This window comes from Eumetopias jubatus, unplaced genomic scaffold (assembly GCF_037043125.1).
Source record: "Eumetopias jubatus isolate StellerSeaLion01/CBP00866 unplaced genomic scaffold, mEumJub1_p1.0 scaffold_9, whole genome shotgun sequence".
Taxonomy (NCBI): Eukaryota; Metazoa; Chordata; class Mammalia; order Carnivora; family Otariidae; genus Eumetopias; species Eumetopias jubatus.
The window spans coordinates 16142475-16430832 of NW_028274815.1; the positions used below are offsets into that span (position 1 = coordinate 16142475).

At 46.1% G+C, this 288358-nt stretch overlaps 4 protein-coding genes, 1 non-coding gene and 1 pseudogene across 9 annotated transcripts; 3 read left to right on the plus strand and 3 right to left on the minus strand.

Annotated features, from left to right (window-relative positions):
- Positions 1 to 77351: 77351 nt before the first annotated feature.
- SDC1 (syndecan 1) lies at positions 77352 to 99955 on the minus strand. Its single transcript, XM_028099307.2, has 5 exons — positions 99609 to 99955; positions 80672 to 80753; positions 79251 to 79729; positions 78087 to 78213; positions 77352 to 77934 (listed from the first exon to the last, which is right to left on the minus strand). The coding sequence occupies exons 1-5, from the start codon at positions 99672 to 99674 to the stop codon at positions 77765 to 77767; spliced, it is 924 nt and encodes a 307-aa protein (XP_027955108.2). The 5' UTR covers positions 99675 to 99955; the 3' UTR covers positions 77352 to 77764.
- A 14041-nt stretch (positions 99956 to 113996) lies between these two features.
- On the minus strand, positions 113997 to 216651 carry PUM2 (pumilio RNA binding family member 2). Of its 5 annotated transcripts, none has more exons than XM_028099650.2 (21): positions 216517 to 216651; positions 189783 to 189851; positions 182051 to 182159; positions 179365 to 179552; positions 178658 to 178827; positions 175048 to 175318; positions 174722 to 174815; positions 167063 to 167188; positions 164204 to 164346; positions 162934 to 163063; positions 150698 to 150841; positions 150301 to 150588; positions 145873 to 146109; positions 128009 to 128276; positions 126928 to 127057; positions 125095 to 125229; positions 122102 to 122239; positions 120923 to 121048; positions 120540 to 120661; positions 119070 to 119262; positions 113997 to 117014 (listed from the first exon to the last, which is right to left on the minus strand). In XM_028099650.2, exons 2-21 carry the CDS (start codon positions 189831 to 189833, stop codon positions 116883 to 116885), a joined length of 3195 nt encoding a protein of 1064 aa, XP_027955451.1. In that variant the 5' UTR covers positions 189834 to 189851; positions 216517 to 216651; the 3' UTR covers positions 113997 to 116882. The 5 variants fall into 5 exon arrangements, with proteins under 5 accessions (XP_027955451.1, XP_027955452.1, XP_027955453.1 ...); XM_028099651.2 differs by having other exon boundaries at positions 125101 to 125229; positions 216517 to 216650; XM_028099652.2 differs by lacking the exon at positions 150698 to 150841.
- Positions 124568 to 124671, plus strand: LOC114206046 (U6 spliceosomal RNA). Its single transcript, XR_003608541.1, has one exon. It is a non-coding gene; the product is annotated as a U6 spliceosomal RNA (small nuclear RNA).
- Positions 157701 to 158403, minus strand: LOC114206002 (large ribosomal subunit protein eL19 pseudogene; annotated as a pseudogene).
- LOC114206003 (large ribosomal subunit protein eL38) lies at positions 184653 to 184961 on the plus strand. Its single transcript, XM_028099655.2, has one exon. The coding sequence runs from the start codon at positions 184699 to 184701 to the stop codon at positions 184909 to 184911; it is 213 nt and encodes a 70-aa protein (XP_027955456.1). The 5' UTR covers positions 184653 to 184698; the 3' UTR covers positions 184912 to 184961.
- Positions 216652 to 257699: 41048 nt separating the features above from the next.
- LOC114205793 (b(0,+)-type amino acid transporter 1-like) lies at positions 257700 to 267248 on the plus strand. Its single transcript, XM_028099335.2, is given in 7 exon segments — positions 257700 to 257975; positions 257977 to 258447; positions 262897 to 263030; positions 263207 to 263336; positions 264529 to 264653; positions 266432 to 266519; positions 267015 to 267248. Coding segments are annotated over 7 exon segments (1458 nt in total).
- The last annotated feature ends 21110 nt before the right edge of the window (positions 267249 to 288358 follow it).

Genomic DNA, 288358 nt, shown 5'->3' on the forward strand with positions numbered 1-288358 from the left:
GAGTTCTCTGACTAGCTAAGCCTGAAGCATGTATCTACTTCTCAAGCAGCCCAGCCCCATCCAAACCACCTGGAATAGGTTTCTTAAGGGGAAGAAAGAAGGGTCCTGTTATCAGAAGTGAGGAATGGGGCGCCTGGGTGGCTCAGTCGGTTAGGCGACTGCCTTCGGCTCGGGTCATGGTCCTGGAGTCCCGGGATCGAGTCCCGCATCGGGCTCCCTGCTCGGCGGGGAGTCTGCTTCTCCCTCTGACCCTCTTCCCTCTCGTGCTCTCTCTCTCTCATTCTCTCTCTCAAATAAATAAGTAAAATCTTTAAAAAAAAAAATAAACGTCATGATCTCAGGGTCCTGGGATTGAGCCCCGTGTCAAGCTCCCTGCTCAGCGTGGAGTCTGCTTCTCCCTCCGCCCCTCCCGCTGTTCATGGTCTCTCTCTCTCGCTCTCTCTCTCAAATAAATAAATAAAATCTTTAAAAAAAAAAAAAGAAGTGAGGAATGGCTACTGAACAGATAAACCAACAGAAGTCAAATACCCCTTCCTTAAATTTCAGTCCCTCCCTCCGTTATAGCATTTTACACTTTTAAACTCTTCCACATAATTTATCCAGTGTGCTTATCAGGAGATAATCTTGAGCCAGGCACGATTACCACCCACATTTTACTCTAGATCAAGAGCACTTCCAGACTTGATTGAACTTGATTTTTCTTTTCTGCTATAATAGAGAGTCAACTTGGAGTCCGTTGAGCCATCTCCTCTTTATAAGGACAAGTGAGCTTGGAGCTCCCGGTTAAAGCTTCCCTCAGAAGCAGGAGGTGGGGGATTAGTTCTTGACACTGAGTTTGAGGTGCCTTTGGGACATCCGGGTAGAACAACCCAGGAAGCAGTTGGGTATATGAGCCTGGAACATCCCCCACGATGGCCGGACACTCACTCCCATGCTCGAGGCTTCTTTCAGCCTATGCGTTAAAGGGGCCAGTCAGGGGGCACCCATTCCGAGGACAGTGGGGTCAAGGCCCTGAGCACAGGCAGGATGGGTGGCTGGAGCAGGGAGGGGCTGTATAAAGGAGATCTGTCTAGTCTCGGCTCTTCCATGCCAGAGAGCCGAGATCAGCATGGGGTCGGCAGGGGAGAGGATCCATCACGGACATCACAGACCACCCCTCACGTGAGTCCCACCTTGGTGCCTCAGCTATCACCTCCATCGCTCTGCAGGGCTGTGTAAGCTGGTTTCCAACGAGGGTCCCCAGTGACTCACACTCAGGCCATGAGGTAGTCCCCCTTCCATGCTGAATCCAGGTTGGCCACACACTATTCAACGGAATGTGGCAGAGGTGATTCAGTGCTGGTTCCAGCCTTAGCCTTTAGGAGAAATAGCAACTTCTACTTCCTCTCTCTTAAGATCCTGAAGTCACCATGGAAGACATCTGGCTACCCTGTTGAAGGGACCATGTGGAGAGTCCACGTGGAGAGGAAGAGAGGTCCAGCTGTTGAGCCTGCGGATGACTTTGGCCCCAGCCTTGATCTGAATGCACCTGCACGAGACACCCCGAAGCAAGACCAGCAGAAGAACCAGCTGGCTGAACCCAGTCAATCCACAGAACCACGAGAGAGAATTAAGTAGTGGTTGTTCTAAAGCCACTGAGTTTTGGAGTGGCCTGTTATGCAGTGACAGATTAACAAGAACATTCTCCCTTTGGGGAGATTGACTGGTATTCCTGAGTCTTGTGCCCCCTTCCTCACTGCCCCCCAAGACCTAACAGGGTTAAGTCAGGTCTTGGTTAATGACCAGGTGAATTATCATATTGATAACCATTCCAAGCAAGCTGGCCAATTTTTAGGACAAGTCTAGAAATGGATGTATACATGCTGTCAGACTCTAGGACTGAACTTCCAAAAATCACAAAACACCCAGTTCCCACAGGGCTGGAGACCAAGACGGGGGACTGTCTCGCCACTCAGCTCCATCTCTGAGTGCTAGCCCAGAGAAGCAGATGGTGAAGCTCAGGTACCACTCAGATGCCCTTGCATGGCTCTGAGATGGAAGGCGTAGTGGAGGGATAGGAAGGTTGAGCCCCCTCCCAGCCTGGCTGACAGAGAAGTGGGCCAACTGAGCAGAGCCCCACTGGCTTGCTCAGGACTAGGTCCCTCCGATATTGTCCCACCACCCCAGACCCAGTGCTTCTGCTGCAGCCTCCATGCTTCATTGGCCCCGGACCAGCTCTTTGCTGACTCCTGTCTTTGCAGGCCTGAACACTGTCCCTGCAACTATGGTCACTTCTCTGTGCTCGGGACTCTTTCCTCCAGATCTCCAGGCTCACAGGGTCATTGCCATATGTGGCTTGTATTCACTGAAATGTGTCATGTGTGACTCTTCTCCCACCACTAGACCCTGAGCTTCTAGAGGGCAGGGCCTATGGCTTCGTTTTTCCCTCTAATACATTCATTCACTCAACAATCTATCTGCCAGTGTCTGTGTTTGATACAGAAGGTGAAAAAGTATTGTGCTTGACCTGGAGGCGTGTTTGGTCCAGTTGGATGGACAAGCGTGGATATGCGCAGTTATTACTAATATAAGGCTAGGATGAAGGTGTGTACACGAGGCAGTGGGGACACTGAGAAGTGCCCGGGTCAGCCTTGGGAGAAGCAGGCTAACAGATGAAATTCCCTAGGGGTTATTGCATGCCAGGCTCTGTTCTAAGTACTTCACTTATTTTTATTTATGTTTTCATTATTTTGAACTGCTTAGAAGAGTCAACTATTATTATTTTAGAATAGGTAAATACAAACAAACTGTACAAAGTTCAAAAGGTGCTAATGCTACCCGAAGAGGCTCCCCAGAGGAGCACATCCTTGCCCATATTTTGTGCTTTTCAGACATACTATATTTTATGAATCTAAGTCTGCATGCACAAGTGTCCACATGCACACACATCGCACACACGCAATCTTTGTATAAGCGGTTGCACAGTATCCTGCATTGGGTTTTTTTAAATTTATTTAACGTATCTTAGAGCTTGTTTCATACCACTGTAGAGATACCTCATTCTTGGTTAATGACAGCACATTATCATAGTATCCCATTGTATGACTACACTCCAATTTGTTTAACCAATCACCTATTAATGGCAATTAATGCTTTTCTCGAACTGTTCACTACTTCAAATGATGCTACACTGAATAACCCTCCGATTATGTTGTTTTGAACAAGTGTCGTATGTTTACAGGAGACATTCATAGAAGTGGAATTGTTGGGTCAAGAATAAGTGCATTTAGAATTCTAATGGTCCTCCATCTGACATTTCGTTCTTAAAGACACACTACTAAGCTTTACGAAGCTTTTCTTCTAATCTCCTACTGCAACTCCCTTCTGCCATGGCCCAGAGACCCAGGCCAGCAGAGGAGGAAGAGAAAGAAAGGGAACAGCATTTCCTTTAAAAGTCTCTCCTTTTTCCTTATCTTGTAAATATAAAGTTCACATACAAATGTTCTATGTAAATTTCATATTTGTCTATGAAATTCATATTTAGAGTATAAATAAATTTAATAATATTTAATAATGCAAATATTATATATACATAATATAAACATAAATATAAAACTTGATATGGGAGGGTGTGCTCCAGAGCAACTTGCAGCTGCCTTGGGACCACAGGCCTGGGCTGCCTGAGAAGGGGGCCAATATGCGGCGTTTTTTGCTCACATCAGTTTGGGTTGAGCTTGCTTGTCGCTGCCTCCAGGAGAGACGGTGCGAGGCTGCCGGTGGTGGTGGGAGAGCCGGACGGTGGAGGGGCCCCCTGGGGGCGTGGATGTTCATGGGGTGCCACCCAGGCGCTCAGGAGGGATGAAGCAGGCAGATCAGGAGTGGGGAAGGTGCCCAGACAGAGAGCCGGATGTCTGCTGAGGTGAGGAAGCGGGAGGTACTCCGAGCCCCCTCTAGCATCCCACGTGGGGCTTTGTGATTAATCCGATTCATCATGATCCTTCAGATGAAGCGACCAGACTTTCACCCAAGCAGTGATCACAGGTGTCAACGAAAAATCGGTTTCAGTTTCCCGCACTCCCTGAGCATCCCCGCCCAGGGTTCAGATCTGCGAGACCCGGCTGCCCCAAAGGACAGTCACCTTGGGACACCGGGCATCAGGTAGTCCCCGCAGGGCCGCACCTAGGGCGCCTGTGACTGCTGAGGGTGAGCCGCCTCACCTTGGCCCTGTGAGGAAGAAGGCAGATGAGGAGACGGGCCACGGGCAGACCTGAACCCCTCCCGGTGTCCGTGTGTGCATGCGTACGGGTGTGCACATGCTGGAAATACACAGGGGGCCAATAACCGTCTCCCAACTGGACCCTCAGGAACATTCTCCAGCATTTGCTATTCCTCCAAAGTCAATACCTTATCTCAAGTGGCCCTTTGGAGCTTTGGCCCCACGAGTGGGCGAGGCAAGGAACGAGAGGATCAGGCAGGAGAGGACTCTGCCCTCTGTGCTGTCTCTCTCTTCTCCGACTGAAGAGGCCCTTGGTAATCCCAGAATACCTCTCCTGTCTCCCTTCGCAGCCAGGCTGGGCTCCAGACACGATGCTCTCCAAAAGCACCATGGCTCAAGCCTGAGCTCCTATGGCACAAACCCCCGCAGACACAGTGGCTCAAAACAGCACAGGTGGATTATCTTCCAGTCCCAGAAATTGCAAGTCCAAAAACAGGTTTTAAGGGGCTAAAATCAAGATGCTCCTTCTGGAGGCTCTAGGAAGGAATCGATTTCCTGACCTTTTCCAGCTTCAAAATGTTACCTCCTCCCTTGGCTCATAGCCCCTTCCTCCATCTTCAGAGCCAGCTGGGTAACCTCTCCCAGTCCCTCTTTTCCTGACCTCTGTTTCTGGGTCACACCTTCTCTCTCTGAGGCTGACACTCCTGCTTCCCTCTTATAAGGACCCTTGTGATTGTCTTTAGGGCCGGCCCAGATAATCGAGGATCATCTCCCCATCTCGAGATCCTTAATTTAATTACATCTGCACAGTCCCCTTTACCATGGGAAGCAGCTCATTCACAGGTTCCGGGGATCGGGACGTGGACATCTTCGGGAGTCATTCTGCCAGTCAGAGATCGCTCTGAGCCGTGGCACCTGCAGGCCGCTCCGCACGGTGACGTGCAGAATAATGGCTGACCACGCATTCTTCAAGACTCAGCTCAGCCCAGGACATTTCCCTAACTTTCCCTGGTGGTCCCCTCACACTCCCAGCTGGGCCAGTCACCCCTTCTCTGGGCTTCCACTCTACCCTAGACTTTCCATACCCTGGCACTGACCACAGGGCACTGGGAGTGTCTGTAAGTCTGCCTGGGCAAGATCTGAGCCAGGGCCCAGCCCAGAAGCTTCCCCCTGGTGCCCTGCTGTTCCCCAGGCCCTGTCATCTTTATTTCCAGGGGGGGCAGATGCCCCTTCTAGGGTCTGTCAGCTCCTGCCTTCTTCATCTTCTCTGGTACAGGCCTCAGATGGGGCTATCGAGTCCCCACGAGGAAAGTGGAAAGAAAGCGGAGGCCGTCCTTGTCTCAGCAGTGCTCCCAGCCCTGGGGGGAGCCCACCTCCTAAACACAGAACCCCAGAGTGCACTGTGAGCAGCTGAGGCCTTGCTGCCAGAGGAGCCCCTGGCTGTGGCTGAAGGGACATTAGCCAGGGAGGTGAGAAAAATCAGGGAGGCTGCATGGAGGAGGCAATCTCCAGGAAGGGGAGAGGAAGGAGCAGAGAAGGACAGACAGGGATGCAGACTAAATCAAAGAGGAGCTTTCCCAGCCTCCTCTTTCTTTTTTTTTTTTTTTTAAGATTTTATTTATTTATTTGATAGAGAGAGACAGAGTGAGAGAGGGAACACAAGCAGGGGGAGTGGGAGAGGGAGAAAAGCAAGCCTCCCGCGGAGCAGGGAGCCGGATGCGGGGCTCGATCCCAGGACCCTGGGACCATGACCTGAGCCGAAGGCAGACGCTTAACGACTGAGCCACCCAGGTGCGCCGAGTCTCCTCTTTCCACCGAGGTGCAGAGAGGGGAAGGTCTTGCCCAAGGCCCCCCAGTAAGCCTCCAGCAGGGCAGAACGGGAGCCCTGGTGTCCTAGCTCCCAGCCCCCTGCTGTGCCAGAGACCACCCTTGTTCCTTCCTCCGCTGACCCTCCTCAGCCCCCGCCAGCACAGCCCCACTCCCCCTACTTACACACAGACGACGGGTACCTCACTCTTCCCCCGAGGGCTCCACTCGAGCCCCTCTCCTGGGCTCCAGACCTCCCCTAGTCCTCTCCCCTCCCCTTATCCCACTTCCCATGCCCCCCCGTCTCTCCATTTTTGTCTTTCCCTTGTCAGTCTGTCTCTCTTCTTGACTGTCCATCATGGACCGTCCATCTTTCCTGGGGGCAAAGTTCCAGATGAATCTGAGTAGATTCATTGGACGGGTCTCAAAACTCATGAGCCCCTCCTGGAGCTGGGATCTGTGCCAGAATGGGGGGCAGCAGTCCCTGACAGAGAAGGGGTGGGGAGGGAGCAGAGACCCCAGGATGAGAAATAAAAATAACTGCTTCCTCCATGGCCACGCCCCACCCCCCTGCACCCCACCCCCCAAGAGCTGTTAGTACTCCAAGCCAACCCCATTCATCATGGCTGCACCGTGGGAAGTGTTTGGGGACAGAAAGAACTTTGCATTATAAAAATCCAGGGTGGTTTTCTACCGTGACAAACCTCCCCAAATCTGGAAAGTTTCACAGAGCCACTTGACCCAGAAGGGACCAGTCAGGAGGATATGGCTATCATTCTCAAGAGAGACGAGGAGGCCGGCGCAGCCGCAGTGGGTAGGGCTGGCAGGAGGGCGCTGGCCGAACTTGGCCCCTGGAGGAACCCCCGGTGAAGGCAAAGGATGGGGGTGGGTGGGGGGGCCCAGGATGTGGATTTGGGAGCTAGGGGAAGGTTCCTAGGAAGAACATTAACATAAAGGGCTACCTGCCATATCCCCATTCACAGCTCTCTTAGTTTGGGATAGCCCATTAGCAGAGCCTAGGACAAGACTTGGGCTCAACAAGTTTATTGGGACGGTGACTCCAGGAAGAAGTAGGGGTGGCTCGGGAGGGCTGGTTCCTGACATGGGCACCTGGGGCTCAGCTCCAGGGGGTTTGCGTGGAGGAGGAGAGTCCGGGCATCTCTCCACAAAGTCCTCACCGCCCCCCCCCACCACCCCCATGTTGAGGGTGGCCTCTGGGCGCATTAGCCACCCTTCCCTTGCAGGGGATGCCTAGTTTTTGTAGTGTCAGAGGAAACCTTCAAGGACAAAAATGCAGACAGCCGCTGAGGCCAAGGCTGAGGCGGGACCCGAACACGTGCCTGGCAGTGTCCACCGTGGCTGTGCCGGACTCAGGCCGATCGCGATGCTGTGGCCCCGCACCCCAGAAGCATCAGCCCAAGCCCACACCCACTGCTCCTCTGAAGAGGCCACCTGGCCAGGGGCTCCCCGCTGCCTTATGCCCACGCCTGCCTTGTGTGGGGGGGGGGGGGCTCCGTGGTCTGGGATGGCAGAGCCCACGGATGGCCACTGTAAGCAGACAACAGGGATCTGGCCTGGATGAAGAGGGCAGGAAAGCGGGAGGGCCAGATGGCTTGGAGTAGGGCATTGAGAAGAATCTGGGGTGTGGCCTGGCCCTCGTGATGGGATGAGGGCCTTGGAGGGGGGGCTCGGAGGGGTGGGTGGAGAGGGGGACATCCAAGCAGCACTAGGGGAGCTGAGGAGGAGGAGGAGAGGGCCAGGGAGTTCCTGCTCTCAGGACGTGCCTGGGGGGCTCATGCAAGACGAATACTTGAGGGTTTCAGGTTAAAGTTTCAGCTTGAACATACACATCTAGGGTCACTTTTCCCCCAGATCTCACTGAAACAGCAAGAGGGGAAGCATGAGGAAAACCAAAGAGGAAAGAACCACAGGCCAACCTGGGAAGCTGGCAGATGAGCAGTAACTGGCCTAACCAACAGAGAAAGGCTCTTCCAAAGCCGGGGGCGGGGGGCAAAGGGGGGCAAAGGGGAGCACGCGGGATGCTCAAAAGGCTCAGAAACTGGGGTAGTGGGACTCTCTGCAGGTGGAAGGGGAGAAGAGGGAGTTACAAGGGGGGATGGGTTGGAGATTGTTTAAGGAACAGTCAGATGCCTGGACCCGTAACCCCTTCTGCATCCTGCTGGGGATTAGGCACAAATGGGGGGATGCTGAAGAGAAGGCAGGGAAATTGGGGAATTCTGTGCATATTGTGACCCTACCCCCAGCAATCCCTCAGCTCCAAGCACCCTAAAATGCTGGCAGATACAGCCTTCCCCTCTGGGCAGGAGGTTAGAAGAGTCTTCTCTGGAAAGCCTGGCCTGCTCAAGAGGAAAACCTTAGTACTGATATTTGGGGCTGTCCTGACAAATGGCACACCCAGATCTCTCCACAGCAAAGACAGTGTTTGGCCAGCCCCACCCTAAAGTGACTTAAGAAAATGAAAGCTCTGAGAACAAAAACAAAACACTGTTGGAAATTAAAAACATGATAGCAGCAGTAGGAGGTTTGGAAGATAAAGGTGGAAGAAAAAGTTGAGGAATTCTCCTAGAAATCAGAAGGAAAAAAAGATGACACAGAAATGGAAAGTAGGAGAGAAAGGATTTCAGCTGTTGGAGGATTGGCCCAGGAGATCCGATATTGGCGGGACAGAAATCACAGAGAGAAGAGCCTGGAGGAAAGGTGAAAACAGACCCGCGCCAGGCACAGCTGTGCAACACTGCACACACCCAGGGCTATGACACACTTCTCTGAGCATTAGGGAGTGACAGAAAACAGGTCACATGCCAAGGAATCAGAATGGCTTTGATTGTCTCATCAGTAGTACCGGGACACAAGAAGACAATGAAGGAATATCTGAGATGGTAGAGGAAATGCTCTCTAATCTAGAACCCTCCATCAGGTCAAATGACCAATAATGTATGAGGATAAAGACAATTTGAGACGTGTGACATCACAATCCCTCCTGGGCAATAGGTTTTCAGGAAACTGCTGGACAATATGTCCCCCAAACTTAAGAGTAAACTGAGGGAAAAAGAAAGGACACAGCAGAGCCCACCCAGATAGGAGGCAGAGAGCCACCCCCAGGAAGGCTGTCCGACCACCAGCAAGCCCACCGGCACTGGGCTGTCTTGCCATCCTGAGGACAGAGGCCTGGGTGAGCCTGGCCCAGATCTGCTCTGCCCTGGACTTGACTTGACCATGTGCTGGTGAAGCTCATGGCTTCTTGTCCTGGTCTGTGGCCACCGGACAGGACTTTCTGGTTTACCCTGCTCCCGAGAACAGGACATAGGCTATAGGGAGCTTATAATGAATGGAAAAGTGTAAAGCAGCTCACTTTTCTGCCAGGTGTCCTGTATGTGGCCCACACCGCAGCCCCACCAGATGCCCTTGGCTCACTCATGGCCTTCTCCAGCAATGTCTCCAGAAAGGGCTTTTGTAAACTCTTGGTGATTCAGAAGCCATACAGCGCCCCAAGGACTCTTTCAGCTTATCTTTTCTATCTTCAACCAACACCAGCAGCCTTTCCCTTAGATGCCAGGTTTGTGTTTGCCACTCTGGTTCTCAATTCTGGCTCTATCTGCCCCCTCTCCCTCACCTAATCCAGATCCATTCTTCACCCTTCCCCATCCCACTCCAAACCCAGGAGCTGACCTTTTCAGTCACCTGGATGGGCTCCCTTGTGCGCTGAGCTCACTGGTGTCCAGTTGGGTCTGGCCAATGGAAGTAGCGGCAGGACGTGGAAGAAGGAGAGTGAGGCCAAGCAGATTGGCCCTGGCCCCTTCTGGTCCCATCACAGAAGGTGCCTCCACCATCTATTCAAGGCCCCAGCGTGGGTTCTCTCCCTCCAGGTTCTGGGAACTGCTTCTTCCTCTTGACTCCTCAGGTCTAAGAGTAGTAATGTTACCAGCCCTGGCTTCCCTTAACTCTGCTCACACCCTGTAGACAGTCTCTTCATTAATCTTTCCCCCGGTTGCCCTGCTTGTGCGCTGTTTCCTGCCAGAGTGCTGATGGATACAACCACTGGACACTCCACTATCTGGGAGGACGTAATACACACAGAAAATCAAACGAAGGGATTGGGGGTGGGTGGGGCGATATGACTGGGGAGTGGCACACAAAAGTATTCTAAGGTACTAGTAACACCACATGTAACACACACACACACACAAGTGCTCATCTCATGATTGTTCTTCAGATTGCATCTATGCATTCAACACACTTCTGAATGTACAATATATTTCACAATACATACAATACAAGGGGCACATGGGAGGCTTCTGGAGGCAATGTCTTATGTCTTGACTTGGGTGATGGTTACACAGATGTTCACTTTAGAATAACTTGTTAAGGGGCGCCTGGGTGGCTCAGTCGTTAAACGTCTGCCTTCGTCCCAGGTCATGATCCCAGGGTCCTGGGATCGAGCCCCCCATCAGGCTCCCTGCTCGGCGGGAAGCTTGCTTCTCCCTCTCCCACTCCCCCTGCTTGTGTTCCCTCTCTCGCTGCGTCTCTCTCTCTCTCTCTGTCAAATAAATAAATAAATTCTTTAAAAAAAATAAAATAACTTGTTAAAATATATATCGATGTTTTACGTGCTTTTCTATGTGTGTCTACCATGCTGTTATGTGATGTCATCTCTCTTCTCTTATTCCTAAATTTCATTAAATTCTGCTCCACAGCCTGTATTGGTGGTCTCAGCCTTGTTGTGGTGGTCCTTTGGGGAGCAGAGGGAGCCCAGAGGGAGAGGGGAGTCTGGGCTGAGGTGATGCGATGCAGAAAAGGTGGAGAGGAGGACAGTAAGGACTTCAAGCAGAAGCAGAACACTGGAGGCAGACCGGAATAAACCTCATTGTTCCCAAGACTTCCCCAAGACACTGCGGGGGGGAACATCTTGGGGTCTTAACCTTATCTGTGATAGGGACTCAAGCCAATGCATTTAAATATTACAGGAAAGGGTAATCCCATAATCCTGGAGAAGTTGGAGGTGCGCTAACAACTCAGAGATGGGTCACACAGGAGCAAGTAAGATGGTGGATGTGGACATGCTTTATGAGCACCAGCTAGTTTAAAGGGTTAATAACTGTTAGTATTGGCTGGGATTCCTTCTCTGTCCCTTTCTGGGGTGAGTTTTCTAAGAGTCCTAGTGGGGAGAAGAGGTAAACCAATCTGGGATCCGAGTTGCAAACAACACAATCTACTCTAGCTAGATTATGCAGAAAAGTAAGTTATTAAAAGATATAATGAGGCTCACAGAACCCCCAGGAGGTCAAAGAGTCAGACTTGGATGCCATGAAGCCAAGAACAATACAGCCAAGCCACAGAGCAGGAACTGCCTAGAGAAGACAAAATGGTGCCACCATACCACACGTAACCCTGCTCTAGGCATGGCCCCAGAAATTGCCACTGCTGCCCAGAAGGGCCAGATGCCCCCACCACCATGCTTTCCCACAGAGGACCCCTCCCATGTAGGGATGTGTAAGCAGCAGATCCTGGTCATAGCAACTGCCCCTCGGCAGGCAGAGGAGCAAGTTCTGACTTCTACCTTACTTAACTGGGTGGACTCATAACGTGGAAAATTCTCCAGATGTAGGAAGTATATGCAAAAGATACAGGAAGGCCAGAGACATGACAAAGCCTACTGGACGGGTAGAGCAGAGCTGCTGGGTGGCAGTGGTTATTTTTGAGCCCGAGGCAAAGCCAGGAAAGCAGAAGTGAAGGGAGCTGGGCCGCCCATGGACTCTGGGCTCCCCATCCTCGGGTCCTGCCTGGCTTCAAGCTCCTATCCTGGGACCGTGCCCCCAAGACCACCCTCGCTGCTCCATGTGCCTGCTGCCCTGCCCGCCCTCCCTTCCGCTGGCCACCCCTTACCCCCAGGAACCTACCATCTTCCAACACACCCTGCTGCGCACACCACACTACCTATGTCCTCGGGCCCAGAAAGCCTCTCCCAGCACCTGACCAAGGGACCAGAGGCTGAGGGCAGTCACGGAGCTGCTGACGGAGGCTGCGGGGCAGGTCAGGAGAAAGGTTTTCGTAGGCTGCAGAGCATTTCAGGTCTGAGGGCAAGTCTCTGAGACGTCTGGCAGAGCTGGTCCCCGAGAGGGGGCCTGGGGGCAAGGGCAGCCAGAGCTCTGGGAACATCTGTGGCCTGATTGGGCAGGGGACGGCCCTGACAACTGAAGGGCCTTGCTGGGCCAAGATGTGCACAGACCTTTCAGGAAGTGGGCACTTCTTCCCCAAAGTCCGTCTGTTCTGTGGCATCACCATCCTTCAGGCTGGGGCCTTTGGTGTAACAACAGGGAGTCAGGGCCCAGAGCAGGAGAGGGAGGTTTGGTAGGGAGGGGAGAGGGGGGGAAGGGAAGGCCACCTTCCAGGGAGCACAGTGTTCAAGGACTTCCAGAGGAACATCCCAGAAGCGGGACAGGTAGGAACCATCCGTGCCGTCTCTAACTCCAGCCCCATCTGTGAAAGAAGTGCCTTGCATGGCCTGAGGTCTGAGATAGGGGCTGGGGGACGTGGGAGAGGGGCCAGCCCTGGCCTGCACAGCTCTACTTCTGCAGGCCTCTGCAGCCCACTCTAGAACCCTCGAACAGGATGGGAGGCTGGCAGCTTCTCCACATCCGCCGGGCCCCCGGGGCTGAGGGCTGAGGCGGCCGGCCTCCTCCTGCCTTCCTAGGATGGGGTGCCTGGGGCCAGGCTGCGGGGGCCGAGGGGCTGGCGGGGCTGTGCAGAGCCAGCCCTTCAGAGGGGCGGAGGCAGCAGGAATGAACTCATTTTTTCCTCCGCTCAGGCGCCCTGATCATAAAACCAGGACGCCGAGCAAATGGCCCGAGGTGTGTGTTCTCCCAGTTTCGCTGGGATAATAGTCAGGAGCTGCAAGAGGCTGACCTGGTTTCGAGGGAATGGCTCTTGCTCTGGCACACTGTGGCTCTGCTTCTGCTTCTCTCCGCCCCCCATCTCTCCCGGCTCCACCTGCTTTCGGTGGGGGGACAGGTCTTCACTGCAGCCCCAGGGAGCCCTGGCAAGAGAACAAAGGGGGTGTTCTCAGAGGGGCCCTGGAAAAGCCCCTTCCTTAGAGAGGCTCCACCAGGAGACGCCCAGAGTGTCCAGAGAGGGAGGGACAGCACCTTGCACCTCCCTCGAGGGGCCTCTCGCTTTCAGTCTCTTTGACTCACTGACGACTCCACAAAGATCTAGAATCAGATGCAGCAGGACCCTTGTCCTCTGTCTCTAAAACTGCTTCCTTTTACAGTTGGGGAAACTGAGGCCCAGAAAGGGGAAGGGAGCAGTCACAGTCAGGTAGTGGCAGAGCCGAGATGGCTCAGCTTTCTGAACTTCCAGCCCCATTCTGGTCCCTCCGGCCCCCATGGAGCAGCATGAAAAGCCAAGCAGAGACCTTCAGGAGGGGCTCCCAGGCTGCTGAGAGTGAACGGAAGCCATTCTGCCTGAGGGAAGCCTCAGGTGAGGCTCTCAGAGCCACCTGAAATGGCGTTGCTCCTAAGACTCCCTGGGAACAGCAGGAACCTGGCAGTGGAGCGGGAAGGTCCATGTCTGCCCAGGTCTGGGGCAACAGGGACCTTCCCTCCCCAGTCTGTGGTCCTCAGTTCCTCCAAAGCTGCCCCCCACCCCACTTCAGACCTCACCTCGAACACCCCAGGGTGGCAGGGAGAACACTCCCCTGGCCCTCAAGAGACAGGAGAGCTTCCCATCCTCCTCTGCAGGCCCTGGAGGCAGACAGCCTACCTACCACCAGTTACATGGGATTCTGAGAAGCATCCTTACCAACCTCAGAAGACCTCTACCTGCCTCCCCGACCCTGCTGGTCTCACGGCCTTTTACCTCCCAAACTCCCAGGATAATCCCACCTCCTTCAGGAAGACAACGCGAGGAAGCAGAGGCTTTGGGGGCCCACAGACTGAGGAGGCCTGACTCCTAACTGGCCGCCAATAGCTCTGTGATTCCAAGGTGCCTGGCCTTTATGAGTGAGCTTGCTCAAGCTGTCAAGTGGGGCCATAGCCCCCCAGCCCTGCATGGTTTCAATGAGGACTGGAGAGGCTCACAGAGAGTGGGCTTTTAGATCCCACTTAGTGACTGTTATTATTAGGAAGTCCCTTCAACACCCCGACCCTCAGATTCCCAGGCCCTGCCTTTCCCAGGGTCCCATGGTGCCATGGGGTCAGGCTCTGGCCTCCCTCCCACCCACCCCGCTCGGACAGGGTGAGAGAGAGTGAAGAGGGCCCCTTGGTGTGACAGCCAGACACCCAGCCTTCGGGCCGCCTCAACCATCATATCCAAAAATGGGAAAAGTAAACATTCATCAGCTGGGGAAGGGACAGTGACTCTCAGTAATGAAAAGGAACAAAGCAGTAACATACCCCAACCACACAGGTACATGGCAATAGCTTTAGCCAAAAGTTTCACGGCTAAATGGAGGGAGACTAACACCAAAGTTTACATGTATGGTTCTGTGTACGTGAACTCTAGACAAGGCAAAGCTGGAGCTCCTGAAAGGATCTTTGGGTATAGATCCTGAATATCTTGTTCCGTGGTAGGTATATGGCAATTTCCATCTGGTGGGACGTATCAAACTATATGCTTAAAATGGGTGAATTTTACTATATGTAAGCTATACTTCAGTGAAGCTGCTGGGGAGGAGCTCCTTCAGCATGGAAAATGGGGTCCAGGCCATATACGTGAGGAATGGTTTCTCTACGTAGAGAACCCTGAGGAAGTGTCTAGTACTTCCCAGAAATAAGAGATTGGGTGACCAGCAAAGATGAGGGAGGGTTTGAAGAAACACAATAGCAAGGCATCCTAGAACAACTGACCTTACAGAGGCCCTACAGACAAATGGACTCTGGCCTCAGCGCAAGTATGCCCCACTTTTCTGCTTGAATCCCACCCTCGATCCCTTTTCTGATACCCTCATTCCTCCTTGCTCTGCCTGAGAGAACCTCATCCATCCTTCATGAGTGATAAAGAGCTAGCCTTTCATGAGTGAGACACTACTGTGTCTCCCCAAAGCCAGCATGGCTCACTTGGGTCACCAGCCTGGGACACAATGGCGTCTCTCTCCTCAGCCTGCTCCCGAGGCATCTCCAGGCCAGCAGGGCAATGTGGGCCCTGGTCTCGTCTCTCTGCCTTTCTGGCCCAGAATGACAGCATCTTCCGGCAACTGTCACTTTGGAGTGTTGGCTCCTCGCTGCTGCCCATCCCCCGAAGGCCCAGCGTGGGAGAGGCGTGGAACACCCCACCGATGCTTGAGAAAAAATGTCCATTTCATCAACACTGTCATTCCTTCGTTTGTTCGCTACTCACCTGGTTCAGGAGAGAAGCCCAGGTCCATCTAACTTAAGCCCAAAGAGTATTTAGCGGGGCACAGAGATGTGAAAATTCGGCCTTTTAAGCTAGGTTTTGCAATAGCTGAATTCCCTCCCCACTCTTCTTCCTCCCCCTCCTCTCCCTGAAGTCTCTCTGTCTCCAAGTACCCTACATATACACCTCCCTCCTCCTCCTTCAGCCAGAAAACAAAAGAACACCACATAATAAAACCCTCATACAATTTGACACCCTGGACTGAGGGAGTCTAGGACTTCAAAGCACGGCCTATTATTTTGTCTGTCAGTTCCAGCTGGGTGTGTATCTTGCCTGTCTGCTAAACTGGCCTTGCCGCCTCACGGTGCCCAGCTCCACGCAGGGCACAGGACGACCCCTCGAGGAAGGACGTGACACTGGATCTGGGTGCGGTCAAAGGGGAGAGTGAAAGAGGTCAGGATCAGGGTTGGGTCAAGGCCGGGGGGTGCTGCAGAAAGATGATCCTTAGGAGCTGTTAATTCTCACTCTTGGTCTTTCTATACTTGAGGTCCCAGAACAGGACCAAAGCCCTGTCCTCCTCCCAGACCCCTGCATGGCCAATCAGCGTCCGCCATAGCAGCTGGGGCGGGAACGGAGTCCTGGTCAGCATCAGCCAGGCTGATGCCAATTAAAACCCAGGCATCCCCTGCCCCTAACCCTGGGCTCAGATCAAAAGACCTTGGCCCTCAGATGAGGGGCTCCAGACCATAAATCTAAAGGAGCTGGGCCTCCAGCTAACAAGCTGCCCTGGCTCAGACCGGAGCAGGATCCCAGATCCTGTTTCATTCTGGGAGAAGCCAGCCTAGAGTGGGGGCGGAGGAGGGGTGTACAGAGGTCCCCCTCCCCGACCCGCCCAGCCCAGAGAGCCCCATCCCCCACAGCACCAGCTTGCTCAGTCAAACCTGGGGTGAGTGTCCTTGAGGGCACTTGAGAATCACATTCATCCCCTGGGCAGCTCTGTCCCAAGGGGCCTCAAGAGCCGTGATCAGCGCCCATTGTCTGCCCCCACAAGAATTTTAACTGCAAACAGCTGGGGGCCGGAGCCTCCGGAAGAGCAAATGTCTTTACCTCCTTTGATTCCCTGCATACAGAGGGCTTTTTAAATTTTAATTTGAGGTGCCCTTTGACCTGAGTTCCCATTCCCATAGATTCCAGATATTTCCTGTGCCCTCAGATAACCTCCCAAGCCAGCCCCCACCTGACCAGAAGCCCCTGCTAAGGGGGCACTGCCTCCCCCAGCCATGACCCACTTGGAGATGCCCCCCCACCTCGGGTTCCCTCCCAGTACCTTCTTTACTCTCAAGGGCCCAAGATGCCTGCACACCCCCAAACATCTCCCCGGGGCTCTGGGCCCAACTCAGCCCAGCCCCAGGAATCCAGGGACGCAAGCCCTTTCGCTCTCCTGCCTGCCGTGGTGATTTGCACTAAACAACAACAGGACTGCTGGTGTAGCACCCACCCTGCGTCAGGAAACCCGGTCACTCAGGAGTAATTGCTCCAAACTTACAGAGGAGGAAACCGATGCCAGAAAAGAAAGGGGACCTCAGGAGCATGCATGTGTGGCAGAGCTGGAGCCATGAACAAGGTCGGGGAGCCACGAGCCAGGTGCCCTCTGGGAGGGAAGCACCAACCGCAGGCCCCCGGGCTGCCTGGCCTTGGAGCTGCGGGAGCATGGGTGCGTCTCCACCTGGTCTGTGAGACTGGGAGGCTAAGGGGCTTTCACCTGGGTGTGCCGGCCCCTCTCCACATGGTGACCAGCACAGCAAAGCACCCGGGGTCTCTGCAAAAGCCACAACGGGCAGAGAAGGGTCAAGGGCAAGAAGGATGGGAGGGAACAGGGCCCGTCAGACCCTCAGCCTCCAACCCAGTTGCCTTTGGACTGAATCGGGCTGTCGGTCCCCACAGTGTGTCCTGCGTTGGGCTGAGCTAAGCCGTGCAGGACAAGGCAAAATGGGGGACTCCTGGTCCCTGCTTTCGAGGCACTAAGAGACCAGCAGAGGAGCAGGAACCTTCGTGAAATGACCCCAGGACTGGAGCGTCGAGCAAAGAGGGTCAGGCAAGCTCGTTGCCGGTGAGACTTACCAGGAGGGCCTGGCTACACAGAAGCCTCCCGTAAGTCGCCCACACAGTCCCGGGTCAGGGCTCCAGCACTGCCTTAAAGATCCAGCCCCCCGGGCCAGAGGCTAACTGGCCCCAACGCCCAGCCCCACCGCCAGCCCCAGCCTTCAGCCTTCTCACCAGCGGCTTGACCACATGACTCCTCATTAAAGCCTTCCCTGGTTCCCCAGCCCCTCCTTGTCATGCCCAGTGACTCACACTGCCTTCCCAGGCCCAGCTCACCACAGCTGACATCACCTTCACCCCACCCCTTGCCAGCAAACCCTCTCTTTTCTCTAATCCATCTTCTCCTCGGAGTCAAGAAATGCTAGAACGGGGATGGGTCTTTGGGAGTATCTGGGGCAGCTTCCCTTTAGCGCCGGGGGCCCTGGGGCCCTGGCAGGGGCAGGAGCTCCTTCCAGCATCACAGGCTGTGATGCGCTTCGAACCTGGCCCTCCCACTGAACGGGGCTGATTTAGGGCTGCATTGGGATGTCAGGGGAAAGAATCACTGCTCAGCCAGTAACTAAGCTCTTAGTCCTTACACCTGCCAGGAGGGCCCAGAACCGGGGTCCACACTCCCTGGGGTCTGTGGCTGCCCCTTGGGCACAGAGGTGCCAGGAGCAGCAGGAGATCAAAGGACCAACCCAGCTCCTACCACTGCCCAAAGGAGGGAGTGGCCAATCCTTCTTCCTCAGAGAGATCAGCTGTTTCAGAGAAACCCGAGAGTAGAAGGAGGGAACAGGTGTAAAATCCTACCAGGCAGAGGAGATTGAGTGCACCTCACAAAGGCCTGGAGGGATAGTGTAAGGGACCCTCCAGGGACCGAGAGCTGACAAGGAGAAGCAGACAGGAACCAGGTGTCTGCCACCTCTCAGGGAATACCTTGTGCGTCAGGAGGTAAGAACAGCTCACGGAGCAGGGCTTTTAAGAGTGTGGTCGCTGGTCGCTGGTCCCTGGTCCAACAACATCAGCAACATGTGGGAACTTGTTAGAAATACAAAATGCAAATCCTCCAGCTCCACCCCAGACTTAGGGGTGGGCCCAGCAAGCCTTCCAGATGATTTGGACACACGCTCAAGTTTGGTTCTTCTTCCTGCCATAAAGAATAGCAAAAGCCATTAGTAGGTCTGGTACCTGGTCCGTACCTGCCAGTCCTGGTCCCCGGTGGGGCTCACGGATGCTCCCGCAAGCCCACTCTGCTGGCCCTTGCTGGGATCCCTTCCCTCTAAAGCAGGCAGGACTTCTGCAAGCGGGACATTCCAGAGGGGTCTCATGGCCAGAGATATGCCCTGAAGGCAAGGGTAGGCAAACCCTCCAGGCACACCCTCCAGCCATTTGCCTGCATCCTTGCCACTGTCCATACAAATAGGATGCTGCCTCAGTTTCCCTGACTCGAACGCCAGCTCACTACTAGCCTTAGAACTGGGCTCTGTACCATGCCATACATGGGACTGCTCTCCTCACTTGGGCACCACAGCCTGCTCCTGTATCCCCAGGGCTGGCTGAGGTCATTTGTGGACAGCCATCCGTTACTGTCCTGGGACTGCCCAGGGCCTCCAGATACACATGCACAGGCTGCCTACGGAGCAAGGGCAGCTGTCCGAAGGAGCCAACGGAGAGAGAAAATCCAGCCCACACTACACTTACGCATGTCCCCTAGTGCAAGGAGGCATCCACCCATTTGGGGCACCTTTTCCTAATTTGCACAAATGCATGATATGGGCCAGTGTTTGGGCTTCACACCTCCCTTCCCCAAGGTCCCTTCGTTCTGACCTGGACCTCCGCTTGCCTCTTCCATAGCTCTACCAGCTGGACCTGCACTGTCTCCACATGTCCACATCAGCGGGAACCCAGCCCTCCCAGGCTGCCCACGACTGTCGGTGGCACGCATGCCCTGATTGTCTTCTCTCCTTGGAGCCTCTCGGCTGGACTAGCTGTCCCTACCTTTTCTTTCCTCGCTGCCCATCCTCACTAACTCTCCTGTCCTGTTTAAGATGATGTAATCAGATCCAGACAAAACATCTTTGTCAGTTGAAGTTTGAAGTCATTTCATTACAGCATTTCCTAAGACGTCCCATTCACAGACGTGCTGGAAAGGCTTCCGTATATGGCCTGCCTGACATGTCATCCCTTGTAAGTCCTGCGCAGTAGGGACCCTGGCTCCCTCTGCTCCATAGCAGTCCTCAGAGACTTGGAAATCATGCTCCACACCTGGCCCCACCTGCATCTTCTGTCTTCCTCCCCTTTAACTAGCCCCCCGTGGCTTGGTCTCCCTCATCACTGTGGGTCAAGCTCTGCTCTGCTGATTCTGCTAATTGATTTTCTCCAGACAATTGAACACACACGAGTAGGCACCTAACTTCTCTATTTTTTAACCATTAGTGATTAAGAAAAATATTTCCATCTCTTCTAATATACCATCTCTTCTTTATCCATTCATCTGTCGATGGACATCTGGGCTCTTTCTATAGTTTGGCTGTTGTGGACATTGCTGCTCTAAACGTTGGGGTGCAGGTGCCCCTTCGGATCCCTACATTTGTACCTTTGGGGTGAATGTGATCTCACTCATATGTGGAATTTGAGAAACAAAACAGAGGAGCATAGGGGAAGGGAGGGAAAAATAAAACAAGACGAAATCACAGAGGGAGAGAAACCATAAGAGACTCTTAATCATAGGAAACAAACTGAGGGTTGCTGGAGGGGAGATGGGTGGGGGGATGGGGTCACTGGGTGATGGGCATTAAGGAGGGCACATGATGGAATGAGCCCTGAGTGTCATATAAGACTGATGAACCACTGCACTCTACCTCTGAAACGAATAATATTAATAAATAATTAATAATAATAATTAATATTCATGAAATTTAAATAAATTTTTAAAAAGAAAGAAAAATCTTTCCAGGGGCACTCGGGTGGCTCAGTCGGTTAAGCATCTGCCTTTGGCTCAGGTCATGATCTCAGGGTCTTATCTTCCTCTGCCTCTCCCTGCTGCCCCCCACCTCATGTGCACTCTCTCTCTGAAATAAATAAATAAAATCTTATAAAAAAAAAAGAAAAGAAAAATCTTTCTAAAATACAATGTATTCTTCTCCACCTCCTGGAACAGATAGATGAGAGCAGACATAATGCAGCCTTTCCTTGGGACCTCTAGATAATTATTTTTTTGAGCCACTATAAAAGTGTTTTTTAGGGGGCACCTGGGTGGCTCATTCGTTAAGCGTCTCCCTTCGGCTCAGGTCATGATCTCAGGGTCCTGGGATCGAGCCCCGCATCGGGTTCCCTGCTCCGCAGGAAGCCTGCTTCTCCCTCTCCCACTCCGCTGCTTGTGTTCCCTCTCTCGCTGTGTCTCTCTTTGTCAAATAAATAAACAAAATCTTTAAAAAAAAAAAAAAAAGAAAGAAAGAAAGAAAGAAAAAGAAATTCCCTTATTTAAAAAAAAAACAAAACTGTTTTTTAGGGGCATCTGCCTTCAGCTCAGGTCATGATCCCAGGGTCCTGGGATCGAGCCCCGCATCGGGCTCCCTGCTCCACCGGAAGCCTGTTTTCCATCTCCCACTCCCCCTGCTTGTGTTCCCTCTCTCGCTGTGTCTCTGTCAAATGAATAAATAAAATCTTTAAAAAATAAAAAAATAAATAAAAATAAAATAAAAGTGTTTTTTAGTAACTCAAGTAATTACATGAGTTTGTACTATAGGAAAAAAATGGAAAATACAGATAAATGAAGAGAAAAAAGAATAGTATCACCTGATATCTGACCAGCTAGAGGCAATGACTAATGACTTTTTGTTGTATAACTTTCTGGACTTTTTCCTAAGCAAACACACTTCCCTAGTTTGGGGCTTAAATTCAGTCACTTCTATTTATTCAATAATCACTTGAGCTCCATCTACCCATATTAACAGGAAACCTCATCCCACACCCACTCCCCCACGGAAGTTGGGGGCATACTCAGTCCTAGGAGTAATTCTGACTGCAAATGGCAATCGGAGACACACCGGAAAATCAAGAGGTCCTGATTCCCGTTGCTTTCTGGAACAGCATTGTGGTGTCTCTCTGGAGAATGGTCTTGCGCTCTGCCGTGATCTGCCCTTCACCGGGCCCTCAGAGGGGCCCAGCGTCAGGCCGAGCGCTCACTCTCTGAACGTAGCTGTGTTCCCACACACAGCGCGACCACGGCAGAGACAGCTGAGCCCAGGGAGGATTCTACTCTCAGCCACACTTCGGGCCTAGGCACATAGATGCCCTGAAATTAAGCCAGGCCACGAGTTCTGACCCCCCCTTTCTTCCTGGTGCCCTCCCCTGCGGGCAGTGAACCTCCCCTGCGGGGGCAGGGGCACATGCTCAGAGGAATTCCAGCCTCAACATGGAAGGGGCCTTTATCTCCACCCCTTTCTTCCCAGATGTTCCTTGGCCCCGAATGAGTGAACTCCCTGCTCCTCCGCACAGGCACATAGAGGGGCCTTGCCTTTGTAGGCACCCTCCACCCCCCCCCCCCCCGAACCGGCTCCATCCTTTCCCCAGGGACATCAGGACCCACTAGCCTAACCTGTGGGCAACCATGAGGGGCCACTTGTAGGCAGTTTCCTGAACAAAGAAGTCGCTCTTACCCAGTTGTCGAGACAAAGAAGGAGCTGATAGCAACTTGCATTAGAAAGAAGGGAACGTTCTGGCCTGGTAAACTACCTGGAACCAGCAAATGTGCAGTACGCCCATTCTCCAGATAAGGACATGGAGACCATCCACTTACCTCTTGAGAGACTGAAGTCCCAGTCTCCAGCACTGAATATTCTATCACAGAGCTGCACACTGACGCGTCAGGAATTCCTCTCCTCCTCTCCTGCTGGGAGGAACCGAGCTGCCCTCTGGCCCCAGGCTCCAGGCCACGGAACCCAGGGCTGGCCTACACGCTGCCCTCCTGGCTCCAGGTGCAGCTATGGTCACCCCTCGGGTCCAAGGGCTGGGAGAATGTCGTTTCCAGGCCAGAGGCAGCCACACTTTGTCCCCTGCTGTCTTGGCCAGGGAGGCATCTTGTTGTCAACTCCCAGACACGCTAGAAGCCGGGCTGGGACTGTCCCTGCAGCCAGTGCCATCCCTGGCCACCACAAGGGTAGTGCAAGGGAGGAGCAGTTTGGTATGCATTTATGTGTTGATGTTCTGAGATTATTTGAGATAATTTAACATATTTTCCCCAGGCTGGAAAGGAGGGAAATGAAGAGGTGGAGTGCTTGGAAGCTGGTCATTCCGCTCTCCACTTCCTCTCCGCTTCCCAGCCTCCCACCCCCCACTGCGGACCACGTGTTCGGCCTGAGGGCACCCCTCTGTGCCCCACTGGATTCCGCTAGGGAGCACAGCCTGGTGGTGGGGAGGTAGGGGGGTCTGCGTCTTCTTTCTCCCACTCCAGCTCCTGGGCCATCACTTTCTGCTTTGGGGATCAGGGGACATGGAGGGCAAAGGCCTGACTCAGTGCCACCTGCTGGGGTACCAGCTTCTGAGACGGGGAGGCTGTGAACTCTCCTGTTCACAGCCAAACACACCCAGTTCTGGGGCCTCGGGCTGTGTGGGGCAGGGGTAAATCTCACCTAACAAGCTCTACGAGGCGGGAGACAAAGGGAAAGAGAAGGGTTGCTTCGGAAGCTGGAGAAAAGAAGGACTGGGGTCTTCCTAAGGGGCAGAAACTCTCAAGGGAGTAGTGGCCTGGACATAGCAGGGCTGGGGCAGGGCACCAAGGCCGGCTTCCTGGGGTTCTCACAGTTCACAGATGAGCAGAGGCAACTGTGCAAACAATCCTCAGAGGACCTCCCTACGAGAGGCTGCCTCGGGCGCTGGAGGAGCCTGACTGCCCCCCCCCCGCCGCCACTTCTTACCTTCGTGTAGAAGAAAGAGGCAATGACTCAGGGAGTGGACTTGTCTTGAAGCAAAGACTGCCCAGCAAGTGCACCTTTTATTTAAGCGGCAGGTGTACTTGGAGTGGTCTTGGGGGTGCACCTCTCATTCCAGCACTCCATCTGCCTTCTCGCTGTCTCCGGTCAATCCTGCCCAGATTCCTGTGCCTTCCTGCCTCTAGCCTCTCTCCTCCAATCTGCCTAAGCCTGCTGTTTCCTTAATCTTCTTAAAGCACCAGTTTTATTAGGTGTCAGTATTCTGCTCCAGAACTTCCAACGGCTCCCACTTGTGATGAGGTGAAGCACAAATCCCACAGCCCACGTTCAGGGTCTTCTGTGGTTAAGGTGACCACGCAGTCCAGTTTGTCTGGGGTGGTCTGGTTTATGCCTGCTGCCCTGGCATGAATTTTTTTTTAAGATTTTATTTATTTATTTGATAGAGAGAGCACAAGCAGGGGAGCGGCAGGCCGAGGAAGAGGGAGAAGCAGGCTCCCAGCCAAGCATGACATGGGGCTCAATACCAGGACCCTGGGATCATGACCTGAGCCCAAGGCAGACGCTTAACTGACGGAGCCACCCAGGCGCCCCTGCCCTGGCATGATAATTAACAACACCTCCTCTCATGCAAAAGAAGTGTCCCAGTTTGGACAATAGGTGATGTGACCAACCTGTCTCCAGTCCACTCAACCTCATGCTCCAGGCTAATGTCCAACAGTCTCTCCTCAGATCCAAGTCAGTGGTTCCTGATTCTAGCTGCTCATTAGAATCACTTGGGGAGGTTTTAATAAAGATGACTGCCTGGGGTCACCCTCAAGCAATTTCATTAAAACAGAATCTTGAGAGGCAGGGCTCTTGGGAGTTTTTTTAAGTCCCCAGGCAACTCTGATGTGCAGCCAGTGTTCACGACAACAGACCTAAGTAAGACAGGTGTCCTGGTACTCTGTCCCTGAGCTCCTGTCAGACATTTCTATGACTTTTCGGTAACTTGCTCTCACTGTAAATCACCCATTTAAGTCCTACCCAAGCTGCCAAGCTCACTTCTAAGGCTACCTCTCCCTTCATTTTTTCCAGTCCCTGAGCTGAAAGGGGCCTCCCCCTTCACCCCCTCTGCCTCACCCTCCATGGATACCCTGTATTATACTAATTTGGGTCCATGTTTTGCCTCCTTCATAGTCTGTGAGCTCTGTGGGGTGGATCACATCTGATTCATCTCTGGGACTTCGGGGCCTAGACCCAACCTCCAGTAAAGGCTGAGTGATCCGTCACTGTGGGCCCTGAATGTGGGCAGCATCACCCACCACCTGGCTGGGCACCATGCTGCCTCTCCAAGTAATTTTCTTTTCTGATGTGTGTGACCTCTGGTTCATCCGTTCATTCATTCATTCATTCATTCATTCTTGATTCCCTGCACTATTGGAGAGAACCCATTTCCATCCTCTGGGCAGCCCAACAGACCATCTTGCACATAAATGGTACTCGGCAAATATTGATTAATAATCAATTGATGAATGGATAAAGAAAATGTGATGCATCCATGTAAGGGACTATTACTCAGCAACAGAAAGGAATGAATTCTAACGTGCTACAATATAGATAAACCTTGAAAATATTATGCTCAGTGAAAGACGCCAAACCCAAAAGCCATAAGTTATATCGTGTATATGAAATATCCAGGATTAAAAAAAAAAGAAAATAAAATAAATATCTAGGATAGGCAAATCCGTAGAAACAGAAAAGAGATTAGTAGTTGCCAGAGGCTGGGGGAGGGGGAAATTGGGACTAGCTGCTAATACGTACAAGGTTTCTTTGGGGGAGGGGGACCATTAGAAATGCTCTGAAATCAGATAGTGATGGTTGCACAAACTTGTGAATACATTAAAAAGCGCTGAATTGTACACTTTAAATTTTATGGCATTTGGATTATATCACAATTAGAAATATTGCTAAAAAAAAAAGAAAGAAATACTGCTGATGGGTTTTTCTTCCTTTACGCTGTTCTCAGACATTAATGTGTACAAGAATCACCTGCAATGTTTGTAAAAGTGCAGTTTCCTGGGCCTCCCCTTGGAGCTTCGGCGTCAGTGGACGGACACAGAGCCCAAGAATCTGCATCTGATGGTGGTATTCTAAGTGCCATCACCCTGTTCCCAAAGGACTTGGGTCAGAGCATTTCTGAGCCAAGCTCAGAACCTCAGAAGACAAATAGAATTCTTTAACCTATTATTTCAGAAAAAGAGCTGAAGATTTCAAACACAACCAAAACTTTGTTTTTAGTCTGCTTCTTATTAAAAACAGACTGGGACCCAAAGAAACCCCATCAGGGGTAGGTAATGAAGTAATCATGATCATAATAAAAGAACAGAATGGAAAAACTGCCTGGCCTCCAGCAAACCACAAAAAAATTGTCTTCTGCCTCCAGTGCTCAACTGAGCCATTCAGATGAAAATATCCCACTAGCCACATGGAGAGCTTAATTTGGGGAAGGAGAACTAAACATTAGTAAATCTCCGCTCACTGCCCCTACACAAATACATCCTTACAGACACCCACTCCTACACAGCCAAAAGTCTCAGTTTTGGTATGCGCCCCATGATTAGGGCTTTCTTTGGGGTTACAAGGAAGCAGAGTTGTAAGTTGGTATTAGAATGTGATCAAAAGGAATGTCTGTATGCAATTATTTTGTTTTGAGACCAACGTTCAGAGGCACCGGCTTTAGAGCCCTGACGTGGTCACGTGTCTCGCTCTCACATACATACCCGCACATGACTTTGGTCCCCGCGAAAGAGGGAAAACAAAGGCCTGGGTTTGATCTTCGCTGCTTCTTTGTTATGGGATGAAGTCTCACCCTTAGAGCTCGAAGGTCCCCCCTCCACCACCTCCGCCAGCCAGTCCTGCACCACTGCAAGAGGAAGCCTTGCTAATAACCTCTTGCCCCGGAAAATAGCAGTTAACTGTAATTTGAGAACAGACAGCACTTGCTTCACAGAAATTCACTTAACAAAACTCCAAACTGCATAGGGGTAAATGAGAGGCGATAGCTTTTGGGATGCCCGTCTCCCGAGTCCCAAGTCCCGAGCTCCGGGTACTGTGCCGGGCGGTTCCACACGCATGTCCGCTTTCCCATGTGTCATCCGACGCCACAGTGGAGGTATTACTATCTTCCATAGAACAGCAGAGAATCTGAGGCCCGGGAGGGTTGTGTAACTCGCTCATGGTCGCAGGTTGGTAAGCAGCATTGTAAAAGCAAGTAAAAGATGTCCTCAAAGGAACCACACACACACACACACACACACACACACACACACACACACACACACACACACACACTCTAGGGAGTGCGGAGTCCCGCAAGTCGATCTTGCGGTGGCCGGGTGCTGAGGATGCTGCCAACTGCCTCACACGCACGTGGGAAAGCAAAACCCAGCTGGTCGGATGACGTCTGAAGCAATCAGCCCATTGCCAAGTCCAGCAAGCCACCATCATCAATGGGTATAAAGCCGGTGGGTGGCACTTGGGAATGGGACCATTAAGGCAGATGTGCTCTGATGGTTGCATTACTGGCATCTGAAGTCCCAAGGCTCTGGTCTGGGCCCCTGTCTACCAGCCCAGCTTCTTTTGTGGCTGTCTCTCCCTTTCTGGGCCCCAGCCAAACAGCACACAGCTGTCCCTTGAGAGTGCCATGTTCCTTTCTGCCTGAGGTCACCCTCAAGCAATTTCATTAAAATAGAATCTTGAGGGGCAGGGCTCTTGGGAGGTTTTTTTAAGCCCCCAGGCAACTCTGATGCGCAGCCATGGTCCACGACAACAGACCTAAGTAAGACAGGTGTCCCGGAACTCTGTCCCTGAGCTCCTGTCAGACATTTCTATGACTTTTCGGTAACGTCGGGCCCTTGGTTCCCACTCTCCCCCTGACTGCCCTTCTCATGACCCCAACATCATTCATGAACTGTGACTAGAGGGAAGCTCCATGAGGACAGGGACTTTGGCTGGCTGGCTCATCACTGCATCCACATAGCCTAGAAGGGTGCCTGTAACACAGTCAACATTCAATAAATATCTGTAAAGAAAATTAATTATCTATCAGACCTCAGTTCACACCTTACTTCCTCGGTGCAGTTTTCTCTGGGTTATAACCCTCTTATTAAGTGCTCTGATTCCTGACCTTTTCTTTATTATATGTGTATATATGTCTGTGTGTGTATATATATATATATACATATATAATTATTTGTCTAATGTCTGACTCTCCCACAAGACTATAAGCTCCATAAGGGCAAGGATACCATGATATTCTTAGTGACAGTTGTGTGGTAGGTATTTAATAAATCTGTGATGGATGTGTAAATAGCCAAGCAGTTCTTAGAGAGGTCAAGTCTTTCTGAGCTGCTATTTTCATAATAAAATTCTCAGAGGAACTGACAGAAAATGCATCTGAAATCAACAGATTAAAAAGGCAATAATCTGATTTAAAAATGGGCAAAGGACCTGAATAAATATTGTTCCAAAGAAGACATACAAATGGCCAACAGGTATATGAAAAGGTGCTCAACATCACTAATCATTAGGGAAATGCAAATCAAAACAACAAGGAGAATTCATTTCACACCGGTTAGGATGGCTATTGTTAAAAAAAAAAAAAAAGAATGTTGGCAAGGATGTGGGAAAAAGGAACCTTGGGAATGTAAATTGGTATAGCTTTTGCGGAAAACGGTATGGAAGTTCCTCAAAAAATTAAAAATAGAACTACCATATGATCCAGCAATTCCACTTATGGTCTATATCCAAAGGAAATGAAATCACTGTCTCAAAGAGATATCTGTACTCCCAGCATTATACGTGCATTGCAACAAATATATTTTTATTTTTATTATATGCATAATGGAATATTATTCAGCTACTAAAAAGAGGAACTGTTCACTGAAGCAATATTCACAAGAGTGAAGCTGTGGAAACAACCTCAGTGCCTGTTGACAGAGGTGTAGATAAAGAAAATGTGATTGTATATCATGAAATAATCATGCAACCATTAAAAATAGGAAACGCTGTCATTTGCAACAACATGGATAAACGCGGAGTACATTTTGCTAAGTGAAATAAGTCAGACAAAGAAAGACAAAGACTGTCCCCTTTATATGGGGACCCTAAAGAAAAAAAAAACATAGAACTCACAGACTCAGAAAGTAGAGTAGTGGTGGTCAGGGCTGGGGCTGTGGGGGGAAATGGGGACATTTTGGTCAAAAGCTACAAACTTTCAGTTATAAGATGAGTAAGTTCTGGGGACCTAATGTACAGCTTGGAGAATATAGATAATAATACTGTGGTATACACTTAAAATTTGTTAAGAATAGATCTTGACACACAAACATACACACACAAGTAACCATGACATATTGAATGTGTTAATTAACTTGATTGTGGAAATCATTTCACAATGTATATTTATATCAAGTCATCACCTTGTACACTTTAAATATATACAACTTTATGTGTTAATTATACCTCAGTAAAGCTGAGAAAAATCATGCCTAAATGATGGAGAGCATATTCCTGGTTTCAGAATGACAATCAGTGGGAAAATGAGGTTCACTTAAAAGCCCATCGCCTTGTAGCCACTTTGATGGAGTACATGTGTTCCATTAAGTGAGGGGACCCTCCCGAGATTAATCTGATTTACGGCTCTTGCATTTCCTAAAGCACATGGTGGCGGGCAGAAGATGTGGGCTGTGGGAGTCTGGAAGGATGTATAAAATCTGATGAGCCAAAGACCATTTCATTTGCATGGTTTCGTTTGCAGGGTCTGCTTGGCAGATCCCGATGCAAACCTCAGCTGCACGGAGCAGGCTTAAAACCTGGACATGTGGAGGCCAGAGACTGGGCTGGAACAAGCCATCAATTTACAAACAAGTTCCCCTCAGATCCTCCTATTTTTTTTTTTATTTGTCACTTCCTATTTGCTGGCAGAAGTTCTGCCCGTGGTACCCACACAGGGACTATCTTGGTTGTGGGTGTGCCGAGAGGCACAGGAGGCTGGGTCCTCTGTGGCTCCAAAAACTTGCAGACCTCCTGGAAATAGGCAGGACTCGTTAGAGCACCGAGCATGCAGGATCAACGTGCAGGCACTAGCAGCTGGTGCTCACTGAGGATCCAGACACCAATCATCCAACACAGCTACCAATTTTCACCTCTGTGCTAGTGCTGACGGGAGGAGGGGGTATCTTTGGAAACAAGATAGATTTTTCTTTTAACCTGCCCTAGTAGTCTGGTGGGTCCTGCTGCCAGGAAGAAAGATGAATAATAAATCCCCTCACTCTTTTTGTAGGTATGAGGGGATATAATATATACAAAATGTAGCATTTGCCGTTTTAACCGTTTTTAGTTTTACAGTTCGGTGGGATTAAGTACATGTATGATGTTGTGCATCCATCACCATCATCCATTTCCAGCACTTTTTAATCATTCCAAACAGAAACTCGGTCCCCATTAAACAGGAACTTCCCATTCTTCCCTCTCCCCAGCCCCCAGTAAGCTCTATTCTACTTTCTATGAATTTGCTTATTCTAAGTACCTCATGTAAGTGAAATCATACACTCTTTGTCCTTTTGTGTCTGGCTTATTACACTTGGCAGAATGTTTTCAAAGTTCATTCATCCACACTGTAGCATGTGTCAGAATTTCCTTCCTTTTTAAGGCCAAATAATATTTCATGATATGTATGTACCACCTTTCATTTAAACATTCATCTGTTGATATTTAGGCTGTTTCCACCTTTTGGTTGCTGTGAATAATGCTGTTATGAACATGGGCAAGCAAATAACCCTTCAAGATCCTACCGTCAGTTCTTTGGGACATCTACCAAGAAGTGGGATTTCTGAATCATATGGTAATTCTATTTTTAATTTTTTTTTTTTTGGTGGAAGTGTTAAGCAAGGTCACCAGCTGGATGTAAAGTGGGTAAGGGATGCGGGAGAGGTGAAGAGGGGGAAGATACAAAATAATAATTTTAGAAAGAGAAAATAAATTTACTAGGGAAACATTTTAGGATTACCAGGCTGTGTGGCATGATCATTTGAGGTTTGTGGTCATCAACTTAAAATGAAAATTACCTCCAGGAACTGTGTGTGTGTTTACATGAATGGTATCTCTCATGCTCTACGTATTATTCAGCAACTTGCTTTTACTACTTCCAATGCGCTATATGCACACTAGTCCATAGTGACTTGTGTCACCATTCCCCCAGTGATGGACCCTGAGGCCATTTCCAGTTTTCACCATGAGAAGGGAAGCTACAAGAAAGCCCTTTACCTGCTGCCTTGGGTACACAGGACAATTGCCCTAAGAATGTACCAGGAAACGGATTGACTGGATCATAAGGTAAGTGCATTTTAAAGTTTAATAGATTCTTTCAATTGCCCTCCAAAGTGATTCTACTAATTTATATTCCCACCAACAAAATATGAGACTAGTCCACATCTTTATCAGCCCTACATCAATCAAACTTTCTAGTTTGCTTGCCTGTTAGAATAAAAAGTGGCTTCTCATTCTTTTCATTTACGTCTCCTTTATTATTGAGATATTACACCCTTTCCTGTGTTTCTTGACCATTTGGATTTCTCCTTCTGTGAATTGTCCTTTCATATCCTTTACACTGTTTCCTTGTGTATTGTTTACTTTTTCATATTGATTTATAATATACTTATATTTTTGAATATCAACTGTGTGCATATTATAACTCTTGCAAGTATTTCCCCAAGTTGGTTGCTGGTTTTCAGTTTCCATGATAGTGTGTTTTGATGCAGTTGAATTTACTGATATCTCTTCCTCAGTGGCTTCTGTGTGGAGTACCTTGTCTCACAAGCTTTCCCTGTCACAAATCCATAAAAATAATATCTTATGTTTTTCTCTAATTCTTTTGTAGCCATTGTTGTTTTTAAAGATTTTTATTTTTTTCTTAAGTAATCTCTACACCCGACATGGGGCTCAAACCCACGAGCCCGAGATCAAGAATCGCAACCTCCGCCAACTGAGCCAGCCAGGTGCCCCTCATTTGTATTTGTTTTAATTCACCTTTTTATCCCGAGATAATTGTAGATTCACATGTGGTTGAAAGAAATAATACGGAGGATCTCGAGCCTCCCTTACCCACTCTCCCCCAGTGGTAACAGCTTGCAAAACCTAGACATTGACACTGGGGCAGATACAGAACAAGTCCCTCTGCACAAAGAGCCCCCATGTTCCCCCTTTAGAGCCACATGGACTTCTCGCTCTCCTACGCCCCACCCCACTGCCGCCCTATCCTTAACTCTGGCAACCACTAATCTGTTCTCCATTTCTCCAATCTTGTCATTTCAAGAAGGTTCTATGAACGGAATCACACAGTATTCCAATTCCCCTTTGGGAACTGGCTTTCTTCACTCAGCATAATTCCTCAGAGAATCATTCGAGTTGTTTTGGGTGTCAACAGTTTGCTCCTTCTTATTGCTGAGACATATTTACTTCTTGGTGTGGATGCACCCACTTTGCTTACCCTTCATCTGTTGAAGAACATCTGGGTGGGTCATTTCCAGTTTGGGGCTAGTCCATATAAAGTTGTTAGGAATATTTGTGTACAGATTGTTCCAAACTACAACTGTTAGGTCGAATTAAAGTTACATGTTTAATTTTTTAAGAAACTACCAAACTTTCCCAGTGGCTAGACCATGTTACATCCCACCTGCAAAGTACAGGTGACCCAAGTTCTTCTCAACCCAGTCAGAAGTTGAGGTTGTCACTATATTTCCTTTAGCTATTTTGATAGGTGTGTGGTGCTATTTCCTGTGGTTTTAATTAGCATTTCCCTATGGCTCAGAATGTTGAAGATTTTTTCATATGTTCATTTACCATAAGAATATTCTCTTCAGTAAAATATCAGTTCATGTCTTTTGCCCATTTTCTAATTTAACGGGTTGGTTTTTTTAGTGTTCAGTTTTGAAAGGTCCTTATGTATTCTAGATGATAGTCCTTTGTGAGATACGTGTTTTGCAAATATTTTCCCCGCAGTCGGCAGCTTATCTTTTTTTTTTTTTTAAGATTTTATTTATTTGAGAGAGGCAGTGAGAGAGCATGAGCGGGGGGGGGGGGGCGAGGGGGGGAGGGGCAGAGGGAGAAGGAGATGCAGACTCCCTGCTGAACAGGGAGCTAGACCCAGGGCTCAATTCCAGGACCTTGAGATCGTGACCTGAGCTGAAGGCAGCCGCTTAACCAACCGAGCACCGCCCCCCCCGCCGGGGGCTCCTGCAGCTTATCTTTTTATCCTCTTTCCCGGGCCTTTCACAAAGCAAAAGTTTTAAATTTTGATTAAGCTCAGTTTATCAATATTTCCTTTTATGGAGAGCGCTTTTGGTGTCAAGGCTAAGAACTCTGCTTAGCCCCAAATTCCAAAGATTCTTCTCCTATGTTCGTTTGTTTTTCTAAAAGTTTATAGTTTTATGTTTCACATTTAAGTTTATGATCCATTTTGAGTTAATTTTTATACAGGCTATGGGGTCTAGATCGAGGTTCACTTTTTTTGCGTTTGGATTGTCCGATTGTTCCGCACCCTTTGTTTCAAAGGTTGCCCTTCCTCTATTGTGTTGCTTTTGCTCCTTTATCAAAACTGCGTTGGGCATATTTGTGTGGTCCCTTTTCCGGGTTCTCTGCTCTGTCCCACCACCTGTGTCCTTCACACGGACAACACACAGCTTTTCATTACTGTAGCTGGGAAATTGGGTAGACTGACGCTCACTTCGTTTTTCTTTTGTAAAATTGTTTTAGCTATTCTGGTTCCTTTACATTTCCATATAAATTTTAGCATAATTTGTCTCTATCTACAAAAAAATCGTAGTTTTTTTTTCATTTCACAAGCTTTCCTGACCATAGAACCATAAAAATAATCTCTTACACTTTTTCTGTTCTTTTGTAATTTTTAAAAAATGTTTTGTTCTTAAGTACCATAGAGTTTTTTATGATGAATGGCGTGGAGTAGGGTGCAGACTTGATTTTCATTTTTTTTGTACTTATTTCTCTCAACATTTTTAATTGAATATTTTTTCACTCATTTGCTATACCAACTTTATCATATACTAAGTTCCTATATGTTTGCAGGTCTGTTTCTGTGCCCACTGTTCTATTCCATCAGTCTAATTGTCTATTTATTGTTATGTTGTTCTTAATTCTATAACTTCACAATATGTTTTGATATCTGACAGGACATCCCCTTCCCCATTCTTTTTCAAAATAGTCTTTTCTTCTGCATCTTTTCTTCCATGTGAATAATAATAAAACTGTCCATTTTAACTAGAAATCCCAGGGAGATGGCTATTGGGATTCACTGAATTTATAGATAATTTCTACAGTGGATATTTTCATAATATGGAGATTTCCAGATATAGTGTATACCCCCCTTTTATTTGAGTCTTCTCTTATGTCCGTTATTAAGTTTTATGGATTTCTCCACATAAGTCTCTCATTTTTTCTTAGGACTAGTCCTAAATATGCTGTGAGTTTTCATTGTGTTGTAAAGAGGATTTTTCTCACATATATTTTCAAACTGGGCACTGTTGTGTAGGAACAAAGCCTTTCCATGTGACTGTTCCCGTAAGATACACATAGGAACTTTTTTGTGGGAGGCACTGGAGTTCAAAGAAGGAAGCCCAGGGCCAAATGTAGGTCCTCTGCCCCTTAAGTGCCTGGAACTGCCTGGAAGGCTCTGGAATGGAGGGTGAGGAGGATAGCAGAGCTGAGGGGTCTCTTTTTCACTTGCTGAGTGGGGACCCAGCTCATGGCTTTACTTAACTTGGCCTCCCTCTCAGTGTGGCTCCTAGAAGACTTAACTACAGCACCCCACACCCTACCTCCCCTCCCCCACCTTTCCCTCCCCGCTGTGTTCCATTGGCTTTACAGCTTGTCTCTCCCAGGCCAGTCCTGCGCTTCTACCTATCTCTGTGACCAAAGCCTACTGTATGTAGGTCCTAGAGTCCAAACTGGTAAGTGGATGCCATGATCATTAAAAGGTTAAAGGATCATTACACCATGGCATTGATAATGGGGGCCAAGCCACCGACTGACCATTCCTTGAAGACAAGGTGAAAGGCAAGAGGTGAGTATGGAGAAGCCTGATTAGAACTGAATCCTTAGGTCGGGCAGCAAAGGGTTCCAGGGATGAAGGAGACCAGCCCTCAAGCACTAGGGTGTAGGGTGACACCCTCAGTGGGAAGGCAGGCCTACAGCTGGAATTGAGGGGCCTGGCCGGTGGCCTCTAAAGTAGCCACCATCTGAGGTGGGGTGTGGGGAGGAATGGCCTGAGAGCCTGGAGAGCAAGAATGCTGTGAGTCTACATCTCCGAATCAGAAGTGTGCGGGAGGAGCTTAACCGTGTGTGGGACACTCGGCTTCTTTGTGTCCATGTTTGTCTCGTTCAGGATTCATCATGGTGTTGGGAAGAGTCGCAGCCCATCTTGGCTGAGTCAGGAGTCTGAGGGAAGGAGAACCCAAGGGAGTACAGAATGACTATCCTGGGGGCCAGTGTGGAGGTGTCAGAGGGAAGCAGACAGAGAGTCCCTCAGAGGGAATGAAGAAGACTCAGGCTAGAATCTGCCCTACGCTCTTCCTCTCCTGAAATACTGGTTTCAGCTGCACCATGCAAATTCAAGCTTTCTTTAGTAAATGAAGGTTATTCACCTCCTTAGCTTTGTGACCATTGCTATTTTCTCATCCAAAAAATAAAGATAGTAATTCAACAAAGTGCCCCAAGTTGTAGAACGCTTATTTTACGGGAGGTATTGGGTGGTATAATAGGTTATTTTACATGGAATGTGGCTATACCCTTAAATAATGATGAATTTCATGGTGATAAATGGATTCCTTTTTCTTTTTTTTTTTTCCTCCAGTTCTTCGGATTACGTAAGGAGAAAGTCTCTGGTACTTGTTTAAGTTGGGATGCTTTTGCTGCAATAGTCAAACACTCAAATTAAAAGTAAATAAAACAATGAGGAAAATGCATTGCCTCATGTAACCTTACAGGGGAAGGCAATTCCAGAGAAGTTCAACAGCCCAGTGAAGTCATCAAAGGCCCACGTTCTTCTCATCATTCCTCGTCTCCTCATTGGCTTGGTCCTTCGGCACCTTCCTTTGCAGCTACAAAATGGCTGCCCCTGCACCAGGATTAGTATATATCTGTAGAGACATGTACTTTATGTTCTTACACTTTAAGACATATACTTCAATGTTATTTAAAGACATTAAGAGTAGCTCAAGTTGTGATTTGTTTGTTTTTAAAGATTTATTTATTTATTTGAGAGAGAGAAAGAGAGCATGAGCAGGAGGAGGGGCAGAGGGAGAAGAAGAGAGAGAATCTCAAGCAGATTCCACGTTGAGCATGGAGCCTGATGCAGAGCTCTAGCCCATGACCCTGAGATCATGACCTGAGCCGAAACCAAGAGTCAGACGCTTAACCAACTGCACCACCCAGCCGCCCTTTGTTTGTTTATTTTAAGGCGTGCACACACACACACAATGTTTTACTGAAGTGAAATTCACATAAAATAACCATTTCAAAACAAATTGTTCAGTGGGTCACAAGATTGTACAACCACCACCACCATCTAATTACAAATTTTTTTTATCATGGTAAAAATATCTATAACAAAATTTATCATCTTTTTAATTTATTTTTCTTTAAATTTTTATTGTTATGTTAATCACCATACATTACATCATTAGTTTTTGATGTAGTGTTCCATGATTCATTGTTTGTGTATAACACCCAGTGCTCCACGCAGACCATGCCCTCTTTAATACCCATCACCAGGCTAACCCATCCCCCCACACCCCTCCCCTCTAGAACCCTCAGTTTGTTTCTCAGAGTCCATCATCTCTCATGGTTCGTCTCCCCCTCCGATTTACCCCCCTTCATTCTTCCCCTCCTGCTATCTTCTTTTTTTTTTTCCTTAGCATATATTGCATTATTTGTTTCAGAGGTACAGATCTGTGATTCAACAGTCTTGCACAATTCACAGTGCTCACCATAGCACATACCCTCCCCAGTGTCCATCACCCAGCCACCCCATCCCTCCCACCCCCCACCACTCCAGCAACCCTCAGTTTGTTTCCTAACATTAAGAATTCCTCATATCAGTGAGGTCATATGATACATGTCTTTCTCTGATTGACTTATTTCACTCAGCATAACACCCTCCAGTTCCATCCACGTCATTGCAAATGGCAAGATCTCATTCCTTTTGATGGCTGCATAATATTCCATTGTGTATCTATACCACATCTTCTTTATCCATTCATCTGTCGATGGACATCTTGGCTCTTTCCACAGTTTGGCTATTGTGGACACAAAATTTATCATCTTAACCATTCTTAGGTGTATAGTACAATAGTGAATGCCCATTGTTGTACAACAACTCTCTAGAGCTTTCTCATCTTGCAGAACTGAAACACAATACTGAATTAACAACTCCCAGCCACTATTCTACTTTGTTTCTAAGAATTTGACTACTTTAGATATTTCATAAAAATATAACTGGAATCGCACAATAGTTGTCTTTTTGTACCTAGCTTATCTCACTTAGCATAATGCCTTTAAGGTCCACCCATGTCGTAACCAATGACAGGATTCCCTTCCTTTTTTAAGGCTGTGTAATATTCCGTTGTGTGCATAGACCACGTTTCTTTATCCATTCATTCTTTCATGGGCATTAAAGTTGCTTCTGGGGTGTTTTTTTTTAAATTTTTTTTAAAGATTGTATTTATTTATTTTTGAGAGAGAGAGAGAACAAGCACACAAGCAGGAACCAGGGAGGGGCAGAGGGAGAAGCAGACTCCCCGCTGAGCAGGGAGCCCAATGCGAGACTCAATCCCAGGACTCTGGGATCATGACCTGAGCCGAAGGCAGACGCTTAACTAACAGAGCCACCCAGGCGCCCTGTTTATTTTTTAAACAGAGAAGTAAATCCCTCCCAGAAGGTCCCAGTAGATTTCACTCAGCTTTCAGGGGCCAGAGCCGGGCCATAATCCCATGCTGACTGACGGGAGGCTGGGAAAAGTATAGCACGTCTAACCCCCCTCGGAGGAGGAGGGCTCTTCCAGCAAGAAAGGTGGTGTGAAGGCTGTACATCACCGGTTTCAGTCACAGTGAGCCTGGAACCTCTCAATAGTTAAAATACCTTGGAATACCTCTGCTTCCAATCTCCCGGTAGGCAAGAGTATCCAGCAGACAATATAATGGTAACATTGCATTTAATTGTGCAGCTATTTATAACAAGTGCTACCGGATATAATTTGCTTTAAAAATAAGTGGATTTAAATTTTTTTTTTAAAGGAAATTGAGGGCACCTGGGTGGCTCAGTCAGTTAAGCGTCTGCCTTCAGCTCAGGTCATGATCCCAGGGTCCTGGGATCGAGTCCCACATTGGGCTCCCTGCTCAGTGGGGAGCCTGCCTCTCCCCCTCCCACTCCCCCTGCTTGTGCTCTCTCTCTTTCTCCCTGTGTGTGTGTCAAATAAATAAGTAAAATCTTTCAAAATAAATAAGCAAATAAACAAATGAATAAATAAAAATTTAAAAAGGAAACTGATCTAAAGAGAAGAACTAAGTAAAGAATAATACAAGGACTGGGCGCCTGGGTGGCTCAGTTGGTTAAGCGACTGCCTTCAGCTCAGGTCATGATCCTGGAGTCCCGGGATCGAGTCCCACATCGGGCTCCCTGCTCAGCGGGGAGTCTGCTTCTCCCTCTGACCCTCTTCCCTCTCGTGCTTTCTATCTCTCATTCTCTCTCTCTCAAATAAATAAATAAAATCTTTAAAAAAATGTAAAAAAAGAATAATACAAGGACTATATGCTGGTTAACTGAACATAATAAAAGAAAAGAATAATACAAGTGGTACACAAAAGATATGGCAAACATCTTAAAGGTGGTAAGTAAATCATTCAGATTTGGGTTGCAGGGGAATGGTGAGGTTTAAATGAAATGATGTATGCAAAGTCTCAACCCGTTGCCTGGAACACAGAAGGAGCGCTCTCAACAACTTGTGACAAAAACCGTGGTTCCCTTCAAGTTCAAATTGCCCCTAGATTCCACAAATAAAATCAGAGGACAAGGAGTTAAATTTGAATTCCAGATAAACAACAAATAACTTTTTTAAGCATATCACACGCAGTGTTTGGGACATACTCGTACTAAAAAAACAGTTACTCATTGTTTAACTGAAATTCAGATTTAACTGAGCAACCTTTGCTTTGTCTGGCAACCCCATTTCACCCGCTTTCCCTGGAAGGAGGAAGAGCTGGATGTCACCAGGCTGCCCTCCACCGGGTAGTTGGCCGGAAGATGAGGGAATGGGGAGGCTCCTTGCGAGGCTGGAGAACCTATGCCCAGGAGCAGCCTCTAGCCTGAACCCTGCAGGCCTGGCCCCCATGTCCCCCCCGACCCTGGGACGGACTCTGCAGCCCCCTGCGTCCCCACCTCCCGGTGGCTGTGACGTGGGAGGGGACCAGGTGGCCTGGGAGGGAGGTGTTGCTGGGGCAGCATGTTATAGACAGCCAGGATCTGATGAACACACAGGAGTCTCCCTATACGACTTTAAAGGCTTACCGCAGGGACCTGGGCCCATAAACACTCAGACAAAGAGGTTTTATGAGTGTTGGGCTGGACCCATCCTCCCCTCACCTCCTCCCCCTCCCTGTCTGCACTGAGACAAGCCAGGGAACCTCTTCCGTCCAGAGAAGGGCACGGGCTTGGCCCACGTGCTCCCAAAGCACAGGGAACTCCGGATGTGTCACTTGTCCTTTCACCACCCTCCTTGGCCATGCTGAGCAAGATCTGATTCCCCCCACCACACACACACACACACACACACACACACACACACACACGGAGCATCAACTACAGCAAAACATGCCTCATCACCTCCATTTGCTGCCTCAGCTCTCTGAGGGTGTGGGGGACACTTTAAACCAAGAGTTCCAGGCCATCAGTCTCTGGGACGACAGGCCAGCTCATTGGTCATTCCCACAGCTAACCCCAGCAGCCGGGCAGGAGGATGGTGTGGTAACTACGCAGGCCTGGGTACTCGGTGCCCCCTCTCCTGCCACACTTCCATACTCTACCACAGACCCTTCAACTCTCCCGGTCTCCTGGGCACTGACGCTGCCTGCCACTTATATTGTAGGAAAGATGGATTTCAACTCGATTCACCCCAGACAGCAGGAGAATCTCACGATCTCTAGGGAGAAAGACCTCAAAATTCTATGGATCCTCATGTCTGGAAAATGGTGGCTGTGATTCACACCAGGCCAAGAAGAAAGAGATTCCTGAGCCCAGAGCACCTTCTGTTTGTCCCATGGCATTGCTTAGCCCCATTACTCACACCACAGACTAGGGTGACACAGCTACCGCCTAGGGCTTACTCACGCACTGCTTATCCCCTGGGTGTCTGGCGTGGGGGTGGGGGTGGGGGTGGGGGGGGTGGGAGGGTGTCCTTCCCAGACAGATTGAAGCCCCCCAGGGCAGAAAGATCTTCTTCCTTGGTGGCTCCGCGGAGGTACAGTAAGTACACAGTGATGACGGCCGGCCCTGCTCAGGGCTTCTGTCTGCAGCATACCTCATCCCAACAGGGTGTGTGTGTGTGTGTGTGTGTGTGTGTGTGTGTGTGTGTGTGTGTGTGTGTGTGTATACACACGCATGCATGCACACAGATGTGTATGCCAAGCCCCCAGGTCTAGCCCCACCATCAGCTGTTAACGGTCTTATTATTATCGTGTCCATTGGCTGCATCCAGAGAGCCCTGAAGCAAACACAGGCACTTATGTCTGGATGATGTCTCCCAGCCCCTGAGGAGGCCTGGCTGGAAAGGGGGGTCTGCTGTAGCCCTCTGCTCCATTCCACTCACCCCTTCCTTCTCACAGCACCCTCCTCTTGCAGATTGCAGGGGAGCAAGCCCCCACCTGCTCAGGCTTCTCTCTTCTGTCCCCTGGCATGGCCGCTCAGGCTCTTTGCTCCTCTCCCTTCTGGCAGGACCCTGACCCTTGTCCCCAACCACTGGCTTATGTGGTCAGCTCTTGCACTCCATCTGGCCTCACTCTAAAGATGCCCCGAGGGCGGGAGTCTGGCTTCAGATCCCACCGCTACAGTTCTCCCGGATCCACAGGCCACGCGCATCGCCACAACGGGCCACCTACTATCACGTAGCTGGTGTGAAATTACGCTCAGGACCTCCGTCTGTCTTCACCGTGAGTCCAATGGCCCGTTTACTACCCCAGCCTTGGTGTGCGCCAGGGATAAGGTGTTTGCTGAGCCCCAGCAAGGGGGATGTGGGCAGTGTACGAAGAAAGGGAAAACCCAGCCCTCAACTTGGGGACACAGGAGTACAGTGGGCCCCACTGGCCTGCCCAGCTCATGTTGCCTGGCCTCCTGCGTCTGAGTGAGAGTTACCTTTCCAACTGAGGGCAGCAGGCTCTGAGAGCATCTGTCCCCAGCACTGCAGAGCAAGCGGGCAGGCAGGAACCCTGGGACTTGTGATCTGCAAAACCTCCCCAGCTTATAAGGTACCCCCCAACTCTGCCCCTCCCCCTTCCTGAAAGCTGTGTGGTAGTTCCAGGCAGGAGGTGGGCCAAGAGTGGAAGACCCAGAGGACCCAGGAGAGCCCCCCAGCAGCTGTTCTCCTGAGGTGAGGGACACCACCCCCCATGCCCACTGTCAAGTCTGTGCTCCAGGGAGAGCCTGGTCCTCACAATCTCTGGGCACCCCAGGGTTGGCCCCGCGGCCAGGCGAATGTCATCTTCCTTGCCCCCTTGCTTCCCGCTGATTTCAGACAATCAGCTTGCACTCCTGCTGCTGCAGCCTCGGCCCACACTCCACTCCCACGAAGATGCCTCGGGAGCACTTCTGGCCTGAGAGCAATCACTGAGACACGGCCGTGTCATACAGCACAAGGCTGGCCTGCTCTTCCATCAGGGCAGCTCCACGATCTCAGGCCAAGACATCTTGCGGTGGGGGTGGGGGGGGGGATGAAGAGAGATGTGCACGCGGGAGAGTCACAGCCTCCGCATGGAGACCGACCCAGCTGCGCAGTGCTCCTCCGACAGCCCCGTCCTGAGTCGGACGGGCTGCTTTTATGTTGATAGTTAACGTTTATAGCTATTTCTCCGGCAGCAAGTTAAATCGCATCTGCTCGGGCAGACATCCAGGCACAAGGCAGGCAGGCAGACAGAGCAGCCAGGGCCCCGGGGTCCAGAAGCCTGGCGGGCAGGCCTTCCTGCTGTAAAGCTCTGGGTCTACTAGGAAGGGCAGGCTGGCGGAGGGGAGGGGGGCAGCCAGTTCAGTGGTTCAGTGCCCCCAGACAATTCCGCCTGTTCTGCGGTAGCTCTTCACGTGGATTCTGAGTTCTGGGTCTGGGCAAACCCCTTTCTGGGAAAACAGCAGTCAGAACTGATATCAGACTGTGGCTTGTGGGATGAGACAGGCAGGGAGACAGCTGTGACCCAGCAGGGGATCCAGACGACCGGCCCAGCAGGCAGCACAGGTCCCAGCAGTGAGTGGGGAGCTGGTGGGGAGCCCAGCCACGGGATCCCCATCCTACAGGACTGGCAGTGCTGGGCAGGTTACTGCCAAGGGATCTGATCATAGAATGCAGGGCTCAGAGCAGGCAGGAACCCCAAAACTAGGCCTGAGGTCAGAGTGCTGTCCCTCGGGGTCTCCTCTCCCCACTGGGAAGGCGGTTGGGGGGGCTTAGAGGTCTCCCACTCTGGTCCTTCTGCCACCAGCCCAGTGAGCTTTGGGGAGCCATTTCATCTCATAGCCAGCCCGTGCCTTGTTCCCCGGCTGTGTGGTAAGATGCCCAGAGCCCTTCAACACACATTTAGTGGACACCACACTCCTGCCAGCTTGTGTACTAAGTTCTCGGGTTACAACATAAATAAAATACAGTGCCTTCCTGGTTGTGGTGATTAGGAGCAGCAGACAGATCTGCAGGGGAGCAAGGGTAACAGAATGCAGAGCTGGTCTAGGAGGCACAGAGGGGAGGCCCCAGACTCAGGGTGAGGGTATAGACCCCAAAGGGCCGAAGGGCAGACTGTGGATCCTGCGGGGACCACCATCCCCCCAGCCCAGCCTCAGCCCACCGCTCCCAGGCCCTCCTCACTCTCCCCATCCTTTCCTGGGAAGCCTGCTGGGAGTAAAGCCAACAGGACAAAGAATACCCTCTCTTTCCACACTTACCCCACAGGGCCTATTTCTGGCCTGGGGACACAAGCCCCCCTTCAAGGCACCAGCTGATTGGCTGGGCTGGAGTGATGGACACTAGGCACCTCCGGAAAACCCAGAGTGACTTAGCTAAACAGAACTCCCAGCAGGAGTGACCAGGTTCTCCTGTCACGTGACCAACAGTTGCTCACACCCACCCCAGTTTCCAGATCACATGTATTGAGCTTCATTGAGTGCCTGCCATGTGGAAGGTATTGTGCTAAGTGGTGCTTACAATGTCCCTCAAAGATAGGCAGGGTGTTGGGTTATCATCTAATGCTGCCTAACTAACCACCCAAACACATTGACTTCCTTGTGAATGTGTAAAGTGAGCAGGGCTCAGTGGGGCCAGCTTGTCTGTGCTCCACTCGGCATTAGCTCGATGGCTGCGTGCACTCATCATCGGAGGCCACTCACATGCTGGGTCTGGCCTGGGAAGAGCCAACAGCTGGCGGCAGGAGCAGCTGGGACTCCTCACACCCACCTCTCTCCGTGGCAGCTGCTGGGTAGCCAAGCTTTTTCCATGCACTTGGGACTCCTGGGCAAGAGAAAGCTGGGCAGACACCATATCCCCTTTTCCAACTTAGAATCTGGGGCCGCACCGTATCATTGCTGCCTCTCTTCATTGGAAGCAAGCCATCAAAGCCGCCTGATATTGAAGGGAGGACAATTAGATTAACCCTTGAATGGGAAGCATGTCAAAAAATATGTGGACATGACTGTGAACATGTTTTTAACTCACCACACAAGACAAGGGCTATTGTCCTGTTTTAGAGAGAGGCTTAGCATAAAGTGGCTTGTCCAGTTCACACAGTAATTCGGAATCGGGTGAGAACTCTAAGCAATGGCTCCCAAAGCAAACCTTCCTTCTATCCACCACCTGGCTCAATGACAAAGGACTGAGTTATTGCAGCATCTGATGAAACTTATAGATGATTTTCTCAGGGGGAAAATGTCGATATATAAAAATGTGTGTCTATAAACTTGTGAGGGCACTTCCTCTTTCCCACATGTACAAAGCTACAAGTCACTACTCCTAACAACAAGTAAAAAGCCGGACAGACTGAAAACTCAACACCTCTTCTTATCCTTCAGAGAGGTGGAGCACTGAGCAAACCACTGCCCCCAGAACTGGGAGTGTGATAGGGGAATGCACTGCAGGTGGCAGGGGCAGAAACTTCCATGGGAGCCTGCTGGTCGGGGAAACAGAATGGTGATGGACAGATGGCTGGAGGCTCAGTGAGGACAAGGCTGAGAGAGAAGAGCTGCAGGGGACCCAGTCCTGGGGAGAGGGGTACTTTTGTGAGTTTTATCTCCAAGGGCTCCCAGGTTCCCACAGTGAGAAGCAGAGAAAAATCCCCTTGCTTCTGGCAGGGAGAGGGGAAAGGAACCATTTTGAAAGTTCTTAACAAGCCCTACCCTGGGGGAAACTAGCTAAGCAGAACCTAACCTACTGGGGTTTTGTCAGAGCCTTACTGACCTAGGGGAAGGGAAATACCCAACTCAACCCAGTCTGGTCATCTTGTCCCACCTAAGCAGGGAGGAAAAACGGAGAAACACTTGTGAAGTTCACAGCCCAGAGGCGCAGGCTCACTGAGAGACCAAGACTTAATCACAGGACCATAGAACGTTCCCTTCACTCCATACCTCACAACCACATCACTAGAGACCTACTTATAGTAATTTCTTTTATCCAATACATCATGCACAGCTAGCAAGAAAAAGTTACAAGGCGTACTAAGGCAAACAAAACAAAACACAGTTTGAAGAGACAGAGCAAAAGCATCAGAACAGACCTGGCTAGAATGTTGGAATTAGCAGACCAGCAATTTGAAACAACTATAATTAAGATGCTAATGACGCTAATAAATAAAGTAGACACCATGCAAGAACAGATGGGCAATGTACAGAGATATGGGAATTCTAAGAACCAAAAGAAATGCTGAAGATCAAAACCACAAACAGAAATGAGGAATGCCTTTGATGGGCTTATAGTAGACTGGACAGAGCTAGGCGTCTCTGTAAGCACGGGGAATGAAGCCGATGGTATTGCAGTAGTGCTGGATGGCGACGGGTGCGGGCTACACTAGTTGCGAGCACAGCTTCACGCTCAGAGTGTCAGATCACTATGTTGTACACCCGAAACTAATGGCATGTCGTGCATCAGCTATATTTCAATTTAAAACATTAAAAGAAAAAAAAAGGAATCTCTGAGCTTGAGAATATCTCAGTAAATTCTGGGGTGCAGAACAGCCTGACCCCAAATCAGGCCAATCGATTCTGAACTCCACATGCCTCCAGCACAGAGCCAGAGCCAGGAGCAGATTCCTGTCCCCACACCTGCCCAGCAGCCTGGAGGCCTCTCCTGGGACCCACCCTGGGGGGCTCGGGGAAGGCCTCGCTTGTGGTCACCCTCGCTCTGGAGTTGACTCTGCAGGTGCACCACGGTGCTGTGTCAACCAGGACCTCACATGGAGGAAAAGGAGGGGTCCCCTTCCTGCTCCTCATGTGGATGGCCTCCAGGGGCCCGAAAGGAGAGAACCAGAACCCAGAAGCCCCTCAAAGCAGCCACCAGTCTCCTTATACCTTGGAGCAGCCTGGCCAGGGTCCCAGGGCAGCCACACCATTGAACAAGGGTCCTCTTGGCCTTGATACAGCGAGGGGTGGTATGGTTGGTCCCGGAACTCCTTTCCTGCCGATCACGCCTGAGGGAGGAATGTGTACATCCCCATCCTGCAGGGGTAGGGGTTGTCAAAAAGTCCTTTGGGTGATTGTAATAAATAACCCCCACTCATCCTTGCCGTCAAGAATCATGTGAGTAGTAGAAGACATAGAGGCTTGATACATGGAAAACTGTGGTACTGTCCCTGGCACTGACCACAAGTCAGTGGGACTTCAACAAGTCCCACTCTGGCCATGTTCCCGGATCTATACTTAGGGTTGAAGTGAAGTGGGATCCCACATATGCAGGGTGAATGGGAAGGGCCCCCCTAAACAGACTCTCTGGACGAGACTGACAGTGAGTTTCTTTGGCAGTCCTATGGGTATCCTTTTCAGTGAGTAGGTTTGCCCAAAGGTTTTCTTTTCCCCTTTCATTTATTTGGGGAGGCGATGGTGCCGAAGAAGGGAAGCCTCCGGGGCAAGAGGTATTTGGCTAAGGGGTGGGGAGAACACAGCGCCATGGGGGGATGTGACCTCTTTTGGTCCCCGGGCTAGTTTTTGAGGCTGTGTGGACATAAGGATTAGAGACAAAAACTGAAAAGAGTTTTGTCTCATTTTATTTTTCTGAAATAAAGAACTTTATGACAGCCCGACATCAGCAGCTAACTACCGTAAGGCCCAGGTGACAAAATGTGACGCAGACTGGAAAGAGAGAGGACCTGCCTGGGGGGCCCAGCCCCGAGGTGGTGCCTCAAGGGTTCTGCCAGTTTGGAATGCATGGGCCGCAGAAGTGGAAGGAGCAGGTGTCAAAGGAGACAACAGGCAGGACAGATGCCCCCTGCGGGGAGAGAACACGGCAGTGCCCAGCAGGTGCCACTCATTCCTGAGCACGTCTCACCCAGTGGGGGCAGGGTGACTCTGTGCTGCCCGGAAGTCCTGCCATGCTGTGGAGTGGTGGAAGGCCTCATTTGTGCCCCTAGGGTGGCAGAGCGGAGAAATTTCATCCCACAGGGTTTTAAGAAAGGGATATGCAGCGGGCAAGTGAAGTTGGAAAGAGCAAGAAAGTAAAACCTCACATTCGTTTGGGAAAGCGACATTGAACTTGGTCTTGAATGACCACCAGAAGGGCTGAGACACACAGATGAACAGAAGTCAGCTCATTCCAGGTCGCGTATCCAGGGATACATGAAAATGCTCCATTCCAAGTATGGCCCTTGCAGAGTTCCTACAGAAATATTACAAGTCTCTGACAAGGTGTTTTGCAGGGCTTCTGTGGGGTCCCTGTGGCATCACAGTGGGGTGGAGATGCTGGATACCTGCTGGCCTTCTGCTGAGGGTAGGAAATGTCCCCAAAGCCTGGCATGGACATGCTCCGAAATGCGACTTTATTCCTGGTATCAGAGATGGGGAAGTTGGTCCTCAGACCCAACAGTAGCCCAGAGAGGCTCAGGAGGGCAGAACGGGAGTCAGGCTTGGCCTGGCTGAGGGGCTATCATAGGCCCGTGGAAGGCACTGTGAGAAGGAGAACAGCAATGGACCCAACAAGGCCCTGCCCACCAGCTGCACTGTCCATGTGGGGGGCGCCTGGGTGGCTCAGTCCACTGGGTGTGGGACTCTTGGCTTTGGCTCAAGTCATGGTCTCATGGGTCGTGGGATGGAGCCCTACTTTGGGCTCTGTGATTGGCGGGGAGTCAGCCTGAGAATTCTCTCCTTCTGCCCCTTCCCCCACTGGTGCATGCACGCGTGCTCTCTCTCAAATAGATAAATCTTAAAGGGGGGGGAGGCACCTGGGTGGCTCAGTCGTTACACGTCTGCCTTCAGCTCAGGACATGGTCCCAGGGTCCTGGGATCAAGCCCCGCATCGGGCTCCCTGCTCCACAGGAAGCCTGCTTCCCCCTCTCCCACTCCCCCTGCTTGTGTTCCCTCTCTCGCTGTCTCTCTCTCTCTCTGTCAAAATAAATAAATAAATAAAATCTTTAAAAAAGGGGGGGGAGGACCACACTCTCCATTCAGTTGCCCACAAGCCACATTTGACAACTTGTATTTACACTAATTAAAATCAACCAAAACATAAAATTCCATTCCTTAGGCACAATAGCCACATTGCAAGTGCTCAACAGCCACCTTTGGTCGGGTGTTATGTGCTGGATGGTGCAGACTCAGAACATTTCCATCATCACAGAAAACTTTGCTCCAGCACTGGCCCTGGAAAGAAGTCAGATGAAATGAAAAGCAGTGCTCAAACCCGCTGGAACTGAGCCACATGCGGAGGAGTGGGTCTTGGAGGAGGCCATGAGGACCAGCAACCCAGAGCAGGGCCCACCCCCAGGCCCAGGTCCTCCCTCCTGCTCCTCCTGCTCCTCCTGCCCCTCCCGCCGGGCCCCAGCCCCAGCCCCAGGCCTGACCTGGCCTGAAGCCCAACTGCAGCAGTCCCCATCACCCAGGGGCGGAGAATGGGGCTTGTGGGGACATGCCAGCATGCGGCAGCTGGTGACTGTGGCCCAGCTGGCGTGGGGCCGGCAGGAGCACCCCCGCCTGCCCTCATCCCAGAGAGCTTCGAGGGACACAGACCTAATGCTGGGGATGGGAGCTGGCTGGGGGCTGCAGGCACTTGGATTCTGTTTGCCACCCAGAAGATGCTGGCCACCAGCCCCCCACCCCCCACCTCCCCCCCGACCCCCCATCCCCGACCGCTGCCCCCGGGGTGGGGGGGCACTGTGTGCTTGTTTCAAAACATCTTCAATGGTCTCAGAGCCTTTGATGTCAGAGGATGTCCTTGGCTGTGCTCCCCATGTGCTGTTTGCTCTGGGGTTTTCCTTTTATTCGTTTTTAAATTCATCTCGTTAAATTGGTTGTGTAAAGAGCAAAAGAGGGAACCCAGCGGAGAAGAAAAACGCTACAGTTTATAGGGGAAGGGGAGGTGAAAGCCCATCGGTGGCAAGTGGGGCACAGCTGAGAGCAAAGACCTGCTCATCCACCTCGTCCTTCAAGGCGTCAGCGCTTTGACACATTAAAATCTCTTAGAGTCTTTATAGAAGCCGCGTAGACTTCTCCCGGATGAACATAAAACCCTTAGGAGATGCTAATGGAATCCCTGTAGAAGCTTCATAGAACCCTTTCAGAAGCCATATAAAATCCTCATAGAATTCACCAGATTGCTCCTGGAAGCCTAAATCCCCACTGCCACACACGCACGCATGCACACACATGCCCACGCACGCACACACGCACACACACACACGTGCACACACACTCACTCCCGTCCCCACCAATAGAAAAAGCAAGTCACCTTGAACGGGCCTCCTTTCCTCAGACAAAAGCCACGGGACAGATTTCTCTCTTGTGTCACCATAGGGGCTGCAGACACCCTCTGCCCAGGGTAAGTGGTTAACGCAACCTATTGTGGCCTGACCAGGGCAGGCATCTGTCTTCAGGCCCTTTGTTCTGTAAACCTGGTCCCTTGGGAAGAGGGGAATCGTGTTCATGAGAATCCCAGGGCTTCCGAGAAGAGAAGGAGTCCCAACACCTGTATGAAAACCCCTCTTCGTGGCCTGGGTGCAGTGCCCTCCTGAATGTGAGCCCACGGGCCAGGGAGGTTGGTCTATATTGCTTACCCAGGTCCCAGCACCTGCTCCTGGGCCCGGCACAGAGCGGGTCCTCAATAAATCTTTGTTTAGGGAATAAATGAACAAAGGTGTGTTTGCAGAAAAGGACTCCAAGGGCTCAGAAGGGCGCCCACCAGGAGGACAAGGCAAACGTGACCTGGGCCACAGGTCAACACAAGGCCTGGGCCAGGCACTGGCTGGGGATCGGGACAGAGAGGTAGACAGAGAGAGACTTTCTAGACGGGGTGAAGCCAAGAAGTGGGATTCCGGAAGCACCAGGGCCAGGTCTATCTTGAAGGCATCTTGGTGATGGATGGCCAGGACCCACAGGGCTGGTCTCCGGCCTGTCCTGGGCATGTGGGGTGAGCCAGAGCTGAGGACCAAGTCCTTGAAGGATGTGGAAGACTTTTCTGGTTATGTTTTCATTTCCTCTCAAGCAGTAAGGCTTGCTGTCATTCTTCGGAGTTGCGTTCTGCCAGAAGCCCCCAAATTCAACCTTCAGGAGATCTGTAGAGGCACGTGGAGATGGGGTCACACTCCACCAGTCTGGCTCAGGAGCTCGGTTTGCCAGAGAGGAAAGAGATTCTGCCTCTTCTAGCCAGAGAGGGCAAGACTCCGTCACTGGGGGCCCCTTCCAGAAAGCAGCAGGGCTGACTCTGGTCAAACAAGGCGAACTCTGCATGTCTGTCTGTCCATCTGCATTGCGGGGGACGGCACCAACTGCCCCAGCAGCGCTCTCTCCATGCCCGGCAGGGCCACAGCCCCTTCACCGGGCCTGCCTGAGCACGGACAGGAGCCCTGGCATCCAGGAGGGAGTCCTTTTAGCCCCATGAGAGCAAAGCAGCCCCTGGATATGTATGTTTTAAAAAAGAAAGGAAAAAAAGAGACAAAAAAAGCAATTCAGGCACCTCTAGCCCAGCACCTTTTTTACAGAAAACATCGAACGTCCTATTTCCGCCCACATTCAAATTCAAGTGCCTGGAAGCGACAGCTAGAACTTAAGTGAGCAAAGAAACCACACCCCAGTCAGTCCTGGTGGCTCCCTGCACGCACAGCCCCCCCCGTCCCGTGTGCCAGCAAGGCCTTTGGGCAGCAGGGAGCAGGGCTTGGCCTTCTCAGGAGGTTCCGTCAGCAGACAGAACCTCAGCAGCCGCCGCAGACGAACTATGGGAGGATAAGCAGAGTACATGGGACCATATCACGGGGGTCTTGGGGTCTGCTTGAGTCAGGACTTTGTGCTTCAGCACTGGGGAGCCTTTGGAGGTTTTTGAGTAGGTGACTTTTTTTTTTTTTTTTAAGATTTTATTTATTTATTTGACAGAGAGAGAGACACAGTGAGAGAGGGAACACAAGCAGGGGGAGTGGCAGAGGGAGAAGCAGGCTTCCCGCCGAGCAGGGAGCCCGACGTGGGGCTCGATCCCAGGACCCTGGGGTCATGACCTGAGCCAAAGGCGGACGCTTAACGACTGAGCCACCCAGACGTCCCAGAGAGTGAGTTTTTAGACATGTGCATTAAAAGTGTTCTATTTAGGGAAACCAAATGTTCCAGTGTGCCTGGCTCCATCCTGGTTTTCCGGTATAGTCCCGATTTATGCCTGCTATCCCCATTAACTCCCTGTTACACTCTCAAAAGTATCCTGGTTTTGTTTACTGGATATTTTATGATCTTATGGAATTATTTTTAATTTTTCAAGATAGGAGCATTGCGGTTATGTTAAAAAAAAGAGCTCTTATCTTTTAAAGATACACACTTCAATATTTATAGATGATTGTCTGAGATTTGCTTCCACATAATCTGAGGGGTGGGATGGCAGCAGGGAGTAGGCAGGAGTAGAGATGACACGGGGTTGGCTGAGTTAATAATTGTCAAGGTTTGGTGTGGATACACGGGGGTTCATCATGCCACTCTCTCTATTTCAGTATTTGTTTGAGATTGTGTTATAAAAAGTTTAAAAAGAGGGACGCCTGGGTGCCTCAGTCGGTTAAGCATCTGCCTTCAGCTCAGGTCCTGATCCCAGGGTCGTGGGTTTGAGCCCCGACTCAACTCGTTGAGTCTCTGGGCTTCCTGTTCAGCGGGGAGTCCGCTTCTCCCTCTCCCTCTGCCCCTACCCCCCCCCACACACACACCCATGCTCTTTCTCTCTCTATCTTTCTCAAACAAATAAAATTCCTTTTTTTTTAAAGATTTTATTTATTTATTTGACAGAGAGAGACACAGCAAGAGAGGGAACACAAGCAGGGGGAGTGCGAGAGGGAGAAGCAGGGATCCCAATGAGCAGGGAGCCTGATGCGGGGTTCGATCCCAGGACCCTGGGATCATGACCTGAGCCGAAGTCAGATGCTCAACGACTGAGCCACCCAGGTGCCCCTCAAACAAATAAAATTCTTAAAAAAAAAAAGTTTAAAAAAAAAAGCATCCCAGACTGGACAATAAATATGGGTCACTCTAGTTCAATCGCCAGGAAGGATTTTGCCCCCAAGGAACAGTTGGCAACATCTAGAGGCATCTTGAGTTGTCACGACGTGGGCTGGGGGTGCATGCTACTGCATCTCGCGGGTACAGGCCAAGGAAGCTGCTGAGTGTTACCACGCACAGCACGGCCCCCACAACAAAGCATTATTCAGCCCAAAGTGTGAGTGGTTCTGAGGCTGGGGGACCTGGGCTAGTGCCATTGTCTGTAATTTACTTTAAAGCACCAATCCATGAACAGGAGGGATGGTGTGTTTGCGGAGGAGTTCACTGTAATTTACGCTCTAGGGATGATTAGTTAACACTTAAAGGAATTCACACTACAGGAGTGGCTCGCAAGAGCTTCAAACACAGTTATCTTAAATCTGCTCCCCAAAATTCATTAGTTAGAATGAAAGGTGTTCTAGATAATTTCTCATTGGTGAAGTAAGTGATATTCAAAAAATGTGTTTGGCTAGAAAGATGGTACAGGCACCTATGCCTTTACTTGAACAAGCCCCATGGACTAGTGCTCTGGGTCTGTTCCCGTTTGGTTCTGGGTCTCTCTCTGAGCCCCAACCACCCCCCAACTCCAATAGAAGTTTCTGTCTCCTGATCCAACTGGAAGGTGGGCTGGTCCTGCTGATAGCACATAGGCTTATCTTTGGGGCACTGAATTTTTCATGCATGTGCTTGCTGGCATACCTAAGGACAAAGAAGGGGGATACCCCCAGGCCTAATGGAGAGGGTCAATGATTGTTTCTGTGCCTACTAGCTATTTTTTTTAAAGATTTTATTTATTTATTTGAGAGAGAGAGAGAGAATGAGAGATAGAGAGCACATGAGAGGGAAGAGGGTCAGAGGGAGAAGCAGACTCCCCTGCCGAGCAGGGAGCCCGATGCGGGACTCGATCCCGGGACTCCAGGATCATGACCTGAGCCGAAGGCAGTCGCTTAACCAACTGAGCCACCCAGGCGCCCTTGTGCCTACTAGCTATTAAAAATAGGTCACTGTGGCAGAATCTGGTCTGAAATTTGCTTTCATTATAACATCCCATCACCTGAAGACTCAGAACCCCCACCTAGTCCACGGGGACACCAACGTTTACTTAAGAACCTGAGAATCAGGGAATGGCCGGCCATGTTGACTGAGATCAGGATAATGCTGGTGGTGTGTGCGGGGGTCAGATGGCAGAGGAGACTGGACCTTTTCCGTCCTTCTGCATCTTTCTAATATCTTTCTAATATCCCTTACCACCCTGGCACCAGTACTATGTCTCACACTTCTTCCCATCCACCAGGGTCCCACCCATGTCTCCCAACACCCACATCTGTGGCCTCAGCTACGGCCAGGAATGGTCTTTTTGTGCCCAGGGCCTCCAAGGCAAGGCAGTAAACACCCAGGACACCTCTGGGGCCCGAGTCTGGCCTCTGCGGCTGGAATTCGTCATGGTGGCCAAGATTGGCTTTCAGCTTCCTTTCATCAGTTTCCAGTCCTTTCTTCTAGGACACGGAGGCAGGAACAGGCTGCCTCTGTGTCCTAGAAAGCCAGGGGGCCTGCTACTCAGTGCCACACTTCCTGCCCCCGGCTGAGCTGGCCTGGTCATAAGTGGTCGCCATGCATCTAGGGGGCAAGGGGGACCATCAGGGAACAGTGAGAGTGGCTGGGAAGGCCACTCAGGAAACCTTCTTTTCAGCCCTCAACAGCTCAGGGAAAGTGAGCTTATCAGAGCACATTCTGAAAGCCTATGTGTCTGGAGAGAGGTGGAGAGGGCGCGGAGCACTAAGTGTTCGAGTGGGAAAAGGGGTGGGCATCGCAGGGGAAGAATGCAGCATCAAGGGAGGTGGGAGGATGTAGAGAGAACCTTCTAGAGCTGTCACGAGATGAACTCTGCTAACGTCACCATTCTGAGGAGAAGCACTGCTGCCCTAGCCAGTCCCCAACACACGTGTGCGCGCGCACACACACACACGCACCCCAAGAGGTCCCCGAGCTGCATTAGTTGGCCTCATGGCCCTTTCTTTCCCAAGGTCTCAGATTACATGTCTGACACGGAGTTTTCCTAGCTGCTAATCCCACGGGGTGCCGGCTCCCATGGGGTCTCCCAAATGCTCCCACTGGCCCAAAGACAAGCTCCCTCGAGGGGCACCTCTTAAAACAGACAGAAGAGTCCCTGCAGGAGGCCGAGACACCCCTGGAGGCGTGTGTTCTTCTATTTATCAGGGATCTCTGGCACAAGGCCATCATGGCCAAGAGTTGCGCCGTGGGGAAGCTTCCGGTGGGAGAAGGGGTTCTAGGCCTCCCATCATCCCCATAGTCCCCTTCCCCAAACCATGACAAATAAATATATACTGTAACAAAACAAAACAAACCCCAAACCAGTATGCTGCTTCCAGGCCCTTTTCCCACCAGCCGAGTGGGAAAGATCCGAGTTCCGCCAGATCCCAGCCCACAGTAGCACTCAGATTCTACAGGGCAGGTGCATGGTACTTGCTCTGGCCTCATCCATCTGGGGTTCCCTGAGCATGGGGACAGGGCCGGGGCTGGGTGTTGTTGATCTCTGTCTTTCCCACAACAGAACTCAGTCCCGAATCCCCTCGCCCTGTCCCCACCCCCGCTCCCACGCGCAGAGGATGTCAATGAGTGTGGGCAGAAGTTAATTGCCTGGCAAGTTTGGATTCGCATCTTTGATCTGCAAACCTGGCAGTGCGGGTAGAGGAGAGAACTCAGGATCTGGGGGCAGACAGACCGGGGCTTGCATCCCGGCTTTGTCACTCACACCGAGTGACCTTGGGCAGTCGCTTCACTCCCCTGAGCCTGGCTGTCCTCGTCTGGGAAGTGGGGACAGTTGTACCTAACTCACAAGGGCCCGCATGAGGGGCGATTACCCAACGTGCACAAATAGCCCAGCTCAGCGCCTGGTGGCCTCTTGGCTTCCTCTTGGGGATTAGCCGTGCCCAGTGATGAGTGTTTTAGTCTCGGTTTGGATACTGGGCTTTCTGCGTTACTGGCACAGTAAGCACTTTATGTAGATGCTAATCCTCACAACGGTCCTTTGAGGAAAGCATCATCATCAACAACAACATCATCTTTTCAGAGCCCAGGAAACAGGCCCAAAGAGCTGATGATGCTTGGCCTAGTCACAGAGCTGGTAAGTGGCATCGCTGTGGTTCGAACCAAAGCATTCGGTGTCGGTATACCTGCCCTCCTAGCTCCGCGACCACACTGCTCCAAGGTCACTCGGACTCAAAAAGGAGATCGACAAAGGGACGTCCTTTGCTGCAATCAGACATAATGGCTGAGTTCCTACTAGAGACTTAGGGGAGGTGGTCTCAGGCCCACCTTTGGATGCTCACTGTGGGGTCCTGGGGAACGGCTCCAGCCCAGGCCTGCAGGAGGAGCTTTGCTGAGACTGGCGGGGGTGGCCCTGCCCATCACGTCTTCCTCTGCAGCCTCTTTGCCTGCCAGGGCCTTTGAACAATGATTAACTGCAATGGGCAGGCCAGTGCAGGCCGGGACGGGCTCTGTGGGTGAGCTCACCCCTTGCACAACGGCTGCCGCACCCACCTGCCGGGCTCAGGGGCGACCCAGGGGGGCAGGGCCAGGCAGGATCCAAGAAGCTGGGGAGACGGCCCCAGGAAGGACAAGGGACCGCCTGGCTGCTGGTGATCACCACCATATTCTGAGCCCCTGGTCCCCAGCTTGTGGGGCCGCTTCCGGGCGCTCCCGTGTGTCCCAGGAGCAGACTCCGGCCCCAGGGCTTGGTGGGATCAGCCTTGCTGGAGATATTTTTCAAATCCTATCACCTGAGCCTGTCCCCTCCCCTCCAGCCACAGATCAGCATACCCAGATGGGGCTGGAGGAGGCAGGAGCTCACCCTGGGGGTCCCCCCACCCCCACTCGGGGCCTTTGGCTAATGGAGCCCCACATAGCTCCTCAGCAACCCCTCCCCTGTCCTGGCTACACCAGGAAGCATAGGCACACGCAGGTTCCAGGTCTGGCGCACCCACCCACGCGTCACCCCCAGGGCCCCTGCCGCAGGAGCACCCTGGTTCCTGGAGCGGTGGTGGTAGTGAAGTCCATTTAGACTGGGCCAAAGCTGCCTCCAGATGTGCTGCTGGGCCCACTCCCCCGTGCCCAGCCTCACTGGAGGCTACGCCTATTCCTTAGCTGAATGGACTAGGCATGTCCTTTGTCCTGCATAAAGGCTGTGCCCATTTCAGGTCTGGCTCCACCATTTCAGAAGCCCAGGGAGGGCTGAGCTATGTGGGTGGGAGATAGGGTGAGGGAGGGAAAGATAATTTCTCTGAAGCTCAGAGGGGGTGCCCCCCACAGGGCTGATCCTCTCCCCTGCCTCAATATTCCAGGAAGGCCAGGTCTGCTGGGCCAACGAGGTGTCTTAGCTGGCCTGCGGGTGCCCCCCACCTCCCTACAGTCCCCAGCGGTGGGGGCACTAAGGAAGGCTTGGGCCTGGCTGGGCTGCCTGGCCTCTCCTCGCGATCTGGGGACACCGTGACCGGAGGCTTTCCAAAAACTTTTCAGCAATAAACAAAGGGTGGGCCCCTCCTGACTACTTTTGTCCCAGATGCATCTGCCCAGCCTCAGGGAACTCAAGTTTTGAGCCATCCTCGTAGCGCCATCCCACGCCCGAGCCTGGGTCTCATCCTCTCAGGGCCACGCGAGACCCCTGCCCGCACCCCTCCCGCCGACCCTCTTAACAGTAAATCCTTTTCTTTACTCGACACCCACTCCCGATGTAAAGAGAATAGAACGTGCTCACTGCCCCCAGGAGCACGTGACCTCGTGGGGGGGACAGGCACGTGAACAAATGGCAGAGAACAGGTCAGAATTTCCATGAAGGAGGCCTGTCCCAGCTGCTCTGCCTTCTACACAGCACCTTCTGGATACCGGGCCCTGTTCTAGGCGGGTCCCGTGTAGTTACTGGTTTTTATCCCACGAGCTTCACAGCAGAGTATGCCCCCCACTGTAGCTCATGAGGGAAAAGCAAAGAAACTGAGCAATTTGCCCAAGGAGGTAAGTCGCAGGGCCAGGATTCAAACCTGGGCACCTGTGCTCTTAGCCGCCATGGTAGGCCGCCTCGGAAGCGGCAGAGGAGAGAAAGGGATGGCCCGGTGGTTCCTGAACCAGACGGCGGCAGAGCTGGGCCTGAGGTGTGAGTGGGAGTCTGTCTGAGAAGGAGCATGGGGCAGTCGGGATGGAAGAAATAGTACCGGCAACCCCAGGGAGGAGACGGGGACAGGGGTCCGTGGACGCCCATCCCCCCGTCTGGTCTGAGTCTCCCATAATGAGCACATATTTTCGTGTTGCAGGTAAAACTGAAACACACGGGATAAAGACTGAGTAGCATGTCAAAAAGCAACACCCCGAAGCAAGAGTTGGCAAACGTCTCTTGTAAAGGGCCAGATGGTAAATATTTGAGGCTTTGTAGGCCATACTTTTCCTGTCACGACTCTGTTCTGCCATGGGAGCTCCAAAGCAGCCACAGACGGGATGTGAACAAATGGGCATGGCTGTGTGCCAATAAAACTTTATTTATGGACATGGAAATGTCACACGACTTTCACATGCCGCAAAATAGGATTCTTTTAAATGTTTCGCTCCTTTGAAAGGTAAAAGGTGTTTTTAGCTCACGGGCTATACAAAAACAGGCAGGTGGGGAGCCATGGGCCACAGTTTGCCAACCTCTGACCTAAAGGCTCACAGAGGTGAGAGCAAATGGAAGCTGCAGAGAACGGGTTACGCGGATTGGCTAGAGCCCTGGAGCCTCAGGAGTGAGCAATGGGCCAAGATTGGGGGGGATCCGGAACCACCCCTGCGGTGCCTCGAGGGCCCTGAGAGGAGGTATTGTCACAGCAGGGTCAGCCCCAGGCTCCGGTTCCAATGTCACCAGGCCCTAACTGTGAGACCCAGGTGTTTGCTTCTCTGAGGTTCAGTCACTTCAGCTGTTAAGATGGAACATGCCATTGACCTTGAAAGTCCTATGAATGGGACCAGCTGGGGTGGGGTGTGGGGGAGTGGCCCTTAGTAATTCATACCACTGTTTTGCAGATTTTAGGCGGGAACTTAGTTCAGATACAGGTTTGGGAAACATCTCCCTGGCGGCCATGTGAAGAATGGGTCAGCCTAGATGTGAATACCTTCCATTTCGCCCTCCAGATCCCCCCTCCACCTGCTGCCCTGGGCTGGGGAAGCCCAACCGGTGTGGACAGCATCAGCTGACTCCTCCACTCCCCCCATCCCCCCCCCCCCCCCCCACTGCTAGACAGACTCAGCCAACAGGAAGCCCCAGCAGGAGGCGGGGGCGGAGAAAGAGACTAAGGTTCTCAGCATTAACTCCCTGCAGGGTGTCTGCAAGCTGGCTGAGCCCATGAGGGAAAGCCAAGGCACTAGGCCTGGCGGACCTCACTAGTTCTCAATGTTTTCCTACCCCTTGCTCACGTGTTTGCAAATTCTTCTGTTTATCTGAATGTGAGTGCAACCTGGCTGATTGACTCAAAGAGAGTGAGACAGGACAGAGATACCAGTTAGGAGGTGAAGCAATGGGACTGTGAGGGGAAGGAAGAGCTGGAACTGGGAAGACGCAGATGCTCAGGAACCCCAGGAGGTACCCAGGGGGAGAGGATACCCAGGGGCAGAGGCAGGCATTCGGAATGGAAACGATGAGTTTGCAGTAGTACCCGCAGGACACCCAGGTGGCTGGATGCACAGGTGTACCCCAGCCCTCCTGCAGTCCTGATTTTCTGCCCAACCATTAACCACCACCCATTTCATTGTCCCAGGCGAGCCACCATGTTGGGAAGAGCCTGGGAGCCTGGGAGAGGGGTCAATGCATAAATGGTCGCCAGCCCTTTAGATGCAGGGAGAAGGCTCTCAGATCCATGAACTTAGCAGGGAGGAGTGACAGGGCATCTTGGGGCCCTCAGGAGAGGCCCAAGGAGGCCTGCATCCCCAAGGGGCCACGGGTGAATTAAAGCCGGGGCCACCAGCCAGTGATTTGACAAGGAATGCTTCTGCCCATCAGCCAGGGATGTTGAACACGATGAGGCACCTCAATTTGAGATATATTTGGTTTTAAATCTTCCTTTTAACCACCCATCCTTGTGGCTTGTAGGAGGCAGGAAGTTAGATACAGGCTTTCCTCCAGAGGGGGTCCTGGTGTTGGCACATGTGGGGGGCAAGGGGAGGGGTACCTCCTTCAGACCTCTCCAGGGCTCCATCTCCTTCATAACTGCACTGCCTTCTGATTACATTGTCCTTCCCCAAACAAACACTTGATTGAATATTTCTCAGCTGAGTCACTGCTCAGTTTTCTTCTCCCAGGAAATCAAACATACTCTGGCTTTGCCTCTTCATCATTCTGACCATAGTCATGCCTGACCTTCTCCTGGGCTGGGCATTTAGGCTTCTCTGCTCTCTCTCACCCACGGAGCACTGGGCAGTTAGAGTCTTATCTCAGATTCACTGACTTTGAGAGCTCAGCAGTTTGCCCAACACCTCTCTCCATGTGCCCACGATGAATTACCACATCTCCTTCTCTTGAGAGGCTGGCCTGCCTTCAAGACCCCACCCCCACCACCTAAGCCCCAGTCCACAGGTCTGGTATTCATTAGTGTCTAGTCGAGGCCTGATTCAGACACATTGCTCCACAGGCCGCCCAGCGGGCAGACAGCTAATGCCTTAGGCAACCCAGGTCTGACCAACTGGTTGGTCAAGTCGGATGGTCATGGAGCTAACAGGAACAGCTATGTGGACCTCAGCCTTAGGAGGCTGAGACAGGGCCCGTGGAACAGCCCCTTGCTCTGACTCACCAGGTGATACTGAAATCTTGAAACACACAGGAAGGCCTTTTTCCCAGAGAGCCTTCCTGGCTCTGCCATCAGGCCTGGGACCTCTCCTTAGGGCAGGCACCCAGCAATCACTCCTGCCTGGTCCGTGCAGACCATAGGGTGTTCGTTGGCTGAGCACTGCTTTCTGGATCATTCTTCTGTGACATGCTAGAGACTGCGGAGGACTTGAGCTTTCCAGAAGATCCATTAGGTGCTCAGCTACTGAACCTACAACTTAGTGGGCATGAAGTCATTAACCCGTAGCTCAGTTGCGGGGGTCAGGGTGGAGGATGGAACGAAAAAACGTTATACAAGTTCGTTCATCTTTGTTTCGGCCAAAGCATCTTCGGCTCAGACTTCATGCAAGAAGCAGGTTTCCCACCACAAAATTCCCCAGGAGCACCGAGGTGTGCCCCACAGACTGCAGCCCCTGGGCTCAGATTACAACTAAGGGCTCCACATCCCATCGCAGAATAGCCCGAGTATCGCAGAATTGGAGGGATGCAAGTCTCCATAGCAATCAGTTGCTAGAGACTTTTTCTTAACACAAAGCATGGACATCCCAGCTCACACAAGATGGTGTTGAACAAGGATGTTTCTGATGAGAATCAGCCACCCTGATTAAGGCTTCTCAAAGACTCCTTGGTGTGAAGAGGGTAAACATCCCTCATGGTCCAGTTCACGTAAGGAAGGGTGACACAGGGGTCCCCATAGAGTGTGTGCTTCATCAGGCATTCTCGGGAAACCCACTGGAAATCAGGAAATCTGACGAGCCCTGTGGAGCAGCCCAGGGCACCTTCACACTCGGGAGCCTTGAGGGCCTGGGGATTTGGTACCAGCTCCCAAGGCTCTGTTTGGGATCCATTTTCCTAAGTGCCCCGAGGAAGGGGGGAGGGGTGTAGGAAACACCTTCCTGATGGGAAGATCTGCTTCCCATTGGGATTCCCCTGTTGATCTCCCGAGCCTCGGGGTCACCAAGCAGCCTCTGTGGCAAAAAGTCAGATGAGCCTGGATTCTGGTCCCCAGGGTCGGCGCGGCCTGCTGACAGCTCTTAGGAAACTGTGACCCCCAGGGATCGTTCCAACTGCACGCACGGGACACTTCCAGAGGTCAGGGGCCCCGGGGGTCATTTGAACAGGAAGTTCTCAGGTTACATCAAATGTTCCATGTCACAAATCCCCCACTGAACCCCTTTTCAGGAAGTCATCAGTCTCGGTGGCCTGGTCAGGGAGGGGCAGGGTATCATAACTGTCACGAGTAGGTAGCGTCTAGCTGTCCCCACCACCCCCCGCCCCCCACCCCCGGTCTGCGCACTTGGCTACAGCACCAGCTCTCCGCACACCGCCCACGACAGCACAGCACAGGGACAAGGCCCGAACTGACATCACCATCACCAGGAGCTCCAGCAAAAAGCTGAAAAGAGGGCGTCTGGCAAAGGCACCCTGAGACACTGGTGTGAGCGCCAGGGACGCTCCTGCGTTCGGGATGGCGGAGGCAGCAAGGAGAGATGGCCTCACCCTCTTCTCTCTCTGTGCCCATTCCTGTCTCTCCCTCCCTCTGGCTTCTAAGTCCTCCTGCCGTGTCCCCAGGCAGCTGCCCCAGACCCGCAGATCCCACCAGGCAGACGCAATTCTTTGTCCCACAGACTGAGAACGCCTCAAACCCGCACCCCGTTCCCACTGTGCTTGAGGAGAATCTGTGGGTCTGTGTAAGGGTGGGTGATGAGGAGCAGAGCTGCTTCCACTCAGCCTCAGCCCTGCCCTGGAAGGCTCCCAGAAACTGCTGGAAGTTTCTAGCGTTACACAAGGGTCCTCCTAGCACTCCAGGATCCGGCTGAGTGACACCTCCTCCTGGAAGCCCGCCCCTGAGTGCGGGCAGTTTTAGAATCAGTGAGCAGCTGCTGAGAAAGTAATGAGGGGGAGCAGAGGACGGAAGAGTGTGTGGGATGAGGAGAAGCCACAGGGTCCATCCTGGGCTCTTGTTCCCTAGGAGGCTGGCTCCACTGGTGTGTGGCCCCAGCTCCCACGGGTCCTTCTTCCAGGTGGCCGCCTGTGGTACAGGTGGCACTGTGGGGACAGGCAGCAGGTTAAGAGGGACGGCTTTCCTGGACAGGACAAAGGGAGCATCCAGAAGGCCACAGGGAAGCTGCCCCCGCCCAGGAGGTGGTGCTGGCTGGGTGGGGGACACCCTCACTAACTATGGAGTCTGAGTTCCCTGCCTGGGGGCCCCCACAGAGCTGATCCCTTCTTCCTGAACCTTCTTCCTGAACCCTCACAGGACGTCTTCCCTGAACAAGGAGGGAGTGCTGGGAATCACGGGCCGCTCCTGGCCCCTCACGCACTAGAGCTCATGACATCACAGTCCCCTGCACCAGCATGCCCATGGGGTGGCCTGCTTTGGCCACTGTAGCACCTGCTACAGGGAAACTGCTCTTGGAGAACCAGCACCCACTTCAGCACTGCCCAGAAAGGCTGGAGCCCCCCACCAACTCACTGCCCCCGCCAGGCTTGGTTTCTTAGTTCCTTATTTTTTCTTATCTCTAGACCTCTCCCAATCAGAAATCCTACCCATCCTCCCAGACCAGCCTTGAGAGCCACCCCCATCCCCTACCCCCCGACACCCACAGCCCTCAGCAGGCTTCTCCCTCCTTCCCTGGCTCCTACAGGGCCTGGAGTCAACTCACAGTGCCAAGTGCTCAAGTCTGATGGGTGTCTCCCCAGCAGGACCGTGGGGTCCCTAATGGTCTATTCCGCTGGGGAGCCTGGGGCTGGGCATCCTGTAGGCGCTCAGTGGGAACTCAGTGATGGACCGAATCCTCAGCTGCAGCCCCTCCGCCCCCTCCCCCTCCGCAGTCCCCACGCCTGCTGGGCTCAGGAATGCCTGCCTGTGGGTGCAGCCCTGCCCCAGGCTTTGCAGGCAGGAGCCCGACTGCACGAACTTGGGGCCTGGTCTTAGCAAATGACCCGCCCAGGGAACTCTCAACCACTTCCCACCGCGCCCTGGCCACAGCTCCTTTCTCTTCGAGGAACTAACTGCTATTCTGTGAGTCAGTAACTGGGGACAAAGGGAAAGGGTGGCCTCATGTGACAGCTACAGTCATGGGGGAAGGCGCATCTGCTTCTGCTTCTCCAGAGAGACCGTCCCCTCCATCCCCACCGGCGGGAAGGAGGCCCCAGTCACGATACAGGTGCCACATGCATGCAGTCTAACCAGACGGGGTCCTAGACAACCACCCAAACAGCGGAAAGACACTGTGCTGGGAGCAAGGGGACCCAGGAACTCTTGGCTCCCCCTCTGAGTAGTCAATCACTCCCCTTCTCTGAACCTCCGTTTCAAGGGTATGGCCTTGAGAGCCCTAAGAATCCTCCGGGTTGTGATTTCCAGAAATTCATGTATGTGGAGAAGCGCTGAGGGGCAGCCACGTCCTAAAGGATCCACGAGGGCCGTGTCCCAGGCAGCACTGCCTGCCCCTCTGGCTTCAAGGAAGCCTGCAGCCGTGGCTGTGGGTTCCACCCTAGCGCCACCTGTCACTTGCCCGTGACCCAACTCTCTGAGCCTATTTCACGGATGACGAAACCTGAAGCCCAGTAGGGCAGGAATGTCCCCAAGACCTAGAGCGTGTCCCTGAGCCTGCTGGTCTGAAGCTCTGGGCTCCTCGTCCCTCTTCCCCAGAGGACGCACCCTGAAGGGTCAGTGTCCTAAAGAGGACCAGGATGGGGAGGGGCTTCCGGCTTTCAAGAGCTGGGATGAAGGCACTGCCTCTCACAGCCCAGCTGGTAAGGCTAGTTCCTCTGCCCCGGAGCGTTTATGGCTACGCTGGTGACTCCATGTGTCTGGGGTGGGGTGGGGGCTGGATGGGACCACATGGCACCAGAGGGAAACCCTGGAGGGGCGGCTGGGGCCGCAGCCGGCCCTATGCCTTTCATCTCCAGATGCCGGGGGCCTCCCTCCCCACATGGTGCCCAGAAGGAGCAAGGGCCTTCCCCTCCTGGAAGGCGGCCTGAGGCAGAACCGTCAGCGGCGGGGGGGGGTGGGGGGGGGTGGTTAGAGTGGGGTTTCCAGTGGGCTGCACCTCCCACAGCCCTTGAAGATTTCTGCATTCAAGGGCCTCGCCTCTGCCCCGCAGCCCCCTCCCAGCCTTTCCAGGGTCAGGTCTCCCGTTTTGGGTCTCAGATATTCCCTCCGCCAGGCATCCCAGGGCTGGGGTTGGGGGGCACAGATGGGGAGGCCGGGGGTGGCCAGAGGATGGCGGAAGGGCAGAGAGGGCGGAGATGCGTGTGTGCAAGGGAAACCCTCTCCTCTGGGTTGGAGGGTCTCCTCAAGGCTGACAGTGCCTCTGTGCCCACTGGTCACACCTTGAAGGAAGTGTCTTCCTTTCTAATGACAAAACCAAGGCATGTCCCCCTCACCAAGCCCTCTGCCCACAGAGCTGGATCTGTCCAGAGGGGGCACTGCTTCTAATGTGCGCAGAGATGTTCTGTCCGCCCCGGATGCCCTGAGGCTGGGCTGGGGGGTCACCAATCCCTGGGTGGGAATTTGCGTAGGGAGGAAGGTTTGGAAGGCACACAACAGGTGGGAACTCAGTTCACAAAGTGGCATCCTCTCGGAGCCAGAACATCTTTTTCCCAATTTCTGACGCACCTGGTTGTTGACCCCCAGCACTCCCAGCCAGGAGACCAAGGGTTCAGCCAGTCAGCACAGGGCCTGTGAGCCCCATGGCTGCCGCCCGGCCAGTGCTGAGCTATCTTGGGAAGCCAAAGAGAAATGCGTGGTTCGATGTGCCCTCCCACCCAAGGCAAGTCCTGCCCTGTGAGCACCTCCCTCAAGGGAAGGACAGGTGGAGGGCCTGGAGCCTAGCCGCCTTCCCACAACCACATCTCCAGGCACTGAAGCCCTCTGAAGGCCAGGCTGGGCAAGGCCAAGCCCCAGTGGGCTCTGGGATCAGCCAAGCCTCCCGTTTTGGGTCTCAGATAGTCCCTCCCCCTGGCATCCCAGGGCTGGGGTTGCGGGGCACAGATGGGGAGGGCCTCAGCCTTCTCCTCCCTGCACTCTCTCCAGTCAAGTCCCCACCCCACCCACCCCCAAGCCTCTGTGGGGAAGCCAGGGGAGAGCCAGGACCTAGCCTGCTTGTGGCTCTGACACATGGGACCTTCCTAGAAGCCTAGAATAAGCACCCACACAACCAGCGCTTTGGCTCAGGTGATCCCTAGGGGCCCATGCCCCGCGACCCCTCCCGCGCCTCCTTCCCCACCTCACTATGCTCACCAGCCCAGGCCCAGGGAGTCCAGCGGAACACTTGCAAGAGATGTAGCACGAGCAAAAGAAGGGATGGGGAGCCAGGTCCTCCACGCTCACCCTCCATCGCTCACCCTCCCGTCCCCGGCTCTCAGCCCAGCCAGCAGAGCCCAGGTGTTTCCCATTAAGGCTTTTATTGCGGAGTCTCGGGCTCTGGTTGAAGAAGGCCCAAGGAGCTACCCTATCCTCCACGCCCCCCACCCCGGGCTGCGCCGACACGGTGGGGCCTGTCCTCTCCCACCACCTAGCCCTTTATGGGCAGCCTCTCGCCCTCGCTGGGAGGTCACCCAGGGCCCGGCTCCAGGCTCCAAGCCCATTCCTTCCACCCGTCCTTCACACTGCAATAGCCAGAGCGTCCTTCTGTGGAGCAAAGCTAATTATCCCATGCCCTTACTATTAAATCCACCAAAGGCTGCCCTTTGTGTTTGTGTGTTTGTGTGTGTGTTTTTGTTTGTTAAGAACTGGCTCTGTTTTGTAGCATTGACCAGGTGCCATGGTGTAAATATTCCCACCTCAGCTGATTTCAGAATAACAGCGTGAGGTCACTGAACTCGTGCCCCATCAGCAATCACAGGCCAGGAGTTGTTAACCTCAGCACACAGCCATCTCTATCCCTTTCCCCTTGACCTAGGATGCAAAGTCCGCCTCTACTGGCCCCCGTTGTCCCTCCAGCCCCATCTCTCACTGCCTTCCCACCCCCCACGCAGATACCGCACGCAGGAGGGCACCTGTGGGTCCCTGAGTGCACCCAGCACTTGCCAGAAACACCATCTCCCGTGTGGCCTGGCCAGCTTCTTTGGTAAAACCCAAAATTCAGATGTTTCCTCCTCCAGACTGTCTTCTCTAACTCCCCAAGCCCGATTAGTGCCCTTCCCCTGTGGCCCTAGAACACTGCCCTTGGACATCTATATTATTTAATAACGCATGTCTGTCCTTGCCGCAAAACTGACGGCTCTGCAGAGGCCAGTGCTATGTTCTGGGGTCTCTGGGTCTCAGCCCCTGATCCGGAAGGGGCCTCAAGACTGAGCTGAGGGAGTGAGATGCATGGAGTAGCAAGCTTGGGGCCCAGGGTTCCATGCGAGGAGCTACCCGGGGACTCAAGGCGCCCCCTTGGATCTTTTCCAGCAGAGCCCAGTGCCACCTTCTTGGCCAGCTTCCTAGGAGAGCTGCAGGACAGAGACAGGGGACCTGGCCCATACTGGGGCGAGGGGCATCCTCCCTGCTCCTGGGTCTGAGACTCACCAGGTGCCAGCCCCAGCCTGCCCCCTGGCGCAAAGGGGCACAGAGCTGGCGGGTGCTGGGGCCGAAGTGACCTGCTGCCCCTCCCAGTTGTTTGTATCCTGGTGGCCATGGTTTCCTGTAGGGCGGGCTATCATTATTGACTTTGGCACCAGCACCCAGGCATTTCGGGGAGGCCACCCTTTCCCATGCCTGGGAAAAGCCTCAGGGGTGGCTGGGGCAGCCCCGGCCTGGAAGAGCCCCCCACCCCCAGGTCCTGCCCAGGTGGTCCTTTGTGACCAGAATGGGAGAGACAGGAAGCAGTGGTGGTACAGGGAGGGCCCTGGGCTTCCGAGGGAAAAAGACTGGGTTTGCATGTCAGCTTGGCCACTCAGCAGCTGTACAAAGTAACGGCGTGGGGCCTTGATTTCCTCATCTGTAAAATGGAGGTAGTTATGCCTGCCTTTCAGGGCTTTTGTGAACATTTTTGAAAACATAAGTTCATAAACTCCACTGTTTATGGAGTGCTTTCGAAGTGTCCACAGCAAAACGTACTTGACTCACAATTACTTATGTAATCCCCCCGGAGCCCTATGAGATCAGACCTATTAGCCCCATTTCACAGATGAGAAAACAGCAAGTGACGTATAACTCCAAAGCTCCTTCTCCTACCACTATGCTACCCCAGTGTCCCTAAAATTAGAGGGCAGGTGTGTGGGGGGCCTGGCACATTCTAAGCACATGATAGATGGTAGCTCTTATCAATAATTATCCAAAATCCTGCTGTCTGGCATATATCAGGAGATGGAATTTTTTTTAAAAATCTCTTTCAAAGTTTTATCTGAACCAGAAGGTAGGCAGTTGTGCTCCTGGTTTTCAGATGAGGAAAACGGAGGCCCGAGGTGGTGTGGGCTTCCACAGCCCCGCAGCTAGTTCCCAAAGACCCCAGCTGAGCACCCGGCCCGGGCTCTGGGCCTGCCCTCTGCAGGGGGAGGGCTGGTGTCTGGCTCCTGGGAGAAACGTGGTGTGTCTGCAGGAGCAGGCCAGGAAGAAGGCTGAAAAGACAGGGCCGAGAAGGGCTGACCGTTGGGCCTGGATCGAGAGGGGGCAGGGAGGCCAGCTCCCCACCTCCTCCCCCAACATCCTCTCTTCTGCCCCTACCTTGGGCCACATAACTGAGTTGGGATGGGGGGCAGGGGAGCATGGGGTGCCTGAAGCTCCAGGCCTGGGGCCTTGCACATGTCTCTCTTCTCTCCAGACCTGCATCCTCACCTGGAGAATGCGAATGCTAATAACACCAGCACCACCCCCAGTCCCAGGACATCATGAGAATGTGAGGGGCTCGTGGTTGTGACTCCCCTGGCTCCACGGGCGGGAGCCCAGCTGGAGAGGGCCCTGCCAGGCTGCACTGAGCCACAGCTGGAGGGCACATCTCGGGGACAGCTCAGCCCACCTTGCACACAGCGAAGCCCTGCTCTGCGTCTGCACTCCAAGGCCTGACAGCTTCTTGTCTGTCATACCAGGAGACGAGACTTCTCTAATAGGTTCCAGTGGTAGCACATCTCATATGCATGGCAAAACATCCTAATTTAAAAAGAAAAATACATAAACATTTCATATAGCTTTGAGAACCCATCGTACAGGGAAAAGCGTTTGATAAAATTCTTCCTCCTTCTGTGGACTATGGACAGCCAGCCACTAGCAGATCTGGAACAAACCCACGTCCTCAGGTTCTGTTGTGGCTTAGGAGTAGCCAGGCTGGACCCACCCGGGAGGCTCAGCTGCTTCTGCACTGGGGACCCCTGGGGCCTGGTGTAGACCTTCTTCCCCTGACCCTCAGGCTGCAGGGACCCCATCCCAGGAGGGTGAGCACCAGGGTCTGCATCATCAAAGCCCCTGGGCCTGGTTAGCAGCAGGTCTGGTCACCCTGCCCTGGCAGGATTCTGGAAGGTATGAGGGGTGATCTCACCTCTGGCTACATCCTAGGAGGTGGGGAGACTGGGTCTGGAGGGAGAGAACACTAGCTGGTGATGTCCACGCTGGGGCCCCTGACACCTTGCTAGCCCGTGGTGCTGTCCCTGGTTTAACCACAGTGTCTGTTACCACAAGGCAGCAACAGACCAGATGCTGTCCACCTCGTACCTTACTGAGGCCTCAGGACGCCCTGTGAGGGAGATCACGTGACTGGGAGATGAAACCACCAGGATTCTGAGCCCAAGCATCTGGTTCCAGTCTTTGTCGCAACCACCATGCTGTTCTGCCTTCTCCATGACCCGTGAAGGGGTGACCACATCTGCTCCTCCCCACACGACCTTCACTTTGGGGGTTAACAGGAGCACTAACAGCTCCCATCCTGAGAAGCCCTTAGACCTGCGGCTGCCGCGGCAGGTGTACCAGCCAACGTGGGTCCTGGCCGCTCATGGCATCCGGCCTAGGAAGGGCTCTATAGATCCAGGATTGAAGATGCTCCCCTGCCACGGTCTCTGGGGTCCAGACCACCCGGTGGACGGCAGGGCGGGGAGGGGGGGTTCTGAGGCAGCCCAGGGATGCCACGCAGGCTTCCTCTGAGGCTCACACAGGGCCTCATGCTTGCTAGCCTCCCAGGTCTGCAGAGTTAGCATTTTGCAGCTTGTGAGCGTGAGAGGCCCCAATCTGGCCTGCCCCTGTGGTTGTGCAAGCATTGCCTGGGTCAAGGAGCCAGCAGGGGCCAATATCCTGTTTTCCAGGTTCGAGGTTCACGGGCCTGGAGGAAAAGGTCCTTGTTCTTACTAGACAAAGGTATAATCCGCTGAGCCAGGCCCCAAATGGGGAGTCTTTTTTAATTCACCAGAGATGCTGCATGGGCGGCCTCAAAGCAGGGGAGACAGTCAGCCCAAGAGCCCCCTGGAGCAGGTGTCCCATCCTAGCCTCTGGCCCGAGTCTCTCTCCTCCCTAGGGGCCTGTGAATCTCGGCAGGTTCTCACAGGTAACTTCTCTTCCTCAGGCTACAGGGATCATGCCTTCTGGATCTGAAATCAGGATCTGAAATTGGACAAAGGCAGTACTGATGTATGAATCTAGAAATAAGGAAATCCTCACAGTTGAAGAGCATTTGGGTTGTTCTATTTGGGGGATTATGAGTAAAGTCACCATATCCCTACCATGGAATACGATTCAGCAATAAAAAGCAACAAGCTCCTGATACACCAACAGCTTGGATGGAGCTCAAAGGCAGTCTCCTAAATGAAAGGAGCCAGACTCAAAAGGCTTCATGCTATATGATTCCATTTATAGGACATCTGGAAAAGGCAAAATTCCCAGGACAGAAAACAGATCAGTGGTCGCTAAGGAGCTGGGCGGGGAGGGTCTTGACGACAGAGGGGCACCGGGGAGTTTTCAGGGTGATGAAACTGTTCTATGCTGTACTTGTGAGGGGGGTTAGGTGGCTGTTTGCATTTGTAGAAGAACTGTATGACAATAGGAATGGGTTTTCCTGTATGTAAAATAGATCTCAGTTTTTTTAGAAACAGAAAGAAAATTACATTTCCTTTTCTGCCCCTTTTTCCACTCATTTTGACCTCAACAGAAATTTGAATATCAACGAATCTGACTTAGTGGATATTTCCAGCGTGTCTCCTGTGTGCCAGGCCCTCTGCTCTGCCCAGAGAGGGGAGTGGCACCCAGAAGACTGCGCTCACTTGGGGACACCCCCCACCCCCACCCCTCCTCAGCTTGTGTCATCAGCTCGTACCTCCTCCCACACCTCCCAACATGCGTGCCGAGGCCCAGTGCACCCCTATTTCCCTCTTAGGGGACTCTGGATTGCTTCGGCCTCATGCTGACTGATGAAGGTCAGTCGGTAACTCTGTGCTGAAATACTGGAATTTCTGAGACGTTTCCATGGTTTATGGGACTATAATATTTGAAGTGGGAACCTGCAAACCATCCTTGACACCTCCCTCCTCCTTGTCACCCCGCCCCTCCCACGCCCCACACACAGTCAAGGAAGGGGGGGAGCACAAACTAACAGGCAGGTGTCCTGAGGGGGCTCAGGCCTACGTGGTGGTTTATCGATATGAATCCTATGTCACAACTTTTGAGGAAGGCAATTGGCAATGTTGTGTTTTTTTGTTTTTTTGTTTTTTTCACTGACCCCAAAGTGCCCTGGACTGTTGTGCCCCCCCCAAAAAAAAAATCAATCCACTGGCACGTCCTGTTGGTCTTCCTTTCTAAATGTCTTCACACCTCCTTTTCCCAAGACCACCGCTCGTTCCAGGCCATGTACCTCTCACAGGGACCTCTGCACCGGCCTCCCAGCTGACCAGCCCCCCATTCCCTTCACCCTGCAGCCAGAGGGATATTTTGCTCCCTCAAAATCATGGGCACACCAGGAGCCTGCGCCAATCCATTAGGAAAAGACAAAAGGCCCATTCGAGAAATAGGCCAAAACATATGAAGAAGCAGTTGCCCTATAAAAAAAAGAAACACAAATAGCAAAAACCCATACAAACATTCCTAAGTTCATTTACAGTTAAATAAATGAAAACCAAAACAACCGTGTGATACTGTCTGCATCCCCCACCTCCGTGGAAAAGGAAAATGTAACTCGTGGCCAGTATGCGTGGTGACCTGTGAGGGGGTGTCTATGCGTCTGTCACACGCAGCCTGAGCGTGGCGACAGCTGTGGCAAAGTGGTGAAACTCTTGGAGGGTCGTCGTGAGGGACACCCCCTTCCACCCAGAACCCAGTGCTAGAAAGGGGCCTGTGGTGTGTACTCGGAACAGTGCCCTATATCTGTGTCCTGAGCTGCAGTGTGAGAGCTGCCTGCAGAGGCGGCTTCCAGAAGTGGGTGCAAGAGTGAAAGCCTGCGAACAAGATGCCCCCCAGGAGGGGAGAGTCGAGTCAGTAATGCTCTGTCCAGACCAAAGGCTCCGCAGACATTAAGAAGAACGGAGTAGGGCCGAGATGACCCTGGTCAGGGAAAGGAGCTGCAGATCTCCCCCTCTGAGAACCATTCCTTCGCTTGCAACTCTTGAAAGCGCAGGCTTATCCTCACAAGTGTATGCACGGAAAAATTTCTGGAAGCACGCACCAAAAACCTGTTAAATGAAATTGCCTTTGGCGAGGGAGACAGGTGGGGAGGAGGTTTTCTCTTTTCATGGTGTACTTTGCTGTTCTGCTTGGATTTCTAATCATGGGCACAGAGTATTTTAATTTTTAAAATGTCATCGGGAAATATCTGGGTGGTGGGATGTGAGGCCAATTTGGTTTTCTTCTTTGTACTTTTCTATATCAAAAAGAATCAAAATCAATGTGTTTAAATGTTGCAAAACAAACAAAAACTTTCGCTGCCCTGGGGATAAAGTCCGCGCTCCTGAGCTCGCCCTGGGAGGTCGTTTGGCGCCAGCGGCAGCTTCCCCTCCGGTCTCCCGACTCCTGGGTCCTCGCCACAGCCAGCCACAGCCAGCCCCATCCGCTTTCCCCACGCCAGAGCCCCTTGCTCACTCTCTTACCTCTGGGCCTTTGGCCGTGCTGTTCCATCTACCTGGAATACTCGGCCCCTCCTCCGCCTGCCTCTTCCTTCCGCCGTCCTCCTCCAGCCTGGCGCCAGGCGCCTGCCCACCCTCCCCCCGCCGGCAGTCCCGCCCTGCCTGGCTGGCTCCCCAGCACCCTGGCCTCACCTCTGCCAAGCCAGTGCTCCTATTATGCGCGGAGGGCCAGCACCCCCCCGCACTACCTCACAAGGGCCTGGAAGGTAGGGCCAGGGCGCGCGTCCCCGGCATCCAGGGCCCAGCACTGTGCCTGGCACACAGGACGCTCCAGGAAGGGCCGCTGGCCGAACTGACGGATGGACCCCCCGAAGGGAATGAACACACAACACAGCTGGCGCGCAGGCTCATCCCCGCGGCGGGCCTGGTTGCGGCCTGGGGTCCCGGGGCCTTGGGGCCCGCTGACGCAGGCTGGAGGGGCGGACGGAGCAACCCACAGCCGCGCCGCCCGCTCGCTCCACGCCGGCTTCTATTTCCTCTGCGGCAGGCGCCAAGGCCCTGAACAAATATTTTCCTGGAGTGGAGGAGCGGCTTAACTCCCAGCCCTAAGTGCTGGAAACACCGCCGGGTCGGGCAGGTTCCAGGAACCAGAGGAGGAGCGGGGTCTGGCTGCAGCCGGGGGCGGGGGGGGGGGGGGGGCGGGGGGCGTCCTCGGGGCACGGTGCCCACCCTCCGGGCCCACTGCGGTCGGGCCACTCCACCAGCCCGTCACCCTTCGCAGGAAGCAGCCCACTTGCTCTGTGCAGCTCACGGCTGGGAAAGGCTTTTGCCCTGGGCCTCTCTGCCCATAAATTAGAATCCTCTGGGATCCTGAAGAAAACGTAGGCCATGTGGGCCTCCCTCGGTTTTGCTGAAAAAGCTACAGTGGGGTTTAAAGGAACTAATTAGAATCTCAGAAGCCCTTTTAAAAGCTCCCCCCAACCCCCACCACCCACTTTAACTTTCTTATTGCAGAATAACATACACAGAGTACACTCATCTGAAGTGTATGGCTTGATGATTTCTTTACACATACACAGACGCCCTTGTAATCACCACCTACATCAAGCCAGAGAAACTTCCAGAGAAGGTTCCTTTCATGTCCCTGCTTTGCCTACCCCACACCCCCAGCAGAGGCACCACTGGGTTCTATTAACATCGATTAGCTTTGCCTGTTCCCGAGCTTTATATACGTGGAGTCATGCAGTACGGGCTCTTTGGTGTCTGGTTTCTTGAGCTTTATACATTGCCGTGATATTCATCTATGTTGTGTGTGAAGCCGGTTTGTCCTTTTTGACTGCTGAGTAGCATTTCACGGTATGAATGTTATCAGTTTATTCATCCATTGTCCTGTCTGGGGGTTGTTTCCACACTTGGGCTATGGTGAATGAAGCTTCCAGCACACACACGCGTGCTCATTCTACTTGGATTATATGGAAGGCATATGTTTCTCTTCAATAGATATTGCTCCAAAGGGCTCAGACCCATGGGCTCGCTCTCCAGCCACACGCCTCCCCACGCCCCCCCCCACTATCGTCCATCTCTAATGTCAGCCTTTGTGGTGGGTGTGGTGGTGTCTTGCGCTGTGAATAAGCTTCTAAAGACGACTTGACTTTCAGAGCAATACAGCAGCACCAGGTGGCTCCAATGAGCGCCCCAAAGGCAGACCCCCTCTTTGCAGTGAGCCCATGCGTCATGCTGGATCATAATAAAGCGCCTGCCCTCAGGAGGCACCCAGGATAGCAGGATGCCACTGTGGAAGCAAATCCCTCGGTGACATGGTGAGAGGTGCCCGAAGCTAAGGGGCATGGAGGACACAGGGCCTCTCCCTAGAGCTGTGGGCCCAGGCTCGAAGTGAAGCAGGTGTGTGATAGCAGGGCTCACTTAGGGGTGCGTTTGCCCTCACACCCACATTCAGAGTGGGTGTAGAGCTGGCAAGGCTCAAGGATGGCCCGGGGTGACAGGGTGCAATAGTGTTGGGGAGTGGGAGGAGGCCAGGTAAGGGCGGTGCCCACGGCCAGGCAGGGCTGGCGGGATCCCAAGCCCCTCGAGGGTCCCGTGGCTCAGGACCCTCTCCTCCAGCTCCTGCCCCCACAACTCCAGGAACCAGCGCCCCCCTCTTCCAAGGCAGCCCGCCCTCCTTGCTCCTCTGCCTTGCTCTCCAGGCTGGAGAGGGGCAGGACGGCGCACGGTTGATGGGGAGAGAGGAGGACACGGTGCCTTGGAGGTGGGAGCACGGCCCCACACTCCTCTCTGCACGGGGGCCCCCTGCGGACCCATTTCCCCAGATGCTGCTTGGGGTCCACCTACCAACAATGCCTAGCCTGTCCCTCCTGCCGCCCGTTACCCTGCCCCCACCCTGTGACGGGCCGGCCCAGAGGACAACCTCAGACTCCACTGGAGAAGCGCACCTGGGGGAGGGCAAGGTGACGCCCAGCGAAGTGGGGGCAGGCCTCACAGGTTCTGCCAGTTCTCCCTCCGAACCAGCTCTCAAAGCCAGCCCATCCTCCCCATCTCTCTACTGTCCCAGGCCTCGGCCCCAAATCCCTCTGCAATTCCCAGAGCTGCTCCTCAGAGACCCTCAGAGAAGTTGCACGTGACTTCCTGCCACATCCCCGCGTCACCTCTCCCCACACCTGCTTTCATCCAACGGCAACACCAAGTCTCCCGAGTCCCTGCTTTTAGCCAAAGCTGTGCCTTCCACCCGGAATGCCTCCCCCTGACCCCACCCCCCAGCCCCCTGTCTGAGAGACCTCTGTCCTTCGAGACCCAGTTCCAATGCCACCTCCGGGCACCTCCCCTGACCCCAGCGCCACGCGGGGTTGGGTGCCCACCTTCCCCCACCAGCCCACACCGAGCCCTGGGACCGCGACACCCCTGAGAGCAACACTGCGCATCTTTGCTGGAAGTGCAAGCACAGGGTGAGCCGTGAGCTGGAGAAAAACCTGAGAGGCAAACAAGGCAGAAAGTGCCATTTAAAGCAGAAACGGGCTTAAAGGAAGAAAGCAACACCATCGATGTAAGAGAAGATGGTTCATTAGTTTAGAAAATAGCTCGAAAGCACTCTTGGTAGGAAATTCCAAGAGTGCCCCATCCCCACACAATGCCCGGACACATGGCCAGGCGACAGGGCCAGGCGCGCAGGGGCTCGATGGAAAGGTGAGGAGAAAAGGAAATAGCGGTCAAGTGCTCCATCCCCAGGAGTGGGGAGGGAGTCTTGGGAAAGCAGAAAAGAGGGGAGAAAGCAGGTCAAGCTCGTGGAGGGTAGGGCAGCAAGCTGAGGCCTGAGAAGGAAGAGGTAGAGAAATTCCTTGAGGCCGGGTGACCGAGGAACTTGGAGACGCCGTGTAACCCCTTCACACTGCAGTTTTCTCCCTCTTAGGCTCCCTGTAAAGCCGGCTTTATGACACCTTCCTGCACCACCCTGTACCGGTGGTGCCCTCGAGTCGGGGTGACCCCGGCAGGGGCTCAGAGCAGGGAGGGCAAGAGAAGCTCTGGGCAGTGGCACAGCTTTGCCCTTCGGAGAGGACAGGAGTGGGTGGCCCGGGACACTGGGTCCTGGAACCTTGCATGTCCCACGTGAAAGGGTCATCAGCCCTCCTGGGTCCTAGTGTCGCCTCAGTGGGGGCACAGCCGGCTGTGGGCTCAGGAGCCAGGCTGCCTGCTTCCGAAGCCCAGCTCCCCTGCTCACGGGCATGCAATTGTGAGAAGCTGCTTCCTCCCTGGGCCAGTTTTTGTCTGCGAAGCGGGCATGACAACAGTAGCGCGGTCTCAGAGACCGGTTAGGAGACGTGGGTAGCGGAGAGATAATCCAGGGGTGGTGTCCAGCAGCATCTGGCCCACAGTGAACTCAGTCAGAGTAGGAAGTTGCCTGTTCTACAACCGAACCTTCACTGTCCAGACCGGGGCTGGCAGAAAACAGGCATTCAGGGTTTTTGATGTTGAACAAATGAATGAGCTAAGGACTGTCTCAGCCTCCAAACCCAGGGCCGGAGGGGCGGGTGCCAAGGGCCCCAGGCAGAGAGACCTGCTACGGAGGGGAGGCTGAGGGGCCGGGTGGGCGTCAGCAGCCTGGATGGGACTCTGAGTAAGGGGAGGGCAGCCAGATGTCCTTAGAACACTAGGGCTCCTACAGTGCATTACACGTTTTCAACCTCCAAAATTTTCAGTCGTTTTTCCTTAACATGTAGACATTTGTAGGCTTTTGGCACTTGAGACCGGCTGCTGGTGGGCTTTCAGGAGTTGCAGGGTGATGGGCGCACAGAGTAGCTAGCAAACTTTGAGTTGGTAGGGAGCTCTCACAAGGTAGGGAATGATCTAGAAGGACAGCAAGAAGGACGGGCTGGGCAGGAGACAGACCGAGAGCCCTGGGAGGAGGTGAGATGACAAAGGCCAGACCCAGGGCAGAGGGGGACACAGCCCTCCCTTACAGCACAGGGCCCGGCCCTAATCTCGCTGCTCCTCACCAACCGACAGTGCAGGCCAGAGCCAGGCACCCTCCAAGAAGAGGACAGGGGAGGGCACAGCCAGGCCAAGAAGAGACTCAACCACCACCACAGCCCAAAATGACAAGTGCCGTTTATTACAGTTACACAAATGGGCCTAGCCACAGGCTCGGCGCCATCCCAGGGATGAGCAGAGATGAGCAGTCACGGACCCCTTCCCCACCCTTCTCCCCACACCCCCCCTCCCCAGTCACGTCCAGTCACACGCTCCAGGCAGAAAGTCCCAGTATTGAACACAGAGCACAGGTGCCCTTCGCTTGGCGGTGCATCGCTCTGCGTCATGATGGCCCCCCGCCTGGAACGGCCAACAGAGCGGCTGTAAAGGTCAAATTAAATAGGCAAGCACAGGGGCTCCCAGGAGGGCTCGGCCGGGGGCCTCGGGTCCTAGCAAATGTGTGAGGGGAGGTCCGTCCAAGGTGTCTGAGAGGCAGGCCGCCGGGGGGCCAGTGGTGTCCGCCGAGGCTGGGCTGAGCCACCACAGCCTCTCCAGCCGATGAGGAGACAGTGCTTCGAGCTTGGCAACACAGAAATTTCTATCAGGCCTTCTATAACCTTGGCTGAACCTGCTGACCTTCAGAAGAATTTTAGCAAAGACAAAAAAAAAAAAAAAAAAACGAAAAGCAAATAACCAGAGGGACTCCGATCCCAGAATCTCATCTCTTGGGAAAGATAAAGGCACAGAGTTCTTGGCCAAGTTTTCCCAATATCATCTCTGTTTAGAGAAAGAGCTGGTCACGTCCACACGACCAGCACAGACAGAAGCAGCAAAGGGCAGGAGAGTTTGCGTGACTACTTTATATTAAAGTTTATTACATTTGGAAAATCTACTGTACAGGGAAAAACCCATTGGATTAAGTAGAGTTTTGCCAAAAGCAAAAGACTATCACTCTTTGGAACATTCCTGATTCCAGCCCAGGGCAGGGCCACCGGAGCGAATTGAAGGTGAACCTGGTCCTGCGTGGAATGGCTCCGTGCCAGGTGTGTGCCCAGGCCCCTCACGTCACCTTCTGGAAGAAAATGTCCCCCAGAGACATTTTCTGGGGCACCCAAGGCAGGGCTCGGTCTACAGGAGACTCTCTGGGCCCACTGCCCCGTCTCCCGCCCCACAGTCCTCTCTCCTTGGTCCCTGGCCAGAGGTGCCAGGATTCCATTCTCCCATAGCTCCTCTGCTTTACAGCAGCCTGGCCACGGCAGCGGCCCCATGGCCACGGCCACGGGCACCGCTGCTCCAGCGGCGACTGCCCGTGGGCAGCCGGGATCAGCCAGCCCAGCCCCGGGGCCACCCAGCAGACCTTCCATACCCTGTTGCACACATGAGTGACAAACTCAGAGACAACACACAAACTAGGCCTATATGTTGGCTTCCAGATTTGGTTCTCCTAGTTTAAAAACAAAACAAACAAACAAACAAAAAAAAACAAGTCTGAACCCTGATGCTGTCTCCTCGCTGTAGATTAGGGGAAGCAAGACGGGGGTAACCTAATCAATTTACTTAACTTACCTCAGGAGTAACAAAGTCTACTGGGCTACGAACAGAGAAACTAGAGGAAACATGTGCAAAAACAAGTTGATATCTAAAGGAGACCCCCCACCCCCCACCCCCCCGCAAAACAATGTGAATCCGATGGAGCTCTGAACGCCTCTCCCCGCCCCTCGGGGATGGAAACGCCCCCAGATCAGGGGTCTCCGCCAGCAAGTGCGACAGATGTGCCAGCCCCCAGCCAGTGGCCCCATCCAGGGCCAAAGCGGCAGGGTCCCCTTCCCCTCCAGATTTGGGCCTGGGGAGGGGCTGCTCCAGGTTGGAGAAACGGAGTCAGGAGATGCCAGGTGCTGGCTGTGGTGGAAGGGTCACGCGCGAGAAAGCCCCTGCGCCCAAGTGTTCAGGCAGAAGTCAGAGAAGCAGCGTCGAGAGCCCCCAGTGCGCCCCGGGGGTCCGCGGGCAGGGCGCTGGGGGGCTGCCATGGAGGCAGGGCCTGCAGTTCTTCATGGAAGAGGCAAGCGGGGGCCTAGCAAGTGGCAGGGGGAGGAGGGGCATGGTCCCCGTCAAGCATAGAACTCCTCCTGCTTGCTGGGCTTCTGGTAGGCTCCACCGTTGGCTTGTTTTGGCTCCTCCAAGGAGTAGCTGCCCTCGTCCTTCTTCTTCATCCGGTACAGCATGAAACCCACCAGGCACACGGCAAAGATGAGCCCCACGAGGCCTCCAGCGATGACTCCTGTGCGGGGCAGGGAGGCCGGCTCAGCGTGGGGCTCCCGGGGTTAAGCAGTAGTCTCCCCCCACACCAGGCGGGACCCCCAAGGCGGCCGTGGTCAGCCCCGCTCCAGAGACAAATACAGCCCCCCTCCCGCCCACTCGAGAGACACTCACCTCCCAGCACTTCCTTCCTGTCCAGGAGGCCCTGTGAGGCCTCGTGGTCCACTGGGGGCTGATTGCGCTGGTCAGGCTCCACCGCTGTCCCGGCCATGTTCTCCCCAGACAGGTCGAAGGTGAAGTCCTACGGGGCGGGGGGGGGGGGGGGGGGTAGGGACGGTCTTAGGCTGGGGTGGGCCTCTGCCGGCAGCAGCATCCAGTTTTATTTCCAAACCCAGAAGCAGCTTGGGCCTCCCTTGTCACCACCGCCACCAGCTCAGACGCACCTAACACAGACCTCCTGGACCCCCAAAGCCAGGCACCTCTCATCCTATCACACCAGGCCCTGGACTGTGGCAGAGATACCACATCAAGTGATACAAGGCACATGTATTTATATGAAAACAGATAGGGGGACACCTGGGTGGCTCAGTCGGTTAAGTGTCTGCCTTCGGCTCAGGTCATGATCTCAGGGTCCTGGGATCGAACCCCGCATCGGGCTCCCTGCTCCGCGGGGAGTCTGCTTCTCCCTCTCTCTCTGCGCCTGCCCCCCCACTTGCACGTGCCTGCGCACTCTCTCTGACAAATGAAAGCCTTTAAAAGAAAAGAAATACACTCATTTTAATGTAAAGTGTAAAATTACCATGACTATAAGATAGAAAGTTAGACCAGGTAGAACTTTTATACTTGCTTGCTTAAGTTTGGGAAGCCCTCTTGCAGGCGATCTTGAAGAACTTTTTTTTTTTCAAGATTTTATTCATTTGACAGAGAGAGAGCACAAGCAGGGGGAGCAGCAGGCAGAGGGAGAAGCAGACTCCCCCCTCAGCAAGGAGCCCAACACCAGACTCAATGCCAGGACCCTGGGATCATGACCTGAGCAGAAGATGAGCAGAAGGCAGACACTCAACCGACTGAGCCACCCAGGCGCCCTTGAAGGACTCTTTTGCTCTGGTCTCCTATTTAGTCTGCCCTGCTCTGGGCTCGGCCCTGGAGGCAGGGGGAAGGTGGGACCTCGTGACCCTGTGTTCATGGTGGGGGATGCGGCGTGCTTACAGGACACGGGGTTCGGTGTGCCCAATGACCGAGCCGGTGCCCCCCAGCGCCAGGCACTATGCTTTCCCAGGCAGCGGCAGCTACCCCGAGTGGAAGGAAACACAGACGACTGCAGCAGGGGGCCCTCACCTGCTCCCCAGAGCCCTCCCCTACTGGGAGCTGAGTGGAGACTCCATCTTCCGTGGCCCTCTCGGTGGCAGAAGGACCTCTGGCCTCCACACTGGGAGTGTGAGGGTCAAGCTGGCTGGGTCCCGCCGGAGCCGAGGGCTCATGGTGCCCAGGCTGCATGTCCCTGTGGGGATGGGAGGTGGCCGGGCCCTGGGCCGTGGTGGCTCTCGCTGTCGATGGCCGATGAGTGGTTGGGTGCGGAGTGGTCTCACTGGGTGGGTGGGCGGCCTCCTTCTCCTGGTCGGTGAAGCCAGGCTCCACCTCGGCCACGAGCACTGCCTCTCCCTCCCCGGGTGCCTCTCCCGTGGGCAGGTCGGAGGTGGAGGTGGTGGTGCTGCCTGCACTGGTGGGCTCTGGAGCTGTGGGCACGGCCGTCAGAAGCGCCACGTCCTTCCAGGCAGACGGGGTCTGCTGTGACAAGGTGATATCTTGCAGAGCACCTGGAGGCCCAGAAGCAGAGCTTGTTGGAGCGGGGAAGGCCCAGAACATCTAGACGGGCCAAGCTCATGCGGTGAGCAAGGCCTGCACGAAGACCTGCACTCTGCTCCCGGGCCAGCATTGCAAACTCTTTCGTGCGAAGCTGTTTCCCCAGGGGACAACTAGAGGCGGCGAAACTCCGCTTTGGAAAACGGACAAAGAAAGTTGCCCTTTGCTGCTGCATGTGCCTGGGGAGAGCGTGGTCTCGGGAGCCAAGACACAGCAAGGCCGTCTGGGAAGGAACATTCCCAGTAGCTGCTGAAGCCCGCTCCCTGGGTGGGGGCATTCTCGGGAGCCCGAATGCCTTGTCCCCGGTACACACACCTCTCCGGCCCCCTCCCTGTTCACCTGCCCTCCCCCCAGAAAGGCCCAGCACACCCAAGACAGAGGCCGTGTCCTACCTTCCAGCTCCCAGGCCCCTATCTCGGCCACTTTCCCCACGGATGGTCAGAACCCTCTTCCAAAATCCTGCTCAAGAGCACCTCCTCTGGGAGGCCTCCCTTATCACCTCCCACTCAAGGACTTCACTCCCCCAGGGAAAGGGGAAATAGGAGAAGATAAGGGAACATTTATGGAAGATCTACACCCCACCCGGCTCTGTGTTACCTTACAGCTCCCAACAATCTTATGATGTCAAGATATATTCCCATTTTACAGATGAAGAAATAGAGGCCCAGAGAAGTCCACCTTTCCAAAGTTTGCCTGGGGAGTTAGTAGAATATGAGCCCGTCTTTCTGCAGTGGACAGCCCCCGGGGCCTCCTGAAACCACAACATTCACTCCCCCAACCCATACATGCCTTCTTCTTGCAGCGTGGACCCATTCTCTTTCCTACCATTACCCTCCAGACCCAGCCAGGGGGGCTGCCTGACTGCCATCTTGGGGGAGGCCCTCATGTCAGCTCACCTGCACCAGAGCCGGAGAAGTTGTCAGAGTCATCCCCAGAGCCATCCTGATCTTCGGGGGGCACATTTGTGGCCACAATTTGCTGGAAAAGGATCAGAAAAGGGTATGAGGGGAGGCTTGGCCAAGGCCCTGCTACTCTGGGGTCCCTGTCCTAGACAGCTGGGTGAGCTCCCCCACCACACACACACAGCACAGTGAATAAACCTGTGTGTGTGGCTCCGGGACCCCCAGCTTGGGGCAGCCCTCTGGTCCCCCACATACCCCCAAATGCTATGATGACACAGCCCTGCACCAGGTGGTGGGGGTGCAAAAACACACCAGAGGGAGCAGGGCTCTTGCCCCAAGAAATTCAGTCTGGTAAGGGAGCCCCAGACCTCTTAGAAGAGCAGCAGAAGACGCCATTACTGGGAACAGAGACTGTGGCCGCAATGGGACCCTGTCAGCTCACCCGACGCTGAAAATCAGGTCCTAGGGCCATTGGCCAGGGAGCTTCAGGATCCAAGACTGGGGTTTTCTAGAGCCCCAGGAACAATCCCCCAGTGACCTGACTCCAGAGAGGTGCTCTCCAGGCATGCTGGGCACCAGGGTACAGACATCAAGGGCCCCACAGGGGGAGAGGTCAGGGATGGGCGAGGGATATGCCCACACAGGACAGCCCAGGCCTGACCACCGTGTTCCTTCCCATACCTGGCCTGTTATCTCATCTACAGGAAGGACAGGGCCCAGGCCCCCTTGGGGAAGGAAGGACAGAGTGCCCATTAGGCTGGGGACAAATGAGACTGATCTCGAAGAGACCCTGCACTCAGGAGGCACCGACAAACGGTCTAGGGGCCTGACAGCGACCTGTGTGCAAACGGCTGTCCCAGAACCCTGCCTGCCCGGTGCAGCTTGGAGCGGCTGCAGAGGCCAGAGGCGGGAGCTACACCTGCCAAACTAGTGAGCTGGCCCGGGAGGAGGCACGTCTCAGCACACACAGCCGAGCAGGCTACACAGAAGCCTGCAGCAGGGCGATGTGGGGGTGTGGAGGGCTCCCCAATGCTAGTTCCAGAACGTCAGTTGAATGGAAGACCCAAGAGCCAAGTGGCAGGAACCGTAGCGATGAGTGTCCTGTTCGGCAACAAGTGAGTTCGTGACACACCCATCTCTAGAAGGCCCGGATGTCAGGGGCCCAAACAAAACACGAACAAAGAGAGCAACATAGCTCAGAGCACACGGGGTTAGAGACCCCTGACCTTGGCCACTTACTAGCTGAGTGGCCCTGGGGACAACACTTAACCTCTTAAGGCCTCAGTCTCTCCATCTGTAAAATGGGGACAGTAGTAATATCTCCGTTCCAGGCCTGTTGCAAAAACTCCCTGAGGTTATGCACCGACAGCAGCCGCTGCGGTAACTCGGGGAGTGAGAGCTGCTCAGCATGGGTACCGGGCTTCAGGTGCCTGCTGGGAAGAGGTGGGATGGAGGTGGTGGGGTTTCAAGGAGAGGCAGGACGGAGCCAGGTCACAGGAGACCCAAGGCTGGGCTCCAGGGTGTGAGGCCTCCTCAGCCCAAGAGGCCTCACTGGGTCCTGGCCACAGGCCACGGAGTTTCACTCGAGTGGAGCAGAGCAGGGAGGGGACAGACAAGACCTCTGGGCTCGTGAGGCTGCCTGGGGCAGAGCTGGACCAGGTGGAGGCTCCGCATCCAGGGGCTCAGGTCAGAGGGAAGCTTCCGACGCGTGTGGAAACCACCAGGCTAGAAATACCACTGAGCTTCCTCTGCAAGTACAAAACCCAAACGCTACCTCTCCCCCTACCCCCAGGAAAAAGGGTCTGGCCCCAGAAGGGCCCGTCTGGGCTCTCGTGGCCCATGCACATGAACTGGCTTCGTCCCTGTCCTCCCCCTGCACCTCAGGCCACATCCTGCCTACACTGTACCCAGGCGGTGCTTCCAACACCTGTCCCGTCTCCACAGAGCTTCGAAGCTGCCCCTCACCGCCCCCAAGCCTGTGTACCCTTCAGACGCAAAGAATACTGCTCACCAGGCAGGCAGAGAGTGGGGACCCCCACCCCAACACACTCCCATCCCAGGCCCACAGGGCATCTTGGCAGGGGGCGGGGGGGGGGGAGACACAAGCATTCAGAGGACACCCACCCACCCACACTCCCTGAGATCCCACTTCCCCTCACCCAATGCTTCTGCCCGCCCTCACCGTTCCCAAGGAGGCCCTAGGAGATGAGCAGAGCACCTCCCCCAATGCACTGCCTCCGTCCCTTGGTCCCTTGGAGAGGATGCTCAACACGGAGCAGGTCAGGGCTCCAGCCAGAGCAGCCTCCGCAGCACCGACCTAAGAGCCAAATCCTCCAGAAGCAGCCAGAGTCTGGGGCCCAGGCCCTATTTCACAGGTGAGGGGAGGCAGACACCGAGGAGGCCCAGCCTCTCACCTACCCCGAGAAGCCCCAACAGGTTAGGAGTTTCCCAAGAATGGGGCCTCTTTCATCACCAGATAAGACTGTGAATCTGCCCAGTCCCTAAAAACAATTTGTTCCCTCACCTCTGCTCAGCTTATCCCTGTGCGATCTTGTTTACACAACAAGCTCTTAAGCAAACGCTTTCTCTGCTGAAACCAGCTCCCTGGCCTCGGGGCAGCCCCTCCCCTCTCAGGGCTGGGTCTCCAGCCAGAGAAGGGCTGCAGTGACCTCCAGATCCCCTCCGGCCTGAACCTTAGTGAGGGAGGGCCTCAACTCCCTGGGGAGGAAATCAGCAGAAACTGCTGAGTCTGAACTTGAATCACTAGTACCAGATGACTGGCATTGTGGGGTGAGACTTCCGGTTTCACTTAGGCAGCTGTGCTAAGAGCCTGTGGTCAGCTGCCCCCACGGCCTCCTGCAGGGCTCTCCACAGCCTTGCCTCTGCCCTGGGTCCCTCGGAGACCACCACGTGGCCACAGCTCAGGGCTGCTTGGGGACAGGTTGGCCCAGCGTGGAACCTACTTCAAGCAGCCTGGGAAGGTAGAGGCAGGCCAGTTCACACCTTGAATGGGGCTCTTTAACCTCTGCAGAGTCCCAGAAGCTCAGCTTTTCATCTAACACCCCAAACCCTTATAGTAAGATCTAAACATTTGCACATTCGGTTTGCTCAAAGTAAGGGCCAATTTGCCGCAGAGCGTTTAGGAACCCACCGGCCTAAAGAGCCAAAGCCTGGTTTGGCTCCAGTGGAGGGCGGGGGTCGTGGGGCAGACACATGGAGGCTGGGGGACAGGGAGTATGAGATAAGCTTAGCCCATCTCCATCTCGGCCACACCCGAGCTGCGTGGGAAGGACTGAGCGAGGGGACCCGGGGCCGGGGCTCCAGCAGAGCAGGGAAGAAACTGTGAGAAACTGAGGCATTCTCGCACACTGGAAGCACTTTCTATCCCTTTCCACCTTTACCCTTCTATTTGAGGAAGGCAGGCCTGAGATTAGCATCTGGCACAGATGAGGAACTGAGACAGACAAGGTGAGGGACTTGCCCAAGGCCACGGGGCGTGGGTGCACGTGCTCCCCTCACCTACCTAGCTCCCCATCCCCAGCTCCGAAAGACCCCCTGGCTGACCCATCTGGTTTAAGGTGCCTGTCTGTGCTTCCGCAGCACATGCGCAAAGACACCAGTCTTGTTGACGCAGCCGCCGGCCCTGGAGCCCCGGAGCCCCGGAGCCCCGGGATGAGAGTGTCGCAGAGAAAGAATTCCTGACCCCTACCCCAGCAGCTGAGGGGACCGAGGTGCCAGCCCCCACCTCACAGCTGCCGAGGGCTGGGAGTCTGCATCGGGCTGCTGCCGGCCATTCCCAAGAACAGATTGGGAGCCTGTGGGCAGAGGGCTGGCGGAGGAGCCTCAAGGAGGCAGAGCCTCGAGCCAAGCCCAGCAAGCTCCCACCCTGCACTGGCCATAGACAGGGCCACTCTCCTGGGCAACCTCCATCCGAGCAGCCCCCTCACGCTGGCTGGCCGAGAGGCCCGAGGCCGTGTGGCCCGAGGCCGTGTGGCAGCATCCTTCCAAGACATCTCGGGGACAAGAGCTCCATGGTAGGGTCACAAGTCAGGATAGTGAGGGGACATTTCAGAGAGGTTCAGTTGAGGATGGCAGACCCAGGGGCTTCTAACTCCAGACTAATGGAAGAGGCTGCCTGTCCACCTGCTTCCTAGACTCTTGCCACCCCATCAGCTGCAGCCAACAGGTCCAAAGACCTGTGGTTTCCAACCTACACCCTGAGTCACTCACCGTGTGTCACCTGCTGCCTGACTTAAGTGATGGGTAAAGCACGGATCGTTTAGAAAGCATTACTGAGTTCACAGGACTGTGTTACTCTCTCAACCAACACACTGCTAAAAGTACAATATCGTGTAAGGAGGTCACAGACTGATAATAAACAGGGTCCTTGACATCAAAACTCAGGGGATCACCACCTAGGGGCTTTGGAGAGAAAAGACATGGTCTGGTCTGGTCCTGGCAAGCTCCCAGGGCACACAGCCAGGAATCCCACTTCAGGCTTCCAAAAGGGTGGCTGGGGCACAGAGGGTGACTTTCCAGGGGACACTGAGGCTGGGCCTTGAAACCCCCCAGGCAGACCTGGAGAGAATAAGACAATGCTCAGCCCCAAGTCACTAGCCTCGGCAACACTGGGAACTTCAGGCGTGTGGCAGGCTTACACGTCCAGCAGGGAGGAAGGTTTAGGTATCTGTTGATCGTTATTTGTCCCAGTGGGACGACAAAGCCTGGGCTGCTGTGGTAGGAGACAAGTCACTGAATCCACAGCCCTCCTAGTCTAGAGGAAAGCCAAAGATAAAGGGGCTGGCCACAGCTTTTCCTAAGCAGCCAGCCTTGGTGCTGGCTCTAGGGCTGTTGACCGGAGGGGCCCTCAAGCTGCTCCAGGAGCCCAGCTGTGGGGTCAAAAGGCAGGTGGGCCCCAAAGACATGCCAGGACAAATACCTATCATTCCCACCCACTGAGATCCTACGAGGCAGCAGACATTCTCAGGAGGGTTAAGAGATTCATATTTTCTTTAGAAATTTTTACACCCTCAGTTTCTTGGTCAGATCTATGGAACTAAGGGAAATAGGTTGATTCCCTGCCCCAACACATACACACACCCCTAGAGTTCATAACTCTTGGGGCCTGAGGACTCAGAACCCAGGCTTTACCCCCACCTATGCATCAAGATGCCAAACTGACCAAAGGGGACATTCAAACCATCGCTTTTGCCCAGGCCAGGGGCTCTCTTCCTCAGGGTCCCTGTAAATCTCCAGGAGACAATCAGATATGAAGTCTTCTGAGCTCCATCCCTGAGGCTGATTGAGTGGGTCTGGGGCAAAGGCGTTGAAAAAAGCCCCCGATCCTGTAGGTGGGATGCAGACTATACTTGGAGAACACTCATCTGGACAGGAAAACATCTAGCCCGGAGTTGCCCAGAACCTGGGCGCTGGGGGAGGCAAACCCCTACAAAGGTCCCAAGACCCTCACTCAGGTCGTGTTCAAGGAAGAGGTACCAAATAGCAACAGAGCCCCATAAACAAGCCCTAGTGGCAAAGGGATCCAAGATGGCTCTGGAACATTCTCTGCATTTCTGATGCATCCACTCTGCAAACAATACACCACAGCGCCTGCCTGGTCTGCAAAAGAGCCTCACCGGGGAGCAGAGGAAACCCTGACCTTCCAGAGGCATGGGCCCTCCAACTGCGAGCAACAAGCAGCAGGGTACAAAGCTGAGCCTCCGTCCAGCCTGCCCTGCCTGCCCAGGGCTGCAGGACCTCCGTGGTATCTCAGGCCTGAGGCACTGACCTGGCAGCAGGAGCGGGGTAGGGGAACAGGGGCTGCAGAGCCTCACTGCAGTCTTCCTGGGGCATCTGCCTGCCCGACGGGGGCGGTGGGGGGCGGGATGGAGTGGGTGACGGTGGGGGGCGGGGGCACGGGGCAGGGAAGAGAATGTTGCAGAACACGCAGCCCCACCCTGCGGCTCACCCAACAGCCTAGCACCCTAAGGCAGTGGGGTTTGTGACTGCTTTCCTCGTCTGGGGCACCGTTTGACCCCCCCCTCCTTTAGCCCTGGCTAACATGGCCTAAGCACGGACCCAAGGAGCCAGGCAGGTCAAACCCAAAGCATCCTGGATCCAGGGTCTCAGGGAAAGGACCCGAGCCAGAGCTGGCGGGGCAAAAAGCCTGAGCAGGGTGGCTGTCCCGGGGCACGTCTAGTTCTGCTCCCTTGCTGGGGGACCTGCGCAGCAATCTGCCTCTCTCAGACAACAGAAGGGGCTTGGCTAAAGTACCCGAAACTCCCTTAGTGCTCTGACGGGCTAGGTTGGCATGTGGGAGCAGCAGCCCCAGCTCCTTGTCAGTGGGGCCGGAGCGGTACAGGGGTGTCATGGTGGCCGCAGACAGCCACGCGGGGTAGAGGGAGGGGCAGGACTACAGGCCAGGGCCCAGGAAGACACGGGGCTCCCTCCTGCCCCAGGCTACCCGAGTGGTGGCAGATAAATCCCTTTTTCTCCGGAGGCTTCCTTCCTAACTTGGGAGCTGCCAGGGAGACGTGCTTACGACACCGAGAGGCACCGATCTCCCAGCTTTGGCCTCAAGACCCTGAAATCTCTCCCACTGAAGACACTCCCAGGAGGCGGGGGCCCCACCAGTGCCTCGGAGCCGCCTCAGCATTTCCGGCCTGACAGGCACAGTGATTTATCAGCTCAGTGTCTCTCTACCAGAACCCAGTCAAGCTGGGACTCGCAGAGGGCGTGATGGGCCTGGCCCGGGGCACAGCAGCTGGGTGACAGGGGACTTATCCTGCCCTCACCCTGAGCAGCCATGAGGACCCCAGGGCCCCCAACCCCCATCAGCACTTCCACTGGGAGGAGCACCTTTCAGGGTACCACCCTCCCCCATCTTCACACACACAACCCACCTGAGCTGTCCCCACACTGCCACTCGGACACAGGCCTCACCGTGTGGGTGACTCCAGGACAGGGCCGGGGTGCAGGGCGGCATCCGTACCAGGCTCAAAAGCCCCTCCGCAGTAGCATCTCCCACCACACTAAATGTTGGCCTTTCCAGATGGGAAACCTGAGGTCAAGGTCGCAGAGCCCTTGGCCCTGGCCCATTCTGCCTATGTCAAGTACCCAGAGAGGACAAGGCTGCCTTGAGGGAGGGAGGATCCTGGCAGCCAGGGCCAGGCCCGATGCCCAAGCCAGGTCAGGGCTGCCACCAGCACCCCCATACCCACCCCTCCCCAGAGCTGGCGCCCGCCTCACAGCCCACGTGCTGGGACTCGTCTCAGAACGGGCCCAACTGAGGGCTGGGTGTGGGGCCGCAGAGCTGGAAGACCAGTTCCTCAGCTTCCACCCCCCACGCCCCCACCCGCGAGCGCCCTGGGCTGGGCACTGAGCAAGGCCGTGCAGCCTGGCCCGGCCAGCCTTTGTGGCCAGGGCTGCCCTGGGAGCCAGATAAGGGCTGGCCAGGGGAAAGTGACCAAACCCAACACCAGGAAAACCTGGTTGTAGCCTGGGCTCTGTTCCCAACTACTGGATGACCTTGGAAAAGATACCATTTCCAGTTCCCCATCTGTCCAATGAGTGACGGCAATGGGGCTCCTAGTTCCCAGTCTATGGCTGGGAAGTCAAGGCCGGGCCTTGAGGGGCAGCCAGGTGCAGCGGCCACAGCAGACGCCCCCCCTCCAAGGGGTGCACCACAAACACGGTGCTCGGTGGGGGGAGGACCCACCGTGGCTAGTGGGGAGAAGGGCTCTTGATCACAGGGACTGGGGGTCATTGCTCTCAGCTTCCCAAGAAGGGTTATGGCCTAGGCAGGATGCTGGAGATGTTCTCAATCAGTGGGACTCTGGGATGGCAACTGGCAAACCCAAGAGGACAGAGGGAGCAGCTGAGGCCTCCAGAGCCTTGTCCCTCCCCAGCCCTGGCTATCCCAATAAGACAGCTAAGACCAGAAGCTCAGTGCAGGGTTCCCCAGAGCCCTCCCAGGGGCCCCTTGCACTCCTCTCTAGCTGACTAACCTCCAGATTCCACCAGGCTTGGGGGCCTGACACCTCTGGCACATGGGCTTCTAGAGACACCCTCCCCCTGCTCTGTCTAAATAAAGTATCCTCAAGTTTCACAGAAGCAGAAACTTGTAGCTTTTGACACACCTGCAACCAGTCAGGGTTCCAGCTGTGTATGCAGGGAGGGTGAGCTCTTCATCACCCAAATTTACCCAATCAATGTCCCTGCAGTTGCAGAGTATCCCCATTAAAATGCCTCTGGGAAGGCTAGCTGGTGCTAGTCACTCTCACTAGAGTATAAAGCAGCTCTATACAGGGGAGGGGCTCATGCTGGAAGTGGGGCACTGTGGGTGGGTAGGAGCTATGGAGGATGGGAAAGGATTACAAAAGAGAGGCTGGGCGATGCCAAGAGCAAATTTTTTAACCTGTGTCAGAATATGGTTGCCAGCCAACCCCATACCCAAGAAAGACTAACTTCCCTTTGTTCCCACTTTGGAGCTACAGATGTACAGGGCTTCTCCTCCCACATGCAGAAGAACGGGCTAGCCTGGGAACCTGCCTCTGGGATAAAGTACAATTCAGACTGATTAGGCACTGAGGCTGCTAGAAGCCCAGACAAAGACACAGGAAGGGCAGAGTGTCGTTGAAGGAGTCCCCTGGGGGTACCATGGCAGAGTGAAACTGGGAGTTTGGGGCCTAAAGCAGCTGAAGGGAGACTGTGGATGCAGCCCCAGGTCTTAGGAGCTCAGAGGCACCCAGGAGGGGGAGAGTAGCCCTAACTCCATGCCCAGGGTTCAGGGATAAGTCAGGGGTGCAGGAAGAACCTCAGGCTTTAACCTGGGCTGGGGCTTACTCGAAAAACAGAAATACCCAAATTAGGCCCTAGGGGAAAAAAATTAGTTATCACAGTGACTATTTATTGTGTACTCTGTGCCAGGCACTAATCTAAGCACTTTAGCTGAATTAATTAATCCTCACAATAACCTTAGATTCTAGGACCATATCCATCCTCCAGATAAAGAAACTGAGGCAAAGCAGACAAGATGTTAGTCCCAGGGCACACAGTCAATAAAGCGCCAAGGAGAGGGTTTGCAACCAGGCAATCCAGCAGGCACGCCGTCAGCCACCCTTCGGTGAGGACCACGTGGCTCTCTTACCCTCAGGAAGAGCCTTCATTTCCATGGGAGGTGGCAAAGGGGAAAGTGCAGAAGGAAGGACCACAGAAGTGGGGCCCTCCCTCCACCCCAACATCCTGCAGCCCAGCCCAGCTCCTTCTCCTGGGCGACCTTCAGTCTGCAGTTCTGGGGACAAGCCACTGTCACCCCTGCCCCAGTCTGCTCAGCTGGCCTGAGCCCCTGCCCAGGGGCCCTGGTGTCCGGCCTCCTCCCACCGCCCACCAGCCCAGCCCACACCTCCTCGGGGTCAGGAGCTGGCCCCTGGCAGAGGCTCAGGCAGAGGCGAGCGGAGTCTGGCCTGCCAGCGAAGGTTCCAATTTCTGAGAAGGGGCAAAAGCCCTGTTTTCAGACCCTATGATCATATCAGCACACTGGAGTAAGACCAGCCAGCCACTCACATGAAGTGACGACATGCCCAGGCCAGGTCTGTACTCCTTCCCCCAGTCACAGCCACCAGGGGCTCTCCCCAGGGGACCCCCTACACAGAGTCAGCCCCCAAGCTCCCCCAGACTTACTCCTCTGAGCCCAGGCAAGGCAGAGGCTCTCACTCATGCCACATACATTACTTCCTGGGATCTTGTCCAAAGCCCTCTGTGGCAGACAAAAACCCCCAACTTACAGAAGAGGAAACTGAGGCTTAGGGGCAGGTGAAGAAACATGCCTGAGGTACCCCCTAGGTAACTCCATGTTCGGTGCTCTTCCCAGGCTCCACAGGACACCTCTCCCTGCTCCAGTCCCCGGGGACACTCACCTATACCCACTAGCCCACCAGTTATAGAGCCCACCTGGCCTGCCCGGTCCCACAACTTCAGGACCCCAGAACCTACTCCAAAAAATAGGCAGACCTAAGCAATCAGACTCAGGCTGTTGCCGTCACACTGGGAGGAAAGGTGGACCAGGGTGTCCCCTGGATGCCCAGCCCCTGGGTAGGGGTCTCGAAGAATGGCCCTGTTTCGCAGCGGGTTGGGGTGGGGGGGTTAGTGAGGTCACAGGTTCTCTGCTCCTCACACAATTGCCAAGACCAGGACCCAGACCTCAGGGCCTTCCCAGGACCTTACAACAACCAGGATGACCCCAGGAAAACGTGGCAACTATGCTCCTCCCCCAGACCCCCAGAGTGCCTGTGGGAGGCAGGTAGAGGACACAGGGGCAGAGTCTGAGAAGCTCCCTTTGCCGAGGTGTGCCCATTCTCCTAGCCTGGCCCACTGCCAGCTGGGAGGTCCTGCTGCCCCGAGAGTCCCTGCACGGCACCCTGGAGGAGGTGCAGTCCCCACAGACGGCAGCACCGCGCCCCAGCAGTTCTCTCTGGGAGAAGGCGGAGTGACGTCAGCCTCTGCCACAGTCTCAGAGGTTCCCAAAACACCCGCAGCCTGCGGCCCTGCGAGCCCAAACCTGATCACATATCCGTCGGGGACACTCCCCAGAGATGGGACTCCAAGGCCCCAGACCGTCTCCCGGGCAGCAGGGATGCTGACAAGCCACGGGGAGAAGAGCCAGTGCTGCCGACACAGTCCAGGCCCCAAGCAGGCAGGCGAGGCCCCGGGCACCAGCGGCCACCATGGTGCAGGTGGCCTGGAGACAGCAGTCCTCAAGTCCCCCAGGGCCATGCTGGGTCTGGGGTAGACAAGCGCACCTTGGCCCTGCAGAAGGTCCCTCCTCGCCTCCCCACATTCCACCCACCCAGGGCCAGGGGACCCCAACGAGGGCCGGCATGGACACAGAAAGTGCCAGGCAGCCCTAAGTGGGAAAGACGGTGAATTCAACATCGTTGTGGCGGGACAGGTCTCTTTAACACCGCTGGAGATCCGCGCTGCCCATGGACACTCCCAGAGCAGGACTGGCCACTCCCACTGCCCCCATCAGGGCACCACCTCCCCAGATACTTCCCACGGCCAGAAAATGACCTGCGAGCTGAGGTCTGAGCTCCTGATTAGAAACTGCTGAGGGATTCTGGGATGAACCCTGTCTCAGTGAATGACCTTTACTGTCCCGGCCCCTCTGGCCTGTCTGCACGGGCCAACCCTCCTGTCTGGTCCCAGTCACAGCCACCCTCCCTTGCGTGTGCCCCCGGACCAGGCGTGGACTGCTCCCCACCTACACAGGGCTACGTACACGGCAGGTGCCCAGGCTCTGGGCTTTAGACCTGGTCAAGCCAGGGAGGGCTCAGGCCCCTCAAGGAGTGAGGCAGCCGAAGCGGAGGGAGGTCCTGCCCAGACGCTCACCAGTCCTGTGACACAGCAGGACATCACAAACACCCCAAGGCAGGATGGTCACCTTGGTTTCTTTGCCCCCTCCCCCCATTTCACAGATGGGCTCACTGAGGCCAAGACAGGCCCTGGCACAAAGCCACTCAGCAGCAAAGAGGAGGGGCTGGGGCTGGAGGCCATGCAACAGAGCCTTAGTCAGCCCCGCTGGGCTGCTCCCCACCCCATGCCTGGCACTAGTGGGCTCACGGTCAAGACTGGTTGGGCCAGTCACCATGACTGTAGGCCTGGCACTGTGACTCAGCTGACAAGCGGAGCGGTGAACATGCCCGCCTGCCCCACTGCCCCAACCTGCCCGACATGGCTTCCGTTCCTGCTGCTGAGCGGTCCGGACCCGGGGCACGTGGCCAGGATGCCTGGGTGTGTGCAGAGAGCCAAGCCTGACCTTGCCCAGGGTCCCCTGTCCACTTTTGGTTCCCACACTGAGCTCTAAGTCCCCCTCCTCCAAGCAGCCCGCCCTGCCCTCTGCCCCCACAGGTGACTCCTCAGGCAGTGAGTGTCCCTTCAAGGCCCCAGAAGAATAACAGCAGAGGATCCTAAGCCCCTGCCAAGTCCCCCTCCCCAGGACAAGGCCGCTCTGCAACCACGTGGCCATCAGAGCTGAAGAAGGGGACGGAGACACCCCGAGCAGATGAGAGAACCAAGGCACAGAGAGGCAAAGACCTGCGCAGGCCAGTCAGGGGCGAAGGCGGGACTCGTAGGAAGGACAGGGGTCCTGGCCGCCCTTCTCTGTAGGAAGAACTCCCAAAGACTTCTAACGCCCGCGATGGAGGAGCGTCAGAGCTGCAGCTGAAGAGGGAAAAGTCCGCCGGAAAAGGAGAGAGAGAGAGGAAGAGCACTTGCCGGCTTCTGAAGAGGAAGCTGCAGACAGGTGGGAACCAGGTGCCCCCCGAAGCAGACCAGCAGGAAGGCCCAACAGGGAAACAGAGGCAGGACCCCCCAAGCAAAGCTCAGGTGCAGCTGCAACCCACGCTGCGGGTCCACCACACACACACACACACAGAGAGAGAGAGAGAGAGAGAGAGAGTCTGGTGAGGCTGCACCCCTCAGGTGAGTCACGAGGCCAGAGGAGAAGTAGCCTCTACATATGAGCAGGCAGCCCTCGGAGCCACAAACAAACGCCAGGAGGAAAGAGACCCCCAAGGAGCTCCAGAGGCAGAAAGGGGTGCATCTGGAAGCCTCCAAGTTCATGAGTCACAGGAACCACTGGGCAGACAACAGAGTGGAGGAGTAGGTCCAGCCACCAGCCTTCCACTCTTCTGACCCCGTGGCCCCAAGCCCCAAGGATGCCCACTGTGCTCCCCTCCCCCATAAGCCTGCCTCCACGCACCTGTGCCCCTCCAGACCCCCTGGCTCCCCAAACCTGCACAGCAGGACAGGAAGCTGGACACTTTCCAGAGGAAGCTTAGCGCACCTTCCCTCAGGCCACCCCCCCATCACCGGCTCACTCCTCTGGGCCCCAGAGCACTGAGCTGACTGGGTTCCCCTGTCTCAGGCCCAGAAATACAGGGGATCTTCTAGAGCCTACTCCCCACCCAATGTAAGCTTCGTGAGGACAGGCCGAAGCAGTGCCATCAGCCTCCCAGAGGCTGTACGGGACGCTCCTGTGTCTCCTGGATTGGAAGTCACACAGTTACTGAGGTGACCCGGGCGCAGGTCTTGCCTTTGGGGCCTCAAACGGGCCTCCCTTGTGTTGAGGGATACGTGCCTGCCCTCCCTCGGCACCATCAGGGCACTCCCGGCCGGCTCAGAGGGAGGTTCCAGAAGGCACACTCCCATCTAAAGCCCCACGTCTGCTGGAGCAGCTGAGAGAGAAATGACACCGTGCTGAGTCTGTTCCAGGAGCAGGATCCTGGCGCCAAAGGCCTTCTTTCCACAGACTCCCTTAATCCCGTTCCTTCTCTCTAGACACACTTAGGCAAGCCCTCGGGGTGGGGGCGGAGGCGGGGGACGGGGGGGGGGGGGCCTTTCAACCCAAGCCTCCAAAATGGGTTGTTGAAAAGAAGGAAGAAATCAGGAAATCGTTTGTTCTGTAAAACTAGCAGGGCTCCAGGACCAGAAATCACTGAATGCCCAGTTCGCACAGGGCTGCTCCTACGGCAAGAGAGCGGGAGGGGGCCAGCAGGGGAACGCAGCACGAGAGCCAGGAGTCCTGGGTATCTGGTCATCTGGCTGGTACCACGGTGCCTGCCTCCCAAGCTTAAAAACGGTTCTACCAATTCCGAAAATGTCTCCCCCATGCCTAAGACGAGAGTCAAGGGAGACTGCTTCCCCGGGGGACACTCACCCCATCAGGCCACTTTGCGCCAAGCCAAGGACACATGGCCCCTGCACTGGCATCAGACCTGGGAGCATGTCCTACCCTCCTCTCATGGGTCCCACTGTTTCCTGACCTAGGCTCTGTCCCTGAACCATCAGGTGAACCCAACCCAAGCCGAGGATGCTAGCCAATGCTCAGGCCAGCTCAGCCCAGCTCACTGCCCCCTCCCCATCCAAAACATGCACACCCATGGTTCTCTGGGATGGAACAGCAAAGACCCACAGGGCCTCGCAAGTTTCAGGCAGCCTCCTATACTGGGCTTCGCTGCGGAGACTTGAGAGTCCATCAATTCATTCATGCCATACACATATGCCCCCACACAGGTACAAATCCTGGTTCTTCCACATCGGCCCCTTAGAGGGGCTCACCGCTACAGGCCTCAACCACAAAAGGAGGGCAATGACATATCTCATAAAGGTTTGGGGTAAAGATGAAATAAGAATGTAAGGAGGGCGCCTGGGTGGCTCAGATGGTTAAGCGTCTGCCTTCGGCTCAGGTCATGATCCCAGCCAGGGTCCTGGGATCGAGTCCCGCATTGGGCTCCCTGCTTCTTGGGAGCCTGCTTCTCCCTCTGCTTCTCTCTCTCTCTCTCCCTCTCTCTCTCTCTCCTCCTCTGTCTCTCATGAATAAATAAATAAAATCTTTAAAAAAAAAAAAAAGAATGTAAGGAAAGCCCTGAGCGCTCGACAGCAGGCACTCAATCAAAGGGACCTGTAATTCTATCGTTAGCTCCCTTTTTCTCTGGCACTTTCACTTCCGAACACTTTCAAGCGCTCATTATGAAATGAATATGCAAATGACAGAAAGAGGACAAGGAAAACAGGTACGGTGTCCGCTTTTCAGAGGACATCAAGACTTGGCCGTGAAGTGACTCACTCAAGATTACATGGTAAATCAGTGGCAGGGTTGAGACTCGGTCCTGGGCCTCTACTTAATCCAAAGCGGTTTCTGGCCTGCCCAACAGTATGGGTGCACTAAGAAAGATGCACTTCGATCCAGATAAAACATGGTGAAGAGATGGAGACGGGACCCATGCTGAGAACGAGGGCCCCTCCAGTTAAGATTTATAGCGACTTAGCCTCACCAGGTCCAGGCTACCTGTGACTAGAGTGAGTCACTTACAACTCAAGCCAGATGGAGGAACTCAGAACACAGGGGTCATCAGGTGCCTCCTCCCAGAGGTCGTTTACACCTGTTCCCCGAGGGAGCCTGCACGCACTTCCCTTGACAGCCTGTTATTCTGGGTACTATCGGGGATACTGCAGAGGTCCCAGCTGGGTCCACAAAGGCACAAACTGCACTTGTCACAGATCATGAACATTACTCACAAGCGAAACTCTCACTCAGCACTGAAAACTCACATCTCAGAAATCGTTCTCAAAAATCTGATTAGTGTCTTAGCTGCTGGAGAAAAGTGCAAGTTAGAACTGAGCAGAAAAGCTGCTTGCTACACTTCGGCCCACAGCTATCAGAGCTGGAGGGAAAAAAAGAGCAAGCCAGAATTCAAAACGTACCAACCCGGGGGCACCATGCACAAGGGGCAAAGTGGTCTTTGTAGTTCAACAGACCCAGGAGTTTAAATGCCTAACGTAACACAGTGACAACAGTGAGGACCCCGGCATCCCCAGATTAGATTATGTTTCATAGTCTTCTGTTAATAAAGAAAGGAAAAGAAATACTGCAGAGTCCTGCCCAAAGTAAGAATACTTTTGAGGTTAATATGGATTCTCAGCTCACTAAGAAAACCTGGATACCAAGGATACCTCATTCCCAAGGGATTTCAGAATCCAAAATTCTGCAGTAGGAAACAGTCCTCTATAAAATACTACAAAATTCAAGCTTTTCACTAATTCTTTCCAGGCCTCTCTTCTTTCTCATCCCTCTCCCCACCAGCCTCGGTTAATAAGGTTTTATTGGAACCCACCATGAGCCACAGGTAGAGACTTAAACCAGCTCCACCCTCCTGGTGGAGCTGAAGCCAGGAGTGACATCACCTCGAGAAGGCTCCGAGCCCAGGAGGAGGAGGAGGCAGTTAGTGCCTCCCCCACCCCCCACCCACTCGGCCAGGCCTTTGGGAAATGTCTCTACTAGCCCCCATAATTAGGGCAAAAAAAGATTTTATGCCTTTCAAGAAAGAGAAAAGGGAAAGAGAGCAAAACAGCAAATAACTACTCCAGAACAAGCAATTTTTCTGGCATGGAATAAACAAAAGACCACGGGAAACACACACACACACACACACACACACACAGAAACCTTTTTAGACAAACCTGTTCTTGTCTCTTGGGAGTGGTTTCAAGCAACCTTCTGCCCTAGCAGCCTTCCTTTGCCCATTCAAAGTCAGGTGCCCAGGATCACGCCCTACCTCACTGGTCCCCAGGGGGGTTCTGACCTGCTTCCCACTGGGACCAAAGTGAACCCTGAGAGAGGACCAGATTTCTGCAACCTGTAGACACCTCCTCCTATTTCAGGCAAACCCCATTGCCTTATTTCTTTTAGGAAGGGGGAGGGGAGGGTACTTTATGCCACTTTATGTCCCCAGTTTTAACCCAACATGGACACCCACTGTAAGAGGAAAAAGGCAGGGCCGGGAAAGAGAAAACAAACTACACTTCATAAAAAAAAAAAGGAAAACCTGAGCTCCAAGCCAAGGTCTGACTCCAAAGCTTAGTGCTTTCAGGCTCCACTCAGCCACCCCCTCCAGGAAGCCCTTCCACCACCATATTCTAATGAGACTCCCTCCTTCCTCCTTTCCCCCTTGAGACTCAACTGCCTCCCAGTCCTGTCTCCCTCTGTAATGTGTCAAAGTTTCTAGGCAAGATATAATGCCTCCTACTGCAGCATCTAACCTTACCCAGTACACAGGAAACCCCGGGAAACACGGGCTACAGAGAACCTCCCATCCCATCTGCCTCTGCCATGTCAACAGGCACGCTGGGATGCCAGCCCATGAGAATGCCAGCCTCCACCAAGGCGGGCAAAAGAACCACCACCCGCATTTCTCCTGATTCTGCTGGAACTAGGTGGAGAACCCCACCTCAGCAGTCTCTGCTGAGGCCCAATCTTGGGCCTGGAAAGAGTGCAGCAGTCAGGTAAGGCCACATAGGCCACGGCAGTAAGCCACACACCTCCACTCTCTTCTCCGGCGTATTAACTATGATTCAAGGCACAATCTGAGTCCCACAGAAGCTGCAACCCTAAAGAGAGAAGCCAGAGGGGCGCCTGGGTGGCTCAGTCGTTAAGCGTCTGCCTTCCACTGGGGTCATGGTCCCAGGGTCCTGGGATCAAGCCCCACATAAGGCTCCCCACTCCACGGGAAGCCTGCTTCTCCCTCTCCCACTCCCCCTGCTTGTGTTCCCTCTCTCACTGTGTCTCTCTCTGTCAAATAAAATGTTAAAAAAAAAAAAAAAAAAGAAAGAAACCAGATGCCAACTTCTTGGACCTGAAAGCCAGGACTGCACTGGAGATGGAGCTCAGAAATCCTATCAGTCCCCACGGCTCGCCAAGATTTGGCACCCTCCGCCCCCCACCTCCAACTCATCAGCAATTCAAGAGGCATCAGGGACCCTGTTCTGGACTTCAAAATACTTCCAGACACAACAGTCGCCTGTAAAGCAGGGAGGGCACTTCACAGAAGAGCCTGGAAAACACCTCACCTGAGCCAGGCCCTATAAACTACCCCACAGCTCTCAATACCTGGTAGGTTCTATTATTGCAGACGGACCTGCTTCCAGACGGTCGGCATTGCTGAGACTTGTGCAGATGCCACATTATCAGGGGGAGACCCGGCACCTTCCCCCGACCCCCGGCCGCGATTCTTCTCTGCCCACGTGCCTCCCTAACCAAGAGCTAGGGAAGTCGAGCGGTCCAGATGTGGTGGCGAGAGACCGCCACTTCCGGAAGGCGAAGAGCCCCCTCGCTCCGTCCGCACCTCCCCTCTCCAGCCCCGGGGATGGCCGACCCAGCCCGCGGGGAGGGCCCCGGGACTCTGGCAGCGGGCGTGGGGGCTGGGGGTGGACGTGGACACCCGGCGGCCAGCGCTGACACCTGGCGGCCGCCCAGGTCCCGCCCGGCCCACGGCAGGGCCGGCGCTGCGGGGCGGTTCCCAGGAAAGGGTTACAGGGGCCGAGAACAAAGCGCCCCATTGGGGAAGGCGGGCTAGCGGACGGCGGCGGGGCGGGAGATCACTTTCTGGGGGCCCTCGGGATGCTCTTTGTCGGCCAAGTCCCTCTTTAAAGGGGGACCCACCCCTCGCCAAAGGTGGACGCTGGAGTCCTACCCAAAGGCCTCCTCCCCCAGCCATGGGCTCCGCATTTGTCCCTCTTTCCCCCCGGCTCCACTGGGCGGGCCAAGGGACCCGCCTTCCCTCCGCGCGGCTCCAGCACAAAGCCAGGCCGGGGGAGGGGAAGAGCCATTCCGGGGTCCACTCGCGTGGAAGCCGCAGCCCGCGCCGGCCGTGCCCCGCCCCACACGCGCCCCTTCGCGGGCAGCACAACTTCAGCAGCCCCAAAGTTGGGTTCCTACGGGGCTCCGGTGTTCGGGGGCCAACTTCCCGGAACCTCCCGCTGCCAGCTCGGCCCGGCTCCCTTAGGGCAGCCGACGCGAAGCCGAGGGCCCCACCTCCGCCGCCCACCGCGACCCCCGCGCAGCCCTGGCCCGAGCTCCTCTGCCAACGCGCCGGCCCCGCAGCTCCCAAACTTGCCTCCGCCGAAGGGGCCGGGCGCCCGGGCTCGGCGCGTCTGCTTTAAGTTAGGGTCTGCGGGCGGGGCGTTGTGGCCGCGATCACTGCATCTTCCCGGGTCTCCGGCGGGGACCCCGGCCGCTGCGGTGCCTGGGGTGACCGGAGGGGAGCCGGCGACCCCGGGCGCCGCCGCAGGCTGGCGGGTTCCGACGCATGTGGAGCGGGTTCACATAATTGAGCGCGGGGCCCCGGCGCAGGCTCCTCTCCGTGGGGCGCCCGCGCCCCCGGCCCTTAGCGGCAGAACCCGCGCGGCGCCCACCGACGGCGGAAGCAATTGAGGCGGGAGCCCTGGTTTCGCGGTCACGGTCCCCGGCCCGCCGGGCTAGCGCGGGAAGGCAAGTCCCCGCTTCCCCTCCCCCTCCACGTGCCGCGGGCGGCATCGGCGGGTCTGCAAGCACCGGCTTCCCGCCGCTCCCTGCCCGGCCCCGGGCCGCACTCACCGGGAGAGCCGGCTGCAGGCGCAGCGCCAGCGCGCAGAACCAGAGCCAGAGCGCCACGCGCCTCATGCTGCCCGGACCGGCGGCGGGAGCGCGGCAGGCTGCGGGGATCGGGGCGGCGCCGCGCGGCACGGACTGCGCGGGGCTCCTGGCCGGCTCCGCGGGGTCGTTGCGCTCCGCACCCTCCGGCGATGCCCCGCGCGCAGCTGTCTACGGCGAGGGCTGCGGGACCCGCCGGCTACAGTCCGCTCTCTACCGCTGGATTCCTCTCCGCTCGGCTCCGCTCGGCTCCGCTCGGCTCCCGCCCGCACCACTCCCGCCGAGCTCCGCCTTATCATAAACCCACAGGCCCTTAGTCCTTGCGAAAACTAGCCCCCCACCCCCAGCTCGCCAGGTCTCCCGGCCAGCCCCAGTCCCCACCCCCTAGGACCCCGCCCCCTGAGCCACCCAGCGCGGCCCCCTTGGAACGCCCCACCCCCGGTATCCTGGCCCCGCCCCCAGCCCCGCCCCCTCTCGCCCCGCTGGGCAGAACCGCGCCTTCCTCCGGAGCAGTGGTCCCCACAGGCCGTTGTGCCCGGCGTTTCAGCTCTGCTGCTCCTGGATGGCGGGGTCCCAGGTGCACCCCCTTCCGCCCCGGCCCAGTATAGTGGGGCGCCGGCCGGGAGAGGGGCGGGGGGGGCGGGCATCGCTCTTCGACTGTGGGCGCCAGTCTGCAGCGCCCTCTGGGCGTGGGCACCGAGCGTCCTCCAGGTGCGTTAGACTCCCCAGATGCTGGCGGCGGGAACACTTTACAGGCTGTGCGGGAGCCTCGAGGTAATGGGGCCTTAAACCGATGGTGCCCTCTCCCCACTCCTCTCCTCCGGCTTCGGAAGGGATCCCTGCGTCCCCACTTCCCCAAGGACAGGTTCCCACATGCCCTCGCCTTCTGCCAGCACTCCAGAAAGTGCTGAAAACTTGGCGCCTTACTTTGAACAGCAGGACATGCTCAGGACTGGCTGTAAAAGGAAAAAACAAAAAAACCCAAAACGTTTTCTGTGTCTTTCTATAGAAGATTGCCCTCTCTCTTCATCCTCTGAGCTAAATGGAAAAATAAAAGGTTTTCTTCCCAGGTCGGACCTCCTCTGGCCTGCAGATCTGAGGAGAACCACTTGAGTTCCTGCTCCTTCGTGATTCCCTAAGAGGCCCTGCGCCCTACTGTGTCCAACACCCATCAGGCACCTCTGTGCAAAAAGGCTATGGAAGGCCTGTGGGTGTAGCACAAATGGCCTTGAGAGAAAAGGGGAAGAACTGCCAGCCCTGCCTGCAATCTGGTAGGCGGTAGAGATGGTGCCAAATGACCTTCGTACCTGGACCTGGAGACGCAAGATGGCGTCTTCCTCACCCATCTTCTCCGGGCCAGTGGGCAAGGACGACCTCAGTTGGCCTGAACTGGGAACCAAGAAGGTCTCCTGAAGTGTCTTGGCCTCTCAGCAGTCCCCCGAGTTTCTCTTTATATGATTTAAACATTCCTGGGTCTTGGTTATACAGGGAGGCCTGAACAATCGGCTGCGGGCCCCTGGGTTCTCCACCCACCCAGCAGGTGTGTCCAGAGCTATGCAGCCTCCTGCCTCCCCATCTCAGTCACACTCCCTGGTCAGAGCACTAAAACATGATGCCCCCTAACAGCACTCGGCCCTGTTTTTGTCCCTGCTCTGAATACCTGTGTGACCTTGGGCAGCTCCCCATTTTGGGGTCTGTTTCCCAAGATCTGTCTTTGGAGGATGATGATCCTCATCAGGGTCTTGGGGGCCTAATGTGGGGTCCCTGAGTGCCTTGGTATCATGGATCATCCAATAGCATGGCACCAGGCCGGGTCTCTCTGGGAACTCAGGGAGTCCTGGTGAGATAAAAAGCCCTTTTAGTAGAAAGGCCCTGTCTCCCCGGGGGGGCTGGCTCCATGGGTCTGAAGTTCATGCTTTAGTCCTTTCAACCCAATGTGGAGGAAAAATAGGTCAGTTTGGAATCTTGCTTTTCCCTACTGCACAAAATAGAGAAAATTGGGGTGGGGCAGGGTGGGGGGCGGGGTTGATGGAGTCTTCAAAAATCACCAGTTTAGTGTTTCTTTCCAACAGTACATTTGCCCCAGGTCAATGTGGATTTCTTTGGGCAGACCAGCAAGAGAAGGGACCCAACAGAGGGGCCCCAAGGAGGCATGGACAGAAAGAAGGAAAGTAGAGGGTCAGGGCTCACCTTTGGCCCAGCTGCCCCCTGGCCTGCTTGCTTCTCCTCCAGCCCAAAGTCAGCAAACTAGCCTTTTCCCTGAAAGCTGTCTCAGAGCTACAGGCCTTTGGAACGCCACAGTGACATCAGCCCATATGCACAGGTATGGCCATCCATCCCTGCTGTGAGTACAGCAGCCTCCTGCCTTGGGACCCATCCCCACCTCCTCCAAGACCTTCATAAATCACGCAACTGAAGTGTTAATATCTGGCTGAGCAGGGGGCCTCTAGCCTCCCATCTGGAGGTACCAAGGCAGGGTCCTCATCCTGATTTGTGTTGCTAACATGGATTATTAAATATGTTCAGGATCATCCCTGGTGAATCCCTAACTGCCTTAAATGTTTCTTCCTTTTCCCACTAAGAGAAAGAAAGTTCCAGAAAGGCAGGGCCAGTGTCTCCCCCACCCTATTTCTCTCATTCTTCCCCTGGGCACCCAGGACTTCATCATGGGAGAAACGCACACTGCTGCCGCTGGGATATGCGGGGCCCTGGGTGCAGGGCTGCCCTTTGCTGTGGTAGGCGCCTGAACTGGCACAGGCATCCTTAAGCAAGTGGACCTCTATCAACACTGAAAATGCATTTAGCCTTCCGCTTGGCGAGCTTACTCTTCCCAGTGTTTTCACTAGTGTCCAAACAGACATGCCTAAATGTTCACCGGTAAAGGAAAAGTGAAATAAATGTGAGTATTCCCACCCTGGGGAAAAGTATACAACGCTTTTTATTTTTTAAAAAGGATTTTATTTAGGGCGCCTGGGTGGCTCAGTCGTTAAGCGTCTGCCTTCGGCTCAGGTCATGGTCCCAGGGTCCTGGGATCGAGCCCCGCATCGGGCTCCCTGCTCCGCGGGAAGCCTGCTTCTCCCTCTCCCACTCCCACTCCCCCTGCTTGTGTTCCCTCTCTCGCTGTGTCTCTGTCAAATAAATAAATACAATCTTTAAAAAATATTGTATTTATTTATTTGAGAGAGAGTGAAAGAGCGCACGAGCAGGGGGAGGTGCAGAGGGAGAGGCAGACTCCCTGCTGAGCAGGGATAGGGTGCGGGGGGGGGGGGGCGGGGGGGGATCTGGGATGGGAACCTGAGCCCAAGGCACAGGCTTAACGCTTAACTGACTGAGCCACCCAGACGCCCCATACAACAGTTTTTAAAATAAAGCATGTGTTTAAGTCCTGACAAGCAACATTTTTCAAAGCCTCTTTTTAGGTGAAAAAAAGCAAGTTAAATAGTGATCTTTCGGGGCGCCTGGGTGGCTCAGTCGTTAAGCGTCTGCCTTCGGCTCAGGTCATGGTCCCAGGGTCCTGGGATCGAGCCCCACATCGGGCTCCCTGCTCCGTGGGAAGCCTGCTTCTCCCTCTCCCACTCCCCCTGCTTGTGTTCCCTCTCTCGCTGTGTCTCTCTCTGTCAAATAAATGGATAAAATCTTTAAAAAAAAAAAAGGTGATCTTTATATGGTATGGCCACAATTTTTTTAAAACAAAAACATGTGTAATGTACATTGACTATGTAAGTAAAAAAAATTTCCTCTAGGGGAGGAAAATGGGATGGGGACAGTGTAGGAGAATTTTTTTTAAGTTTACTCAGTTTTTTAATTTTAGATATATAGATCTATATATAGATCTATAGAGAGAGAGAGCATAGGTGGCTCAGTCGGTTAAGTGTCTGCCTTGGACTCAGGTCGTGATCCCAGGGCCCTGGGATCGAGTTCTGCATTAGGCTCCCTGCTCAGCAAGAAGTTTGCTTCTCCCTCAGCCTGCCGCTCCCCCTGCTTCTGCTCGCTCTCTCTCTGTCAAATAAATAAAATCTTTTTTTAATGGTAAATTTTACATTATGTATATTTTACAATAAAAAGGAATGCAAAAATCTCCACCTCACTTTCAATACCTACCCCCCAAAATAATAATAAACACCTATGCAACTACTACTGTTTATCAACTCTTAACATGATCTTTTTTCTTTTATTATTTTTGTATGAAACGAAACATTATAGATTCCATTGAGTCTTCTCAATTTGTTTTGAGATTTATCCATGTTGGTACATGTGGCTCTGGGTCACTTACCTTAATTGCTGTGTTATCATTTATTGTAGGCATATATCACAGTTTGTTTATCCATGGACCTTTGGTTGTTTCCAGTTTTTCAATATTATATACAATGTTGCAGTCGATTCTTGTATCTTTCTCCTCCAGTGCATGGGAGACTTTCTCTAAAAGTAGATAAAACTGGGTTTTAGGTACAACTATATTCAGCTTCTTAGGAATTGCTCTAAATTCTCTAATTGCTCAAATTGCTCTCCAAAAGGGTCCATAGCAATTTATACTCTCAGCAGGAGTTATGAGGGTTCCCATTTTTCTACATCTTCTATATAACTTGGCATTTATTGGACATTTTATATTTTGCCAATCTGAAGCAAGTAAAAAGTCTCATTGTCATTTGATTTTGAATGGCCAGGGCGCCTGGGTGGCTCAGTCGGTTGGGCGCTGCCTTTGGCTCGGGTCGTGGTCCCAGGGTCCTGGGATCGAGCCCCGCATCGGGCTCCCTGCTCGGCGGAGAGCCTGCTTCTCCCTCTCCCTCTGTCTGCCGCTCTGCCTACTTATGCTCTTTCTCTATCTCTGTTAAATAAATAAATAAAAATCTTTTTTAAAAAAAAGAATGATTTTGAATGGCCCTACTGTTACGAAATGTTTTACTGAAGCCTTTTATTGCTGGCTGCTTGGGCCTGGTTACTCCTGGTTACTCCCCATATTTGTTTTCTTCTCCTTTTTTCAGTAAAACCACCCCTACATTTCAACTGGCCTCTTGGCCATTCGAAATAAAGACTCTCTTTCGCACCATCACTTACAGCTGTATGTCGCTGCCTGATGAGGATTTTGCCCGTGGGACGGAGCAGAGATGGTGTACATACATTGAGGGAAGTGTCAAAGGGAGGAACAGGTTCTTTTCCTTTCCTGTTTTCATGCCTCCTGGCTGGGTTGCAGATATGATGGATGCAGCTGGAGCAGTCATCTTGGACATGAAGTGAACTTGAGAACAGAGACCGTGCATGGCAGAGGACGAGGTTAGAAGGAGCGTGGGTCCCCAGCCAGTGATGCAGCACACCAGCCTGGGACTGCCTATGCAGCTGTGTGCGTGATGGAGAGCCACACTTCTGCGTTTCTTCAGACACGATTATCCCGGATTCTCTACCCCCCGCCGGGGAATCTAACTCTGACAATACACTGGTCAATCCGGCCTTCTGCATGTGACCCAAGAGAGTGTGGGGAGCACAGCCATGTGTGGGGAGGTGGGAGAGGGACGGTTTGAAGGTGCTGCCAGTAAGTGCCCAGGGTGGCGGGGTTTGTGTGTGACCCCACTAGCTCCCCAGTCCTGGACTGTATTACATTCTGGATCTGACTCGTGTCCCCTAACAACCTCTGTCCCCAAAAGAAGTCTTTTTTTTTTTAAAAGATTTTATTTATTTATTTATTTATTTGACAGAGCGAGACAGTGAGAGAGAGAACACAAGCAGGGGCAGTGGGAGAGGGAGAGGCAGGCTTCCCACGGAGCAGGGAGCCCGGTGTGCTTAACCACTGAGCCACCCAGCCACCACCCCCCAAAAGAAGTCTTGATGAGAAGTTTTTGGAGTGATGGGATGTTTTCAGAGGCTGAAGCCCATGCGGTCCCTCCGCTCTGCTCATGCGGCTGGGACCACTCTCACAGGGTGGCAGGCATGCTAAGGGGGCTCCACAGGAAGCCCTCACCCCGGTCTGCAGCGCTGCTCTGCTTGAGTCCATGGGGACCCTTGAAGAGTGAAAGGCCAGGGGAAGGTTTTGTTACTTCCAAGCAACTTGCATGTTTGTTTTCATGGCTAGCGAGAACTCCGTAACTTACATGGGATCTGTTTGCACTTCTGTGCTCAGGAAGCGCTGAAGGAGGGGTTGCGGGGGAGTATTGTGAGTGTACTGAACTTCTCTGTTGCCATCCCCAACCCCTGCCGCACCCGACACCACCTGTCCATTTCTGATGTATAGTTTTGCTGCCCATCTAAATTGCCTCTGATATTTGCTAGAATGTTAGGAGAAAAAGAGCATAAATGCGCCCTTTGTAAATATCATTGGCATTTACACATCCACATCAGAGTTACTTCCCTAAAGCCTTCCCCTTGGGGGATGATTGTGTTTATCACCTGATGCTGCCCATCCCACCACCCTAAGGAGACCTAAGGACTCTTTGTTTATGAGGGTTTTTTTTTTTTTTTTTTTTTTGGAGGAAGGTGGACTGTTGCTCCTTCATTTGATAAAGCGTGTCCGGAGCTGCCATGCTGCCCGGCCACCTCAGGAGCAGCCTTTGCTGGAGGCTCAGACGGGAAGCTCTCAGGCAGGTGAGCCAATGCCAGCCTCGCCCTCCCAGGTGCCGACAGACTGATTCACACGGAGCTACTTCCTGAGCTGGGGTTGCTTGTCTCTGGCCCACAGCCGCCCGTCCCTACTTCCCAGCGACTGGGCCTTTCCCTGACTCAGCCCACTGTTGGCAAGAGGCTCAGGTGCTGATGTTCCTAGAGCAGGGAAGCTGCACACCATGTCTGTCCCACCCACCCCCACCGTCTCAGCTAGCAAAAAGACGCAATTTCCTCCGACACATTCTTAGCATTGCCTTAGCTGTGTGACCTCGAGCCAGTAAATTAGCCTCTCTGTGCTTTGATTTGCTCCCCTAATACTAGTACCTACTCAGAGAGTTGCGGTGAGGATTAAGAGAGAAGCACCGTGAAGGGTTTAGCACAGTGCCTGGCACACGGGGCCTGCATGTGAGTGATGCTGAGGATGTGACAGTGGGCCTGGGAGAGCTAGGTAGAACCTCAGCTTCGTAGCCCTCTCCCCTGCGACCTGGGCCAAGGTGCTTAAGGCTCCTGAACTCAGATTGTAGTGAAGGTTACTGGAGAGAATGCCCGCACAACACTTAGCACTTCACTTGGCCCCAGGCCTGGTAAACAGAGCTTGGAGAGAAGTGAGGCATTCTAAGGCCTCAGGGGAGACTGTGGGGTGGGCTCTGAAGAGGAAGGAGCTCACAGCAGCCCGGCTGTGCAAGGCACGTTGGGATGTGGATGCAGGTACACGTGTGGCGCACGTGCGCGTGGCAAATTCACCCCACAGATGTGGAGGCGCCTTTGCATTCCATTACGGGGACTGTATTCGGCAGAGATGGCAAACAGCTCCCAAGGAGAGATTTCCATAAGGAAATTGCATATGAGAATCCAGATTTCTGATTTTCTAGCTGAATCAGAAGAGCTAGTAACCCTGGACCCCCATCCCATCAGGGCTGCGACCAGCTAAAGCCACGACTCGTGAAGTGCATGCATTTCCAGCACATCTGCCACCTCGTGGGCCCTGCAGGAGGCTGACGTCCAAGAGCCTCCGCACAACATCGAAGCGTGTTGGCTCTGGCCTGAGACTGCAGGTGCGCTCTGGCCCTGCCTCCCTGGACAAGTCATACAAGCCCTCTAAGCTTCAGCTTTGTCATCTGTAAATGGCATGTAAGACTAGTCCCTTCCTGGGGCGCCTGGGTGGCTCAGTCAGTTGAGCATCTGCCTGCCTTCGGCTCAGGTCATGATCTCCAGGTCCTGGGATCAGGCTCCCTGCTCAGTGGGGAGTCTGGTTGTCCCTCTCCCTCTGCTCCCCCCCCCCCCCCCGGTGCGTGCACAAGCACGCACTCTCTTCTCTTTCTAGCTCTTGCTCTCAAAATCTTAAAAAAAAAAAAAGCAGGGGGCACCTGGATGGCTCAGTGGGTTGTCTGCCTTCAGTTCATGTCATGATCCCAGGGAACCCCGCTTCTCCCTCTGTCTCTCCCTCCCCTCCCAGCTTGTGCTTTCTCGTTCACTCTCTCTCAAATAAATAAATCAAATCTTTAAAACTATATATGTGTGTGTGTATATATATATATATATATATATATACACAGAGAGAGAGAGAGGGAGAGACTAGTCCCATCCTAATACAGTTGTTCTGGGGGCAATGGGATAATATATGCAAATCACTTAACACCTTGCTGTTACTGCTTCTGGTACCAGCTCATGATTTCGGGATCAAAACTGACCTCGGTAGGGGCGCCTGGGTGGCTCAGTCGTTGGGCGTCTGCCTTCGGCTCAGGTCATGATCCCGGGGTCCTGGGATCGAGCCCCACGTCAGGCTCCCTGCTCGGCGGGAAGCCTGCCTCTCCCTCTCCCACTCCCCCTGCTTGTGTTCCCTCTCTCGCTGTGTCTCTTTCTAATAAATAAATAAAATCTTAAAAAAAAAAAAACTGACCTCGGTAGAGACTGGAAAGGGCCTTCCTTGATTTGGACAGTTTGTTTTCTCCCCAGGTCATAACCACACTGTGGGAAAATTTTTAAAAATCCCCTCTGCTCCAGGTACTGATCCCTTCCTACCACCCCCCAACTCTTGGCAAACCCTGATCTTTTTACTGTCTCCATAGTTTTGCCTTTTCCAGAATGTCGTGTGGTTGGAATCATATGGTATGGAGACTTTTCAGATTGACTTCTTTCGCTGAGCAATATGCATTTAAGCTTCTTCCATGTCTTCTCACGGTCTGATAGCTCATTTCTCTTTATCTCTGAATAATATTCCATTGTCTGGATGTATCCGTTTGCTTATCCACTCACCTGCTGAAGGACATCTTGTTTGCTTCGAAGTTTGGGCAATTATGATTAAAGCTGCTATAAACATAATCTGCCTGCAGTCTTTTGTGTGGACCTAAGTTTTCAACTCATTTGGGTAAATACATAGGAGCATGATGGTTGGGCAATATGTTAAGACTGCCTTTTAATCTCATAATACATGAATAAAATCACATCGGATTCAACTGATACACATATTAGTTAGGAGTCTTGCATTTATATGCATATATGAAAATAGCCCATGTTTATGGTTTGTGTGCACTACAGTTCGGATTTTTTCAAGGTCATTACAGTTTTGTAGAGTAACTTGGGAAATTTTCGTTTTCCATGCTCCGTAAAATTTATATAAGCTAGGCATTTATATATTCCTTAAAGATTTACAGAACTTGAGGTGCCTGGGTGGGCTCAGATGGTTAAGCGTCTGACTTCAGCTCAGGTCATGGTCTCCAGGTCCTGGGACCGAGCCCCACGTTGGGTTCCCAGCTCAGCGGGGAGTCTGCTTCTCCCCTCCCTCTGCCCCTCCCCCGTTCATGCTCTCTCTGTCTCAAATGAATACATAAAATCCTAAATAAAAAAGACTTACATAACTTGTCCCTTAAAAGAGTCTGGGCTCATGACCTTATATATCTTCGACTGTCTTTTTTCTTTTCTTTCTTTCCTTTTCTTTCTTTCCCTTCCTCCCTCCCTTCCTTCCTTTTCTTTTTTTTTTTTTTTTGCTATCTTAACCATTTTTAGGTGTACAGTTCAGTAGTAATTCACATTGTTACGCAGCAGCTATCCAGAACTTTTTCATCTTGCAAAGTAAAACTCTATACCCATTAAACAGCAACTCTTCATTTACCCCTCCCCCCAGTCCCTGGAAACCACTGTTCTGTTTCCATAATTTTAACTACTTTAAATAACCTCATATAAGGGGAATCAGACAGTATGTCTTCTTGTGGTTTCACATATCATAATGTCAAGGTTATTCATGTTGCAGCATGTGTCAAAACTTCCTTTCTCTTTAAGGCTGAACAATATTCCATTATATGTATGGACAACGTTTTCTTTATTCATTCATCTATTGATGGACACTTGGATTGTTTCTACCTTTTAGCTATTGTGAACAAGGCTGCTATGAACATGGGTATGCAAATATCTCTTATTCTTTTGAATATATACACCTGGAATTGGGATTGTTGGATCATATGGTAATTCGATTTTTAATTTTTTTGAGTAACCCCCAAACGGTTTTCAATAACAGCTGCACCTTTGGGTAGATACGTGACATTTGATGTTCCCAGCCGTGCACAAGGGTTCCAGTTTCTGTACATTCTAACCCTTGCTGTTTTCCGTTTCACCAAAGCCATGATGAGTGATATCCCACTGTGGTTTGATTTGCATTTACCTAAAGATTAGTGACATTAAGCATCTTTTCAAAAGCTTGTAGATCTTTGCATAGAACATCTTCAGAGAAATTCACTTTGCCCTTTTTAAAATCAGATTCTTTTTCTTCTTCTTGAATCGTGGTTCTTTATACGTTCTGGATATTAACCCCTTATAAGATACATGATTTGCAAAGATTTCCTCCCATTCTGTGGGTTGCCTTTTCACTCTGATTATTCCCTTTGATGCATAGATTTTTTTTAAGTTAGATGTAGTCTCATTTTGCTTCGTTGCATGTGCTTTTGGTGTCATATGCAAAAAATCACTGCCAAATCCAAAGCCATGAAGTTTTCTCGTTTTCTTCTAGGCGTTTTACAAGTTTTAGGTCTTTCATTTTAGGTCTTCAATCCATTTAGAGCTCTTTTTTGTATTTGGTGTAAGGTAAGGGTCCAATTTCATTCTTTTGCAAGAGGATATCCTATTTTCCTGACATCTACTTTCCCTATTGAATGGTCTAGGCACTCCTGTTGAGGACCATTTGACCCTATATGCAAGGATTTATTTTTGGGCTCTCTATTCTATCCTATCGGTCTATATGTCTGTCTTTATGCTAGTACCACATATTTTTTTTAATAAAAAATTGAGGTATAATTGAAACATAACATTATATATTAGTTTCAGGCATATAACATGCATGAATCAATATTTGTATATATTGCAAAATGATCACAATGTGTAGTTAACATCCAGTTTTGATTACTGTAGGTTTGTAAAAAGTTTTGACATCAGGCAATGTGAGACCTTCCTTCACCTTTAGACTAGCTTCTTACTTTTATAGTTATTAGTCTATTTTTCTATTATTCCTTAATTCTGGAACTTTATATTTCCATAGAAAATTTGATTTTTAATTTATAGGTAGGCTTGGTTTTTTTTTTTTTTTGGTGGACTTGTTTTTAAAAAGATTTATTTGAGAGAGCGAGCAGGGGGAGGGGCAGAGGGAGAGAGAATCTTAAGCGGACTCCCCACTGAGCGCAGAGCCCAACACAGGGCTCGATCTCCCCACCCTGAGATAATGACCTGAGCCAAAATCGAGTAGGACACCTGACTGAGCCACCCAGGTGCCCCTATAGGTAGACTTTTTACACAAGGTTCTATAATTTAAAAAAACCTTGCAGTTTCATAAATCCCCATTTGTGTTTTTCACCTATTTTTAAAATTCTGATTTGCCAAACGTATGTCTCATTTTTGTTTTTAACCAGTCAAGCCTATTCCTTTTTTGTGACGTTTATTATTAATCCTTCCTATATTTTTTGTAATTTTGTTATTTTACTAGCTTTTTTTTTTAAAGATTTATTTTAGGGAGGGGGGAGGGGCAGAGGAAAAGGGAGAAAATCTGAAGCACTCTGTGCTGAGCATGGGTCCGGGAGCCCAGAATGTGGCTTGTTCTTACAACCTTGAGATCATGACCCAAGCAGAAACCAAGAGTCAGACACTCAGTTGACTGTGCCATCCAGGCGCCCCTTACTAGCTTCTTAAATTATCTTCAGACTTCCTTGGCTAAATATTTTTCTCTGAATAGCCTTTGGCCCAAGTCCCCCAAGTTTTGATATATAGCACTGTTACTCATTTTGAAGTTGCCCCAAATGGTTTATTCCAGATTATCCTCTAACCTAGGAGTTAAGAACTGTATTTTAAACATTTCTAAGATGTATTTCTAAGCTGTATTTTTGGCCTTCTTTTCTAATTCTCTTCAGTGAAAACTACTGCATTCTATTCAACTGAATTGTGTCCTGGACGATGTCAGAACTGACTTTCAAAGTGGGGGTGGGGGAGCCTCCCAAACATCCCTCCTCTCCGCTAGGGTGATCTCCATGCTCCCCCCCACCCCCTGACCCCCGACCCCCGATGTAAGATGGGCCCACCAGGTGTTGAGACACAACTTTTCAGGGCTTCTTCCCATGAAAGTCCTGGGGTGAGACTGAGGTGAGATGGGCTTGGCCCTCGCGATGGAACTCTTCTCTGTAATCCGCAGTGCCGACTTCACCCTCCCTCCAGATTCCCGCTACTTCCACGCTTTGCCCATCATGCAGACAGGTCACTCCACTGCTCCTGGATATAGGGCAACTCCCTATTGTTAACATCCTGGCAGTCATCAGGACTGTATTAGTACCAAGAAAAAAGATTAAATGTACCAACAACTAAAATGCTGTTAAGTTCCTTAATCCTTTCTTCAACAGTTTTCCTACTTAGTGATTTATTCTGCAACTTGAATCAAGAGCTCATATGCAGAAACATAAATGAGCTCCAATCCCAATGTTCTGAGGCTGCATGTAGGCAAATTAAAAACCCCTCCCCCCCAACCTTTCGTTAACTCACTGTAACAGGAGTCACTCACTGCCCCAGAACGACACAGATCTCATTTAATTCTCACAATTTTAGGAGGTAGGTCTCATTTCCCTTACCTACACATGAAGAAACTAAGGCTTAAAAGATGAAAACCATTTGCCTAATGATGTAAAGCCAAAAGCTTGCAACCTGGGCTAATCCCAGAGTCCTGACTCTGAACCATTATACTCTGATGTCCAAGAAAACTTGAATTAAACTCAACCTAGCAAATTTCTTTCTTCAAACTACAGGGCTATTTCATTTGGTTTAAGTTCCTGGTGAATATTTAGAAAAATGTCCTGTGACTGAAACAGAGAGGAAATGAGAAATTGTCTACAGGATATAGAGGTAATGACATTAAATAAAAATTCCAGTGAATTTTGAGCTTCCTGTAGATCTGTCCTGCAGTTCTCTTAGGTTCTTAGCATCAAGCACTCCTCAGATGCAAGGTTCTGGGTGCAGCCAAGATAGTATTCCCATTTTTTTTTTTAAAGATTTTGAGACAGAAAGCACACGTGCATCAGTGGGGTGAAGGGCAGAGGGAGAGGGAGCAGCAGACTCCCCGCTGAGCAGGGAGCCCGATTCGGGACTCAGTCCCAGAACCCTGAGATCATGACCCGAGCCAAAGGCAGACGCTTCATGTACTGAGCCACCCAGGTGCCCCGACAGTATGTGACTTGACAGATGGGAACACCGAGGCCTAGCGGGCCAGGATCACACAGCCTCCTAGAGGTGTGCACCGGTGCCACAGCGCTCCATGCTTCTCACCTGTGTTCGCAGATTTACTGTCTGGGAGCATCCAAATCCCGTCAGGTTAAATCGGTCCTTGAAAGCTAGCTAGGTAAAGTAGACAGTGAACACTGCTCCTCTGGGGTTCCTGTGCCCTTCCCCATGGTCCACCGCCAACCCCAGCCTTCCTGAGAATCAGTCGTGAGGGCCGAGAATGACTACTATCCAGGCCACCTAGGAAACTTGCTTTTCTTAGGTTCGTAAAAGCTAGGGTGGGAGGATGTAATTTCACCTCTATGATGTGGGATAGGTCAACAATTCCAGAGGGGTTGCTTTCAGCTCAGAACAGAACCAAAACAAGATAAAATTAAAACTGGCATAAAATTAAAAGTGTATGATGAACATGTCTTTTCCCACGTAGTTTTATGTAGATCTCTGCTTTGGAGTCTATCAAATTATCTGTATGGCTTAAAACAAAATGAATAGCTATAGAAGGGAGAGGAAAATGGAAATGGTATTAGCATTAGCTGAGGATTGGGTTCTACGTACCTTTTTAAGATCCTCTCAATTCTTAAACTCAGTGACCTAAATAGTACTCATCCATGGGACAGGTGGAGTTAACATACCCAAGTTCACAAGGTTGTGAATTGGGAGGTAAACTTCAAATCCATGCCTGAACCCAAACTGTATTCTCCTTCAGACAACACTGTCTCTGGAAGTTCATGTGGAAAGGAGACAAACACCTATAGGTAAAGGTAAGTGATTTGATTTAATCCTCAAAATAACCTTGAAGAAATACCAAGGAAACAGGCTGAAAGTTTAATCCTATGAAGTGTGTAATCACTCTATGTAATTAGACAGAGATCCTAAATACTAATCAAAAGATAGGAATACCATCAGAGTAATCAGTAGCCCCAGATTAGCATCCATGTGATAAAAATGTTTGCTTTTCCTTAAATCAGAGTAAACTTGAATGGGCAATCTGAATTATAATTGAGGTACAGAAGGGTATTTTAGCTAGAGAAAAACACAAGACCAGGTTTATTTCATACAAGGTTATTCACACATTTTTCATTTTCTAATTTATACATAATATACAAAGTGAAGATAACATTATTTCATATGAACCAAGAAGAGCCAGGACTTAGACAAACTGGTCCAGAAACAATCCATATCAAAAGGAGACACTCAAGAGTAAAGTCTAAGTGGTTCTGCCCAATTAAAGTTTCTTTATTCTGAAATGTGATGTTCAGATTTTAGCAAAATTCCATGCCAACTTATTAAATGGTGGAATCAGAGAGGTGGACACCAAAATGGCAGACCATAAAATTTCTACAATAGATATTCTTCTAGAACAGGCCCCAAAGTATTGGGAAGATGGGGCTGTCAATACTGGGACACACGGGAACATCAAAACCCTAGAAAGGTTCTCTTTCCCAGCCATCCCCTAGGGCTCTCTAAAGTTGCAGAGATAACTGCCTGTGCCAACAGAGGGTAGGAAAAAGGAAAACCAGGAATTCAACTGTGCAAATCCAGGAAAGTCACTTATCAATCTCCAACAAGAACAACTTGGATCATGATCAGCTCACAACCATGAGCTGATACTGGAAACAAATTTCGACACGGGGCCAAGACACTCTGAGGCTGGCAAAACAAAGTAGGACGGGGTGAAAGAGCAGCGTTATATGTAAGGGGAAAAGCACTGCCTCTGTGACTGGGACATGCTGATGAACCAGTAGGACTATGATGAGAGGGGACAGTGACAAGTGGTTGGATTTAGTGGACTCAACATGGAATGTTGGGTTAGAAAACTAGAGTAACTCAACATCAAACAAGAAAAAGTATGCCTGGCACCCCAAACTTTATGCCATTATTTTTAGGCTCATGATAGGAACAGCTAAGTGATAAAACCTTTATATTCAATATTGTGCTCAGAAGAATGATTTTCTTCTGCAGACTTCCAATAAAAAATCCCTTACATGTTCAATCGAAGGAGATAGCATGGTTCATTCATTTTCAGCACTAAACAGAAGTGGGTCAACATAAATGGTTTTATACAAAATACTGACTTCAACAAAATACAAAGCACTTTCTTTATCTTTCAGAAACTGAATATACAAAGCAAGTTTTTTTTTTCCAAAATATTTTCATAGGCAAAGGATTAAAAACGATTTTAATTATACACATATGGTCACAATTTTGCCTTAAAAAGATTGTTGGGAAATGTACATAAGGCCGCTTGTAAATGTACATCATGTTACTGTTATGTCTTTCAGAGAAAAAAATGTTATCATACAGATTTGCTCTTACTTGGGAATAGGCTATTCAAAAATACAGTACTCTTCTGTACAAAGAAAAAAGTCACATCACATTTAATAAGATGGAAAAAGCATTGGCCTCCATGGTAACCAAACATCTCAGTCCAACACTTTCTTATTATGCACAATACCCTGACTTCTTGAAAGTGATCCAAATCCTAGTATGTCCATATTAACAGAGTCAACAACTATGTTATAAAAGAAAATGTTTCCCACAATAATAAAAAGAAAGCTGGTTCATACTTGTGAAACCATATAAAGATAAAAAATTTTTAAAAAATCACTCTCGATTTGGAGAAATAAATTTACATTATACAACACTATATGCCAGGTCAAAGAGGGCAGGGACATAAATGTACACTAAAATGCAAATGTTTCCCAAAGAGATAAAACAAATTCCATTTACAGCATGAAGGTTTACAAATGTACACCTGTACAACCAAGGAAAGCATCACTACTAAATTAGCAAGGCTTTTATAATAAACATTGAAACAAGATTTGCTTTCAAAGTGTAAACTTACATCTATTACTACACACACAATGCATATATTTATAGGAAGCAAAAAAAGCTATCTGAATATGCAGTCATGCTTAAATGTTGAGCTATCAAATTCACTTTTCAGTGGCCCCTTTCACCTCTATCTGGTTCCTACTTTCTCAAAATCTACTATGAAAAAGCAAAATAAAGCTCAACACTTCCTCAACATGTCCTTGTAATTCTATAAGCAAAACAATATACAAATTTCCACTCTTTCTCAGATTGCAAACCAAACTGAAAAGTTAAAAAGGGACTTAACTTTTCAATTAGTGCATTTAACTGAATGGAAGTGTCACCATGATTTTGTTTTTTTTCTACCTCTTACAACAATTACATATGTAAGTATATACAATACTTCTATACATTGCCAGAGACGTTTTAGGGCAGTATTTGTATTAAAATCACATCCACTGTAAATAATATAAGTTCTTTTCATCTCAAATCATTTAATTCTTGTCTTACTTGCCGAGTTTTTACTTGCATGATAAGTTTGTGAATTACCAAAATACAACTTAACTTTCTTTTTAAAATATTAATATTTATGCAGTTGATTGTTAATTGGTTATAAAAGGCTTCACACAGAGGACAAAAAAAAAAATAAGGACTATATTTCTATATACATCTCTATAAACCTGTTGTGCTATGGGGTCCATAGACCTACCAGACTGCAAGCCAGTTTATTAAAAGAATACTGTACTTTTTCCTTTAAAAACTATTTTTGTGACTTTACAAGGTAAAAATTTACAAAATATGTGACAGCTTTTTTTTTTTGATAGTTACATCATATACAGGCATTCTGTGCTTTGCCAGCAATCCAATCTGATAGGTCTCCACTCAGGGCTGAATATAATTTATAATTCACCACCCCCACCCCCCAAATATACACAAGAACCTTAAAAAATTTACAAATGGATGAATAAAGTCAATAAATAGTTTTGCTTTAAAAAAAATTTTGAAGATTCATGGTTGAGTTGTGTTTTGATAATTCACAAAAGAAACGTTCTTTTCACATGGTTATATCATCTTCTTTCTCTTTTCCCTTTACAGCATTCCATTTGGTGGTCCTCCTATAGGCCCTAGATCTGGGCTATTTTTCAAATAATATTTTTCCAACTTGGCCAGTATATGCTTCCCATATGTGTATTTGCGCAAAGTAGTAATGTGAGGTCGAATCTGAAAAACAAATAATCTGCTTAGTAAACTTAATTATTTTAGTTTCTGGTTTCTTAAAAAAAATCACTCAATATCAGTGATTTAGAAGAATAATTGGATTTTAATATTCAAATTCTTTAAAGAAAGTGGATTTTAATATTCCAATTCTTTAAAGAAAGTTGTTTGCAAAAGCAGTTCATTCTACTGAATCTTTCCAAACTTCTACTCTCAAAATTGTTCAATGAATAAACAAACCGTTACTTCTAAACTATTACAAATGCAAATAGCAGAGGGGCTCCAAACACAGCAGGAAAGCATCACTAGTTAACTACTAAGTTCTTAAAAAGTTGATGAAGGGAGAATTTTCTACCTCAAGTCTGCTGGATAAAAATTCAATAAAAATGGAGCAAAAGACATGAATGAGCAATCAGATATGTGATGCCTAATACATTTAAATTGTTCAGTATCTAATACTTTTTAAAATGCAAATAAAAGAATCATATCATTCTTTCCACCCAGACTGGCAAAAAAAAATTTTTTAAGATTTTACTCATTTATGAGAAAGAGGGAGAGCGAGCGAGCACGTCAGGGGAGGGGAAGAGGGAGAGGGAGAAGCAGGCTCCCCCCTAAGCAGGGAGCCCAACGTGGGGCTCGATCCAAGGACCCTGGGATCATGACCTGAGCTGAAGACAGATGCTTAACCGACTGAGCCACCCAGGTGCCCTAGACTGGCAAAAAATTTTATAAGGAATAACAACTGGTACTGATGAGATGATGACAAAACAGGCATTCTTCTTATATTCTGGTAGATGTGCAAACGTGTACAGATTTTTTTAGAGCAACCTGGCAGTATCTACCAACACGTAAAATGTTTACATACTTTGAACCAGCAATTCCGGAAACACCTAAGAATTTATTTAGGTGTTTCCTTCTACAAAAACAGGTAATTATGCAAAGACATTCATATACAGCACTGCTTATGACAGTTAAAGAACTAGAAACAATCCGAATATCATAAATGATATTGGTTAAATAATGTAGTTATTAAAAATAAGAATGACAATTTTTGTTAAGTCATATATTTTTTAAGCAGAAATATTTTTAAAAAGTAAAAAAATTTATATTTCTCTTTATATGACAAGAGGTCCAAAGAAGTTGTATGTCCAGTTCTTTTTTAAGATGTTATTTATTTGAGAGAGAGAGTGAGACAGAGAGAGCATGACAAGGGTGAGGTGCAGAGGGAGAAGCAGACTCCATGCCAAGCAGGGAGCCTGACATGGGACTCGATCCCAGGACCCCGGGATCATACCCTGAGCCGAAGGCAGACGTTTAGCCAACTGAGCCACCAAGGCATCCCTTGTCCTGTTTCTTAAATGAACTGATTTAGAGAAAGATTGGGTATTTAATATTTCTTCCAGTATTCTTTTTAACAGTTTTCCCATGGAAATTAACGTCGTTTAAAAGAATCATTAGATTCTAGGGAGCAAACAGCTTGTTTAAAAAAAAAACCCAATCAAATCAAAATAAATTCTCTCTTTAGGAAAATGTATTGGGTTAGCGAGAAAACCTAATTAGATTTTTTTTTTTAAAGATTTTATTTATTTATTTGAGAGAGAGAGAATGAGAGACAGAGAGCACGAGAGGGAAGAGGGTCAGAGGGAGAAGCTGACTCCCCGCTGAGCAGGGAGCCCGATGTGGGACTCGACCCCGGGACTCCAGGATCATGACCTGAGCCGAAGGCAGTCGCCTAACCAACTGAGCCACCCAGGCGCCCAACCTAATTAGATTTTAAAATTAATGTTCAACCCATGTATATGGCAAACCAAATATATTTAAATAAGATAGGGATGGGCAATGCTAAAGTAAAGATAGGTAAACAGATGAGAAATGGATGTGATTTTGAGACTTTAGGAATTTAATGAAACAGTACACCATACCTACATTTGTCTATCCACTGATTTAGATTTTTTTCTCCAGTTACAACAAAAGAGGAAATTAAAACCTAGAAAGCTAAAATTGTAGCCTGAAAGTCACACATATTGAATCATCTATTTTAAGTGCTATAAACTATATTACCTTGTGCATGATTATCTTTCTCTGAGCAGGTTCAGCCATATCAATCATCTTCTGAACCACGTAATTGGCATACTGGTCCTTCATCATGGTGTATAAGGCACTGTGAGGACCATCATTCTGGCAGCAAACTTCGTCAATCAGTAAAGCTCTCTCGGCACGGGAGGCATGAGTAACACACTTTTCTACTACGTTGCTAAAAATTAAGTATATACACAGAAAGTTATTTAAAAGATTTTTTTTTAAAGATTTTATTTATTCATAAGAGACAGAGAGAGAGAGCGAGCGATGTGGGATTCGATCCCAGGACCGTGGGATCACGACCTGAGCCGAAGGCAGACGCTTAACCGTCTGAGCCACCCAGGCGCCCTAAAAGATTTATTTATTTATTTATTTATTTGGGAGGGAGGGAGGGAGGAGGAGTGGGGTGGGGAGGCAGAGGGAGCAGGAACAGCAGACTCCCCACTGAGCAGAGAGCCCAGGATCATGACCTGAGCCAAAGGCAGATGCCTAACCAACTGAGCCACCCAGGCACCCCCAAAAAGTTATTTTGTTACTTTTTTCTTTAAAGATTTATTTATTTGAGAGCAAGAGGGCCCACCCCCATGCAGGGGGAGGAGGGGTAGAAAGAGAGGGAGAGAGAAACCCAACTGGACTCCGGGCTGAACACAGAGACCAACTCGGGACTTGATCTTGACGCTGAGATCACAACCTCGGCCAAAACAAAGAGTCGGATGCTTAACCAACTGTGCCACCTAGGCGCCCTGTATTGTTACTTTTTTCTTTATAGCAAAATATCCTTGGTTTTGAAAGAATTTGCTAAACACATCCGAAGATATAAGAGTCAAGATGGTATTCTCTTTTAATTCTCTTACCCTTTACCTTTGAAACAGAAATTAGTATCACAGAGGAACCCAGACTGGATACCCTCAGGTTTAATTATATGCCTCTTAAAATAATGATTGTAATTCAAAAAGGAGGAAATCAGGTCATTATTAAGTCTGAGATTTTCATTAACATGCACTAAGAATTTGCATTGATAGGTTTGGGGAGACAAATCACTTTCTGAATACAGACTTTAAAAATGGAATATATGTGGGCAAACCAATTTGTCATGTAAGAATAAAAGGAATGTTCAGAAAGATTATGGTTATTATTTTTTTAATTTTTATTTTCAAAATTTTATTTATTTAAAAATTTGTCAGAGAGAGAGAGAACAAGCACAAGCTGAGGGAATGGCAGGCAGAGAGAGAAGCAGGCTCCTTGTTCAGCCACAACACGATGCAGGACTCAAATCCCATGACGCTGGGATCATGACCTGAGGCAAAGGCAGACACTTAACCCACTGAGCCACCCAGGTACCCCAAGAAAGATTATGTTCTAATGCTATAGTCTACATGCATTTCTTTGTTTACTGATAAAACCCAAAGAGTTACAAGAACTGACCCCTGGAATTTGAAAATACTGCAATACCTGGCAAATTTGTGTTGACTCAGGGCTAAGACTTTTCCTCTGATTTCAGAAACAATTTTGCTTTTGTCTTCAGGTCGACCATGTTCCAGTACATGCTGAATAACGTAATTGCCATACTGATCCTAAGTACAGATATTTAAAAATTACTTTCCTTAAGTCATTTGTTAAGAATTATTCTTTAAAAAGATGTTAATTATTTTTTCTAAAAATTCAGCAGTATATAGTCAGGAGAACATACCAAGCTTTTTGTCTATGTGTTTCTACAGTGTGTTAATTTAGGAATAAGTTATATTTCCCTAAACTTAACAATAAATAATATTTGCCTATGTTTTGAAGCATTTTCAAAAATACATAAACATTTAAAACTATTAGGGAATTTATACCTGTACCAACTGCTCTGTATGTTGGTGGAGTTCTTCTAAGATAGGTAAGGTCTGCTCTGCAGTACAATGCTCTAGGATGCGCTGGATCACTCTGCAGCCATAAGGATGAGTTGAAAGTACAAACACCTTAAAACAATTGGAAGAAATACATTTCCATTATCTGACATTTTTGGAAAGCTCTATGAGGCAGACAGGTTCCTGATGACATGCTGAATTTCTTTAAAATAGAAGGGTGGGGAGTCACCTTCAGTAAGACCACCACCCTGTTAGTAAAGACTGGAAAGCAGGGTGCTCAATTTAGGAGCTAACAGATATTTTCTTTTCTTGCTCTTTTTAAAAAAAAGATTTTATTTATTTGACAGAGAGAGAGAAAGGGAGAGATCGAACACACAAGCAGTGGGAGCGAGAGAAGCAGGCTCTCCGCTGAGCAGGGAGCCCAATCAATGCGGGTCTTGATCCCAGGACCCCAGGATCACGACCCAAGCTGAAGGCAGACGCCTGACTGAGCCACCCAGGCACCCCTCTTTTTTTTTTTTAAGATTTTATTTATTTGAGAGAGAGAATGAGAGGGATAGGGAGAGAGAATCTGAAGCAGACTCCACACTGAGCACTGCCCAACGTGGGGCTCGATCCCATAACCTCAAGATCATGACCTGAGCTGAAACCAAGAGTAGGATGTTAACTGACAGCCACCCAGGCACCCCAGGAGATAACAGACATTTTGATCAAAAGATACCAAACCAGAAGATGGAGGGCATGTAATAATGAAAACAGACTGCAAGGTGAGGGTAGTGCACAATATAATTAGCAGGTATTTATTACTATGTATTAGTTACAAATTGATACTTATTTTCTGTGTTTTATACTAAAGGATCTGAAGTCTTCGTTCCTTTCCTTCTCAAAAATTTGGAAAACACTGCTGGGTTCATAATTCTAAGAGCTGTGATCCTAAAGTAGTATTAAACTATTTCTACAGTTTTCAGCTTCAAAAAAATTGAAGCTATCTATTGATGTACTCTATGAAAGAGGTAGAAATCATTGTATATTTACTGTTTTGTCTCCTATGTTTGTATGACAGTACTGGGTATTATATATCTTGTGACTTATGAAAAATGTGTTAATGCTCAAATTCTAAAAGAATGCCCTGCTAACTAATGAGAAGCCAAAAATCAATCTTACTTGTCCTTTGAAAGCATCAATGATGAACTGTAGTGACTGTGGCTGAACACATTCAATACATTTTTGCACAACATGGTTTCCATTCTGATCTTTCACACATTTGAGTACATGACCATCTAGCTCCTTTACCATTTCACTCTGCAAAAAGATGACATTTAAAAAATTACCTCATCAACAAGCTATCAGGATTAAAAATAGAGTACAAAAGTACACTAAAAGTTTCTTTGCAATTTTTTAGATATCAGAGTTTAAAATCTGCCACCCCCAGAAGCCAACGATGGTATTAGCAAAACATTTTTGCAGGATTGTAATATAAATGACACTTGCTGAAAAGTAACCTAGTGATGCTAAATTTGCCGTATTTAAACAACTCTCTTCACTGTATACACCTTCTACTCCTTTCTCAGCTGACAATATATATAATTCAGAATTCTCCACTTTTTCTCTACTTAGCAACCCCCCTTACCTCAAAAAAATAAATTTTTAATTTTTAAAAGTTACTTATTTAGAGTGCATGCAAGTGGGGGGGGAGGGGCAGGCAGAGAGGGAGCCATGTGGAGCTTGATCTCACAACCATCAGATCATGACCTGAGTGAAATCAAAAGTGGGACACTTAACTGACCTAGCCATCTAGGCGCCTCTTTGGAAATGAATTCTAGGGAAATTTTAGATTTTTGCTGGTTTAACCGGCAAAAATGACCCCTTTTCTTTGTTTCTTTGCTCACTAATAAGGTTAAGCTTATTTACAGTAAGGTTTATTTACTAACTGTGTTTTCTTCTAGCTAGTGATCATTTTTTAAAATAAATTTGTTAAGCCTTTATTAAACAAACACCTTAATCCTTAGAGAAAAATATAGGTAGGCACAAGATAATCTGTGTGCCTTATTAGTACAATAGGAAATAGTATTGTGAAGAAATGGAGTACACACATTTAAAGTCTCTCTCACCCAAAGAACTCTCAACTACATACTGATATAATTCTAGAGGAATTAAGCCAAGATATAACACAGATGTTTAGCTATAAACTAAACAAAAAAATAAAATATTCTAAAGAATCCAAAAAATACCATTATTCAGTTACAGGTTCACGTAAGGCTTATTCCCAGTGATTTATATTTTCAAATATTAAAGACATTTAAGATATCTTTATTATTTATTACTGAAGTATAACTGACAGTTTCAGGTGTGCAACATGGTGATTCAACAATTATACACACTACACGTTGCTCACCACGAAAAGTATAGTCACCATAAAACGTTATTACATTACTGACTATATTCCCTATGCTGTATTTTTCATTTCCATGACTTTTTATTTTATAACTGAAAGTTTATACCTCTTAATTCCCTTCACCTGTTGCCTCCCCCACCTGCCACCCACCCCCCCCCCCGGCAACCAAGAGCTTATTCCCTGTATTTAAGAGTGTTTCTTCTGTTTATCAGATTCCACATGTAAGTGAAATCAAAGGTATCTGTCCTTCCTTTGACTTATTTCACTTAGTATAATGCCTTCTAGGTCCACCCGTGTTATTGCAAATGGCAAAATCTCATTGTTTTTAAAGATTTTATTTATTCATTTGAGAGAGAGAAAGACAGAGAGAGATATCACGAGCAAGGCGGAGGGGTAGAGGGAGAAGCAGACTCCCTGCTGAGTAGGGAGCCCCACACAAGACTCGATCCCAGGACTCCGATCCGAAGACAGGCGCTTAACCAACTGAGCCACCCAGGCACCCAAGATCACATTCTTTAAAATATCTTTAAAGTATCTAAACCAGCTTGAGGCTTATGGTAGAGGAGATATGTCGACAATAATCAAAATTTGTTGATCTTTCCATTGTAACATATCTCCAATTATTCTACTATTTCCTCCAAAGAAGTAATACTGTTTCTTCTCACAAATTTTTACACATAAACACACACATAACCATATAAATGTTATTACTGTTTTTCATTCTGCAATTTATTATACAATAATCTATGTGGGTAGAGAATCAAATGTGATCTCTTTCCAATTTTACTAATTACCAATGCCTTTTAAGAAATAATTATTTCCTTTAAGTTTCATTTAATACATAAACTAGTTATATATATATGAAATAGTATCTATTTGGGTTACAAATTTCATTTCTAAAGTCTGCTTAATCTGCTACAAGAGCCACACTAGTGATGCTTCACATTTTAAAAAACTAGCAGATCAGCATTTATCCTCATCCTCTTAATATTCTTGTCTAATTCAAGTAATTTTAAAAATTATTCTGATCAGTTTTAATTCCCAATTTTAATAGACTTTTTCATACAAGAATATGGTATACTCCCATTTATATGTGTTCTCTTTCCTCTTAAAAACTGTGAATTTTGTTAATAGAATTCTTAGGTTACTTTTCCTACTCAGTGAAATTTTTAAGAACTTTATATAATTTTTAACTGGCATATAGGAATGCAACTGGTTTTAAAATTTTTATTCTTATGCTCACTTTGGAAGCATATATACCAAAATGGGAATGGTACAAAGATTAGCATGGTGTCTGCACACAGATGACACACAAATCCATGAAGCGTTCCACATTTGTGTTAACTGGAATTAAAATAAAACTTAAAAATAAAGAGCACTCTACTCAATGAAAAATTTTTTTATTCTTATGATAGAAATATAAGTACAATCCAAATACACTTTGGAAATAGTAAAAGGTATTCCTGATACTACAGAAAATCAAATAAGCAAGTGTAGCAAAAATACCCATCATTTAGCATTCTGCTTACCACACAGGAGGCACTCAAATATCTTCATTTAAAGATGAAAAGATGCTGAAGAAAATGAAGAGGACAGAACAAAGATCCACTGTATAACAATTAATAATGTACTGTTTGAGACAGATTTTTTAAAGTATTTTATTCTAATTGTGGAAATATTTAATGTTTCACTCTAACATTCTAACATAATAAAGTAGTAATTTAAAAACCGAATAAAATACAAAAATTTTGTCTTAACTTACAATTACCTGCTGGTCAGATGAAATAGACTCCAATGCTTTCTGAATAACACGGCAGCCATACATCTGCAAGGCTAAAGGCAGAACATGACCACGAATACGAGTAGCGAGGGCTAATTTTTGATCCAAACTCCCAAACTGATGGAAAAAAATTAATATTAATAAAAATAACCATATTATTTTGTTAAACCTGAATAACCCGCTTCTTGCAGCCTCTTCACTGTATTTTAAAAACATCACATTTGGTAATCATGTAGGAAGGAGGATTTAGGTAAAAGCTAATAAACATACATCCAAAGCAGCCTGAAATAACTGTGCTGCTTGTTTGTGGGGTTAAGTCTCACTATCTAAAACTTCCTTGTTACTAATACATTAACCATCTGTTATTCTTTTTAAAATAAACATCTTTACTCTTCATTTTAAACAATCTCTTCATCTTTAACTTCTGAGCCATACATTCAGACCAGATAATTCTCAACTATATTCTGATGTTAACTGTGCAGGAAACTTAAGCCAGGCTACAATACAGAAACTTAAGTTATAAACTGAAAATTAGCTAAATCACAAAATACACGACATCTAACAAAATCAAAAGGACTATATTATTATTAATTTCTTCACCTATGACTTACTCCCAATGCTTTATATTTTCAAATGTTAATCAGGTTAGTATTAAACTTCTCATTTAAAGTAGGCCCATGTGTTTTAAAACTATTTTTGTGATAAAATATATAGTATAAAATGCCATTTTCACTATTTTTAAGTGCATAATTCACTGGCATTAATTATATTCACAATGTTGTGCTATCATCATCACAGAGTGTTTCCAAATCTTCCCTGTTGTCTCAAACAAAAATACCGTATGCATTAAGCAGTAACTTCCCACTTCCCCCAATACCTGGCAAGCCCCAATCTACTTTATGTCCCTATCAATTTGCCTATTCTAGGTTATTTCATATAAGTGAAACTCTATGGTGTTTGTCCTTTTACATTTGGCTTATTTTACTTAGCTTCATCCATGTTGTAGCATGTTAACAGAAATTCATTCCTTGTGGTTGAATAATATTCTATTGTATGCATATATCACATTTTGTTTATCCATTCATCTGCTGGACCTTTGGGTTATTTCTATCTTTTGGTTATTGTGAATAATGCTGAAACAGACACTAGTGTTTGGAGTCCCTGTTTTCAATTATTTTGGGTGTATATATAGAAGTGGAATTGCTGGGTTGTATGATAATTTTATGTTTATTTTTTAAGGAACTGCCAAATTGTTTTTCACAACAGCTACACCATTTTACATTCCTACGAACAATGTATGCTTATCAGTTTAATGTATGAGGCTTCCAATTTCTCCACATTCCCACCAACATTGGTTATTTTCCTTTATTTTTTCATTACAGCCATGCTAGTAGATATAAAGTAGAATCTCACTGTGGTTTTGATCTGCATTTCCCTAATGACTAAGGTAGTTGAGGATGTGCAAATATTTTCTCCCAAGCTCGTTCATATATATATATATGTGTGTGTGTGTGTGTATATATATATATATATTTTAAATTTTATCTATTTCAGAGAGGGAGCACAAGCAGGGGGAGGGGCAGAGGGAGAAGCAGACTCCCCACTGAGCAGGGAGTCCAAGGCGGGGCTCAATCCCAGGACCCTGAGACCATGACCCGAGCTAAAGGTAGACGGATGCTCAATGGATTGAGCCATCCAGGCACCTCCCAAGCTCATATATTTTTATATTAAAATGACTCTTACCAACTTTCTGGATTTTTCTAAGCATTAAAAACATATAGTTGGATAGACGTACAAACATGTATGTGTGCTTACCTCAAAAAATTTCTGTATAACATAGTTTCCAAAAACATCTGTCATTAATTGATAGGCTGCTTGTAGAATTTCATTAAATACCATCTGTCGCTCAGCTGGAGTAGCTCTCTCTAGTTTTTGTTGAATGAATCTATGTAGAAAAATTTTACATGCCATGACAGCACACTGGAAACACGCTTCTGTAAAAATCTGACTTGAGATTTACATGCCCCCACATATATACACATAAAATTATTTCCAGAAATAGTACTAATGCATTTAGTACTGTGAACAGCCAATTTAAAGCAAAGAAGACAAAAGTTATGAAGCATTTCTTTATAACACCTTAATTAATTTTTCCCTGTAGAACACCTTAATTTGAAATAACTACTAGTTAGGCAAAAAGTCTGGACATAAAGAGGTTTAACACTTAAGTTAGTTCTGGTTGCATTATAATCAATGAAGAAAAATTAGATTTTATTGGTTATTCACATATATTTTCATAGTATTACTAAATAATATCTAAGTTTAGAGCATAATAAAAGAAGCTCTTACAAATAAATTCTTAGCCACTGTGAGTGATACAAGGTTGATTTGCTACTCTTAAGAATTTTCAAACATAGGGAGATAAAACTATAAAAGGAAAAAACAATTCAAATTTAATGTATGTGTTACAAGTGAAATGTTTCAACTTAACCCACATCACATCAAATACAAATCTATAAAGGAACACAAAAGCATTTAACTTTCTAATATTTTTTTTTAGACAAAGTCTACATCAGGGACACTTAAGTCCACAAATGTAATTCAGCGCAGTTTTAAAAGGAAAATTAAAGTCAATTAATGTAATAAAAATAAGCCAGTAAAAAGGCACTGCTATATATTTGTTATACAAATATTCTCATTATAGAAAACTGGGAAACCATAAATAATTTAAAAACCTGTATTTTTATCATTTGTCCTAATATCAAAGAAAAAATCCGTATCGGGTATTTATTTTTTAAAAACTTCCAACTTCCATGCAGATTAAATGACCCCAGTCAAGAAAAATTTATGCTCTTACAAGGCAGTAATTTTCAAAGCAAAAATGATAATCACCTACCTAGAACCATGCTGGTCTTGAGAAAACTCAACTATGTGTCCAATCAAGTCTCTAAGTTGAAGGTTTGGGAAACGGTTGTTCCTGAAATCTTCCAATAATCTACTTCGGCCAGAAGGCATAATATCAGACCTATTATACCGAAGCCGAGAAGGAGGAAAGAGCTGGCTGCTGGAGCTAAATAGACTGGAAGTGCTTGAAGCACTTCGGTATTTTGCTTCTGCTCCAGGTGCTGCAGAGATATATCGACCACTACCATTTGTCAGGCCTCCTACAACAAAGCAGCTGTGGTCAGCAAATATTTTTGACAAGGCCATTCCTCAAATAAGAGTTTACTTAAACTAAAAATTCAACCAAGAAATATTCATTCCACTAACCACTAATTCCTATATGTTATAAAAGGAAATTAAAATTGGAAGAGAAATCTCACACATTTACTTAATGTGTGTATGGCTACAGGATCTGGGGGGAAAAGACTAGAAAACATGAGAAAAATCAACCTGTATTTGTTCTTGGCAGTTTAATTTGAATCATAATGATAACATCTAATGTCGTATGTTCTTATAAGCTTAGTTTAAAACACAATTATAGCAAGTAACGTCATACATACTAGGATCAACACCAGAACACTAAAGCCACCAACAAAATTTCCAGTTTATTAACAAGATTACAAATAGCTATCAAACTCAGATTTTAAGTCACTGAAATAGAGTTGGGCTGAAATTTACCTGCTGTGTTAATGGAACACTGAGGGTTAAATCGGTCCTCTTTTGTTGGACTATATAAAAAAATGCATTAAGTCGTATAAACCTCTAGGTAAAGAAAACCTCCCCCCCCTTTTTTTAAAGTAAACTCTATGCACAAGGTGGGGCTTGAAACAAAACCCTGATATCAAGAGCTGAATGCTCTACTGACTGAGCCAGCCAGAGCCCCAAAAAACCTTCTTAAAGAAGTTAACACACTGATTAATTTTTGAAGTTAAAAAAAAAAAACCCAGTTAACTAATAAATCCAAATTACATATTATTTTAAAAATTGTAAAGGAATATTCTCCATAAAATACTATTATTTTACCATGAAGAGATAGAAATAAACATTTATTTTTCCTAGAACTTTAATCTTGATCATTTGAAACAAATAAAAAACCTCTTTAGCTTATATTCCATTCCAAACAAAAAATTAAAGGGTAGTCAATAGAAACAAAAAATACAAGCAGGAAATTGCTACTACAAATAACCATTTAAAAGTACTTGACAGTGTCCTTTTAAAAAAGAAAAATGTATAGAAAACCATAAAGCGCAGATTTAGTAGCTCAAATAAAGTCTACCATCAGCTTTATGCTACTATATACCATCTCAATGTAGAGTAGTGCTATATATACAATCGAGACCACAAGGCAGAGATGATGCCAAGGACACACTGTCAGTGCAAAGTTGCCAAGTTATACAGAGGCATTTAAAGGCAAAAAGAGTTATAAGGACAAGGAGCAGTAAGAGAGTTATAATCCTGAACAGTGAATTCCATTAGAACATTCCTCCTTTACTTACAGTCCCCATTGCTCTAGCTTTTTATTGTTGTTGTTGAATTTCCCACCATCCAGATTATACATATTATAATTTATATGACTTTCCAGTCCCCTTTCCAATGTTAAGAGCCACAAAATTACATCCACCTACCTACATGCTAGATACATGGCACCTAAAACAATGCCTGACAGACAGTGGGTACACAATAATATTCTTGGGATTTTACGTAACATTAACTGCCCAAGGTCCAGTTCTGTACTTTCTTAAAAGTGTGTAATTTAACATTTTTATACACCAAAACCACTAACATCAAATTCTCACATTCATTCAAGGTCTATGTAACTATCTCAGTGTTGATGTATAAAAAAATCTAAAGAGTGAAAGAATTCAGTGTTTTAATACTGTCTTGATTTCAATACTCTTTTTTTAGGGGGAGGGATGGGGGGGAGAGAGAATCTTAAGCAGGCTCCACGGCTAGTGCAGAGCCCAACAAGGGGCTTGATCCCACCACCCAGAGATCGTGACCTCAGCCGACTGATTTCCTCAATACTCTTAACCCTCTAGCTCCTACTATTATTTCTATTTATACAGTTCCATGAATATACAGTGCCATGATCTGTTCACTAGCCCATCCGAATCTCTAACAATTCTTCTTTTTCTAGGGTAGGGGTGCTCTGCTTATCATTCCAATCTGTTTTTACAAAGAAAAATTATAATGTCCCATTCAAAGGCCACTTTGATGGTGTCACTTTGCATTAAAGTATCCTGCTAAAGTGCATTCTCTAAAATCTTCAGCCTAATTTTCAAGTCATTATGCTGAACCTATTTCCCAAATTTTCTAGTAGAACCCTAATTTAACTGTTCACTTATTATTATCTCTGTACCACTGCTAATCATTACCTCAAACATAAGGCCCAATCCTACATACTTACCCCCAGGTATGACTATGCCAATTGCTACTTCTAATATCCACAGCAATTTCTCCCATGTCTAGATATTCTTTGATTATATTCTATCAGCTCCCTAATACCAAACTCCTGATACACTCTTTGACAACTTAAAAAGTCTAATAATGCTAAACTGTCTAGAGTTTAAAAAAACCTTAGAATTTCAGTTCTGGAAGCCTTAATTAGTATTTGTATTTACAAAATTGAAAAAAATTCACTCAGGGTAGGATACCTTTCTTTCCTTACAAATTAAATAAGCATTTAAAACCCAATTCATAATATACATTAAACACTTTAAATCTAGCTATCTAAACAATCAAAGCCTGCCACCCAAAACCTATTTTGGGATTGAGGGACATTTTACAAAACTGGCCTATAATCTTCAAAAAATGTTGAAGTCATAAAGGACTGAGAAATAGTGCAAGATTAAAGAAGAATAAAGAGCCATGACAAATGAGTGTCATATGTGAGCCCCCCTAATCAATCTCCTTCCCAATCCTTACTCTTTCCTTTTCCCCTCTGGCAAAGTTTGAATTGTGGTATTGTATCATTGTTAATTCCCTGACTTTGGTAATTGTGGTTACATAAAAGAACTCATTTTCAGAAAACATACATTGATATATTTATGGGTAAAGGACAATGTATCTGCAACTTCCTTTCCAAAGTATCAAGAAAAAAAAAACTAGATGTGAGTGGAAAGGATTAGGCAGAGAGAGGAGAGAAGAGAGGAAAAGAATGATAAAGTTAATGTGGTAAAATAACATTTGGAAAATATGGATAAAGGGTAGGCTGGAATGTTTTTCTATCAGTGTTACAGCTTTCCCATAAGTCTGAAATTATGCCAAAATTAATTAAAAACAAACATACAAGCAGGCTATCTATATTCATACCATTGCTAGTGGTAGTCTATAAGCAGATGTTTCTGCACCAAATGTGTTAAAGGGGTAACAGTCCTTCAATTCATCACTGACATCCCCCCTTATTACTTACCAATTCTTAATCACTACTTGGGTAAGAATGTTATTGGACATGGACATTTGTACTATAATCTCACAGATGAAGTCACTAGGATCCAAATGTGATATGCAAGCTAGTCAGCCAGTACTCTTGGCTAAAGTTTATGACACAACAGTGTGCTGCCACTTACATGCTATTTACGTAAGGATTTTTCAAGTTCATTCATAACAACTGAGTGAAGGCAAACACCATACAATTATCCTAGTAGAAATAATGATAAGTTTTCATTAATTTCCTTGAGAAGTCTGTTGTTTTAGAATCCTTCCTATTATTAATCAAAAATACAAGATTATAAAATACTAAGAAAAACACAGGAGAAGAAAAACAATGTAAAACTGGAACCACCACAAAATAAATAAACCTGACTAGTTTTTTCCTGATTTTCTACCTCCCGAGGATTTGGAAAGGCAGTTCCTCAACCTATCAGACCTGTGTAATCTTTTAAAAATACAGATTTCTGAGCCTTACTCAAGACCTACTGAATTACCCTCAGTGGAAAAATTTATTAAAAAAAAAAAATCTGAAGGTTATTCTGATAGAAGAGTTTGGAGGCTAATAAATATAATTCAACATAATTCAAGGTTTCATTTTATACCAGGTTGTCAACCACTATTTCAAATAAAAATGGTAATCCTAATAGATTTGGATCCCAAAAAGGGTACAACCATATATAGGCTACTAGACAGTGTCTGTTTCAGAAGACAAGGCTCTAGAAAGCTCAAGAAATGGTAAGCTGATAACCAAAGATGACCAGTTAGTTGGAGCAGGCAAAGAATCAGTGATATATAGAGTGGTAGAAAAAAAGCCTAAAATGAGGACAATCTATTTTATGACATTAATTTTAGTTACTTCTACCCCATAAACAGGTCAGCTTAGTACTTTTAGTTCCAATATTTTTTTCTATGATCACTTTTTAAAAGTATATGAACATTTAGAGTAGATGGTAACAACCATGAATAATTTGACTTATTGATAAATTTATATGCATATGTTGGACTTTGGTAGGAAAATGACTTTGGAGCAGTGCTTCTCAATATGCACATGAATCACTTTGGGGTATTGGTTACACATTCCTAACTTTAAAAATTTCTCAAAGGACAACACTGATCAGACCTTATTCCTGAGTTCTGGCATCTCATTTTAAATAGGGTTTATGTGTTCAATATAATGTTTCTTTGCCTACTTTAGAAAGTCCACTTAAAAACTTAATATTCATAACTGATACTATGCACTAGACCCTGAGGGTCCACGAGGGTCTTTTTAAAAGGCAGGAACCATTTAGTGAGTGTTCTTTCTTGGACACTGAGAATGTGAACTTTGCATAATAAAATGCTATTCGGTGTTGAAATTGTGCCTCCTGCAGTTTGTTGTTTGTTGTAAGCCACTCAGCTGGGGTAACTTGCCTTAACAGCCCTGGGAAACTAACACAGATTTTGGTACTCAGAGTGAAGTGCTACTATAAAAAAAAAATGCCTAAAAATGAAGTGACCTCGAAGTTGGGAAGAATGTGGAGGCGCTTAACAAAAAGGTGCCTTGAGGTTTGGTGGAAATGTGGATATTAAAGGCAATTCTGGTGAGGGCTCAGATAGATGTGAGGAACACTTATCAAAAGCTGCTACTGTCTTAGAGAGTACGTATGTTTGTCATGAACAATGTTGGTAGAAATATGAATACTAAAGATGCTCCAAGTGAGGTCTCAAGAAAATGAAAAACATGTTACTGGAAACAGGGAAACTAGACTGAAATGTGTTATGCTGGGTGGAAAACAGAAGTGGTATGGATACTAAGATTTCCAAGCAACATGTTAAAGGTATGCTCTGGTTTCTCCTAGATGCTTATGGTAAAATAAGAGAAAGACATAATTCGAAGAAGGAACTGTTCAGCCAAAGAAAACCAGCACTTGATCTGGAAAAAATCTTAGCTTATCAAGATAGAACACTGAGGGCACAGAGCCAACGGGTGTGGCTGGACAGTCTCTTGACATTAATGGGCAGCCCAACGATGTTTTTGAGAATTTCCTATCAACAGAAACACTGCCAGCCTGGTCTGAAATGTCAGAGATGGGACAAAATGAAGAATGACTGAGAGCAGAGCCAGAGATGCAGAGGCTAGCGGGGTGGGGCAGCAACAGATCTAGAGGACACAGCATCTAAGCCACAGATGATGATTCTCAGGCCTTGTAACAAACAGGATTTGCTCTGCTGGCTCTCAGACTTGCTTGGGACTGGTAATTCCTTCATTCCTTCCAATCTCTCCCTTTTGCAATGGGACTGTCTATACTATGCCCCTGTCCTACTATAGTATTTTTGGGTTCCGACTCTTGGGGATGTTGGTTTTGGGTGAATGTACTCTGCATGTGGGCCAAACATGAACTGGGGGAGCCAGAGGGCAGCCTAACTAGGTTGAATGGTCTCCCAAAAAAGTATGTTCAATTCTTAACTCCTGGTACCTGTGAATTTGATTTTACTTGGAAATAGCGTCTTTACAGATGTAACCAAGTTAAAGAGAGGTCATTCTGGATTAGGCTGGGCCCTTACCCAATGACTGGTATCCTTGTAAGAGGAAGAAAATCAGGACAGAGACACACAGGGAGAACGTCACATAATGAGGTAGGCGGAGATGAGAGTGATGCATCCAATAAGCCAAGGAATGCCAAGGTTGACCAGCAACCACCAGAAGCTAGGAAGAGGCAAAGAAGGACTGCCCTCTTTGGTCTTCAAAAGGACATGCCCCTGCTGTCACCTTGATTTGATTTCTACCCTTCAGAAGTGTGAGACAATAAATTTGTGTTTTAAGCCACCTAGTTGTAGTAGTTTGTTAAAGCAGTCCTAGAAAACTAATACATATGCTATCCTTCTTAACAACCCTATGGGACAAGGATATTATCTCCATTTTACGTGTCACACGATAGGCTTGGAGAAGCTAAATACCTTATTAGAGGATGCATAAATAATAATGAGACTGAGGGTTTTTTTTTTAAAACCATTATGTCTCAATAATTCACTTAAAGCTTTTAGTTATAACCAGCTATACCTCATCAAGAACATTTAACACCATATGATGTTCTTAAAATCTGGAATATGCTTCAAGTTATATGGGGAATAAATCACAAAGAATTTTTCTAATCATTATTAAATATGTATTTGCCATATAAAGACACAAAAATTTTACTGGAAAAAGATTGAGGCTTCAGTGAGTTTAAAAACCAATGTGTTTTGTTTTGTTTTTTAAGATTTTACTTATTTATTTTTTTAGAGAGCAAGCAATAGAGCAGGGGGAGGGGCAGTGGGAGAGGGAGAGAATCTCCAGGAGACTCCCTGCTGAACGCAGAGCCTGACTCTGGGCTCTGGGCTCGTTCTGGGCTCATTCCCACGACCCTGAGGTCACGACCTGAGACGAAACCAAGAGTCGGATGCTCACCAACTGAGCCACCCAGGTGACCCAAACACCAATGTTATTCTGGTTTAAAGCATAGCCTTCCACATAATATTTAACAGGTTAATATAAAAAGCAAAAAGCATGAACACGGCTGGTATACAACCTTAAAGTTGTACATCTTATGATAATTATGTACAGCAAACATCAGATGCAAACTACAAACCAAAATAACAATCTGTTGTTTCCATTTCTACTGCGTGAAATTGTTTTCTAAAAGCAATTAAGCAACCTTATCTTTTAGCCTCTAGTTAGGCGTAAAGGTTCTAAAAATATAAGAGGGAGACCATCATGACAAAAGATATTTGGATAAGCTTCCCTCATTCATCAAAGAGCATTTACAGACTTGAGTTATTAACACAAGAACTGTAGAATTCAGACTAGTATTACATTATTTCTATCACTAACTCACTTGCTAATTCCCATTATTCCAACAAAAAGGCTAGTTTTTGTTTGGTTTCCAAAATTGCCTGAACCTTAATCTTTAGTGAAAGCTACCTCTCTGCTGAAAATGAGGACACTTTAAAAACTGCCTATGAGCCCAAAATCCTAAGTAGTGGGGTAAACTTCACTGACTGCCTGATATAAACATGTGGGCAAAAGTATCTCCCTGCACATCTCAAATCACCCTCTCAGATCTGACTTGAATACCCCTCTTTGGTTAATACTTTTGGTGACAGTTAACAAACCATCAGGCTACATATAACATCTGCATTTCTTTTAATATATTCCTGTTGCGATTTCATGGCCAGCTGCTCTGAATAATTGGGGTAAACGAAAACTTTCTGATCCCACACAAACACAGGCACAATGATTTTCTCTCTTGATGGCATTGTTACACTGGTAGGAAGAGGGCTGAACTGGGAAGGTACTGTGAAAGATACATTTAACCCAGAAAAACCTAGACCTAAACTCATTTCCAAAAACCAAAAAGAAACTGAACAAACCCCCCCCCACAAAACACACACACACACAAAAAATTCCACAACTGTCATGAAACTTTTCAAAGTGCAGTATTCTGAAGAGTATGATCCTAACAAACTGATCAGAAAACACTGACTGAACAGCCAAATAATGCTTTAATGTAGAAATCCAAATAGAATGTAAAATAATTTTTAAACAAGAAAGTAGCCAATGTCGAAGAATAGATTTATCAATAAAATAAGGAAGAAATAAAACCCCTCAAATTCAATTACCCAAACTTCTGTTGCGATCTGAATACTCTTAAAGCTGTGGAGAAAGGCCTGGGCTTTCTTGCTTCTAATCTAAAATAAGCCCAGAAGTAACTCTAATAGAAGTTCAGTCTCTGGTAAATTTGGTACAAAAAAAAAAAAAACATGAAGGAAAGATGGTAATTTTAATGGAGAGATTCACTATGTTTTTATAAAATGGAACTGAAGTGCAATAAGAAAAGAGAATTACAATTATTAAAGTGCTGGTATACATGTCTACATTCAACACAACACTACAAACGCCATGATGGTGGGTAAGGCTGGTGCCTTTTTCCTTAAGGAAATATCTCTAGTCAAGCAGTCTGGCATGTACGTATTCTTTATTGGCTGAATGAATTAATATTAGCAAAACTTCTGATCAGACATAAAAATTCTAAAATGGAGGTCAATAAAACTACCCACAAAAGATTAACATAAAATACGGTTAGTCTCAATATAAATTAAGCTTATTCCTATTCTATTTAAAACATCACATAAAGATGACCCTATGTAATCAGTTTTAATTTATTTAAAAACTAGTTATAAAATGTTTTAAGAGCCTAAGGTAAAAATTATTTAATTTGGATTAAAGGTCAATTGTTAACAAGTGAAAAACCATAAAGCAGCCAATATACCAACCTTCAAACTCACTTTTCCCACCAACTCACAATAGGCTAACTTATATTTTACCATAATTTTATTAAAAATTCTAAACTTAGGGAATATTTATTGAGACAGATATTAGACAGAAATAAAAGCATTCTTTGAGAAGCAGTGTGACATCGTGGAATGAGCCAGACAGACTTGGGCTCAAGATTTTTGTTCTTTACTAACTTCTTGACTGTAAGCAAGTTATTTGAGAGTAACGGATGTGTGGGGGGGGGGGTATGTGTGTGTGTATAGTAAGAGGAGTCAAAGTTCACCTTTCTCTATCTGGGTATTTAACTGCTCCAGCTCCAGTCCAATTTACTAAAAAGACTGTCCTTCCCAAATATGCCAGAGTGGCATGGTGGGCACAATTCAGGTAACTAAATGACTAGGTTTATTTCTGGATCTGTTATTCTACTCCACTGGTTTACTTATCCTTGTGTCAATGTCACAAGTTTAGATACTGTAAGTTTACAATAAATTTTGATATTAACTGGTTCTTCAAGATCGTCTTGACTGTTCTCAGCTGTCTTTCCATTTACATTATTTAAATCAGCTTGTCAATTTCTTTAAAAAGCCTGAAAAATTCTTGAAACTGTTTTAAATCTACACATCAACCTGAAGAAAGGTGTTGTCTTTATAACACTGAATTTTTCAACCCCCAAACATGGTATGTTCATCTATTTATTTGTCTTCTTTAACTTTTTTTTTATAAAGATTTTATTTATTTATTTGATAGAGCACAAGCCGGGGGGGGGGGGCGGAGGGCAGAGGGAGGAGAAGCAGACTCCTTGCTGAGCGCAGAGACTGATGTGGGGCTCCATTCTAGGACCCTGAGATCATGATGACCTGAGCCAAAGAACAGATGCTTAACCAACTAGGCAACCCAGGTGCCCTGTCTTAACTTCTGTCAGTGTTTTAGAGTTTACAGTGTGAAAGATCTTGCCCTTCTTCCACTGGACCTATTCCTGGATACATTATAAGGAAACAATCACACATGAAGATATTCTCAATATGTTAGTCAATTTTCAATGTCACCCCATGAGACACACGCTGTTTTCATTTTCAAACATTATTTGGCTAAAGCTACAGATCTCTCCCCTGAAGTACATCTGCATATATTTTAAGAGCTCTATTTCTGATCCCATGTTTATTTAATGTACATTGGTTAGTATATAAACAAAACAATGATATAAATTCTAGGTGAAGTCTTGGCAGATTAAAAGAATTTTTAAGGCACATGAAGACTTACTTGCTATCTCAGTAAAAAGAAAAAGGTAGAGAAATTGAGTGGAGAGCTGAAATGCAAATGTGAAGGTAAGGCCAAAAAATAAAAACAGTAAGATGACAGTAAATAATGACATATAACGAGCAAAAGTTGAAAAAAGCTCCAATCTGCAAAATTCATATCAAGGGTGAAAAAGGCATTTAAAAACACATAAACAAAAAAATAAAAAAAAAAAAAGAACACGGACAAAAAGAAAATACTTTTTAATTTTCTCTCATCTATAAACTTTTATCCCTCAAAACCAACTTTTTAAAGATTTTTATTTATTTGACACAGAGAGAGCGCAAGCAGGGGGAGCAGCAGAGGGAGAGGCGGAAGCAGGCTCCTAAGGAGCAGGGAGCCCAATGCGGGGCTCAATCCCAGGACCCTCGGATCATGACCTGAGCAAAGGCAGATGCTTGACCGACTGAGCCACCCAGGTGCCCCAAATCCTCCCACAACTTTAAAATATGCAGTGGCAAGCAGAGTTCAGATTAAAAAAAAAAAAAAAAGGCATTAGGGAGACAATGGAGGACAAGATCAAAGGTTCACATGAACACCCAAGGGATCCAGGAACTATAAAATAGGAAATGTGAACTAGAATAAGGTCATGTGTAAATTATGAATTATTTCCTTCCAAGGTATCTCCTTCCCTGTGGGTGCTGTTGGAAATTTCAGTGGGACAAAATCATTTTTTCTTTGTTATGAAAAGATTAGCATCTGGTTATTGAATGTCAACAGAATCCCTACAATCACTGTGATAAGCAAATACTGTTGCCACACAATTCCAAATTGTTTACCTCCTCATACTTGGTATTTTAAACAACTGCTCCAAGTGATTCTGATGCTGAACCACTGACTCAAATTATCAAGTATCTGCTAGTTCTAAACCTGAGATTATCTTAACTGAATTAACTGGTGAAAACATTCTCAGTCATTAGAACCACAAAGTCACAGATAATGTTATTAAAAACACAGGAGTAAAAATCCATCACTGTAACTCAACTAGAACTAAGATCAATAAATTTGTACACAGAAATGAAACAAATTCTTCCGTGAGTAATAATGTAATTTTGGGATCTCTTCACAGAATATTTATACCAATCAATAAATAAAGGACTTTTAGACACACCAAAGGCTGTGAGGCAGTGCTTTAACATCTCCACGAGAACCTATAAATAATATTCTGTTGAGAGCTGGAATTGCTGTCCTATAGCTAGTTCCTGAGTTGCCTGACTTATGATTAACACATATTATTCTTATTTCATGGAGTAGATAATATATTTGGACTTTCTCAAGAGTAACTAAAATGAGGGCACCTGGGTGGCTCAGTTGGTTAGGCGACTGCCTTTGGCTCAGGTCATAATCCTGGAGTCCCAGGATCCAATCCCACATCAGGCTCCCTGCTCAGCAGGGAGTCTGCTTCTCCCTCTGACCCTCCCCTCTCTCATGTGCTGTCTCAATTAAAAAAAAAAAATAACTAAAATGAGAAAGAAAGGGATCTAGAAGTTTAGTAATCTTATATAGAACTTTAAAAAAATATAACCTATGCCATTGTTGAGGCACCAGATTTGGAGGCTGATGAGACTACTGTTATTTATACACTTTGTAAAACTGTTCAGTTTATTATAGAATAGTGTAACAAAAAAATCAAGGATAGTATCAGGAGTCAAGTGGTATTCTAGCCTCAATTCCATCATTTACTGGTTTGGGCAAATCTCTTGGGCTCCTAAGGCCTATACTTTTCTTATCTTTAATGGCCACATCGCTCAGCCAGTCTACATTAAGAATTAGGATGAAATGAAATAATGAATACGAAGATGCTTTCGAAAACTATTCAAATGCTATTCAATTATAGGGAACCTATTACTTAAAGGATAATAGTATTTTTTTTAATTTGTTTTTTAAGATTTTATTTATTTATTTGACAGAGAGAGAGACAGCGAGAGGGAACACAAGCAGGGGGAGTAGGAGAGGGAGAAGCAGGCCTCCCGCGGAGCAGGGAGCCAGATGCGGGGCTCGATCCCAGGACCCTGGGATTATGACCTGAGCCGAAGGCAGACGCTTAACCGTCTGAGCCACCCAAGCGCTCAAAGGATAATAGTATTTTTAATGAAAGCTTCAAAACAATTTATACTGTTTTCTGCTTTAAGGACCACATAGGACACTTAGAAAAACCGCACATCACCTTACAACCAATTTGGTCATACTTGTTTTAATTTGTAAACATTTCATTCTAAGAGAAGGAGCTTACAAAAATCTGCCAAAGTTTAGCAATTTTAATAGATGTTAACCTGTACTTAATAGGAAAAAATGATCTTAACAAATTTTATTCTGCCTATTTTTAATATAAAATTTTCTGCAATTAGAGGAGAAAATAGGTGGGACGCCTGAGTGGCTCAGTCAGTTAGGCATCTGCCTTTGGCTCAGGTCGTATCTCAGGGTCCTGGGATCAAGCCCCATGTCGGACTCCCTGCTCAGTGGAGAGTCTGCTTCTCCCTTTTTCTCTCCCCCTGCCTGTCCCCCTGCTCTTGCTTGCTTTCTCTCTCAAATAAAATTAAGAGAGAGAAAATAGGTTATAAAAATCTTCTAATCCATAACAAGCTAAAGTACTGAATTTAATTGCTGAATATAAGACATAAAGTCAGAACTGATAGCCACCTTTATTTAATAAACTAATTTCACTAAGCTCAAAGCTTGAATTACACTTTTTAGTACCCTGTGCTTAAGAAAAACATAAGCCAGTTCAAAAATGAAGAGATCCAAAGAATAAGCCATCAGTTTGTCAAGTCCTAAGTTAAATAAAAACACAGAATGTTGCTTTATACCCAGGAAATTACGTATCAATCTGATTACTATGAGCATAAAGATTAGAGTAAATCAGAAATCACTAACATATTTTAAAAGCTTACTAAAAAAGGAAAAATAGAGAAGGAAAGAATTTGTTAGCTAGCTCCAAGGAGAATAAAATAATACTGGAAATATTTAATGTTTTTTTCACAGAGATGAAGTACCTCAAAATAAGATACTGACTTCTATCAGAGAGAATGATTAAAGAAACAACTGCAGGTAGATTCCCCCCCCATCTCTACAGATTAAGAAAACATGAAAAAATAATTCATTTAATGTTGAACACTTAACCTGAAGCACAGAATATGGCACTGCTCTTTGCATTTCAAGATAAAAACCATTCATTTTAAATTTCTTCTCTTTCCTTGTTCTTTCCCACTGTTTCTGATTCCCAGTATTTAAATGCTTTTAAAAAGCTATAGTCAAATGGGAGCCAACTGTAAGGGCTCCCAAATGGCCAAAGATGGTACATTTTTTTAAAAAGATTTTATTTATTTATTTGAGAGAGAGAGCGTGCAGGGGAGCAAGAGAACACAAGTGGGAGGAAGGAAAGAAGGAGAGGGAAAAGACGACTTCCTACTGAACAGGGAACCTGACACCGGGCCCAATCCCAGGACCCTGGGATCATGACCTGACCTGAAGGCAGATGCTTAACTGACTGAGCCACCCAAGCACCCCAGATGGTAAAAATTTTAGGAACAAAAAAAGGTATAAAATTGATGTCTCTCAGGCTGCAATGGACTAAAACCTATAAACTACCCTAAAAAAGTCATCAATTTACAGGTAATGATGATTAAAAGAACACGGGTTACAAACAAATTGCTAGGCCATCAACTCATTCTCAGAAGTTAATTCTCAAAGTTAGAAAATAAAGTTAAAGAAATCAAGCATTATCCTGACTCCTGTATGAACTATATTCGAGGGTAACCTCACAACTGATGGAAAGTTCTTTTTTATAGAAAACTTCCAGCTAATAAATGCTGAAGGTATGAGAGAATTAGAGTTTCACCACTTTGCAACCTCTGGAAAAACAGACAACAATTAAGGCTGCACGCCATTAGGGGGATCAGGCTGACAAGTTCACAATGGAGACAACCAGAGACATGTCTTCTGATATGGTGCAATGGAGAGAATACAGAATCCATTTTGCCAAAAACAGCAAAAAACAAACAGTAAGACCAGGGCTCTGGATTTAATTCCATTTTACAAGAAATACAGGAAATAGAGGAACACATTAAATACTACCAAGGGGGGGGGGTGCCTGGGTGGCTCAGTTGGTTAAGCCACTGCCTTCGGCTCAGGTCATGATCCTGGAGTCCTGGGATCGAGCCCCACATCGGGCTCCCTGATCGGCAGGGAGTCTGCTTCTCCCTCTGACCCTCTTCCCTCTCATGTGCTATCTCTCATTCTCTCTCTCTCCAATAAATAAATAAAATCTTTAAAAATAAATAGATAGATAGATAGATAAATAAATAAATAAATATTACCATGGGGGAGCAGTCAGCAAAGTTAGGAATGTTGGAAATTCAACAGGACAAAGTTTCTTCAACAAAGAAATGAAAGAAAAAACAGAGGAAGGGGAAATGGCTCTAAATTAAAGGGCATATCAAACAAATGCAATGTATGGGGCCTTATAAGGACCCATAAAAAGACATTTAAGTCAATTAGGGAACACAGAAAAATGAGAAATTATTGATTTTAAAAGATATGATGATATTGTGGCTGTAATTGTTATTTTTTTAAAGATTTATTTATTTGAGAGAGCGAGAATGAGAGAGAGAGAGTATATGAGAGGGGGGAGGGTTAGAGGGAAAAGCAGGCTCCTCGCTGAGCAGGGAGCCCGATGCGGGACTCGATCCAGGGATTCCAGGATCATGACCTGAGCCGAAGGCAGTCGCTCAACCAACGGAGCCACCCAGGCGCCCCTGTAATTGTTTTTAAAAAGGAATTTTATCTCTTGGAAATTTTGTCCTAGGAAATGGAGGAATAAAATATTTCATGTTCCTGGCTTCATTAAAAATGTAACAAGGTTGCAAACCAGGAATATTTTAGTTTATAAAAAAATGAACAGGGCGCCTGGATGGCTGTTGGTTAAGCGGCTGCCTTTGGCTCAGGTCATGACCCCAGAGTCCTGGGACTGAGTTCCACGTAGGACTCCCTGCTCGGCGGGGAGTCTGCTTCTCCCTCTCCTTCTGCCCCTCCTCCTGCTTGTGCTTGCTCTATCCCCTCCTCTATCAAATAAATAAAATCTTAAAAAAAAAAAAGTAAATTAAAAAATGAACAACCAAAACCTATCAATTGAAATGCTTGTTCTTTAATGAAAAAGTGAATAGTAGTCATAAGCTGAAAATACTTATGTTGATCAAATGACAACTATTTTAAAAAACAAAACATCTTTTTTGGAAAGACAGAAGCACACAATGTTGCTATTAGGCCCTTTCTGTGAATCAAATAACTAGCAAAGGGAGAGCTGGTTTAAAAAAAAAAAAAAAGTGTGTCATTCAATACTTTTAGAATATAGGTATCAGGAGGGCCTATCAATAATTATAATGGTTACCTGTCTGAAAATCTTACAACACAATAACCTGGAACTAATTAATTCCAACCAATTAAAATAAAACTGAGAACTAACTCCTATCTCATGATACTCTATTCTTAGTATGTGAGCTAAGATTTCTAAAAATGGATATGCAAATTCATTTCCATAGGTATTTTCTAAATCATCTGCCTTGTTAACTTGATTCATGAAGAAATCACCTAAAGGATATACAATTATTTTCTTAAACCAGAGAACATGTAAGTCTTGTATTGTGATTTAATCAGATGAAAGCAAAGATTACTTCCATGAACACTATGTAAAGAGCAAATTTATGAGGGCGCCTGGGTGGCTCAGTTGGTTGGGCGACTGCCTTCGGCTCGGGTCATGATCCTGGAGTTCCAGGATCGGGTCCCGCATCGGGCTCCCTGCTCAGCAGGGAGTCTGCTTCTCCCTCTGACCCTCCCTCCTCTCATGTGCTCTCTCTCTCAAATAAATAAATAAAATCTTTAAAAAAAAAAAAAAGAGCAAATTTATGAAATCTATTAAATTATTCCAACCTGGCAGGGTCTATATGGTCCTTGTTAACAATATTGCCAATCTTACTATAGCTAAAACTAAAGGAAATTGGGAGATCACAAAAGAAAGTCATCTACAGATAATTCTAATCAGAGGTGTATTAAAATACCAGATTTCCAGCTGAAGCTAAACTAAGGGGTTTAACTTTGGGTACAAAAGTATCAGGCTGTAATGCAGAAATGCTGGCCCAAATGATGATTATTTCTCATAACTGACAAAAATTTCTTCCCTAAGCATCTACACAGCTGGGTTCTTTACAGTCTGAAGAAAAGTATCTTGATTGCTGTTTAATTATAGATACATCTAAAAAGTCATTTGTGTTTAATTTCTAAGTAAGCTATGTAAAATAATGCCATTTTTACAGGCTCTAAGCACAACATAAGCACTAACAGTTGACAGGAATCTGATCTGGAACTTACCTAGGTAAGGACAGGACATGACAAATATAATTTTTAACAAATAAAAACACAAAACTATTATGGAAGACCTATTCTTAGGCTTGTTATGTTCTAAATTTCTGTGTCCATTTCAAAGTTTCAAAGGCATGTCTTACATGGGGGTGGTGGGAGTGAGTGGGTCTGAGTAGATATAATAGCGATCAGGAACTGAGCAGCTCCTATGACCAAGAAAAGATGGTAAATGAACAAAGGTGTCAGGCTAAAAACTAAGTTTACACAAATAGTGCTGTATAGGAGATCTTAGGACCCCACCCAAATAAATTAATAGTTGTATATATTTAATATCTACAAAAGAGCAAGGACCCAGAATTTGGGGCACAGGACCAGCCTTTAAAACTCTAGGCCACTTCACAATGACATATATCTAAACAATGATCACTGCAAAAGATCCTTTTGTTACATGGACACTTATGTATTAATGAACTTAAGGAAAAAACTGCTATACGCTTATGACGGGGGGGGGTCAAATATAATCACTAACTTATATTTGCTAACAAGAGCCAACATTACTTTTTAAATCACAAGCTGATTTAAATCTTTCCAAGCACATAAAAATCAAAAAAAAAAGAATCTCAGTTTTGAGTTTACTAAAGTTACAAAAATTCAAAATCTAATTTTAATCAAATAACTTTCCTTGAAGAGACAGGGATTCATACACAGCCTCTGATATCCAAAATCTCTTAAAAATACTGTTAACTACGTGAATAAATACGTCCTGGAGAGGGAAAAGGGTAACCACCATCTCAATCATCTTGGGGTGGGGGGCAATTTTAACATATAGATAGAAACAAGAGTTCTAAATGCTCCAAATTTAAGGGTATAACAAGCCTAAAACATTTTTTTTCTTAAACTAACGACATATTCAAAAGTAAGAGTATATGGACCAAACCCATAAGACTCAACTCATAAACATACTAAGTTCATATACCCTGATACAACCTTTGAGAAAATGGCCAGGCACTCAAAGGCCAAAGCAAAAACCATTGTACTAATCTAAATTATTTGAATTTCAGTTAACTATGTGACTAATGTTTTCCTTTAGGTGTGCAAAAACTTGCAACAGTAAAATTTCTTTTACTATCAGGTTTAAACAGTTGACTTTTCAGATGATCTAAAACACACACAAATCAAAAGCACAGACAAGAAAAAACACACCACTGTATTTCATAAAAGAAACATAAGATACAATAGGGGTCTTTACCTTACTGTACATTAGACCCTCACTTTGAATTTTCACGAGAGTAGAACTTTTTCAAAAGGCTAATATCTAAAAGCAAAAGCAATTTGGCATGTTTTATCCAACATTAAATATTTTACATATATTATAAACACACACACAAACACACTTACATGTATACATACAAATAAAAAGGGTTTTGGTTTTTTTTTTTTACCTAAATGCAAACTGGATGAGGATCCATGTGATGAAAGTGATGGCGGTGGCGTAAGTGAATGTCCTGGAGTTTGGCTTGGCAGAGGCATGCCTATTGGACTTGGAGAGGAGGAAAATCCCAGACTATTGTAAAATGGTTGCCCTATGGGTGCTAGGCTGCTACTAGATCTTTTGTACAAGTCAGAGCTAGTAGATAGAGACTCTCTCCTTGTGGCACTACTACTTGCAGAACTGCCAACTGAAGAAGAAATAAAAAAAACCCTAATTACATACATGTGTTAACTGAATAAAACCTATCCCCAACTCTTGCTGGGAAATAACAGAAGTGATCACAATAATTATTTTTAGAAACATTATGGAGAAGATAATTACTGTGATAACTATATAAACTAACTTATTAATCATAAAAGGGTATAAATGCACCCCAATAAGTAACCAAATACTTAACAGAGCACTCATATCACACATATTTACCACTGACACATATGATTACTGTGCTTTAATACCCTGGTATGATTTATAAACCCTGGAATTGTAAGGTGTCGGCTTTAGGAGACGCTAGAGATTAAATGCCAATAAGGTTAAATTTTGGTAGTGTCCTAATCTCTGGAATCAGGTTCTTAGACTTCAACTCAATGCCAAGAAAGGATTACCCTGATAAATAGATTAATAATACATTGCCTTCACCATTCACATTTAATTTTGCTTCTAGCTTGTGTTCAAACCATAGTCCTTTAAGTCCATATTGGCCCGAATATCAGTCAGTTGTGAAACAGAGATGACAACTAACTTCTCAGTATTTTTCACATTACACATTCTCCCTATCCTTCAACAACTAATTATAAAATAGATATGAAAAACTAACCGTCCTTTTAGAAAATTAATAGCTCTCATTACTGTTATCACACCAAAGACATGTTTTCACTTACCCCTTGGGATCGTCCATTCCTAAGATTCTACCGGTTTTACAAGGCCCTTACTCAAGTGAAGACTGATAAGCCTTTTTTTTCTTAGATAATACACAATTCTCTCATAATACATCTCTTACTGAACTACATACTAAATTCTTTTTACTTAATCCCAAACTCAACCTTCTAGTCTTTTTTTCCTTTTGTACTCCGCAAAATCATAAAGCAATGGTAGAATCTCATTACCATGTACTGATGCATGCTCAAAAAAATAACCCAAGATCTGTTAATCGACACATTGGATAATCAAATTCTTTACCAAGTGTTTAAAAGGGCTGTTCAAAACTCCCAATTCTGAAGTCTCAGCGGCCACATTTTCAAGTGCTTCTTTCCTATTTCTAAACACTGGCCTTTTTTTTGTTTTTTAACTGAATGCCTTTTACACCTAAGGGAATTTCATATTATGTTTCTTGTCAAGTTTTTAAAGAGCAAGCTCTGTATTCGGACCAATATGGTAACATTTTTCAAGAGAATTTTTAAAGTTTCTATTAGGTCTTGGTTTTCTAATCATAAGTCAATTTTAAGTAGGTCATTAGGGTATAATGAAAAAATTAAGAGAAAAATTAAGCAAAGCACATGATGGGTAGACCAAGTTAAGCTTGTAATACAGATAGAAAACAATTACATTGGTTTTGCCAAATTCAAGATTCTTATAAAAGAAAAATACCAGGCTCACACCACTGTATGACGCAAATTATTAAAACACAAGTCAACCTTTTATACCAGCCAGTGTGGTTTCTGAAAGACTGATCATATGTTTTATTGAAAATTGTACATTTTAAGGTATCGTTAACAGGGAAATACTATACAGCTATATGCATTTTAATAGCAAAACCAAATATAAACACTAATGTAATAAATATTTCTTCTTTGAGTTGCTTTTGGCAAAACTGTCAACATATGCTACATTAACTATGCTAATTTAAAAGGACACTGTCAAAGTGATTGTTCTAGAACATGGCTACAATTAGAATTCCTATTTATTTCAGAAAACAATGTAACTGACAAGGAAAAAGACAACAGCTCTCTAATGAGAGCAGTGGCACTGTCATTCCCCTGGCAAATAACCAAAGAACCCCACAGTTTTGATACATGCAATATTATTTTCCTCCAAAAAGGAAAAGCCAAGCCAAACATTTAAAACTAATTCAGAAATAGTTTTATTTTAAACCTAAAATCTGGCTCCTTTAACTTTTACTATATGCCTAAATTATCTCCAACAGTGTGACTATGAAATATGAAACAAAGTATACCTAAAATATCTAAAAGGCTAGACCAACAGTGGAGTCACTAACTTGTCAACTGTGCATAAAATGTTAAATTACAAACTTCCAACACTTTCTAAATAATGGGTCATAGAAAGGATGATTTCGTTACTATAATGGCTAAGCTTCCTAGCGACTGTGTTATAAGCTGGGGTATTTAACACTGATAAGTGTTAATAATTTCATCATATAGGTAAGAGAATGACTGTGTCAGATTCTGTGTGTGTGTGTATGTGCACATAACCATACTATCGTTTTAGATTTCATAGAGGTTCACAATTGCCATAGTGCTGAAACGGCAGCGGGTAGACCTGTTTTAAGAGTACACACGTGCGGCACTTGAATGAACTCTCACAAAATGTCCAAGAGGAAGGGGAAGATGACAGGCTATGTACTGGCATCCAGGAGTGGCAACTGCTAATGCCTTCTGAAGCAAGGTAAACAGAGGCACCCAAACTGGTAGTCAGAATTGCATAAGCAATGATTATAAATAAGGGAGGCATGAAGAAGATCAGTTTTTGGGAAAGAGGCATCTGCAGGAAGTATTTGTAGGGAACAATATGTTCATGCCAACCAGTTCCTGAATGCTGGGGGAAAGGACCTTAACAACTAAGAGACAAATGGGAATTTAAAGAACTGGATAAGGGGACCTACAAATCTATTCCGACCATCAGTGACATGTTTTATTAGAAAGGGGAATAGGAGATTTATCAAAGCTTTTCTGTTTTTTTCTGAATCATTTACAGTCTATAATCTCTAGTTTAGAAACTAGTTATTTCTACAAAGTTTATCTTTTAAAAGTTATATGTTCTTTCAGTTTTCTTCAGCATGTTAGATTATTTGGGGGAAAATGCTTGTCAACTGTATTAGAAACAAAAAAATGAGTCCTGTGGGAGTGCTTGGGTAGAAATAAAAATACTGAAATCCAAAAGAAATGAAAAACTCAAGTAGGAAAATTAAAAGATTGAAGAGTCTACATGTTCACCTGATTTTCCCTCAGAAGTTCTTGTGCCCATTCTTTAGGTAACTTTGTTTCTACAACTGTGATTATTTCCCTATTGTACTTCATTATAACAAAAAAAGCATTCTGCATCTAAAAGTTTATAGCTGTTTTAGACCATTCCTCTTATGAGTGTTGAAAGTTCAGAAGATCCTTTCTTAGAAAACAGGCAAACCTATTTAATAACAACTGGCCCATGTTAGTTTTGCCATTTTCCACACCAGAAAAGCATACAGTATTTTAAGGTGGTGGGAAAACAGATGAGAAGTAGGTATTAAAACATTCTAGAACTTTACAGAAATAGAAAATCTCCTGAGGTCTGAATAAATTGCCCTGCCCCTCAGGAAGAAAGGGCTGCCAATTAACTGTACCAACAGAACTAGGCAAAGTTATTTTTCCTCTAATGTTTCCTGAATACTATGGAAACCTCAGAGAATGATACCACAAGGTGTATCAATAGGGAGTCAATGTGGGCCTCTTCAGACTTCACCTAGTCATTCCTCAGTTACAGAATCAGTCTGTTGTGGGTGAATTATTTTGTGAAGCTTACTTCATATTTAAATTTGTTAAGTATTATATATAAAACCAGGATATGAGAAGAAACATCCTTTTAGATGAATTTTTAGTGATAAAGGCTAAATTATTTAGTCTAAAAGATAAGCACATTGGTAGTTTCCTAGGGGCTTCTGATTAGAACATTTCATTGTATTTTATTTTTATATATCATACCAACTAAAAAACCATAATGAACCACTAGCATTTAATAAGAATATCTGATAAGCATACAAAGACAATTTTTTAAAATACAAGAAATTTAAGATGGCAAAATATTTACTTCCTCAATCATTATTACATAAAGAATAAGGAAGAGCTAGTAATTAGTATAAAATATATTGCTCCAAACAAACCTTACTAAACAAAAATTACAGTAATACAATTCTTAAAGCCAGGGGAAAATGTACTATATCTGGGTAAAAGATGGGTTGTTTGAAATGAGCTAAACATTCATAAATACACTCATAAATACTTAAAGATTTGCAGGAGGTAGTTTTTTTCATACAGAATTACACTAATAAACCAGTATTTTATTCCTGTCTTTTCTACGCTACAAGCTATTTATTAATATTTATTATTAAAAATATACATATACCTCATGTCCACTTAGCAGAGTACACTCATCTTAAAAGGCAACTTACCTGATGAACCAAATCCACTGAGGGCGGAGCCTATAGCAGCACCCAAAGAGCTACTGCTTCCAAAGCCAAGAGATGTACTTCCAGGTTGGCCGGGTCCATGAGAAAATAAAGAACTGCTCTGGGAGCTACTAGTCAAAGAAGAGCTCCCGTAAAATGAATTAGACTGTAGATTGGTGCTTGGTGGCGGCGGCGGCTGCTGCTGTGGTGGCTGAGTGCCAACTGGCCGAAACAGACCGTTTGTGCCGCCTGTGAGACTAGTTGCAGTCCCTCCAGCTGCTGCTGCCGCTGCTGGAAAATAAATTTCAGATACTTCTTGAAACTACTCAAAAGACTATTTTTAAACTATCTCAAAGAACACCAGAAAAATATTATCCCTGAAAACATCAGTTACACTTACCAGCTTGTGCTGCTGCTGAACTAATTAAAACAGGTGTTGGAGCCATTAAACGAACTGGAGCTCCAAGGCCAGTTCTTGCTCCAGGGCCAACCACTAAGGCACCAGTCTGATCATAATAGGCAGTTGGAGCTAGTACTTGATAGCCTAGATAATATTAAAATAAATGTTTACTAATGAAAACATTTATTATAGGAACATGCATGTTTATTTCCCCCTGCATTTGTTTTTATCAACCAGAAAATATAATCGTAAACTGTTAAAATCATTAGTTATGATATGAAAAGCAAACACATCTGAGAAGATACTACTTACTAAATACATGGAAATGTACTAAGAGTGTAGGTAAAATTGTTTTCTCTGAATTTTAAGAGCTGCCTTCCACTTACGGACCACAGAATAACAAGGTACCTTCTTCGATACAGAAACTATAGGCTATCAAGCACTGATATTTGAAAAATATTACCTATTAGTTCTGAGAGGAGATTGGAAAGACTTAAGGCATGTGAGATAGAATGCTATAAGAACTGTCGATTATGCAATTTTAATAAGTTCTAAACCAAGTGCTTCATTACCAGCATTCCCTTAGATTTTCATTTGTAAGCATTCATTTAAAAACTTAAGTCATGATATAAACAGATACTTTAAAATCATTAAGGTAACTCTTTTTGTAAAGGTTCTCAAGCTAAAGTTTGAATAAAAATCACGCAGGCATTAGTTTTTATCATAGCCCTAAGCACAAGACAGGTGACAATTTGCACTATTCAGAACTACAGAAGAGTGAAGTTTTTATCTTAGCAGCCTTTCTCAGTGAAGATTCCTTATCTTAACCACAGAACAGAAAGTAACTACTGTGAACAGAAAAGTGACTATTTTGCCAATTCTCCCAAGAATAGTATAAAACAAGTACCACTCTAGATGCACAGGAGAGGAGTTAACTACATACAAGAGATACTTCAATGCAGGAAAGCTCCCCTCCCAGAAGTAGGGTTGAGAAAGGCTGTCCTATACAGCGACAAGGATTCAGGTTCAGCAGCCTGACACCATTTGCAAAAAGGCACTGGCAACCTCTGATAGTTTTAAGTTTAAACACTACCTTCACCACTAGAGCCAACACTTTCATATGCAAAGGTTGTTTTTAATTAAATACATAATTCTGTTTTGCAATTAGTTTCGTTATAAACGGATATAAATTAGGAGGACCAGCCAAATAAAGAGACATATAGGGCAAAACCTAGGAGGGAAGGCAGAGCTTTCAAGCCCTCTCCTCAGAGAACGAATGTGATAAATCTGAAGAGAGATTATTAGATATCCAACTGGAGATGTCAAAATAGGATATAAAAGTCTTGACTTTGGAGGTCCAAGCTGGAGCTATAAAGGATGAAATCACCAAGAAAATTAAAAAGGGATCTATGGACAAAGAACTTCAGATTAAGAGGTTGGAGAGAGAAGGAACCAGGGAAGAACTATGAAGGAATAGCCAGTAAGGAAGAAAGAAAACTAGAACAATGTGATGTGTTGCAGGCCAAAGAAAAAAGAATTTCAATGAAGGCTAAGAGATCAACAATGTCAAATGCTGCTAAAAGCTATTAAGAAGAGTTGAGAACTGACCAATAGGTTTAGCAACATGGAAGTCATTATGGTAGGGGATGAAAGCCAAACTGTGGTGAATTGAGTCAAGAATGAAAGAACCACAAACAAGTACAGACAATGCTTCTGAGGAGTTCTGCTGTAAAAAGGGCCAGAGGGGAGAAAGAGGATGTTGAGAGTTAATTTCTTATTTAAAGTACAGAAAATGTACTCAATTAAGCAAAGCACAATATTTGTGTTTCAAAATCTACTGTTGTGAAATAAAACACATAAGAGTACAAAACCCAGGGCGCCTGGGTGGCTTAGTCGTTAAGCATCTGCTTTCGGCTCAGGTCATAATCCCAGGGGCCTGGGATCGAGTCCTGCATCGGGCTCCCTGCTCGGCGGGAAGCCTGCTTCTCCCTCTCCCACTCCCCCTGCTTGGGTTCCCTCTCTCGCTGTGTCTCTGTCAAATAAATAAAATCTTAAAAAAAAAAAAAAAAAAGAGTACAAAACCCAAAAGTACAATATAATGCCTACAACCAAAAAAACCGTAACCACCATCCAAGTTAAGAAACAGAACCACTGCCCAGAACCCTACCTCTCATAGGTCCCTGCTCTACCGCAATCTCCTCTTTCTCCTTGTGTTACACACTACTCTACCACCCATAAATGCATCCCTCCTTAACCATCGTTTTTGTTTTGGGTTACTCAAAAATTTGCATGTATGATTCATTCGTGTGGTTGTATACAGATATACATTTCCATTATTGTATATGTACATGTACATGTACATATACATTTCCATTACTGCACCTCACTGAATGGATACCACAATGCATTTATCTGTTCTACATTTACAGCATTCCCCGTTTGGGGACACTGCCAATAGTACTGCTATAAAAATTTGGTACATGTATCTTGGTATGTTAAGTGTGCAGATTTCTCTACTCCAAGGTATATATCTAAGGAGTTGACACCGATTGTGCAAATTTACACTCTTGCTACTTTGGTATTAGTTTCAACTGCTCTGTGACTTTAGTAAGTCTTTAATTCTCAGACTTTTAAATCTGGCTAATCTGGAAGATAAGCAGAAGTAATCTGTTGTGGTTTTGATTTTCCCCCCATACTGAGGCGGCTGAGGATCTTTTCATATGCAAATTGGGCATTTGGATTTTTCTTTCGAAGAGGCTTGTTCAAATCTTTTACCCATTTTCCTACTGGGCTGCCTTATCTTACTAGTTTAGAATTCTTTATGTTGTATCTAAATCTTTCACAATTTTAATATATAGCAAATATCTTCTTCCATTCCTAGCCTGACCTTCTATTCTCTTTATGGTGATGTTTGGGGTGATGGTGTCAAATTTATTATTTCCCTTATTTTTATAACAAAATTTCCCTGTATTATAATAGCTTTAAAATTCCACTTTTCATATTTAGGTCTAAAAATCCAAATGGAGTTGGTTACTGAACACAAGGCAGGGCTAGGATTCAGTTTCCAAAACAACCAATTTCATTTCATCTTTCTTGTAAAACAAGTCATTCCCCACCTTACAGCTTTGTAGGGTTTCTTTGCTATTTGCTGTCCATTTCTTTGGGGATCTCACCTTTGGGGTCTCTATTCTGTTACACCGGTCTGTTTCTCTCTCCATGCATTTAACTGCAGCTTTAGAGTAAATCTGACTCCAGAATAATTCAGAATACAGCAAGTCCTTTTTAGTTATTTTTGTTAGGAGTGTTGTGGCTTCATCTTGACTGACCCTTTGTATTTTCATTAAATTATTCTATCAACTGTCAAAATACCATAGGAAGAATGTGTTAGCAATTTTGACTGTGAATGACTGAAACCACAGGTTAATAGGGGGAGAAGTGACATATTTAAAATACCTACTTGTCCAGAGGTGTCTCTCTTTAGGTCTCCTTTAATGTCCAAGCAAACCTGCTTCCCATAGAAATCATGCACACTTTTTTTTAATTTAGTCGTAGGTACTTGCTACTACTATTAAGTAACTAGCTTTAAAATTTTTCATTTTCAAGGGCACCTGGTTGGCACAGATGGTTAAGCATCAGCCTTCGGCTCAGGTCATGATATCCAAATCCTGAGATCAAGCCCCGCATCTGGCTCCCTGCTCAGTAGGGAGTCTGCTTCTCCCTCTCCCTCTGCTCCTCCCCCACAACCCCTCACGCTCGCTCTCTCAAATAAATTAAAAATCTTTAAAATTTCATTTTCAAACAGTACGCTGTTAACAGAAAAGATTTTTAAATTGATTTTCATATCCAAAAACCTTAACAAGAACACTTTAATTCTGATACTTTATCTAAAGATTCATTTAATATAGTCATTATTTTTTCTTAATGACATTTTTAGTTCTTCTTTACAGAATTTTCTCATTTCTCTCTAATGTTATAGCACTGGCCAGGGTCTCTAACATGCTGAGTGTAAATAAAAATCCCTGTCTTGTTCCCAGTCTTAAAACTTTCAGTATTTCCCATAAAGAGGTAGTTTGTTATCCATTGGGGGGAGGGTGTCAATTCCCCCTTTAGCATATTAAGTTATCTTCTAATCCTAACTTGCTAAAGAGGCTTTAAGTTCCTGTGATTGCTTTCTTTTAATCTTTTAATGTGGCAAATTACACTATGTGACTTCCTGAAGTTCCTCTTGAATTCTAGGGATAAAACCAACTTATTCTTCATATATTATCCTGCTTATATACTGCTAGATCTGGCTTGCTAGTATATAATTTAGAATTTCTAAATCCGTATTTGTGTGATTGGCCTGTAATTTTCCTTATCTATACATGGTCCTTGACAGGTTTTACATTATTTTCTAAATGCAACATATTATCTTTGTTTTAAAAAATATCTGGACACTGATGGTTTTTTAGAAGTTTATTTACGATTTTATTTATTTGACAGAGAGACAGAGAGAGAGCACGCAAAGAAGGGGGGAGTGGCAGGCAAAGGGAGAAGTAGGATCCCTGCTAAGGACCCTGGGATCATGACCTGAGCCGAAGGGAGACGCTTAACCGACTGAACCGCCCAGGCGCCCCCCAAACTATTTGGATATTTCTAAGGATTTGTAATCTGAAAGCAGATTTTACGAAGAGATGAAGACTAAGGATTACAGTAGAATAATTTTGACTTTCTAACCGATGTAAATTTAGATGTTTTTATTTCTATTTCTTAATATTGAAGTTTCTTTTTTTTTTAAAGTTTCAAGTTTTTATTTAAATTCCAGTTAGTGGGGCGCCTGGGTGGCTCAGTCGTTAAGCATCTGCCTTCGGCTTAAGTCATGATCCCAGGGTCCTGGAATCGAGCCCCGCATCTGGCTCCCTGTTCAGTGGGAAGCCTGCTTCTCCCTCTCCCACTCCCCCTGCTTGTGTTCTCTCTCTCGTTGTGTCTGTCTCTATCAAATAAATAAAATCTTTAAAAATAAATAAACAGATTCATTCCAGTTAACATATAGTGTAATACTGGTTTTCAGGAGTAGAATTTAGTGATTCATCACTTATATATAACACCCAGTGCTCATCACAAGTGCCCTCCTTAATACCCATCCCTCCAGCCACCCTCACTCAGCTTGCCCTCTATCAATAAGATGCTCTCTTATGGTTTGCCTCCCCTTTCCCCCCCCTTTCCCCTATGTTCATCTGTTTTGTTTCTTAAATTCCACATATGAGTGTATCACATGGTATCTGTCTTTCTCTGGCTGACTTATTTCACCTAGCATAATACACTCTAGCTCCAACCACATCACTGCAAATGGCAAGATTTCATTCTTTCTAATAGCTGAGTAGAAGCCATTCTTCTTCTTTATTCATTCTTCAGTCGATGGACATTTGGGCTCTTTCCGTAGTTTGGCTATTGTTGATACTGCTGCTATAAACACTGGGGTGCAAGTACCCCTCTGAATCAGTATTGTTGTATCCTTTGGGCGAGTATCTAGTCAGTACAATTACAGGATCACAGGGCAGTTGTAGTTTTAACTTCCTGAGGAACCTCCATACTGTTGTCCACAGTGGCTGCACCAGTTTGCATTCCCACCAGCAGTGTTAAGAGAATTCCCCTTTCTTAGCATCGTCGCCAACATCTGTTGTTTCCTGTATTGTTAAATTTAGCCATTCTGACAGGTGTGAGGTGGTGTCTCATTGAGGTTTTGATTTGGATTTCCCTGACGCCGAGGGATGCTGAGTAGCTTTCCATGTGTCTGTTATAGCCATCTGCATGTTTTCTTTGGAGAAATGTCTGTTCAAGTCTTCTGCCCCTTTCTTGAGTGGATTATCTGGTTTTTTGGGGGTGTTGAGTTTGATAAGTTCATAGATTTTAGATACTAACCCCCAGATGTCATTTGCATGTATCTTCTCCCATTCTGAAGGTTGCCTTTTAGTTTTGTTGCTTCCTTTGCTATACAGAAGTTTTTTATCTTGATGAAGTCCCAGTAGTTCGTTTTTGCTTTTGTTTCCCCTTACCTCAGGAGATTTTTCTAGTAAGAAACTGCTATGGCCTGATGTTCAAGAGGTTGCTGTTGTGTTCTCCTCCAGGATTTTGATGGCTTCTTGTCTCACATTTAGGTCATTCATCCATTTTGAATTTAATGTTGTGTGTGGTGTAAGAAAATGGTCCAGTTTCATTCTTCTGCATGTGGCTGTCCAATTTTCCCAACACCATTCGTTGAAGAGACTGTCTTTTTTCTACTGGATATTCTTTCTAGCTTTGTTGAAAATGAGCTAACCATATAGTTGTGGGTCCATTTCTGGGTTCTCTATTTTGTTCTATTTATATATGTATCTCTTTTTGTGCCAGTACCATACTGCCTTGATGACTATAACTTTGTAATATAGCTTGAGGTCCAGAACTGTGATGCCTCCAGCTATGCTTTTCTTTTTCAAGACTGCATTGACTATTTGGGGTCTTTTGTGGTTCCATACAAATTTTAGAATTGTTTGTTCTAGCTTTGTGAAAAATGCTGGTGGGATTTTGACAGGGATTGCACTGAATGTGACACATTTTTGTATTTAGATTTTCCTAGTCCTGTAAAATGACTTGGGACATACACTGTCCTTTTCTATTCTCTAGAATTTTAAAAATTGAAATTATTTCCTCCTCAAATACCTGGTATTCACCACTGAAGTTTTATGCTGGCCTAAAGTTTTTGTGGGGGAAAATTTTTGATTACTTAACTGTTTTCCTTAATAGTAATGAACTCAGATTTTCTATATATCCTCAAGTCTGTTTGGTTACATTTTTCAGTATTTATTTGTCCATTTTGTCTACATTTTCCAATTTGTTAACGGGAGATTGTTCCTAATAGCTTCCAATGATTATTTATCTGATACTAGCTATTTATGCCTGTTTTAAATCTTTTTTTATAAGTCTCTCAGAGGCTTATCAATTTTATTGTCTTTCAAAGACAGTAACTTTTGGGATAATCTGACTTTTTTTTTTTAAAGCAGATAAAGGTTGGTTTTATTGAGTAACTGATCTGTGTTCTTGCTGAGGCCTTTATGTACAGACAAAAGAGAGGGAGTTTTATTTCTTTGTCTCTTCCTCCTTGGACAGAGTTTTGATGATTTCCTCCTTCCTGGCCTGGAGCCGCTCTTCACGGCGCTTGCAAGCCTCCTTGGTCTTAGATCTGCGGGCCTCAGCCTGGTCAGCCAGAAGCTTCTTGCGAGCCTTGTCAGCCTTCAGCTTGTGGATGTGTTCCATGAGAATCCGCTTGTTCTTGAACACGTTCCCCTTCACTTTCAGGTACAGGCTGTGGTACGTGTGGCGGTCGATCTTCTTAGATTCTGAGCAGCCGGCGCAGAATTCTCATCCTCCTCATCCAGGTGACCTTCTCAGGCATCCGAGCATTGGCAGTACCTTTTTCTCTTACCAATGTCCATTATGTCTGCCCTTCCGGCGGGCCAAAGTGTTTTTACGGCACCAAGCCCAGGAATAGACAGTCACAGGCTTCCGGATGATCAGCCCATCTTTGATCAGTTTTCGGATCTGCTGACAGGAGTTGGCATTGGCGATTTCATTGGTCTCGTTGGGGTCCAACCAGACCTTCTTTTTGCCGCAGCGGAGGACACTGGAGGCAAGCCTCTTCTGAAGCCTGAGCATGCTCATCTCTCCCACCCGGGGCCACGGAAAAGCCCTGCCGCCCGCCGGCACGTCGAATCAAGCAAAATCAGAGGGCCTGACTCTTTTTATTGTATGTTTGCCAACTATTTCATTCACATCAGCTCCCATCTTTATTATTTGGTTTCCTTCTACAATTCTTTGGGTTTTTTCTCTTCCTTTCATAGTTCCTAAGTAGAAACTTATTTTCTAATGTATGCATTTGAGCCTCTTATATTCGTCTTCTGTTGTTTTAGGTGTAGTTCACAAGCTTAATTTTTAGCATTTTCATGATCATTCAATTCAAAAGCTTCTAATTTGTACTTACCTTTCTACTACTGAGAGAGTCTAAAAAGAGCCAGGGACTTAAAAAAAAAAAAAGACATGGTCCCCACACTCAAAACCTGTACCATCTAGTAGAGGGTGTAATGTATTATTTCCTTAATTCTAAGATGCCACTTTGTTTTAAGACATGACACTCATCTACTAACTGCCATTCAGGGAGAAACAGAAAAAGCTGTTCCACTTTAATTTTAAGACATTTTCTACCTTTAAACATGGTAAAAATAAGTGCAGAATTGAGAAAATAAATCAAATAGCTAAATGAAATAAGGCAGATAGAAGTACTAAAGACAGGTCAAGTTATGTGCTACAGAACAGAGAAGAAAGGATAATTATTGATGAAAAAGCACTGGGAAAGGAAGATTTGGGAAGGCATCATGGAAAGGATATTAAAGGATGACAAGCAAAGCTAATTACAAAATGTTTATAAAGCTAGTTTAAAAAAAGGAAAATGTTAAACTCTATATATCTCAATTTTGCTTAAAATGTACAAAAAGGTATTCTAAGTGAAAAGTCATCAGCTAGGGCCAGAGGCATAAAAGTACAAGCATTTTTGGGGGTCAGTATATGATCTAATGTGTTAAAGCATAGCACTGTAGAAGGATACTACCAATTAGATAGTTTGGGATTAGATCACTAAAAGTATTAAGAACCAGAACGGTATAAACTAACCTGTATTTTTGAAAGGTAAATGAAAGGAGAATAAAAAGATGAACAGAAAAGACTGAAGGCAGACAGTTAGTGGGAGGGTAAGGAAGAGGCTGAACAAGAACAGCACAGATGAAAAGAAATGAATAGGAGACAGAATGATTAAGAACGGACAAGTTACTGGGTGCCTGGGTGGCTCAGCTGGTTGAACGACTGCCTTTGGCTCAGGTCGTGATCCCGGAATCCTGGGATCAAGTTCCACATCAGGCTCCTGGCTCAGCGGGGAGCCTGCTTCTCCCTCTGACCCTCTCCCCTCTCATGCTGTTCCTCTCTCTCACTAATAAATAAAATCTTAAAAAAAAAAAAACAGAACGGACAAATTACTGAATGTGGAGCACAGAAGAAAATCAAGAGTTGAAGATGATACAGAGGCTGAAACCAAAAGTTTCTAGTTCAAGAGGATAGTGGACAGCCTCGAGGGCGTGGTACCAAGCATCTGCCTTGCTGAGGTGTGCAGATGGGGACGTCCATGGCCCTGGTCCTCTGGCCTGTAGGCCTGAGGTTGCTTGCTGGCTCCTCTTTCCTCCCCTCAGACAGTCCAGACTATTCCTGGGTAAAGGCGGCCAAGCCGAGGCTCCGAGAGCAGTGGTTTGAGCTCCCACTCCAAGTGGTGAATTCATCTTAATAGTTTTGGAAAAAGCCTTCCTTACAGTTTGTACTTCAAGACTAAAGACACTTAAAAGAGGGAAATTGCATAGCTCCCCTATAGCCAGCTGGACAGCGTAATTTTTAGGAGTCAAGAATTCACACTGGGTTGTTTTCTTAAGACTAAAGCTTGAAAGTCCACTTGCATATGGCACAGCCATTTGCACACTTAAGCGTGAAAATGATCTTCCATCAAGGAGACCGCTGTCTTGAATTAATTTAGCATTAGTGGTTTGAAGAAGAGACCCCCATCTGACCAAACTCAGCCAAATTAGATCAGTCTTTTGGAGCAAGGAGTAAAGCTGTACAAAGGTGGCCTGATCACTTTCTGCTTGCACCACCACTGAGCAGCCCTCTCTAGGATGGCCTCCTACATGCAGGCTGTGTCCTATACAAGGGGACCTGGCTGAGATAAGCAATGAGAGCTGAAATCCTATCAGGCTCCACTCACCAAGCTTAGTTTATGGGTATATGGCCGTATCTACTCAGACGATGTGGCTTCTTTCCTAAGTTGTACCAAGGTACCCTGTATGGGCTAGGAGCAGTTCTGACCATCCCAGTACCATATCCCAGTTCTACCCAGGATTATATTCCTTACCTCAGAGGGAATGAAGATTCTCATGAACAGATTAGGTTTATCATAAAAGATGAAATATTTGAACTGAATTGAAATTGTATAGATAAAACATTACTATGGATATGAATTATGTTGGTATGGATATGAATTATGTTGGTATGTATTTATGTGTGTGTATATCTAGTTAAGTGGATACGCATTTTTACGTATCAGAAATTAGCACAACTTAAACTTCGTAAATGTTGAAAATAAAACTATTTTGGTACTGGGAAAAAAAGAGGATAGTGGAATTAATATTAATAGTGAAATAGAGTAAACAGTAAGGTAAGTAAATCTGGGAGAGAGTTCATTTTTTGACACTGTCAGTTTGAGGAGTGGCTGAAACATACACACAGTAATGTCCTATACAAAAGCCGAAATGTGTTCAGTGTTCAGCAAAGAATCCAAGATGTAGATGTAAACTCAATTAGTTTACTGGTATAGGTATGATGGCTGGAAAGCTGAAAGTAGACAGACGTTCCCCCACAAAAAAGTAAAGTATCTATTGTCCCAATACTGGAAGTTAAGTTCAAAGAGGAAAGGAACTTGGCCAAGGTCACATGACTAAGTGCTACAGCAATTAGGCAGACGTGACTCCAAAGCATCTAGTCACTAAGCCAGACTATCTTTCATTTTTAAGGATATACAAAGAGGAAAGGGAGACTGATAAAAAGCATGAGAAAGGAAAGTCAGGAGAATAAAATATTACAGAAGGTAATGTAATGGTAGAGAGCAGTTGTAGAAGAGTTGGACATCATCAATATGATGAAATACAACAAAGAACTGAGAAAAATAAGAATGGAGGAGAGGAGGTCATACTTTGCAATTGTTACTGAGTTAATATTAGGATTACTGCAAAGGAATCATGGAGGCAGGGCTTAAAAGTAAGGGGTAGAAAGAGGAGCCCAGAGTAGTCTTATCAGTGTCTTCCATAAACTCAGCTCAGTTCCCTTTAGCCTTGTTTCCATGTCCCTCCACATCTATAACTTCAGCTTCACTGTACATTTTCAAAGGTCTCTAATCCACAATGGCTCCAGGAAAGCAGCTTCCCCAAAGCAAGTACATGGCTGGGTTAAAAAAAAAAAAAAAAAAAAAAAAAAGAACGAGAACACTTCCATTCTATTATTTGTACTTCAGGGACTGCAGTTTATTAACATCTTCTCTTTATCCAGAGGGCTACATAAGATGATAAAATCAGACCTCAGAATCTCAGAGAAAACAGAATGAATGCAATCGATTGAGAAGTCCTTAAAGTAACATACAGAAGTATTCAGCAGTGTAACACATAAAAGAAACCCTCAACTACACATATTTTCCAGTATATTAAACACATTTCCGAAGTGATATGAATAGAAAATGTAACTACATTACAATTAAATGGAAACTGGAACTCACATTTCATTAATTAGCAATCTATATAACTACTCATATACTAAAAGTGAAAAAGCAGCATATTTAAAAGAATGTGAGGGGGAAAAAAAGAGAATGTGAGTCTTTAGGAGTGGAGAGAATGAAGGAATAGGAAGTGACCTATTACCTACTGATATTCAAATGCAGCTTTAAATTTCACTTTAAAAACATAGCAAGTGCTGCTCTTATTAAGAAAAATACCTTCCTCCTTCCATTATTATTAAAGTAGTAATTTTCTATCTGGTTTCATAAATACCTACTTCACAAAAAAATGTATTTTGTTGGCCCTTTCTGAAAGTTGTAGTGTGGCAATGGGAAGAAATTTTTATAATTTTCTTTGTATTAGGCTTTCAAAGGCATATTTTCAAAGACACTATTCAGGTTATAAGTAACAGTTTAAATACTATAAATGGGCTGAACACAAAGGAACAATGTTCAAATTGGAAAATTTTAGCTGCAAACTTCTGAATATTAACGAAGTGACCTCCTTCTTTGGCAGCAATGGCAAAGAGAAGTTTTACCTTACATGCCAACTCTAACTGATTTTATTTCTTGAAGTACTGCTTCAAGAATTCTGGGCTATGTTAGGATGGGAAAATGCTACAGCTTATGCCATATGCAGAAGAAAAAATGGATGCACTGAGGATTCTAGTACATGTATGCCATTCATGTTAAGTCTCATGAATAGTATTGATTTCAACTATTGGCATCTGAGTTCTAAATAACTTATTGCAAGGTAGGCAAGACTCTAAAGACATTTCTTGATTTTTTTCACTCTTCAATGTGGCTACATTTAACATTTCAAACCTATGCAAATTTCTACAATTAACTAACTATAACTATATACCTGGCATGCCGGTAGCAAGACCCTGACCAAAAGCCAAAGTTGGATTTGCTGCTGCGAGTGATTCTGCCTGCTGCCCTTGTTGGCCCTGATTGGGAGTAAGAGGGCGCTGACCTGCTCCAGCTCGAAGAACCTACAAAGGACAAATGATTTCCTTAAAAATGAAATTATAAAGTAACAGATAAATAAATTTATCCTGGGCAACTCTCTATGTATGACACATGGTCTCTGGATATTCTTTGAACATATTTATGTGCAATGAAATGTTGATTTGGCATGAAAAAATATAAAATACTTAAAATCAAAAACACAATCACTGGCTCTTCACAACTAGAACAATTTATTAAGTAACATGGAAATTTTAGAAGGCCTTTGGGGGAAATTATTTCTAGTATTTGTGTTAACTTACCAATGTAGTACTAAAAATAAGAGAAATTTATCTGGAGAGGGAAATTCAGGACAAGGGGGATTTACTGTTAACACCACCTGTGTAAGTAAGCCTCACATGTAGGTGTGTATATTGTTCAGGTAGTATGGTATTTTCATGTTTGCCCAAAGAAGATATAGGTTAAGAAAGAATTTATTAAATCATGCTGTGGTATAATCTACAAGGACTGAGCCAAAGAACAGCTTCAACAGAACATCAATATAGTATTCAAGTATATAAAGGAAATTTAGAACAAAATTTAGTTGTCAAGTAACACTATTCTTGGAATTAAGTTGCTTCTTTGGTATTAATATGAAGAAATTGACAACCAGAATTCTGAAATCATCAATAGTGTTTCTACATTATTAAAATAGTTCCAGGAAAGGGGGGGGGGGGCGCGGCAGCAACTTTGTAGTAAAGATTTTCTATTTTAAGAAGTTAAATCTAATGTTTAGTGAATATATTTTCATCTTGCTTAAAAATATAAAGTACCCAGTAATTAATCTTTTTCTGCTCAGATATATACTAATATTTAAAATAGTAATTTAAATACTCAGAAGAAAATGAAGTGTTAATTAGGAAAATTAGCACACTTGAAGAGGTGATGAAAAGAAAATTAAAAATTCCTAGAGATTTCAAGAGTTTCAATAACAGAAACATAGAAATGGAGTACATCCAAATCCTTAAATTCTTATAATTAGAAAAAAATGTAATCAATACTTTATCAATTATATACTAGGTACTGTACTACATATTGAAGAAGATGAAAAGACACAGATCTTGACACGGAACTCATGCAATTTCAGAGACTCTTCAGGTATTAATTTAATGAAGGCAGGCCTATACCTGTTGCTGTCCAGGCTGAGCTTGTGATGCTGCTTGCTGATTTGCTGTGTTGTTTGCCGCAGCTGCAGCTTGCTGCTGAAATAAATTGGCTGGATACACCCCCCACGGAACACCATAATACTGAGGTGGAACCACTGCTGGACCTAAACCCCACACCCCACCCCACCCCCCCAAAAAAAAAGTTACTTACATTTTATAGATAAATGAGGTCAGTTACCATTAGATCATAAAAAGAACAGTGTATAAGACTTAGAGCAAATGTCCTTATAATCTGCTTTTTACTTTAGTTGTAAAGTAAAAACTTAACATCTGCTACATACTTTCTATTTTTTTCTGATTCTATTAGGGGGACAGTCTCATTCAGGCATGTTTATTAAAAGAGAAAGTATTCAGGAGTGACAGCAGCGGCCTTAGTGGAGATGGTAAAGCTAATGTCAAGAGGACCAATGAATTGACAGGATACTTAGCAATGTATCCAACATTTACTGAATGCCAGTTTATGGGTTTGATACCGGCAAACACATAATATTTTCAGGGAACATTAGACATCATAAAATTTTAAGATTTACTATGTTCAATTCAAATTCTCTTAAGAAAGATCATTTTCTGACTATTGAAAAGAATTACAACAATAAAAACACTTTTATCTTTTTCTTTGCAATCTATAACATAAAACTAGGGAACATTCTGGTACCAAGCTTGCCACAACTGTTACCTGAATTGTAAATCTTGAATTTAAAAATATTTTTAAGTTTTTATTAAACACATTCTTCACATTTGAAACAGAATTAGTCACAATTTTCCCAAAACAACTGAAAATCACATGAAAACAAATAAACTTCAGTGTTTATATGGTTAGGAAAATGGGACTAGCGAGTCAAGACAAGAAAGAACTAGGTAATATAAAGCACAGACAGACAAAGACATGTGAAAGCAAAGTAGGAAAAACAGAATGAATTGTTATTGCTCTATTCTATTTATTTAAGATAAATTTGCTTCCAGGAGAGGAAATAGCATGCACATATAGCCCCATCATTAAGCTGATGAATAAGATGTCATGATTACGGATTGATATAATAAAGATGGTCTAAAATTCCACTGGTATGATTTTAGTATAGCTATTTAACATTTTATAAAGTTAAGCTCTTGGTTTTACTTTGTTTTGGAGAAAAATAGAGCCCAGTACACAACTGTACTGAATCAACTAAAGTAAAAAGCATTTAAAAATTTAAAGATAAAATGTATTTCTACAATGAGAACTATTAACAGGATTTATGAAGGAAGAATACATTATCAAAACAAGAGTCAGACATCTACCTAAAACCTGTCTGCCCAAAACAGTAGCCAGAAGCCACTTGTGGATAACCCAACTGAGATGTGCTATAAGTATGATATACACAAGATTTTGAAGACTTTGCACGTGTGTGTGTGTGTGTAAAACATTTTTAGTAACTTAAAATTGTATTAAAATGATATTTTAGGTATTTTGGCTAAATCAAACACTGAAATTAATTTCATGTTTTTTACTTATTTTATAATGTAGCTACTAGAAAAATTTAAATTACATTATCTGGCTCACATTGTATTTTACTAGGTAGCACTGGTCTCATAAAGCCTCAGTCCAGAATGCCTACTTACTCTCAAAACTAACAATTTCTTAAAGGGGCTTCTTTTGATTCCACAGACCGTATGATACACCAGAACTTTACATACTAACATCCAGTTAAATGGCACCAAGACAGTTCATCCCTTCTTTATGGAATCACATGCAGATCTACACCAAACACTACTGAATATGACAGGTTAGTTTCAGTCTAAGCAAGCTATCAAACAAGAATTTGACACTAACATTTATTTTTTTACTTCTTAAAACAAAGTCTTGAGTATAAAAAAAAGTCCCAAACTCTTAGGAAAAGTAACTGTTCTATGGTCATGATAACAACTCGCAGTAAGTGGCACTTACTGACAATTCACATCAGTGAACAAAGTAAAAAAAATCATGGTAGTCTTAGAGTTAATGAAATTCAACTGGCAGGCTCACTCCAGTGAACATGCATCTGTGGCTGATACTACCCTGTTTCTGCCTCTGTGACCAACATAATAACCCATACCTAAGACTCATTCATTTGTCTCTATACCCAACTCAGCCTAAAATAACCTCCTCATAACCCTACAGAAGATCAACAAATTGCTTTGCTTAACAGGATAGCACCTGACCAGCACACAACTCTCCCTACTTAAATAAGCAATATAGTTTTGGGTTTAAAAACATTTTTTTCCCAGCTTTACTGCAATACCACTAACATGTAACATTGTATAGTTTTGGCTTTCATTTCAGATTTTGAGTGGTCGCTTCAGGTTTTTGACAGTTAAGTTCTTTCCAACTCCATCCCTCCATTTTGCCCCTCAGTTGGCTTGCACATTTTAATACTGCTAAATAAACTACTTTCTAGATATTCATTCTCTCAAGATTGCTGAAGCTCCTTACCTCATACTCTCCCTGACATGGGTATTTATAGCACCTACCCCCAGTTTATTTTATGAGAAGTGACTTGACTTTGCACTGTCTCTGTGGGCAATAGAAACAGTCACAAAAAGGAAGATTTATGATTGATATAAGATTTCTGAAACTACAAAACTGAAATATAAATCAACTATGTACATGAGGAAAAGAGTTACCAGGCTTAGGCTTTTTCCTAGCATTACAATAGGAAAAGTAGTAAACTAACTCTCTGGAAACTTCAGTTCATTTTAGATAAATGTTTCATTTTCCTAGGAACTTCAAATTGACAAAAATAAAGCTTATACCAGAATTAAAACTAAATCCATAGTAAGCAACAAGGATGAAGAGTAAGTTACCTGCTAATGTTGCTGCTGCAGCCAATCCTGCTGCAGTGTATGGATCAGTCCCTGGAGGAGCAGCACTAATAATATATGGATTTGGCACAAATGCAGCTGGAGCAAGGCCTGCTGAGAATACACCAGCTGTATTTAAAAAGGGAGGAAATAATGAGTGAAAATGTAAAGTATGAGTTTCTTCATTAGGTAAAATCATTTCTACACTAAATTTGGAGTGAGGGAAGAGACTGTATAATGGTTCAACTTCTGATTAAATGAGTGACCTTGGGCATGTAACACAACCTGACTCTAAGATTCTTCGTTTTTTAAGCAGGCGTATCACCACGTCTTAAGAGGATTTTTGTGAGAATTAAATGGTCCTGAATATGAAATGACTATATAGAACTAGCACAACAGGCACATGATAAATGTTGAGAGCTAGAACTACTATTGTTCAACAGTAGTTTTTCATTCAATTTTTATTAAGCTATACTATGAGCTAGGGATTCCAGTGAGGAAGACAGATAACCTCTGTCCTCACAAATCAATCCATCTAATGAGAAAAACAAATAAGCAAATTGGCAATTAGAATATAGCCATAGTAAGCGCTATGGGCATAGAGAGAAGGGGTACTTAAGCTTCAGAAGGAGTGGGTAGGATGAAGCGGGACTAAAGGGCAAGACAAGACAAAACTAGTTATAAACAGAAGGAAGACCCATAAACATCTTCCTGGGTTATGTTAAGTAGTTTGGACTTTACCCCCAAAAGCAACAGAAGAAAAATGAAGGGCTTTAAGTAGTATGGTGATTTTAAGGCCACTTCCGAATCTAATGTATGCCAATGTGAACTTAGCAAAGGCTACGAAAGATTTTAAAATATTCATTTGCAGTACTTAGAGACAAGACGACTGCTGGTTTCGAGGAATCACTGTGTATACCATTTACCATAAAGTACTAACTGCCAGAGCCGTCTCTTCTGGAAAATAATGGAGACAAGGTGAGGGTGAGGAAATAACAAAAGGGGTGTGTTTAAAGTTAAAAGAGCTCAAAAAGGTTCAGTTTAAAAGATAATTAATGGGGTGCCTAGCAGACTCAGGTGGTAGAACATATGACTCCTGATACTAGGGTTGTGAGTTTGAACCCCATGTTGGGTGTAGAGATTACTTAAAAATAAAATCTTAAAAAAAAAAAGATGATTAAGAAGGGGGACTAGGAGTATAAAAGCAAGTGGATATAACTAACTTTTTAAAAAGTATCCAAAAGGAGCACTTATCTTAAAAATTGAGATTCAGAAACCTCATTCTGTATTATAGCAGTTTTTAAATGTTTTGACTGACCCATAATATGAAATGTATTTCACATTGACCTAGTGTCCATATATATATATATATATATATATATACACGCCACAAATATCTCAAAAAAAAATTATCCTTATAAAGTTCCAACATAACCTATTTTTTACTTAATTTTTCTTTTTATTAATGTCTATAAATCTATTTAATTTCTAAATATAGTGGCCATAACCCGTAACACTGAGTTCATGCAAAGGCACAAAAAAGCCATTTGAAAAATCTGCTTTTAATAGAGGAAGAATTAGAGGGTTCAATAAAATCCCCGCACTATTTAAAAAATCATTTGCTCAGAGTTGCATCTTTAACTATACCTGAGGGCAAAGGTTTCAAGATTTCTTTCTGGTTCCTCTACCATAAATTATCTTTATCACAGTAGAAAACAAAGGATGCAGTGGTATTCATAACCACTCATACCACCACAAAATCTCAAAGCCAAGATGTAATTTTTTTTATATTCCATATATGATTTAAAAAGACTGCTTTTAAAATCTCAAATACTATTAGAGCATGTAAAATGTAAAGCCAAAGTCCTCATGTACTCTTTACTGACCACTGTTTTATCTCCTCCTAAATTTTTCAATTTTAGAAATAATTTTAACACAGCTTTCTCCAACTTTGTTATAAAGCAGATAGGAAGTTTCAGATATTTGAAAAATAAGGAATTAGTTTGACCTAATGGATACATATTAAACCTTCTGTTGAAAAAAACACTTCTTGCATGTTTTTAAAAGCTCACGAGTCATTGAAGAAATATTTACAACATACTAGACATCAAACAATATGCTTGTGTATTTACATATATACCTATTTATGTTTGCACATATATATACATCCAAATATGTGTTTGTATCTGTTTATACATGCACATAAGTATAAAAATACATCCTTTCACATTTTTAAATGAACACACACACATTTTATACTGTAGGCTATGATGATACTTTATTTTTTTAAGATTTTATTCATTCATTTGACAGAGAGAGAGAGAGAGATCACAAGTAGGCAGACAGGCAGGCAGGCAGAGGGAGAGGGAGAAAGAAGCAGGCTCCCCGCTGAGCAGGGAGCCCAATGCAGGGCTCGATCCCAGGACCCCGGGATCATGACCTGAGCCAAAGGCAGAAGCTTAACCGACTGACCCAACCAGGCGCCCCTATGATGATACTTTAAAATATGTTTTTCACTTGCCAATTAACCATAGATGCCTTTCTATGTCAAAAGATAATCTAGGGCGCCTGGGTGGCTCAGATGGCTAAGTGTCTGCCCTCGGCTCAGGTCATGATCCCGGGGTCCTGGGATTGAGTCCCACATCTGGCTCCCGAGCCTGCTTCTCCCTCTGCCTCTCTCTGTGTCTCTCATGAAAAAATAAAATCTTAAAAAACAAACAAACAACAAAACAATCAAGTCATTCTTTCTAACGTATAGAAGGAATGTGATTTAATCAGTCTACTACTGCTATATATTCAGATGGCTCACTATCTTTTGTTATAACAGTGCTCCTATTATTCTTTAAGTACAAAGGGGTTCTGCGTTATCATTGTACCTTTATAAACATTCACATAAATGGAAAATATATATCAATTCTTGTTCAGCATTTCCATATTGTTCTCCAGGAAAGTTGTACCAATTTATATTCTCATCAGGAATGTATTAGAATGTCACCCAGACTCCTGCCAAATTGGACATTACCAAACTTTTTGAACAGTTGTCAATCTGAGAAGTAAAATAAAGCATCAAGAAATTTTTCTTGTTTGGGGCGCCTGGGTGGCTCAGCCAGTTAAGTGTCTGCCTTCGGCTCAGGTCATGATCTCGGGGTCCTGGGATCGAGCCCCGCATCGGACTCTCTGCTCAAAGGCAAGTTTGCTTCTCCCTCTCCCTCTGTGATCTCTCTGGCTCTCACTCTCAAATAAATAAATAAAATGTTTAAAAAACTTTAACAGTTATGTCTCTTTGATAGACAAAGAACCAGAGATTAAAACAAAATTTTTTTCATAAAGATTTTATTTAGGGGTGCCTGGGTAGCTCGGTCGTTAAGCGTCTGCCTTTGGCGCAGGTGGTCCTGGGATCGAGCCCCGCATTAGGCTCCCTGCTGGGCGGGAGGCCTGCTTCTCCCTCTCCCACTCCCCCTGCTTGTGTTCCCTCTCTCGCTGTGTCTGTCTCTCTCTCAAATATTTATTTGAGAGAGAGAAAGCGCACGAGTGGGGTGGGGAGGGGCAGAGGGAGACGGACAAGCAGACTCCCCACTGAGCAGCACCCCGAGATCATGACCTAAACTGAAGGCAGACGCTTAACCTGCTGAGCCATCCCAGCCTCCCCTCTCATTTAAATTTTTAATCTGTCAGGAAGAGGACCCAATTATCTTCAAGCTATTTTCCACATACACTCTTCTATCGTTTGAGATGTCAATTAAAATTAAAATCTCTTCCCACCACTGCATACTAAACAGACACATGTGCACATGTCTATTGCAAAGCGTTCTTGTCTACTATCTACTTGTATATGCCAAAGCCAGTACAACAGTTTTAATCACTGAAAATAGTGACTTTTGAAATATGGTTGAGTAGGTCTCCCTCTTTCCACTTTAGTTTTCCATTAATTTTCTCGTTTTACTTTTCTAAGACAAACATCAAAAACTTTCAAGTTCTAAAAAAAAAATCCTACTGGGATTCCAACCAAGAATACATTAAAACCACAAATTAACTTAGGTGAAGTGACATCTTTATAATGTTGAGTTTTCTCCAAAATGTATGTGGTCCACATTTATCTGAGACGTGAGGAAAAGTTAGTCTTCTATGCCTTGCATATCTTTAGTTACTACCAACTCCACTCCTTAGCTTCTCATTTCTCTCGTCTCTGCCAAGTACTGATTACTATGGGTTTTAAGTGTTCTTGGAGATCTCTTAAGTTTTCTTCTCCAGTTCATTTCATCCTAGGTGACAACTACTCAATAATGAAGCCCACCTAGGTCTTTTTACTTACAAGATTCTGAAGTGGTCGATTTTCACATCATTTTGTTTTAAGACTGCTGATCTTTGATGGCTTAAGTCCTTTATCTCCTAAGACTGTGAATCAACTTTTTACAAGTTCTTTCTGAAACTTTAAGGTTCTCTTATTTCTACATCTTGGGTGTAAATTCCACTGTTTGTTATATGCCTGCCTGCTTTCTGGCTGATCTTTCTTGTTTACACTGTGAATATTGTTTGCGATACTATCTGTGAGATTCTCTTACACTCACCTGTCCATCACGTGGTATCAAGACTGCCAACTACACATCATAAAGTTAAGTCTCCAAACCAAGTCTTATTTCTATTTGCAACCTGGGTGCTCTTACCACACATGGTTAGCATGACTCAAACTCCACTCCTGGTAACGTGTAGGCCCTCTATTGGTTTGCCCCTCTTACAGCCCTCTGCAGACTATACTATAGGTTTATTTCTAATTTACTCCTATGGCTTATCTCTCAATTTCCTAAACTACAAAAATTTCCCAACCATCTAAACAATCCTTTTTCTTTCCTCTTTCTCTCCCTTTCCAGTGTAGAGGTCTATTTTTAAAAAATAAAAATATACTGTATCTATTATCTCTTTCTGGCCCTGTCCATGAGCCAAGTCCAGGTTGCTACCTATTTTTACATAAATTAAGAACAATTTTAACATTTTTAACAGTTGAAAATAATAATTTGCAACACATAAAAATTATGATGATATTCAAATTACAGTATCCATGGTAAAATTTTATAGGAATACGGCCATACTCATTCATATGTCACTTAAGGTTCTTCTGTGCTGTAACAGCAGATTTGACTAGTTGTGGCTGAAATCATACGGCTTACAAAAATTACAATATTTACTATCTGGGCCTTTATTAAAAAGTTTGTCAATCCCCATTCTAGAAGAATCTTCTAGAGCCACACTATTACAATAGTTACAACCACATACAGCTACTGAGCATCTGCTCAAAGTGGAAAAATGCATACCTGATTTGAAAAGCTTCATATGAAGAAAAGAATTTAAATTTCTCATTAGTAAGTTTTATATCGGTCACATTTAAAATGACATTTTTGGATATAATGGGTTAAATAATATATTCAAATTAATTTCACCTATTTCTTTTAACTTTTCAAAAATGTGGCTACCAAAGAATTTAAAATTCCATGTGGCACATATTATATTTCTATTGTACAATGCTGTTCTAAAATGGGCTTTCAGCCAGCCAAGAGATGACTAGGCAAACTTGGATAGTAAGACTAATGGTCAACAATGAATATATTTAACTACAGAACAAAGATTAAAAGGTGGAGTCAATTTTGGTAAATTATGCTTAGGAATATTTCCATTTTTATTCAGGTTTTCAAATTTATATGCATGGTTTCCTAGATGGCTTCACAAAGAAGTTCTGCCAAGTTTTAAAAGACAACTTAAGTCCAATGTTACTTGAAATACTCTTTTAAGGTATTAAAAGGGGGGATAGTTCTAAATTATTTTTATGAAGTGATCATATTCCAAAATCTGACAAAAATGCAAGGAAACACAAACTTAAGGACGAATTTCATGTACACATTATTGACGCAGACTTCCTAAGTAAAACATTAGCAAATTGAAAGAGCTCGTTAAGAGATTATACGCACTTTTTTTATTCCGTGAACATAAGAATGATTCAATTAGAACATATACTCAGAAATTTTAGTATTTGCTGATCAAGAGCTTTCATAGATATCTAAAGATTTAATAAAAGATAGGAGGCCATTTACATTGATAGCAGAAGATAAAATACCTAAGAACTTACCAAGAAATATGCAAACTTACATGAGAAAAACTTTAAAGCACTGATAAACAATACAAAAGCAAACTTGAACAAATATAAAGATACACAATGTCCTGGTTAGAATACTTAAGGTCATAAAGATGTAGATTTTCCCAAAGTTAATTTAAAATTTAAACCCAATCTTCTGGAAGTAAATAAATAAGCAAATTCTAAAGTTCATATTAAAAAAGCAAGTAAGAGGAGAAAATTTTAAACTTTAAAATGGAAGAGCAATGGGTATACTAGCCTGTCACATACTAAAACATACCTTAGAGCCTTCAAGAAATACAAAAGGGTTATACCAGTCTGTGAGTAGACAGGAATCGCTACATTTCTTTTCTTTTTTAAAATTTTATTTATTCATTTGAAAGAGAGTGTGCGCATGCGCATACATGTGCACACAAGCAGGGAGCGAGAGAACCCTAAACTGACTCATCGCTCAGCGCTGAGTGTGGAGCCATACAAGGGGCTCAATCTCATGACCCTGAGATCATGACCTGAGCCGAAATCAAGAGTCAGATGCTTAACCGACTGAACCACCCAGGTACCCCAGGAATCACTACATTTCTAGTAAGAATGACTAAATATAAGGATAAAGGAAGCTGGTGGCAAAGAATGCATGCTGCTATTAGAAGCCATCTAGAAATGCATGGTCACCTTTGATTAAAACCAAAAATAAAATCTGGGATGTAGGAGACCTTTATGGATTGACACAGAACAATACTAAGGTAAGGGAAGAGAATCAACTTAGTATATCACTCCCTCCCAAGCCTGCTTCCATAGATTATGATGTGGGGAATAGTCACACCTTTTCCAACTAGTTAATAAATTAAGGTCAGCTAAAATCAGGGATAAAAATGGTTACATCATGATGTAACACATACATATACATTTACCAATTTCATATTCCTGATTTTGGTACTGTACTGTAATTATGTAAGATGTAGTTATATAGGGAAAGTTGGATGGGGAACCTCTCTGTACTCTCCTTGCAACTCCATGTGACTCTATAATTATTTCAAATTAAAAAGTTAAAAAGCAAACATAAAACCCCAACATGGATAACACGTACCAATGCGTTAGCAGTAACAAATGTGTAATTATAATAATTCACATTAAAGGCTAAAAGTCAAGGACCAAATAATGAAGTAAAGAAGAAAATATTTTAAGGAATTTTCTTGGAAATCTGATTTATTTAAATAAACATTGTGATTGCTAACAGATATAACATACATTTGAATTTCCAAATTTCCAAGTGTTTGACTCTCAATTTTGACACTGAAAAACTTATGTACCTCCAGCTTTCATCAAGTTAGATTTTTATTTAATCAAGGATACAATAATCAGAAACAGTTCTTCCCTAGTTAAATCTTTACTCTTGCCATGTAATTACTCTTTGATCTCAATGAGATGTTTTAAAACATAACGAAATAACACCATTCAGTAAAAGAAAAATGAAGCGTTCTAATAAACACTAACACAAGATTTTCTAAGTCTCATCAAAATGATAACTTACAAAGACTCACCTATATGTGGCTGCTGGGCTGCAGCTAATGCATATTGCTGCTGTTGAGCTGCAGTTAACTGCTGAACTGTTAGTGCATTAGTCCTCTGAAAGAGCTATTAGAGAAAACATTTAATACAAAGATTAGTCTCAAAGCATTTCATTTCTATTTAAAAAGCTGTGAACAGTGTATTTAAACAATCACTTTCTCAACTATAAAAACATTTTATTTATAAAACATTAAGTATTTAACAACACTCCTGTTATTCACGTCAATGTCTCATAGTACTTCAGGCTACACCAGTACATAGTTAAGAGGAGCTTCATTAAAGGAGCTTCATGCTTTACCTGCTGCTGGGAATTGTAGTCAAAAAGGCCTACAGTAGCTCCTGAAGAGTCCATGGGTACCTGATTACCAGGATAGTCAAACTGTAAGGAATCCAGACCAACTTGTTCCATGGCATCCAGATTCTGAGTTTCAGGATTTGAAAATTCTTCAACAAGTGGTTTATTAGCTGTAGGATTAGGAAGAGGCCCCAATCCTTCTGGGGGATTAGTATTGGGGCCCAGGCGCTCAACTACTTCAGTTGGAGAGGCTTGACGACTTCCAGGAGTACGACTATATAAAGAAAACAAAGACTTTATGAGTAAAAGTAGTAAGTCAGTCACAGTTGGAATGGGAAAGTAGGAAAATCATGAAAAACAAAGGTTGTAAAATACAGAGGGCAAATCAGGCACCCCAGGTCCCTAACCACTCCACTGCATCATTTTTTTTTCTGTCTAATCTAACTTCTTAAGAACTGACATGGTTTTGTTTTTTTTCATATTACTAATGATCATTCTAATTTGAATAGCATCAAGATTTAACTCAATTTTACAGATAAGAAAACTAGCCAATATCACAATTTCGGGCTTAAACTACCTGAAATTTTTCTCAAATCACAGACAAAATGAATGGTGTGTGAATAGCAGACTATCAAGCGACAAACATGGGAAGACTCAAAACCAAAACCCACCTACCATACTCCTGTCTTGTCCACCAGCACAGAATTTTGCCATATCTTGCTTAATAATGGTTCGGGGGGGAGGGGAACCAACAAAAAACACACTGGCCATAAAGGATGGCCTTCATGACTTCAGAGTGTAAAATGTGGGATACAATGGAAAACAACATGAACTAAGATGAAGGTTGACTCCGGACTGTCTTTAAATACGATTTTGAGCAAATCATTTCATCTTCCAGGCCTCAGTTTAAGTGAGACTGAAGGCATAACCTTCTTGTGCTTATTGTTTCAAGTAAGGACAAAAAACGAAGTGTGAAAAGCCTTTATGACAGCTCTCCAAAAACCATCTTTATCACACAAAATTGTTTCAGTTAAAATCATCAAAAAGAAATGGAAATTTGTAACATATTTACCAAGAATTAAGTATGCCCATCAATAAGAAGTATATTTCATACAAAACATCAACTTCCTCTACTAACAAGACTCTTTAATTTTTTCAAAAATTTACTGGGCATCAACTCTTTTTATCAACATCCTTCATGGTCTAAACCTTATTTTTACTTTATTTCTAGACATAATTTATCCTCATTTACAGTGTCTTTTCTTCTACAAAAATATTTTATGCAAGATCTTTTCCCTCACAAGAAACAAGTTTGTTCTGAGGAACGTGAGTTCACAGTATATGCAAACGTAAGTACATTAAGTAAATGACAATAACTATTTTACCTGGCTTTCAGTGCCAGTTGTTAACACCTATGTAACTCTGCCCCAAAGTTCAGGAGCTTCACATCAAGATAAATTTGCAAACATGTGCAGAGCATTTTACAAAGTAATTACTTAATAAAATTACTTAATTGTAAGAATCGGTTTCCAGATATTTAGGTGAACTTAAATTTTATTTAAAAATCAACCACTATCCTTGCAATATTTAGAAGAAATTTCTACTTCCTTTCCCCTTTAACCATACCTAATTTTTCATGTGAATATTCAAAGGTTTTTCATTCAGAATATATATGAAAAGAAAAAAAAACCTGGAAGGATCTTCTTTAAAATTAGCCTTTTAGGGGTGCCTGGGTGACTTCAGCTCAGGTCATGATCCCAGGGTCCTGGGATCGAGCCCCGCATCGGGCTCCCTGCTCAGCGGGAGACCTGCTTCTCCCTCTCCCACTCCCCCTGCTTGTGTTCCCTCTCTCACTGTGTCTCTGTCAAATAAATAAATAAAATCTTTAAAAAAATAAAATTAGCCTTTTAAAATAAAGCCTGCTATAGTTCTTCCCTTCCTTTCAGTTCTACACTCCAGTGATTATATACTGATGCTGCTATCAATTAATGTACATATTAGTGATATGTTAGCAATAGTGACCATATGGCCACAGCTATTAGTCTGAAACATTTTTACACTAAGTATAATACTGTATGTAAAATATTTCATAAACAATTTAAAACGCATACCCCAAACTTAATGGAATAAAATTAGAATGCTAATAAATGTAAAAGCTCATAATATGGAGAAGCATAGCCTTTCATACAAACAACTCTAATATACCAATAAGTAGAGAATATAATAGAAAAAAGGCATTGCGCTATTAAGTGGTGCTATTTTCTTGCTATAGTTAATGGTGTATTAACACTTCAATTATAAATGCATACTCTGAAGGGCTCATAATCAACTCAGTTTAAATACAGGCCCTTGACTAAAACTCAGATTAGGCAACTGCAGAAAAGTAAAATCAGGATAAGGTTCTAAAACAAACTAAAAAGCATTAAATTTATTTCTTATCAAAGAGGTTTACTGGTGGGCACCTGGGTGGCTCAGTTGGTTAAGCGACTGCCTTCGGCTCAGGTCATGATCCTCAAGTCCCGGGATCGAGTCCCACATCGGGCTCCCTGCTCAGCAGGGAGTCTGCTTCTCCCTCTGACCCTCTTCCCTCTCGTGCTATCTCTCATTCTCTCTCTCTCAAATAAATAAATAAAATCTTTAAAAAAAAAAAAAGAGGTTTACTGGTTTCGGATGCTTTTTTGCACTTAGAACAGATACAAATGGCACTGTTTTAAGAAGCATTTTACTCTGCTTTTGATAATTAAAGGCAATAAATGTAAAAGCATACCACCCACATATATGGTTATACTCAAGTTAACTGAGATTTCATGGTTCACAAGATCTCAAAGAAACAGCTCATTTTCAGGTATAAGCCCCAAAATATCCGACTAATGAAGTATAAAGTAAAGGAATTCAGGATGAAGAAACAAATCCCTAATATCTAGGTAAATGTACACTGTCTGATCTGAGATCAAAGCTAGAAGAAAATACTTAATTACCATAAAGAGACAACTAAAAAGTTACAACTTAAAGAATTCTAAGCTTAAAGCTAACTTTCTGAAGTCTCTAATATGTTCCCTACTTCCTAATTTCAGGAATATTAAGTATTACCATAAATTCATATATACTAAGAAGAAAGGTCACAGGTCCTAAGCTAATTATGTTTCCTCATTTCCAAGATTAAGAGTTAGATGGGGGTGCGGGGGGGAGGATACAATACAGGGGTAGAAGGAAGAGGAAACTCCACAGAAAGGTGCTCAAGAGCAACCCCGAAAGGAGTTTGCCAAGAAAAACCAGATTAAACCTAAAATTCACTAAATTTTAGCAGGGAGGAAAAAGTTAAAATTTAGACTACCATATTAGCAGAAAGGTTAACACCATTTCTAACATTACTCCTTTAATGGAATGCACTGTTTTAGAGACTATTTTGAAGAATTATTAAAAAAAAAAAAAAAAGGTTCACAATCAACTAATACTCCTTAGGAAAAAAATTAAATCTTCTTCTGGATTGACACAAGGTACAAAGGGAAATAAAATAAACCAAAATTGGAAAATGTCTAAATCAATCACATTAACTAGTAGTAATCATCCCTAAAGAGATATGCTTTTCTTCTTGAGAAAGTTAAAGTCTTACTTAAAATCTTTGCAATCGGCATCCATTCCATTTGGCAAACCTCTGCCATTTATTTTAGAATCATCATCATCTCCTTGTTTAAGATCTCTGTTTTGGTCCTCCTCAAATGGAGAAGCCTTGCCTTTTTGATCTCCTTTCTCAGGTCCATCTGTTTCAGCATCTCTAGTGCCCTGAGGAAAAAGAATCTGTTTGATTCTGAATATTTAATAGAACACAAAAAAAAGCACCATAAGGTGACCTAAAACTACGCTATAGTGCACGTAAACAATAAAAACATTGTACCTTATTTTAATTTTGTAATCAACTAATTTATCAAAGGCCAAAAAATTGAGCACAAAACAGTGATTTATAACAGAAGGGCTAAGGCAACCTTAACTATGGCGGTGCTGGAAAAGCAGTTAACACCACAGACAAGATTGAAATTCTACTTAATGCAGATGATTTTTAGTTACTTTCACATCAAACACTACCATGAATAAGCAATTGTAATCCTGCAAATTATGTTTCGTAATTATTATGGCTTGATTTTTTAACATGGCTAAGGTTATATTCCCATTGGTTCTACTATTTCATGTATTTCAAGAAGTGGCCAAGAGAAGAAAACCAGAGCTCCAATAACTGCAAGATTTCCTTGAGCTCTGGAAGAGCCAAAAAAACAAATGGACTTAAAGATAACCAAATAACCACTAATTATTAAAAATACTTACAAAAGTTCCCTTCCTAAATCGAGAATCCAATTTATCAGCAGGAGAAGAACTTAATACATATTCTACCATGCTCACACCAAGGCCTCCACTTTCTGATCGCGGAGACAGTATTGCATTTACTTCACTGTTTCCATGAAAACCCTGTCCAGATCTTCTCTGTACCATAATAGGCTGGGACATTGAATGGTCTGTTTGGAAGGAAGAACACAATTACACATCTGTACTTTTAAACTAACCAAAATGTATTTACATAAATTAATATACTGAAGTAAAAAAAAAAAAATCAGTATACTGTTTTATTTTGAATGTTACTATAATCTTAATAAAAAGCTTTCATACTGTTGAGACTCACTGGCCTGGGTACATTTCTTGGGAATACAGACAGAGCCATTTGGTTAACAAAAAAAAGTAAAAGCCGATATGAACAGTCAAACCAGAAAGGTCAACGGAGACAGAAACATTAACCTGAAGGCTCTGCTGCCTACAAGCATCTTGTTAAAATATTAAAGCTTTCTTTGTGATTCATAATAATTCAAAACAGAAACCTAGCACATCTCAAGCTCAGAGTTATATACTGGACAGATTCAGAACACATGGCTGTACCACTATAAACACAAACAAATACGTTTGGAAAAAATCAGTTAATATCAAAGAATTTTCTACTCTGGGTGTAAAAACTGTCACCTAAAGATTATTTTTAAAAGTCCCTTCTAGGGGTGCCTGGGTAGCTCAGTCAGTTAAGCGTCTGCCTTTGGCTCAGGTCATGATCCCAGGGTCCTGGGATCCGGCCCCACATTGGGCTCCCTGATTGACAGGGAGCCTGCTTCTCCCTCTCCCTCTGCCTGCAGCTCCCCCTACTTGTGTGCACTCTCTGTCAAATAAATAAAATCTAAATAAATAAATAAATGTCCCTTCCTAGTTTAAAAGTTTTCCATTTATTTTTAACAAAAAATTATTCATCTGGTGTGAATACCTTTTCAACACATTTTTATGACAAAAAGAAAAAAAGCAATATTTAAGATTAGAGAACAAATGGGATACAAATATAAAAAAACATTTGAGGCAACATTCAAATATTGTTTTTTTAAGGCACCAATAAGCTACCTCTGGTTCATTTGTTATCACACAGAATACTATTAGGTCCAGTCCTTAAGAGGCTGAACTATCAACGGTGGTACTCGGCCATTACTTCATTAAGTCTTATGTTTTTAAATGACTACTACTTTTGTTAAAGCATATTAAAACATTTCACTGCAGTACCTTTATCCACAAGAGATTAGTCATTATATTTTTTCATTCAATCATTCACCCTTTCATTAACATAGTTCAAAAAAATGTTGGTTTATGGTCTCTCGTATGCTGGGCATTGCGCTATGTATGGGGAATCCAAGAACAAACAAGATAGTCCCTGCCCTAAGACAATCATAACAGAGTAAAAGTGCATCAGTAAAAATGATCCAGGATACTACGGAAACAGAAAGAAGGAGCATTAATCCTTCCCAGTCTTAGAGTGAATCCCAAAGGAAGTGACATGAAAGCTAAAGAGTTAAAGTGAGCAAAAAATAGGTGAACGTGAGGGTGAGAAAGAGAACTTCAGTTAGACTGTGCCTGGGTGGCACAGTCGTTAAGCGTCTGCCTTCAGCTCAGGTCATGATCCCAGGGTCCTGGGATCGAGCCCCGCATTGGGCTCCCTGCTCAGCGGGAAGCCTGTTTCTCCCTCTCCCACTCCCCCTGCTTGTGTTCCCTCTCTCACTGTGTCTCTGTCAAATAAATAAAATCTTTAAAAAAAAAAAAAAGGTAACTTCAGTTAGAGAAACTAACCATATGATAAAGTCTCCTGCAATCATGGAAAGACTCTTCTTTAGAACAATTCCTCTAGAACAAGGAATATCTTACTCATATTTGTAACATACTTGGCATTCAATAAATGTTCTATAAACAAAATAACTTCTAATTTTTCATTCATTTCTAATTTCCTATCTCTTGGTAAAGACTAATATTCATCTTCAAAATTTTATCCATACAGCCAAAAAAAGTTAAGTTGCAAGAGGAAGTGGCACAAGAAATTAAAAATACAAACTTGACACTAAAAAGAAATATATAATGTTGCTTAAATATTTTACACTTGTACGAGTTGTCCTCCAAATCTAACATACCAAAAATATTTCCCAACCACCCATCTTGAAAATAATCTCTCATTACCGTAATGTTGTGCTCAAGATGTTTTGCTTCAGAATGCTTTAAAAAATATTTGGTTCTGGTAAATAAAGTAATTAAGCATTCAACCTTCAAAACAAAAATTAAAACATGTCTACCAATCAAGTTTTCGAGCACAAGTAATTTTATTTTATTTTAAAGATTTTATTTATTTTTGCGAGAGAGAGAAAAAGCACGGGGGGGGGGCAGAGGGAGAATAAAGAAACACCCAGGTAATTTACACTCAAAATTTAAAGTTAATTTGATTAATTATCATCCAGTAATATTTTACTGTGACAAAAACTTCTAATTATTAAGTAGACCATTAGATAAGGGTTAATTTACATTAAAAATGTACATTATAATGACTTATAAAATTTTCAACAAAGTCATCAGAAATTTGCTCCAAATACTGTCTGTCCAGGGGTAGGCAGGGTTTCAAAAAATTCAAGTAAATTCATAATTCTCACACATAACACCAATAACTTACGAGAAGTTCCCCATGCAGTCTCTCTCCATTCATCATCCCCAAGAAATATGCCTTTTTGTCCATCTTTTGTTGAATCATCAGGTTCCCAAAACTTTTTGGTAGGCAAAAGCTATTTGGGAGGGAAAAAAATATTAATTGAAGTTTCATTCTAATTGCAAATTTATTCTAATTCTACGTGAGTGAAAGAGAACTTACCACCAATATGTACAAGTGAGTTTTCAATACTAAGGAAAATTCAGAGAGAACTATTTTCTATTTTTGTCTTGTTAATAATAAAATAACTCCCCACCTAATGTTTGGGTACTGGCTCTAGTAATTCTAACCCTGAACACTAGTCAAAGTCCACTTCTGACTTTTCTACATGTTTGAAATGGTTTTACCATCATGTGACTTTCTTTATAAATTTCTTCAAAAAACCTACTAAATTTCTTAATATAGATAATAAAAACATCTATACAAAAGGTAAAAACCTCTCCTTTACTTCCTCTCCTTTACTGTCCTTGGATCACCTCCTATCCCATAGCTTCCATGATAGAAAATACATCTTCACTTTTACTTCATTTATTCAATGGAAGTTAACTTCATGACTCTTCCTAGGTCTGGAATGCTAGCAATCTATCAATTCAAAACAGGAACCTGTGGATGGTGGAAGACACACAGAAAGGAACCTCAAATACTTCTGAAATAATCTAAAAGCCCCATGCTCTATCTACCATATATGTGACAGACAGAGCACATAAAAATTATGTTGATATAATGATTCACTGATTATTCAAAATGTACATTTGGCTAATTCCTAATGATACTTTATCACTCATCCTAGCCTCTCCTGTCTACCTTCCCTGATACTCAGAGAAGATGGACTGGGGATATGTTTGTTTGAAAACAATAGATTGGTTTCCTGAGGCATGCATTTAGCATTTTAAATAAGCATTCCTCAGACCTCCTCCCTCTCAGCCCGTAATTAGGTACCCAGTCTTTCAGTGGTCATAATTAAACCTGTATATACTTCTAACACTATACTTACCACACTAAATTATCTGTGTTTGCCTCCTTAGGGGCACGGTAACCTTATTCTCAGAGAGCTCACAAACATACAAACTAAATGTAATAAAACAAACTCGGTAAAACCCGAATTGGATCTGAGAAATAAAACTGTGTGTTGGGTGTGAAAGTGTGAGTGGAAGGCGAGGAAGATAAAGTAAATCATGAACAAAGGCACAACCTAATAAATTGCACTGTGTGTACAACAAGGTATGAGATGATGAACAGATGAGGGAATGTCAAAGCTGATGCTGGTAAAGCTTTCTAGGTCAGATCCTGAGGAACCTTAACGACAAGTTAAAGAAAAACTGCACATTACTTTGAAATAAGGGAATCCACAGAGGTTGTTAAGAGTGATACTGTGTTTCAGAAAACAACTCAAGTTGTAACCTATAAGAATAATGGATATTCTAGACTACAGACAAAGAAATCAGTTTAGCAGAACTACAACAGGGCCAAGATGGTAAGAACTGGAACAGGGTACTAACAGAAAGAATTGAAAAATAAAATGGTTTGAGAGGTATTTAGGAGAGTCAGCAGGATATGATTACAAACGGGGAGGAGATTGATAAAATTTTTAAATTTGGGTAATAAGGTAAATGTAGTACTACTGACCAAACAAAAAACCAGAACCAGCTTTGATGGCAGGGGGAAAAGTTCAATTTGGGCATGTTCCTAATCTACAGATTTTTTGCTAAACTATATAATATATTTAATTTTAAAGGAAACCAACTTGGGCTAGTTAAAAGAAAAGTTTCTCCATGTTAGGAACTGGGCTGGGCTGCAAATGATTTGTGCACAGACTTTTAAACAATAATCTGCTCTAACAAAGATCCCAGCCAAATGCAACCTCTGTTCCTTCGTTTTTTTTTTTAATCTCACTATAAAAGTTCATGTACAAAATGTAAAGCTGATTAATACTAAAACACTGTGCCTGATATAAATAATTGAACATTCATTCACAGTAAAACCCAACTTAATCCTTCAAAATACCATTAAAAAAATGACTCCTGAGAAAATAAAAAGTTTTTATCCCACACATCATGAAAAAAGATTCAATATCAAAGTACAGTAACAAATAAGGAATTGAGAATAAAATTTTAACAACTTAATAGAAGCAGTCATCATAGACACAGAAGTGGCTTAAAACTAATCTTCTAAGGTAGCAGAATAGAAACTCTTTGAGGAAACCATTCCAAAGTCTTTGTGATAAAAGTTCTATGTAGTGTTTTAGTAGAGAAGCTCATATATCACTGTTTTAAAATACAAATTGTACAACTAGGGGAAAAAAATCTATGTTAAGCACTTATGCAGTGTGCCTACTTTCTGCCAAGCACTACACTATGAATATCTTTTCATTTTGCAAACACTTATAAGATATCATGCAGAGGAAAACAATTTAGTAGTTAATAAAATTAACACTTCTACTGACAAAGGCCTGTACATTCTAGAAACAACTTTTTGTGACAGTTTAGACACTGATTCCAAATACTTTCAGAAACTACTAGTTTGTGACCAAGAATAAATTAAACTAAAATGAACTAAATATAGCTTTCTTGCTGCTTGCTGTGCCGGCCACGCGCTCCCGTGCGCCCCCCGTAGCCATGCCTCGCAAAATCGAGGAAATCAAGGACTTTTTGCTCACGGCCAGGCGAAAGGATGCCAAATCCGTCAAGATCAAGAAAAATAAGGATAATGTGAAGTTTAAAGTTCGGTGCAGCAGATACCTTTACACCTTGGTCATCACGGACAAGGAGAAGGCAGAGAAACTGAAGCAGTCCTTGCCCCCAGGTTTGGCAGTGAAGGAGCTGAAGTGAACCTGGCCCACTGATTTGAACTGTATTAAAGTTTTAAAAATTCAAAAAAAAAAAAAGAACTAATTATAGAGGAAGGCAATAATTCAGGATAGAACAGAAACAAACAAACAAAAAGATTTAGGCAGTACACTGGTTGTAATAGCAGTAGATATTTGCCCCTGGAGACTCTTTTACTGTAGTAGAAATGGGGAAGAATATTACAGAAAACAAGGGCTAACAGATCTTAAAGATCTGTAAAATATATGATCCACTACCACTTCATATTAGTTCCGTAATTCACAAAAGCTTTAAACCAAGGTCAAGCAATTCAGTATTTGTCAACCTGCACCTCTGTCCTGCCAACTGAGAAATGACTGGGTGAACACACAAATTCATCCCCCAATTGTCCACCATATTATTCGTTCTTTCTTTCAAAAAGCATTTATGGCTTTCCCTCTCCACTGTCAAATCAGTCAACAACCTAGCATACTGCCTCAATTAAAATTTATGTAAAAATTATTACACATTTATGTAAATTATTACATATTATTTATGTAAATTATTACATAAAATCACATAACCAACCAAATTAACATAATCCCAAGAATCAAAGAATCTGAAAAGCTTTATGTCTACAATATGGTGTTTTAAATTAAGGTGTTCATAAAACATCTAAACTTGGAACACTTTTGAGGAAGGGGGTGCTATTAATAATTATGCCACGACAAGAGATATGCATCTGGACTGTCTGGGCAAAATAGGATGTAAGATGACTATCTATGGAAGTTCAGAAAAGAGAGGCATAGATGCTAATAACTAAATGTGTAGAGAACAAAAAACACAAGGTAATTCCCTATAACCCCAGATTAGTTCTTTTCCAGACTTTCATCTCTTCTGTTAAGAAAAGAGATCAACACTTCTTCATTTTTTCAAATCATACAACTTCCTCAATCTTCTCCATTCCTCATATCCTTTAACAGAAAACATTAGATGTCATCACTTCCAATAGGAAGCAATATTGTAAATAGTCAAGGCATTCATGAGTTTATACCATTCCATCACTACTATACATGACCTTAGGCCAGTTAACCATTCTGAGCTTCAGTTTCCTCATCTGTAAGGATAATAGAACAACTGTCAGAGTTTCTATGAGGCTAGAATGTAACAGCATAAGTAAACTGCCTAGAACAGTATCTAGCACAGAGCAGACACATAAGTATTAGATATCTTTACTACAAAAAATAGGAATCTTCTAATATTATAAAACATAAGTAACACACTGACCAGCAATATTTAACTGGCTAAGAACTATGACATTATTCATTATAAAAATTTCATCTATAGCTATTTGCCTTCTTTTTCAAGTCCATTTGAGTATTGTAGGAGAATCGTGAAACAAAGAACAGATGCCTAATACAGTCCATTCTGCATAAGGAAACAGAACCAAGGTTACACATATGGCTAGTAAATGGCTGCATTAGGATTTGAACCCATCAATCTCTATAATTTTAACGTTCATTCTCTTTACACTTAACTACCATAGAAGATGGTTCTTTTCAATCACAGTCTAATTCATCAGTATTTCTGAAAATTCCCAGTATTAGAATACCACTAGATATAATAAACTTTAATAATATTATCATGATATTCTGCCTATATAATGTGGGTATTCATTACTGCGGATAAACTTTAAGGTAGAATCGTTAAGACAAAGATTTATGCAGACAAAACTATGATCTATCTTCAAGTAGCTGGTTTCCATTCCAGTCATCCCTAACAGATCAGATCAGAGCTAGAACATTTGAGATATGTGTAATTCATATAAAAGGTTATTCTTATTACTGTCTCCAAAGAAGTCAGTCTTACTTGAGGTCATAGCACTAATGATAGATCAGAGAAAACAGACGTCTCCTTACTCCCCTATCCAGTATTCCACTTCACCACACCACTTAGGATCTCAGCACATAATTTTCTTTAAATATTACTGTGTAAGAAACAAGGGGGCATTATTTATCATACTAAGCTATGAATACTCCCCCCAAAAAACACATTAATTCAGTGACTTAAAGTTAAATTCTGGGTTTCCTAAAGAATTTCAGGCAGGGGCCTCTTTCCCCCTATTTAAAAAATAAACAGGAACATACAGTCTGTGTATAAAACAACAGGTATGTGCCTCTGCAGTGTAGTTTTATTTTTTAAGATTTTATTTATTTATTTGACAGAGAGAGAGCACAAAAAGGGGGAGCAGCAGGCCAAGGGAGAAGCAGGCTGCCCGCCGTGCCGGGAGCCCAATCCCAGGCTCCTGGGATCATGACCTGAGCAGAAGGCAGACACAACGACCAAGCCACCCAGGTGCCCCTGCAGTGTAGTTTTAAAACACTATACTAATGAAACTGAGTCCAACCTCCTATGAATGAGCTTTGCTCTTTTTAAGCGGTATGATGTAATACAAATTAGGAAGTCTTTTGACAAAAACATGCTATGGAAAAATATGGAAAGAATGAGTTTATGAATGGATGAATATACAGATCTGTTCCCATTTCTGGATGACCAAATAGAAAAGACTGCCCTTCTGATGATGGGTCAGCACAAAATACCATGATCTATAAAACCCAGTACATTTGAAAACAGTCCTGTATGTAATGCAGTGCTTTCTACATTAGAGATCTACAACAACTTAAGACATAATAAAGAAAACTTTATTTTTGAAGAAAAAGTCAAGAATAGGGCAATCCATTAAAAAAGGATGTCACATTAAAAAAATAAACAAGCAAGTTTAGAAAACGGAAGAGCCAGAAACTCAGGGCTACTTTTAATTTATTAAAATGAATGGATTCTGGGATAAAACAAAAACAAAACACCTCACCTGTCAGGAAAGGAGGAGAAGACTGGTGAGAGAGAGACAGGCAAAGAAGGAAATCCCAGAAGGTTCCCTGCTGCCTGTGAGATGAGGAAAGATAGAAAGGCTTGTGGGAGACAGAACCCAGAGACAGAAACCTGAGCAGGTTTCTTATCTATCTCCTAGAGGTAACAGAATTAGTTGGTAAACTGTTAAGAAAAAATAATTAGTGAGTAACAGCTTATTTAAAAATACATTTCTACTGAATGAAGGTCACAGAAGCACTGACCTACTGCTATCTGCCCAAAAAAGCAGGCAGTCTATACCCTAGCCAGCCACTTGTACTCTGCATATCTGAAATTTCCATTAAGAAAGCCTAGATTTAAGTTTAGATCAACATACTATTCCAACCCAGCTTGTCTCTTTTCCAAAAACATCAAGTGTACTTCCTCCACCCTCAAGTAACTAACCAAACTCTTCCAACTATTTCTGATCATGACATTTTTTTAACTGCAAAGATGTCTTTGCATTTATCAACTACTATTTGGAAAGGGAGGGGGAAAATGAGCCAATCGGTAAATATATGTACAATGTAGATCTAGGAAGCAAAGTGCTGGGGGGGGGTCTAGAAGAATTAAGTTAATGGTGTGACTTTACTTGCTCTTAAAAATCAAGTTCAAGTTTGTCAGAGACTAGGCTGAAACACTGTTCAAACCTGCTTTCAAGATAGGTTATTCTACTTTTTAAAGACTAAGTAGCAGTGAACAAAACAAAAGCCCTTTTCAACTGCTTCTTTTTATTCGCCCATAGGGTAAATAATGCCTAAGCAGCCACTGTATTGCAGTGAAGCTCTATAGTTTTTTGTTGTTGACTAAAAAATTATTCCCTCTTTCAAATCTTTCTTAGGGACTAAAATTTTACCTTATGCACTAGACTAACAAGTTTACTTTGGCAATACTTATGCTTAAGTACCTTAACTCACCCTTAAATCAGTCCTCTGAAAATGACAAACTCTTTGGAAAACGCTGTTCTGGAGAAGGGAAGGGTTAGCTAGCTGCAGGGTGCCCTCTTGTGGCCCAGAGGAGTGACTGGACTCTTTTTCTGCATCTGAAGAGCACACAGCATTGGATGGAGTAAGTCTCATGAAGGTCTCTAATCTACCAAAGTAAAATAATCTCCAGGAGCAAGCAGTTAATTACACATCTTATGTCTGTTCACTGTTATGTTCTATTAGCAAAGTCCACATTATGTTAGTACCATAGAACATGACAAAATAAAGATGTGACCACAAGGGTTTTTATAAGCGATTAAAGTTTTCTAAATATAATTTAGGTATATGGAAACAGCATTTTTGATGCCTTATATTATGTTATGGTGCAGTTAAGTGGGATGCCCCAATGAAAATCATATAATAACAGGACCGATAAAATCTATTAAAAAATTCAGAGTGCTCACTGTGTGTCAGTCATTCAAAGCTAACAATCTACAGAGAAGACTAATATAAAACAAACTGTAACAAAGTAATATAATATGTATAAAGATCTATGAAAAGTCAGAAGAGGAAGTAATTAATTCTACTACAGATAGCAATGGTACAATAGTAAGACTCTCATTTCTCAGCACAGTCTTGTATAGGATTAGAAGTTTATTAAGCAAACAGTAAACGAGGAGAGATTTTTGGAAGAGAGAATAGTGAACAATTAAGCATGGCTGAAGTCAACAGCATACATATATAAAACAGCAGGACAAGGATAAAGAAAGGCTCTTTTCAGGGCAAAGTAATTGTGGTTCATTACCAAAATATAAAACATTAATTTCTAAACCAAGTCGATCAATCAACTAGACACAATCTCACTAAAAATTACTGCTAGGGGTTAAAAAAAAAAGCTGAAATCACAATACAGAATTGTATAATCCAAGATTTAAAAAACCCACATCATGTGGAAGACATAACCACTATTTTCAAGAATATTTACGGTTAAAAAAAATGAGTCTCAATGGCTCAAATAATCAAAGTGAGGTTTATACATTCTTAGTTTTCATAAATACTTACCTCTCCCATTCCCCGAGATTCTAATGCAAGAGCTTGAAAATCATGATTCATTTCATCCACAGATCAAACCTGTTCAATAACAAAAACAAAAATCAGTAAAATTTAAACAGACTGCAACAAATATTTTTATATTATATTGCTATTACTGCTATTAGCATGCGCTGAGATGGGCAGAAATCGATTTCTCTATGAAGATAGATTTTCCTAAATAGAGCACATAATAGCAATCTACATTAAAATGAAAATTAACACCCTGGAGTCAAAGGTTCTTGGGCTATTCTGTGTGCCAAGAGAAACCCCTACTAGCTGAGCAAAATAGATGGGAAGTAATAAAGAATAAAGGAAGCAAGCTCAAATACTAAAATACAGTGTTTTGTTTTGTTATAGCTCCAACTACAAAATTACTATTTTACTTAACATTTTTCAAAACTTCTCAGCATTTCATTATTTGTAGATCTTATACCAATGATAAAAAGTCACTGAAAATATTTAAGTGGTGATCCAGTTCAACCTCAAAGAAACATACAAATTAATCAGCTGTGAGAGCAATATTGAAATTTCCATAAGAGTAGCTCCTTTCCCTTCTCCTTCAACTAAAACTAAAGTGTATTTTATCTTTCCATTTCTCACTGTTTAGTTTATCATTCACTTGACAATGTGTTCTTGAGTCAGAGGTCCTTTGCCTTCTAATGTTAAGTACTGCTGGAAAAAAAAATCACTCAACACTCAACACTGAAGCTACTACAAATTTAGCCTTCCTGCTTTTGGGCCTTACAATATAACCCTATCATTTCCCCCTTTAAAACTCTCTTTAAAACTCCATAGCACGTGACATTACAAAGCACGCCTCCGTTCCTATAATACTGTTCTTTGTTGCTACTTTGTCTCTTAAAATTCTTCTTTCTACTTTACGGTGTCTCGATGCTTTTTCTCAGGCTTCTTCACAGACTTCAACTTGTCTCTTCAACTCCATTTTCAATGTTAGAGTTCCTTAGTACTCTATCCATGGTAGTCTCCTCTCTACCCTTTATCGTACGTAATCTCATCCACTCTCATTGCTTTCAAAACCATATATATGCTTAGGACACTGGCTCTAACGTTTCTATTTATGAGCCAAATTTCTCTCCTCTTAAAAATTTCCAATTATCTCCTTCCCATTCCCTGGGCAAAATTCCAACATTACTCTTCTTTCTTCCCCACTTACAACTTCATTCTTTCCTTTCTTACACCAATATCCAGTCACTAATATCAACCTCCTACCTCACTTAACATCTAACCATTTTCCATCTGTCTGGTTGTTGTGTGATTGTTTTGTTTTGGGGGGCCACAGGGGGAGAGAGAGAGAATCTGAAGCAGATTCCACGCCCAGGGGTGCAGCCCGGCACAAGGCTTGATCTCACCACCCTGAAATCATGACCTGAGCCAAAATCAAGAGATGGATGCTTAACCGACTGTGCCATCCAGGTGCCCCACCAGCTGTCTGGTTGTTTAGACTACCATCATTTCTTACCTAAAATATTGCGATCATCTCCTAACTTCCCATCATATGATCTAATCTTCAAAGTGTAATCAGCCATCTTCCTCAATTGTACTTTGTTCATGTAACTCCTATATTTTAATCCTTGACGCCTACCTTACAAGGGGATAGAACTGGATTCAATTATAGTTCTGGCAGCTTACTAGTTTTCTAACTCTGGACAGGTAATCTAAACTTGTTTTTTCTCAATTTTGGGGGTAGGGGAGGGTAATGGGAGGGTAACAGCAGCTGCCACATGGCTTATTGGAAAAGCTGAATTAGATAACAGAACACTTAAATTGGTACTGGGTACATAAGTATTCAGAACTTAGCTATTAAAGTGGTGCCTGACTGGCTCAGTCCATAGAGTATGCAACGCCTGATGATTCTAAGTTCAAGCCCCACGTTAGGTGTAGACCTTACTTAAAATAAAATCTTTAAAAAAAGTTAGCTATTAAAAAAAAACTCTTCAGGGGCACCTGGCTGGCTCGGATGATTAAGCGTCTGCCTTCAGCTCAGGTCATGATCTCCAGGTCCTGGGATCAAGCCCCACATCGGGCTCCCTGCTCAGCGGGGAGTCTGCTTCTCCCTCTCCCTCTCCCAGCTGCTCATGCTCTCTCTCACTCCCTCTCTGTATCTCTGTCTCAAATGAATAAATAAAAACAATTCTAAAAAAAAAAAAGGCTCTTCAATCTTTTCATCAAATGATACTTGAACAATGAGATATCCATATGCAAAAAATGAACCTTAACTTAAACATCTTAATGTAGGGGCGCCTGGGTGGCTCAGTTGTTAAGCGTCTGCCTTCAGCTCAGGTCATGATCCCAGGGTCCTGGGATCGAGCCCCACATCGGGCTCCCTGCTCGGCAGGAGGCCTGCTTCTCCCTCTCCCACTCCTCCTGCTTGTGTTCCTGCTCTTGCTCTCTCTCTGTCAAATAAATAAATAAATCTTAAAAAAAAAATCTTCATGTAAAAGTTAACTAATGGATCATACACCTAAATTTAACACCTAATAAGACTTCTAGAAAAAACAAAAGCTGTGCGACCTAGAGTCTGATAATGATTTTTAAGATCAACATCAAAAGCAGAGTCAATGAAAGAAAAACTGATGTCTAAAAAATCTGACTTCATCAATAAAAAAACACGCTGTACAAAGGACACTGATAATAATGAAAAGACCACAGACCAGGAGAAAATATTGGGAAATCACATATCCCAATACAGGACTTGTTCCAGAATATATTAAAAACTCTTAAAAAAAAATAATAACCAGGGCGCCTGGGTGGCTCAGATGGTTAAGCGTCTGCCTTTGGCTCAGGTCATGATCCCAGGGTCCTGGGATCAAGTCCCGCATCGGGCTCCCTGCTCCTTGGGAGCCTGCTTCTCCCTCTGCTTCTCCCTCTCTCTCTCTCCTCCTCTGTCTCTCATGAATAAATAAATAAAAAAAAAAATCTTAAAAAAAAAATAATAATAATAACCCAATTTAAAAATGGGCAAAAGATCTGAAGAGATACATCAAAGAAGATATATGGATGGCAAATAAGCTATTATCTTGTTAGAAAAGCTGGATTCATTAACAATTCTCACAAAGTGAACATTTCATTTACTCAGTAAGCTTTTATTGGATCATCTGCAATGTGTTAAGATTTTGCAGAGAGGGCGCCTGGGTGGCTCAGTTGGTTAAGCGACTGCCTCCGGCTCAGGTCATGATCCTGGAGTCCCGGGATCGAGTCCTGCATCGGGCTCCCTGCTCAGCAGGGAGTCTGCTTCTCCCTCTGACCCTCTTCCTTCTCGTGCTCTCTATCTCATTCTCTCTCTCAAATAAATAAATAAAATCTTTAAAAAAAAAAAGATTTTGTAGAGAAAAAAGCGAATTAAAATATGGTCACTGTTCTTAAAGAGTTTAAACGAATTGCATAGGTATCCTGGTAATTGAAGGTGTAGTCCTTTAACCTAAACCCTCCTGCAGATAAGTATAAACTCTGGACAAATATTAAACAATTTGAAGGTGATGGGAAACAACAACAAAAACAAACTGGAAGACAGTCTACACTTAGAAGAAAGAACTGGCATAGAGTGAGTTTTTCAATGGGTTTTTCGCCTGAGGACAGGCCTGGGTTTGGAGGTGGGGCGCCAAAATTCCTATAGAGAATCCAGTCTTAAAGGCTTGAAGAACCAAAGGACAGACTTTGGGGCAACCAGAGATGCTGGAAACTGAGGAAGGAAGTCTCAGAAAGGAAAACCACCTGTAAAGACAACATGTAAAGACAAATATATAAATACATATAAAGCTTTATTACAAACATGCTTGCAGTAGTATTGCTTGCAGATTACTGAAATTCTGAAATTATAAACCACATAACTGCCCTACAATAGTTAAGTGACACAACACATTTATAAAATGGAATATCACATAACTATTAAAAATACTTGAGTTTGCAATTAAGAAAATGCTTAGATAGTAATGTTAATAAAGATTGAAAGGAGGAGTGGCTGCGTAGCTCAGTCAGTTAAGCATCTGACTGCGGCTCAGGTCATGATCTGGGGGTCCTGGGAGGGAGCCCTAGGAGTCCTGGGATGGAGCCCTGCGTGCCCTGTGCTGGGACTCCCAGCTCAGAGAGGAGTCTGCTTCTCCCTCGCCCTCTGCCCCTCCCCCCACTCACGCCGGCTGGCGTGCTCTCTCTCAAATAAGTAAATCTTTAAAAAAACAAAAAGACGGGCACCTGGGGAGCTCAGTAGGTTAAGCGTCTGCCTTTGGCCCAGGTCATGATCCCTGGGTCCCGGGATCGAGCCCCACATCGGGCTCCTTGCTCAGTGAGGAGGAGCCTGCTCTCCCTCTGCCTGACACTCCCCCTGCTTGTGCTCAAAACAAAATCTTTAAAAAATAAAAAATAAGTTAAAAAATAAAAAATAAACAAAGACTGAAAGGAAATAACCCAAAATTCATACAGTCCTTAAGTGATCAGAGTACGTCATTTTTTTATCTATTTATCTGTATTTTATTATCTTTCTACAATGTATCTGTATGGTCCATGAATGAAAGGAGAGGGGTTTTTTTGTTTTTTTGTTTTTTTGTTTTATTAGAGAAAGAAATCACTGGCAAGGGAGAACAACAGGCAGAGGGAGAAGCAGGTTCCCCGCTGAGCAAGGAGCCTGATGCAGGACCTGATCCCAGGACTCTGGGATCATGACCTGAGCCAAAGGCAGACACTCAACTGACTTGAGCCAGCCAGGCTTCCCAGGAGGGAGATTTTTATTAAGAAAAATGAAAAGAACCTAATAGAAGACAAGAAATTTTCTCAAGAGTGAAAAAGGACTGGATCTTTTTTTTTTTTTAATATTTTATTATTTATTTCAGAGAGAGAGAGGGTAGGGAGAGTGAAAGCATGAGGATGGGGAAGGGCAGAGGGAGAAGCAGGCCTCCCGCTGAGCTGGGAGTCCAATGCAGGGCTCAATCCCAGGACCCTGGGATCAGGACCTGGGCCGAAGGCAGGCGCTTAACCGACTGAGCCACCCAGGCGCCCCAGGACTGAATCTTTACTTTTCCTTACTTCCAGGTTTTCATCTGTGGTCCAAATAAATGAGGTTATGCCTAAGTTAAAGAACCTACAGATAAATGTGACAAGTCTCTAAGAGCCATTCTTACTTTTGTGGTGAATCACGCCCCAGGGCAGGGGTCAACAAACTTTTTTCAGTAAAGAGCCAGACAGTAAACATTTTAGGTTTGGCAGGTCATATGATCTATGTTCTCAATGACACCTCTGTAGCACAAAAGCAGCCATTTGATACCGAAATAAATGAGCATGAATGTGTCCCAATAAAACTTTATTTACGAATAGTGAAATCTTAATTTCATGTATTTTTTATGTGTTACAAAATATTCTTTTTCCACCCAACCATTTAAAAATCTAAAAACCAATTCTAGAGAAGTGGGCCAAAAAAAAACACAGGTTGTGGGCCAGATCTGGACTGTAGGCCAGTTTGCTGACCTCTGCTCTAGTGGATTCACTTTGCTCTACAAAAAAAAAATCAAAAGCAGATAATCCACTCTCAAATATGAGCAAGCCAAAAGTTAAACATTAGAGCTTTGCTTCCAACTTTTTCATCTACACTATCCCCAGGCATATGTCTTCTTATAATGAAAGTTACATTTAAATGGAGGCGACTGAGTAGGTTATGAGGAAAAGACTTTAAAATACAAAAGAAAACAAAATCCACAGAAGACTCAAACTCAGTTTTGCAGGTTAGGGTATTACAATTTATTTCAATCTTGAAAAAACTGGAGGATAAAGTGGGCAAAACAGGATAGAAAGTAAACACTAACACTCAGGCCAATAATCTCCATGTTAGTAATAATAAAGCTGAGGGGGCAGGAGTCACACATATACCATTAAGTGGGACTCTCAAAAATTTGGGAAAATGCCAATTTTCTATGTCCTATGAAGTTACAAATCTTGGTATCATTTGGTGGCAAGGGAAAAGAGTTTGGACATGAATTTAACAACTTTATCCAGAATGGTTAGATCTTAGGAAGAAAGAACACTTTTTTCTTCTAACAAGCAACAGAGTATCTAGCATCCAGGTACAGAATATTGAATTGACTATGTTAATTTGAAGAAAACGTATCCAAAAGTTATGGTACAAAGTATTACTTGGGGTGTAAAGTCTGTCTTCAAATTTTTTTTGTTTGCATCATTAAGCCGTGAAACGCCCCCAATATTATTTAATAAACAATTGGAATTAGCTCATATAGAAGATACATAATAGAAACTTTTCTATGGCCAAGACTCTGTAATCTTAAGTAAGTCTGAATTAGAAAGTTAGTTTCTTGAAGTTGATTCTTTGTTTCAAAAAAAAAAGAACAGTGTCTCATTAAATTATAAAATTTACCAACATTAGCCAACTCTTTGTAGGCAACATTACTGCTAATTACATGAGAAAAACAGATAAAGCACCTTGAATAACAGGTTAATAACTTGGTTAAGTTCTAAGTTTTCATATTTACTAACATGTAATTCAAAAGGTTTACAAGTAAGTTTGTGTAAAGAACCAAGAATATGCGTTAATAAGTACATTTATATCATTAAGAGTACTAATTTTTCTCAGACAACATCTGATCCAATTCCTCACCATATGCCTACTATAAAAAATAAGGTGGGGGGAAAACCACTTAGAGCTACAATAAATGGTATTAAAGCACTTTCTACTACCAAAGGACACTAATCACATTTTCACAGTATTTTAAGGCCACAGCAGAAATTAAGCTCTGGGGTCAAAGGGGCTAGGAACTGTGTCTCAGCTATCTATAAATACTCAATATATATTGAATGAAAAAGATTTTTTATGGTATGAAATGCAAATTCAGATCAAGAAATCAAGTATCAGATAGTAACTGCTTATAATGCCTTCATATGTATTAATACACAATGCTCATTCTAATGGAGATGTGAACAAGGCTCTTCCTCAGACTTTCTGTAACAATGAAGACATTTATCAACATAAAATGTCTGATAGCAACTTCCTATTGGCACTACTTTTCCATATTAGTTCTATAATACCCGAAGGCTACTGCTATCTTGTGCATCAATTACAAAAACAACAAAATTACATGAAAACTTAATTAAATATAAGCCAATACAAAGAGTAACTTAAAAGGCTTATGAAATATTCTTGGTAGTCATCCATCTTGGATAGTTTTTAATGAACATAATCATTGAGCAGTAGTGGTTTCCAATGTAAACAGAAGCTAAAATCCTTAAGAATATCTTCATTTCTTCAGCATATTAAATCACTTTAGCAAATTTGCCAACAAATTTGTTTAGTAATTATCTTTTCTTATCCACAACAAAAGTAAACCTATCCAGGCTTACGTATTTGTAGTAGACCATTAGCCTTCAAAGATTTTACATTGCAAGCTTCTACTAATCACCATCAACACCTAGTAATTTACTTTTTCTGGGGGCATGAATTGAATCATACACTTTTCTTGTGTGTGTGTTTGTGTGTATGTTTTATTAAGTGTAACTTTAAACATTTTGAGGCTTTAAGAAATTTTTTAAATTTAATTCTAGTTAACATACAGTGCAATACTGGTTTCAGGGAATAGAATTCAGTGATTCATCACTTATATACAACACCCAGTGCTTATCATAACAAGTGCCCCCCTTAATACATCCCCATCTAGCCCATCCCCCACCCACCTCCCTCCACCAACCCTCAGTCTGTGCTCTATCAAGAGTCTCTCATGGGCGCCTGGGTGGCTCAGTTGGTTAAGCAACTGCCTTCGGCTCAGGCCATGATCCTGGAGTCCTGGGATCGAATCCCACATCGGGCTCCCTGCTCAGCAGGGGGTCTGCTCCTCCCTCTGACCCTCTTCCCTCTCATGCTCTCTGTCTCTCATTCCCTCTCTCTCAAATAAATAAATAAAATCTTAAAAAAAAAAAACTCTCATGATTTGTTTCCCTCTCTCTCTTCCCCCCTCCCATATGTTCATCTGTTTTGTTTCTTAAAATTCCACATGAGTGAAATCATATGGTATTTGTCTTCCTTTGGCTGACTTATTTTACTTAGCATAACACACTCTAGCTCCATCCACATCGTTGCAAATGGCAAGATTTCATTCTTTCTGATGGCTGAGTAATATTCCATCTCATATATATACACATCTTCTTTATCCATTAATCAGTCGATGGACATTTGGGCTCTTTCCATAGTTTGGCTATTGTTGGTAATGTTGCTATAAACACTGGGGTGCATGCACCCCTTCGAATCAGTATTTTTGTATCATTTGGGTAAATACCTAGTAGTGCAATTGCTGGATCACAGGGTAGTTCTATTTTTAACATTTTGAGGAACGTCCATATTGTTTTCCAGAGTGGCTCCCACCAACAGTGCAAGAGGGTTCCCCTTTCTCTGCATCCTCGCCAACATCTGTTGTTTCTTGTGTTAACTGTATCCATTCTGACAGGTGTGAGGTGGTCGCTCATCTTGGTTTTGATTTGTATTTCCCTGATGATGAGTAATGTTGAGCATTGTTTGATGTGTCTGTTAGCCATCTGGAAATCTTTAGAAAACTGTCTAATTCATGTCTTCTGCCCATTTTTTAACTGGACTATTTGGTTTTTGGGTGTTGAGTTTAATAAGTTCTTTATAGATTGTGAATACTAACCCTTCATCTGCAAATATCTTTTCCCATTCTCAAGGCTGCCTTTTAGTTTTGTTGATTTGTTTCCTTCACTGTGCCGAAGCTTTTTATCTTGAAGTCCCAATAAGTTCATTTTTGCTTGTTTCCCTTGAATCATACACTTCTCTAATGGTGCTGAATAAGTCACTTAGCTAGTAGTTGAGCCAAGAACCACATCAACATTTTTTGATATTTGCTACTTGTTTGTCCACATACTTCATGGGGTAATTATTATAGATGCTTGTTTTCCCAGCAATAAAAAACAGTATGACTGACAACTATACTAAGGAAAAGTCAAGTTTTCATGTTTTGAATAAAATTTGGCGTGTGTGCACACACACACACAAACACAACTATTAATATAGATTCCCAGAAACCAGAAATCTTCAAAGACCCTACCTCAAATCCTCTAATAAAATTAGAAATTAGATTATTCCAACATCAGCATTTAGCCACTAAATACAAATTTACCAAGAATTTCCATGCAAGGCTGCGTTAGCTGAGGATAAATCTCACAGAGAACATATTCTCAAACAGGCAAAACAGGATATTTAACTTACCTAAATGCAAATATGAGGCAAGATTTTTTTTTCCTTAAAATTCTCCTGAAGGATATTACCATGTATTTGAGTCCTTACAAAGTATCTTGTTTTAAAAGGCATTCTCGCAATTGCTTTATATTGAGAAATAAAATACTGCTTAAGGAAATTCTTTTATTTTGAAACACAAAATACTGCTTAGAGAAGATCTCCAAACTAAATCGACCTCAAACAAACTTTTAGATAACACCTAAGAGAAGCAGGTCAAATAAATTGGAAGTGAAGATGACATGCCTGAAAAAACTGAGATAACACAAAATGACTCCAATGAGTCAAAGATACATGTGAAATATCAAAGATATATTATGAAATGAGCTCCCCCAAAGGCAGTATTTCTAAATTAACATTTTAAGTAATTTAATATGCTATCATCTTAGAAGTAAAACAAGCAAATATATGCCCCATGATAAAATATGGAACAGCACCACCATCTATGAAAAGTTGTCTCAAAAAAATAACCCACTAAACCCCAATCTCAATAAAGCCAATAAAGTCGCCAGATCTAAATACTGTTTATCAGACATATGAGCAATATAAAAGCACAAAGTCAAGAGATAATACAAGAAACTAATCATCTAATCCAGAATGTGGAAAGGGGGAGGACAGAAGAAAGAATATTATTCAGACTAAGAGGCTAAAATGTCAAATATATTGTGGAAACCTTGTCTGAATCATGATTTTAATAAACCCAACTATAAAAAAGACTTTTTTGAGGGACGCCTGGGTGGCTCAGTTGTTAAGCGTCTGCCTTCGGCTCAGGTCATGATCCTGGGGTCCTGGGATCAAGTCCCACATTGGGGCTCCTTGCTCAGTGAGGAGCCTGCTTCTCCCTCTCCCTCTACTGCTCCCCCCGCTTGTGCTCTCTCTCTCTGACAAATAAATAAAAATCTTTAAAAAAAAAAAAAGACTTTTTCGAGAAAATCAGGGAAATCTAAATGCAGAATGAGTATATATGATATTCATGAATTTTGTTAGTGGTAATAATAGCAAGAGGATTATATATATATTTTTTTTGAAGATTTTATTTATTTATTTGACAGACACAGCGAGAGCAGGAACACAAGCAGGGGGAGTGGGAGAGGGAGAAACAGGCTTCCCGCGGAGCAGGGAGCCCGATGTGGGACTCGATCCCAGGACCCTGGGATCATGACCTGAGCCGAAGGCAGACGCTTAACGACTGAGCCACCCAGGCGCCCGAGGAGTATATATTTTAATAAGTTCTCATCAGGGGCACTGAGTGAGATCAAGAGTTGGATGCTTAACTGAGCCACCTCGAAGCCCCAGAGAATTTATGCTTAAACTGGCCTGCTGTCTGGGAGTTGCTATGAAACACTATTTTATAAAAAGTAAAATACTAGATTTCACGTAAGGTTGAATATCAGTGATAGATACCTGAAGATGCAATGCATTATTCTACTTGTGTTTAGTATTTCCATAATAAAGCTTAATAAAATAAATATAACAATATGACAGAAGGCCATGTGAAACAGGTGGTATTCAAGCTGGGCCTTGAGGGATAAGCACAATTTGAAACCACTCCCCCCTTTTTAAACATTTATAAACTGCAGCTTATAAAAGTAGTTACTCCCCACAAGGTTAACGGACTTAGGTTCCAAGCTATTGTATAAACTCAGTATCACTGATTACTTTCTCAACCATATTTTTGACAAGTGGCATATGAAATTTTTTCCCCAAACACTGATTTCCAAATGAACACAAACATCTTTGGACTAATTTTTATCAGACACCATCCCCCAAAGAGAACTTTTTTTTTTTTTAAGATCTATTTATTTGAGTGAGCATGCACCTGTGGGGAGAGGGAAACAATCTCAAGCAGACTCCCTGCTGACTGTGGAGCCCAACATGGGGCTTGACCTCACAACCCTTGAGATCATGACCTTAGTTAAAATCAGGAGTCAGAAGCTCAACCAAGCCACCCAGATGCCCCCAGGGAACAAAGTTTATTTCACTCAATGTCATCCCAGAGATTGTACTAGGCACATTATATCTAATTCTATTATCCAGCAAAGTAGGTACTGTATTCTTACTTTATAAATAAGGAAACTGTGGCCAATTTCCATATCCTAATAGACAAAACTACTAAAATGGCATTCTTGATACTGTCAAGACTCCAAAGGCTCCATGTTCTTTTCCATACCAACCAAGCATAAACCATAAGTCAGCTTATATGTTAACTGTACAACTCTCTTCAAGCTCCCCCCCCCCCCCCCCCCGCCCCCGGCCCTGCCCATCATCCTTTTGCTTACACTATTCAAGTCCCCTGGACAGGTCTTTCCCATTTATCTGTTCATATGCAAATACTACAAACTCAAAGTTTGGCTCAAATGCCACTTTTTCCATCAAAACCTACTCCCAAACAATCTTTTTCTTAATTCCCATGGCATTTAATTGGTATTTTCAATGTATTAGTAACATATTACCTGTTAAGACTTTTTTTTTTTTTTAAAGATTTTATTTATCCATTTGACAGAGAGAGAGCGCACGAGCACAAACAGGGGGAGCAGCAGACAGGCAGAGGGAGAAGCAGGATCCCCGGCTGAGCAGGGAGCCCGACGCAGGACTCGATCCCAGGACTCTGGGATCATGACCTGGGCCGCAGGCAGACACGTAACCAACTGAGCCACCCAGGCGCCCACCTGTTAAGACTTTAAAACTTCGGGACGCCTGGGTGGCTCAGTTGGTTGGGCATCTGCCTGCGGCTCAGGTCATGATCCCAGGGTCCTGGGATCGAGTCCCACATCGGGCTCCAGTCCCACATCGGGCTCCAGTCCCACATCGGGCTCCTTGCTTGGCAGAGAGCTTGCATCGACCTCTACCTGCTCTGCCTGCCACTCCCCTGCTTGTGCTCCCTCTGACAAAAAAAATAAAATCTTAAAAAAAAAAAGACTTTAAAACTTCTCCATATCAGAATTAGGATAGGAAAAAACATGTAGCACAATTATGCAAACTATTCTGGTCACACCAGTGTTCCATGAAATAAGGGAGGGGATCAAAGGAAGAATACTAAGGATAGTATTAATAAGGAGAGGGAAACTGATCACATTATCAACTATGAGTCCATTTAAAAGCATGAGATAAATGTATTTAGGCATATATGGGGGGGAAAAAAGCCAGGATATAAGTGAAAAGGCAAGGTGAAAAGCACTCTATCATCCAGCTTTGTAAAAACAGGAAAAAAACATTTATATATAGATAGAAAACAATCAGAAACTGTGACACAAATGTTATTAGTGACACATCTGGGAAAAGGGAATGCATGATTTTTATTTTATATTCTCTAATTATTTACTCCTTGAATATTTCCCACTCATTACTTATCTCTTTGGAAAATATTTAAATAGAGGGGCGCCTGGGTGGCTCAGTCGGTAAGCGCCTGCCTTCAGCCCGGGTCATGATCCCAGGGTCCTGGGATCGAGCCCCCCATCAGGCTCCCTGCTCGGCAGGAAGCCTGCTTCTCCCTCTCCCACTCCCACTCCCTCTGCTTGTGTTCCCTCTCTCACTGTGTCTGTCAAATAAATAAAATCATAAAAAAAGGAAGAAAACATTTAAATATATACATGCTGGAAATCACTAAACACATTTATATAGTTCTTACTGTCAAGTCAGCTTGGAAATCAATGGCCTTACATGGTAAAACTCAAGTATTTCATAAGTCCACCTACACATGGGGCACCTGGGTGGCTCAGTTGGTTAAGCGACTGCCTTCAGCTTGGGTTGTGATCCCAGGGTCCTGGAATCCAGCCCCACATCGGGTTCCTTGCTCAGCAGGGAGCCTGCTTCTCCCTCTGCCTGCCGTTCCTCCTGCCTGTGCCTGCACCCCCATGTCAAATAAATAAATAAAATCTTTCAAAAAAAAAAAAAGTACACCTATACATAAGGTATGTACAACTTACAAAGAAATACACCAGAAAAACATCTTTTCCATAAACTAGGTCATCACTTAAAAGAAAAATATTCTGGTCTTGTTTGTAAACTTCTAAGGGTTTTTAAGGCAATATAAAGGAATTTACACGTATACCCAATATCTCTAACCACACCTTTATGACACTTTGGGTGTTAAGAATGCAAAATCTAATTTGTAGATCTAAATATCTTCTCATCACCCGATTTAAAGGCATTGTACGTATGTAGCTAGCACTTAGTTTCTAACCACTTCATGTAGGTTAGTTCTACCCTCTTTGATATATTCCTCAAAGTGTGTAAAAAAAAAAAAAAGGAACCAACCAAATCGTACCTTTTAAACTCAATATATACTTGACAGTATGCTGTGACAAACATGATTTACATATTTCTAGCCTTCTTTTTTTTTTAAGATTATTTATTTGAGGGTGCCTGGGTGGCTCAGTTGGTTAAGCAACTGCCTTCGGCTCAGGTCATGATCCTGGAGTCCTGGGATCGAGTCCCGCATCGGGCTCCCTGCTCAGCAGGGAGTCTGCTTCTCTCTGACCCTCCCCCCTCTCATGTGCTCTCTCTCTTTCTCTCTCAAATAAAATCCTTTAAAAAAAAGATTATTTGAGAGAGAGCAAAAGTGAGAGAGATCACAGAGGGAGAGAGGCAGAAGCCAACTTGCTGCTGAGCAGAAACCCGATGCAGGGCTCGATTCCAGGACCCTGGGATCATGACCTGAGCTGAAGGCAGATGCCTAACTGACCGAGCCACCCAGGCGCCCCCATATTTCTTGCTTTCAAAGTAAAGTTTATAGTATTGTTTCTGCTTAGTAAGTATTGAGAAAGGCTTAGGAAAGAAAACACAAACTGTTTTTTAGGCTTTTATCTTATTTTTTAAAGATTTATTATGGAATGCCTGGGTGGCTCAGTTGGTTTAGCACCTGACTCTTGATTTTTGGCTCCGGTCATGATCTCTGGGCCTTGGGATTGAGCCCCACATTTGGCTCCATGCTCAATGCAGAGTCTACTTGAGATTCTCTCTCCCTTTGCCCCTCCCCCCATTCGCCCTCCCTCTCTCTCAAGTAAATCTTAAAAATAAAAAGGATTTTTGAGAAAGTGCATGCATGAGTGAGGGAGGAGGAGAGGAGCTTAAGTAGACTCCCTGCTGAGCATGAACAGCTCTATCCCATTGCCCTAAGATCATAACCTGAGCTGAAACCAAGAGCTGGACACTCAAACGACTGAGCCACCCAGACATCCCATGGTGAGTTTAAAAAAAAAAAAAAATTGCCATTACTCCTATCGCCCAATCACTGATCTGAATTCCCAATAGAAGCCAAAATACTCACCGTTCTATCCTGTTTTCATTCCTAACAGCAATGTGAATGAATTAAGACTAAATGAGATTAACCACTAAAGGACGCTAACTTTTTAAGTTTTGTGCCCTAAAGGCTTAACCATCTGTAAAACACACCACATTAAGATTTGGGACGGATCAGAGGTATGCATTTCTTAGTATATACAAGAAGGACCTGTTAACTGATTCCCAGAAAACTAAATGTGCTAACATTTTGGAAATTTTTCATGTATCCCCAATTTTAAGGCCACTAGTTCTCAAAACCTCAGTGCATCAGAATCTAGGTAGAAGATTTAAATCTGCACACTCAGTTCCCACTTACATAAAACTTATTTGAATTACTCCGGGCAGGGAAACAGGGACAGATTTTTATTAGTATTTTTTTAAAGTTCTCCAAATGATGCTTCCCGGTATGGAAAGGACTGAGACCCTTACACATTACCATATCAGTTATAGCTAAGGAATATATCCACACACACTCTACTGGTTTTCCAAATAAAAAAATTTTTAATCATTCATCATGGTGTAACAGATGAATCTGAATCAAAGTATCTAGAATATGGCTCCATGTTTGTCCCAATCTAGGTGAACGAACTCAGAACAGTTGAACACTGGTCCTCTTTTCCCGTTTGCAAATGAGAATATGCCTCCCTCACAGGATTACTTTGAAAAATAAATGAGATAATATATGAAATTAAAATATAAGTGCTTTCTAGAGTATTAATGATCTACCATAATGAGCGAGTATCTTCTTGTTTAAAAAATCAACATAAAATCCTCTAACCCAGAATTTCTCTTCTGGGAATTTACCTTACATAAACAGCACCAACACAAGAAGGATGAACAGCATAACAATAGTTACTGCAGCACCGCTTCCAGTGCTTCAAAAATAAGAATTGAACAACTCACCTCTGAAACTAATAATACACTCTATGTTAATTACCTGAATTTAAATATAAAATAAAAATAGGAAACAAAAAAAATTGAACACAAACTCAACAGAAAAGTGGTTTAGCAAAATAAAAATCTGTGTATTGAATGCTGTAAATTATTAAAGTTACATATACAAATACAGTAAAATGTCTATGATATTAAATAAAAATACCAAGTTGCCTAAGGTGTTATCATACAATCCCCCCTTTTTTTTTAAAGATTTTATTTATTTATTTGACAGAGACAGACACAGCGAGAGACGGAACACAAGCACAGGGAGCGGGAAAGGGAGAAGCAAGCATCCCGCCTGGCAGGGAGCCTGACGTGGGGCTTGATCCCCAGGACCCTGGGACCTTGACCCAAGCTGAAGGCAGACGCCTAACGACTGAGCCACCCAGGGACCCCAATCCTTTTGTTTAAAAGAGAGAAGCAATACCATAATTATGTATTTGTGTGGACTATAACAAAATAAACACTGAGCTCTGGTAGGATAGGAGGTACTACTGGCTTTATCTTTGCATTTTTTCTGTGTTGTAACGCTCACTAAAGTTAGCAAAATAAAGCTTTTTTTTTTAAAGGTCCTATATTAATACTGTTTAAATGCACTATAGTTCAGAGGCTTTTTTTTTTTTTTAAGATTTTATTTATTTGACAGAGAGAGACACAGCGAGAGAGGGAACACAAGCAGGGGGAGTGCGAGAGGGAGAAGCAGGCTTCCCGTGGAGCAGGGAGCCTGACGCGGGGCTCGATGCCAGGACCCTGGGATCATGACCTGAGCCGAAGGCAGACGCTTAACGACTGAGCCACCCAGGCACCCCATAGTTCAGAGGCTTTATCACAGAATAAAGTACCAGTGATCCTGTGTTATTTTTTTTTTTAAAGATTTTATTTATTTGAGAGAGAGAATGAGAGATAGAAAGCACGAGAAGGAAGAGGGTCAGAGGGAGAAGCAGACTCCCTGCTGAGCAGGGAGCCCGATGCGGGACTCGATCCCGGGACTCCAGGATCATGACCTGAGCCAAAGGCAGTCGCTTAACCAACTGAGCCACCCAGGCGCCCCCTGTGTTATTTTCAATTCACTTTAGTACTAGGTTGAATGCGTAAGAAGTGAAGACTTGTCTCAAATGGTTGTCTAGCAGTTTTCAATTATTATACATAATCAATCAGAATCAATATAGCACCAAGGAGAAATATCCTAAGAGGGGCGCCTGGGTGGCTCAGTCGTTAAGCGTCTGCCTTCGGCTCAGGTCATGATCCCAGGGTCCTGGGATGGAGCCCCACATCGGGCTCCCTGCTCCGCGGGAAGCCTGCTTCTCCCTCTCCCACTCCCCCTGCTTGTGTTCCCTCTCTCACTGTGTCTCTCTCTGTCAAATAAATAAATAAAATCTTTAAAAAAAAAAAAGAAATATCCTAAGAAATGTTAGGGTGTAACAGAACTAAAGAAGTCATTTCAATGCATGATCTAAGACAACTGAGAAAAAATAAAAACCATTCTAAGCAGCAGACTCGAATGCAGTTTTAAAAGGGATTTTTTTCTAAATGTTCTTTTTATTTTTCTTATGGTATTATTTATTTATTAGAAGAGAGAGAGAGAGCACGTGCACGTGTGCACAAGCAGGGGGAGCAGCAGGCAGAGGGAGAAGCAGGCTCCCCACTGATCAGGGAGTCTGATGTGGGACTCGATCCCAGGACTCTCAGCTCATGAGTTGAGCTGAATGCAGACACTTAACCGACTGAGCCACCCAGGTGTCCCGGATTTTTTTCTTTAGACCAAAATTTTCCAAAGTGTTTTCCTTAATCACCAACTCACAGTGTTCTTTGAAATAAGAGGTTCCCTGTCCAATACATTTATATGCTGCTCCCTGGTACCCATTTGTTCTTTTGCAAGCTGAGCACATGGTCATTACAGAATTCATTCTCACACAGTAAGTCCTACAGTTAAAATGGCTTAACTTTAATCCAATATTACCATAACTTTCTTCTGTAAATATGTTAATGCAAAAGAAGTTATTTTGAGCAGTATTTCTAGTCATTTCCAAGAAAAAGAAAAAAATTAGTCAATTATATAACATATTTCAACTCTTAACTTTTGTCTAGGAAAACCTCACAACTTAAAACAGTTAAAATAGGGGCGCCTGGGTGGCTCAGATGGTTAAGCGTCTGCCTTCGGCTCGGGTCATGGTCCCAGGGTCCTGGGATCAAAGCCCCACATCGGGCTCCCTGCTCAGCGGGAAGCCTGCTTCTCCCTCTGCCTCTGCCTCTCTCCCTGCTCATGCTCTCTCTCTCTCTCTCTCTCTCTGTATCTCTGTGTCTCAGATGAATAAATAAAATCTTAAAAAAAAAAACAGTTAAAATATATTTAGTTTATGACTACTATGAACAGTCTATGAAAAAAATATATGAGCTGTATAAACTTTTCCATTAAGTAAGAGTAATCTTTTAGGTAAAGAGTTGTGATTTTTAAAATTCCTCAAATATTCAAGAACAAGTCTTTAATTGATGATCACTTTTTCCCCCAATAACTTTAAGTGATGTGACTTAACCAATTTCTTAAAGATGTTTCAGTTTTTAAAAACTTTCCAGGGGCGCCTGCGTGACTCAGTCATTAAGCGTCTGCCTTCAGCTCAGGTCATGGTCCCAGGGTCCTGGGATGGAGCCCCACATCGGGCTCCCTGCTCAGCGGGAAGCCTGCTTCTCCTTCCCCCACTCCCCCTGCTTGTGTTCCCTGTCTCACTGTGTCTCTCTCTGTCAAATACATAAATAAAATCTTTAAAAAAAAAACTTTCCAGGGCGCCTCGTGGCTCAGCTGGTTAAGCGTCTGCCTTCGGCTCAGGTCATGATCTCAGGGTCCTGGGATTGAGCCTCATGTTGGGCTCCCTACTCAGCCCTCTCCTTCTGCTGCTCCCTCTGCTGCTCCCCCTGCTTGTGCTCTCCCTCTCTTTCTCTCATGTAAAAAACAAAACAAAACAAAAAAACAATTAAAACAAAACAAAAACTTTCCAAGTTGTTGCTTAGAAAACAACAAAAAAACAAATGCCTACTGGCCACCTAGCTGGCTCAGAAGAGCATGCGACTCCATCTCCAGGATGTGAGTTTCAGCCCTAAGTTGGGTATAGAGATTAGTTTATTTTTTTTAAAGATTTTATTTATTTATTTGACAGAAGGAGACAGCAAGAGGGAACACAAGCAGGGGGAGTGGGAGAGGGAGAAGCAGGCCTCCTGAGGAGCAGGGAGCCCTGCTTCTCTCTCTCCCACTCCCTCTGCTGCTTGTGTTCCCTTTCTTGCTTTCTGTCAAATAAATAAATAAATAAATAAAATCTTTAAAAAAAAAAATAGATAGATACGGATGCCTGGACAGTTCAGTTGGTTAAGTGTCCTGGGATCAAGTCCCCTATCAGGCTCCCTGCTCAGCGAGGACTCTGCTTCTCCCTCTGCCTGTGCTCGCTCACTCTCTCTCGGACAAATAAATAATCTTTATAAATAAATAAATAACTTAAAAGAAAACCAAATGCCTAGGCTACAATGTCTGAAAAGAGAAACCAAATCTGTTAAGTTTCCAGGACTACCTTATATACCAAAAAAAGGTCTATTCCTGAGTAGACTTTTTTTTAAAGATTTTATTTCTTTATTTATTTGAGAGAGTGAGAATGAGAGAGAGAGAGAGCACATGAGAGGGGGAAGGGTCAGAGGGAGAAGCAGACTCCCTGCTGAGCAGGGAGCCTGATGTGGGACTCGATCCCGGGACTCCAGGATCATGACCTGAGCTGAAGGCAGTCGCTTAACCGACTGAGCCACCCAGGCGCCCCCTATTCCTGAGTAGATTTTAAATGAAACTTGCTTTATATGCGTTTAAATAAAACAAAATTTTTTTTAAAGTAGGCTCCATGCCGAGTGTGGAGCCCAACTCAGGACTTGAACTCACAACCCTGAGATCAAGACCTGAGCTGAGATCAAGAGTCAGACGCTCGGGGCACCTGGGTGGCTCAGCCGTTAAGCATCTGCCTTCAGCTGAGGTCATGATCCCAGGGTCCTGGGATCAAGCCCCGCATCAGGGTCCCTACTTTGCGAGAAGCCTGCTTCTCCCTCTCTCACTCCCCCTGCTTGTGTTCCCTCTCTCACTGTGTCTCTCTCTGTCAAATAAAAAAAACTTAAAAAAAAAAAAGTCAGATGCTTAACCTACTGAGGCACTCAGGTGCCCCTTAAATTAAAAAAAAAAAAAAAAACTTTTTAAAGATTTTATTTATTTGAGACAGAGAGAGAAAGCATGAGGAGAGGGGAAGAGGGAGAGGGAGAAGCAGACTCCCCACTGAGCACGGAGCCCAAAGTGGGGCTCAATCCCAGAACCCTGAGATCATGACCTGAGCCTGAGGCAGACACTTAAGTGACTGAGCCACCCAGGCGCCCCTAAATAACAATTTCTGAAAGGTACATGAAGTATCTCATAGGAAATATACACACTAAAACAAAACTAATCTTAGGAAAATAACAAAATAGTAAGTAAACTCTTAAGTTTAACTTCTGAAGATACAAAGATAAAAGGGAAAACACAATTACAATTCTCACTATCCATAGGAAAAAAACATACCAACAATTCCTCATAGGTAACCCTATTTCTAGCACTAAGCTTTCAAAGAAATTTTTTATATGGGATATTACAGAGGACACAGAATTATAACAGAAAATCCCAACAACATTCTCTCAACAGATGCAAGGTTTCGTAATCTTATTTTTTATAGTCAGTCCCTCAAGGAAAGCCATGCACCTAACTTGTAACACAATCCAGGGAAAGCAATTCCACAGTTAATTCTGTAAGGGTTCCAGGACAATATGGTCTAAATCTTCCCAGGTTATAATCTTGGATATCCGAAGTCTTTCAGGATTATCCAAATCAGAAAAAGCCTTTAAATCTGGTGGGTCCCCCTACTTATTTCTCCAGTCACTTATGGGGAGGGGGAAGCATGTGTGCATGCGCACAAGAAGGGAGAGCAGCAGGCAGAGGGTGAGGGAGAAGTAGGCTCCCGCTAAGCAGGGAGCCCTACATGGGGCTCGATTCCAGGGTCCCCGGATCACGACCTGAGCAGAAGGCAGACTCCTAACCACCTGAGCCACCCAGGCACCCATCCAGTCATATCTTTTTTTTCAAAGATTATTTATTTATTTGACAGAGAGAGAAAGCACAAGTAGGCAGAGAGGCAGGCAGAGGGAGAAAGAGAAGCAGGCTCCCCACTGAGCAGGTAGCCGATGCGGGGCTCGATCCCAGGACCCTGGGATCATGACCTGAGCCAAAGGCAGATGCTTAACCGAATGAGTCACCCAGGTGCCCCCAGTCATATCTTTTCAATTTTCCCTATTTCCATGTCAAGTTCCGCTATTCTCCCTTATCAGGGTCACTACCCATACTAATCCCTCCAGCTGCATGCCGTTTCACCTATCTCGACTAAATTAATTTCTCCAAGTCTTTTTTTTTTTCATTCTAAAAGTAGGCTCCACGCCCAACATGGAGCTTGAATTTATGACCCTGAGATCAAGAGTTGCATGCTCTACTGACTGAGCCAAAAAAGGCGCCCCTCTCAAGTCTTAAGACTAACTTAACCTCATGTGAAAAGCTCTTCCTGACCTCTGCAATGTCTACCTTTAACACAACATGCGTAGCACTTTGTGTACTGCACTGCAATCACAAGTTTAATCATCTTACTCTTTGCTTTGCTATAAACTCAATTAACAAGGATCTGGTACCACCAGGCGCCTGGGTGGCTCAGTTGGTTAAGGATCTGGTACCACCAATATCTAAAAGTCTGGCACATCACAGGCCTACAAATCTCAAAAAAAAAATGTGTGCAAGTTTCTGGTAGTCTACTCTAATGAGAAGATAAAACTTAGAATATCCAGAGTAACAAATGGGACTGAAAGTTCCTCAAATAATACTCCACGACCATCTTGTCAACCAGACTTAAAATAAAAATTAGCTAACAATTTATCTTTGGCAAGTTCCTACACAGAGTACTCCCATTTCCGCTAGTGTAGGAGCAATGTAACGTAGAGATTAAATGAAGGCACCCAAGACTTTCCCCTTACATTCCTTTTCAGCAATCAACTGTATTTCAACTGCAAGGTGGTCCAAGAAAACATCTCCAGGGAAAACTGCAGCTATCATCTTCTCAAAACTTCTAATCTTGCTTATTTTATATCAGTTTTAAAGATTCAGATGGTACTACAAAAAATTTACTATTTTACATTTACTCAAGCTTAAAGTGCTGATAAAATACTAAATAGATGTTAATATATGACCTGATCACCAAAATGGAAAACACAAGTAGCCCTTATCTGTATATAACTTTTGGTATTTAACAAAATCAGACAAAACCATCCATATTTTTCTCTACCTACAATTTGCCTTATCTGACTGCCTAGAAAAGACCTATACTTAGGGTTAGCTTGTCTCTACTCATTTACCTTCTTTAATGTCTGAATGAATAAAACCAGTTGCATCTTACAGTCAAGAGGATATCCCACTGATCCCTAAATAAGTCTTTCAAAAACCATGCCTAAAATCACAGATCACCACTTTGAGATCTAAAACTCTTGATATGAAATGTCCACTACAATAGAAATCACAAAGATCTGGGGTGCCTAGGTGGCTCAGTTGATGAAGCACTGCCTCTTGATTTGGGCTCAGGTCATGATCTCAGGGTCCTGGGATCAAGCACTGCACTGGGCCCCACGTTCAGCAGCGAGTCGGCTTGAGGATGCTCTCTGCCCCCCACCTCCTGTGCTCTCACTGTCTCAAATAAATGTTTAAAAAAAAAAAGTGTAAAAAGAGCCTTTTATACCCCAACCCCTGTCACATCACACACCATTTTTTATATACTCTGGCAGTCAGTTGCAGGTGTTATTCTCCTGAGCAGGTGTTCAATAGATGGTTTTGTAACGTTTTATAGTCCATTTCACCAATCCCTTCCTGGAAGGGAAGTTTTGTGGTTCAAATGCATCTTTCGCCTTAGGTAGGTCATGACTGCCTTTTTTCTTTCCCTGTCCCATTTTCAGTCCAAAGTATTCTGACATTCCAACTACCCCTTCTCCCTTCACACTTCCCCTTTTCTGTACTTGGAAGCGAAATCCTGGGATATGAACATAAGGTGTACACCTTTGCATGTTTTTCTAGTACTCTACTCCAACATCTTTTATCTCTCTAAAGTAGAATAGTAAGAGAATAAGAAGTAAAAATCCAGGGGCCCCTGGGTGGCTCGCTCTCTGCCCAGGTCATCATCTCAGGGCCCTAGGATCGAGCCCCGCATCAGGCTCCTTGCTCAGCGGGGAGTCTGCGCGCGCGCGCGCGCGCGCGCGCGCGCTCTCTCTCTCTCTGTCAAATAAAATCTTTTAAAAAAAGTAATAATCTGTAATACGTAAACTAAAAATGGATGGGATTACAGCAGCTAAATTTGCAGAGGTGAAATATACCAAAGAAACTATGATTTTTGCCAACGTGCTTGAATAACCCATACTTTTTTAATTCTTTAAAGCACTTTAGAGGAGTGCCTGGGTGGCTCAGTCGTTAAGCGCCTGCCTTCGGCTCGGGTCATGATCCCGGGGTCCTGGGATTGAGCCCTGCATCGGGCTCCCTGCTTGGTGGGAGCCCTGCTTCTCCCTCTCCCACTCCCCCTGCTTGGGTTCCCTCTCTGTCTCTGTCAAATAAAATCTTAAGAAAAAAAAAGGCACTTTAGAAAAATAGAGAAAGGAGCCAGGAAATGGTCAAATAAAACTTTTCATTTGAGAAAAAGGTCAACAAAAGACAAAAATGTCCACAATTTCATTAAGAATTAAATGACTTGGGACGCCTGGGTGGTTCAGTCTTGTTAAGCATCTGCCTTCGGCTGGGGAGAGTCCTAGGATTGAGTCTGGCCATCAGGCTCCTTACTCAGCAGAGAGCCTGCTTCTCCCTCTGCCTGCCGCTCCCCCTGCTTGTGCTCTCTCACTTGTGCTCTCTCTCTGACAAATAAAATCCTTTTTTTTTTTTTTAAGTTTCACTTATTTATTTGAGACAGAGAGAGAGAGAAAGAGCACGAGCAGGGGAAGAGGGAGAAGCAGGCTCCTCGCCAAGCAGGGAGCCCAATGCAGGACTCTCCTGGGATCATGACCTGAGCTGAAGGCAGATAGATGCTTAACCGACTGAGCCACCCAGGCGCCCCACAAATAAAATCTTTTTTTAAAAAAAGAATTAAATGACTCTTTAGAAGGTGACATTGTTTAATTAGGCAAGTCTTAATTTTTTTTTAAGATTTTTATTTATTTGACAGAGAGAGATATAGCGAGAGAGGGAACACAAGCAGAGGGAGTGGGAGAGGGAAATGCAGGCTTCCCGTGGAGCATGGAGCCCGACGTGGGGCTCGATCCCAGGACCCCGGGATCATGACCCGAGCCAAAGGCAGATGCTTAACGACTGAGCCACCCAGGCGCCCCAAGTCTTAGTTTTTTATTTATAAAGAAGTTGGATCAGTTGGATGAAAAAGGCACTAAGAAAAAAAAATACATTAACCTTATGTCTGTAAAAACACTGCTACCTGAAACTCTGAGAAGAAAAATGCACTTACCATGAAACTATGTAATAATTCTATACTGTTTCACTGGAAAGGCTTCAAAGTAATAGCTCTGTAAATTCACTTTTCCCACTACAAAAGCAATACATTTTAAGTGAAAAAACCTACTTTCCTAAACATAAAAATCACTATTAAAATATTAGCTTCTAAATGATAAAGTTTGAAGGAAAACTTTTTCCACCACATCAGAATTCAGAAGTGAGAGACACAGGAACCAGACTGATAGCAATTCAACTATCTCCTTTTACTGACCAAGCTACAATGGAACGACTAATTTAGACCTAGGCCAGTGGGGTTCCTACCACCATAGCCCTTAATTATCCTAAACCAGTCACAGATAGCACTGGACAACTGATGGTCCTCCAAAAAGGCGCAGAGTCTATCATGGTGGCCTCAAGAAGCAGAACAAAGTGCTTTCTGCAGGGGGCAGACTTCCAAAGAGAAAGAGAGAAAGGAGGCTAAGTCAAACTCTTATCAGTTCCTTCTTACAAATTCACCCGGCAAGAGTCAAGTGGGACAACAGGAGCCAAGTCAGACTGTTTTTAATGCCTTAAAAACAGCAAGAAATCTAATACATCACAAACCAATTTATTAGTTATTAGTACAATTTTTATATTAATCACACACGTCAGTAAAACAGCCACAAACTGCAAGCCAAAGCCATATGAGATACACTCAGTTATTTAAAATCCTAAATCTTAAGAACATGAAAAAAATACCGATTATTTTGCTATGTTAGAAATCCAACAAATTTAAAGGTCATTGAATTAGGAAGTATGGAGAACTTGAGTCTAGAAGACAGGAACCAACCTCCACTTAAAATTATGAAGATCTTGTCAATGTCTATAAAAACAAAACTATCTGGTCACTGACCAGATTGGATTTGGATGTCAGACCTGGCCCAAATCTCTATTATAGTTACTTCTAAGTATCTACACAGGAAGACAAATTATTTCAACACCAGAAAGATTTATAAACAAGTATGGAAGGTTTAAGAGAAACAAAATCCTAGTATTACCTTTGTTGAGACTGCACAGTTTGGCTTACCTAAGAAAAACTGGTCTATTAAAGTGTACAACCTTGTTAAGACCAATTTAAATATGGCAGTAATTTAGACTTTTAAGTTGAAATCTTACTAAATATTAAAACATCTAAGGGAACTTCGCACTCAAATTAACTATGTATAAAAATTAAAGTTTAAATTTTCTTGAAAATGTTCATGTTTGTTAATAGCAAATCTAACTTGAAGATTAAATAGCCAGACTTGTACAAATAAGAAAAAAGAACTTAAAAGCTTAAGAACCAGGATTCTGAAATATAACTGATTTTTTAAATCACTGTAAACCTTTACTGGGTACAAAAAAACCACTCTTCAGGACACCAAAGGACAATTCTACAAAACTTAAGTTCACCAAAAATTGAACTTTAAAAGACATTCATGCACAAGGGAAATATCAACAACTATTCACGCTGCCTGTGCAGATGAAGCAAATCATCTTTAAAAAGAAACCAATTAAAAATATTTGTCCTACGATTCTTAGCCAGAATTCCTTAAATCGTCCTGCGATACTCCAGGTCACATGGTGAGTCACCTATTAAACACGAAATCTAAGCAGTAAACAAGCTTTTAAAATCCTTAGGTAACTCCCTTTATTAAAATTGTTTTTTTGATATACCTTTCAGATACTATATTCCTCGTAAGCGTTTAAAAGCATTTGTCTTATAAAGCTTTCCCTAAAAACCTTTACCGAAAAAAACCTATCACCAGTTTTATGTTAAAATCTCACAAACTCCGAAATCCTGACTTTAACTGACATGACTGTCTTATTACACCTAATATGCTCGCAATATTAACCCCCAGAATGTTTAAATATGTGTTAGAATGAAAAACGAAGTTAAGAAAAATGGGTTTTCCCTAGCTGTGTTCTAACTTTTACACGCGTTTGGGAATAAAACTTTAAACAATTCTTCCAAAATTTGGCCCAATTCAGACACAAAACTATTGCTAAAATGCCTGAAGCTTCTAATCTTTTCTTTCGTTTTAATTTATACACCTGAGTGTCGAAATCTGTTCCGGTAACAGAAACATAACATTCCTTAATAATGGCACCTAACGTGTCTAACCCAAGTCGCTGTTTCTTTCATACCCACACCTGTCTGCCGAAAGCTTTTCCCGGACACACTCGGCTCCCCGAAAATTCCCACACTTGTTTTCATAAACCCACTCCTTCCTCTTCGCCCACTTCCAACTCGCACACTTCTCTGGATCTACCGGCCTCTCCCCTCTTAACGACCATGGGCTAAACGGACAGCTCGGTCCCTAACCCCAAGCGCCGAGAAACCCAGGACTAGTGGGGTGGGTCCCCCAGCGCCGAAAGGCAGTGGCGTGGGGGAGGAAAGGAAGCGGGAGAGCCGAACACCCCCCCCCCCCCGAGCCGGGCGCACACCCCCTTCCGGCACCCCTCCCCCCGCATTGTGCGAGCGGGCCCCGGGCCCCAGGCCGCAGCCTTCCCGGGCTGCCGCAGGCCCCGTCCGCCCTCCCGCCCTGCGGGCTGCTCCCGCCGAGACCGCCACACAAAGCCCGGGAAGCCAGCTCCTGCGGCGCCAGAGCACGGGGAGAGGGAGCAAAGGCGGACTGACTTACGGGGCTGCTGCGGCCGCGCTGCCTCAGCCGGGGACACCGACCGTTGGGCACACGGCGGCGTCGCTCTTGGCCGTCCTTCCCTCCTCCGCCTTCGGTGGCGGCAATATCTTCTTTCTCCACCTACCTCCCTCCCCCCCACCCCACCTCCTCCTTCTCCTCCCCCTCCTCCTCCGAACCACCGAAGTACCGAGGGTGAGACACAGAGACTCACAACAACATGGCTGCCACCGCCGCCTCCCCTCCCCTCCCCCCCCCGCCCACCGGGCGCGCGCAAGGCACTCCGGGAGAAAGGGGAGGGGGAGCACTCACCGAGGTGCGGCTCCTCTCAGTGGCTTCCGTCGCTTCTCCCGCGCTCCGGGCGCCGGCCGGCGGGAGCTCTACGCGTGCGCACGCTCTCTGCGCTCGCGCGTTTCTGCCGCCCCTCAGGCGTGTGCTCCCCCGCCCTCACCTTGCGGGCTCGCCGCTGGTTCCGGGCTCGGCGGCGGCGCCAGCCGGGGGCACTCGCCTGAGTTCGGGCGGCGCAGGCGTGATGTCGCCGAGCACCGCGTTCGCCTCTGTCTTCCCGCGTGGGGCCTCGACTTCCGAATTCGCTTACCCTCCGCTTCCTCCCCGGTAGCTCATTGTTCTCCGCCAACAGCCTGTGCGGGTGTCATTGCCCTTGACCGCGCGGTACTCCTCGAACTTCGCTTCTGGGGTGCTGGCACCCACAGGAGCCAGACAGTAATCCAGGCCCTTAGGTTTCATCCTCACCCTCTCCCCGCAGCAAGACGATGGAGACGCATTTTGGGTGGAAAAGGGAACCCCTTACGTGGACTGTCATTCTAGTCGTTGCCTCCTGGGCAAGTGGAGCCAGCTCAGCACATTGCTTGGCCGGGGTAAACACAAAGGAGAGTCAGGTCGTTGTACTGGGCTAGTGATTCTCGCTCGCCGCGGATTTTCATCACCCGCGCTCGCCAAGTGCACCCGCCCTGTCCGGCCCCCCATCCCCCCATCCCCAGCAGTTAGAGACCAAACCCGCGCTGCCTTCCTGGCTCCGTGGCTTTGGTAGTGGTGATTCCAGGCTTGAGACCCAACCGTAGTGTGCCCCTGTCACACAGCTGTAATGTGGTAGGGCCACCGGCAATGTGTCCACCTTGTTCTCCATGGTTTGCACAACTCGGACATTCTGTATTTCTGAAACGGAGTGCCTTTTAATTTATCTTCCTGAGCGACTGTAAGCTCCACGAGGGGCTGCAGGGAACATGTGTGTTTTGTTCACGCAGGTGTGTTGTGTCCCCCAGGGCTTGGGCCATAGTAGTGTTCAACAATCATGCTGAATACCTGAGCTTTTTGGTTTTTAATTATCGAAAATGTGTGACATTTTAATCTGTCTCAAGCCTTTACGTGTGGCCCACATTCCAGGCTTCTAGATATTTCCACTTGAATATTCTTCCTGGCACCAAACAAAAACAACTTACACCCATCCCCCACCCCCCAATTCTTGTATTATCTCAACAGTTGATAGTGCCATGACCTATTGAGTACCCCAAGTTAGTTCTTTGAGGCTTCCTTGTCTCTTTCTCTTATACCTCTCTCGCCATATAGGATTTTCACTTCCCAAATATTTCTGGAGAGAGTTTTTCCTCATGTATCCTCATTAATACTAGCCTTGCATCTCAGGTCTGGATTTCTATAGGAGGCTCTTAATTAGCCTTCTTGTGTTCAGTCTTGTTCTCTCTAGTCAGTTCTGCTCCCTGCCATCTAAAATGAAAATCTTATTCCTGGCTCTCTTGCCTCTCCTCTAGCCATTCCATTGCTTCCTGTCACCCACAACTGCATTTCCCAAGTATGTTCTTTTTTTTTTTTTAAAGATTTTATTTATTTATTTGACAGAGAGAGACACAGCGAGAGAGGGAACACAAGCAGGGGGAGTGGGAGAGGGAGAAGCAGGCTCCCTGCTAGCAGGGAGCCTGATGCGGGGCTCAATCCCAGGACGCTGGGACCATGACCTGAGCAGAAGGCAGACGCTTAACGACTGAGCCACCCAGGCGCCCTCCCAAGTATGTTCTGTTCAATACTAATAGATGTTCCTTCAAGAAATGTCTCATGATCAAGTAAGAATGGAAGACACTGGGATGTACATATGTTGCCTTCTTCTTCCCCTTCCTTTGGGCTGATAATAGCTGAAGAGTTTTTATGTACAGTTGTTTAGTCTGGGTGAAAATAGATGGAGCCATCAGAAGCCCTCCCTCAGAATGTGGAATTGGGATTAAGAGACCCCAATCTCCCTCTGAGCAGTCTCTTGAACCTGGCATCTCTGGGCTGATTTGTCCCACAGTGTGGACAGGGAACCCATAGAGAAAACTTGAGTTGAGAGAGAAAAGGAGAGTCCTAATAATGCCTCTCTTTCCCTTTGTTCCTGTACCTTGCTAGCTGCATCTACCCTTGGATTCTGTTTTTTTTTTTTTTTTAAGATTTTATTTATTTATTTGACAGAGAGAGACAGCGAGAGGGAAAACAAGCAGGGGGAGTGGGAGAGGGAGAAGCAGGCTTCCCGTGGAGCAGGGAGCCGGATGCAGGGCTCAATCCCAGGACCCCGGGATCATGACCTGAGCCGAAGGTGGACACCCAATGACTGTGCCACCCAGGAGCCCCACCCTTGGATTCTGAAACACATACCTGGATCATTATAATAAATTCTGCTTTTTTTGCTTAAGCTTAATGAAGTGAGTTTTTGTTACAACCAAGAGTCCTAACTGAAAGCTGTGTGAACACCATCATCATTATTTATTTAGTGCTTGCAGTATGTAAGCTTACAGTATATAAGCTTTGGTGGTGGTGATTCCAGGCTTGAGACCCAACCGTAGCTTTGGTAGCGATGCTTACAGTATGTAAGCACTAAAGCAGTTTCCATACATTGTTTCATTTAATGCTCCCAATATCCCCATGAACAGGGCAGCTTCACAGGCATGTGACCTGCAGTCCCACAAGACCTGAAGCTTTAGAAGCTTTAGAAGACTTCCACAATTGGTTTAATGCTCTGTCATTGTCATCTAGAAAATCCTGTTTTTGGAAAAGATAAATTTTCATTTTGCACTGGGCTCCACAAATTATATAACCTGTACTGTTTATGAGGTATTTATTTGACAAAAGGCTTCTTAGTATCTTTAAAATCAAATTATGCATAGTAAATATCCAAATGAGGGACATAGCGTACAACACTTCCCAAACAAATTTGACTCTAAAAGACTTTTTTTCATGCTAAATCTCTTAGAGGCTTTAAGCTCTGCAGAATACAGATCAAAGTCCAACCCTTCAGGGATCTGACTCTGCCTACCTCCAGCTCCTGATTCACCCTACACGTGAGCAGTTTCTTGCTTCTGTGCCTTCATACACACTTTGCAATCTGGCTTTGCTCATTAGGCACCTTCTGATTATAATTGGCTTCTCTTGTATATTCACCTACAAGGAAAGAATGCATTCCTCAGCTACTGTAAATATCAGGTGTGCTTGATAGTTAAGGTGGACATTGTAATTGATGCCTGACAGCCATTCTAATCACCCGGGAGCTTGTTAGAAATGCAGAATCTTGGCCCCACTCCAGACCTACTGAATCAAAATCTGCATTTTAACAAGATTCCTGGGCAATTCCTCTACATAATAAAGTTTAAGAAGCGTTGGTAAACCAATCACAATAATTCCATCTCACTTGATAGGAACTGGTTCTGTAGTGGATTCATTTAGAGCCTGTGGGACACAAATACCTGCCAACTCAGAGCATCTGGGGGGAAAAAGCCAGGCTCTTTCTCCTTCTGGATGTAAACAAGAAAGCATCTTGCCCCCAGTTCGTGCTGACAGGCATCCTATCTGCTAGTAGCCCACCCAGAATATTCATTCTCCCTGTCTTCTTTAGTAACAGATCCTCTGGATGTCCCTGTGGGCTGGAAAAGACATAGGGTAGAATGAGGAGCCTGACTTCCAGCAACACACATTGCATTTTAGGAATGTGTCTTTATGGCTTGTTGAGACAAGTGGTTCTCAGCCAGAGTTGCACATCAGAATCTCCTGGGTGAACATTTGAATTATATCATTCTCAGGCCCCATCCCAGAGATTTTGATTGAATGGTTCTGGTCTGACTGAAGCCTGGATATTGATATTTTTAAATACATTCCCTGGTGGTTATAGCATGTAGCCATTGCATACCACTAGTTTAGACAGACCACATCTTAGAGCATAATGCCATTTTAATATTCCCTATGAAAATGTCACTTTCCACTGGGACTGCTAATGAAATTTCTTGTAAACTCTTTTTACAAATTTGTTGTTTTTATAAAAATAAGCCTTTTATAAAAATTTCTTTTTTTTTAAAGATTTTATTTATTTATTTGACAGACAGCGAGAGGGGGAACACAAGCAGGGGGAGTGATAGAGGGAGAAGCAGGTTTCCCACTGAGCAGGGAGCCCATGCGGGGCTCGATCCCAGGATCCTGGGATCATGACCTGAGCTGAAGGCAGACGCTTAACGACTGAGCCACCCAGGTGCCCTCTAAAAATTTCAAGAAATAAAAGTTCAAGCCATCCCAATTTCAGTATCACAGAAACACTAATATCCACATGTGGTGAACAGCATTATTACAAGCATAAATACAGAGAGAGAAGGACAGATAGAGAGCTACATAAGGTAATGGACAGGAATAGGCTCAGTTTGCACATGCTATTTTTATTTTATTTTATTTTTATTTTTTATATTTATTTGACAGAGAGACATAGCGAGAGAGGGAACACAAGCAGGGGGAGTTGGAGAGGGAGAAGCAGGCTTCCCCACGGAGCAGGGAGCCCAATGTGAGGCTCGATCCCAGGACCCCGGGATCACCACCTGAGCCGAAGCCAGACGCTTTATGACTGAGCCCCCCAGGCGCCCCTGCACATGCTATTTTTAAAATACAGCGTTGAACTTAGTCTTACTTGGATTTAACAAAAGAACTGAAAGAACTGCTCAAATGCATGTTTCTTCATTGTAAGAGAGATTGATTCATAAAAGGTTTCTCAAAGGTTAAAATGATTAAAAAAATCATAATAGGACAGAGGGACTTTTTCAACTATGTGCTTCAATACTGCTCAGTAGCGAGTTCCCTGCTATCTTCCTTGTACTTCCTAATTTTGGGATCATATTATTTTTCACTTTGTCAGGGTTTATAATACTTACATTCTATTTTTTTTTAAAGATTTTATTTATTTATTTGAGAGAGAGAATGAGAGAGAGAGAGCATGAGAGTGGGTAGGGTCAGAGGGAGAAGCAGACTCCCTGCCAAGCAGGGACCCCGATGCGGGACTCGATCCCAGGACTCCAGGATCATGACCTGAGCCAAAGGCAGTCACTTAACCAACTGAGCCACCCAGGCGCCCACTTACATTCTATTTTTATCCATCATTTGCCTATTGATTTTTCTTAATTTCAGTATTTAAATGTATTTACTGTATATGGCTTCTTCATTTCTGACTTGATTTTGATCCAATTATAGGGATTTCATCATTTATCAGTTGACCTTTATTTATGTGGGTTACAAACCACCCCCAATGATCATTTCCTAGCCCCCGGTTCTGTGAGTTGGTCAATTGGGCTGGGTTCAACTGGGAGGTTCAGCTGATATCTCCTAGACCTACCTGTACAACTGGTTAGCCAGTATCAAACCTGGCTGGGCTGCATGGCTCAGGTCTGGTGGTCAGCTAAGGCACCTGTAGACAGACCCTCCTGCAGACTTGTTTGGGTTTGTTCTCAACAGTGGCAGAGAGTGAGAATGGAAGCTGCCAGCTTGGAATTCATGTCATGTCCCTTCTGCTGTGTCATTGGCCAAAGCAAATCATAAGGCCAGCCCAGATTTAAGAGATGAAGAAACAGACTTCATCTTTTGATGGGAGCAGCTACAAAGAATTTGTGTGTATTTGCAATCTTTCGACAGCCTTATACTCCTTAAGTTTTGAAAATGCCTTCCTAGACACGTCTCTAAAGGCAAGGGAAACTAAGGCAAAAATGAACTATTTGAACTTCATCAAGATAAAAAGCTTTTGCACAGCAAAGGAAATAGTGGACAAAACCAAAAGACAACTGACAGAATGGGGGAAGGCATTTGCAAATGTCTTATCAGAGAAAGGGCTAGTCCCCAAAATCGATAACTTATCAAACTCAACACCCAAAACCCAAATAATCCAATCAAGAAATGGGCAGAAGACGTGAACAGACATTTCTCCAAAGAAGACATCCAAATGGCCGACAGACACGTGAAAAATGTTTAACATCAGTAGGTATCAGGGAAATACAAATCAAAACCTCAATGAGATACCACCTCACACCAGTCAGAATGGCTAAAATTAACAAGTCAGGAGAAGACAGATGTTGGTGAGGATGTGGAGAAAGAGGGGATCGACTTATACTGTTGGTGGGAATGCAAGCTGGTGCAGCCACTCTGGAAAACAGTATGGAGTTTCCTCAAAAAGTTGAAAACAGAGCTACCCTATGACCCAGTAATTGTACTACTAGGGATTTACCCCAAAGATACAAATGTAGTGATCTGAAGGGGCACTTGCACCCCAATGTTTATAGGAGCAATGTCCACAATAGCCAACTTGTGGAAAGAGCCCAGATGTCCATCAACAGATGAATGGATAAAGAAGCTATGGTGTATATATATACAATGGAATATTATGCAGCCATCAAAAAAAGAAATTTGCCTTTTGCAAGGATATGGATGGAACTAGAGGGTATTATGCTAAGTGAAATAAGTCAATCGGAGAAAGACAATTATCATATGATCTCACTCATTTGTGGAATTTAAGAAACAAGACAGAGGATCATAGGGGAAGGGAGGGAAAAATAAAACAAAACGAAATCAGAGAGGGAGACAAACCATAAAAGACTTAATCATAGGAAACAAACTGAGGGTGCTGGGGGGGTGGGAGATTGGGGTAATTGGGTGATGGACATTAAGGAGGTCACATGAAGGAATGAGCACTGGGTATTATATAAGACTGATGCATCACTGAACTCTACCTCTGAAACTAATAATACACTATACGTTAATTAATTGAATTTAAATAAAAGAAATCAAAACAAAAAAATGCCTTCTTGTATTATTTAAACTTAACAACTAATTTTTTTAAAGATTTTATTTATTTATTTGAGAGAGAGAACATGCACAAGCAGGAAGAGAGGCAGAGGCAGAGGGGGAAGCAGGCTCCTATCTAAGCAGTGAGCCAGACGCGGGGCTCTGGGGCTGGATCCCAGGACCCTGGGATCATGGCCTGAGCTGGAGGCAGATGCTCAACCAACTGAGCCACCCAGGCACCCCTTAAACAACTATTCTTGAGTCATGCTGTCTCTCCCCTGCCCCCCAACCACCCTCACACCCGAGGACTTTGTGGACACTGTTCTTACATGAGAATCTTATGGAAAAGTCTTAGGCTGATTTGATTTTAACCTACTTAAGAATTTTTTTCTCGGGGCTCCTGGGTGGCTCAGTCAGTCAAGCATCTGCCTTCGGCTCAGGTCATGATCCTGGAGTCCCGGGATCAAGTCCCGCATCAGGCTCCCTGCTTCAGGGGAAGCCTGCTTCTCCCTCTCCCACTCCCCCTGCTTGTGTTCCTTCTCTTGCTGTCTCTCTCTCTGTCAAATAAATAATTAAAATCTTTAAAAAAAAAAAGAATTTTTTTCTCTTCTTTTGAAGTTTGATGTCTTTTTTTTTTTAGCTTGAGCTGAAGGCAGACACTTAAAGACTGAGCCACCCAGGAGCCCCTGAAGTTTGATGTCTTAACCACAATGTATCTCGCTGTCAGTCAGTTCCTAACAGATTTCCTAACAGTATTACAGTATAACCTTGATATTTGAAATTAAGTTCTTTAATCATTTCAGGGAAATTCAGGCTGTATAACAGCCCTAAATATTTTTTCTCTGACCTTGGATAGATTTCTCTACTTCAGGGATAAGAATTATTCTTGTTTGAAACATCTTGTACAACTTAAAGCCAATGAGAAGACACTATTAAAAAGAATTTGGGGGACAAAGAAAGAAACACCTTTGTCCTCCACATGTATCATCTCCTTGTTAATTGCTTTAATATCTGTCTTTTTCTTCTGAATTTACTACGATTACATCAAGCATTTTCTCCATGTTATAAATTCAGTTTTCAGCCAAATTGTCAATGGTGCAATGTCACCGTTGGTTTTGATGTTTCCTTAGCTCTCCAATCATCCCTTTCATCTCATTTTGATGTTTTCTCATCATCTGTGCTATTAATCTATTGTCTCCCAGCTCCAAACTTGCGGTGCTGAGGTTAGGATTCTGCAAACGACACTTCACCAGTGGGCTACCTGGTAAACATTGTCAATAGTGGGTACCTGGAAAGAGATGAGAAGGTGGGAGAGAGGAGAAGCCTCTTGCTCTTTCCACTTGTTATTCCTGTCAGAAGGATCCCAAGACAGCACCTCAGCCCAAGTGTAGCACTTGGTTCCAGTTTCTAACTTCTTTGCCTGTTCCTAGAACCAGCCTGCTGATTCTCCCTTGGAAGGTAAGCAGTAGCTGAACAGTGCCCCCTCCTCAGAGGACTGAGACCCTGCTCTCTGGGGACAAACTCCAAACTCTTGAGGTAGCAGGAGTAACCAGGGTGTCCCCTCCTCAGAGATCCAAGTCCCAACTCTGTGGGGCGCCTCCTTTGTTTCTAAGTTCAGCTAATGTCCCCCTCTTTTCTCGATTTCCCCAGGGATGGCAGCACAGTGTAGTTACTAACTCTACTACCTACCTCATCATGCTTCTCCTCATGCTTTTTGTTTTGTCAGCCTGACCAATTCCCCACATTCTCTCCGTTAAAATAACCAACGTGGTCTCTGTTTTCCTGACTGGTCCTAAACTGATGCATCACTTTCTAGAATTTATTAAAGTTTTGTGATTAAATATTATAGCATAAGCATTTGCAGAAAATTTGACTTTAAAAAAAATCTTTCCCCATGCCTTTATTGCATTTTTTCTGCACCTATTTTTTTTCTGTTGGTTGGTTTAAATGAGTCTCTGGGGGGGCCTGGGTAGCTCAGTCGGTTAAGCGTCTGCCTTTGGCTCAGGTCATGGTCCTGGGGTCCTGGGATTGAGCCCCGCGTCGGGCTCCCTGCTCAGCGGAGAGTCTGCTTCTCCCTCTGCCTGCCGCTCCCCCTGCTTGCATCTCTCTTTCTCTCACTATCTCTCTCTCTCTCTCTGTGTCAAATAAACAAACTCTTAAAAAAATAAAAATGGGGCACCTGGGTGGCTCAGTCGTTAAGCATCTGCCTTCGGCTCAGGTCATGATCCCAGGGTCCTGGGATTGAGTTCCGCATCGGGCTCCCTGCTCAGCAGGAAGCCTGCTTCTCCCTCTCCCACTCCCCCTGCTTGTGTTCCCTCTCTCTCTCTGTTTCTCTCTGTCAAATGAATAAATAAAATCTTTAAAAATAAATAAATAAAAATAAAAATAAATGAGTCTCTTAGACAACGTTGCTAGCTCTTTTTTTTTTTTAAGATTTTATTTATTTATTTGAGAGAGAGAGAATGAGAGACAGAGAGCACGAGAGGGAAGAGGGTCAGAGGGAGAAGCAGACTCCCCGCTGAGCGGGGAGCCCGATGTGGGACTTGATCCTGGGACTCCAGGATCATGACCTGAGCCAAAAGCAGTTGCTTAACCAACTGAGCCACCCAGGCACCCCTAGCTCTTATTTTTTAAACAGATTTATTGAGCTGTAATTCACATGCCATACAACTTGCCCATTTAACGTGTACAATTCAGTGGGTTTTAGGATATCCACAGATGTGTACAACCACCAGCACAGTCAATTTTAGAATATTTTCATCACTTCAGAATGAAACCACATACCCTTTGGGTAGTACTCTGCTGTCCTCCCACCTCCTAGGCCTAAACCGCCACTAATCCACTTTTTGTCTATATAGATAGTTTGCCTATTCTGGATATTTTGTAGAAATGGAATCATATAAGTATGTCTTTCGTGACTGGCTTCTTTCACTTCGTATAATGCCTTTTTTTTTTTTTAAGAGATTTTACTTATTTATTTGACAGAGAGCATTAGCAGGGGGAGCGGCAGGCAGAGGGAGAAGCAGGAAGCCAGATGCGGGACTCGATCCCAGGACCCTGGGATCATGACCTGAGCCTAAGGCAGACGCTTAACCGACTGAGCCACCCAGGTGTCCCTAGCATAATGCTTTCAAGATTCACCTGTGCTGGAGCATGCATCAGTACCTTGTTGCTTTTTATGGCCAAATAATATTCCATTGCACAGATATATCACATTTTGTTTACCCATTCATCAAATACTGGAAATCTGGGTGGTTATCACCTTTCAGCTATTATGAATAATGCCTCTGTGAATGTTCATGAACAAGTTTTTGGGTACAGTGTCTTTGTTCTTAGATTGTAGTTTCTCTTCGATTGGGTTTTCTGCCTTTTGTATGAGGTGTTCTTTCTTTTTCTCCCTTGTATGTTCACCTAATTGCCTAGAGGAAAAGCCACTTATTTTTCTTGCTGTTCAATGTCACAGTAGGCAGACCTGGCACATTTTCGTTTTGGCTTTGAGCAAGTGTGAGCTTTCTCACTCATCCGGGACCAATGTATCTTCCCTTCAGAGCTATAGTTTGAGTAGGAGTCTCCATTTTATGCCACTTTTCTGTAGCCCGAGGAACCCATAGTGGAGGAGGGAATAAGCTTATTCAGCACTAAATTGGATTCTTTTTTTTTTTAAAGATTTTATTTATTTATTCATGAGAGACAGAGAGAGAGAGAGAGAGAGAGAGAGAGGCAGAGGGAGAAGCAGGCTCCCAAGGAGCAGGGAGCCCGATGTGGGACTCGATCTCAACACTCTGGGATCATGACCTGAGCCGAAGGCAGATGCTTAACCATCTGAGCCACCCAGGCGCCCAGCACTAAATTGGATTCTTGCTGGAGGACCTAGATTCTGGTCACTCAGTAGAGATCCTCCTGAACATTCTTTGCCAAGGCCCATGCTACCCACTCAAGGATTTTATTCCACCCCCGTGCGGTTCAGCTTGTTCTGTCAACTCAGAGTGTCCAGGGAGATGGCAAACCATGGTGACGTGCACTTTGTTTCCTGTCGTGTTCCATCCTAGCCGTCTGGTCTGTGAGAGCCCTGTCTCAGTACGAAAGCTAAGCGAGAGCCCGGAACAGCCTATGCATAGCTATAATAAGCTTCCTTTTCCTTCCCTTTCCCCTTCCAGGACATAGCCCAGTTTCTTAAGAAATGGTATATTTGTGGGACGCCTGGGTGGCTCAGTCGTTGGGCATCTGCCTTTGGCTCAGGTCATGATCCTGGGGTCTTGGGCTGGAGCCCTGCGTCGGGCTCCCTGCTCAGCAGGGAGCCTGCTTCTTCCTCTCCCTCTCCCACTGCTTGTGTTCCCTCTCTTGCTGTCTCTCTCTCTCCGTCAAATAAATAAATAAATAAAATCTTTAAAAAAAAAGAAATTGTATATTGTGGAAGATTGGTTTATATCACTTTCTCATTTTCAAAATTATGAGGAAAATTTTCTTAGATCGTCTTAGCTAGTGACCTCGCAGAACATGGAATTATTTCTTGTTCTCCAAGTGAGGCCTCCAGTCTTAAGTAGAGCATTTCTCCAAAGCTGTTATTTCCCAACTCAAAATCATTTCGAACTTACCTTCTGTCATTCTGGTGGTATTGTCAGGAACAACTTGGCCAGTGGTGGCTTGAATCCCCACCTTTGCTCTAAAGCCTATACAAAACAAAGACCCCACTGTTGGCTAAACCTTAACTACTTATTCTCCAATGACAGGCAATAAAACAGTGGAGATCTGAATCATGGTATGTTTGGGGTTCTAGGAACAGTTGTTCTGGTATGAGGAAGCTGTGGTAACTGTGGGTCTGTTTGCTTGTATTCTCTGAACGTTTGTGCGTGAGGCCAGTGTTGTTATAGCCTTGTATGTCCTTTTGCCCCGAAGGAGAAGCCAACTGAATATTAGAGGGAGGGCCAGAGGCAATTCCCTGAACAAGAGCATGCCTGGGTAGAGTGAGGTTTTCCCAGCTTGTTCTAGTTTCTCAGGGGGGAGAACCTGGCTGGTCCTCGCATTTGGGCATAGTAAAGAGTAGGGCTTTCCTTGACTTAAAATAAGAAGAATAGGTCCTGGACACAGGGAGCTCTAGGATATTTTGTCCAATGTCTCTGACTTAGGCAAGGGCAAAACTGGACCAGGAGACTCTATACTATCTCAGACATGCCACACCTCCATAATTCCCAGAGTATGACTTGCATGCCATCGGGGTGATTCTCAGGCTGTGTGGTGAGTCAGGGAGTCAAATAATGCTCATAAATTCAAAAATAAATTACCACCAGTCCATGTGTCAAGGAAAATCTACTGATATCTACCTACTTTATAGACTGTCAGGAATAGAGATTTTGCAAGTTGATTATATTTTCTCATTTGTCATTAAATTAGAGATGCATTCCCATAGGAAAAATATATACAAATTATTATTGAAAACCTCCTGGTAGGGGGGCCTGGGTGGCTCAGTCGGTTAAGCGTCTGCCTTCGGCGCAGGTCATGATCCCAGGGTCCTGGGATGGAGCCCCCGCGTCAGGCTCCCTGCTCAACGGGGGAGTCTGCTTCTTCCTCTCTCTACGCAGCTCCCTCTGCTTGTGTGCTCTCTCTCTCTATCTCAAATAAATAAATAAAATCAGAAAGAAAGAAAGAAAGAAAGAAAGAAAGAAAGAAAGAAAGAAAGAAAGAAAGAAAAAGAAAGAAAGAAAGAAGAAAGAAAGAAAGAAAGAAAGAAAGAAAGAAAGAAAACCTCCTGGTAGTACACCAGGCTCAGTGCAATACTGTGAATTATAATAAAAAGTATATTTTTGATTTTCATCCCCATTCCCGGCACTGAGCTCCTAAAATCTTTGGAATTTCGTGAGATGAGAGAGATAAAAGTGTCTTTTGTTATTCATAGCAAGTCCTATTCAACCATATCTAACTTTATGTTAATGAGGTGACTTTTTTTTGTTTGTTTGTTTGTTTTAAAGATTGTATTTATTTATTTGACAGAGACAGTGAGAGCAGGAACACAAGCAGGGGGAGTGGGAGAGGGAGAAGCAGGCCTCCCGCGGAGCAGGGAGCCCGATGTGGGACTCCATCCCAGGACCCTGAGACCATGACCCGAGCTGAAGGCAGACGCTTAACGACTGAGCCACCCAGGTGCCCAATGAGGTGACTTTTTGAAAGCCTCTAACCTGGGAGCTGGCTGCCAGGGGAACCATCCAGGTAATTAGAAGGTTGGAACTTTCAGCCCCATCCCCTTATCTCTGGGGGAGGGGGGAGGGTTTGGAGGTTGAATTAATCACCAATGGCCAGTGATATAATCAATCATGCCTACGTAATGAAACCTCCGTAAGACCCTTAAACAGTGGGGTTCAGAGAGCTTCTGGGCTGGTGAACATGTGAGGGTGCTGGAGAGAGCAAGGAAACTCCACACCTTTTCCCTCATACCTTGCCCTATGCACCTCTTCTATTTGGCTCTTCTGAATTGTATCCTTTAAATAATAAACCAGTAATCTAGTAAGTAAACTATTTTTATAAGTTCTGTGAGCTGCTGTAGCCAATTATCAGACCCAAGGTGGGTGTTGTGGGAACCTGGGAACCTCTGACTTATATCCAGTTGGTCACAAGCACATGTAACAACATGGACTTGTAATTGTTATCTGGAGTGGGGGAGGGGCTGAAGTCTTCTGGGACTAGCTCTTAACCAGTGGGGTATGCTCTAACTCAAGGTAGGTCATGTCAGAATTGAATTCTAGGACACCCAGTTGTTATCTACAGAAAATTAGAGAATTGCTTGGTGTGGGGAACCCCTCTCCCCCATATTTGGTGACCAGAATGAAGTATTAAGGGTAGTAGATGAAGAAACAAGAGTTTTTCCCTTCAGCTGTTGTAGCAGAGGAAATGAGTCTTTCTTACTTACGCACCCTCAGTGTTCATGGTCTCCGGTGTGCTGTGGGTGTCAAGGGGCTTTAAAATATCCCTCCCATAGCAGAAGTTCGAGGAGAAAGTTTCTCCTAGAGAGAAAACACGGCATGGCAGGGAAAACAGAACTACCCCATCATGTAGAGACAGCATTCAGCATTTTTTTTTAAAGATTTTTTATTTATTTACTTGAGAGAGAGAGAGTGAGAGATAGAGAGCACAGGTGGGAGGAGGGTCAGAGGGAGAAACAAGACTCCCCACTGAGCAGGGAGCCCGATGTGGGACTCGATCCCGGGACTCCAGGATCATGACCTGAGCCGAAGGCAGTCGCTTAACCAACTGAGCCACCTAGGCCCCCCCAGCATTCAGCATTTTATAGAGGATACTAGAGAGAAGCAAATCCTCCTCTGAAAGAGACATAAGCAGAAACAGTGTATCCTAGATCATGAATGGTAACAAATGTATGAAACAATGAGTAAGGGACGGGTGGGGCTAGGTGGTCAGGCTCACAGAAATCCCAAAAATGTGGAGGTGTGGGAAAACCAGGGAAAAGGAAACAAACCGGACCGCCCTGCCCCTGTGCTAGGCTTTGGGGTGGGAGTCTTTTTTATGATAATTACCAGTGACCAACAAAGAATAACCGGACCCTAAAAAGGAAGTAAGCCATTGAAGGTATTATCTCTAGTCCTTGCTCAATGGTGATATCAATAGAGATGTTAAAAGGATTTAAGTTCCCTCGTTAGCTTTCTATAAAAGACCAATCCTTAAGTGTGTTCCTCTGATAATTCAAGTTGGATAATATCTCACCTCCGCTCAGTACCTTGTAATGGCTTCCCGTATCACTTGGAATAAATCTAAAATCTTTACCGTGACATCTGGGTTCTGACTCCCTGCTACCTCTCAAATCTGCTGCTCTTTGCCCTCACCTAAGCCACACCAGCTGCTTGGCTGTTCCTTCAACATACCAGACACTCTTGCTTCGGGATCTTTGTGTTTTTTTTTTTTTTTTAAGATTTTATTTATTTATTTGAGAGAGAATGAGAGAGAGAGAGCACAAGAGGGAAGAGGGTCAGAGGGAGAAGCAGACTCCCTGCCGAGCAGGGAGCCCAATGCGGGACTCGATCCCGGGACTCCAGGATCATGACCTGAGCCGAAGGCAGTCATTTAACCAACTGAGCCACCCAGGCGCCCTGTGTTTTTAATTTCTTCCCGGACAGATAAACTTCCTCCCAAAGACACAGCTCACTTTCTCACTACCTCCAGGTCTCTGTTCAAAATCACTTTATCGGGAAGACCTTCTCTGGAGACATTCCCTCAGATAACACACACACACACACACACACACACACACACACTCTCTCTCTCTCTCTCTCTCTCTCTCTCTCTCTCTCTCTCTCTTTCTCATGTCCTTCCCAGCCATTATGTACCCCTTTACTCTGACCGATTCTTCTTCTTGGCACTTAGTACCGCCTGAGGTATTATTTACTTGTTTATCGTCCCTCTTACTGCAGTAGAATGGAAGCTCCATGAGGGCATTTTGTTGTGCTCTCTGCTGGACCCCAGCTCCTAGCGCAGCTCCTGACACAGGGAAAGCAGGTGAGAAATATGTGTGGAGTGTATGAATAAACTCCACACAGGAAGTGTCTACTCCTACTTGCTTAAGCAATTTGGGGGGGAAAAAAAAGATTTTATAAGGATTTCCTCCAGAGCCCCTGAGGAGATGTGGTCAAGGAGGGTGCTAGCCCTCACACGGTGCTCTGCTTCTGCCCTCAGCACAGAGGGCTGTGGCCCCAGGAAAGTGAGGTTCAACTGTGTGAGAGATGTCGCCGTGAGGTTATGACGCTGTTCTTAGGAGGGCAGGCCCCATGAAATGGAGCCATCCAAACCAGTCCAACAGGAGTGAGGGCAGGATTCTGCCCAGACTAGTAAAAAAGAGAGAATCATGGGGGCCTCCCAAGCCTTGATTCTGTCCACGCCGAGTGAGAAGGGCAAGGAGGACACTCTCGCTGAGGAACAGGGGCTGAGACGGTGAGGGGGACAGGGCGGCGGCGTCCCAACACTCAAAGGATATCGAAGCTGCAGCCTGTTTTGCCATGAAAGCAGACACTGCAGGTGAGCAGGCCTCACTTTCAGATTCATGCATTCATTTGGCACCTGTTTACCGAGCCTGTGCTATGTGCCAAGCATGACTTTAGACCTTAGAAGACAGTTCCAGGAGCTGAGGAGGCCTGGGGGATGGGCCACGGGCCACAGGGAGGGGCCCAAGTTGGCTCAGGAGAGTGCCAAGATCTCCCCTTCAGTTCAGAGCCTTACTTTTTTCTCCCTGGATGCTGAGGCTGGGTTGCCTCTCCACCTGCACCGAGGATGTTGGCGACCTAGGGAGGCACTGGGCAGCCCCCGGAGGTTTCCACCACGGCTTCTCACCATGAGGGTTCCCCAGCCCCTTGTCCTAACTGCTGCAAACTCCCCAGGGGACAGAGGGTCATTTCCACCACTGCTGTTCTGTGCTCTAGACCCAGAGCTCTGTCTGCGGATGGCCTCCCTCCCCCAGCTGCCCTAGAGCCTGCTACTGGCTCTGGCTTTGTGGCTTGCTGGGGGCGAGGAAGCCGGCTGGGTCCGGTGAAGAAGCAGGAAATGGAGCAAGGTATGTTTCTTCAGGGCATATCTTTAGGGGCGTTTCTTTAGGGATGTTGGCCAGGGCTGTGGGTGAGGAGGTCTCAGGTAGCCATAAGAGAGGACCAAACTCTAGGCCAGTGGGTCATGTTGGGAATTCAGAATGGACCCCAGTCCCTGACACGGGCCCCCCAGGGACTGACACTCAAGGCCTGTTCTGACCCTGCCAAGGCCTGGAGGGCAATGGAAGATCCACCGAATGCTCAGTGGGACATACTAACCCTGAAGTCTTGTAGGCTGGCCTAATCCACTCACCCCCTAGGCACGGGCCACAGGGCCAGCTCGCCTTCCCACAGGACGCTGGGAGTGGCAAGACTGCGGATGTCTGTGTTCTCCCTGGCAGCTGGAGGGGGTGAAGTCACCTGTAGATCTTAAGAAGCTGGGTGAGGCGAAGAACACGCAAAAGCTGACGTGACCTGGTTTCCAGAATTTGGCACTCTCTCCCTGGCCTGTGCAGGGAGTTCTGGTCATGATCAGGGGCTGGGGCTGTCCTCACAAGTATAATGACTTTGGGTCATTGCTAGGGGTGCTTCCGGCACCGCTGTTGTCTGATTCAGAGGAGAAGAGATGTATCTCATGGGCTCGTAGACTTTTCAGTTTTTATATAAGAACATTTCCGAGCTCTGAGTGCAGTGGTTTGTATTTTTCAGGGCATATTCGTACAAGATCCTGCTGAGAGAACCCAGACCTGCTGCAGAGCTGACCAGAGCATTGGCAGAGTCTGGACACAGGGCTGTGACTGAACATCAGTTCCCCAGGCAGGGGAACCAGCAAGTGACAAGGAAGAGCAAATCAAGGACAGCAGAAGCATTCCCTGAGACCTCAAAATACCCGGAGTGAGGTGAGGCTGAACCGGGCTTCCACCTCAGAAAGAGGGAGCTGGGAGGCAAAAGGGGAGCTCGTTATTATTATTCAAAATTAAGTTGTTTTTGTTTTTTTCTTAAATGACCTTCTCTGGCAGCCACAGGTTGCTGAGGTCTGGTCACTGGAGTGAAACAAGCAGGGTTGTAAAGTATTTCACAAAATCAGAGAAGTTTCTGCCTAGAGCCTGGCACCTTTGAGCACAGCGCTAGAAGCACGGGAGAGCGTTCACGGGACAGACGCTGCATTTTCACAAGTGGCACCTGTGTCGAGGCCGAGGCGAGGTGCCCTCGCCGCAGGCTTGTGAACGGGGGACGCTGGCGGAGAGGAGCAGGGCAGGAGGGAGGACAGGGCGAAAGTGCTTGACACTGACTCTAGCCCACAGATGGGTTTCTGAGCACACAGGACACACCTCCTGAGAAATGCCCAAAACACTTGAGGGCAACATGCCAGGCCCTGGAGCCCAGAGTGGGCAAGTGGGGACGAGAGCAGGACATCTCCACTTACTGACGCAAACATGATTTTGTTTGTATCCACAGACTGACGGATATGGAGACTTTTGGGTTATGCTTACAAGAGTCCTGGGAGGCACTCAGGATTTCTTTTTTTTTTTTTTAAAGATTTTATTTATTTATTTATTTGAGAGAGAGAATGAGAGACAGAGAGCACGAGAGGGAAGAGGGTCAGAGGGAGAAGCAGACTCCCCGCTGAGCAGGGAGCCCGATGTGGGACTCGATCCCGGGACTCTGGGATCATGACCTGAGCCGAAGGCAGTCGCTTAACCAACTGAGCCACCCAGGCACCCGGCACTCAGGATTTCTGTTACAGAGAGGGAAGCAGCCAGAGAGCAAAGTTTCCTGGCCCTCAGGTGCTCCTCTTCATCCCCGCTGCTGAGAGCAGACAGGGCCATAGGCAGGGTCTGTCCCCTCACACAAGTGATGGAAGGCCAGCAATGGCCTCCCAAGGGGCCCCCACTGAAGCTGCAGGACACTTAGGTACGGCAGGTGGGAGACAACTGGGGGAGAGGCCTCAGCCTTCCCAGTCCCTTTAGACCAAGAAAACCCTGAGCTGGCTCCTCTCCTTCCCCATTATTTTCTTGGCAGTTCTAAGCTCTAACCTTACTTTCTCCCTGCCTCTTCAGGGCACGGGCTCCACTGGCCTAGCGGCTTAGCCCACCTCATGGCCCCCTCTTCCTGCAGGTTTATGGGTCCCAAAAGGCTTCTGAGTCTTTGGGGTTGAAAGGGGAACATCTTGTTTACACATTAATAAATCCTCACCAAGGGGTCTTAGAAATTGCTGGTTTCTTACCTCAGACAGAAAATGACTTTCCGGGCGCCTGGGTGGCTCCGTTGGTTGAGCGACTGCCTTCGGCTCAGCTCATGGTCCTGGAGTCCCGGGATCGAGTCCCGCATTGGGCTCCCTGCTCGGCGGGGAGTCTGCTTCTCTCTCCGACCCTCTTCCCTCTCGTGCTCTCTGTCTCTCATTCTCTCTCTCTCTCTCTGTCTCAAATAAATAAATAAATAAATAAAATCTTTAAAAAAAAAAAAGAGATGACTTTCCTTTCCTGTTGATCCCATTCTATCCCCTCATTTCCCATCTGTTTTCTTCTTTCCCCATCTCTGTCGCCCTCCCTGTGTTACTTCCCACGCATAAGAAACCACGTGAGTGCTGGTCTGAAGAAAACCATGCTACTTCTTCTGACACATGTCTGATAGGCTTTTGTGGGAAGATTTAGGTAGGGATGGGAACACTGGGGAATTCTCCCCCACTGGGAGATCTACAAGGCACTTTACCCATTTACAAAGCCCCTTCATACACCAGGAACAAACACCCAGATAGCAACTGGTCACCATCAAGCTCTGGTAGTGCCTATCTGGGAGTGGTTTGACCACTCTGGACACCACCATCTGGACCACAGTTAGCGTCCGAGTTCACGTAACTTGTCTCAGCAGGACTCCAGAGCCCTGCAAATTTGACTTACATGAATTAAGAAGGGTTCTTTCAGGGATGCCTGGGTGGCTCAGTCGGTTAAGCGTCTGCCTTTGGCTCAGGTCATGATCCCAGGGTTCTGGGATTGAGTTCCACATCCCACTCCCTGCTCCACAGGGAGCCTGCTTCTCCCTCTGTTTGCTGCTCCCCCTGTGTGTGCGCTCTCTCTGACAAATACATAAATAAATAAAAATCTTAAAAGAAAAAAAGGGTTCTTTCCCTCAGAATTTTATTTATACAAAAAGTAATTCTTTTTGATTATTTGAGACACTTGAAAACTACTAGAATAATTCGCACAGTTCACCAGCAGTCAATTACGCAACGACCACAAATTCTGTAGAACTGCCCGCCGTTCAGTATGGGAGCCACTAGCCACATGGGCCTATTTAAATATTTTATTTAATGACAATTAGGTAAAATTGAAAATGCAGGTCTTCAGTTGCACTAGCTGTATTCCCAGCGCTAAGTAGCCACACATCGCTAGTGCGGCCATATTAGTCAGCCCAGGGAAAGAACGTTTCTACCATCCTCGACGGTCTTACCTCAGCTGAGTTCTAGAATGTCATTAAATCTAACCTCCTCACACTCTGGAATTCCCGTCTGTATGTTCCTCATCCTTGATTCAGAGGCTTATCTGTGTCCCTCGTCCCACGCTGTCTGGCCTGGAAGGAACGTCTCTTGATATCTTTGCTGAACTGCCTGTTAAAACGAATTTGGTCTTTCCATCTGCAATTGCTTGGAGTTTACATTTTAGGTACAGAAATTTCTTCAACTAGTGCTGCACCAACTTGAGAGAGTGAATGCCAGGAGCTCTCATTGAAACCTCTCCTTTGGAATGGGGCCGAGTTGTCCAGGGAGCAGGATTTACCTAAGCCTGAGTCAGTAAGGTCCCAGACCCGGGGCCAAGGACCAGAACCAAGGTCTTTAGAGTAGCCTGCTTATCCTTTGGTTCAAATGTTCTTGGGCTGTTATAATCATTAACTCTTGCAGGAAGCTCCCTCTGATCTGCCTCTGATCAACTAGAGGTCACTTCTCTTGGAAGTCTTGAGATGGGAGAAGTAAGGAAAGAAATGGAAGTGAGAGAGGGACAGGCAAGTGCCTGGCGGTGGGGCACCAGGGATGGATGGAAATGCCCTGCAGAGCACCGCCTTCCCAATCAGCTCTGACACCTTTGTGTGTTTGCTGTTGTGTGGCTCCCATGGACAGCCCTGAGGCCAGCCTCCCGATCTGGGCAGGCTGGTCAGGCCGCCCTCTCTGAGCTTTGCGGAGTATGCACCAGCCCCGTCTCTCTGGCTGCTCCTCATGGCCGCAGGTCGCGGTCAGAGGGCTACACTTCATGCTGGGCCGCCTCCTTTCCTGCACTGATCCCATTCTCACAAGACCTGGGCCCATGCTGAGCTGTCCCTCCACAACACCTGGGCCCAGGCTGAGCTGTCCCTCCATGCAGAAGCCCTCCTCCCCCACTTACGTTCCAGCACCCCATGCCAGGCTGCCCTCCAACATGGACACTCTCTGCACCCCACTTGGGTTGTGACACCCTGTGCCAGCCAGCTCTTCCCCATGGGGTCCCCTCTTTACCCCAATGAAGCTCTGACATCCTAGGACAGGTCAGTCTCTGTCTTAGTGACTTCAGGCTGCTGTAACAAAATACCACAGACGAGGCGGTGTATAAACAACACAATTGATTTCCCACAGTTCCGGAGACCAGACGTCTGAGATCAGGGTGCCAACAGGGTTGGGGTGGGGTGAGACGCTCTCTCAGGTTTCAGACTGCTCACTTCTCGCTCATTGCATCCCCACATGGTAGAAAGACAGCAAGGGGGCTCTGTGTGAAGCTTCACCCTGCTAGCCTAATCACCTCCGAAAGCCCCACCTCCTAATACCATCACATTGGGGGGTTAGGATTTCAACATAAGAATTCCAGGGGGACACAAACATTCCGCCCATTGTGCTCTTGTACACAGACGTCCTCCTTCCTCTGCTCAGGCTCCAATACTGTTACTTTTGGGGTCGCCTCTGCCTGTGTTCTCCCTCCCTACATGCATGCCAGTTTGACCTGGTGCCAACAAATGACTTTTGTCTGAATTGATTAGAAGGAACAGGACAAAGAAAGAGGAAGTGAAAGAGGAAGAGGGACTGTTCCTTTATTTTTAACATCTACTATGTCTTTGCAGTGACCATGTGGTGTCCATTTCCCCTGGTACACAGTATGTCAAGTTGCCTTTTATTTCAGGAACATCATCTCGTATTACTTGTTCGGTTCCGTTAGTTTGTTTTCTGCCTTTGGGGACTCCACTTATCTGTTTATTGCCTCTCCACTGCCCGTCTTCTCTATGTATCAGCATATTTATGACTTATTTTATTTTATTTTATTTTAAAGATTTTATTTATTTGACAGAGAGGGACACAGCGAGAGAGGGAACACAAGCAGGGGGTGTGGGAGAGGGAGAAGCAGGCTTCCCGCGGAGCAGGGAGCCCGATGCCGGGCTCGATCCCAGGACCCTGGGACCATGACCTGAGCCGAAGGCAGACGCTTAACGACTGAGCCACCCAGGCGCCCCTCTTTATGACTTATTTTAAAACTCTATTTCCATTTCATTTTCTACACCTGTTTGATTTTTATGCCCTGGTTCTTCTCCTGTGTTTCCCACTGTGTTTATACCCCCTGGTGCTCCCTGGCTTTTGCTTTGATTTCTGTGATGTTTCTTTTTCCCCTTGTACCTCTGCTCTGATTTCTGCAAATGGGTAAGATCAAGTTTTATCTTCTCTTGTTTTCTCACACCGTTTTCTCTGAGAGGAGAGATTTTTCTTTTGTATCTTTTTCTTCACTAAGTCTACTTTCTCATTAAGTCTTTTTAAGTCATGGCCAAATATTTGTTTGGGATTTTCATAGATTTCAAGGCAGGTTTTTGGGGTGATTCTTTGTAGTTGGGAAATTTTATTGCAATTTCTGGTCTGTCTGCCTGCCTGCCTTCCTTCCTTCCTTCCTTCCTTCCTTCCTTCCTTCCTTTCTTTCTTTCTTCCTTTCTTTCTTTCTATGAATGCTGGCTGCCTTTGAATGTCCCTGGCTTACCCATTTGTTAGAGGTTGATTCACAGGCTGGATTTTTGCTAATGTTTTTCTTCCTTTGGTCGTTACTGGTTGTTTTACTTCTCCCAGTGAGATGTCTCTGGGGCCTTCTTAACTGACACAGCCCTTACTGTATGCAAGGGGTATTGATTTATCACCTCAGGCTGAGCTTCTGCCTAAAGGAAGTCTTTATGGGGGGGGGGTGTCTTAGATTTACTGCCCTTGGGCTGTTTTGCATTTTATTTCCCTATTCTGCCCTGGGGGGGAGCTTCCTCATTTTACCTTTGTAAAGATTATGAAGGGAATTCAGCTGCTTTTGGTAGCTTTTATGCATATTTGGAGTCTATGGATCTTTTGTCTCCTAATTGGGCTGAAAATGAAATTTTTTCTTTTTTCCCATGATCTATACTAAGAACTCCTGTTTCCTCTACGAACACACACACAACCATATGTGTGGGATTTTCCATACCAAACAATTCTCCAATTTTTGGAGGCTACCAACCAGGTGTCCTACAATTTAACTTAATTCTGACACTACCTGCCTGGAGTTAGTGAAGGCCACACAGGTCAAGGACTCAGTCCTACAAGGCTGTACGCATTTCGAAAGCCAATTGCAAGTCTCAGCCCATCACCTGTACTTTTGACCAACTGGTTCTAGAATGGAGGTTTCCATGATCCTCTCCTTGTGTTTGGTTATTTGCTAGAACGGTTCACAGAAGAGGGGGAAACACTTTATGTTTCCTGGGTTTTTTTTTTTTTAAGATTTTATTTATTTATTTGACAGAGAGAGAGAGACAGCAAGAGAGGGAACACAAGCCGAGGGAGAAGCAGGCTTCCCGCAGAGCAGGGAGCCCGATGCGGGACTCGATCCCAGGACTCCAGGATCATGACCTGAGCCGAAGGCAGTCGCCCAACCAACTGAGCCACCCAGGCGCCCTATGTTTCCTGGTTTTTAATAAAAGATATAATAAAGGAGGGGTGCCTGGGTGGCTCAATCATTAAACGTCTGTCTTCGGCTCAGGTCATGATCCCTGGGTCTTGGGATCAAGCCCTTCATTGGGCTCCCTGCTCAGTGGGAGGCCTGCTTCTCCCTCTCCCCCTCTCCCTGCTTGTGTTCCCTTTCTTGCTGTGTCTCTCTCTGTCAAAAAATAAATAAAAGCTTAAAAAACAAGATACAATAAAAGGTACAACTGGACAGTTAGGTGGAGAGGTACATAGGGCAAGGCCCAGCAGGGGTCCGGGTGCAGGAACTTCTTTATGCATGGAGTTGGAGTGTTTTACCCTCCTGGCATATTGATGTATTCACTATTCCAGAAGCTCCTCGAATCCCATACTTTAGGGATTCTTATGGAGGCTTCATCACATAGCATGTTCAATTATTAACTCAATCCCTAGCCCCTAACCTCTCCTGGGAAGATGGGGGTGGGGCTGAAAGTTCCAAGCTTCTAATCCTGTTTAGTGTTTCCCGTGACCTGCCCCCAACCAGAGGCCCCAGATTCATCCCATTAGAACAAAAGATGCGGGGACGCCTGGGTAGCTCAGTCGTTAAGCGTCCACCTTTGGCTCTCAGGTCATGATCCCCGGCTCCTGGGATCGAGCCCGAATTGGGCTTCCTGATCAGTGGGAAGACTGCTTCTCCCTCTCCCGCACCCCCTGCTTGTGTTCCCTCTCTCGCTGTCTCTCTGTCAAATAAATAAATAAAATCTTAAAATAAAAAGAACAAAAGATGCGGATTTAGGAGCTCTTTGTAAGACTCCGATCATCCTGTCACTTAGGAAATTACAAGGATTTTAGTAGCTCTCTGTGAGGAACCGTGGTTTAGTTTAATGACCAAATATTAGCAGGAACCAGGGGCAGACACCGATGTAGATATTTTGATATTTCCTATTATTTCACATAGGTCATTCTTCTTTTGCCATTTCAATGCTTTTATGTTGTTGACAATTTTTTTTTTTTTAGATTTTAAAACTTTTTTGAGAGAGAGAAAGCGCGTGTGTGCCGAATGGGGGGCGGAAATGGGAGGTTGTGAAGGGGCAGAAGGAAAGGGAGAGAGGGAATCTCAACCAGGCTCCACACCCAACACGAGCCCAACACAAGCCCAACATGGAGCCTAACCCAGAGCCCCACACAGAGCCCAATGTGGGGCTCCATCTCACAACCATGAGATCATGACCTGAGCCAAAATTAAGAGTCAGACGCTCAACTGACTGAACCAGCTAGGCGCCCTGTAGTCAACAGTTCTTTATATTTACTTCCTCCTGTTAATAAAATTGCTGTGTGGTTTTTGTCACCTGATTGGACTCAGGCAGATATATATGGCTTTTTTTTTTTAAGACTTTTTTTATTTGACAGAGAGAGAGCACAAGCCGGGGGAGTGGCAGGCAGAGGCAGAGGGAGAAGCAGACTCCCCCCTGAGCTGGGAGCCCGATGTGGGCTCCCAGGACCCGGGGATCATGACCTGAGCCGAAGGCAGACGCTTAACGACTGAGCCACCTAGCCGCCCTGTTTTTTTTTTTTTTTAATAAAGTTTATTTATTAGAGACAGCAGAGTGAGAGAGAGCATGAGCAGGGGGGAGGGGCAAAGGGAGAGGGAGAAGCAGCCTCCCTGCTGGGCAGGGAGCCCAATTTTGGGGCTCGATCCCAGGACTCAGGAATCATGACCTGAGCCAAAGGCAAATGCTTAACTGACTGAGCCACCCAGGCACCCGGCTTTTGGATTTTGTGATAAGTTTTTCCATTCCTGTAGTCCTTTTAGGATTTTTGTATTTACATTTAAATACTTGAATCATTTGTTATTTATCTTGGCATAAGGCATGAAATATAGATATGTTAATGTTTTTTTCTAGATGGTTACCTAGATGTTTCAACACCATTTATTAAATGGTCCATCTTTTCCCTCATTGATTTGTTTTGTTTCGTTTTTAAAGATTTTATTTATTTGACAGAGAGAGACAGCGAGAGAGGGAACACAAGCAGGGGGAGTGGGAGAGGGAGAAGCAGGCTTCCCGCGGAGCAGGGAGCCCGATGTGGGGCTCGATCCCAGGACCCTGAGATCATGACCCGAGCCGAAGGCAGACACTTAACGACTGAGCCACCCACGCGCCCCTAAATAAATAAAATCTTTAAACAAAAACAAAAACCATCATAATATCATGGATTCCAGTTGCACTCCTTCCCAATCCTCTTCTATCCCAGAGGGTACCACTTTTTCTTCTTTCTTCTGGTATTTAGACTTCTTTTTGTGTTTTGTTTTTATTTATTTATTTATTAATTTTTTAAAAAACATTTTATTTGTTTATTTGTCAGAGAGAGAGAGAGAGACAGAAAGAGCACAAGCAGAGGGAGAAGCAGGCTCCCCGCGGAGCAGGGAGCCCGATGTGGGACTCGATCCCAGGACCCTGGGATCATGACCTGAGCCGAAGGCAGACGCTTAACTGACTGAGCCACCCAGGCGTCCCTTGTGTTTTGTTTTTAAAGATTTATTTATTTTATTTGACAGAGAGAGAGGGAGAAAGTGAGTGTGGGCGTGTGGGGGAGGGGAAGAGGAAGAGAATGCTCAGCAGACTCCCCCCGGAGTGGGAAGCCCCACGCAGGGGTCGATCTCATGACTCTGAGATTATGACCTGAGCCGAAACCGAGAATCAGATGCTTAACCAACTAGCCACCCAGGTGCCCCGGCATTTAGACTTCTTATTTTACAGGAGTACATTTCTGTCTTTTGGTTCATTCATGTTTTCTTTACGTTTGTTCATAATTTTGGGTTTTTTTTTATATGATCTCTCATGTAAAAAATCATTTGGATTTTTAATGACATAAGGTAAGGACATTCGTTTTTTTCTTCACTGTGTGTAGCTGATTGTACCAATATCATGTGCTGAATAACCCCTTCATCTTCTGAAATCCATCTCTGCCCGGGTCACTCCCGGCTGCTCCCAGCCAGTCACCGAGCGTGGCAGAGATACCGCGGCAGGCCCGCTCCTGGAAGACCTGGGACTCCTCTGAAGGTGACTTTGGCCTGAGGACTCCTCATCATCCTCGGTGCACTGGCCTTCTGGCTTCCTTGCCTTTCTCCTCCACTCAAGGCCAGATTTGTGGTGTGGGCTGACATATCTCCCAGCCTTTCTTGACTCCTTCCCCATTTTCCTTCCCTGGCGTTTCCCCTAATACATTTCTTGCACACTTAGTCTTGTCTTGGTGTATAAGATTGGAGGGCCCGCAGTAACATTCATGTGGTGAGAGGTGTACATGTGTTAGGACAAGAGTCACATAGAGGCAAGAGAACCTCCAGACAGGTTTGGGGATCTTCCAAGGGAGACCCAGGAAAACATGCCAGGTCCTAGAATTCCCCCATGGTGCAGGGCAGAACCTTCCCACCATGTAAGGCAGCATGGTCCAGGTCCATGGACCAAGGTGCACCATAGTCCATAGAAATGTGGAAATGTCGGTATGGCATCTTTAGACACTGCCTCAAGACGTCCTTTTTGGCCTCTTATGGCTCCAGAGTGTGGCTCAGAGTATTGACACATCCCCCATGATCCTTCATCTATCCCCAAAGCAAATTGGTTGTTAAGGTGGTAGAGACCTCAGCAATGGCCGTGGAGGACCTGCACAAGGTGCATCCCCATGGTCAGTGGAATCTTTAGTGACCAAAGTGACTTATTTGAAACATCATAATTACATGTACCTTATCATTCCTATTTAGCAGGGTATGGTATACCCTCTGGATTGGTAACTAATTGTATCTGGCAGCAATCTTAGTTGCAAGCAACAGGAGCTGATTTACGGAGAAAAAGGAACATATTCATGTGATCTTAAGTAGTAACAACAATAGCTAACATTTATTAAACATTTATACTTTGCCAAACATTCTTTGAAATTCTTTGTGTATGGAACTCACATAATCCTTTTCACAAACTTCAAAACAACAGAATAGCCCCTCTGAGATTGAGTCTGTGATTGACTGCACATTTTGGGTGGGGAGATGACACGGAGAAGTTAAGGAACTTACCCCAGTCGTACAACTCATAGCTGATAAAGCCAGGGTTTAAACCTAGGTGGGTGGGCTCCAGAGATTCTTTGTTGCCCGCTCTGTGGAATGGGGGGTAGAAGCATTGCGTGTGTCGGGGAGGGGGAAGGACTGAAAGACAGGATTGAAGGATATTAAATCAGGAATCATATTCCAGATCAGAACATATAAACGATGTGGTGAAGACACTGGGAGAAACTGTGAGGCTTGCCCTGCTTACAGCCCTGATGCTGGCATTGGTCACCGTCCCTAGAACCGCCACCATGGCCACCACTCACTGACCAAATGGGCTTTCTGCTTCTTCACATCACAGTTTTCTGATTCAGAATGTAAATGCATCTGATCGGCAGAACCGAGGCCATGTGCCCCTACCCAAGCTGGAAGGGAGTCTGAGGAGTATTTTGTGGCTTTGATAGTGGGATACAGACGGCTTCATAAGGTGAGGGACTTCTTGTATGTAAAGAGGAATTCAAATGCTGGGTAGCTAAAACTCATGGCAATGTTATTAGATATTTTACTTTTCTTTCTCTCTTATCTGAAAGGGACTTTTTGTCTTGTTTTTACTCCATCATTGTTTACCAGGTGTTTTGGAGGTGACCCAATTTCTCACTATCCGGTTGGTGCATGATGAACTTTCAGGGAAGAACAGAGATCACTAAGAGATCCTGAACTCACTGGAGTGTAATGACTGGATATAGTCCTTGGTTGCTTCCCTTTGAGGAATAGGATAAGTGTATCAGGTCGCTTTTGCCTCATAACAAATTACCTTCACATACTGTGGTGGATCACAGTCATCACTGATGAGCCAACGATTCTGTATGTCAACGACTTGGGCTGGATCCCTGGGACCGTTCTTCTGGTCTTGGCTGGCTCACTCAAGGTTCTGTGGCCTTCCTCCAGTTTGGGAGCCTTTTAGTCAATGTTCCGCCTCACATTTCTAGCTAATGGCTGGGGAAAATGGGGCAATTGGTTGTGTCTCTCCCCATCCAGCTCATTCGCATGGTTGATGTCAGTTCCCAGTGGAGTATGAGAGGGTAAGCTTCAATATGCAAGCACCTTTACACACACACACACACACACACACACACACACACGCACACACACACACTGGAATATTACTTAGCTATCAAAAATGAAATTTTGACATTTGTAATGACGTGGATGGAACTAGAGGGTATTACGCTGAGTGAAATAAGTCAATCAGAGAAAGACAATTACATGATTTCACTCATGTGGAATTTAAGAAACAAACCAGAGGTGCATAGGGGAAGGGAGGGAAAAATAAAATAAGATGAAAACAGAGAGGTAGGGAAACCATAAGAGACTCTTAGCTATAGAGAACCAACAGGGTTTCTGGAGGGGAGGTGGGGGGGGATGGGGTCACTGGGTTATGAGCATTAAGGAGGGCACTTGAAGTAATGTGCACTGGGTGTTATGTGCAACTGATGCCCTGAAACTAATAATACATATGGTAATTAATTGAATTTAAATAAAAAATACAAAAAAATTGGAAGCACCTTTAAAGTCTCTGCTGGCTCGCATGAAGTGACATGAGGCCACACCCTGGACTAGTCTGGCAGGGGACAGTGATATGATGGCTTGAAAGCCAACTGTTAAATTTCTAGGAATTTTGTAAGCTACCTGTTAAACTGCTCCTAGCTTGAAATTGGTCCTATTGTGGGGGTATTTACACCATAGGAATTGGCAAATGCTATAAGCCAGGGCTTTGTTCCCCTCTTTTTAGAGAGGTCGTTTACCAATATGTCACTAGGACTATCTGAGGACATAGCTACACAGAGAGGAATTATAGCAGCTGCTTTTGAAAGAAAATGTCATAGTGAATTTTTGTAATTTTATTTGAGAGTCACAGTTTCTAAGCATAACCATTATTTGAATTGTGTGTGTGTATATATATATATATATACATACATACACACACACGTAGGGTTGTGTATGTGTTGAGAAGTCGATGGTTCACAGTGCAGTGGTTTTGAAAGTCTTTTCTAGTAATAGACCCTGCTCGAATCAAGCTAAGCCACTCTCATAACACAGTGATTTATCTAAAGGACAAGCACACGAACCAAGCTAATTTAGTCAGAATTATTCCCCAGGGTTTTTTCAAACTGAAGCTGGGGGAGGAAAGTCCCTCTTTTTTCTCTTACAAATTGTGAAGAGCCAAGAGCTGCCAGCAATCATAATCACACTTTTGTGGGGGCAGCTAGTCTCAGAGGGAAAAGCTAACATATCGAAATTTGCATGAAAGAGACAGAAAGAGAGTTGAGGGAGAGAGAGAGGAGAAGACAAATTCATCCCAGTCCCTCTTACTCTTTGGTTGTGTCTAATTTTATATCTATATCTATATAGTATTGTTTTTTTCCTAAAGACGATGGAACAGTTTTTGTCAGTTGCAACCAAATAGTCAGTCCTAAGACAGGAACATGGATAGCTTCTTGAAGAGGCAGAGAAACCAGGACAAGGAAAGGGTGAGTATTGCTGTGCAGAGACAGGATCTGTGTCAGGGGATCCTGTTCCTCCCCAGCTGGTGAAATTGACAATGGGGGGCATTGGAAATAGGATCTAAAGAGCTCCTCTGCGATTTGTAATTCTCTCTACACCCCCCACCCTCATCTCCTGTATCAATTCAGGGTGTGGTTGCAGATGGTGGAAATGACTCCAGACAATTGAAGTAGAAACAGACTTAATACAGGGAGTTAGGTGATTACCAAATTGTTGGAAGGCCAGGAGGGGCAGCCTGGAGGCTGAACGTCCAGGAATGGTTCCCCTATAACAGCACCGCACAGCTGGCCTGCCAAGGAAATCATTATCCCAGCTGCTGATTTGAGGATAGACCACTCAGCTGTGTTTCACATAAAACAATTGGATGCCCATGTTTTGTCTCTTTGCAACCACAAAGCTAGTACCAGCCACTGAGATTTCTGTTTCTGCAACCACAGGAAAACTGAACGTCTCCTTGACTATGCTTGCTAGCAGAAAGGTCGGCGGTCATAGAAGCATGTATGCACTTCCTAAGCTCATGCTTCAAAGGCAACGGTGGTTACCATTTTCTTCTCTGTCCTTCCAGAAAATTTCCAAGCATACACAAATATATATGCTTGTGTGTGTGTGTGTGTGTGTGTATGCGTGCATGTGTGAAAAACAAATAGGATCACACCAAATGTTGGCCTGGTTGCTAATTGATATAAAGGACCTCTATTTGGATGCCTTTCCTAAGAATGGAAACATGCGACTGGGTTTCTTAAGCAAATCACTCTGATCCCTAATTTTAATGGGGAACAAGGATCCCTGGAAATAATTGTGAAATATTTAGGAGCAACACTAAGAATTAAGTGAATAATGGAAGAGGCACACAACTCTGAAAATCACTTCAAAATGAAGTATTTTTTTGTTTTTTTTTTTTTAAAGATTTTATTTATTTATTGACAGAGAGAGAGACAGTGAGAGAGGGAACACAAGCAGGGGGAGTGTGAGAGGGAGAAGCAGGCTTCCCACGGAGCAGGGAGCCCAATGCGGGACTCGATCCCAGGACCGCGGGATCATGACCTGAGCCGAAGGCAGACACTTAACGACCGAGCCACCCAGGTGCCCCGAAAATGAAGTATTTTTTTGAAAGTAAAGTTTGGATCTGTATATACACATCTTTTTAATGTAAAAACAATCTATAATTTATGAAGGTGAAAACATATTCACTAATTTTTTAGGGGGCAGAATTTTAGAATTTTGTTTAAATGCTATTTTAAAACTTACAGAGCAAAGAGCAAATACATGTTCTTTTAAAAACGCAGTGTAGGGGTGCACCCGCAGGGGGCACCCTGCTCAGCAGGGAGCCTGCTTCTCCCTCTCCCTCTCCCCCTGCTTGTGTTCCCTCTCTCGCTGTGTCTCTCTCTGTTAAACAGATAAATAAAATCTTAAAAAATAAAATAAAATAAAATAAAAATGCAGTGTAAAAAGCAAAACTAAAAACAAATTTTTAAAAACAAACTTTCAAAAGCTAAAAACAGAAAAATCTAAAAAATATGAAAAGAAAGAAAAACCTCTGACTCCGAGAGTAAATAGCACTCATGGGCCTGCTTTCACAGAGAGGCTAATCAGATTAATGTATCACTTAGTCCGTGTCACTGAATCAGACTGTCTGTCATTCAGTGATATAAGACAAAGAAAAGTCTTAAGAAAAAAAAGACAGAAGTCTAGATGGTGAGATAGGAACTGAGTAGGAAGGTAGCCACTTGGCAGAGAAGAGCAGCCTCATCCTCACTTGTCCTGGGCCCTCCCTCAGGTCCTGGGGGCTGTGAGAGGGACAAACGAGTCTGGGTGACCCTGAGACCCTGCTCCAGGGGCCCCATCTCCGCCTGGGGTTCATTGATCCTGGTGCTGCTCATGACTGTTAATTGTCACAGCCCAGGGAGTGGCCCTGTGAGTTCAGCCTCAGGGGAGAGATTCCACCCTGTCTCTCGGGGCCACTGGTCAGTGCTGAAGTCTGGGTCCCTGGCCTCAAGCTCCAACAAGGAAAGGCCCTCAGGCTGGCCTGCTCAGGGAATATGGCGGGGCCTGACCGGTGGCCCAGGGAAGGAAAGGTGGCAGGGCCTCTGGCTCAGGGAAGGGGGCCCCAGTGAGGCATTCGGGCTTGAGTTCAACTGCAGCTTTGGAGAGGAGAGTGGTGCTCAGGCGATGCCCCTGACTCCTGGTGCTGAAAGGGTTTGAGGATGAGAGTCACTTTGCGGGGGTCCTGGGGTGGCAGCAGTAGGTGTGAGGGGGGCGAATGGGTCTGAGATGCACAGCAGGGCAAGACGGGCCTGGTCGTCTGGGTTGTGGGTCAGGGGAAGGGGATGTCAGCCGTGACCCTTAGGGTTTGGATCCTGGTGACCAGGTGTGCAGCCTGCATTCCCTAGCCAGAGGTCTCTGAGGCAGAGATTCATTCCAGAGATTGACTAGGCTGTTCTCATGGGATCAACACCTGAGGCAGGGAAGATCGAAGAATCAGGAAGATGGGAACGCTGAGCTGCAATGCAGCCTCAGTGAAGAGCTCACCTGACCCCCACATGGACGTCCCTGCAGAGTTGTGCCAATTTAGGCAACGGGGCTGGGCTTTATGTTCCCACACTGACGGGTCTTTGGATGAGAATCTCCCTGGGAAAGGAGTGGCCTTATGTGGGGGGGGGGTCCCCTGCAGCTGGAGACCGACAGCTGAGGGCTTTCCAGCACCCGCACTCCTGGCAGTTGGGGAAATAACCCCGTCACTCCCGAGCAGGATTTGGACGGCCGTCGCTGGGTCTACGGCAGTTAGGAAATGTGGTAGGGTTCATAGGAAGAGCAGGTCTGGGGAAGGCGATGAGTTCCATTTTGGACATATGTTTTCAGGGTTTAAGGGCTAGGCAGGTGGGCTGTCCAGTGGAGAGCTGGGTGTATAGGGTCTGAAGCTCCGGGGAAAGGTCAAGGCAGAAATACAGATTCAGTGAAGCCATAAAAATGGAGTGGAAATCAGAAGAATCTTTGGGGCAGTTGGAATCAGGGAGAGATGAAACCTGAGCTCACCATCTGGCAGCCGGTCCTTACAGGGGCCTCACAAGAGGAGACATCTGGATAAGATCAGCAAAAAACAGAGAGTTTAGGAATTCCCAACTCGGTGAGAGTTCTTGGAGTTGAGAGTCCTGGTCACTCACCCGGATAGAGCTCCCTGAGCTGATGTACAAATGAGGTGGGAATAGTGACTGCGTGGGGAACTGCCCCGGAGACAGGATGCCCACCCGGGGTCACTCTCCCCTTCAGCTCACACCCTCTCCCATGCCCTCCCTCCTCCATCTCCCTCAACCTGTTTTGAGGCTTTTGGCTTTGAGGCTCCTTTCTCCTCTCTCGGGTTCTGGCCTTTCCTCCCCCGGGACCACTAGAGGGCGGCAGCTCCCAGTCCTGGCCCCCAAGCCCACCGTCAGAGCCTTTGCCTGTGTTCTGCGTTCTGGGGATGGTGGGCCGAGCAAGCACCAAGATGACACTCCGGGCCCCAGGAGCTCCTGTCCTGGGTTGGGCTCGTACTCACAGGGCTGTCATGTGGTGAAAGGCCACGTTCAGCAGGGAGGGCAGGAACTGCTTCTTCCTTGCCCTGCTTTCCTGAAGTAGAGAGGCACGGTGCCCGCTGTACCTGAGTTTGGACGACGGGGACCTCCAGGCCCAGAGAAAGGCCAGGACCTCCTTGAGATCTCTGAGTTGATGATCAGATCCCCCTTCTCTGTCATGGGGCTGTGGGTCCACAGAGCCTTCAGAAATTGTGGCTAGACCTTATTCCTACTGTTTGTGTCCCAGGGTGTTCTTGAAAGGATTTTTCCTGGAAATAACAGGCTCTGATACTGTCCAGGGTGTCAAAAGCCCAGTGCTGGTCCCTGGGCCGCTGCATGCCACCTCACCTGGGGTCTCTTTACCTGGGTCTCTGAGCACCATGGATTCCTGCAAGGCTCCTTGTGACCACAGCTCAGAGAGACTGTGTCTGAGCACTGTGCCCGGGGCCTGCATTTCCGAAGGCATGGTTAGGCCAAGAAAAACTGTTTTTCCGAGTGAGGAGAAGAAAAATGGAATGATGTGGGAGGGAACCCCTATAGCAGCAGGCTGGGGCCAGAGTGCTTGCCCAGAGTCAGGCCCCAGCTACAACCCCTGGCTCCTCCCATCCCCTCTTATAGATAGTACATAGGCCGGCTGCATACCGCAACCGTGGTCTAATCAAGTGGAAGAAGTGGGGTGTCTGTAGCATCTTTCTTTCTTTTTTTTTTTTAAAGATTTTATTTATTTGTTTGAGAGAGAGAGAGAGCACACATGAGAAGGGGGAGGGTCAGAGGGACAAGCAGGCTCCCCGCTGAGCAGGGAGCCTGATGCGGGACTCGATCCGGGACTCTGGGATCCTGACCTGAGCCGAAGGCAGTCGCTCAACCAACTGAGCCACCCAGGCGCCCATCTTTAGCATCTTTCGTACCTGTTCCTTCTTATGCTCCTTCTGGGAAGATCCTGAGCACGAGCCAGAGCCAGGCAGAAGTGTTAGGTTGGGGTCGGAATGGGTGAACAGGGGCCTGGGCAGGCAAAGGGGTGAGGACTGACAGGTTCCCTCAGCCAGGTCAACCTAGGGGTTCTGTGTAGTTGGGGTCAGGTATGAAAGAGAAGAGGGGCTGAAGCCCCTGGAGGCCGAGAGGAGCAGGGATCAGGACCCCTGAGAGTCAGGGAGGAAGAGAGGTCTGTGCTTGTGTGCAAGGACCTAGCAAGATCCTTGTTCAAGCTTCCATTGGGTATGGACACTTCTGGAGTTCGTGGATGGGCAGAGTAGGTCAACCATGCTGCATAGACTAGGGACAACACAGGTGAGCTTCTGATGAGATCCCAGTGTTTAATCAGTGATCAGAATGACCAGCTGAGCCTCTTCTAGACTGTTCCAGGCAGCATCCTCGGGGGTTCTGCCCAGGGGCTCATTCTCCTGTCTCCTTGCTCTGAACTTCTCATGGACTGTTCTCCAGGCCTGCGTAATGCTAAAAGCATTTTCTGAGCCACATCCCATCTTGCCCAGGGGACCCTCGTTGTGAAATCCCAGCCAGACCGTGGGCACCAATCACTTGGTCCTCAGACTGAGATTTCTGGATTCAGGGCTTAGTGGGAGTTTGTTCATTCACACCTTCTCTTATTCACACTTTCACTCATTTATTGGCTTAGACCTAATCTATTTATTTGCTCGCTCACTCATTTATTTACTCACTCTGTCATCCCTCCAGAAAACATTTCCTCGTCATTCCTGCTGGGCTCAACTGTAAAATGTATAGAAGCAAAGGAGACCTGTTTCTAACTTCCAGGAGCTCAGCTGGTGAGAGGGAAGCTAAAAAAGCAATTAAATAATCGGAAAACGAAAGAGAAGGTGACAAATACCATAGAGGATACAGAGGCAACTGAAGCTCAGAAGAGAGAAAACTCAGGAAGGGCCACTGACATGGCTCTGGTCTTGACCTGCTCTCCTGGGAGTGAGGTTCCCTAAGTGAGCAGAGGCTGTGCTCATCACTCAGCGTGGCTGGAATCATTAGCTGACCCTGTGGCCTGGGCCCTGTAGTGCCCTACTTTGCCCTTCCGTGTCCTTCCCAGTAAGCAGGATGGAATTGGACCAGTTCATCTCTAGGGCCTGTGCCTTTAGTGGCTCAGTGGGGGGTACATTTGTGCCTCATGGGGGATAGGTTAATATTTAGTTTGTTTTAGATAAAAAAAAAGTGTGCATTTATAAACAGTCTCTCATGTCTCCACAGCGTGTGATTTTCTGGGCACTCCGTGTACATTCTGTAGTGAAGGAAGCCAAGGCCAGCAGATGGGGCTCTCTAGAAGCTAGGAATCACTGGATCTGGCCTCCAGAGGCATGCCTGCAGAGCAGCTGATTAACAGGAAGACTGGCTCACAGAGCAGTGTAAGCACCCCCAGGGGCCTTGGGGATATTGGGGAAGGAGAACCACGGGGAAAGACTGGCCTTCTTGCTCCCTTGGTGTGTGTAGGGGGGGTGGGTACAGAGGCAGATTTCCCTTACAGCAACAGGACGCAGGATTTGAGACTGACCCCTCACGTGGACTTGCTTCTTTCAAAGCCCTGCAGCTAATTGTTTTTTTTTTTTTACATAAAAAATCGAGATGAAATTAACATAACATAAAATTTGCCATTTTAACTGTTTAAAGGTACAGTTCAGTGGTTTTTAGTATATCCATAATATTGGATGATCATCAGTACTATATAATTCCAGAATATTTTCATTGCCCCAGAAAGAAACTCCATTCCCATTCTGAAGCAGTCCCTGGCAATCCCCTCAGCCCCTGGCAACCACTAATCCACTTTCGGGCCCTCGGATTGACCTATTCCAGACATTTTAGAGAAATGCAGTCACATAATAATATGGGGCCTTCTGTGTCTGGCTTCTTTCACTTAGCATCATGCTTTCAAGGTTCATTCATGTAGTAGCATATATCATTCTTTTTATGGTCAAATAATATTCCATTGTATGGATATGCCACATTTTATTTATCCATTCATCAGTTGATGGACATTTGGGTTGCTTCCACCTTTTGGCTATTAAGAGTAATGCTGCCATAAAAATCTGTGTACAGGTTTTTGTGTGAATATGTCTTTAGTTCTTATGGGTATGTATCTGGAAATGGAATTGCTGGGTCATATGGTAAGTTTATTTTTAAATTTTTGAGGAACTGCAAATTGTTTCCACAGTGGTGATACTGCTTTATATTTCTAATAGTAGTGCGTGAGGGTTCACGTTTCTCCATATCCTCAGTAAAATTTCACATTTTTAGTTTTTCAATTATAACCGTCCTGGGGGTATGAAGATGTATCGCATTGTGGTTTTGATTTGCATTTCCCTAATGACTAATGATACTGAACATCTTTTCATGTGCTTGGTGGCCATTTGACTGTCTTTGGAGAAGTGTCTTTTAAATCATTTGCCCATTTTTTAAATTGGTTTGTTTCAGGTTTTGTTGTTGTTATTGTTGAATGGTAAGAGTTCTTTATATCTTCTGAATACTAGGCTCTTGTCTGGTCTAAGTTTTGCAAAGGTTTTTTTTCCCTTTCTGTGGGTTTTCTTTTCACTTTTTTTTTTTTTAGATTTTATTTTTTTATCTGAGAGTGAGAGACAGTGAGAGAGGGAACACAAGCAGAGGGAATGGGAGAGGGAGAGGCAGACTCCCCACTGAGCAGGGATCCCAATGTGGGGCTCGATCCCAGGACCCTGAGACCATGACCTGAGCCAAAGGCAGACACCCAACCTACTGAGCCACCCATGTTCCCCATTCTTTTCACTTTTTTGACACCATCTGATGCACAAAAGTTTTAAATTTTAATGGAGTCCCATTTATTTTTCCTTTGTAGCTTATGCTTTTGGTGTATTTAAGAAACTATTGTTTAATCCAAGGTCACGATGATTTGCAACTATGTTTCCTGCCAAGAGCTTTATAGTTTTAGAGCTTACATTTAGGTCTTTGATCCATTCTGAATTAATTTTTATGTGTAATGTGAGACAGAGGTGCAAATTAATTCTTCTTCATGTAGATACCCCATGCCCCAGCAGCATTTGTGGTTTTCTTTTAAGTTAGATAGGAAAGGGGCACCTGGGTAGCATAGTCTGTTAAGCGTCCAACTTTTGGTTTCAGCTCAGGTCATGATCTCGGTGTCATGAGATGGCTCTAGAGTTGGGCTTCCTGCTCAGTGTGGAGTCTGCTTGAGACTCTCTTTCCCTCTCCCCTCCCCCCTGCATGCATGCGCTCGCTCAAATAAATAAACAAACAAATAAATAAAATCTTTAATAAATAAATAAATTAGATAGGAAAAATTAATTATACTGTCTTTATATTTGTCTATGTTGATACTTTTATCAGTGTTCTTTATTTTTTTGTGTGGATTTGAGTTACTGTGTCGTGTCCTTTCATTTCAGCCAGAAGGACTCTCTTTGGCCTTTCTTGGAGGGCAGGTCCACTAGAAATGAATCATCTCAGCTTTTGGCTATCTGGGAATTTCTTCATTTCTTTTTTATCTTGAAGGAGGGTTTTACTGGAAATATAATCCATGGCTGACCTTTCCCTCCAGTACTTTGAAGATGCCATCTCACTGCCTTCTGGCCTCCATGGTTTCTGATGAGAAATCAGCTGTTAATCTTGTCCAGGAACACTTGTACCAGATGATTTGCTTCTTTCTTGCTGCTTTAAAGCTTCCCTCACGGTCTGACTTTTGATAGTTTGATTATGAGGTGTCTGTGTATTTCTTTGAGTTTATTCTATTTGGAGTTGAACTTCTTGGATATGTAAATTAATGTTTACTCATCAAATGTGGAGAGTTTTCTGCCATTATTTCTTTGAATAGAAGTTAACATAATTTCATTCATCTCCATAGGATAATGGGACCTGAGGGCGTTTGGTCTATTCTCGTGAACACTTTTGTGGGAGGATCATGAGCCCCCTTTTCCTGATTGGAAATGGAAATAATAAAGAACCCATCGAATGCACAGTGAGGTAAAACACAGTTCTCTGGCTCCTGGGTGCTGAATTTCTTCCTAAGCCATCCATTTTACTGAGCCTCAGACTGGGTCCCTCAGTTACCCCATCACCTGTGGTGGCAGCAGAGGGACACCATAGAGGCTCAGCTCTGCTTCAGAGGTCCCTTCCTTACAGGCAGGCCTGACCCTGGAGCTGAAGACCACCCGAGTCGGATTCTGGAAGGGCAGTGGGAGTTGCTCATTGACGCCCATAGAACTTCAGTGTCTCTAGTTCTTTTCATTCAGGAAGAGCCCTGAGGAGAGCCCTTCCCCACTTGCTTCCACTCATCATCTTCTTCTCTCCATTCCTGGCTGGTTCCAGCTCCTTTGCCTGGCATTTAGTGTCCTCCTCTTTAGACACACTGCTTGATAAGATGAGTCACTCAAAACAGTCTTTATGTTCTCCTAATGTTCTTCAGGTCACAGGAACCTCCACATCTTTGTAGTAAAGAATTTAACCTTGCCCCAAGAGAGGTCTGGCCCTTGCCTTCAGCTTCTGGGAGGTAATCTCTAAGCCTTTGGAATGTCATGCCTGATTACAGTGTCTTTATTTGCCTGGGGGCTTTGGGCCAGCCAGATAGTAACACTGTGATTTTTGGATAGGGGCTTTGGGTCATGCAATATCAGCTTGATCTCCTGAGGGGCTGGAAACTGAAGTCAGCCACATGAGCAGTCAACCGTGTCTATGTGATAGGACCCCTACAAAGAGTGGACACCAAGGCTCGGGTGAGATTCCCTGGTTGGCAATATGATGGGCTTATTGTCACATAGTAATGCCTGGAGAATACTGCTGTCCTGACTCCACAGGGAGAAGACAACTGGAAACTCTATGTTTGGAATTCTCTTGGATCCTGCCCTATGTCTTTCCTCCCTTGGCTGACATTAATCTGGATCCTTTAAGTATAATAAAACATTACTTGAGTATAAAAGCTTTTTGTGAGTTCTGTGAAGCTTCCTAGCAAATTATTGAACATAAGGATAGTCTTGGGAACCTCCAATCTTGCCATCGGTGTTAGAGGTGAGGGTGGTCTTGCGGACTGTCCTCTGCTTCTGCAGTTGGCAGCCCCTGGAAAAGAAGAGTGTCTTATTGACTACTTCGCTGTGGCCAGGAAGGAAGCTGATTTTCTTTCCTGAGCTTCCGGGACTCTCTACTTTCTTATCTTCTTTCCCTCTAATTCTTGTAGCTCCTTTTCTTCTTAATTACTTCTCTGCCTTTTTCTCCCTCTTCCTACTGGATAGGAATCTTGGAGGACCTCCTTCTGAATGTTAGAGGGTCCCCTCTTCAGGATTTTCTGAAGAAGATGGCTCTACATTGTCTGAGGACCTAGGTCAAACAGGCTTCCGTGCAACAAGGGGAGGATGCACACCCCGGGAACCACTAACAGCAAAGCTCCTGCATCTGTCAAGAGCTTTATTAATTGCACATGTACGTGAGATCCAAGTAGCCCATCTGGCTGGCTGCCTTGAGCTAGGTCTGCCTGTTTGGGAGGCTGTAAGTACCTTTCTTCGCACTTTGGGTATCAGCATCTTTACTCCAAATGCTAGTGAGTTTCACTGACCTTTCTATAACAACACTGGTAAAGGTTCTATAACCCAAGATTTAAAAAACATAAGGGAGCGTTAATAAAGAAGTTATACACTATATCCTAAAATGAACATTATTCATAAATCAGGGAAATACATATTTAAATTTATATACATATATAATATTCATATATATCTGAAACTAGGGAACTAATGAGACTCTTAGGCACATAGTAATGGCTAACATTTCAGGAACGCCTACTCCATTTCATCTACTATTCTAGCTGCTTTGAATGGACTATGCTATTTAATCCTTAGAATAACCCTATGCGGTGGGTACTGTAATTAATTGACAGATGAGTAGGGTGAGGTTCAGAGACCTTGTCTGAGTTCACGCAACGGTGAGGGACTAGAGCCAAGATTTGAATGCAGGATCCCATTCCAGACCCTGTACCTTACTTTTAACCACCTGCTCCCTTCCTGCTAGGGGTACAGGTTCTGTTCTGTACTATTTGAATTCTCTTCTTTGATCATCTTGGTTCTTCCTTAAAGCAGGGCTCATGCAATTTTAATTGGAATCCTGATAAAATAGGGATTTTATTGCTTGGCTGATAAAACTACTGTAGAGTTTTTTTTTTTTTTTTTAGGTTCCTGATATGCAGTTGCTCAGCATTCTTACTGTTGGCACAGAGCACTCATCCAGCTGTTATTCCACACACAGTGTTGTGCAATTGGGCAGCAGGGATTTCTACTAAATCCCTCTTTCCTTTCCTTGATCTTTCCTGGGTTACATTGGCAAACAGCTCCTGCAAACTGCCTATACTGGACTGGTAGATCGGTGAAGGCTCAGTCCCTTCTAAATGCCATGCCCTGGTAGTCTGGTCTCTGGTTCAGACTTCTTCAAGTGCTGTAATCATTAACTCCTGCAAGAAGCTCACAAGACGGATTATCTATCAGAGCATCTGCTTCTGCTCAACTAGACACAGCGACTACTGAAGTCCTGAGATGGAGAGAAGTCAGGAAAGAGATGGCGGTGAGGGGGTGGCAGGATGGGAGCCAGGTGGTGGGGGGCTAAGGCTGAGGAGGGAGATTGGCCTGTGGAGTGCTGTGTCCCTGATTGCTGGCTGTGTAATTGGCTCTGGCATCTTCATGTCACCACAGGGGGTCTTGGTCTACATAGGCAGCCCTGGGGCCAGTCTTGTGGTCTGGGCAGTCTGTGGTGTCCTGGCCATGATGGGTGCCCTGTGCTATGCTGAGCTGGGTGCTCTGGTTCCCAAATCCGGGGGGGGAATATGCCTATATCCTGCACATCTTTGGCTCCTTGCCAGCCTTCCTGGTCATCTACACGTTTGTGCTGTTGGTCAGACCAGCTGCCATTGCTGCTGTCTCTCTGAGCTTTGCTGAGTATGCAGTCGCTCCCTTTTACCCTGGCTGCTCCTCGATGCCTCAGGCTGTGCTCAAGGGTGTGGCTACCATCCTGTTGCTGATGCTGGTCAACTGCTGGAGCTCGAGGCTGGCCACCATGCTGATGAATGTATGCACGGTCGCCGCAGTGTTCTCGTTGTTGGTCATCATGGGGGGTGGGGCTGTGGTGCTGGGCCAGGGCCATGGCTACATGGAAGCCTTTCTCTTTGCCTTCCACAATACCACGCAGCAGGCCGGGTGCATTGGCATGGCCTTCTACCAGGGCCTGTGGTCCTTTGATGGCTGGAATAATGTCAACTACGGGGTGGAGGAGCTCAAGAAACCAAAGGTGAGTTCATGATACTTCTTCAGGGTGTGAAGTCTCCAGACACTAGCAGTTTCAAGTATTGAGCTGACTAGGACCATGAGACATCGGCTGAAAATGGGGGCTCCCTTCTTGCAGTAATGAATGCCAGCCCACCGTCTACCTTCATTTGTTTATGGAATTATGTGAATAATAACTTCCCAAGTGAGCACGGAACTTTAGAGGGTCACACCCGAGGTCTCATTTGCCCTGTGAGGTAGGTACTCTGCCTCCATTTTTCACATGGGAAAACTGAGGTGTAGAAAAGGGGAAGTGATTCTGAGGGCATATGACTAGCAAGAGGCCATGCTTGATGACTCAGCTTGTTATCTATCTTGATAGTTGGAACATGTGGACTCTTGAGTTATCGTTACAACTCTTTGCACCAAATGTATTTGCTTAGGTTGCTGCTTTTCTCTTTCTTTTTCTTTCTTTCTTTCTTTCTTTCCTTCTTTCTTTCTTTCTTTCCTTCCTTCCTTCCTTCCTTCCTTCCTTCCTTCCTTCCTTCCTTCCTTCTTTCCTTCTTTCTTTCTTTCTTTCTTTCTTTCTTTCTTTCTTTCTTTCCTTCTTTCCTTCTTTCTTTCCTTCTTTCTTTCTTTCTTTCTTTCCTTCCTTCCTTCCTTCCTTCCTTCCTTCCTTCTTTCCTTCTTTCTTTCTTTCTTTCTTTCTTTCTTTCTTTCTTTCTTTCTTTCTTTCTTTCTTTCTTTCTTTCTTCCTTTCTTCCTTTCTTCCTTTCTTCCTTTCTTTCTTCTTCTTTCCTTTCTTTTTTTCCTGCAGGAGTCTTTAATTCTCAGAGGATGAGAACTGAGTCTTTTCCTCTACATCCTTGAGGCTGGCTCAAGGGCTTTTACATGTCTCAGCTCTCAATAAAGGCTCCCTGGAGGCGGCGGTGGGGGGGGGCTTGGGAGAATTTAGGAGGAGAAGAGGAGCTTGAAGACTGAAGTCCAAGAGCAGAGAGAAACTGGGGTGAGGGTCAGGAGTCCTGGGATCTAGCTTTTATTCTTGCATGTAAATCCTTGTGCTTCAGTTCTTGGCCTGTAAACAGGATCATCATAGCTGCCCCATCCACCTCACGGGGCTTTAAGGATCAAACGGCATAATCACTTGTGGATGGAGAATCAACAGCTGTAATTTCAGGTGAATGGTTAGTGTGCGCTCAGGTTGGCTCTGGGGTGCCGTGGGGGCTATAGGGAGTTCATGGGGAGTAGACTACTTTCTCTGGACCCAGGCCCTGAGCTCAGAGCTGGTCCAGGGAAAGGGCAAGGGGCCCAAAGATGCGTGAGACAAGCTCCCACGTCATAGAGCATGGATTAGCCAACTTTTTCTGTAAAGGATCAGAGAGTTAATATTTTAGGTTTTGCAGGCCATGAGGTCTCTGTCAAGATTACTCAACTCTGTTGTAGCATGAAAACAGCCATAGGTAAACAGATGAGTGTGGCTGGGGCCCCAGAAAAGTTTATTTACAAAAACAAGCAGCAGGCTGGATTTGGTCCATAGGCGGTAGCTTGCTGACCTCTGCTGTGTATAGAGCATTTTTGACAAATGTGGGTTTCAAAGCAAAAACAAAACCATGCCTATGAATGCTGGGCATTTGAAATGCTAGTTCTAACTCTGCCCTCTGAAGCACATGTTAAGTGTATCTTCGTGTCACACTTTTTTTCAAGAAACTGCAGAACCTATGCCAAACCTGGGGCAGCCTTACGCCCAGAGCCCTGGAATTTGAGCAAAGAGTTAAGGGGTTCGAGAATGAAACCAGGAAATCTCACCGTTCTTGTGGTGCACCTTGGGGCTTTGCTGTCATAGCTCATTGGCCGGCAGGTGGGCTGTCCAAGATGAGTCAAGTTCAAAAGCATATGAGCTCCCCTTCCCTGTGACTTGGCATGTGGCTGGGTCGTGCATGATGAGTGCTTGCCTGCTGAGAGCCCCCCATGGCAAGGCCCGCAGGAGGGGCAACCCAGGACTCTGCTCCACTAGCCCGTCTTTGCTACAAGTGATATCTTCTGGGCCCAGGTAGAACACACTTTCACCATTGGGAAGATGAGGAATTCAGTGCCATGCCTACGTGGCGGTTGGGGCAACTTCCTTCGCTTCCAGATCCCCTCCCAGATTTGAGAGCTGGAGGGGACATGGAAGGACCCATTTTATGTGAGAATCCATTGCCGTTCTCCCGGCTTCCCTTGCACATGTCTGTCACGTGACCTGCTAGGTCCGCTGACCAGCCATCCTGGTTGCCCGGGGCCGAAGAGTTCCCAGGGATGCTGGACTTTTGGACCTAAAAGCAGGAAAGTCTCAGGCAAACTGGGGTGAATTGGTCACCCTACCTGGCCTCTGCCCTTCGAGGACAGGACAGGATGGGACAGAGGCTTGGATATCAGAAAGTTTGCCTCCACTTTCTGCTGCAACTCAGAAAAAAGAGATCCCCAGGAGAGCAGTCAGGCAGTCCACCTATAAGCAGAGGGCTAGAGCTGAACCCTGAAGGGCTGATGAGATTTGTGGCAAAACAGCCACATAGAAGCAGTGTGAACACGAACCTGGAGACCCAAAAGAACAGGGCATGTTTGTGTCTCAAGGACATTTGAAGGGGGCGTGAGGATAGGCCCAGAGATCACTACTCTGTCCTCAGTGCCCCCATGCCCTTCCTCCCATGCTTCCCTCCAGAGTTTTCTGTGGGGAGATCTTAGCCCTGGGCAGAAAGCTCTGGAAATTGCTTTTTATATAACGTTGAAGAACAGAAGATACACTAACCAGGGGCAGATGCTTAAGTGGGGGAGGGTCCTCCCTAGCGGTGGGCAAGGAGGTCTGTGTGGGCCTGCGGTGTAGCCCTCCCGCGGACAGCACTGTGTCAAGTCTGGAGGAGACCTCCCTGCCTCTTGGTACAGCGTGACCTCTTCTTTCATGCTACATTGTGTCAGTAACAGCAATGCCGGGTTCTGGTGTCTCATTGGTACCGAGGGGAGAGGCTCTGGGCTCCTCAATGCTTGCTTGCTCCCCACAAGGTATGCCAAAGGACACCTAGAGAAAGCCCTCCATGAGGCTGGGGGTGTCGTAGCATGCTTTTCCTTCTTCGAAGTGTGCTCTTACTTTGGAGTCTAACGATATCTATCCAGGGTGCCCCACGCCTGGGGAATGGTGAGTAGAGTTCTGTGGGTCCTGAGGAGACCCCTTCCTTCCATTTGCTCCTGGCTCCAGAATGACGGCCAAGGCTGGGGCTGTGAAGTGGAAGGGAGTACATTCTGATTTACCCCGTTTTCATGGATTCCTCCATTTTTTTTTAAAGATTTTATTTATTTATTTGACAGAGAGAGAGACAGCGAGAGCAGGAACACAAGCAGGGGGAGCAGGAGAGGGAGAGCAGGCTTCCCGCTGAGCAGGGAGCCCGATGTGGGACTCGATCCCAGGACCCCGGCATCATGACCTGAGCCGAAGGCAGACGCTTAATGACTGAGCCACCCAGGCACCCTGGATTCCTCCTCCATTTTTATCGGATGCCTGCTCAGTACCTTTATTTTATTGTTTTTAAAGATTTATTTATTTATTTTGGAGAGAGAGCGAGAGCGAGCACAAGCAGGAGGGGCAGAGGGAGAGGGAGAGAGAATCTCAAGCAGACTCTGCACTGACGACCCTGAGATCATGACCTGAGCTGAAACCAAGAGTCGGAATCTTAACCAACTGAGCCCCTCAGCCCCTCAGTACCTTTACTGGGAGACCGTGGGTCAGAGAGGCACTCAGCTCCAATGGTCCAGGCTGCTCCGAGTGCCCACAGCCCCTCTGTCCAGGCCCTTCTTTCCCTTCCTCTTTGCTGACCCTCACACCTTGCAGAGAGGCAGAGCAGTGGGGAGTCCCACTTTACAGACCTCCAATTTCCAGTTGAGGAGACTGAGGGGCAGAGTGGAACCCCCGGGAGTAATGGCCCTCAGTCTGAGCCTGAGTCCTCGAGACTCAGAAACAAGGCAGGGTTGGCATGGTGGTCGTGGACTATTCCAGCTGGAATGATCAATGAACAGCCAAGAACGAAGATATTTAACTTTCTTGTCCCTTCTCTGCGCCTCTGCTCTCACGGTTGCCCTTGCTGGGAATGCCTCCCATCCCCACCTGCCTGAATCTCTCCCATTCTTCAAGGAGAGCCCAGCATAAGGCCCTGCTCATTCTGGAAGTTTTGGTGATAGCTCCTCTCCCCTCCCCACTCCTGTCACCCCCTCGGTACCTCCCCTGCTGACTGGTTAGTGCCCCTCAGGGCCTCCCAGCACACCTGCTCTTTGTGTGTCCACGCCGTGGGGCTGTGAGCACATGGAGGAGGGGCACACCACCTGAGTGGTCCCCTGGCATGTTCCCTGTGGCCAGGATAGGCTCAGCACTGCACAGATGAGCTTGTTCTGGGGGCTTGAGAAGGACTTCACCCGCTAACATGTGGCCTCTTCTTCCTGACCCCTGCAGCAAAACCTGGTGTGGGCGCTGATGATCGCCATCCCTCTGGTCACCAGCCTCTACCTCCGGGTCAACATCAGTTACCTGCTAGTGTTGTCACCCAATGAGATCCTTTCCTCTGATGCTATGGCTGTGAGCTGGGGGTGAGTGAGTCAAGTGACGTGTTCCTTGGCCACCGGGCAGACAATCCAGGGTGGGGAAGGATCGTGCCCCACGTGTATTTCAACTTGCCTCTAGACGTTTTGCTTGCTCTGTTTCCTGGTGGTTGGCCTCCAGTTTGCTGCTGGAGTTCCTTCCCTTGATTCCTGTGTTGTCCTAGGAACCAGGTGCTGGGAGCCTGGGCCTGGCTGGTACCCTTGGCTGTCACACTCTCGACATTTGGCTCTGTCAATGGGACGTTCTTCGGCGGAAGCCGTGTGTGCTATGTGGCTGCAAGAGAGGGCCACATGGTGAGAGATGGGGTCCAGGCTGGGCAAGGTCGGGGGGTCTGCAGGAGGGCATTGGAAGGACTGCAGAGGTTAAGCTTTCTCCTGCTTGAGCTTAGCTCTGAGCCCAAGCCGGGCCTGCCGCCTACAAGACAGAGCCCTGTTCTTTCTAAGAGTGGGCTTAAAGCATCCCACACCTCTCCATTTAAACCTCAGTCCTTTGACTTCCAGGTTTTGGGAGATCACCGTACTGGGTCACACTGTGGAGCTTGTAGGGGATGGGGATGTTTGTGCAGTCCAGGGGTGTGGGGGCAGCGGGCGAAGCCAAAGGAGCAGAGCCAATGCGTATGCTCAGGGCCCTCCCCCCAGGGACTCTCTCCCTCTGGTAGTTTTTGCAGCAATGGTGCTGAATAACACAGCTCCCAGATCTTAGGGTCTTACAACAGCAAACATTTCATGTTCGTCAGTCCCTGGGTCTACCGTAGCTCTGCTTCAGGCTGGGGTTTGGGTTCAGATTTCCTCTTTCAGGACTGTGAGTCTGTTCTTGTCTCAGGGACCCAAGCCAAAGCATGTTTTTGCCTAGAGCAGGTGGCAGGGGTTCAAGAGAGCAAGCCAAACCACACAAGCGTATTTTGAGCTTCTGCTGTATTACTCGTGTTCACTGGCAAGCCCAGCATCAGTGGATGGGGAACTAGACAGTATTTCTCCCATAGAGGTGAGAGAGGGAGACTGATTATTTGCTGAGTAATAATACAGTCTACCACGATATTTGCTGAGTAATAATACAGTCTACCACGATAACCCACACTCCCACTCCATGCTCTGTCCATAACTGTCCTACCCTCTCCTCCCTGCTCCTCTGTCTTCCCACCCTTGGTCCCTCTTCCTGTGTTGGGGATGAGCAATACAAAGTTGAACGATCTGGCCAGGCACCTGCTTCAGCTCTCTACACTCTAGCCCACATCCTAAGCTATCTGGGTCTTGGCTGGCCTGGAGGGATAGCCTCCCCGTGCTGACTGCACATTGGGCCTGGTTTCACCCCACGTGAGCCACAGAGACCTACATCTGGAAGTGCTGGAGACTGGGGGCTCTTAGGTTGGGCCCACCTGAGTCCAGAGTGAGTTCGGCAGGGGAAGAGGACTGAGAGCTTCCCAGGGCAGAAACCTGCTGTGGCTCCCTCAGGGGGCTGCCTGGCGACACCCGACTTTGCTCCCAGCCCCAACTTCTGTCCATGGTTGATGTGCATCGCCTCACACCAACTGCGGCCCTGACATTTACCACCGCAGGGGCTCTGGTCCTGGTCCTCCCAGGAAACTGCAGCACCATCGTGAACTTCTTGAGGCAAGTGAGACTGTCTTCCCATTTTGGGTATCTCAAGGCGCCTTTGTGTGCACACTTACATGCACTCATACGTGTGCACACTCACGCACATGCGTGTGTATCTATATGCATATGTGCATGCATGCTTCTGGAACCCTGAGCTCAGGGCTCCCGCACGCGCACACACATTTCAGCCATTCCCTCCCAATTATATTTCCAAAGTTAAATGTGTCTCCCTCCTCCCTTGCCCTGTTTCCCAAAATTCAATGAGGGAGATGTTTCACCAAGAGGCAGACAAACGAAAGGCTTGTATTGTCTTTGTCATTTTTTATTCTTCCTTGTTCCTTTTTTCTGTCACCGAGATCAGGCTTTACTCCCCACTGCTTGTAGTTCTTGGCTGTGGTGTGATTTTCCCTTTGTCATCTGATCTGCGCTCAGGACTCTGACCCAGCATATCTCCAGTGAACTCAAGGCAGACCCGCAACCAAGCTGGGCAGGTATAATCAGTGATTGGATCAAAGTGGGGAGATGTTCTGACCCCCTTTATTACCTTCCCTGGGGCAGAAATGACCGGCTGTTGTGCTATCCCACCATAATTTTTTTTTTTAAGATTTTATTTGTTTATTTGACAGAGAGACACAGCGAAGAGAGGGAACACAAGCAGGGGGGGAGTGGGAGAGGGAGAAGAGGGAGGAGCAGGGTTCCCGCCAAGCAGGGAGCCCGACGTGGGGCTCGACTCCAGGACCCCGGGATCATGACCTGAGCCGAAGGCAGACGCTTAACGACTGAGCCACCCAGGCGCCCCATAGCCAGCCATAATTTTATGACCTCATCTGAAGCAGGGTCAGTGGGTGTGTCCTCACACAGGCGAGCAAACGCAGGGTCTGGGTGTAACAGGGATTTCTCAGAGTAATTTTTTACGTATCGTGTGCTCTCTTCCTTGTTGTCATAAGTATAATTAATCTTCTGGAACAGGATATACAGTGCTTGATGTGACTTTCTTCAGAACATTAAGTAACAGACCTGGTTTTTTCTTTTTATCTTCTTCCCATGAGAAAAGATAAAATCTTTATACGGTGAGAATAAAATCAAGCTCATGGTGAACCCAGGTTTTCTTTAGACTGAGATTTGGGGGAAATGACTGAGAATGTTCCGGCACAGAGTTGAGAGTGTTAGGATGATCCATCCCAATGAGGACACGCTGTCTCCCCATCTTGACAGCTTCAAGAGACGGCCTGGTCTGGATCCTGTCGCCAAGGTCAGATGAGGTTTTCATCAGACCTACGTCAGCCACTCAACTACCCACAGTGGGGAAGGCAGAGGCCAGGGCCTTGTCTGGGTGCTCAACAGCCTACCCTGTCACCAGTTCTAAGGTAGGAGGATCCGCTAGGAGTGTGCTGGTCCCTGAGGAGAGCACAGACTTCCTTGAAATTCCACCAAACTTTTTTTTTTTGGACACACGGGTGTTCCTCCCTCCCTTTGCAAACTGTCCTCGTCTGTCCAGCCAGGGGCAGTCAAAGAAGGCCCGACCCGAAGCCAGGTGGGGGCCTGGGCTTGTATATGTGTCACTTTGTGATTGAAGATGAAAGAGGCAGGAATACCCTCCAGTGCATTCTTGTCCTTGGTGCCCTAGCCTTGCCTTCTTTCCTTAGCCTGCTTGGACCAGGGGCCTGGGGGTGGCTGAAAGGCCCCTGATGAGCTTGCACTTCTGTCCCCGGTTTGCACCTACTAGGCCAGCCCCTCGTGCAGGCCCACGCAGGGCAGGGCCTCGTAGTGAGTGGCTTCTGTTTGCCTTTCAGCTTTCTTGGCTGGATCACCTATGGAACCACCGTTGGCTGTCTCCTGTACTTGCGGATAAAGAAGAGGAATCTTCCTCGACCTTACAAGGTAGACTTTGGAATAAACACTGGGCTTTTTTCAACCCTAGACTGTTGCATGAGGCAGTCCACAGACTCATCTGGGGGCTAGAGAAGGAATGTGAGAGGTGGCCACTGTCACATTTGGTAGAAAATTTCTGTATTTCCTGGGGGGCGGGGAGGGAGCGCTGGATCACAGGGCATTGATTCTGCTTGCTGGGGACTCATCTCTCCTGGAGCACTCTGAGGGAGAACAACAGGAGACACACGCCGAGAGGAGGCTCACACACAGCAGGACTCACAAAGCATAGAGAAGATCAAGCTGGGTCCCAAAGCCCCGGCTCCTTGGATGGCCCCCTGTAACCTGGCAGGTGGCTTCTGTGGCTGGGCAAGGCATGTGGCAGGGACTGCAGATGGAGAGCTGGTGGCAGGTGGACACAGGCAGGCAGGCAGGAGGGACAGGGCCCAGGGGCCATACACCACGTCCCGTGCCTCTCCATCCCCCAGGTCTCTGTGTCCATGGCAGGTCCCCACCCTCATCCCTGTCATCATGCTCCTTGCTTCTCTGTACCTGGTGCTGGCACCCGTCATCGACCACCCCCAGGTTGAGTTCCTGTACATCTTCCTGTTCCTGTTCAGTGGCATCCCGGTCTATCTCCTGCTTGTCTACTTCCAGTGCCAGCCCGAGTGGTTGCAGATGGCCACCCTGTATCTCCAGCTGCTCCTGGAAGTTGCTCCAACCATGAGAAATGTTGACTAAAGGACTGGACAGGTGTGCACTGCCCTCCTCGTTGCAGACACCTTTATCCCCACACCAGTGGTCTTGCCAACTTTTCTGCAGGTTGGCTATGCATAATTCCAATAAGTGACTGGAATGCTAAATCCAGCTATTGTGAAGGTCTGGGGGGCGTCCAACCAGGACAGCAGCTCCGTTTCTCTAAGAACTGCACCTCCAATGCAGGTGGATCTCACAGCCGCCTTGGTATTACATGGCTGCCTCTCTGGGGATAGCCACTTGATATTCCAGGCGGGCAGCAATGAAATACGTTCCCTTCTTTGGGGATTTTGGAGTTAGAATTCTGATGATTGCCTGATCTGAGGAGCAATAAATTCTGGGATCTATGTGGGACCATCTTCCATTATGTGGGCAGAGTAGAGAAAGCCCCTGTAGAGAGAGGAATGAACACACACAGTGAAATGGTGTTGAGAAATTATATGGTCCTCAAGAACTGGGGGAATGACCTGAGCAGGCTGCAGTCTTGACCCCTGGCTGTTTTTCACTTCTGGTCTCCGTCCTTCCATGGCCCAACTGCCATCTGACTCTCTTTCCTGTTTTTTTGTTGTCTAGGACAACGTGATACCTTATAATAAATTTCCAATTTTGGCTCAGGTGAGTTTGAGTGAGTTCTTCTTTCTTGCAAATGGAAAACCTCTGGGTCTGACAAAACTTCTTCAGGAAGACATGAGACTTTAGTTCCTATTTAAAGCCTCCAAATGGCTTGAACACAGAAAGAAGCAAGAGAAAGATCCCTGGGAGGGAGGGATTTTTATTGGCTTTGGGTGAAAGGGAGGACAGTCACATTTCTAGAAGAAAGGATGAAAAGTTAGAACAGACCTCAGAAGGCTAATGTGGTTGTAGGACTAAAGAGAGGCAAGGGGGCAGAAATATCTGGCTGCCCAGGTGCAAATGTGGGACAGGAAGGATGACAACAGGGCCTGGAAAGCCTGGGGTGCGGCTTCTGAGTCCATCAGGGAGTGCACTCAGAAAAGGAGGGGCAGGGATACTGCCAGCACCTCTTCTCCTGCAGCTGCACCGAGACTCCTGTGTATGGCTTTTTTTTTTTTTTAACTTACTTTTGAGAGAGAGAGAATGACAGAGAGAGAGAATGAGAGGGGGGAGGGTCAGAGGGAGAATCAGACTCCCCGCTGAGCAGGGAGCCTGATGCGAGACTCGATCCCGAGACTCCAGGATCATGACCTGAGCCGAAGGCAGTCGCTTAACCGACTGAGCCACCCAGGCGCCCTGTATGGCTTTCCTTTTATCGCCTAGATATGGAAAAGGCTCCCGCAAGCTCTTTCTGTTAAGTTTTCTTCTCCCATCAACCAATTCTCCATTTTTCCAACACCAGCTGGGTGTCCAGTGATTCCGTTCAATTCTAACACTGTCTGAGTTAATGCAGACCCCCAAAGCTAAAGAGCTTAGGCACCAGGGGCAGACAGCAGTCTCAACTCTTGGGTCCCCCAATCACCCATGCTTCTGCCCTACTTGGTTAAGCCCCTCCCTTCATGGTCAGTCACTTGCTAGAATGACTCAGGACTCTGGAAAACACTTTATTTACTATTATCAGTTAATTACAAAGGATTCAACTCAGGAGGAGCCCAGTGGAAGAGATGCATAGGGCAGGCACAGGGGCAGGGGTGCAGAACTTCCATGCTATGCTTTCTTTGGATACATCACCCTCCGGGCACCTTGATATGTTCACCAACCTGGAAACTCCCTGAAATCTGTCTTTTAGAGGTTTTTATGGAAGTTCCATTTATGTAGGTGGATCAGTCATTGGCCAGTGGTGATTGAATTCAATCTCCAGCCCCTTGGCCTTCCTCAGAGGTCAGGGCTGGGGTGGGGCTGAAAGTTCCAACCTGCTCATCTGTCTTGGACTTTCTGGAAACCAGGCCCCATCCAGAAGCTATGGGACGAGTGTTGGGGGGTGAAGACCAGCCGTCAGTCATTTCATTAGCATATAAAAGACACATCACTCCAGGGATTCCAATACTTTGGGAGCTGTGGGCAAGGAACTGGGGAAAAAAAGACCTAATATTTATTTTTTGTTATACCATCCTTCTGAACTGTGAGCTTTTTAAAAAAATTTTATTATGTTATGTTAGTCACCATACAATATATCATTAGTTTTTGATGCGGTGATCCACGATCCATTGTTTTCGTACAACACCCAGTGCTCCATGCAATACGTGCCCTCTTTAATACACATCAGCGGGCCAACCCATCCCCCCACCTCCCTCCCCTCTAAAACTCTGTCTGTTTCTCAGAGTCCACAGTCTCCCATGGTTCATCTCTCCCTCCGATTTCCCTCCCTTCATCCCTCCCTTCCTTCTCCTAATGTCCTCCATGCTTTTTATGTTCCACAAATAAGTGAAACCATATGATAATTGACTTTCTCTGCTTGATTTATTTCACTTAGCATAATCTCCTCCAGTCCCATCCATGTTGATGTAAAAGTTGGGTATTCATCCTTTCTGATGGCTGAGTAATATTCCATTGTATATATGGACCACATCTTTTTTAAAATAATTTTTTATTGTTATGTTAATCACCATACATTACATCATTAGTTTTTGATGGACCACAGCTTCTTTATCCATTCATCTGTTGAAGGGCATCTCGGCTCTTTCCACAGTTTGGTTATTGCGGACATTGCTGCTATGAACATTGGGGTGCATATGGCCCTTCTTTTCACTACATCTGTGTCTTTGGGGTAAATACCCAGTAGTGCAATTGCTGGGTCATAGGGTAGTTCTATTTTTAATTTTTTGAGGAACCTCCACACTGTTTTCCAAAGTGGCTGTACCAACTTGCATTCCAACCAACAGTGTAAGAGGATTCCCCTTTCTCCACAACCTCTCCAACATTTGCTGTTTCTTTCCCTGTCCATTTTTGCCATTCTAACTGGTGTAAGGTGGTATCTCAATGTGGTTTTTTTTTTTTAAAGATTTTATTTATTTATTTATTTATTTGAGAGAGCGAGAATGAGAGAGAGAGAGCGAGAGCACATGAGAGGGGGGAGGGTCAGAGGGAGAAGCAGACTCCCTGCTGAGCAGGGAGCCCCATGCGGGACTCGATCCCAGGACTCCAGGATCATGACCTGAGCTGAAGGCAGTCGCTTAACCGACTGAGCCACCCAGGCACCGTCAATGTGGTTTTGATTTGAATTTCCTTGATGGCTAATGATGATGAACATTTTTTCATGTGTCTGTTAGCCATTTGTATGCCTTCTTCAGAGAAGTGTCTTTTCATATCTTCTGCCCATTTTTTGACTTGATTATTTGTTTTTTGAGTGTTGAGTTTGAGAATGAACTGTGAACTCTTTATCAGTGCTGTTCCTGAGGACACATTGCCTGTGAAATTCTAGGAGAATCTTCATATCCCTTTCCCCAGCAGCACAGCCTAGCTTAGAGGAAAGAAAATTATAAGAGGCTGGGTCTATCCAGTTCCTTGTCAAAGGAGACCATGGATCAGGCTGAAAGTCCCCAGGGAAAGCTCTGAACACCTGGGGGAGGAATTTGTCCTTTCCTCTTCTGGGTCCCACCAAACTGTGCCCTTGTCTCTCGTGAGCCTCACCGGGCCATGTACCCTAGTGCTTGGTTGCGTGTCATGCTCCCCCTCATGGGCTGTGGGTTTGGGGAGGGTGGGTTGTTCTTAGACATGTTTGTACATCCCTCATTTCCTCTCATGCTCCTGGGCTCCTTGCTGACCAATAATGTTTGGTGAATCAAAATAATGAAATACTTGTTGAACCATGAGGGAATGCATCACATTTATATTTTTTAGGATTTGCATGCATGGCTGTCTTCCCCATAGGACCTGCTCTGCCCTGGGCTCCCAGGCCCTGTCCTGAGAAGGTTCTCTAAGGAGGAGGGACATCTCCCAAGTCTTGAGCAGTCACATCCAGCTGCCAGTGGATGCGTGCCTAGAGGTGGAAAACAGAGAGGGGAGCTGAAGTACCCCAGGCTTGGCCTTGGATCATGCACTCCAGTCAGGCTATGTCTCAGTCTGTGACTCAGTCTTTTCATCCTTCCCACAACCAACTGCCTTTTGGGCTCACCATCCTTTGGTGATGGTGCAAAGGGTCCTCCAGGCCAGGCTCGGGGAGGGCAGCTTTTTGCTCCTTGCCATTTCCCAGGACATCTTCCCTGAGCTCCTGTTCTGCCCCAGACCCCTTCCTGGGCTCCAGAGTAGTAGTTGGGAGTGATCCTAGATGGAAATCTGAGATTTCTTAAGAAATTAGTATACTGGACTTCCTTCCTCTGAGTCAAGAGCACGATTTCTATTGTTACTTATCGTCTATAATCAGAGATGACATAGCGTCATGATGCTGGTCTTTGGATTGGAGAAAAAACGTTCTGAGTCTTGGGGACCAGGGTCAGAATCCTCATTGTTCCTTCTAGAGAAGCAATAAGTTCCAGGAAATGTGTGGGGAAGGTGTTGGCTGGGTTCCTGGGGGCAGGTCAGTGTTCTTTAACCCTAGGTCCACCCAACAGCATCTGGATGTTTCTGTTTGGGGCAGAGCCTGGCTACTCCCAGTCATAAGCACTTAAGTCTTTGGACTTCCTTTTGACCATTTACAATGTCTTCTGCTGAATACTTAGAATGGGGGAAACTGAGTCTCAAATTAATACATACAAATGAATGTCATCGTTAAATTTTCAAACACTACAAAGGGTACAAAGTAAAAGCCAACATTTCTTACTCCACACTCCCCATTTCCAGTGCAATCAGTTTCCTTGTTACTTCCAGAAAGCTTCTGCACATGCACGTAAACCATGGGAGAGTCCACTGCTGCTTTGCTCATTAGAGTAATCACGATCTCTTCAGTTCTACCTGTCGAGGAGAAGCAGTTCTTTTTCCTTATCTCTGTCCCCAGACCAGGGTTCTGAGTCCCCTACTGTGGGTGGTCATACATACTGTTCATTATCCTTTAGCTCTCCTTCTGACCACATGGTAGGATTGCAGTTCCTGTCCCCTTGGAGTTAGATGTGATCATAGGACTTGTTTTGGTCAATAAAATGTGAGTTGAAATGATGTACATTCTTGCTAGGGGGAGGTTTCAAGAGCCAGTGCACAATTTCCTGCTTTGGAGCCTGGCAGTGTCCTCACGGCTGCTCTGTTGGCCTGGGTCCTGATTTAACAGTGGTGTGGAAGGGGCCAGCCCCCAGCCAACCCTATGTGGGCATGTAGTGTGAGCAAAATTAACTTCTGTTGTGTAAACTACCGAGACTGGGGTATGTTTATTACTGCGGCATAATCTAGCTCATCCTGACTCTTCATCCCTCCTCCGTTCACGCGTCTTACAAGTGCATGCCCAGGACTGCTGACCAGTTGGGCTGGGCCTCGACTTGAGCGTTGCCAAGGAAAGCACATGTGATGTGAGCTCGTCGTCTCCCTGGTCTCTGGGCTGTCTCTCCTCCTCCCTCTCACGTCATTCTGGTCAATCCTCGCCTGCCTTCCCTGTCCTGCTCCTGGCCACTGCTCCTCCCATCCCCCCCTCCTTTTCTTCTTTTACTTTCCACAGTCACACAGTCTTAATTTGCCTCTAGGGGAAGAAAAACTGGTTCTGCAAATACGCCTAAAAGAAAGTTTGCTAGTGAGGGCTTTTGAATCTTTGTTCCTGCTTGGGTGTGCACTGAAGAAAGCAAAACTGTCCAGCCCAGCCCTTGGGTACCAGTCAGAAATACAGAAGGAGGTAAACACACACACAAAAGCCAGCAGATTATTACTTTGACACATCACCCCGACGCAAACAGATAAGGGCACACTAACACCATCCCGTTTACAACGGCAGTGGGCTATCCTCCAGATTTTTCTAAAAATTCCTTAACAGTTAATGTGGGAAAGCTTTTTTATATAAGACTTTTTTTTATTAGCACATCTCTTTTTAGTGGATGCTTAGTATTATTGGCTTATTGCTCATGGATATTCCCTTGTTTCCACCTTATCATATTACAAGCAAAGCTAGAGGGACCACCTTCCTATATAAAAAAGTGATGATCCAAAAATAGACACCCTCTTTCTTCCCGAATCATCATTGTTCCCTCTATGTTATGGTCATCCTCCTGAATTAGTATTTGCCATTATTTTTTTTTAAAGATTTTATTTATTTATTTGAGAGAGAGAGAGAATGAGAGATAGAAAGCATGAGAGGGAAGAGGGTCAGAGGGAGAAGCAGACTCCCTGCTGAGCAGGGAGCCGATGCGGGACTCGATCCCGGGACTCCAGGATCATGACCTGAGCCGAAGGCAGTCGCTTAACCAACTGAGCCACCCAGGCGCCCTGCCATTATTTTTTCTATAAATGAAATCTGTGTTTTAGGTGTAGGAAGATATATCTAAACCATAAAGTTATTGTGACATGGACCGTGAACTTTGTTAACTACAGATTGTCTATGGAACACAGATGCTCTTAAATTATCGTTGTTGATTGGTTTCATTTATGTAAACTCTGGACTGAAACTTTTTGTAAAATGAAGAATCTCAGAACTTTATTTTTATTTTTTTAAAGATGTTATTTATTTATTTGACAGAGAGACACAGCGAGAGAGGGAACACAAGCAGGGGGAGCAGGAGAGGGAGAAGCAGGCTTCCCGCGGAGTGGGGAGCCAGACATGGGGCTCGATCCCAGGACCCTAGCATCACGAACTGAGCGGAAGGCGGACGCTTAACGACTGAGCCACCCAGGCGCCCCTCAGAACTTTCTTTAAAATATCTCTCACACTGACCTGCAGAGTGTGTCATGTAATCAGGACTCTTGGGAGTGAGCATAAAGCATTTGGGAACACTTAAAATTGCTAAATAAATTAAAGAAAAACATTTTGCAAGCCATCTCAGACTATGTCCCCTTAGGAAACACCTTTTTTTGGAATAAAGTTTAGATTTGTATACCTACGTTTTTCATTTTAGACCCAGAAATGTTATACAATTTTTTTAAGGTGGAAAATGATGTGATGTTCTATATATAAAAGAAAGGTCAGAATTTTATTGCTTTGGTCCAAAGGCCTTTTCAAGCCCTTCAGAAAAAAGGCCAGAAACAAAGCTATCTTTAAAATATAACACAAAAGTAGAACAGAAAAGACGGATTTCTGAGTGTAAGAGCAAATGGCATCTTTAGAGCGTTTCCCATTTCGGGCCGTCAGATCAGTCTATCACCAATGCCTGGTGATCTGGTCAGAGAGGAAAAGGCCAAGAAACAGGTGGTGAGAAAGGAGCCAAGTAGAAAGATAGCCACTTGTCACTGGGCCTCAGGCCCGTCCTGGGCCCTCCCTCTGGCCCTGGGGGCTGTGAGAGGGACACAGGAGCCTGGGTGACCCTGAGTTACTGCTTTCACATGGCGACCCTGCTCCAGGGGCCCCATCTCTGCCTGGGATTCATTGATCCTGGCCCTGCTCATAACTGTTAATTGTCACAGCCCCGGGAGCGGCCCCGTGAGTGCAGCCTGGGTAACTTGGTAAAAGTGTTATGATTCATGGAAATAGGGAAGAGAGACAGATTTGGAGCAAAGGGAGGCTTTAATTTTGCTCAGTTTGGAATGCCATGGAATTTTCTTGGGAGATAGTTGGGTGAGTTTGCATATCTGGAGCTCAAAAGCCTTGGCTAGACAGTAAAGGTGGAAATCGAAGCCACGGGAGCGAATAAGAGAGTTGAAGACAGAAGTTTTTGATGCCACAAATAAGCTATTGACTGACCAACCTCCTAGAAATCTACCAGGCCTGTTTTAATAGTACCCCCCTATCCTCTACCACATATACACATATGTGTACTTCTCAAATACGGGTCCCAGCACTCACACCTCATGCTGAAGAATCGAGTGTGCATCACTCAGAGGAGCTTTTAGAGAATTTCCTCTTAATATAGGGCTGGGGGCTTGGTCCATGCCACCTCCAAGTTACTCAGAGGATAGCCAGCTCTCCTGTTGTCTGGGGGGGGTGCGGTTGCCACCCCCTTTCCTTAGAGCCACCCCGCCCCCTAACCTGTCATGTTCAGGGGCCTGGCCTTGGTGACATCTGAACAAACCACCGGTGCTTGGAAGGCAGAGGGGGTGTTGGAGTGTGTGGGCGCTTTGGTTCCCTGCCTTGCACTAGAGCTCCCCTGGCTCAGGCCCTCCCGGTTGGTCCCCACCTCCCAGGGCCTGGGGTCTTGTTTCTGAACTGCCCCAGGGATGGCTCTTGTCCCCAGCCGCTCCTCTCTGGTACCAAGTGCTGGGCATGAGGGCCATTTGCACACCTGACTTTCTGATGTTTCCTGCCCACAGGCTCTCAACTCCTGCTCTGAGGTGCAGAGCGCTGGAGGCCTCACCTGATGCTTCCGGGCTGTCTGGCTCTTGCTGGGGAGCTGGCAGGACAGCGAACAGACAAGAAGGAGTAAGTCCCTTCTGTCCTCCTGCCTGCCACTCAGCTTCTAGAGCCCCCTGTTGGCAGGACCTACTGGGAACCAGCTGACAAAAAGGGGGATCCGGGAATTTGCAGAGCTCCCGCCCCAGCAGCCTGAAGCAGGGAAGTCTGGGTCTGGAGCTGAGACCCCCTAGCTTGAGGCCTAACTAGCACCGTGCCCTGCCACTTTCTTTGCCTGGCAAGCTCTTGCCCATCCCCAGGTCTGAGCTCACGTGTGGTTTTCTCAAGCCAGCTTCCTTGGGACCCAGTGTCCCCTTGGTGTCTCACAGAGTCCCGTGCCCACTTCTAACCAGCAGAAGCCAACTGGCAGGAAAGCCCTCTCTGTTGTCTGCCACCCTTACTTGGCTGCGAGCTTCTGGAGGAGAGAGACTTTGGCAACTTGTAAACTTCCCAGGAAGTTTCTGTTGAACTGTAGTTCCTGAGGTTGTTAAGTGCTCTGTGGGAGAAAGCTAGGGAGTAAGTCGGGAGTGTTTTTTTTTTTTTTTAAGATTCTATTTATTTATTTGACAGAGAGAGACACAGCGAGAGAGGGAACACAAGCAGGGGGAGTGGGAGAGGGGGAAGCAGGCTTCCCGCTGAGCAGGGAGCCCGACGCGGGGCTCAACCCCAGGACCCTGGGACCATGACCTGAGCCGAAGGCAGACGCTTAATGACTGAGCCACCCAGGCGCCCCGGGAGTGTTGGTTTTATTCCCAGTTCCCCCTCAAACAGGTTCCCCCTCAAACAGCTGGCACTTTTTTTTTTTTTTTTAATTTCTGACAATAATGGTTAGTGCTTATTGAACACCTGGCAGGTACCAGGTACTATTCTTCACATTCCCCAGGAATTAACTCATTTAATCTTCACAAACATTAAACTGAGGCACAGAGACATTAAGCAGCTTGCCTAAGCTCGCACAGTTAGAAAGTACTAGAACCAGAATTTGAATTACAGACAGTCTGAGTTCCAGAGCCCGGGCCCTTAGCCACTATTTAAGACAATACAGCCCAAGGATAATGGGAATTAGGAAAACGTGGCAAGCTTATGCTGATGACCATGATAACAATCATACTCTTTCTTTTTTTTTTTAAAGATTTTATTTATTTATTTGACAGAGAGAGACACAGTGAGAGAGGGAACACAAGCAGGGGGAGTGGGAGAGGGAGAAGCAGGCCTCCCGTGGAGCGGGGAGCCCGATGTGGGGCTCGATCCCAGGACCCTGGGAGCATGACCTGAGCCGAAGGCGGACACTTAACGACTGAGCCACCCAGGTGCCCCCTCTTTTCTTTTTTTTTTTAAAGATTTTATTTATTTGACAGAGAGAGACACAGTGAGAGAGGGAACACAAGCAGGGGGAGTGGGAGAGGGAGAAGCAGGCCTCCCGCTGAGCAGGGAGCCCGACGCGGGGCTCCATCCCAGGACCCTGGGACCATGACCTGAGCCGAAGGCAGATGCTTAACGAACTGGACCACCCAGGCGCCCCAACAATCATACTCTTATTTATTTATTTATGTTAATCACCATACATTACATCATTAGTTTTTGATGTAGTGTTCCATGATTCATTGTTTTCGTATAACACCCAGTGCTCCACGCAGACTGTGCCCTCTTTAATACCCATCACCAGGCTAACCCATCCCCCCACCCCCCTCCCCTCTAGAACCCTCCGTTTGTTTCTCAGAGTCCATCGTCTCTCATGGTCCGTCCAACAATCATACTCTTGATAAAACATTACTTCCATAGTAGATCAAGTTCCATCACATTTCTTCTCTCTAGGGAATAAAATCTCTTTTCTTTTGGTGAACTGAACCTCCCAGCTCTCCAAATATATAGTTCTAGAAGAGGCTGCAGAACGTCGTACTGATATCCACCAAGTGGACGTGGGACCTAAGTGGGACCAATGAGAACTCTCTCTGGGATTTTTCAGGTTGGTACTAACAGTGAGGGAGGTGCCTCTTGGGAGCTGAAGCTGGGGGATGCTCCAGGCTTAGGGAGAAGCTAGTCTGCCAGAGAAAGAAGCCGATTCACAGAGAGACGCTGGCATGGGGACAAGGAGAGTGCCTCCATTCTCTGCCCTGGGTCTTGAGGCTCTGAGCTGGTAAATTCCTCTTTGGCCTCATCTAGTTTGCCTGGTTTCTCATGCTTGTGAGTAAAAGGGCCCTAACTAATAGCAACTTAGAGTTTCTAACACCCTTTCACAGATACTTGATTCTTACTAGCCTGAGGAGGCAGGCAAGGTAAGAATCAGATCCCCATTTTTCAGAAGGAAAACTGAGGTTGGGAGCAGCTAAGTGAATGTCAAGCACCAAGCAAACCGTAGAGCTGGCAAAGCAGCGGGGCAGGGCGGGGTGTAGGGGGGGATTGCCCCTCGGGCCAGGGTTTTGTCTACCCTTCCACCTTGTGCTTCCAAGGAACCCTGTGGAGGGGGTCTCAGCCCCATACCTCCCTCAGTAGCTTTGACCTGGCCTTTGCCTCCACTCATTCTTAGTCGGCTTGACATGGGGCCTGTGGGGCTGGGGGCCTGTCTCTGCAGGGCAGGGGAGGACAGACCACCCCTGGAGCTCACAGGGCCGTGTGGGACAGAGGTGCCTGGGTGCAGCGGCAGGGCTGCCTACATGCTGGAAAGCTGCAGGGGGGCCAGCAGCAAACTGCACCCAGGGCTGGGGCGTCTACCTGCACAGTGCCCCACCCCCTCCTGGGCACCTTGAGGGCCTTCAGGGGAGCTCCTCCTCTTGCCAAGCCAGATTTGGGGTTGTCTGTCTGGTCTGGGCCCCAGCACGGGGAGGAAATGGGTGTAGGGGCCTCCTCTGGCCCAGGGGCTGGAAAACCAGAGGCACCTCTGGGTCTGGAGCTTGGCGATCCAGTTCGGGATTGCCAAATGTCAGACCCGACTATTACTCTGAATCCTAGTTTAGAATCTTCTTCACCCTGGCAAGAAGAGCTGGGAGGCTGCCAGGAGAGGGGACTTCCTGTTTACTGTCGGTGTCAGGGATGGTCTGAGAGGGACATCCTTCTGTGGTTAACGTGGGCTCTGACATCTCCCAGCCTCCCCTCAGGCTGACGTCCTCCCAGCCCCCCACCTGGTCCAGGGCTTTGAGCCAGGCCCGTGTGCCCTGCAGCCTGGCAGGTAGGTTATGCCCAGGTTCGCCCCTTTGCTCCTCTCTTGCGGCCTGAGGAGAGCAACTGTGGCCTCGCTGTCTGAACAGCCTGCCTGACGCCTCCTCACATCCCATGCTTCAGGGGTACCCCATTTCACAAAGAAAGAAACTAGGGTTGCCCGAAGTTAGCAAAAAAATAAAATAAAAAGGATGCCGAGTGAACTTTGAATTTCAGATAAACAAATACTTTTTAGTGTACGTACATGCTGTATCATATCTGTGAACCTGAAAGAGCTCCAGCCCAGGGAGCGAGGTGGTCTGCGTGGGTCCTGTGCCTGGTAGGATGGGGTTCCGGCCACTTAGCCAAGGGCTCTCTTCATTGCACAGCCTGCAAGCTGGTCGAGCGTGGCCACCCCTGTGACTCCTGCCCTGGAGGGGGGACACCTGCTCCCCTCTAGGTTTGAGGATGCTGATGGAGGAGGGGATACCGACGTCAGCCTGCCACAGCAGGAGGAATACACTCTGCAGCAGGGACATCACGACCGTGTTCTGGACCAGCAGTACCGGCTCTGCGAGGCGGAGTTTTCCATGTCAGCCTGACTGGGCTGTGGGGTGCCCCGACGTTTGGTCAAACATGCTCCTGGGTGTGGCTGTGAGGGTGTTTCTGGATAAGATCAGCACCTGAGTCAGTGGCCCGGAGCAGAGCAGATTGCTCTCCCTAAAGGGAGAGCAGGCTTCATTCAGTCAGCTGGGGCCTGACTAGAACACAAAGGCCGATCGTCCCACCAATAAGAGAGAACACCTCTGGTCCGAGTGCTTTCAAGCTGGAATGTTGGTTTTTCCTGCCTTGGGACTAAAACTGGAACATTGGCTCGTCCTGGGTATCAAGTCTGCTGGCCTTCAGCCTGGAATTAGTCCTTGCTCTCCTGGCTTGCTGACTGCAGATCTTGGAACTTCTCAGCATATATATTTCTTACTATTATTCATATATATATATATATATATGTATGTATGAGAGAGAGGGAGAGGCTTATTAGAACCAACAGGAGATCTATATCTCCTACTTGTTATATATATATATATATATATGTTAACAGATCTGTATCTCCTATTTGTTCTTCTCTGGAAAACTCCGACTAATACAGCCACACTTTGGACCTTGTGAGAAATGCGCATTTCCTTGGGCTCTAATGGAACTTATTGGGTCATAAGCTCTAGGTGTGGGGCTTATCAGTCTGAATTTTTAAACAAACCTCCAGGAAGTTCAGATGCTCACTGAAGGTTGAGAAATGCTGCTCTAAAAACAAATGTTGGGGGTAGAAGAGAGCACCCCAAGTCCTTGACTAAGTTCTTTTAGCTGCTTCTGGGTTACTCCTGGGTTTCACTGGGCATTCTGTTTGGTTTGATTATCCTATAAATGGATCGAGACATTTGGGCTTCTAAATATCCCGGATTGGGATGTGTGTGTGTGTGTGGGGGGTGGAATGCAGAGGGAGAGGCCATCTACTTCTGTATGTTAAGGGCTGACTTTGGTTTAATCAGGCACATTTTGAGGCTATACCTCTCTCCAGTAATTCAGGTTGGGACTGGCTTTTTTATTTATGGGGCCATTGTATTAGCCAAGGTTCTCCAGCAAAACAGAACCAAATGGATATATAGAGAGGCACAGATTTACAGATCTAGATCTAGATATGTAGATACATAGGGAGAGATTTGTTCTGAGGAGCTAGCCCATGTGATTATGGAGGTAAGAGGAGGCCCACAATCAGCTGACTGCCATCTGCAGGCCTAGGATGCCAGTGGTGCAGCTCTAATCCAAACCTGAAGGTCTGAGCACTAGGAAGTCCTAGTTCAAGTCTTAATTCACAGGAGCGAAAGGTAGATTCCTTATTGGACTTTCAGGTGAAGAGAAGAACCAGCAACATCAGAAATTTTAAAACTCTATCCCTCTGTGAACCTCTTTCTAGCCAGCAAAGTCAGGCTGATGGGAATTATATCATACTGACCTATTTTGGAAATTGCACAGAAGACTCTAGTTAAGGTCTCAGTGGTGAGTGTTAAATTTCCATCTCTGCCCAAATTGCTCAGTGGTGGGAGACTGTTTTCAAAGACGGCTGAATCAATTTGTCCCATGCTCCTTTTCTGTGTCCCGGGACTTTGCTGTTCCTTCTAACAAGAGGGGTGTCGACTTGTCCTCTTCTTAAACCTGGACTGGCCTCGTGACTTGCTCTGGCCAATAGAATTGGGCAGGAGTGATGCTATGTGAGTTGTAGGCCTTGCCTGCAAGAGCCCTCACAGTGTCCACTTTGACTCTCTTGGCATGCTGCCCAAAACCACTGTGTAAGGAAGCTGGGTTAGCCTATTAGAGGGAGAGACCACGTGGAGGGGTATCAAGGAGACCCAGCTGACAGCCAGCACCAATTTCCCGACATGTGAGTAGGACCCTCTTGAGCCTTCCTGCTCGGCTGATCATCTGGCTGAAACTAACTGCCTGAGCAAGCCCAGGAGAAACCAGCAGAGGAACCCATGTAATTGGGAGAATAACAAATCTTTGCTGGGTGGCTTATCACACAGAAATGGCTGAATGGAACATCAGTCCTCCTGATTTCTGCATATTAATCCCATTTCCTTTTCTCTAAACAGTCATGCCCCCCCTCCTGACTCTCCCACTGTCACACTCAGTCTGAATTATCGGAACGTTCCAGAAGGTCGCTATTTCCAATTGTAAAAGAGAAAACAGACAAGATAAATGATTCACAGTCGTGTCTGTATGTGTGCCTTTAGCGGAATCTGGATGTAGGGGTGTTGTCAGGAACCTTATTCTTGGAAAGATGGCCACATTCACTCACCTGGGATGTGGGGCTCCCCAGGGTGGAAGCTGGAGGCAGTCATTTTGCACATTTCATATGCCCTTGGCTGCAATTTCTAAACTTGAAATGTAACCGAAGATTCGTGTCCTGTGAAAAGCTCCTTCCTGTGACAAAGGCCTATTTCCTAGAAACTCTTCTGGATGTACACATTGGCCTCTCCAGTTGGTTAGCATTGTTTGTGTTAAAAAAAATTCAACTGAGTAAAATTAAAAATCAAATTGATTTTAGTAAACAATCATGAATCGGGTAGCGTCTCATCCAGCAAATCGAAGAATACTCTAAAGGGCTGTACAAAAATGAAAGGCTTTTATAGGCAGAAGGTGGCAGGAAAAGGAAGTTTCTTTTTTTTTATTTTTAAAGATTTTATTTATTTTTTTTGACAGAGAGAGAGAGAGAGTGAGCACACAAGCAGGGGGAGCTGCAGGCAGAGGGAGAAGCAGACTCCCCGCTGAGCAGGGAGCCTGACGTAGGACTCGATCCCAGGACCCTGGGATCATGACCTGAGCCGAAGGCAGGCGCTTAACCAACTGAGCCACCCAGGCGCCCCTGTTGTCTATTTTTTATTATTTATTTATTTATTTTTAAAGATTTTATTTATTCATGAGAGAGAGAGAGGCAGAGGGAGAAGCAGGCGCCCAAGGAGCAGAGAGCCCAATGCGGGACTCGATCCCAGGACCCTGGGATCATGACCTGAGCCAAAGGCAGACGCTTAACCATCTGAGCCACCCAGGCGCCCTGTTGTCTCTTTTTTAAAACAATTGTATCAGAAAGAAATTTGGAAATAACCCAAATACCCAACAACAAGAGAATGCATAAATATTTATAAAATGGAATACCATATAGGTAAAGTGAATGAACAAGAACTACATGTATTAACATAGCCGCATCTCAAAACACATATCACTGAATAAAAACAGCAAGTTGCAGAAGTTCTGTAAAGCACGACACTATTGGTATAAAAATTTAAAACATACAAAACACCACCATATATCTTTCGGACACATGCGTGTGTGCTGAATGAATACATATACGCGTGGGGATGTTAAACAGCATAATTGAGAGAGGGAGGTCCGGGAGCAGGCTTAGGGAGGGGTACGCTGTGGTTTCATCTGTACCAAAATGATTTGAAATGCATATGAGAAATTCACAGATTAGCAGGGCTGGGTAGCAGATATTATTCTTCATACTTTTCTTATGCTCGAACCATTATATGATAAAAAATAGAAAAGTCCCCCGTTCCCTCTTCTCACCGGCCAGGTCCGTCTTTACTATGGTCCAATCTCTTCGACAATGGCTTCCTGGCACCCTCGGCCAGCATGTGGGCTAAAGTCCTACAACCTAAAGAGGTCCACGGCGTGCTTAGTTTTATTTTATGACAATAGAGCTCTAAGTCAGGAAGAGTTTCAGAGAGAAAGGAAAGAGAATTGCCTCCAGGGAGTGCTGTTTTCCCAGTGTGGGCTCAAGAAATGATTAGGGAGGGAGTGGATGATTTTGGCAGGACTTCCTGTACCCGCTGTGCCCTGCGAGGCCTGCCAGCCTCTCACTCGCCATGGCAACCACTGGCTGTAAAGTGCAAGGTCAAAGCTTGATGAAGACATCAGGCAGTGTCTGCCTGGTGGGAGGAGCTCATCCAGAGGCCGGCTTCTGGAAGTGGGCGGTTGGGGGGGCTGGGGGGGTGTCGGTCATGGAGGGAAAGGAAGATGAGGGGACAATTTGGGGAACATACTTCAAGGAAGGGAGTGAACAAAATGGTATTCACAACCCAGGAGTTCTGGAGTCACTTCTGTGTGCGATCTGGGCCACTAGAAAACCCTTGACCTGGATGAGCCTAGAAATAGCAGTCTTCATGTTCCTCTGAACCACCGGGGTAAGTGCTAGCTGTCCAGGAGCACAGATTGCTCAATGGAATTATTTTTGACATTTACTGGCAGTGCAACCCTAGGCAAGTTATTTAAGCTTTCTAATCTCTGCTTCTTTATCTCTAAGTGGTGGGGATAATAATAGTGTAATACAAATAAAACTGGCTGGCTCAGTTCTAGCTCCGTTCTGTGTTGCTTCTAGAAGACACGTAACTCCAGCTCAAAAAAATTTTTGAAAAGAAATAAAAACATGTGTATTAATCTCCCAAAAAAGTGCCCAAGGGGAGCTATAGCATAAAACACGTTATAGGAATTCCCTCAACCCAGCAAATTCCCCAGACTCCTGTCCTCAAGGCTGCCTCTCCACAGATTCTCCTCTTTTTTTTTAAATTAAAAAAAAAAAGATTTATTTATTTATTTATTTATTTATTTATTTATTTATTTGACAGAGAGAGAGAGAGACAGCAAAAGAGGGAACACAAGCAGGGGGAGTGGGAGAGGGAGAAGCAGGCTCGATGCGGGGCTCGATCCCCGGACCCTGGGACCATGACCTGAGCCGAAGGCAGACGCTTAACGACTGAGCCACCCAGGTGCCCCCTGATTCTCCTCTCTTATCCCCACTCTCTCTTGACCACTTTTCTGGCCTTTTGGACAAGTTTTTTTTTTTTTTTTTTTTTTTCTCAGAGAAGCTCCAGGGCCTTCAAAAATGTAAGTCAACTCAGGCTTTCAGCTCCTTTTGATTCTCTTCTCCACTAATGATCATAGGAAAGAGCCTGTTGTCCAGCAGGCAAACCCAGAATCCTCTAGAAAGGGGCAGGCGGAGGCGGTAGCTTCTGAATAGGCTGTCAATATTGACACCTTACTCAGGCTTGTGACGATTAGATGAAATAACACATGTCAAGAATTTAACGATAGCTAACACCAAGTCCGCAAAATGTTATTTATGATACTTATTGTTAATAATCATCACTGGGATTATTGTTCCTAGGGGCTTATTTATTTTGTTTAAATTTCAAGAACATCAGCCAAAAGTTTAAAAGGGAGTTCTAAATTCAACTGTAGTCAAGAGATTGTCGCACTGGGCACCTGGTTAAGCGTCTGCCTTCAGCTCAGGTCACGATCCCAGGGTCCTGGGATCGATTCCCGCATCAGGCTCCCTGCTCGGCAGGGAGTCTGCTCCTCCCTCTCCCTCTGCCCCTCCCCTCACTCGTGCTCTCTCTCAAAATAAGTAAATAAAAAAAAGAAAAAAAAAATGACATGCAGCGCGTTCCCCATTTGAGATGTACCACCCTCTGCCCTCTCCTAACGGTAATGGGGACATTGCTGAAGTTGATTCACACAGATGGGAGAGACAGTTGGGCCACCCTCTCATGATTCTGGGAGCCCACTGAGGGGCCTTGCCTTTCCCTAGGTCTCCCCTTGGCCAGGATGCCAGAGGGTTCCACATTCTCTCTGCTCCGTACTGACTCACCTGGGTGGCTCAGAATCCACTCCACCTGGGATACGTTGGTGGCAGTGCCTCTGCAGGGGGCTTCATTCTGCAGCCATCAGACCAGCCTGCCCTGCAGCACTGGCAGGTCTAAGGGGCCAAGTGAGACCCTCCCTGGAGTCATGACCTGACCTCAGGAGCATCCCTTAAGAAAGGCATAGGCAAAACACCGTGTGTTCAGAGGCGGGCTCCCAGGCAGGCAGCCAGGGCCTGCAGAGATGGGTCGTAGGGACCAGAACTGCCAGGAGACGAGCAGACTTGGAGAAGGAGTCTTTTCCCAAGAACTGAAGGGCTGTCCTAGGTCAAGGGAGCAGACACAGCTTCCAGGAGCCCTGGGAGGGGTCTTCTCCCATGAGGGCAGGCCGAGTGAAGAATGGCTGCTCCCCTGGCCCTGCAGTGGGGGAGTGTGTGTGTGTGTGTGTGTGTGTGTGTGTGTGTGTGTGTGTTGATGGGAGGGGGCAGGACAAGCAGAAGCTGGAGGAGCCCTCAGGAAGGACAGCTCACAGTTTCCAGGGATGCACACGGCACGTTTTAAATACTTTACGTGCAGTAACTCATTTAACTCACAATAGCCTAATGAGGGAGGCACTATTAATGCCCCGGTTCATGGCTGAGAACTGATGCCGAGGAAGACGATACTCAGGACTACACAGATGGTAGGCCCCTGGCCCAGGTGAAGCCGCGATCTCCGGCTCAGCACACACTCCCTTGAACAACCGCTACCCTGTTTCCTCCAGCACAGTCGGCGGGGCACAAGCTGAGCGCAGTGCTTCTCAAACTCGACTGTTCATACTTTGTGGAGCTCTGGGTTCTGATTCTATAGAGGCCTGGGCTGGGCTGGGGCCTGAGATTCTGTGTCTCTAACAAGCTTGCAAGAAATGCTAGTGTTGCTGGTCCACGGACCACACCTGGAGCAGTACAAGCTTAGGGCTGTACTCTAGGATCGCTTCCGCTTTGAGATTCTCTGCGTGCCTTTGGGCCCTGCCTCAAGCCCCATGTGGATTGTGGTGGGAGGGGAGAGACCAGGGTAAGGGCCCTGGGGTGGGGGTGGGGGGGCTCAGGGTTCCAGAGAGCCGACTCTACCTCCTAGATGGACACAGATCTAGCCCTCTCCTGCCTCTTCTCTTGAAGCCTCTGGAGAATGGGTGTGGCAGGTGAGATGGCCCCAACACCCAGATGCAGATGCAGACTGACTCAGACTCAGACAGACACACACACCCTCATCCGCTCTAAGGCTCTCACTGACTGGGAGGGGAAGTAACAGCCTGGAAGTGGGAACACACCTTCCACAGCTCCTGTTGTTTTCTTAAATACACCCCGTTCTCTCCATCCTTGCTCTGCCTGGTTGACCAGAGAGGCCTGAGAGTTGGAGGCCTACTTCCCTACTTGCCCCTTCTTTGGGCCCTTCCCCACATGCTGCCGGCATGGCCTTATGAAACAAAACAGTATGTCATCCTTCCCTCTCTCCCTCACGCACACCTAAAATCTTCCGTGGAACAATATATTTACACCTAAAAAATTCAATGACTCTCTATTGCCTACAATGTAAACTCCTTACCTTCTGTACAGAAAGAAATTTACACGCAGACCTACTGCTTATTCTTAGAAAGACCTGCTCAGGGCACCTGGGGGGCTCAGTCGGCTAAGCGTCTGCCTTCAGCTCAGGTCATGATCTCAGGGTCTTGGGATCAAGCCCCACGTTGGCTCTCTGCTCTCTGCTCGGTGGGGAGTCTGCTTCTCCCTCTCGCTCTCCTTCTGTACTCTCTCTCTCAAATAAATAAATAAATAAAATCTTAAAAAAAAAAAAAGAAAAAGGCCTGCTTAGCAGGTTGTCATTGACGGGCATCTGGGAACTGAGATTTTAAGACTGTCCCCACCATTAACTGAGAAGAGCAGCTCACTCGATCTAAACTGTTTGTGCAAACACAATAGCCCATGCTAAACACCTCGTTTCTTCTGGGAGTCTGGAATTTGGGCACATGCCGGGCAGAGGGTACTTAGCACAGTTCTTCAGAGAAACAGAACCAATGGGATATACATACATGGAGAGAGAGAGAAAGAGAGAGAGTGATTCATTTCAAGGAACTGGCTCATGTAATTGTGGGGGCTGGCAACTTTGAAATCTGTAGGGCAGACTGGCAGCCTGGAAATTCAGAGTGGAGCCCAAATTCTGCAGGGGAGCAGGCTGGAAACACAGGCTGGGTGTCTATGCTGCAGTCTCCAGGAGAATTCTTTCTTCTTCGGGACACCTTGGGCTTGCTCGGAAGGTCTTCCACTGGTTGGATGAGACCCACCCACATTGTGGACGGTAATCACATTACTTAAAATCTACTGGTTTATATGTTAATCACATCTGAAAAATACCTTCATTGCAATGTCTAGTTTAGTGTTTGACCAAATAACTGGGTACCATAGCTTTGTTAGGTTGACATAAAAAATCAAGCATCATGGCCGCTGGTAAAAATCCTGGGCACTGATTCTCTAATAAGAGAGAAGGCAAGGTTTTACATGTGTTGTCACAACTCACTGCTGGGGGAAGTGAGTGTGTCCTGTACCCTCTCCCATGACTCCCTGGGAGAGGATACAGCACCCTCAAGAAACACAATTTCCCTTGCACCTGGGTTTCCCCAGACTTTGCTCCATGTGCCTTTCCTTCTGCTAATCTTGCTTGGCATCCTGTTGTTCTAATAAATCACAGCTGTGAGTACAACTATGTTGAGTTCTGTGAGTCCTCTTAGTGAATCATTGAACCTAGGGGTGGTTTTGGAATTCCTCACCCATCTGCAGAGGCTCTGGTCTGAGCCCGGCCAGTCTTAGTTCCAGCAACTGCTTCTCTCTACCTTATGTCCCATATGCCGGCCATATCGATCTGCCTAGTACCTGTAACTGTTTTGCTATCTCATGCCTTCATACTCTAGAATGCCTTTCTTTTCCTCTCTTGGCCTGGCTAACTTCTGTGCAACCATCAAGACTCTGCTTGTTTTGGTTATCCATTGCTTTGGAACGAAACATCCGAACAGATAGTGGCTTACAAAAGTAACAATTTATTATTTCTCAGGATTCTGTGGGTCAACTCAGGCCGTTCTTCTACTCCCCATGGTGTTTATTGAGGTGTTAGGAAGGAAGGTTCAAATGGCCCCACCCACATAGCTGGCAGTTGCTGCTGACCACCAGCTGGAGCTTAGCTGAGACTCTTGGTCAGAAGCGCAATTCTCTTCCATATGGGCTCTTCCACCTGCTGTATTGAGTTTCCTTAAAGCATGGCAGCCAGGTTCCAAGAAGAATGTGTGAGTACTTATCTAGCTGCAACTTGCATTCTTGCTGATGTCCCATTGGCCTAATCTAGTCACAGGCCAAACTCAGACTCATCATGGGAGGGGACCACACAAGAGATGA

What these genes read in the sequence shown, in the direction of transcription:
- SDC1 (XM_028099307.2), bottom strand. Translation starts at nt 99,674, where the DNA reads ATGAGGCGCGTGGCGCTCTGGCTCTGGTTCTGCGCGCTGGCGCTGCGC. An exon ending in GCCTGCAGCCGGCTCTCCCG is followed by an intron (nt 80,754 to 99,608) that starts GTGAGTGCGGCC and finishes ATCCTTTTCCAG; the next exon opens with CAAATTGTGGCCACAAATGT. An exon ending in CTTCTCCGGCTCTGGTGCAG is followed by an intron (nt 79,730 to 80,671) that starts GTGAGCTGACAT and finishes CTGGGCCTCCAG; the next exon opens with GTGCTCTGCAAGATATCACC.
- LOC114206003 (XM_028099655.2), top strand. Translation starts at nt 184,699, where the DNA reads ATGCCTCGCAAAATCGAGGAAATCAAGGACTTTTTGCTCACGGCCAGG.
- PUM2 (XM_028099650.2), bottom strand. Translation starts at nt 189,833, where the DNA reads ATGAATCATGATTTTCAAGCTCTTGCATTAGAATCTCGGGGAATGGGA. An exon ending in AATCTCGGGGAATGGGAGAG is followed by an intron (nt 182,160 to 189,782) that starts GTAAGTATTTAT and finishes CCTCCCAAATAG; the next exon opens with CTTTTGCCTACCAAAAAGTT. An exon ending in ACTACAATTCCCAGCAGCAG is followed by an intron (nt 174,816 to 175,047) that starts GTAAAGCATGAA and finishes TTTCTCTAATAG; the next exon opens with CTCTTTCAGAGGACTAATGC.